Raw genomic sequence first — 234,619 nt, forward strand, 5'->3', positions numbered from 1 at the left:
AGGAATATATATATATATATTTTCAATTTAAAGGTAGTTTTTGTAATTAGGTGACTAGAACTGGATGCAGTTAATATTTTAGAACATTTTTCTCAAGAACATTATACTGTACAACTTTCCAAGAAAAAAGACTTTCTCTGACCATTTTTTTTTTGTTATTTTTAATAGCAAGACAAAAATAAAATTCTCATTAAAATAATAAAATTAAAGATATACTGCCCCTTGTGTGTTTTTTTTTTTATACATATTGTATTTGTGTTGAAAATAACAGCTTTATAGAAGTGTCCCATAAGTTGTAATCAGTATTTCAGTTATTTATCAAACACACCATATTGAAAAACACCTGTTTCCTTATTATTTGGATTCCTGAACTATAAGAGCATAAAGATGTTTTTATAACCTCCTGTTGCTGCAAGTGGTAGACTACCCTCAAAAAAATACTATCGAATTTTGTAAGTCGCCTTGGATAAAGGTGTCTGCTAAATAAACAAATAATAATAATATTAATATTGTAATGTCCAAAAAAGTCTACGTAGTTTTAGCATAGTATACGCAAGGCTCTTTTATTTCAAGATTTGGTTTTGTTTTGAATGTGACTGGGGGACACTGCAGCTCTAAACCTCTGTCTCAGCTTCTGTGCCACCAGGCTCCCCAGCAGCTTCACTGTCCTTTTCCTTTCTCAGAGCTAATTCGCATGGAGCCTGGGAAAGTGGAAGACTGTTTAGCTTGGCCCTCCCTCTCCCATCCCTTGCTTTTTCTCTGGCACTGTGAAATGCTAAATTAAAGGCTTCAGCATCTTGGAGCGATTTGAACCAATGTCATTCTCCTGAAATTGTTTGTTTATTGGCACTCGCTCAAAAGCAATATGATTTAGGGATTTGTGTGGCAACAGAGCCTATGCTTATTTGACGTCACACCAGTACAGAAACACGAACACATATATTTTTTAACCCTTTCAATACTAGAAGGCCTGTTTGCTCCTAACTTAGCTTATACATTTTCATATTCAAGTGATCACCAAGAGTTGACATGCACAGCCATGCACCTTCTTGTGGAACTGTTGGCAATTTTCAAAGCTTTTTTTCTTTAATGAGTAAGAAGCAAAAAACAAAGGGGTGGTGGATTTTCACATTCCCTGACTGATTTTCTCTACTAAATACTGTTTATTTATATGTTGCACTGTAGACTTGTATAGGGATGAATAGGAATTACCAGAAAACAGTGATTTTTTTTTTTCAGAAAGGAAAACCAGAAATAAACAATTATTTGCTTTAAAATTGTATTTGGTGTTTAATCCTTCCGGTAAGAAATTGATGTTCTTGATGTTTTAGAGTAAATAGTCCTAAGAATCCTGTATTTAAGTGATCTTAAAGGACAGGGTTTGATTTGACCGCAGTTTTATTAAGGACAGTATTGATTGTACCACTCTCAGGTGTGCCTGGCTCGTGTTTAATAAGATTGGTTTGACCCCTGGCTCATGTTTATTAAGATTGGTTCGACCCCTGGCTCATGTTTATTAAGCACTGGGATTGATTTGCTGGAGCAGCTGGGTGGTGCTGAGCGGTGGAGCCACAGAGGCAGAATACACTTCACCCAGCAGGAGGGGTCACAGCCTGCCCATGGCTCTCTCTCCTTCTGCCTGTGTGGAGTTTCTCTTGTTTAAAAATGTTTTCTTTTTTTAGTTTTCTTGTTTTGTGGTTAATGAAGGGGAACTGCATTATGATCAGCTTAATAGAGAGACTTTGAGAATACTACCAGTATATACTGTAAATTCTCTTAACATAAAATGTCTTTCCTGTTTAATATCCCATTATATGTGTTTGCTAGAATTCTCTCTTGTTGTTTCTGCTTTGATCATTATTTATCAGCCTTACTGACTAACATCCTTTTTCAACTAGGGAACCTGCTTCTGAAAACACTCCTAACAGCTTAATTACTGAAGTGCGGTGACCACTGGCAGTGTGCAGCTATAATTTCTGATACCTCTGAAACTGTAATTGTGCATAGATATTTCCCATTTACTAACTCATGTTTACAGTAAATTACAGTCATATGTCAATAATATTTTGGCTTACCAATGGTAACACAATTGTATGAACTAATACACTGGTAATCCATTGCACATTGCAGTAACATGGTACCATATCAGCGCCAGTGCTACTGTATCACACAGTCAATATCTGGTCCAAATACACTGAGCTCCCATTGTTCTGCAATGCTGTGACCTGGTAATGGTTCTTCTAGGGTTGCTGCAGGATAATACAATTTGATAAGTTTTCTAAAAAAAAATACAGAGTGTGCGTGTGTATGGAAAGGTCTGCTGGCCCACGTTTGGACTATTTTTTTTCCCATGGCCCCAGTTGTATTGATCTAGTTAATATAATCTCAGTAAAATCAGACAAGTAGGAATTGGTCTATTTAAAAGCAGCCCCCTTACACGTGCTCCATATGCCATTTGTCACCCCCCTCCCCAGCTCTGCTCAGCCACAGCTATAATGAGGGGATTAACCGTTTGTGTTCTGGAGAGGGGCTGATACCACAACCAGCTCACACAGGAATACCAGGGCCAGACGGAGAGCTTGGAATAATAACAATATGCATGTTTCGCATTGTTCATAATGCAATGGGGATTCCTCTCATAAACGCACATGAATGACATCTGTTTCCATCAACTGAGACTTAGGCAGATGTGATCACCGAACAGAATGGAATTGAATTAGCTGATCACCTCTGAAATGGTAGGTTTGCAGGGAATTTCCCCAATGGTTCATTCGGCTCGTTGATTTCTTTTTAAATAATGAAGATTTTATATAGCAACATTTCTATCATATCTTTCATGTCTACTATGTAAAGTCATGTGCGTGGATCAATCAATCAATCAATCATTATTTTTGTATAGTGCCTTTAACGAGGGTCACCACAAAATGCTTTACATGAAGAACAAAAACAAATAAAGAAATAACGGTAATTGTAATAATAACAAGAATACCCATAAAATAGTTAAAAGTATTTAAAATAAATAAAACGGTCAAATAATGCTAAAAAGTAAAAATAGTAAAACATGCTACATAGAGACGAGAGAATATCATTTTAGATAACTACCAGAGTATAAAAAATTTTAATCGAGATTTAAAAACATCAATCAAGGGAGCTTCCCTTAGAGTACTGGGCAGGTCATTCCATCATTTCGGTGCAATATAGCTGAAGCATCTACCACCTGAGTTTTTCTCTGAATAATGAGTATAGAAAGTAACCTGGCATCCTTGGATCTGAGTGACCGATTGGGGACGTATAGATCATAATCTACAGGGGTGGTTGGGCACAAAGCCTGAAACGCGCATTCACTGACAGATAATAACCTGACATGCTCTATCTTGATTGGCTGAGGCAGTATTCCAACATAAAAATGACAACAACAAAAAAAAAAAAAAATAACAATAAAGTGGGACATTTAACTCACGTGAAGGAGCAGCTTAATCAGGAGATGTAGAAAACCCAGGCCTCTTTGACATGTGTTACTTTAAAGATGTCTAATTGATTGTTTTACTTAAATAGTAACCCCAGAGCAGGCAGCTTACCCTGCTAAAGCCCCACATGCTCCCTTTGCCTGTGTCACGGTAGGTGTATATGAGAGCCAGGTAAAAGATCCGGTTTCAGCAGGTGTGTCTGTGGCTCGAGACCTGGAAGGCAGCTGCCCCCTGGCTCTTTGTGTGTGTTTTTATTCTAGCCTTGTCCATCTCTCCTAAAGTGAAGAATGAAAACACCTCTGGAGTGATGAGAGCCTGCTTGAGTTCCCCACTCTGCTTTTCAATTGCAGTATTGTGCCAAGGTTAAGAACAGCATGAGGTTCCTTTCCATGGTCCTCACTCCAGCCCAAAGTGCCATTTATCTGAAAGCAAAACAAAAATAATGTCTCTGCTGCAACAGTGTACGCTGAACCACTTAAAATAAAAAAGTACTAAATATCTTGGAATTAACCCTTTTCCAAACTGGAAATGAACAACTCAAGATTTAAGGAGGTGTTCTTTTCCAGAGAGGTAGTGCATGATGTTAAGCTTGAGTGCCCTCTGATGCCAGCCCTTTGTTTTAAAATTATTTAGTTTTCTGCTAAATATAAGTCGCTGTCCTAAAACGCCCGACCCCCATTCTTTTCCTTTTGCCCATCTGCCGTCTAGCACTTTGTGATTCTGTGTGCCCCCAGCCCCCTTCCCTGAACCCAGTCCCTCCCGTTAATACCCACAACTCCATTGCCATTAGTGCTATTACTGTTATTAATGAAATGTACATCAGATCTTCTTTCAGTTACACTGCAATATACTTCTACTCCTCTGCACCTTCACTACTGTTTCTGAATGGGATGCAGATAAAAAGGTGAATGCCAATAGAACTAGCCACCTTAATTGAACTTATTGAGTCCCTCTGTTTCATGATAGATTGATTTTTATTTTTCAATGACCCCTGAGGGTGTAATGTAGTTGTGGCAGTCTGGTGGACAGCTTATTCATGGAGCTATAGCAAAACGAGGACAAGGGATTAGGAGGGTCTTTGACGAGCTACATTGAGGGTCTCAGCTGGAGATAGGGGCTTCCCAGGGTCTGCTGATAAAACAGCCGTCTCTATTAAAAGGGTACGATGTCTGCCAGTAGTTATTGAAATGTTTAGTTCATATTTTCAGATCTAGGAGTTATTAACTTATAAAAACTCAAAAAGTACAACACAAAGAAGCCATCAATTGTCTGTGCAAATGGTACTGTACCTCTGGTTTCCTTTTGCTTTGTAAACCCTTTGGAATAACATTGTACTGATTTCGGATTGGAAAGAAAGCTGTGTACGTCAGGTATTGTACGTATCTTGTTGTTTCTTGTTGGATCTTGTGATGTCATAGGTAGTTCATCTATACCTATGGAACACTCCAGCAAGATTCAGTAAAGCAGGATGGCACATCATAAAGTATTAAGTGTTCTAATTGCCCAGCAAAGAAAGCAGGGAGGGGACTTTAACAGGTGGAAACAAGCAATAGAGAAGGACGCCAGTGTATAACATACTGTACTGATAAACAGTGCAAACGGGGTGCAAGGAAGAGAAGCGGGATGGGGAATGACCGGGAGGGGGAGAAGGAGGTTAAGAGAGTCTGTGCTGCTACACCTCTGATTTGTAAGACCGCAGCCTTCCTGGGTCTCTAGACCAGCAGAGAAACAATGCTAATCCCAGCTAATCCTGCAGGGAAGCAGGTAGGAGGGGGTAAGAGGGTTAGGAGCTGAGTAACAAGATAACAGGAGCACACAGTGAGGGAATGGGGAGCACAGCGGAGGATAAAGGGGTAAGAGAGAAAAGGAGAGGAGGTCATAGAAAAGGAGGAGTGAGAGGGAGAAAATAGACAGGGAGAGGAGGGAAAAGGGAAAGGAGAGAGAGGTACAGAGGGGGAGAGAGGGACGGGAAGAAGGAGGTTTTTTAAATTGGGGGTCAGGGGAAAGGTTTCAGGGGCAGACCATCTATTATTATTATTATTATTATTTATTTCTTAGCAGACGCCCTTATCCAGGGCGACTTACTATACGTCTGTTATTTAAAATAGGCATTGCATTTTTAAACCCTTGTCATAAAAAGAATACCACAGTATATCATTTAAAGGGGTCCCAAGTAGATACTATCTGAGAACCTCGAGGCAGAGGGATGGAGAGAGGGAGCAGGGAGAAAAGGAGAGGGAGGCAGAGCAGACCCTGAAGGCTGGCCTAGCCCTTGGGTTACTGGCTGCACTACTGAACATTTTCATAGGGCAGACAGACAAACAGCTGTTCCCTCTCTCACACAGCAGGGTATATTGTATGTGTTTATCGGCGTGTTCATTTCTTAGTGGGCTTTCATTTTCTGTAGGAACATTTGAATGTGTATAACTCATCTTCAGGAGTGAGCCATTCCCGGGTTTTGTATTTGGTCAACCTGGTTAGTGTACCATGATTAACTGTATGTTCATATTAACCACTGACTGAAACAATTCACTTGCTCTTCTCTGTTCTTCTGCCATATATCTATTTCAAACAATTCCATGTACTGTATATCTATAGCTGTGTAAATTAATATTCAACGTACCAGCTGTACCCTGAAAGTGAAAGATAATCTTTATTATCAGATTTTTAAAAAAAATTACTATTACACTTAACAGACTGTCGATGCAGTAAGGCACTTCTGTGTGTTTGTAATGTGATTTGATTTGATTTGATTTGTGTTATTTAATATATTCATGCCCCCATCGTCCACAGCCCCAGAAGTGTGTTCTGTGCCCCACCCCCTGTGGGGAGGCTCATTCTAGGGGCAGGATTAGGTTCAGACAGGCTCCTGGTCCCCACAGTAATTACAATCTGCAGTGGAATGTGTGTACTGAGCCAGCTGGGACCCCCCCCCCCTCACAAGCACACACGCACAGAGAGGACCCCCCACCCCACCCCTCCCTCACACGCACTCAGACACACACACAAACACACACACACACACACACACACACACACACACACACACACACACACACAGGGGACCCCCCTCACTCACTCTAGGCTCCCTCACACAAGGCGACTAAGCACCTGTGCCTTTGTTTCAGTCTGTGTCCATTGTAGTTCATGTTTGTACTGTGATTTTACAATCCTCTTATCATGGCTAACTAAGAATAGTAACAAATAAAATCTTTGTCATGTTTTACCGTAATAGGGTGCAGAAAAAGAAATGAAAAAAATGAAAGAAAGAAAGAAAGAAAGAAAGAAAGAAAGAGAAAGAAAGAAAGAAAAGCAGGTTCGTCTGAAAAAAATAGAATGATGGGAAGAAAGAAACAGATGATATTGATGAGAATTTGTAAGCATAACTCGATACTGTGAATGTGTAGAGATATAGATAGAGATGCAATTTACATAACACATAAATCAGTCTTGATGGATATATAGACAGATAGACTGATAGATAGATACACAGTAGCTAAAAAGAAGTAGAAACACACAGACAGACAGACAGACAGACAGACAGACAGACAGACCCACAGATGAACCCTGTCTTTATTAAAGACCTTGTGATATTTAATTGGTATTAAGCTGCATGCTTTGTTCCTGCTGCAATCCTTGTGATTATTTTTTAATTATTCAGAGATGGAAAAGCTTTATTACATTTTTATTTTGATTCCCAGCTGCATCTAAATTTATTTAAATAGTAATTACAAAGACACAGCTAAAGCTGCCCTCTTCCACTGCAGCCTATGTACAGGGCGCGCCAACGCTGCCATTTGTGAATATTTGTGAGCGTAACATCTGTCCCAGGAGTCCGACTGCTTTATGTATTAAATGGGTGCTTTATTAGGATTGCATTTGATTAGGTAGGCTGAACAATTCCAACCCAGCAGAGTGGGTGCTCTGCACAATGCAGTGTGTGCTCTGCGTCTTTTCCAAAGAATCGCTAGATCATTTAGTTTTAGTACCGTTTTTACTCCTCTTCCTATGATTATCATGTTGAAATTAAAATGCACTGTTGACTTGCAAGGTGATTTGAGCTGGTAGTATTACCACTCTGTGGATTACCAGAAGTGTGCATGGGGTCATGTTATTATAATAACATTGGTCTATGAAACATTGCCAATGTGGTACTCCAGTGACCTACATGTATACCATTGTAGATGGAGTTTTGAAGGTGATAAGGTGATAAAGACTTGTAGGGGTCTATTTTAATGGTCTTAACAGTGGCAGGTCTAAAAAGCACTGCCTTTTAATTCTATACAAAACCATGTAATGTCATGGTAATAACTGGGTGGCTACCAAAATGACCTGCTCTTACATGGTAACCTGTTGGAGTAGTGGTGAAATTACATACTTTATGGATGTGCTGTCATTAGCCCCAGTTGTAGAATTACATTGTCATTACAGAGCAACTGCACTGCCATTAAAGATCATTCATCATTCATCATTATGCTTTGTCTGTGGTCATAGTGGGATATTTAGGTTAAGCCTGTCAAGCCAGAAGCCTTGGGTACACTCGTTAGTAAAAGTGAAATAAGTAGACACCAGTCAGACGACGTCCCCCCGGTTTATAGTGCGTCCCTCGAGTGAACTATCACTGGGAAATATTTATGCAGCTTTTAATATTTTATTGAAGCCGCAGCATGCCTGATCAACATGGGACCTCGGTGGAGAGTTCAAAGAGCCTCCTGCCTCCTTCCTGTCAGATGTGTCTGAGCCACTGTGGAAGGAGCCCAGCTCATTATCATCTTCTCAGGGAGGATGAATGCAGTTCGTTAAAACTGCTGAATGGGTAAACCCTTCTCAGCTTTTGCTGCACCGTCTATATATTGTGAATATTTTAATATTTTGAACATTGAAGTAGATGGGTTTTTTTTAAACAGCTGCTGTAATTAATAGATGTGACCTCAGACTTCACATATGAACTGTGGGGAATTGCAAACACATAATTCAAGGGGTACAAGTGAGCCAAATGGAAGGAATTATTTTAGAATTAGAACTTTAGCACCTGCAACGTGCGATAAAAATTAAGTTGGAGAGGAGATGGCCTCATCTCCATAGCAACACAGATAAAGTTTGAGGCCCATGCTCAACCTAGAATTCCAGAGCTGGTAATTAAATCTAGTTTTTGTAAGTAATGTTTCTGAGTTTGAAAAAATGAGTCAAGGTTACGAGGAAAATTACTTTTCTTTGTTCTGAATTTGTCTAGTCAGTCAGAAAAATGGAGAGCAGTTTTTAATACCTTGAACTGCCAGCTGCAAATAACATCCAGGAGAACATCAAATGATTCAATAAACTTGTAAGAAAACTCAAATACTGTTAAAGGACTTAAAAGAACTCCATTAACTGGGATAGCCACTGAAGAAAAAGAAAAGTGAATAATTAAATAATTAATTAATGGACTGCATTGGCCTACCTGGAATCGTTCTATTTTACTGCAAGAATATCTGCTCTTATTAAACAAAGCCTGAAACGGACCGAGTCGTCACACACTGCATTAACACTGCAGCTTGAATGAAGTATTTTCTCCAATCGAACAAACAACAGAGAATTACAGAAACTATACTTAGGGAATGTAACACTTGTATATTTCCAGGAAGGTTGAAGTTGTGACATGTAAAAGGGGTGTGTCATACTTTGCTTTATAACAAAAAGGGCTAGTTTAAATATTTCATTAAAGTAAATTACCAGTTGAACAGCTAATTATTACAAAGCGATCTATGAAATTGAATAAGAGGTGCTGGAGTAAAGAATAAATGAATGGGTGCTGAAGCTGTGAATTCTAATTGAAGGACATATATAAAGATAAAGAATTTAGTACGATTTCGTAATATCCTATTCATTAGAATTCATCAGGATTGCATTTGAAATATTCACTGACTCATATTTACTCAAACAGTTATTCTGCTTGCATATTCATATTATTGTATTTGCTGAGTTAAGAGTATTATTAGTTCTTATAGAAAGACATATTATAGACAATGAGTGTGTGCTACCTCTTAAAGGTAATTGATATTTACACTGAAGCTGAGATATTATCTGAATATTATTGCTTACTGAGATGAATGTACTGGTTTATGCTGTTTTGATATTCAGTAAACACTGAGGCTTTGGCCACTTTATTTTGGGGATTTTTTTTTTTTAATTGATTTATTAAACAGCTGAGCATGAACTGTCACTTTATTAGAAACATGCCTGCATGTCAGCATATTACATATGTTACAAAAAAAAGGCAAACAGAGCATTTGAAATGCAGATGTGTTGTTTGTGTTGTTGTTTCTGACAGTACGCTGCCCTGCTCGCTGCAGAACCTGTCCAATTCATTGCTCGCCACAGGCAGGAAAGGCTGTGCTGTATGGAAGCTTTGAGCTGCTCTTTAATTATATGTAGTTCTCCAGTTTGGGAGAAAGCGGTCAGGCAGAAACTTCATTATAATGCTGTTCTTTGGGAGGCTCATTTTGTAGTCTGCTGCTGTAGTGCAGCTCAGAAGTGTAAGACAGTCGGCTTGGGAAAGGGGCTTATCGGTATTCATTTGTTTGTGCTCTTTGCTGGTTTTTGGGTGATAGATTGACAGCACCTTCACTCTCGTTGACAATACAGAAAACAATGATTCAATTCAGTTCAATTATTCCTTCATTAAACAAGGCTTTAAAGGAATTTTCCTACTGCTTTATTGCAAATGCATCATTATCACTGCTATCCCCTTTCTTGTGCTGAAGATGCAGGATAAGCCTCTACACACAAACTTTACATCTCTAAGGGTGCAAGCTCCTACATTGACTATAGCATATTTATATACATGCTAGTGCTTCATTGTTGCTGTAAGCCTTTGCTTGGCAAGGCTTGAGAGATTATATCTATTATTGGCTGTTGTATATGGTTAATGTTTAGGATATATTTAAAATAAATCTAAACTATACATCTATGGCTATTTATTTAAGAGAGATATGATATGGACAGTAAAACTGTGTCCAGCTCCATGTAAATAGCAGCTCATCAAGATCACAACTGACTGTTGACCTTCAGTCTGCTAATAGCTCTCATTACTGCTGGGCAACACATCACAGCTGTGCCTCTGGGGACTTAGAATCCACATGAAACAGAAATCCTTCTGGAATCAGCCATTAAACCCACTTTACTGGCCTGACTTTACTAGTAGGGTGGTCAACCCCTTAGCACACTGAAGCATTGTGGATAATGGAATCTCTGTGGCAATGCTGGTGCAATGAACTTCTGAGTTGTTTTTGTGTTTTGCATTGCTAATCAGGCCCCCTTCTCTGTATTCAGGGCACCACACAACCAATGAGACGTAATTACAGCCTGTCAGGTCGGCAGCAGCACTGTGCTGTAGCGGCCTGGGGTCCACGACACGTTTCTGTGAAAATGACTCATTAGAGAATCTCACTTGGGGTAGCGAGGAGAGGGGGCAGAAAAACTCTTTAAAAATGTGCATAAAACAAGGAATAGTCTATTTATATATCTATCTATCTATCTGCTTTTCTGTCTGTCTGTCTCTATCTGTCTATCCAGGCAATGAGGTCCAGTGGTTAGAGTCCAGGGCTTGTAACCTGAAGGTCACCGGTTCAAATCCCACCTCTGCCACTGCCTCACTCACTGTGTGACCCCGAGCAAGTCACTTAACTTGTGCTCCATCCTGTAGATGCAATGTTAAATCAGTGTCCTATTGTAAGTGACTCTGCATATAATGCACAGTTCACAGCCTACCTCTATAAAGCGCTTTGTGACGGTGGTCCACTATGAAAGGCGCTATTAAAAATAAAGATATTATATATATTATCTATCTAAATTATCTGTCAGTCCATTTATCTTACTCTATCAGTGAATTCCTTTGTGCTGCTTTTGAGTTTAAGTGCTGGTTGTGAAGGTGGTTTTGTTATATGAATCATTGCAATGGCCAGGTTGAGACCAGCTGACCTCATTTCCCTTGTTCCTCCTCTGGCTGGCTTCAAACCCAGGCAGGCAGCAAGTGTCTCAGGCAAGGCCCGGCCCAGTCCTGCGCATGCTCTGAGTGGAGTGGACTCTGGAGGAGCTGTCTGCCTGCCTGCCTGTCCGGGAGGAATATTCCCTCTTCTCCTCTCCGCAATTACGCTCATCTTTATGCATCGCGCTGGCTGTCAGCACTGATGATGAATCTGTTTATGTGCAGCATGCCACTGATTTCCCACGAGTGCCTGCTCCCTGACAATCCTGCTGGGAGGCAAAGAGAGGAACTCGATCTTCACCAATTAGGAAAGCAAACTTTTTAGAGGCTGTACAGTGCACGGCTTTAGTTTACTATAACTCATATATATATATATATATATATATATATATATATATATATATATATATATATATATAGAGAGAGAGAGAGAGAGAGAGAGAGAGAGAGAGAGATCCATGTCACTTGCCCATTTGCCTGACAATTATATAGACTATGCAATTATTAGGAACAGATACTATTAAATATTATTAAATGGTTAAAGGAACCTGGTAAGATATTATTCAGATTGTATCTGCTATGTGTATACGAATGAGTGAACTTGTCATAATATATTCACTGCAGGATCAAAAGAAAAAAAAAAAAAACAAACATCGGAATGCCATGATAATGTAAGTATTATACAGAACTATCGCAGTTCCATTGTAGTGTCACTAATGCATTGCCATTGAAGGGTGTTAGTTTAGTTTAGATTATTCACTTTGTGCCCACAGAACCATCACAGGTGCATCACAGGCAAAGCACAATAATGTATGTTTGTGTAAAGCATGGCAAATGCATAGTATAAACATGTAATAATTATGGTAAATAACTGGAGACTGTCTTTGCAGATGCACTTTAATATATTTCTTTTGTTCAAATTGGCACGTGGGCTTATACTTGAGTATACACTGTTTTCTGTGAAAATGAAGTTATTCCTTTAGTTTCAAAAAGCCCATGCAGCTGTGTCTGCCATGGCTAAAGATAAGTGCAAATGCAAGGGGCTGATATGTTTATTTAACAATATGCTTTAATATACAGTGGCATTGTACAGTAAGTTATGCTAGTAAAATTGATAAAGGGCCATATTAAAGCATTGCTGGTAGATTTCTTCTAGATTGTGATTGTGATATTTTCTCAAATAGTCTCATGCATATGTGCATGTCTATGGGTGCGATTATACAATAAGGATAGTATTGTAAAAAAAAAAAAAGAATGTAATTGTATGTAAAAATAATGTGTAAAAAAATAAATAAAATAATGTAATTGTATGTAAAAATAATGTGATATCTTGTAACAATTGTAAGTCGCCCTGGATAAGGGCGTCTCCTAAGAAATAAATAATAATAATAATTGATGTATTTTTTATTTATCAGCTGTTTTTTTTTTCTTCTTTAAAATAACGATGCTGTCTGTTTAAATTCCAGCAGCAGAAATAAGTGAATCTCGAGTTGGTGGAGTAGCCAGCTATTACTGTATCAATTAATCTTGGAGGTTTTTTTTCCCTATTGCAGAGACTTGCACCATATGGCTCTCTGTCAGCTCCTTCTTTTAATTTTCTCGTTTTGTCTGCTGTGAAAACAGACCAGCAATGTATCTGAATTGCTGATTTAATCACAAGAGCCAGGAGCTGCGGACTCACACACACACATTCTATCTCTGCAGGCGGGTTTTCATTTAGTTAACACATTAGTAGGGTTAGTAAAAAAAATTGGTTAGTTTTACAATGTTAGTAAACAATAGGGGTGTGCTGGGGGCTGAAAGCTGGGGGCTGGGATCAGCAGCTGTTTGGGGCGGTGCTCAGGTGACCGTAGCAGAATGAGAATGATAATGACAGCGGCGGCAAGCTTCACTCTAACCAAGGAGCCACCCTTCCTCATCTGGAAATGGCAGGGTTGTTACATAGCCTCATTATCAAGCCTACTGAGAGGCAGGGCAGTGAGGTCACACTGCGCTGATGGATGACACAGAGTGACCTCTGCGCACAGAAGGTCACATCCGCGAGGGACCTATTCCTACCTACAATGGGGCGTTCATCATAGCATAGACTTACACCAATTACATTTAAAAGAGTGTGTATAGGGTGGTTGACAAGAAATGCAGAATGCAAATTGAGCACAGCTAGCTTCCTCAAACGAGCAAAAAATTAAGGCTCTGCAATTCTCTTCAATAATAACAGGTTATAAACATTCATGTTTCTGCATTATTTTGTGCCGTCAGTAAAGTTTTCTGGTGTGTCTTATACTGTACATACACATTGCATGTGAACAAAATAACTCTTATAAAAACATAATTCAGTTGGATAAAATGTGATGTTATACTACTGAATTCAGAAAGACACAGTCAAGAAGATAAAGCTGAACTTTTCATTGTGTCAGATAAGTACAGTGAAGTGTTTTTTTGTCTCAGGTTATTCCCTCCATGGTCTGTACTATTGCTTGATCAAACCGTGTGCTTGAGATTCAAGATCGAAAAACAGATTCTGCAGCAGCAGCAGCTCTTGTCTGAAGCCTGGCTCCCAGCAGCAGAAAGTGGACTGCCTGTGCTAGTGAATTCAATTAAGAGGCAATGAGGGAGCCCCTTTATTAGATTCACATTGGAGTGTCGGTATCAAACTCTCAGCACCTGTGGTCGTACTGCCCCACAGAGAGGACAGGGGGAGGGAAGAGGGGAGGCTGGCCTGCTCACTAGATTAAACACCACACATACTGCACTGTACTGAGGACATCTTGAGGAAGAACACAACAACACTTGCACGTCCTCATAAGAGGCTATAGCTTTAAAAAAAATATAAGACTTGAACACAAACAGAGGTTGCTCCATCACTGGTAGTCCATATTCTGAAACACATTTAGCTGAATTTAGAAACTGAATTACTGCCACAAAAAAGAAACCTGCACATGCACAATACAGCGTAGTATTAAAAAAAAAAACATTATAGTAATATGACAAAAAAAAACCTTTGCAACTGCCCCTATATTTCTTTCCTCTAAAACACAAAAAAAAACAAAGAGGCTTTTTTTTAGTGTGAGCAGATTTTAATCACTGCTCTATTGTGCTGTGTTTTAGGTATTTCAAAACCCCATATTGAGGAGGCTAATAAAAAATGATCATATTCAAGCCATTCAATATGAGATACATTAAATCCTGGCTGCTTTTGTTCCCTTGCTTATGCACAAAAGGGGGTCGCTAATAACTGAATATAACAGTCCACATTCATGAAATTGCAGAAGGTTTGGTATTCATCAAACTTTACTTCATTGTTGGGAGACAAACAATATTACCCATTTAACCCCAATTAGCATCCCACAAGTGCAGAGGTACCCCAAATGTTACCCATTGATTACTAAGGCAGGACGCAGTGGGTGGGATCATTAAGCAATCTCTGTGTATGAATTTGCAAATTCACCGCCGCCGCACCAAAAACTGCTGATATCTCAAACCAGTTCAGCTAGCAACCCTAAAAATGAACCCTATCTCTGCCACATTGTTTCCATTTTACTTCATATTGTTCTTCATTTTACCCCCAGAAACATGGCTATTAAAACAATCATATAGAGCCACACTTTTTTTCCTGTTGCAGCTCCCTCTAGACTGAGCCAGATGTTGCTAATGCACAGAGCCCTACTCACCGGTTAATGCAATATTCATCAGCAGACTCCTGCTTATTTATTCATTCATTTATTTATATATATTTACTTTATCAGCCAGCCTGAATAATTCTCTTCTATCCACATATTTCACCATCAGGGTTGCTTTCAGTGATGGGTAGAATCAGTTCAGTGAGGACCTGGCTTAACAGGGTAGAGGCTGGGCATGAACCAGCGACTACACACAGCATGGGTAGACTTAACCACTGCACAAAAGAGCCAGGCTGTGTTGCAGGACCAGTTATAGAGCAGCAATGAGTTGAAGTTAGCGACAATGCATCACACTATATTGCCTGGTACAATACGTTTTGATTCTTATCTCTAGAATAGTCTTATTTTGTATTTTTGTAGGAAGCTTCATTTCTTGTATTTGCCAAGCAATCTGCTGCATGTGTGTGTTCTGTAATGTGAGCAAAGCATCATGTCTAGATTTATTACTAGAGAGCCGGGAGGCAAGGAAAGGCTGGATTCCTGGAGAATACCTAATTGGCTTTAGTTTAAGTCGACGACTTCTGATTTCTCGTAGCTTTGAGGTAATTAAAGGTGATTCAGAGCACTTTAATTAGTAGGTGTCAGGAGTCTGGATCCCGGGGCTGCTGCTCGGAGACTGTGCTTCATAGCTGTCACCACAAATAACAGAGAGGGGTGCAAAAAAGTCAGCAATCCTTCCACAGGTAGTGCGTTTTTAAAGAACGAGAGGACCAGGGGGCACCAGGCAGCAGTATTTAAGCTCTAAAAGCCTGGGTTCTAATCTGGTTTCTTACAATGCGACACAATAGACAGTCTCTGCTTTAGATCCAGGGATAGAGGTGGCTTTTCAAGGTATTGAGATTCTTTCCATCTTCTTTCATGGGCTCTCACTGCATTTGAAAAATAAAATAAATACATTTTCATTAGATTTTCCTTTCACAACTGAAATAATGAAAAACATAACTGTTAAGAATAAACAAGATCTACAACACAATAAAGGGGCAGTTAATGCTAATAAGACATGAGAAATTGATTTATAGTTATGTCTAACTATGATAGCTCTTTCTTGTGTTTAGTTATTACAACAGAAGTTGAGTTATTAACACTGTAATTACACAGTAACTACTTAGTAATTACAATTAAAAACCCATTATCCATTTCACACTGATTGATAAACCTAACATGAATTAGTCATGAACGTTATCAGCATTATCATAAACAAACACTGACAGGAATGCATTTTGAATGTTTAAGTGAGAGTTTAGTAGAATTTAGTGTTAGTTCATCACATTTTCATTTAAAAAGCATTGCTATAATTTCTTTAAGTACTGCAGTATTTTTACCATTCTTGCATACTTGCTTGTTTTTCATACAAGACAAAGTGTGTTGTAGCGCTGTGCTTTCTTTTTAAATGTATAAAATCTCAGTATCGTTCGATATCCCCCTCTGCTCTGCTCTGCCGTGCATTTCAAACAGAACAGATTTCATCTGATATTAAACATATGGCAGCAGCTGTGTGAAAAATGACTTGCAAAACAAAATGACTTGGGATTTAAGATTTATAGTAAACAGACAGATTTTCTTGATTATTAAAAAAGAAACCAAAAATGCAGCACTCTGACCTTAAGAAACCTCCCTGGTGTTTTCTCAGGGTTCAAAAGTGGCAATAATCCTGTGTTACTATTTTCAATGAAACAGCAAAATAAATGTAGGGGGGAAAATATGGTATACTGCATCATTAATGTGCCTTAGCGAACTTTATTTTAATTCCCTATTTAACCCCTGAAATTCTACCCAATTTGAAATGCCCAATTTGAATGCCACTGCTGTAACCCAATTAGCGATCAGGAATTCTGAGAACAACGCATAACCTCTGTTCCTGATATCTGCTGAACCTATAGGGATTTTACCAAGTTACTGAACCCTGGAGAAAAGTGCCCAGCCTGGGAACCCTCTGCCTGGCCTCATATAGCCCCAGACCAGTAGGGGTCGCTAAAGCAATGAAAGGAAATTTGACATTTGATTTATTAATAGATACAGACAAATACTCAAGGGGAGGCGTTAAAAATGGGGAACCTCTTATGTCATGCAGTCTGGTGTCAACCACCACGGAAAGGTAAGCACGTTATTTAAAAAGATATTCAAATGTCATATCTGCGCGGTGTGCTGTATGAAACGAGACACGGAGCTGTGCGCCTCGCTCCAGACTCCGAGGAGAGGAGTTTGAATGGAGTCCAAGCCAGCAGCTGATCGCAGTAACAGTGACATCATGTAATCAGTACGGTTCAGCAGCTTTGTCGGCATCATTCCAAACACAGGCATCTCCATCCGCCGCGGCGGGTTCGCTGCCAAGTCTAAACCCTTTCGATGCCGTGGCTGCCGGTTCAGACTCAGCGAGCGCCTTAACCAATTTGCATGGGCGGTTAATAGAATGTATATTGCAAAGCATTGTCTCACCTGCAGGGGTCAGCATTACCAGTATTGAAAAGTCTTGAAAAGGTGGACACCCTGCTAATAATTGGTATTACAGTCCATGATGGGCTTTTATTGTGTCAGGAGCTAGTGGTCTTTACTGATATATACATAAAGCTATATACTAAAGCTATATGCTACAAAGGATGCAGGGGAGGCAGGGGTGTGCATTAATATACAAAAGCTAATTTAAAACACAAATCTGTACCAAAGGAGATATAAATTAGATTTCAGATCGTACAACTGACTGAATTTTGCATCTTTAATTTTCAGCCGAGCCATTTAAAAAAAAAAAACTCTCTTTATGTTTTTTTTTTGTTTTTTGTTCAGGTTTAGACAAACATCAAGTAATAAGATATGCATGTAGTGTTGGGAAGAAGGCATGCTTTGCAGAACAAATGGTGTTAATTTGCAGTGTGGCTCTGAAGCTGCACATTAGAGAGATGCCTTAGGGAGAGACAGGAAACAGCAGCTGTGCTGGAATTAATGTCTGCATGCCAAATTAGAAACACCATGCATCTCCGTCAAAGCAAAAAAAAAAAAAAAAAACACAACAAAAAAGAACACGCAGCGAGAATACCAGAGCAGCTTCCACTGTGACAATCCACCAGCAAACAACACGCCCTACCCATCCTGCAGTGTGTTGCACACAAATTGAGAATCTAGAACTGGTCTGTTGAACCATTTGGGAATTACAGATTCTGAAAACAGGAGCTCCATTTAGGAACAGCCCAAAATTGAGCTTTGCATTTCTATTACTTTGTTTTAGGACCTCATTATTAATATAATATCAAGAGGCTGTGTGGTCCAGTGGTTAAAGAAAAGGGCTTGTTACCAGGAGGTCCCCGGTTCAAATCCCACCTCAACCACTGACTCATTGTGTGACCCTAAGCATGTCATTTAACCTCCTTGTGCTCTGTCTTTCAGGTGAGATGTAAGTGTAAGTGACTCTGCAGCTGATGCATAGTTCACACACCCTAGTCTCTGTAAGGTGCTTTGAATAAAGGCATCTGCTAAATAAACAAATAATAATGTTTCATGGGTATACACGTTGCCCTAGTAAATGACAACATGCATTTAGTAATTACTGACCAGTTAATCCCTACAAATGTTCTTCTTTTTCTTTCAGAACCAAATGAGTATGGTTCTGGAATGGGTCATCTTCTGAATCAGATAGGAATTTAAATTTTATGTGCATTGTATCCATACATTCACTTCAATGTAATAATATTATAAACTAGGATATGGCTTGTCTTAAACTCTAGTATGTTATTCATATCTCTATGTTTGTACTTAATCTATATTCACACAACCGTAAAACTGAAGCCAGTTTAATCATTTACAGCTTACTGCTCAGAGGACTCCTCAACAGTATATGAATATCTTCACTCCTCTAAACACCCCAGACAGGCATTGTTTATTAACCAGCTCAAATCATATTGCTTAAATCAATTATAAATGTGCTGCCTGCCTATAACACAAGCTGCAAGCCGAGCGAATGTGAATTTTGAAATGTATTTATTAAATATGGAGTGTTTATGAGGCTTCTAGTGTGTGAACAGTGGAATGATTCTCTCTCGTTATTTTTGATTAACTTATTGTTTATCACAGTGAGTGAGTGTCATTACCATAAAGAACACTTGTCTACCTTTGCAGAAGTTACAGGGCAGCATTGTTACCCACTATCTGAAATGTACATTCCCCTTTTCAATCCTTTACTACTGAGAAGCAATATGACCTTTCTTATCAAATACTCTTTAATGGCAATGCTGCAGGACTGTGCTAAGGGTAACAGGGGACAGCTACAATAGAATAGACCATTGGTAGAATGGTATCAGTATGATAACATTTTCATATTTTGACAAACCAACAGTATCCCAGTTGTATAACCGAATACTCTGTGGTAATCTTTGGCAGTATCATGTGACTACCAGTTTACTACAGTATCAGGTTCACAGCACATTGTGTTGTCATTGCTGGTAATAATGGTTCTGCTAGGGTTTTCTTTGGGGCAATACACTGAAATGATCATTGTGTTTGTGAGGCGTACCATAGACAGAGTATTGGGATTGAGCTCTCCTTTAAGAGGGGAATGACGTCTTAAAGGGGAAGTGCCAGAAGCCACAGTGTCTTGATATATGTGCTCCTGTAGGAATAGAGCATATGTACTGCTTTAACAGTTTGAGAATGGAGTTTCCTTTGTGGCGGCTGATGTGACAATCAATATTATACTGCTATAATGTCTAAAAGTTCATGGAGCAGACACTTATTACACCAAACATGATATATAGGTGAGGTAACACAATTCAAAGACAATATACGCAGTGGATAATAGTTACTCTAGCATCTAGGGGAGGCCTGCCATGAGTTAAAATTCTAATGAATTTATTTTTTGCTTCTTCATTGGCAGCAAAATTAGAGCACTATCTTTCCCTGATCATTATCTTATGTTTAATTCTTTTCCCTGGCTATTGTGTGATTTTTCCCTTTGTCTTCTCTGTCAAAATAGAATCCTCCCCCCCACCCCCTCCCCTTTATATCTGGAGGTATGCAGCCCCCCCCTCCCTCCTCCCCTTCCCAAGTGGTGACATCTGCCTGGACACGCTCGAGTGATTCCAGATGCACTGCCGACAACACCACAGCACTCATTTCAATTTTATCATCTTCTCCCAATCATTTTGAGTCTCCCTAGTGTAGCATTAACGAGGCTCTTTCATCTGAATACATAATTAGCCTCTCGAGCACTCTACCTCGCTAATTTCAAGACAAAAAGAAAAATCGGATAAAAAAAAATAATAATTACATTTGCATTTGAATTTAGCAGAGGGGACAGAATATTTTTGACAAGCATTAGGCTTGTGTGTATCCGAGCTGGGAGCTCAATCTGCTGAAGAGAAATCATGTATTGTATATTTTCGTGTTTCTTTCAAAAATTTCAATAGAAGCACAATGAAGTGAAACGTCTTGTTTCAAGCGCCTCAGACGCTGCAACATCAAACAAAATAAATATCTATCATGATTTCAAACGTAAATTCTAATGCACAGCAAAGCATCAAGTCAAGCAGACAAATTGCAACAAAAACTAATTGCAGATTAACCTTGCTTTAAGGTAACTCCAGTGAAAAATACTACTTTTTACAGTCTCCTATTGAGAGCCAGTAGTGTCCCCTTCAATATTAAGGCATCCCTTGTATTAGTGGCACAATCTGCAGTCCAAAATGTATTAAACACTGACCTCAACATGTTCTGAACTATCAACCATTTAAAAATCCCCTGAAAGCTTGATGAAACTCATTTGCACATAAAGAGAAAAGTGACTCACGCAGTAAAAGAAACAGTTTAAAATATATTTATTTGTATTTATCAGTAGTAGGGCCATCCCAGTGTTGAGGCCACATTTTGTTGGTGTCTTGGCTGGCCTTCCATTTGCATAGCCCCTATACTTAGAATAAGGCACTTTAAAAAATAATGTTACCTTTATTGTACAGTATTTATGGACCAAGCACTAATAAAACAACAGAAACTCAATGGGAAGCTTTAGAAAAAAAAAGTGTCAATCGATTTCAAACAAACAAATGTTCATTGTAAATGGTTTTGGATGAGCCTTCCAGAAGGTCAAGGAGTGAGTTCCTCTAGTGAAGATTCTCTAAATCCTTGGTAGACCGTGTTTAGAAATGGCAGCTTATTAAAGGGAATGCACACTGAACTCAACTTATTAAAGTAGCAATACTGATTTAATGGAAATTACCCTCAGCAATATTCCAGTGACTAAGACAGCTCAACTTGCTGATGTTTCACGAGCAACGGTGTCTAAGGTGATGTCGGCATGGAACTTCCAAGGGAAAGACATCATCAGCAAAGGGCAACAGTGGGCGGAAGCGCATACTCCAGGATCGTGATATCCGTGAATTAATTTGAAGTGCAAGGCAAAACAGACGAGCAACTGCAGATCAATTGACTGCAAATTTCAACCTGGGGTGTGAGCAGCCAGTTTCATCCAAAAGGGTCTGCCGAGAACTCCACAGAGTGAGACACCATAGTGGCTCAATGCCCTATTAAGTGACTTTACACTGGTGTTTCCATTTTTTTGTCCACTACCTGTACATCCATATATATGATGAATAAAGACAAATACGAGAAAGAAAGTTCAGTTCCACCTTATTGTAGGTGTGTATCTTTGTATTATATTATCTTTATTCGTAGGTACCCACCTGGACAACCCCCTGAACTTGTCTCAATCAAAATGTTCTCGTGTAAGCAAGACTTATGAGAACTGAATCTCTCACATGGTTTTGGGTGTGTGTGACCCTCTTGAAATTCTCTAAGATCTAAGTGACCTCAAGAAGAAAAATCCTATATATGATGAATTGAGAAGAAGAACACACTGTACATATGCCTCTGCATTATATATTTGTGATGCTCTTTTAAAGTTGAACATTTCTGCTGCCTTCTAGGACCCATTGAAAATGACATCCTGGTTAAATAAATCAGACCAAACATGTTATTTGACCTGGATTATAGTACTGTGCAGTACCACAGTTGCCTTCAATGGTTATGCAACGGGAATTCCAATGTACTTCAGTTGGATTGCATCAGAACTGCAGTTGTACTATTGTATCTCACTGCAGTGTATTCTTGTGAAGCCGCCTGGCTGTCTTATTTCCTTCTCGTTAGATCCAGGAAGGGGTTAAGCGCTCCTCCAGCTTTGTCTCTGCATCATTGTACATTATGTACTCCTGATTTGCATACTGCAGCGCAAGCTCAATTAAAATGAACTTTTAATTTCTTACAAGTAAATTAGTTTTGCATGTGATGCGTGCAAATGTCGGGATAATGGGTGTGTTTTAATGAGCTCGGAAGCTGAGCGCATCCGATAAAAGCACAGAAATCAAACAGCGGTTGTTTCGGTAATATTGTCAGGAGCCTTGCTGTAAAGGACAAGTCTCACTGATGCTGGCTTTCAAAGGCCAGGGGGTGGCTTTTGTTTCTTGGTGGAAATAATCCCAAGGATTTAAAACGAATGCGCATACAGAAAAGACTCTGACTGGGGACTCATACATAGTGGGCCATATTTCCAAGCATTTAGAAGTGAGTGGTTTCAAATGCCATTGTAATTGACTTTTAACATTGCCCTTTACTATTGTATGTTTTTTTGCAATCATTCTAAATGCATTTTTCTCTAAATCTGCCTAAATTGAGCTTGTGCCGTGTGCCAGGATGAAACACCCTTCCTCACTCCACTCAAAGCATGTGGCAATGCAACCGTTCACCTCTGCCAGCCCCACTGCACCCTACATTAATATAGACAGAGAGAATAGGCAAACTCAAAGGAGGCCCAAAGCCAGGTGAAGACAGATTTAGAAGAACATGATCAGAACTCAGTACTGGAGCAACAGAACTCAGAAACAGAATTTAAAAAATACATTTCAAATTACATTTGAAACAAATAACTTTGAGAGTGCTAAAGAGATGACATTACTTTGTTCTAGTTATCAAAAATTGACAATTTATTCTTTAAAATAATTAATGAAAGGCTGTAGTAGAAGCTTTAAAAATTGTGCCGTAGCTGCAATCGTTCATGACACCAAGTATTTTTTGGCAAGGGTGGGGTGGTGGCTGCCTGTTATTTTGGATACCATTATCTGTAGGTTCATTCATTTCAGTGAGCTGTTGTGCATTGCCCAGTAGGTGGCAGTGGTGCATATACCTGGTTATTTATGAGTTTACTCTTTTGTTTAGTCTTTTGGTTGAGGCGTGTTCACAGAGCCATTCGACTGGAATTGAATTATCTGCACAGTAACAAGCAAAAAGCGATGCTAAGACTGGCAGCTCAGAATCCAGGTGGGTCAGGCAGCATGGCATTGTGTTTGTGTGTGTTGAGTTTTACCTGTGATTACTGGTGGTCCCACTATCTGCTGGAGTGCAGATTATTACTGCTTACCTGAGAGGCTGAGACACAACGTACTGAATGAGTAAACCAAATCAGCTGATGTTTATCATGGAGGCGGAGAAGGGACATCTGTTCACACAACACAAACTCGTTTGGTTCACAGGACAAGATCATTTACATCGGCTGAGTTTGAAAATCAAATTTTGTTCATATGTCTTGATTTTTTGGTTTCCTTGTTTATTTTATTTCCAGAGGCCGAAAGCAGACCCGGAGACTGACAAGCTTTAAGAACATAAACAAGCTAAGAAAGAAACAAAGTGCCTGTTTTGATTCACTGAAGAGATCGGGCATTAGTGAGGCAGTGTGTTCTAGTGGCAATGTAAAGAGTAGCTAGCCAGGGGGACCTGGATTCAAATCTTAGCTCATCCTCTTATGTGATGGATGACTCCTGTTCACTGACAGGTAAAGAGATCTAAGCCATACCAGTCCTATGTAGTATCCTGTAGTATCCTGTAGTATCTTGTAATTGATGTACACTCTCCTATATCTGCACCTACACCTCCCTGTCTTTCCTCATCTTTTTCTCTCTCATTACCCTCTTTCAGTCCCCCTCTCTCTTCCCCCAGTCCCTCGCCCTCTTCCTCCTCCCAATTCATACCCTCTCTTCCCAATCCTGTTCCCTCACTCTCTCCCCACTTTCTCAGTCCCCCTTTCCCCCTTTCCCCCCTCTCACTCTCTTCTCCTTCCCCCCTCTGTTCCTCATCTCTCCCTCTCCCCTCAATCCCTCACCTCTCGCTGCCCTCTCTCTCCCTCTCCCCTCACTCCCTCCTCTCTGTATCTCTCTCCTCCTCTCCAGACCAGCACACTCAGTTCTGTCGCTCGGTGCTCCATTTTGCTTGAGCGACCTTTGCCGTCACGAATGTCTGTGAGAGAGCTGCCAGCCATGAAAAGGACTGACGGGAGCTAGCGGAGTGTCTCACACGCGAGATCACATGACTGGGCTGCTGTGCCCCTGCCTAGAGGAGGAACAGCAGCCAATTAAACCAGAGCCCAAACCCTCTCCGCCCAACAACACTGATACAATAATCTACCATGATACAATAATGATTAAATTGCACTACTAAAGTATACCATACTATCACTGTACTATAACATAAAACAGAACACTGTTATTATTCTGTTTTAGTATGGCATTAGTATGTATAGTAATCTGGTAAATGATATGGTATTTCAATGAGCCATTCCCCCGCTAAATGCACAAATATGTATGTATGTGTATGTACAAGTATGTATAATATGTATACAATATACTAACAATACAAAACAATGCCACAGTATTACTAGTTTATAAGTAGATACAGTGGTTCGTATAGTACGGTGTGTATGTACAATGCTTAAAAAACGAGGCTCCTTTAGTACACACGATTCTGTTCTCTTTAATAGGCTGTGTTTATGGGGAAGCGAGGCTGCTTGTATGTGTTTTGGTAGAGCACATCCAGCTCTGAACCTGTGTATTTTCACACGCCTTGCTGGATGAAACTGGCCTGTGATCACAGTTCAGGCAGAGTATGAATTATGTATCGCACTCGCGCTGTTTTATTTTAAAACTGCCTGCTCCCTCGGTACCCATCCTCTTCATAATTGCATCCTGAGCAGCTGGTGCGAGCTTGTGTGAGTGTGTGTCTATTTGTGTGTGTTTTCCTCTGGCAGTGAGCATATAGCAGGTGGATTCATATTTCCATGCACAGTGCTAGTATATGTCGGTGTGGTTTGAGCTCTGTAAGTCTGTTTGTTTTTGTTTGTTTCTGTATCTGTATCTATGGGTCTGTCAAACAATCAAAAACTACATTGCAGCTACAGTGTACTTTACACTTTTGTTTTGACACTGATACAGCTCTTTGTGATTATTGTCAAAAAACATACAGATAATGTACATCAATTGCTTTCAGTCATGCTGAGAGCTCAAGGATCTCACATTGATAGGAATAGCTGAAAAATAATGTGTGTTACACTCTCATTTTGTTAGGGGTGTGTGTGTGTAACTGTGGATAATAGTCTTGTTGTGTGCACGTTCGTGTGTTTTTAGCTTTGTGCATGTGTGTCTGTGTCTGTGAGCGGTGATTAAAAAGCACTGCCAATCACAGACATTTACATTAAACCTGAATTTAATTTCATTTTTTCCCTCTTTAATTATGCAAACATCTGCTGCAAAGCCAAGCTGTCACATGAATTTTAATAACTTTCTTTTTTTTCATTTGGTATGAACTTTAAAAAATATATATATATATAAAAAAAACTCTGCTTAGTTGGGATTTATTTCAATTTATTTTTTCATACGTAGAAGAAAGAAATTGGTAGGTGGAGAAGATGCTGCTTCATTTCTTGTTCTCTACATGCAGGTAATTTCTAACAAGATGTTTCTATTAAGCTTTAAGAAAATACCAAAAACATCTAATCAATTGAGGAGAAATAGAAAAAAAACATGGAGCCATCTCAGTCCCACCCCAAATCTGAATATGTCTTTGTCACAAAGACGGCTGGAGTGGGTGGTGTCAGACCAGAGCCAGGAAGTAACACACAGAGACTTGGCATTTAATAATTAACAGAACAGAACAGAAAATAAAAGGTTTTAAACACAAAAACAGGACACGGCACTTTAGGCCAAAATAAAACAGATAAACAAAACAGACTATACAGACAAACGGACACGGACAGACACACAAACACGGTGAGTGAAACCACTATCAATTTACTTTATTTTATTTTAGTTTACTCTTCTCCACACCCGCTCTCCACTCACCGAACACCCAACCCCGACTGAATGAAATGTGCATCTATATATGCAGTTGTACCGAGACTCGACTGCTAATCAATCATTCAATTGGAGTCGCGGTACAACTGCACGTGAATCAATAAAGTGCAATTCCCCGTGCTCACATATTACATTTTACTTGCATGTGAAGTGCTGTGCCATCCTCGTGCCTAAATACAAATATACATTTTAAACACTCGTGTTACACAGACCCGTTTATATCCTGTGTACCAAGGACTATACACCAACATTTACACACAACACGTAACATATAACATACACAGGGGGGCACTTTGCCACAGTCTTAAATAAAAGAAAGGGTTAGGGTTAGGGTTAGGGTTAGGGTTAGGGTTAGTGAGACGTTTTCCAAGCAGTACAGTAACCTCAATTGCATGCAGAGGAATGAAAATTAGTCCTACTCTATATCACATTGAATTGATTGCACATCCCTCCCGCAGTACTGCAGTTCCAGTAATTGGGGGAAGGCTTCTTGCTGAAGACATGCTCATCAGTGGGGTGTCTATAAGAAGCTCCAGTGAGCAGCACAGGGCGTGGGAGGGGTTGCAGCCCTCCTGCTAGGCAAGAACACAGCAGTGAGAATCCTTCCGAAGAAAGATAAAAGAATCAACTGTACTAGAATGGCCCCACAGGAAAGTTGGGAAAATCTTATTGGGAAGATTGTATTAGGGGAAGATATCATGGGTTCATGATAGAATCTCCGTACAGTAGGTGTTAGTGTGCCTTGTGTTTCAATGCGAAAGAGTAGAACAGATTTTTCACCCATTGTTCCAAACACAAATTGCATCACATGATTGGTAATGCTAATGGTTCTGCTGGGGTTTCTGTAGGGTGACGGGATTAAATTGTATCCAATTGGGATATTTGAACTTTTATGTAAGCGAACAGCAGTTTCCATTTATTACAATTTCTATTAACTTTGACCCTCTGCATACCAAACCATGTAATGACATTCTAAAAGTGAAATTTCTTATAAATAGCATTTATATTGTAGTAACACTTTCCAGTTTAATTTCAGGGTAATTACCACTATTAAAAAAAGATCTTTGAATGAATCTTGGCAGAGAAAGGAAGGGTTGCACCTAGTATTGGTTACAACACATTAAAAAAAACAAAAAAAAAACACATACAACAGTGTGACCTTCTGTTCCTGACAGGGATCTGACAGTGTCTGTACAGAGCGTGTGTGTGCGTGTGCGTGTGCATCATGAATAATTCATGGATGTTCATTAAGAAGATCATCTCCCCCCGCCCCCCCCCCCCCCCTTGCTGTGGTGTGCCGCCTGCCTTGTGGCTGCCATCTGGATCCACACTGCTGACTGCTAGTCTTCCGATATATACTGCTAGGCAACAAAGGGACATGGTCTGTCAGTTTAGCCATGTTTCAGTGTGATACAATTCAAATATGAGGCTTTTGGCCTTACATACAAAAAAAACTTGTTATTATTATTTCATCATTAAAGGAGGGATTCAATCAAAAAATATAGAGTCTGTGTTACGTAATCTCTGTGTAGTGGCTTTCAGACTTTTCAGGAATACATGTGTGTTTAAGAATTTCAAGTCTTTTGCTTATGTGATGGTATGTTTAGGTGCTGCCTTGCTATGACCGCAAGAGGAAAGGTATATTGCGGCACAGTATATTTTCATCTACCTCTAAAGAACTATAAAGAAACATTACTAAATAACTAAATAACTCTCTTCTCTCTGTCCATCCCCTTACTAAATCTCCCATGGCAATGTAGTGGTGCTATATAATACAATCAGCACCAGTGTGTTATCGATGGAGGTGGCATTTACAGTGGATATCAGGAAATGCCAGGGAGGGACATACAGTACAAGATACAGTACTGCAGATTTAGATTGGGAAAAAAGCAGATGAAGATAACATTTTGGCTACCCAGAGAGGAAGAGGTTAAGCCTGCAAACTCTCTCTCTCTCTCTCTCTCTCTCTCTCTCTCTCTCTCTCTCTCTCTCTCTCTCTCTCTCTCTCCCTCATCTTGACAGAATGTTTGGGTAGGGAGAGCCTATGTCAGTTCCTGCACCACTACTGCGAAATATAACTGTATTAATTACACAGGGCATTAGCATCAATAAAGCTGCCTGTCTCTTTAAGTTGTCCTATATATTCAGCCGGCTGGTAGGGGTGTTTTCTCCCCTGACATCTGCCATATTCCAGAGGTGCGGGCCATTAGCACACATCCATCTAACATGCATTCCTGCGCAAAGCTTTAACCCTTCCCTCTCCATGGCCTGTGGTAGATATTCTGATTACACCCTATAGGAGTCAGTTAGTGTAAAAAACAAACTAGTAAAAATTGAGCAAGTTGCTGAAAACCTCTTTTCCGATATAGGAGCAAAAAATGTTAAAGGCTGAGAGCCGTGAGTTTACACAAATACATATATATATAAAAAAAGAGTACTGTAATTCTTAATATATCCAGATAATAAGAAACTCACTTAGACATACAGGAACCATATAGTCAGTCTACTAGAGTCATATATGGTCTGTAAATGTCTCTCTGAGAGTTAGTGCTGTAAGGGTGCATCAGTGTTTTATTGTGTGTGTAGGGTTCTGTCTGTGTGTGAGTATTGTATGTATTAGTATTGTGGAGTTGTGTCTGTGTCAGTATGTGAGTGTTGGTGTTGTGTGTGTTAGTGGTGTGTTTGTGTCTGTGTGTAATGAGTCGGTAGTAGGTGGACACCAGCTGGAGCCAGCAGTCCATCTGGAGGGGTCAGCAGGGTCACTGTAATCTGGCGGAGATGATTTTTAACCCAAGGATCTCGGTTTAAAGCAAGACCATATATCTTTTCACTGCCTGTGCCTGACATGACAGCAGTTTTCTCTAGTGTAGCCCAGCACAGTATGAGAATTCACTAAATTACAAGAATGTTTTACTGGGGTAGTAAATCACTGTTTCCATTCACTGTACTACCATGATCACGTCCAGATTGGCTCCTCAGCACCTCACAATCACTTTGCCCTGTACTCAAACTGGACTACTTCTAAAAGTCCTGCTATTTAGACCCATTTTTATGGCTGGAGTACAATGAAAAACACCATTAGAAACCCACAGTATGTTAAATATTACCCAGAGTACCTTAGCAGAACCATTAGCCAACCACAACATTACCAGCAATGACAACACGATGGATTTGGAACAATTACGGTAGCACACTGCTTCACTGTATGTTGGTTCATACCATTATGATATCATTGATAATCAAAATATGAATATATTGTGGCACCTTTCTACCATACCGAGGTGCTGCTGCCTAATTTTGTGAAATTTGGAAAGGTGAAGTGTGAATGAGAAGCACTGTGTTAGCAGGTTTGGCGCGATGCCAGGCTATGTTGTGGGCATCCCCATGCCAGCTGGCACCACACTCAACCAGCCCATCAGTGGAGGTGCGGAGAGTGTGCAGTAATCTTAATGAGATGAAGCTTTGGCCCGGACAGATTTTTCGAGGCTATTGATATTGCATTAGGGCTACTGTCATTCTGAGGTGCCATTCCCAAAGCAGTCACCCTTGATAGCGACTTTAGTAGGAACTAAACAGGAAATACGGCAAGATTATACAAAGACATTAGCCATCTCACATGACTGACTGACTGTGGTGTTTATAAGTCCTGAAGCAGTTAGCTGCTAGTTAGTTGCAAGTGAAATGGTATGGCCACCTGTCCTGCCAGCCTGCTGGTATTTTTCTATGAGCTTTAAGAGGCAACAGCAATCAGCCAAATTGTAATGTATAACCAAACCTAGTACATTGAATGTTCATGACAGCAGATACGTGGTTTTCTCTCAGATTACTATTTGGGGTAATCTTCAAAGACACAACTACAGTTTATGCTGTAATGCCATAATTCAATAAGGTGCAACAGGGTCTATTTTAATCAACAAGCCAGCAGCGGATGTCAGTGAACAACCAACATCCTAAATCTTCCTTATGCTTTATTGAAAACCTCCACTGTATTTTGGATGTTAAGAATGAGGTCAATAGGTGCCAAAACATCTGTCTGATTAATATAGTTACAAAGCAGCAGTATTGAGATCTGCCACTGTTTAGATAATTTAAATAGACTCCCAAAGGGGTTGGTTCATACATAGTTTAGTTTAATTAGAGCAGCAAAGCAGGTTACTGGCTAATCTTTGGGTTAACAGAGCTGTTGTGGAGGGCTGCAGAAGGGGAGAGAGCTCTGTTTGACAGAGCTACAAGAGTCAAAGACAAGAGGAGTAGGTTGAAATTTTAATCCAGTGATGTGCGAGCTGAGAGGAGGGAGAGGGGGGGCTGATATTTAAATGACAGCAGACGGGAGATTAATAAACTGAAGGTAATAGCAGAAGGAGTCTATATTTATTTTTTATCTTAAACGGCGCTTGTTTGTCAAGCTGGATGAATATTGACCGTGAAATTGGGATCAGGGATGCCGCATGTCTGTGCGCGGCCTTATCTCCGGGAAGCAGACGGGCCGAGGGCCGTTATCAAACCCACGCAGGAGCCGACAGACACTCCACCGCTCTTAAAGCAACGGCATTCCCTTTTTATCAGCCAGGAGGAGTCTGTTTACCTCTCACTGCCTTGATATTCCCATTAGCAACGCTTTTATTTACTTGTTTCCTTTCAGCAAGCGCACTCTCTCATCACTCTGCTTCAATCTCTCTCCCTCTCTCTGGTATTTTGAAGGAATTGCAATCTGGACACAGCTTCCTAATCTGTACTATTCTAGAATCTTGCTTTTGCCAGGCTGCAGTGAAAGAACCCCTTACTGCTCCACTGTGACAGTTTAGCAGAAATCTATGCTCTACATCCTTTATGTGCCACTAAGGCGCCCACTAAGCCGTGCCATGCGTTTTCTCTGATTTTTTTTAGAATGAAAATACCTGTTTTGCCCTCAGTCTCAATTGATTGTGTACAAACCATTCAGAGTTTGACATCAGTCTGCTGGTGTTGTGGTGATTCTGGCAACTTATGCTCCTGCTTGCTGCTCCGTTAGCTATTGTTTTATCAGCTTCCTTCATGCGGAGACTCAGTGAGCACATCAGAGGGGTAAGACATATATATATATATATATATATAATACATAAAATATTATGGGGTAAGACATATATATATATATATATAATACATAAAATATCTACACTATGGAGCTACTTCAATAAGTAACATAGGTTTAAAGATATACCCTATATATGATCAGATTTTTCTTTATATTCATTTTCTTAATATTCTATGATAGACGGATTGTGTAAAATATCATTTTTAGGACAACATTTCCTGTGAAATGATCATTGTATATTTAACACAATATCTATTAACTAAAAGTTAACCGTATTGATGTGTTATGCCGACATCAGCTACATCATCATCAGTACTGGTATGAATAAGTGTTATTATACCATCATGTGGGTAAGTTTCTGTTTGTCAAAAGCAGCAGCCAATATGTAAAAATAACTTTTTTTACTTTATTTTTAGGGTGCATATTGTGAAAGGACAGCGACAATTATTGTTCATTTCAGAAAGGGATTGTGCTGCTGAATCCAGTCCATTCAGTCAAATGATTGTTTGGTTATCTCTGTAACCACTGAGCATCAGTACTTATGGACACAGCTGTATCAATGGTAAAGCATAGGGTAAAAAACAGCTAAATAGTACAGGCAAGGGAGAAGCATGGCAAACTGCAAGTGTACCGTGCAGGTATACCATGGTGAACTTTCATAAGGCAGAGTAGATCATCTACAGTATGTAACAGGGAATCTGTTTCCTACAGCCATCTGTTCAGAATCCCTGTGACGTGATTAAACAAAATAATCAAATCAGCCCTGAAAGAGTTACGCAGAAAGAGACAAGAACAGAAAAATAATAGGAATAATATTTTATTCAACGATTAAAAAAAAAATAAAACAGGTGTTTGCCTGTTTGGTTTTCCGACAATGACCTTTTTCAACGTCTCCTGCTCATACATAATTCATGGTTCCCTCTGCACAATGCAGCATGAAAGCAATCGGGCTAATTGGTTCTCGTTCACTTCTGGGGGTGCTGTTCTCTCATTGGGCGTCCCACTTGTCCTGGCACCCTTTTTAGAAAGCACATCGGAAGGTCAATTTAAGTTATTTGCCACTCGCTGAGTAAAACAAAAAAATACTAAAGTTTGGAATTGTGGATGAGGCTTTAATTGAGGTATCTGGTTGATAATTATTAGCAAATAATTCCCAGTGGCGGAGCATTTTCATTAGCTAATGAGAGAATTTCAATTTGCAATGGGAGTAGGCTTTTTGATGTGGGACGCGGTAATGGCTGCTGCATTAAAACTGTTTGTTTATCCTCTAGTCCAGAGCCATCGCCGACCGGCTGTTGTCTCATTAAGTGACTCATATCAGACTGGATGAGCCTCACTATTACCTACTCATCATGCCCTAGCTAAAATACTTCCTTTACTGATAGGAGCAGCAACTCTTGGGTCACATGGTTTGTAAAGATGCTGCTGTGAGGTATGTGAATCTCTGCTGAAGGGCAAGTGGTGAGTGCAGAGGCCTAATTCACTAGTCTTGAATTGGGCTTGAGTTTGGGTTTGAAACTGGCTCAGGTATTTATTTCATTTTGTTAACATTTATTTCACTAGGAAAATCACGTTGAAATTAAAATCTCTTTTTCATGGGAGACCTGGTCAAGAAGGTGGCATATAATAATAGAAAAAACACACACACATTCAAATTAGCACAGCCAATACAAACCAGAAGAAATGTTGAAGCACCGGCCAAAACAAAAACATATGTCTCGGCTACACAGACGTACATTTTTAATTTGAACTCTTTTAAAGGGATCAAGACAGAAAGTTTCAGCTCTTCCCGAAGTTTATTCCAAGACCAAGACGCTAGAAAATTAAATGTCTTTTTGCCAAATGATGTACAAACTCTAAGAACTGAAAAACTTAGAACAGTCTGAGATCTAAGATTACAAGTACTACTAGAGCTAGTTAACAATTTGTTAAGACCATTTGGGGTTTTGCCAATCTTCGTGTAGAAAAAAGAAGTCAAACCAGCCAATCTAGATAAATCACAATGATAAACAGAATAACCAAGGTTGGTTATAAACGTCAATGCAGTGGTAGTACACACTGTAAGTAATGGACATGAAGTAAGCAGGCTGTTGACCCCGGCTCAGTCTTTGTATCATATGCTCTGAAACACTTGCTGTTTGTTGTGCAGGACTGCTCTCTGACTCAGGGCACTGACAGCTGCACGGGAACTGCAGATCTGCCCAGCGGGGCACCTTCGTTTCCATCTGTCTCCCATTCAGGGTGGCACCTATTTACAGGAACAGTGCCTGCAGTTGACATGAGGTGAAGAAATGTGGGTCTGTGTGTATGCATGTGTTAGTGAGTGTGCATCTGCACCTGTATGCTTCAGTTTCTGTATGTTTATGGAGTCAAAATAAATGATGGGTTGTCATAAACTACATAAATTAACCTAATGTTTGAACATTAGCAGTATTTAGATAAAAATCCATCTTTTAAGAAAGACCTACAAACAAAGAGTTTCCTTCGCAAATTTGTAGCCCAGAGTTACTGAAATGCAGCGTCCATGGAAAGCTGACATTTCAGGCAATTTTTTTGAGAGTCTGTGTGAGTGAACATGTCTGTGTGAGAGAGCACATGTATGTGTGAGTGAGTGCATGTATGTGTATCTGCCTGAGATTGTGTGTGTGTCTAAGTTTGTGAGTGTCACTGTTGTGTGTGTGTGCTTAATTTAGCAGGTGTGATTCTGACAGTTTTTGAAACTCCGCCAAGCTTGTGCTGAAACTCCCAGCGCGCATCTGTGTGAGTCTTAGCGTGTGACAGATGGGGACAGTTAAACATTGAGAGTTCGGTTAGATCTGGAGGCTTATGGGAAATGATGAGAGTTAAGGACCCACCAGTGTGATGACACAGAACTCCACCTGTCTGGGGCATGGACAGACCTGTCCCGACTGTAAACTCAACTAAAGAAGTGCTGTACTATTACAATAAGAGCCTAGATCACATGCAAATGAGGAGTTGATTTCAGTCTAGCCCCCAGTGGATAGTTATATCAAGTTCACTCTATCTCTTATGGTATAAAACTTGTACTGCTCACCCTGTGTAATGGATCTGCTCCTAACAGCTGATCGGGTAATAATACAGACATTAGCATAATACATGTACTTACCTCTCAACAGATGAACTTGCTTTTAAGTTGAACGGGAAGTCCTTCGTCTTTGAACTGTAAGGTTAAATTCAATGGGCATTACACCTGTCTTCTGTTATATTCAGCTGACCCCGTCTTCTGTGGTTTAAGACTGTCTTCTCTTGATCACTTGGTTCTGTAAAGAAAAGTGTGAGCAAGCACCAGATCAATATAACCAAGCCTGCGATCCACTGTATTTAGTAATTTGGCTTAGAACGGGCACAACTCATTTTATCTCCTCCCCATCCCATCTAGAAAACCAATGAGAACAATCCTGCTAGCTACTCTGATAACACAACAAAAAAGCTACACAGCATAGCAAACATGTGGAAGAGGAGAACGCCTCCAAGAAAGAAAAAAAGATTAAAGAGAAAAATCCTTTCTGTTTTTTTTTATTTATTTGATACATTCTGGTTTTTTTTTTATCCTAGTGAAATTGATAATTAACCTTTTGTCCGTTTCGCTGTTGTGTTTATTTAGTGAGACGTATCTGTGTGGGACTGATAGAGAAATCTCCCCAAGGCATCCCCCCCCCCCCCTGTGCTAAGTCCCCGCTCCACACACAAGCCACTCTGGGAGATAAGTGTTGGCTGGCCGTCTGTTCAATACTCTGCCGTTGGAGTTCCGTCGTAGCCCACCTCCTCTACCTGTGCTACCTGCCCACTGACTTATCTCCTTGAAAAACTGCTGATGAGACGATAAGGGGAAAGAACCAGAGCTCTGGGATTATATAGGAATCATGATCTCTGGAAGTCATTAGTCATTTGCTGCACAACCCTTGTTTTGTTTTAATGGTGAGAATGTATGATGTGTGGTAGCATCTCACAGCCACATTGTTTATTTAGCCCTGACTTTATTTAAAGGTAATGAATGAGGTTCAAAGACCAACGGGCTCTATTGTTCGAGCAGTCACATCTTTATAATGTGATGAATAAGCTTTCTTTCTTTCTATATGCAAAAATAGTGTTGTGTCTATTATTTTATAAAAAGGGGATGCAATCTATTCTCTGGAACAAATATGTTGTTTGTGTTTCATTTTGTGACGCAGTGTGGATGTGAGACTCAGGGCTATCTCAGAAGGCCAGGTTCCTGTGTGAGCAATCTCTGACTCTCGCTCAGAAAGTCCTGACACTGTCTGGCAGCTGCTACTCTCACATCCACCTAGCTGACCAACATCTGTGTGGGAGGTTCACAATAAGGCAGTTGGGAGGGCAGAGCCTGGTCCATAGTAAGGAAATTGGCAGTAAGCTCCTGTATATCGCAGTGTATCAGTACACCCAGGATTAAGTCAGCCAGGTAGACCGTGGTCATGCACAGTAAGACAGTAAGTTTCTTTTCAGTACTGCTGTATATCTTTCGATTGGGTGTTTGATGTTATGCATTAACATTCATGCACACAAACCCACAGACACACACCCAGGCACACACACATTTACCATTTTTAAATCATTTTTATTCCACAAGGCACAGGAGATATATGTTTCAAATAAGGGGTTAATCAAGGGTACGTTGTTTTTTTATTATTATTTTACAAATGTTATTAATAGCAACACAGAATAGTGAAATAACATGATGGGTCATAATGCTTTTGACTGAGTGTAGGGTTTTTTTGGAAGGGAGAGAAGGCTGCCTAGGGAAGAGAAAGCCATCAGAATTGAGAGGAGGGTGTGTAGGGGAGGGGGTGAGAAATGGGGAGGGCGTAACTGAGTGCGGGAGGGCTGGAAGGAAGTCGTTGGGCAGTGAGAGCCATGTGTATCTGGAGAAGAGGAAGGCTGCAATGCACACGGTCACAGCTGGTTCCTGACAGAGGAAGCCCAGAGTGAGGCTGGATCGCACTCTCATTATCAACACGGCACAGCTCTGTTTACCTTCCCCTTGCACTGCTGCTGAACGGTACCCACCCTCCACACACACACACACACACACACACACACACACACACACAGGGGCAAGCTGCTGCATGACAAGGAGCACCGAAAGGGGAGCTTCACATTGGAGCATCAAACACGGGGCATTGCATTGTCTTCTTGATTATCATTGCATTAGTATTATTGAGTCTGACTCCTGTTTAAGGAAGAGAAAGAAAGAAAGAAAGAAAGAAAGAAAGAAAGAAAGAAAGAAAGAAAGAAAGCAAAACTTTAGAGAAATGAAAATGAGAAAAGTGAAAAAAAGTCATATAGAAAGAGAAAGGTAAAACAAGATTCTTGGCGTGGCTGCAACTACTTTTACAAAATATACACAGCAGCTAAACATCTCTACTGTTGTTTTCTAAGTTGTGTAATATTCAATCAAGTGAATACCTCCATAGGATGAGAACAGTGTCTGAAAAGCAGCCCTGGAGACTTGCTAGTGCTGTGCTTTTTACTGGACAAACTGGAAGAGAAAACACACAAGTAGCTCTGGATTGGATATGCCTGTTGGGAGTGTGATGAAACCACAGGAGTCACAGCACAGGTCTGACCTTCATTAACAGTGATTGTGAGCCGACATTTCAAGTAACAAACCAGTGGATTAAAACTCCCAAAGTCTCAGGTTCGGGGGAATGCCCAAGCTGGCTACAGAAGCTCACCTCAAGGAGATCAGGAGGAGACAAACTGGAAAGGCCTCACAGAGCACTGAGCCTGTTGTTACCGAGATCCCAACGAAACACAATTTGGAACGCTGTGCAACGATGCTGGAAAAACGGTCCCTTCGTCCAGTCTCAACTTGCCATCCCAGCTTCCGGAGTTCAAGGGAAATTTCTTCAGGTTAGTTTATGCCTTAACATAGTATACAGTGTTATCTTGGTTTTGTTAACTACTTGTACATTAAGCAAATGTGTACAGTGAGCCTCCATGATTCTTATAGTATAGCATGTCTTTTGACTGATATATATATATATATATATATATATATATATATATATATATATATATATATATATATATATACTATAGTAAATAGACACTTACAACCCAGTATCAGTTCAAAATATTGTTAGAAAAATATTTTATGGGAAACCTGATGAGACAAAACTGTAAATCCCTTGGCTTTGTATGTCTATGCCCCTCTCCCTCTCTCTCTCTCTCCCTCTGTTTCTCTCTTTTGCTCTCTATTGCCTCTTTTGCTGACTGATGATGGGGAAGTGGAGGGATTGCTCCCCTGAGAGAGAGGGAGAGTATCGACCGGTCTGTCTCTCCAGCACACTGCCCAATGAAGCAGTACTCAATAAGAAACTCACACTGGCCACACAGCACTGCTATCCGCACCATCTCACTGTCTCTATGAAGTAGCTGGCTGACTGGAGATCAGCCCTGACCCATCCCTTTATATAGTCAATGTACAGAATGGGTTCTCAAGGAGCAGACACTTGAAAGAAATAAAAAATCTGTAATGTGCAAGGTGTTTGAGATAAGGTTAGAAATGAGTTCCCGCAACAAGTTTTCAACCTTATCTCTATCTCTCCCCCAGCCCATTCTCAGTTTGGTTTGTCACACAACCCAGCTTTCCAATCTTGACAGAAGTGAGTGGTACAGTACACTGGCACTGATGGTCAGTTTCAAGTTTGATCATGAGAGAAGTACTGTAATTGGTTGGATCATTGACACGTCTTTGTAAAGCAGCACTCACAATGCTCTTTACATGAAAAACAGCATCTCACACCACAGGTTTGAGGTGTATTTGCATTCAGAGGAGACCTTCTCTAGATACATGTAATAAACTTGGAATCGAGACATATTGTTGTATGATAATATATTCTGACTCATACTTGATTCAATTTTTAACACTGTTACCTTTCTGTTTCACAGTAATAACTTGTAATAATGATAGGATTAAGGTTAGGACTGAGGCTAGGGTTTTGCTTTCTGATGTTGGTTTGTAAACGTTGCCATTCAAAGAACACCAGGAGAATGTAGAAACTGCGCTATGCCCTTTGTGAACTCATAGATCCTGCTGCTTCCCCATATTTATTGACAAATTACTCTGACACAGCTCTCCATTCTCTAATCTAAAAACGGTGGTAATAACTGGTAATGGTTACCTGGTTAATCTAAAGCACTGCAAGCTGGTTCACAAGTTTTAGCACAGAGGTCTTAAAATCCACTATTGTTTGTCCAATTAAAATGAAACGCTTGTTTGTAATATATATTGAAAGGATTTTTTGATGCCAAGACTAACATGGGAAGCCACACCCGAGAGCAGTGCTGTCCTGTGAAGGATGTCCTGCTGCTAGGCGCAGTGGAAATCAGGACCAGCAACACAAATACAACACAAACACCGGGGGTTAGCAAGTCATTGCACTGCTGCAGTGGATAAAACACTTATGGCACAGCAAGGAAACTACCATGTCTAAAAGGTGCCATATCCACTGTGGAAAAATATTCTATCAATGGCTCATACATTCTTAGCAGACCTTTCCCTTTACCGCAGTATACCTGCACAGTCATTTTTGCAGTTTTCCTATACTTTTCACTTGTGATGCTCTGCATTTACTACAGTTTACCATGGTCTGCCATTTTTTAAATGCTTTACCGTACCTCCCTGGGCTTTACAATGCTTTATCATGCGATTACTGTGCTTTTACTATCAGACTTTTATAAGAGCCTTTAACATTGTAGTGCCATTCCTGCATTTCAATTGGAGGTTGATTTATCCGAGTCATTGTCCCTTTATGCTCTAGCTCCAGTTTATGCTCACAAGATAATAGCCTGACTCTGCTCCCCAGGTCTGAAATAGGTCCTGAAGGTGAAAGGCCATTTTTGTATCATGAACCTGTTTGGAATCCCCCTTCTCAATCTGTCAGATTCTCTGAGTCTGTCTCAGTGTTTAAATGCTGCCTGAAGGAAGATTTCTTTAAAAGGGCAGTGTTCTTATTGCAGATTAGTTGTGTTTTGTGCTGTCCAGTGTTTTTTTATTATTATTATTGTTTGAGTGCTTCAATTAAGTGTTTTTGTTACATTGCCCACAAAATGTTGAGATGCTTGGTCCTGTAAGTGGCCTAAATTATTATTATCCCCTCAGTATTTTACCCTCCTAGTATTAATAATCTCCAGTTCCAATCTTCTTTTTTCTGTTTTAAAAGCATATTGAAACACAAATTCAAAGCTGTGCTCTGAAGTAAGTAGGAGGCACTGTTAACACTGCATCTTTCATTCTGTTATTTCTAAGCAGCAGTGAGCTTCATGTATGCATTTAATACACAGGTTTACACCCAGGGTGGGACACAATTCCCAAGGTCACACTTTAACTGCTTATTTGCCATCAAGCTTTATAGAAATTATACTAGAAAAAGGTGAAGTTAAGTATTTCCTCTGAAAGCACAGAAAGCATTGGGGGATTCTAATACTGTGGGCGCAGACCAAAATAGAGGACAGGGCTGGTCTATAGTGTTGTACCTTCAAGGAAGTTTAAAAGTTAAGAACACAATTGAAGTTGAACTTAACAGTTGGGGAGGGGGAGGGAACTGAAGAAAAGAATGTTGGAAAACTGATATGTTGTATAAAGTTTTAGCCATGTTACACCATGTTTAGATGTTGAACCATGTAAACACACACACGCACACACACACACACACACACACACACAACTTAGCAGGTAAGGTGCATAAAACCAGTTAGCTGAATTTCACTGCCGTGGTAGTTTAACGGCAGATGTTTTCAAGATGAGGCAGAGAGAGAGAGAGAGAGAGAGAGAGAGAGAGAGAGAGAGAGAGAGAGAGAGAGAGAGAGAGAGAGAGAGAGAGAGAGAGACTTCCTGTGCAATAGCAGATGCGAAGACCCCTGACACAGCTGGGCAGGTCGATAACTCTCGCGGCAGGGAGATGGTTATTTCACAGCGACATGCTGGCTCATTCCGCACTCCTTATCATCACCCCTCAAACAGCACACACGGTTACAGCTCTGAGCAGTGAACCGAGGGGCTCAAGTGGGACATCTGCACCTATTTTAACACATACTAACTAACAAGTTACAAGTAAGTTACACTATTGTTTAGATCAGCACATTACAGCAGTCTGGTTGTAGTTACCAAACTCAATAGCTTAAAATACATATTTACGGATACAAACTCAGATTTTAAAATGATAAATTATAAAGAATTATAATATTTTCACTGGGTTTTAGGTACTGCCTATCCCTCATAAAAGTACACTAAATGCAAAGCCAATATAGTCCAGATTAAAAACAGCAAAGCACAGGCAAGCACGGAATAATCTTTGGTAAAATCCATGGTAACTGCATAGTAAAAGCATGGTAAACAGTAAGCATGGTATACTTCTCTATGCACTGATACAGCTGTTTGGTCATCTAGTAACGTAACCACATACTAAAGAATTGAAGCAACTGCCTGTGTAACTGGACTGCACTGTGTTTCTTCACCCCTCCTTACAGTGAGTGTGTATCTCCCCCTCGGCAGCAGGCTTGTGGTTTCAATGAGGAACAGATGTTCAAGCTTCGATACATCCCTTTGCCAAGCTATCTTCAGCTGCAGTTCTGCTTAACTGACTGCTGCACCCACTTGCAATTTCTCTTCCCCCACACACAGGCAAACACTCACTCTCTCACACTCCCACAGTGGCAAACACACTCACTCTCTCATGCACAGGCAATCCCACTCTCTCACACACACAGGTAAGCATAATACTCTCTCACACTCACACACAGGCAAACACTAATTTTCTCAATCTTGGCACACACTGACAATACTTCCACTCTCACTTTTCTCAGACTCACACTCACACAAACACACACGCACGCACGCACGCACGCACGCACACACACACACACACACACACACACACACACACACACAAGCAAACCATAACTCTCTCCCAGACAGGTACAATTACTCTCAAACACACTGTAAGCTATTGAAATAGAAGAAAAGCATTCCCATATTCAGAAACATGAGCCAAGTGTTAATCTGTTTATCAGTCAGCATGTGGACTGTACTGTAAATCCTACAACAATAGACAAATTAAGACAAGAATGGGTTGCCGTCACTTTAAAACCAATACCAGACGGCAGGGAGCTGTCAATCTTGATCTGGTCCGAGTGACAGGAAGTCGTTACCGTCACTGTCTCACACTGCTGTCACTGTGAGCATGTGCTATCTTTACAGGACTCGTTTCAGACCAAATATAGGGAAATAGGAAAAAACTGCTTTGCAAATCTGTATGCATACAAATAAATACGGTTTAGTTTTTTTTAACCAACACAAAGTAGAAGGGATGCTCGCTGGTTGGACGTTTTCTTGGGGGTTTTTTTTGGTAGCATAGGGTTGCCATGGAAACTCAATTCTGACCTTAAACTCCCCTGCCTACCATTCAGTCCTGAGTCTCCCTTAGACAGAGGCTGCCTTAATGTGTGATGTTTGTGATGTCACATGAACATCAGGCCATTAGTTGGGACCACCAAACTATTTTCACTTGTACTCGGATTTGTAAAGTATTAAACATAACAAATAAGCCCCTGTATTACTGAGCTAGTTATTATGACTGTATTTTGTCATGCAATCTTTGAGCCTGTACGATCCCTGTAAGTAGATGGAAACAGATGCACAGAGTTTACCCTCAAGTCCATTACTGCACAGGTTACCCGTCAGGCAAAGGAGATTAAAATACTGAAGTACAAGGCTTGACATGGCTCAGGTCCTGCGTACATCAGCAAGCTGCTGACCCCACATCTACCAGCGCAGGCCTCCTGACCACCAAACAGCGACTGACAGCTGTCCTGTACTGTACAACCTGAAGTGAACTGGCATGAGCACTTGCCATGCTCTACAACTGTGGAACTTGATTCTGGGTGAGTAGACAGTAGACAGTTTTGAAGACAGGTTTCAGAGCAGAGAAGTCAGAGCAGCACCCTGTACAACATATACTGTATATACAGACCTTGTCCTACCATTGTAATTGATGTTATTGGTAACCTATTTTATTGTGCTCTTTGGATTCACAAAGCACATAATCTGCCCATGTACTTTTCAACTTTCCTCCAGCACTGCTGTTTAGTCCCAGAGTGACTGTATAACCAAGCCTGCACAATTCTTCAGCATTCCCTTTGCCATGCGACTACATTTTACAGGCACTGCAACCTATTAAAAATAGCACAATACACCTATATTGCAGCTAGACTGTTTTGTACCTCTCTATTGTAGGGCAGTCTGACTCCCAGCAGGGACCTCCAGTAGCAGGCATGCTGGGTTATCGGCTCCCCTTTGGGATCGCACATAAACGCTCCTTCAGACCACAGGCAGCTCGGTAATCCATCTCAGTAACAATCGAATCAGTGACTGCTGAGCGGCCCTCCTGATAAAACTGTGATTGGTGAGGGAGCAGAGGTCAAAGGGGCTTCATTAAACCAACATCCTCGGACTCCAATAAGCCCTACTCTCACCCCCTCTCCCAGGACCAAAGATTCAGGCAGGTTGAAGCCACACTGTTACCTGGCTGCATTGCTTTACCAAGCTTTTTTTTTTGATAGATATTTAGGTGATAGATATTTAAGCGGATTTGTACAGTAGACTTTTTTTTCATATAAGCTATGGTTTTGTTTAAAAGAAAAAAAAAAAAAAACACTCCAAGTCTTACCGGTCTCTGACTACTTTAATAAAGACAGCTGGATTTTATTTTAAAATAAATTATTAAAAGTTGACTGTGGTACACCGTGATAAAAGCATTGCAGTGTAGTGAAGCACATGGTAAATTGTATGGAGGGATGGTAAAGCATTGCAAAAAAAAAAAAAAAAATGAAAAGACAAAATGTATACTTAAAACAAAACAAATGACTGTAAAACTATGCAGAGAAAAAATAGTTCAAATTCAAATGAAGGGCTGATAGAATAAACTAAGGCTATGGGAGAATACTACAAGCTCCAATAATTCCTACTTGTATATCAAATTTAGATGATTGTGGGAAACCTTAGCTTTCAAAGCAGCTGCTCTGATTAAAATCATACATCTTGCATTCATACTTGTATAACAGATACTGTAAATATGCTTATATATTTATAGCTAGACAGTTTTGTTTGCCATGTCTGGTTGTATAATCTTGTGTCTCAGCAGACAGAGGCAGATGCGGGTTTCTCAGAATGGAACGTCATCTCTGAAACATTACACACAGTTACCTCATTCCTATTGTTACATCACCGCGGTGCCAACACACAATTATACTTCACTTCTTTTACAACTTTGACATCTGGTAAACTTTAAATGTATGAAATCACTTACAAATTACCCTTTTTATTCCACTTTAAGTGTCTCATAGTTTCCATATGGTGTCTCTTTTGTCATTTCTGTACTAGAATAAAGTTTGCTGGTGTGGCTGTGTCCGTGAGGACAGTTTAAAGGACTTAAATCTGAGATGCTGCAGTTTATAAATAAATCATATTAATAAATTTATACATACATACATACATACATACATACATACATACATACATTCATACATACATACATATATAAGTATAAATACACACAGTCAGAAGTCATATCACGTATATGTTAACATGCCAATTTACATGCATTATTGGTTGAAGCCTTTTGATTAAAATCTGGGTTGTTCTTTCGAAACGGGGTCTTGATCGTTAATTTCCAGTCTTCTGCTTCGCACTAGTCTATATACCAAAAGTAGCGGGTAATCACATGGTTAATGTATGTGCTGTAATGGCATGAATTCATCTCTGGCCAGCTGGGAGAGTAGGCCGGAATTACAGTTGTCTGTTGATGCGAGAAAACAGCGCCCCCCACGGGCGGTGAGTGGGAATACAGCTTCTGAAAAGGCATCGATGTAAAAAGAAAAGATTAGACTCCAAAAAGAAAGAAATACAGACATTACTAATGGTTGTTATATTTTGAGAAAATGTGTATGCGTGACGAGTGGTTGAATAATAATACCTGAAGAAAGTACATGATACAAATAGGCCTAATTATGCAAGTTCAAATAAAAGAGCAGTTTGTTTTGACTCGCAGCTCTCCTCCACACTCACCAAACCCTAACCCTAACCCTAACCTCAACCCTGACCTGCAACTCTCCCTCCACACTCACCAAACCCTAAACCTAACCTCAACCCTAACCCACAACTTTCTCTGCACACTGACCAAACGCGACAGCAGCAGATGCTTTGGGTTTTAGTTGTGAAGTATAGTGGTTTAAAAAAACAATGTTTAACCAACTTCTGCTGCCAGCAGCACTGAATATACGTCCTAAAGAATGCTGCTGTGGGGCGGATTATTCTTTTTAAATGTTTTCTTCAATCACAAAGAAGGGTACAAAGGGTAGATTTATGTCCCACCTGAGCAACAGTTGGCACAATTGGTTAGTAATAGGAATCTAGCAAAGATATTAGAGTGACATACTAAAAAAAGCTATGCTAGTATAGAGGATACTTTAGCATTTTTCTGATGTGCAGAATCTGAATGAGATCATTGTGTTTGTGTGTGAGTTAGTGTGTCTGACAGTGTGAAAGACTACCAGATGAAACCACTCACACACATATATACATACATACATACAAGGAGGAGATTGCTGCTGTAACTAGGGCAGTGAATCTTTAAGAGGTGGAGTTAGCTCTCTGGCGAGCCAGCAGCCAGTGCAATAGCAGAAGCGAGTAGCCAGCAAAGCTGTCAACTTGTGGGTCTGAGAGGACTGTCAAAGAGAGAGAGAGAGAGAGAGAGAGAGAGAGAGAGAGAGAGAGAGAGAGAGAGAGAGAGAGAGAGAGAGAGAGAGAGAGAGAGAGAGAGAGAGAGAGAGAGAGAGAGAGAGAGAGAGAGAGATTAGGAGCGCCGGAGAACTGATCTCTGCTCCAGATGGTGGTTTAAACACAGACAGAAGGCTGCAGAACGGAGAGAAGCGAGAGCTCAAGACTGTGTCTGTGTGTGTTTGTTCGCAGTGGAACCTCAAGACCGTAGCGTACTGAAACATCAAAACGAGGAATAATACAAAAACGAGAAATATTGTCATCTTTGTGAATCATAATCAAAATTTAAACAAAAAAAATTGTATATTATTATTATTATTATTATTATTATTATTATTATTATTATTATTATTATTATTATTATTATTATTAATTGGCTATTATTATTATTCACTTTGGTTGTTTACACTGTCTCTAAAGGAGCGCTTGTTTAATCGGTAATAAAGGAACTGGCTATACAGCGAGGTTGGTAGCAGAGTGCAGCGACCGGCGAAGGATCTCATGCCCAAATTATTCGCATCTTTATATCTAGGAAGAAGGAACACGCATCGACAGTGGGACCTAGACCTGCTGAATTCGTAAAAACAAAATTAAAAAACTGCCATTGTAAACTGGGTTTTTTGTAATGTATTTATTTAATCATAATGAGTGAGAAGTAGGTAATTTTCTATAGTGAAAAAAAATAATCATAAAATACACTCTCAGCTAACGTGGAATTGTTGGACTCTCGCTTCTGTGTTGGAAAAGAATAAACGGAAGATGAGGCATAAAGGGAAGAATAAACTATAGGAAAAAGGGGAGACTGCTGGGAAATAAAAAAAAACTGAAATTTAATAAATAAATTAAATTAAAATAAAATATTCCACGTTTTGAAAACTCCACAGGCATTAAAAAAAAAAAAACATCAAAAGGAAGACAAACCAAAGACAGATACAAAAAAAGGAACCTCTTAACTGAGTTATTCCACGCATTGCAAGACGACATTTCAAAAGAAGAAGCTGGGAATTGAATTACCTCAGAATTTATTTAATTGAAATGTCAACACCGCTCTAAATCCAAAGGAGTCGATTGTATTGTGTTTTTCTTTTTTTCATTTTTTTTTCATTTTTTAACTTTCGACCGATGGAATGATTTTTTTAAAGAAATCTTGAGATGAAAAGGTGCTGAAGTAACACTTTTAAAAACGAGTTATTTCGAACTGGTGGCTGTATCTTATCGTTTCTTTTTCTTTTTGTCCAAAAATTGAGGGTCTATTTTTTAATCTACTGTGGATTATTCTTGCTGCAATTACCTCAGTTTGATCGCAACCTCCAAAAAGTAAGCGAATAGTTTTCTCTTTTATTTCGTCATATTCATTCACCCTTTAAACACACAATATTTGCCAAAGGATAGATAAACGGTCTACCTATTAGCTATACATATGTACCCTGTTTCAATGCACCTTATACACATGTAGCATATTGTAAGTATACTTCAACATACGTAATATCGTGAATACATCGTTTTCTTTCTAACGCTCCCCCATTCTATGTTTGATTTTATCTTAAGGCGTCTTTGCCAGCTGTTTCTAAACACCTATATAATATTAATATAACTAATTATTTTAGTTCTTTGTGGAAATACTATATATTGTTTTATGGATTGTTTGATAACTGTAAGTATATATGCAAAAAATTTGTTCTATGTTTTTCAAATGTATTATTCTATTTAAGTTGAGCTCAGTGTGTTACATAAATAAGATATTGTCTTAATCAGATTACGGTATGATAGCATGTTATATACTGTATAATCTTATGCGAAATTAATTTGAGGAACAGTACTGTATTTAGACACCACCAGTCGATTTTCTCAAATCTAGACAACTATTCGAGTCTGAGGACTACAGTAGCATCCTGCTTTCGATGCGCTGTCAAGTTTGCAGTCTTGTCATCTTTTTTTTTTTTTAAAGGACCTGTAAAGTATTTATGTTTTGCATTTATATTGCGTTACTATTCAGACACAACGATTGAAGTATGGTCCGGTTTGATACAGTGTGCTGTACATAGTGCAATAAAAGGCATTGGGTATGTTGGTCTTTCTATTGTTAGGCCTATAAACGACCATTCTTACATAGGCTTACTGAACATATAACGGGATTTGTATAAAACCAAATAAAACCATTATCCACAATTCAGTGGTTTATATATTGGAAGCATAAAAATATGGAACCGCTATGGTTATATTGGATCAACTGGTTCATTGTGTTGTTCAGTACTGGTTGAACCTAGACACAATTCCAGACCAAGACAACTATATAGTTCAATTTAGAAAGGCAGCTACATTTTTTTTCTACCACTGTATATATTGAGTTTTTTTTTTCAGCTCCAAAGAATAATTAAAAATAAAATATTCACATTATGTGGTAGTTCTCATTTTAAATTACTTTCAAGTGACTGTAATGATATTTGTTTATATTAATTTATAATATTAATACTGTAGTGATATGTATGTCGTTGAAGTATAAGGAGTGGTGTGCTTTGCAACAGGAGAACTTTTTTCTGCAGGATTATTCAGTCTGTTTGCTGTGCTCCCTGGCAATCGTTACTATCGCTACAGTATTTCGAGTGATGGTTCTAGTATTTTGTATTGTGTTGTGCGCTCCGTATCATTTCTGAGATTGGGTAATGGATACGTCTTTGTATTTCAGCACAAGACAGAACTGTAATGTTATGCTCATTGTTTCACATAAGAAGGAAGAGAGTGTAACAGAGATAGCGGGGTTAGGTTAGAGGTGCGGCTGTGTCTGTTGCCACCTGTTCTGGATATTTATGTTGTTTTTTTTTTTTAATTTGGTGACAATGAGGTGGAGAACTGAAGACCTTTTTAATTAAATTTGCAGGGCAAGTACATTTAGTCATGGGAAAAACCGACTAAATATGATTAAAAGGGTTTTCTTTTATAATATTCTGTTTATAGTGTGTGTGTTGGGGCGGGGTTCAGACCCCAGAAGGAAAAGCACTCCTACACATTACTTTCATGTTGATCAATGGATACCTGGGATCTGAGAGACAGGCAGCCAGTTCAGTACAGACTCAGGATTTAAATCACGTAGGCAGAAGTTAAGAAGTTATAAAGTTTTTTTTTTTTTAAATGCACTTTAAATTAGAAATATAATACCTTTTTCAGAAAGTATGCACATTCACTTGCGTACTTACCGTTCACACAAATCGCTGATGAGGATTCACAGCACATTCTAATAGCACATACCGGTAGGAGGACTACCCTTTATAATATCAGTTGAGAGAGGAATGTACAGCTCCAAGCATGTAGATTATTCCATGTGGAAATCATAAAAGAATAGTGAATCTGTCACTGCAAGAACACACCAAGGCAATATAATTCAGAGAAGACATTACAAAGATTCCTTGTGGTTCACGTCATGTCTTTTTTCCTGTGTCTTGATTGGTGACAGCAGTGTGTCAGAACCATTCCATTCACAAAAAGTGATTACTTATGTTTGGCAACATGTTAGGATTTCAAAACCAGTCAGTACTGTATAATAAATGAATAAAGGGCGCTAATATGCAGTCTTTCTTTATATATTTGTTTTACCTGGTAGAACATATTGAAACTCTTGTAGAACAAGTTTAATTCGCTAGGGCTGACAGACCAGCAAAGGGTTTATAATTTGGACACCTATGGAGTGCTACTGTAAAAGTATATAAAAAAGAAGTTATTATTAGATTGCGATGTTATTATTAGATTGCAGTTACAATACAGAGTTGTTACAGTGTAGCTGTATTGCAACTACAGCACAGTTAACTCAAGGCCAGTGCTTATATAATTTATTTGCAGTTTGAGCTATTCCACAATTTATTATTGGGTCCATAATACAGTAATGTGAACTAATGTTATTATTATTATTATTATTATTATTATTATTATTATTATAGTAGTAGTAGTAGTCTGCTTAGACCCAGGTTTGACTAGGGGGTACCTGCAGGATGAAACCATTCTTGTGGCGATGTAATTCTTGTAATTCGAGCGCTGGCGGGCAGATGATTTGTTGTCCCCTAATTAATAAGAGGAGCAGATGGTGGTAGGCGGAAGATCACTGCGCTATGAAAACCCAAAGCCACTGCAAACCAGCAACCTGCAGGCGTATTAGCCAAAATATCATTTCAGGAAGAACACAGCTTGCAGAGTCTGCCTATGACAGGTGTGCTTTCATATTATTAATATTAGTAGTATTAGTGGTAGTATTAGTATTTTTCTGTATACTACTATATTATTTCATAGTTTAGCTGTTTGTGCATCGTCTACTTTATCTGTTGTTGACAGTTCAGTTTGTTTGCATTCCAGCTAAGTTCATTTTAGCTCCACCCACTTGAAACGTGCTTACCGCTAACGGCATGCAGCAGGAGGGGGTTATAAATGGCACCTTCATGCTCTGTTATAGTTTTAGAAGCAAAATAAAAAATTGTATATAAGCTATAATTTTCTAGATTTGTTTTGCTGAAATCCTGATCACTGATAATGTTGTAAAGGCAGCTTTAAACACTCAAATCACAAATGCTGGGGCAAAACCTGCAAGAAATATCAAGTATACATTTTGGCTAAAGAAACTGATAAAGGCGACATGCAAAAGCACATTTTAAACCCTATGGAGCGTTATGCAGATGTACTTAGGGTGTGTTTATTGTGGGGAACACAAAAAACAAGACTCCAGTGAATTGATATAAACAGCAGCAGACGAGTTCTGTTGCACGAGCCTGCAATCTCAGACTGAAAAGTTTTTTCACAGTTTTACAATCCAAACCCACAAGCACCCTTACCACATATCCAGGGGGATTAATGAGCAATCCCTAATCCCTAACACACTAATACCATTGTACAATTACATGAATGGGCTCCACTAACATTCATCAGCGGGACGAGAGCATTTTTACTGTGAGGGGCTGGAAATGGCTGGGTTTTTATAGGTCCTAAAGGCCCAAACGCTGAGGCCCTTGGCGAGGCTGTTGCCAAAATAAGCACTTTACTAGATTCCTGGAGTGAGGAAATGAATTTCTGACTACGAAAATGAATTTCTGAGCTGTGAGGTGGGAGTTAAAGGGCGTTTTTGTTTGGCTGGGAGCCTCGGAAAGTGATGTTGGAAAAACAGACTTCAGAACCAGGAAAAGCAATCCAGGGTAGAGACAGGGGAGAAGTGTGAGGGAGAAAGACACTGGAGAAGATGAATGGGCAGACAGTGTAGATGGTATTTATACTTAGCTAGATAGATGTACCACGTATTAATATAAACAGACAATATAAACTAGCTATTCTAAAATACCTGTTGTCTGATTAAGTAGAGGCTCTCAAAGGTTTTTTAAAAAACAATTAGGGGCCACGACTGAAAACTGAGGGAAAGGCAAATCACAGACAAGAAAGGTAAATTGTACTGTATTTCAGTGAATGTACATTTTTTATTTTGTCTGTAAGTATCATAAAACATGTCTCCCACCACTACAGTCAAAGACCGCTTTTGTGTACTGCAACTTTATTGCCACTTTAGCCCTGCTATAACTTTTATTAAATGTAATTAAGGCAACAGACAAAGTGTCTGCTGCGCACGTACAGTGACACAAACATACAGAGAAACGCAAATCTGGAGATTGTAAATCAAGGCTGTAACTACAGAGCTTTGAATCAGCAGTAACCTAAAATGGCAGTTCTGCTGCAGATTAGCGGCCCGTTTGCTATGGTTTCTTGCTGTTTATGCCTCGGAACACTGGGAACAGTCCCCGTTTAAAAAGCGCATGAGCTTGAGTTTCCTCCGCATGTGTTTGAAATTACAGCAACATGGTCAGCTCCGAGGGGAAAACCCGTCAATAGACCAAACGAGCCAGCTTCCAAACATCTGGGCAAATTAGAAACATATTGAACCAGCAGTGCAAGGAGTTGACGCAACGCAGCCAGCAAATTCTAGAGACCTTCTAGAAAAGTGTGTGTGTGTGTGTGTATGACTGTCTGTGTGTGCATGCCTGCACTTAATTGCAATGACACAAGCAAAGGCATGGTTTAGAAATGTACATACGACATGTCAGGTCTCACTTGGCTGATTTACTCTGACACCAATGTAAAGTTCTACATTGCAAAAATGAACTATTCATGTTGCCAAACTAGTACATAACAATGCAGGAGCTCCTCAACCCTGTTTCAACAAAACACAAAGAATGGAGAACCAATGTTAAGCAAATTTCTGCACCCCTGTAGAATTCTGTATCCCTGATGATTTATTTGGTTACAACTTCCCTGCACGTCTGATTAAAGTACATGTTTTAAACTCTTCTTTAAATGCACAAAAATATTTATTGCAAAGGGTGATTGCCAATAAGGCCTGGAAAAATAATGTTTTTCTGTAGCATTGGAATTCAAACATGCTGAGAACATCTTCAGAGTTCATGCTCTGTTTTGCTCTAGCCCTGTCTCCTGTGTCTCTCTCTATATATTAAGGTAGTATAGTAGTATACAGAATATAGTTCCAACAGTCATTCAGTATTTACACAATGCAGTTTAAACAGTGTTAGTCATTTCTACATTGTATACAATATCCATTGCAAGGTTGGCTTATATCCCATCTTTGGTATTATACATGTAAGTAGGCTCCCTACCGCTTTGCCCCCCCCACCCCCCCACCCCCCCACCCGGTATCAAAGCAAGGGCCAAGTGCTTTATATGATGAATTGAACATGATTAAACATTGCAGGCTGCACAGTACATTTAGAATCTAGAGGCATCTAAAAAACTATGGCCACACTCTGGCTTTGCAGAACAGAATTAGCAGACAGCGGCGTTGTGACATGCATGTTGAATTAAAAGCTGTTATCTCCCTGCAACAGAAGCTCCTGCTATCGGCTATTACCCTGTATAAATGGGTAACAGGGAAGCAGTGTTGTTCTTCAGTCAATTACTTACACCTTAATCTGGACCGTACCTGCTTCATCCTGTCAAAAGAAAGAGCATTGTTCCTAAAATTGGAACCTGGTGAAGGGAATGCTCCTTTGCATATATATATATATATATATATATATATATATATATATATATATATATATATATATATATGCCTAATTGCCTTTCCAAGCTCGTAAGGTTACTCTAGCACTTGTATGGTTTAAAGCCTTCTGTACTGCAGGGAAAGAGGTGCAGTAAATTAGTAGCTATGACAGAACAGCTTAGATAGGCTGCAGGTTAATAGCTGTGCTTTAACTGTGATTAAGATGTTAATAGTGATTCTAAATTGGAATTGTAATATATAGTTGCAGTAAATGTTTAGCCAGTTCTTTCTGGATTTGTGGTATCAGTTAGATTAATGGACATAATAAACTTTAGGTACCCCAAATGTAGGGAAGAAATAGGAAAACTATGATGCTCTATCAGTCTAGAGTTGCAGCGTAAGCCCTGGAAGACAGGGATACTGTAGATTACTGGACAGGGATAGATGGTTATCTGAGCTCTTGTTGTAATTGCTTTTCTGGATAGTGTGTATTTCAAAGCTGATTGATTTAGTGTACACTGTGACATGATCCAGTTTGTGATCCAGTACGTGATGGATGCTTGGTGATGGCAGCTCTCTAGGGACCAAATGCAAATACTAAATACATACTGCACAATTCATTGTGGGAATTACAACTGAATGAGATAAGTAGTAAAAATGTAATAAATACATTGTAAAGAGGGAGAGAGGGAGAGAGATTGTAATAAAAATAACTGTCCTCTCTGAAATGGATCTGTCATTTTTTAATCTTCAGCCAAATTGTTATATTTACAATATACTTAACACTCAAAAGGTAACCTGCGGTCCATTCAGACCCCATGGTATTATGTGGATCTAGTGATTTGATTTTTGTTTCCTTTCAGGTAGTTGTCAGGCACCCATTCTGTTACACTTTGCAAAGGATCATTCTAGTCTAGGCAGCCTAGTTGAATTTCCCAAATTGTTTTAGGTTTGGGGTCCGTATGGACTCCATGGAATAGTGTATCAGTGTGCCCAGCCTGTTCACGTGAATATCTCAGGCACTGTAATAGCTGGTTCAAGGCTTGTTTGAAAGTACAGATTTGGAGCTTTCCAGTGAAGTATCGTATGTCCTAAACACACATTCTGAAGCGAAACTACAGCACACTGAAGCTAAGGCTTGAGTCATGTGACATGAGTCAGCGCCTAAGTTTCGTTTGTTGATTATTACTTGGTCGCTTCAGCAGATAGCATTCCGGTTTTAATGTCATTTAAAAGCACAGGCTTTGCACTTTCCATTGATGTCAGGCATGTCCGTATGTGTACTTTCTTGCACCTCCTCATTCAGTGCTCCAGTGCTGTGACGGGCAGCAAATTGGTAGGTGTGTTCATGTGCCTGTAACTCGAAAATGGAAAGAGCTAGGAACACTGTCAATATACCAAATGAAAGAGGAGGCTTGGGACTTTCCAATGACATGACATGTTCCTAGAATAAACTACAGTGTCCAGAATACAGTGGTGCCTTCACTAGCTAGTAGACAGCTGTGCGCATTGGGCGTCTTATCCATTTTGCATAACATAAACACCACATTATACCAAACGATGGTTTGAAGTAAAGGAAAAGCAAAGTAAAGTGTTCATATACACCTCTTCATTCATTCATTTACTTCAGTTGTTAGATATTGTTTTATTGCTGGGTCCGGTTGGTCCCCAGGTTTCCAGGAAAGTCCTTTTCCCGACGTGTCCTTATGAGGCTTCAACATGTATGTACGTAAAAAACATATTCTGTAATATATCCACCTGAGCAAAATAATATTTTCCGACTGCAGCTGTCCTTTAACTATATCTTAACAGTGACAGATCGAAATACTGCTATGATTTAAATAATAAATTAGGACCAAATTAATCCAAACCTGGCCCTTTACTTACGTTTAAAGACAAAAATACTCAACTCACAGACAAAGTCCCCTTTTATAAATGGTATAAAGGACTGCAGTATTGAGGTCCATCATCATTTAGATTAATATGTTAAAGAAACACCTAGATAACTATGTAAATAAAGCATTATTGAATTGAATTGGGCAATGAAAACAATAACACAGGGCGGGAGGCAGAGTGGAAGAGAAGGGAAGAAGCAGTGAGGGAGAGACTAGGTCAGTGAATCAGTACGAACACGACTGCAGGGGCCAGCAGTGGATTCATTAACCTATATAAGACTGCAACATGGACTGAGGCACTCTCGCTTACTGTCTGGCTGAACAATGCCAGACTAGTATTATTGCTGGTATTATACAACTGTCGCTGGGTAGGATTCTTGGCATTCTTGAACTGCAGTAGAATTGCAATACACTCGTGCAAAAAGGTCAAAATGACGTGGTTGGTTAAATAGTTTAAAAAGTCCCTTCCTAATGTTTTACCTCTTTATAGAGACAGAAATGCACTAACAGGACTGTGCAGTTAGATTTCTATGACCTGGTACATTGATAAGTGTTTAGAGTTTAGCTCTGTTTATTTGCAGTCACTGCAGTTTGTATATTTTCCATGGGAATTTTTTAAATGGCAGCTAAATTGCAGTTTGTTTACTAATTCTTTACAGAAAACAATCCTGGTTTGTTCATATGGATAGTCTGTGAGTGTAATTTGTCACTCTCCTGCTATTACTTGCAGCAGTAGGAGGTAATAAATGTCAGCTCTGTCATAGAAAGCAAACGAGATACTAGACAGGCAAGGAAACAGCTATTTATTAAACTCTCTTAAACATGTCTTTAAAAAAAGAAGACCTTATCATAAATTGAAGCACCGGGCTCTAAGTGACGGATCTGTGCTCCAGTGCAATAAAGGGTTGGTTTCAATGCAGGGCTTGTGCAGGAGTGGTAACAATTACAAAATAAATAATGAAATAAATAAATAAAGGAATGAATGAATAAGTAACCTCTGAACAGCATCTGTCCCGTATTTGATCTCATCCATTTACACTGATCAGTTGTGTTTGTTTCCATCACAACACAAACAGCAGCTCAGGGGTTTATTCTCCAGTGTTTTTCTGTGTCTCTGGTGGCAGCTGGTGTGGGGGTGTGCTGTTGTGTTCCCTGTCTCTCTGAAAAACCAGGCACACCTGTCAGACAGGAAGTGCAAATCCAGCTTACATTCTGTTTCCTGGTTACCTCTCAACCAGATACTTCACTACCTCCTAGAAAGAGAAGGACAGAAGAGAGAAGGGAGGGAGAGGGAAGACAGAAAGAAAGAGAAAAGAGAAGGGAGGGTGACAAGAGAGGAAAGAGAGAGAGACAGAGAGAGAGAGAGAGAGAGAGAGAGGGAACAGATACAGAGGATTATAAATAAGGAGAGGTAGAGGAGAGTGAGGAGGGTAGAGAAGGGAACAAGAAGAGACAGGAAACCCAGAAAATAAAAATGTACTGCAGTCTAACTGAGTCCATTCAGGTATCCGTATCGAGAATGATTAGTAAACTATTCAGTGCAGAGGACTCAAAACAGGAAAAGATGTCAAGCATCTGGCCCATCAGTGTCACGTATTATTTCCCCTTTTTGAGCAGGGGTTTCAATTTAAATACAGTCTCATGCTTTACAACAAGTGTAAACCAGGGCTATGGGCTCAACAACGTTGCTCAACGAACCGGGACATGGCAATAACACTGAGCCTTGTATATACAGTATGTAACTGTGTTGTTACATAGAGAGTGGGGTGACGGGGAGCAAAAGGCAGACTGCTTGAGTTGTTTTCTCTTAGAGCCTGTTGGGTTGTCATCCGCACTTTGTTTTCTTTGTCAGAATCCTCAAGGCGGGTCCTCGTGGGGGGCCTCGCTCCCTATTCCCAGGCTGCCCCTCACACTGCCTGTGTGCAATTAACAGGGTAATTAAAAGCTTGATGAGCTAATTGATGTTCCGTGGAGCTGCAGATGTTTTGATAGAAAGACCTGTTTGTGTAAACACAGGGAGTAAACAAGCTGATCAGGTAGGCCTGTGTCGGGTTAATTACCAACTTGTTCTCCTCCCAGAGCCAGAGCACATCATTAGCCCTGGCCTGTGAACAGAACACATTTTAAAATATAAGTCAAGTATACAAACGGTTGCTCAATCTTGGTCTTCTAAATTTAGTTTCTATATTGTATCAATATAGAAATAAATAAAATTGGTTCTGTCTGCTGGAATTGCAAACTTCAGTAGGCCACTGACTGGATTTGGCAGTACTATATAGACCTGTAATTTCTTATGTTTGTTGAGGTGTACTTAAAACAGTCACAAATGGTCCCTCTCATCTTGTTCTTTTCTCTGTTTATACTGCTGTATCTCTAGAGTACACTCTCTTTCTCCTTGACACTCTTCTTTTCTCCCACAATGCTTCGTTTCTCAGTGGCAGGTGTGTGTTTGTTCCCTCAATCCCCTTCTCCTCAGAGCTGGCAGGTGCGTGTGTGCGTGTGTGTGAGAGAGAGAGAGAGAGAGAGAGAGAGAGAGAGAGAGAGAGTTAACGGTGGAGCTGTGCCCTCAGGGCAGCCTGTCCCCAGGTGGCAGAGGAGAGATGATGATTATTAAAGCCAACCTGCAGACGGCCCAGGAGTACAACTTTAAAAACGCCTCCAAATTGCCTGAACAAGAGAGACAGAGAGGGATGGAGTGTGAGAGAATCTGCCAGTCCAGTAAATTAATGGAAGACATGAGTGGTTTACCTTTCTACAAAACTGCAGCTGCCATTATTTTAAAGTGTTCAGTTCTCCTACCACTCGCTCTTCAATCCCTTTCTCTCCCACTTTCTCTCCCTCCCATACTACAGTAGGTCAATGGTTTTCATAAACAGGAGCTTGGTTTGTATTTGTTTCTGCAAGAATGCAAGTTTATATTCATTAAAACTGCTGTTAAAATATTACATTCTTTAAGTAACGTATCAGTATAGACCGCCATTGAAGGCTGCACTATTTCCCATTTTTTTAAAAGTATTATGGTTTAGGGTTAGGGAATAGTACTGCAAGGGCACACTAATGACAAAATCAGAGATATCATCCTGGTTTAGCAAAGCATGGTAAATATATAGTATATGCATTGAAATACTATTGATTTACTGTGCATATGTACCAACTCCATTCCAGCTCTATATGTATGTATATCCTTCATTCCCTCTTTGTCTCTTTTCCCAGCCCCCCTCCTTTGCTCTCTCCCTCACACACTCGCTCTCAGTGTTGTCTCTCTGTGCCAGCGCCGACTGATATCCTAACACAGTCCAGATGGGTCTGATTGGGGAGTTGTTCTTGGCACCAGCCGCCGCGGCAGAATGTCACAAATACTTTCCTTTATTTAGGAATGGCTTGGGGTTAGGGACTGGAGTGAGAGAAAGACTCTCCCCACCATCTGGGTTTCATTTACAGCCATTCGGAGAGTTTGAAGCTTTTTTTTCTTTTTATAACAACATACAAAGTGTAACCACTTCGTGTCCAATTCCCAAGCACAGAGGTTCCAGATGGGCAAGGCCAAGTCAAGTTTGAGCCTAAAGTTTTGCTAAATATATATATTTTTAAATTGATAGTATATTTTCTGTATTAAATAGCTTTGACCAATAATGCTTTGAAAAAAAAAACAATTAATGACAAGAAAAATTGTGCTCAGTTATTTTTAAATAAACTCCAAAAATGGACATGACTAATACATGACTACAAGAGATGAACAACTGCTGTTACACATGGAGTTTTATATTTACACAAGCAACAGCAGGGTAATATACATTAGTTGCATATACAGAGTTTAAAGTAAATGTACTGTATTATCTGTACCCTTATTAATGGAACTTAATAGGGGTAGATTTAAGCAAAAAATACAACAGTGCTACTACGCTGTAGTTTTTTGATAAAACATTGAAATTACGACTGAGTTTTGCTAAATTATAATGCAATTAAACTATGCTCCTGCATGTGCCTGTTTGGTGAAACATCTTCCATGAGGTTAACAGTCAATAACATAAAACAGGATGCAGGTCTGGTGCTGTATTTTGTCATTCGGAAATTTGGTGTGTCTTCTCTAACTACTTATTCAGAGAGGTCCAGTATTAAACCCAGGGCTGGATTCTCGCTAGCCTGGGCTCACCGGACACTCCAAACATTTCCATTCCTGGCAAAGGCCCTTATATGGACGGGACTCAAGAAAACTGAGTCACAAATGAGAAAAGAAGAATTTTCTTTCCCCCTGCAAAGTTAATAATAATAATAATAATAATAAAAGAAAACCGTCAGGAGAAACTCCCAAATCCTTAAAGTAGGTCAGCCTCGGACAGCTGGAAAACACTGTCTGCAGCGACTGATTGAAACAGCATCTGGAAATTCATCAAATTACCTTAAAACGTCTGCTTTAACTCAGGGGCTCTATGTTGTTGACTATTGGGCTTTGATAATATGAACCACCTTCACAATGAAAAACAACTTGAGTGCAGTTTGGCTGCAGTTTTGCTGTACTATCACTGCAGTTTACATTCTGAACACAGTTTAAAAGACAGGTGTGTTATTATCACTATCTGTTTATTTAACTGACTGATAACTGATGGGTGCATGTAAATTAAGCTTGTGTGGATAGAAACCATTGTGGAAAGCAGTTTTTTTTAATGGCAGATAGAAAAACATATTTAGGTAGCTTGATCTGCCGTTAATTCCAAGCTGTCATATTACTGTTAATTCTATTTTCACCATACTGCACATACTTGTCACTGTAACTGAAAATCAATATTGAAATAATGGTCATTAATAACAAGGGGAAGGAAAATATTAGGGTTTTTGTTTTTGTGCATCATAAGTTAGTGTCAGTATACTTTGGGCCAGTAATCTTGTGAAATGCTGAGTTGATAGACCAATGAAATAAAACGTTCTTTTCACATGCTCACAAAGGGTTAAGTGGCCCCTGGTGTCACAGATTTAGGGGTTTTGGGGTGTCTGGGAGAAAGGCTGCAATCCTAATCTGTCTGTTTTGATGGGAGTCCTGGATTTGTGTTCAGTCCTCCGTCGGCCTGATGGAAAGCAGATGTGGGCAGGCAGGCGGGCGCAAGGCCAGAGCAGCTGGGAGAAATTAAAAACAACAGCATTCCAGGAGAGCAGGAGACAGGACAGGAATTACACTGAGAGAGCGAGAGAGCGAGAGAGAGAGCACAGCCAGATGAATGTCTGGAGAAAGAGAATGTCTATATGCATATGTGTGTGTGCCAGTGTGTGTCCTTGTGTGTCTGTCTAAGTGTGTATAGGATACAAAGGATGGATCGTAATTTGATTGTGCAACCAAATGTTACATTATGTCTTTGATACAGCACATTGCAATAGATGTTTAATGTAACACAACACATTTTATAAAGGCATGAAAATGTCTTTCATTTATGCATTTTTAATGCATTAGCGTCTAACCAGTATGGGGTCTGAATGAGATCAAAGTTTATGGCGATACCACAGTTGCTTCTCAACACTATCCCCATTACTTAAAGGGTAGTGTATTGGCAACATATTTGCAGCCTTGTTTGTCCCCGTGTGTGTGTATGCTTGCCTGTATGTGCGTGTTCAGTGTGATTTTGTGTGTGTGTGTCTTATTAGCTAGAACAAGCAGACAGGGTGCATCAAATGTGGTTTAGTTTATTGAATCCCATTAAGAACTTGATACTCCAGCACAGTACATGGGATCCACTCTGTAAGATCCCCAAGCCTGGGAAAGCGCCTCAGCTGTGTTTAATGCATGTCAGATCTCGTCTTGCTGGGACTTGACTCTGTCCTTCAGCGGCGATGGGAGCACAGATGGCTGCAGATGGTGTGGACTCTGCATACTTTCCAATGTATTAAAGTGACATCCAGAGCTGTGTCCTGCCCTGTCCTTTAGCTGGTCAGATTAAGCAGCTGTTTGTAATCCCTGCCCCGGCAGAGCAGGCATACCGAGTTCAGTTCCTTTTCCAATGCTTCACTCTAGACCTGGGAACAGGCAGCAACCTTTTTTTGTGTAAAAAACATAGGGATTTTAGAGCAGTTGCTATGCAGACAGAGGCCTTGATGTTATTGGTCGAGACCAGCACATCAGGTTGTCATTGGCTGTGTCGTTCTTGATGTGTGTGTGTGTTTTTTTTAGTAGTATCGGGCTCCTCAGTGCTGCTAATCAAAACCAAAACAAAAACAAAAAAAAAACATTTCAACATTGGCAGCACCCCAAAATAGTTGACATATTTATATTTACAGACTTCAATAATGAAAGCGTTGATGAGAGCAGAAGGTGTGTAAATACAGAGAGCAGTGTTGTAGGGCGCTACACATAGTTGCCTAAAGCAATACCATTAGCTTTTCTTTATCTTTTATGCATACCTAAGAGACATATTGGGTCATTGAATGGAACAGATATTTCTCTCTAGTAATTGAAGAGGCTCACCTCTGCACTAAACCCTTAAGGGCACAGCCTGATCAACTACAGAATTTTACATAGTAGTAGTAGCAGGGCCAGCAGTAGGGCCTAGGGAGGCCTCAGAAGAGGAGAGCAGTTTCCCTCTATTCTAGCAGCACAGCGCAAAGGAAGGCCATGCAAGGGTGAACAGTGGGTGAGACATACTACATCATAGACTTTTTAGAGTACTGTGGCCCCTGGTGTAAATAATATTGACAGACTGTAACCCACAAATAGATGGGTTTTAGAGCAAGCCTCTATTTTTGTGCACATCGTAGCTGGTATATTTACTCCCAGAGGTATTTTTTATTAAAGCAGTGGTAAAAGTAGCATGTGTTTACTATGCAGACAGCATGGCAGCGCATGTATTTCAACTCCCTACCTCGCTGTGGCTGTCCTGTCCAGTGTCCAATGCTAATGAGGGCAGCAGACTATGTAATCCCCTATGCCTACTAGGCCTGTCAGCTGTCAGTTAGCTCTGAAACCTGTTAAAAATACACTTCAACATAGGCAAACACACACAAACCCACAGACTGGGTAAACAGAGGTGTGCTGTGTACTAGGGATCTGCAATGTATTTTTGCATTGTACACTGTGCCACTGTTGGTAAAATGTTGAAACTGTGGTTGTTTTGATTTGGTTTTTTGTAGTGGCCTGATCTTGTAATTGTGGCAAGGACTGAAGGAAAGTCAAATCTCCTGTGCTGTAGTAAAAGTATAGTTAGACCTCGATTTAACTTTACTGTAAGTTATTTCAGATTGGAGTTTTTACAAGTGAACTCTTAATGCACAATTAGTACACAATTAAAATACCACACTCTTAGCTGTAGCAATCAACAGCATTTTTCTATGGGACATTTCATTCTCAGTTTATGTCTGAAATGGGGGATTTAGCAAGATTGTATCGTAATTTTGCCATTGGGAGGTCCTTGGAAGAGGTCTCCTAAACAAGTATTGACCTGATCCATGTGTATCTCAGTTCATGAGGTGTGATCAAACGGGAGTCCAAGGTTATAACATGCTGGTTAGCTGTGATCTCACTAGACTGTGCTGTTGGCCAAAAGCCAATTAACCCTTGTCTCTCTGCAGCTGCTGTACTCTCATGCCAGGTGCTAATTGCTGGTCTATTTGTGGTTTGGCACAAGTGTCCAACGCTTAGTAATTTCTGCCTTTTGGTTAGTAAGTGTGTAATATTGTAGTTAGCATGTAGTTTTCCCATCTTGGTTCAGAGCGGAGTATCAGATGGGGGCTGATGTTGGCAGACTAGTGGCTCTGTCTAATTGATTTCGCAGCTTCCAGTGTCAGCACCAGGGGATTGACATCTCCAGCGAGGTCAGACACACTGTAAACCTATCTGCGCTGCCCTGTGAAACCCATCACAGTGCTTGTATTGATGTTTATATAAGTGCCTGGAGACGGGGAATCTCTTTCCACATTCACTTCCCCTGTCAGGCTCCTTGACAGCCAGCGACTCATTTCTTCTAACACTTTATCTGTTTGCACTCAAACCATAGCAGCAAGTATTTAAACCGATAAAAGTGTCTTTATGTGGTTCAACACACAGCCTGCTCTGTGTTTCTTGTCAGAGTGATCTCCTTGGGCTCACACTATGTGTAGTTTAACACACACACACACACCTCTGATCAGCAGCAGCAGGACACGCGGCCCTTCTGATCCTAGAAAGGCAATGCCACCTGACTGTGCCGCTTGCGCCGGCCAGGAAAGCTTGCCTTGTTTGGTCCCCGATCGAGGCCTGGGATAGTTCATGGAAGTGGCCGGCTGTTGACGGACAGCCGCAGGTCCTGCTGCACTTGCCACCGGCCATCAAGCGCCTGTCCGGAGGGTGAGAGGGAGAGACACGGGGCCGTCAGCAGCTGAGCGGGAGAGCAGGTGTTCCAGGACGTTTCCAAGCGCACACACATTTCTGTTTACCTCTAGCACTCTCTTCCTCTCTCCGAGCTGCTTTCTGCCTCTAGTTCTCCTCTGTCTCTATCAGTCTTGCTGTCTGTTTAAGAGCTCAGTGACCCTCCATTTGTTCTTCTTCCTCTTCTCCTTCTCTAGATTTTTTTCTTATTTGCTACGTGGACCTGTATCTATCCTGCTCTTCCCTTGGTCAGTCTGGCTTGGTTGTTTTTCTCTCTCCATTTCTCACAGGTGCTTATCCCTTGTGACCCTTTGCCTCTCATCCCTTATTTTTTCTTTATACACCTTTTTTTGTCTGGAAAAACAGCTTGCTTTTCTGGCATATTGGTTCATTTTTGATCTGTGAGCAACACCCCAGTTTTAATTTGTGAAATAAATGATGCAGTTACAGTACGGGTCACCTTGTTATGCTCCACAGTTCATTTTTACTAATTTCAGGTGCTGCAGTTGTTTTTCACTGCTGTTCTCTTAACCAGTTTATCCTGTGGAAACTGTCATCTCTGTGTTCCACTAACCTCTCTTCTTTTGTCTTTGTGACCCGCAGGTAGCAGAGAACTGAAGGTTGGAACAATGCCAGATTCACCTGCTGATGTCAAAGCCCAGCCCAGATCAACTCCACCCACCATGCCACCACCTCCCCCCTCCATTACCCAGACAGCCAATCGTAACGCTTCCTTCACGTCCACCACAAGTAAGTCATCACCGCTGCAACCGCTGCAGGGTTCTGGAGGAGACCTGGGCTGTGTTTAAAACCTGGTTCACATTACTGTCACAAAACTGAGAGATAAACAGCTTGACAGCACTTCAGAGACCTTTTGAATTATACATGACTAAGTAGTTTTAGTTTTGTAAAAATTAACAGGTGTTTTTTCATCTTTCAGTTAATTTAAGATGCTTTAAAAAAAAGTACCACATGGCTTCAGTGTTGATGTGTTTGCTCAAAGGACAACTGCTGGTCTCAAACCTAACTCAAGACAGTGATCCATTCAGGTTGAAAGTCTCTCAGCATTCACAGGTATCTTTTTGTCATCTGTTTGCAGTAGATTTTACAGCAACAGATTTCCTGTCATAGGTTTCAATACGGATTTCGGAGTCATAATGTTTCAGCATCTGAATCATGCAAAACCACACAGAGGGTCAAGGTAGACCAATGTGCACTGTGTAACCTTTTCTTATTTGCACCAATTGACATTGGTTTAACTGCTTACATGCACACAGTGAGTAGCTGTTTTAGATTACACTGCCGTTAATCTGCAGTCTGCTGTTTGTTGTCTGTACTGCCCTTGTCCTGCAGAACTGTAGAGGTGCTCTTTCTCTGTTGCTTGTTTACCTAAGCGATGCAGAGGGCAGCACTCTGATCCAGACTGGTTTCTTCCCTATATAGCAATGGCAGGCCATGTTGTTTCACCTGTTCTCTTGGTCTGCAGCACAGTCTGCTCTTAGCTCTGTAACCAGAACACAAGTGGCCTGTCACATGGTTCCCTCCACACAGGGAAAGAAGGGTGGTTTGATATTCCTGGGAGCAGATTAGCAAGTGGGAAAGGTGTCACCCGGGGAGTGTGCATTAACTTTGTTTTACATAGCTGTATCTGAACTGCAGACTGCTTATGCGTCATGGGAAAAGTAGAACATTCGAAAGTTTTAAACCAGTCAAACAGCAAAAATTTAAAACATTTTTACAGTCATAGTACCATATTAATTTGCCTATTGTGGCGTATTTAAGCAAAACTTTATATGTTACTGGAAAAAGTAAAAGGTAAGAAAGAGAGGTTGAACCTGAACATTGATTCTGCTTTCAGCAGGGGGACACGTGGGACACATGCAGGGTTTAATTTAGCAACACACCTGCTATCAGAATAAAAGTAACATCGTGCTGCACACATATTTTTAGCACCTCTTCAGCAAGTTCCCCTAATAGTTCTGTTCGACTGACTGAGAGAGAGAAATAGAGATTTCTTTGGTTGGGTGGTGAGGGGTAGGTTAGGTCAGTCAGATGCTTCCTATATGAAAAACAGTTGTTGTACAGTGAAAGTTTAGTAGATTGGAACAAGCAAAATCAGAAATTTATGAAATGTATGTGTAAATTCTATGGACACATTCCTATCAAGTACAGTGAAATCTCTCTATTCCAACCACCTAAGGAGCTGGCAACTGGAGAGCAGGTCATAATGGCGGGTCTTTAGATCTTCTTGGGAAGTGTTATTGGTTGATTGATGTTTCTGTCTTTTCTGTGTCAGTGTTGAACGGGAGCAGCCACTCCCCCACAGCCCTCAACGGCGGCCCCTCCACTCCGAACGGCTTCAGCAATGGGCCGGCCATGTCGTCGACGGCCTCCCTGTCCAATCAGCAGCTCCCGCCAGCCTGCGGCGCCCGGCAGCTCTGCAAGCTCAAGCGCTTCCTCACCACACTGCAGCAGTTCGGCAACGACATCTCCCCCGAGATCGGAGAGCGCGTCCGCAGCCTGGTGCTGGGCCTAGTGGTGAGCCTGCCCGTCCATTTCCATCACTGCCTCTGCATCTGTGTGTAACTGTCCTGCATTCTATGTTGTTCTGCGAAGCCAACAGCGCACGTATGGCTTCAATTTATTTCATAATTAGGCTAGCTAATTCTATTTTTATTTTTTTGCCAAATTGACGATAAATATCGACGTTTATTTTTGGAACAATTTACCATTTCTTTCGATTTTTATTTTGTGTGAAATCAACCTTTATGCTTAAAAAAAAATAAAAAATTAATGAAACACCTTTATCATATTCAACATGCAACAAAACCATGGTTGCCAACATTCTAGTTGAAATAACGTTTGGTCACAGCGGAGCTACCTTGTATAGATAAAGATCCTACACAAATTAAAAAATGGTCTCAAATAAGCCGTAGAAAACTCAATATAAAAGTGTATTACATAGACTTTTATAGCATAGATGTACAAGTAAAAATAATATGCACAGAACAAAACATTAGATAGCTGAACAGAACTAACTTGTACTTATTATTCTGAGCTCCGCCCCTCTCCTGCTTCAGCACTCAGTCACTGGAAGACTTCAGCTGTCGGTCAGGGTTTGTGCACAATATTCATTAAGTGTTTTCCTCTTGCACCCCATTTTCAAATCAAACTAGTAACTGTGACCGTATATACCTATAATAGCAAAAGCTGTACACCTTAACCCGCTAATTTCAAAGTAGGCTGTAGCTGGCAAATGAAAGTGTACAGTCGGTGCAGGTTTGATGATTGACAGTCATTTAAATGAATGAGAGCATTCTAGCGCTGCTTCAGTCAATGAGATCTGTCAGAACAGGATGAAATGACTGACTGTGAAACTACAGTAGCCACTGAGTTGACTGACAGCGACCCTTAGCCATTCAGAGCGGAACGGAGATGGGACAGACAGCAAGTATTAAAACTACACAGACTAGAGATGATTTCTAAATTATAATTTTGGTAAGAAAAAAAAAAACAGCAAGTGGTTTTACTGACGTTTATCATACATAAATTGGGAATTCGACATTTAAGGAGCTTTATCGGTTAAAATCATAAAGTAGCAAGCCTAGTCATAATCCTGTCTTTCTATCAATCTGTCTGTTTGGCACAGTCTGTCTGCCTGTCTGTGTGTCCTCAAAGTTCAGAATATAACCTGTTCTGTTTTCCCATAGAATTCTACGCTGACTATTGAAGAGTTTCACTCAAAGCTCCAGGAGGCCACCAATTTCCCTCTAAGGCCCTTCGTCATCCCCTTCCTCAAGGTAACAGCAGGACATTACTCCCACCTCCAATTCCCCCATAGCCTTTTTTCACTTCTTAGATCAACTTTTTTAACAAGAACCACTCAATCAGCACACAGCACACAGAGCCTCAGACAGCACTGTAACCAGCCTTCAAACCAGCAACTCACCCCAAGGTCATTGTGCAAAAAACTACAGGAAAACAGAAAGCTAGAGGTATACAGATAGGCAGATGGACAGATAGGTAGATGGACCCTACTATTTATACATTAAGGAATTGTATTTTTTGACTGGGAAAAGTTTATATCGAGTCCCATGGAAGTCCACTGAGTCCTTGTTACTTTGTGTTTGTGAGTGATGAAGTTCATTCTGGTATCTCACTACACTATATCTGAAGCCATACTGAAGATTTGAATACATACCCTTCTCTGGCAACTCTAAACTCTCCACTAAAGACCTTTCTTTAGACAAGCACAAAAACCTCTAGAAGAATTTGCAGATAAATACAATCCTGATCCCTGTGCACTGTCTGCAAGCTAAATGACGAGCTGGGGCCCATATGGTAATCATTTGCAGTCATTTGCATTAAAACGGGCACACTTGTGTTAACTCTAAATCTGTCTCTGTTCAGTCTTTGGGGCTGCTGAGCGGTGGTGTTCAGCAGGAAAAGAAGATTTCACAACAGATGTTCCTCGTCCGATCACACCAAGGGCTTTTCTTTCTGCAAACGCCTGCTGATCCCTGTGTCAACAGTTTGTTATCAGAAAATATCATCCATATAAGGGATCTTCTTAACCCTGTACCTTCTTACTGATCATATGAAAAGCAACTGTACTAGTGTGAAAATCCCCTATTCTACAATGTATAATTTAGGCGGTCACGTGATGTGTCAACAGCAGACAATTCTGACCTGTTTCCACTGGGAGCTACACACTGTGGGCTTCGGTAGCAGCTCTCTAATTGCTGGCGTAGAAAGTGAAAACAGAAAAGGCATACGCTAAAAAAGTACCAAGTACCATAATGCTAATTATCAGATGATTTTTGCAAGTTTTTCTTTAGCTTTAGCTGCTGTTTCACTAGCTTTCAGACTAAACCCACAGGCGACTGTAGAATAGACACATGCTATATGATAGTTATCTGAAAGCCTCATTAGCACAGTACCATTCTCTCTCAAGTCCTTTTCTCATTTTGCTATTTAGGTTTATAGACTCTGTTACCTTGCCAGCCATCACCCTTTCAATTCACTTCCTTTGCAACTGGTACAGTGCTAAAGTGTAGTAAATCGATACTAAAACATGGCTAGGTTGAGACCACAAAACTAATTTCAACTTGTAAAGTTGCAGAGCTAATGCAGGCCCCTGCTGTGTCACCGAGTATCTTGTGTGTTTTTTTGACATGTCAGTTTGAGCTATGGCAGTGTTGCCTGGTTGTGGTTGGACAACAGCAGCGTGTCTCTCACTCACCCCCACACACCCCCATGCTCACAGTATGGGGGTTGCGTTAAAGAAATGGAATACATTCAGATGAGGAGAGCTCCAGTGCTGGGAGCTGCATGATGAACACATGGGGAGCTGGCAAGGTGTCAATTTATAACAAATACAAGAAGGAGCATATTAAACAACAGATAGCAGCAGTCTGGACAGCATCTGAATATTCAACCCTACTGTACCAGAGCATGTTTCCTAAAGATACAGCTCTGAACAGTTATTGCAAGTGCTGTGTCTTCGTTGAACATTATCTAACCTGAAAAGAAAATGTGATGCTTGGTTCCTTTTTTATACCGGGTTTATGAAAATCAAACATCTAACAATGCATGTGAGCCGCCGGAGGGTGCTATTTTAAGGATTTACACAATGACTGCATTATGATCCTTTTTTTTTTGGTTTCTTGTTTCCCCCTCTCTCTCTATCTCACACACACACACCCTCTTTCACTCTTTCTGTCTGTCCAGGCTAACCTGCCCCTGCTCCAGCGCGAGCTGCTGCACTGTGCCCGGCTGGCAAAGCAGACACCCGCCCAGTACCTGGCTCAACACGAGCAGCTGCTGCTGGACGCCAACGCCAGCTCCCCGCTCGATTCCTCCGAGATCCTGCTGGAGATTAACGAGCATGGCAAGAGGAGGACGCCCGACAGGTAACAGCAACCGGCAGTCCTCTCTTCCACCCGGGCCTCTGCTTCTCTCCCCTCAGCTTCAATTCCATTAAGATGTAGCAGCCAACTTAAACAACAGCATTAGGAAGTGCAATCATGTAAGCGAGCTGTATGTGCTGAATATGGAGGGATTCGTTTGTACGTTGTATTGTTTAGATGTTGTTTCGTTACTGTGAAAGCTTGTGAGGCTGATAACTTCTGATACACCTTCATGGATTTATCTCAACATTTGTACACAGATTCATGATGGTGGAGAACCAAACAGGACCCTTCTAATTTAAATTTAAAAATAACAGCCGTTTGGCGCATCAGATTTTTGTCTGCCATCTTTAAATGATATAACGTCATTAACCTTAGTGGCCCTGTTTGTCTTTAAGCATACCAATGCCCAATGCATCTTCTTTCCATTCCTCTCATTTCACGTTGGTTACACAGCCCTTCTCTGTCTCTGAGAGTCCGTAGTTGCCCTTAGGTCAGAGATTTATCCAGATGGTTGTGTGCTGGACTCTGGCTTTGGAAGGGTGTGTATGTGAGGGAGGGTGTGGGCAATTCTTCTGAAATCCCCACACCTCCTCCCCACAACTGGCTTACTGTGGGACGACAGAATGATGCAGTTGTTGGGATTATTTGCTCTGTCATGCCCGGATAGCACATTGAGATCAGGGTTTCATTGTAACCTGAGACTGAACTGAAGTAGATTGCTGTGTAATTAGATTGCAGGTTTAAACTGTTTTGCATTGCACTGTTTAAACATGTTTGGCACATCTTTTACTGCAGTTACAGTGCAGTAGCTTTGCCTACACTTAGTGCACTTATTAATACAGGGTGTCCATTCCCTGCTGTCTCTGTAACCCTCAGGACCAAAGAGAACGGGGTGGAGCGGGACCCCCTGCACTCGGAGCACCTCCCGAAGAGGCCGTGCACAGTGAGCCCCAGCCTGCGCTACAGCCCTAGCAATGGGGCCCCCCCGCACCCCCCTCCGAACGGCCTGCCTCCTCATCCCCCAAATGGCCTGCCACACCCCACCCCTCCCCAACCACAGCACTACCGGCTGGAGGACATGGCCCTTGCGCATCAGTACCGCGATGCGTACCGTCACACCGAACACCGAGACGCCCGCGAGAGACACCCGAGAGGTGGTAAGTATCCAGCACACACACGCACTGATGACTGGTGAGTCCTAACCCCAAAACACGTGGCTGAAAGTAGAGGGGTAACAAAAGTCACTTCTATAGAAAAGCAAATACACAGAGTAGTATATGAAGTTTGCCATGAAGAGGCAGCAGTGCTCACTCTGTGCTCTGTTTGTGTTGCAGCAGTGCATGGTGCCCGGCAGGAGGAAGTCATTGATCACCGCTTGACGGATCGCGAGTGGGCAGAGGAGTGGAAGCACCTCGATAATGTACGTGTCGCTGGGGTACGGTTCCCCAGTTTGAATACCTAAATCTGCAGCCGAACCCGCGCTTGCGGACAACAAAGGGGGGGCAGGGGTTAGGGGCTAGAGTTCCAGTTCAGCTTCAGTCCCAATTGAAATGAGTTTGCATTGTCAACGCAGTCCTCGACAGAAATCTATTAGCATCCCAAAATCAGCTTTGTTACCTGGGAAAGTCCCTGGACTGAAGAGCAGGGCAGGTAGCACCACGGCTCTCCTATAGCGAGTGTTAGTCATCCCTCACCTTTCTTGAGCACCGCATTTACAAACAACTTAAAACGTCCACAGATGGAGCGAGGTCCCCAGGAGCGAGGCTACAGCTGGACTGGAGCAACTGACACAAGGACTGCAGTTACAGAGCAAGATTGCCCTGCTCTGGGCCCTGGATAGATTAATAACACTCAGCTGAACCAAGTATAGCTGAATCAGAGGTCAGAGCAGTTTAGAAGGCTGGAGGAGGGAAAGAAGGTTGAATCAGCTAGCCAGCGGTACAACCCCAGCGCCATTGCTGTTGTGTTTCTTAAATAATCCAGCCCGCTTTAACTGGTCCTGTTGGTGAGATGATTTAAAGACCCACTAATTTACAACTTCCTAATGAAAAAATACAGTGGAAAGCAGTCTTCCATGCAGGAGGCAAAGGAGTTTTAGTGTGGTGGCATGAAGATCCTGTCCTGGTTTAGATCATTAAAATGCACCAAGATACCTTGCTTGTTTTCCGCTGTCTCACTGTGCCTCTGCCTTTCCCCCACCCCAGCTGCTGAACTGCATCATGGACATGGTAGAGAAGACACGGCGGTCCTTGACGGTGCTACGCCGCTGCCAGGAGGCAGACCGCGAGGAGATGAACCACTGGATCCGCCGCTACAGCGACGCCGAAGATATGAAAAAAGTTGTGAGCTCCGGCCAGCGCCCTCATCCTCCTCCTGCTCCTCACAACTCCTCCTCTTCCTCAGTCTCCAACACCAACACTTCCTCTAACATCTCTGAGGCGCAGCCGCTAGGTATTACTGACAGGACACAGCCGCTAAACCTTTATAAAAATGTCAAAACATTCAATCAAAAAATCTTCAGAACACTAAAGAAGCTTCTTGGAGGGGCTGGCAGGATTGTTCTCTGGACTCCTGGGTTCCAGCTCAGGTCACAAGTTAAATAAATCCACATTCCCTGTTTGAGGGTGTTCAGGTCAGGACTGCGGTCCTAGAACTATGAGGGAAAGCTTTCATAGAGACAGTGCCAATGCAGCACTAGACCACCAGATGGCACTATATGTATGGTAAAATCACATTCAATGAATACTACACGGTTAAGGTATTTAGGAACTGGTAGCACTGTGTACTTAGCTAAATCTCCAATGAAATGTTAGGTACAATACTTGGCATGAGGCTGCACTGTCTAAATGAAAGAAACAACGCATACAGAATTGGGCCACTGGTGGTATTTTTATGCTACACAAAAACCCTATTAGTCATGAATATAAAAATAAAATATAAATTGTTAATACATACCGTTGCCATTTACAATGTGTTTGGTTGACTGTGTTTGGTGGAGATGTTTAAGCATCGTGGAATTAGCTTTGTCTCTCTTCACCCAGTACTTTGATACCCAGTACCTTGACCCTGAATAAACAAGCTCTTTATTTATTTCATGTTGTAGAAATTCACCGGGATTTTTTGCACAGACCTCCCTCAGGATACATGCCGGAGGAGATCTGGAGGAAGGCTGGTAAGATACCAGGCTTGTCATTGCACAGCAGATTGGTTTGCTAGTGGAGACGCTGAAGGAATAGCCTAGGGATACAGCCCCAAAGAGTTCCAGTTGTTATTAGGATATGAAAAATGACTGCAGTTAAACGGCAAGAAAACTGCAGTAAATGGGCACTGCAGTGTAGTTTAGTTAGACTGCAGCTTAACTGCACTATAACTGTGTGTAGGAGTATATTAGTTCCTGTAATGTTTAGCTGTGTAACCATGTAGTTATAGTACAGTGCAGCTAAACTCTTGTCACAGTGCAGTTGGGCTGCAGTCTAAGTAAATTCTGCTGTTGCTTGTTTTACCGATTTACAGCATGTTCACTTGCAGTAATGCAATTTTAATTGCAGTTGTTTTTCATACAGGTACTGCAAGTATCCCGCTTTCGCCAGCAATAAAAAAACTGCAGAGCAAGCAGGGTGAGTCAACACAGTATTTATTGATTTATTAACTTATTCGTTGGGGTGGGGGGGGGGGGGGGGCATTTCATTGCAGGGACAATTTACTTAGAAACCAGTTCTCTATATGAATGATAATACAATCTCTACTGGTTTATGGGACTCTGTTGATGCCACCTTTTTTTTTTTAAGTACAATTCTAAATCCTTTGTGAATCTAAACTTTTAAATTGCTCGCCCTCTGGTTTCCATTAAGAGCTAATTGCTCCAGTGCCTGCTCCAGCTTCCTTGATAACATTAATTAAATTTGCAAAGAAATCTTAGCAGAGCATGCATTCATTCTGACGATAATTGAGTGGCCGAGGTTCTTAGAGATAGACCAAACTAAAAAGCGAGCACGTTCTATATATATATATATATATATATATATATATATATATAGAAAGAAAGAAAGAACAAAGCGAAGGGAGAAAAAAAAGTAACAAGTGTGGGAGGCTTTCTTGGGATTTTGGAACCTGCCACAGATTGAAAAGTAACTACTTACCCATCTGCGACTTTGGGAGTGTTAGACCAAGAGCACAGAAAGTAAAGAGAAAGAGAGGAGCGAGGGAGAAAGGTTGAGCCAATCAGCTCCCATTCACTAAAGAACCCTGAGGGCACCCATGGAGGTACTGACAGGGCTGCAGCTTGTTGTAAAATATGATGGTAATTTATCCTAATGATCCTTTCCCCAGATTGAACCTGACTAAAACAGTACACAGCCTGCATAATCCACATAGCGTGCCTCTGTAAACAAGAAATGGGCAGGGGGAAGGAACCTGGCAAGTGTTCCTCCTATCTGATCCGGTTTATGAGTCAGAATTGATCTGAGTACTAGCAACTTGTTTGTTATTGACACCACGGATGTCGATGCACCTATGTAATGAATATAACAAGAATTCAACAACGGTGACTTTAACGTCAAAATGGGCAAACTCATAAGTAGAGGGATGTTTTTGCAACTAAAGCAAACAGCTACACTCCCTCTGAACCGTAACTAATCTGCTCCACCAATAGAACTGGATGAGCCGATAAAACCAAGCTGCTTATCAAGGTGATAGGATTGAATTGCTTGTGAAATCATATCTTCGGATACCTATAAATCTTCCAGTGTCGACATCAGGGATCCCATTGCTGCTGGGTCACCTGAGAGAATCGGTAAAAAGGGAGTGCTTAAATGTAATAGAAACGGTATATGATAGAAATACAGACAGTTAGACAAAAAGGGACTGAAAAGCTAGCAGGTAAACAGCTATGTTAGGACAGATGGGTTCTGTTGCAGTGCTGTGTGTAAAGCACCGTGGCTCTCTCCTTAGAAGAAGCCGTGAATGAGGTGAAGCGGCAGGCGATGTCGGAGCTGCAGAAGGCTGTGTCAGATGCCGAGCGCAAAGCCCACGAGATGATCTCAGCTGAGAGGTCCAAGATGGAGCGAGCGCTGGCCGAGGCCAAGAGGCAGGCCTCCGAGGACGCACTGACCGTCATCAACCAGCAGGAGGACTCCAGCGAGGTAGGCGCCCTCGGTAACCTTTGGTGTTCGGTGCTCAGGAGATGCATTGCAAACCTGCATACTAAAGCTTTAGGAATAGGTCCAGAAGTGTTTAATGCCTAAATAGTATCCTGCAATCTCATGACCACTAATTGCTTGCAGATGAAAAACACAATTGGGAAAGTGCAGTATGCTGGTACAGAACAAACAGTAAGATATGTGTAACTGCAGTCATAAAGCAATTTGCAAAGCAAGTTATTATTCCTATTAAAACTCTACCTTGTTTGGTGTTAGCAAGGTTAACAGTGATTTCTGGTTAGCTCTTAGTAAGGGTCATGGTGTGCTCTTCTCTTCCCAGAGCTGTTGGAACTGCGGGCGAAAGGCGAGCGAGACGTGCAGCGGCTGCAACACAGCGCGTTACTGCGGCTCATTCTGCCAGCACAAGGACTGGGAGAAGCACCACCACGTATGTGGGCAGGGCCTGCAGGGCCTGCCAGGGAGCAGCAATGTTCCTCTGGGCACCCACTCCACCTCTATGCCCCCCACTCATTCCGAGGGGGTCCCCTCTGCCCCTCCTTCAGTGACAGGGAGCGGCAAGACAGGTGGGGGAAGCTGCAGCAGCACGGCAGGCAGCCCCAAGGAAGCCAGCTCCAGCAACGTCTCCCGATCCACCACCCCTGCCACCCCAGCCCTGCTCGACAGCGCCTCCCGCTGACCCTAGAAAGCACCACCACCACCGGAATCGCACTGCTGCTGCCACAACTGCTTTCCAAAAAAGACTGATGAACATCTGCTGTTGCAACGATTCGAGCTCCGACGAATGCTACTACTTAGCTACCTGAAGATTTCATGTTGACCTTTCCATCGCCAACTGACCTCTCTGTGTCTCAGTCACACACACACACACACACACACACACACACACACTCTCATGACCACAAGCACACAAAACACACAAAACACACATGCATATATATATGTGTGTGTGTGTGTGTGTGTGTACAACCAGGACCTATTTTACTACAATTGCAGAGCTGCTTAGTTAATAATGTGTTCAAATCAATCTGGATGTAAATGGATGGCTGGGTAATAAAACCCTGAGATATTTGAACAAGTCACTATTAAATCCAAGTTCTATAAATATCCTTTATTTTGGATTTTTTTTTTTTTTACTTATTCCAAAGGATGACTGGTAAGCATAAAATAATTCCCAGTTATGAACGGTATACCTTTGAGCCACACTGCATAATTTGTGTAAAATAAGCCCTGCACTTACAGTATATATTTATGGTGGGCAGAAAATGGAAATGTTTAGCTCATTTCTGCTGGGATTTACATATACAGTATATGGTGCCACCTGGTGGTTGCCTAATTCTCTTTAAGGGGAATATGAATTCTGTTCTGCCCACCCCTATTATCTACACAAACACACTGTACATATACAACATACAAAGAACTGGACTGGAAAGGAAAGTCATTTCCATGATCTGTTAGACCTTGGTGGGATCCCTGGTCTCATGTATGGAGAATGACAGACACACTGTGAGACTCCCTGTCTTTCTCTGGTGTCTGGAGAACAGAAGGCACTCACAGTGAGATTTTGAGTCAAGCTGTTGCTTCAGGAGAGGAACACAAGCATGTCATCCCACACGGTGGACTTTGTTTCTTAAGAACTCTCGCTCACTTGAAAATGAAGGCTAACTCTGAAAAAAAAAACATGAAAGAATTGACTTATTGTTTCATTTTTTGGCTTTAAAAAAAAAAAAAAATAGTCCAAAAATTCTAAAGGAAGATCACCCGTTAACTACCTTGCTAGCTAGCCAAGAAAATCTATACCAGACTCACCTCTCTGCTCTGATGTGAACCCAAATGAAAAAAAAAAACACAATACAAACCTTTCTATTATTATTATTATTATTATTGTTGTTGTTGTTGTTATGATTGCACTGCCAAAGTTACTAAGAGACAAGGAGCAGCACTCATCTTGTTACCAAACACAGCTATTTCTATTTCTCAACAGCAAAGTCAGACCAGAGAGAAACGGGCTTCAAGAAGAACAAACAGTATTTGCTGAATTATGTTTTATACGCAACTTCTTCAGAAGAAAAAAGTCCACGATGAGGGAATGGAGATCTGAAGACATTATCAAAAATGGAGAGACTCCATACAAAAGACAGTGACTTTTATCAATGGGAATGGAATACTTGGCTCCAAAAAATGAATGGTGATATTTGCTTTTTCTTTGTTTTTTTTTATTAACAAAAAAAAAAACTGATAGACAAGAACCTCAACGGATTAAAAGAAAATCTGAGAAAGCTTTGTACAATACGACGACTGCTGTGTGATTATGATTTTGTTGCAGTTTTGAAGTAGAAACATTTCAACTGGACAATCTAAAGGTTTCTGTCTTCTTATTTCCCCTTCTTTCCAAAGCATGAAAGACTAAAGTGACTCGCACTCCTCCTCTGTACTTGGTTCTCTTCTCTCTCTTTCTCTACCTCCCCCTTTTCCCTGCGTGTCTCTCTTCGTCAAGCCCTTCCAAGGCGATGTCCGTCCTGCTCTGGGCAGAAATGTCGGAAGGGACTAAAGTTATTTGTTTGTAGATAACTTTTTTTTTTTTTTCCAGCGTGTTCTGTCTGTGATGTTCGTTCGCGTTGCCCTCGTACGTTTTCAAAAAACATAACAAAACAAAAAATGCTTTTTTTCCCCCCTTTTTTTAAGCTTGGGTTGAGCTTTGTAGAAGAATTTGAAAAAAAAATAACAACTTCTTGTATCTATAACTGGCAGGAAAAAAAAGAGATCATAATGTAGAATATTTTGTATTGCTCACATTGTAAGACAGTAAGAGGATGGAGGTGCAATATGGAGAAAAAAAATATTCAGCTACTGAATGGAACCTCAAGCTACAGCCCATAGGGCGATATATATGAATATATTTAAAATAAGAAGAAGAAGAAGAAGAAGAAGAAGAAGAAGAAGAAGAAGAAGAAGAAGACGAAGAAGAAGAAGAACTTAATGTGAATGTATATAGTATTTAAGAGGTCCAAAAATATGTTTGCCAAATAACAGAAACCTTTAAAGTATAAAGTGTAGAATAGAGATTTTCTTTTTTATTGAAGGGATTGTAGAGTACTCATTCAGAAGCTCAGTTTTTTCAGATTTGCTAAATCCGTCATGTGTGTATAACTAGAATAAAAGCAAAAAAAAAAAAAAAAAGCAAAACCGAAGACCAATGATTTTTAGCTGTGTAATAAATAAGAGATGGCCAGGCGGTCCTGCTAATGCGGAGAACATGTGTTGCTGTGTTGGAGAACTCTCTTTCCCTGTTTATGAAACTCTGTGTGAGCACTGCATGCTTTATTATATGTGCACATACTAGGAAGGTTTTTACATTTGATTTTTTTTTATATTTCCATGACTGAGGGGTTTGGCTTTATCAGCAAGAAACTACAAACAAAAAAAAATAATGAATGAATTGTAGGGATGGGGTTTATGCACTGATTGAAAAGCAGAATAGGGTTATTGACTGATTTGGAATTGAGCATTGGGGGAATAAAATGCGCTGCAGGGCCTTAAAACACTACAAAACTATTTTGTATTTGACAAAAAATAAATGTTCAGCCGAATTTATTTTACACATATTGGATAATGAGTGTTACAGGTGAACAAAAAATATAGTTATTAAAAAAAAAAAAAAAAATACTATTTGTAATTCATTATAGACTCCCCCCACACATAAATGTAAAAACCCACAGTACAGCATGATGATAATGCAATGAACTATTTTTTTGCAATGTCCAATTAATGGCCAATATGTTTACAAACATACTGGTATTTAAAAATGTGTATATTATCGCCACCGCCTGGACCAAAATGTAATTGCAGCACTTTAAAAAAAATTGCTAATGTGAGATAAGTCAGGTTGGTTGTATAGAATGCTTGCTAGTGTAGTGCTGTTTGTGTCAACCCCTAATAATACTGGACAATTTGGCATTAATACATTTAAAAAGGTTCATTACTTTTCTCCAGCTCCTATCACATGTTTACAATAACCAGAGCGTTAGCACACTGCAAGTGTTTCCATAGAAACAAGATCCAAAAGAATCCCTCTTATGTGTAATTGTACATTATGAGCTTATTGATGTGGAAGGGAGTTACAAGATACATATAAATTATCGAGAAAGCAAATGATGAAATGAAATGAACAATTCTGAAGTGACATCTGAGTCAGTGCATAAATCAAAACAACGCTTTGAGCCCTGCAAAGACATTTGTTATGATTCCATTTGCACCCCTCTTTTAATTGGGGCATTAGGTGGGACGGGTGCACTAATGCCTAAGGGACTGAGTTTGTAACACCGTCAAAACATGACAGACAGAAAAGACAGAAATGTCCTTGATTCAGATAAGTCCTGATTATTCAAGTAAGACCAATTCAATGCTGTCTGGTTGGGTTTAGGCATGTGCACAGTTCAATACAAGTAATATATGTGATAGAGCAGCAGCATTTGAGCAAGGTACCATGGCTCACAATGTGCAAGGCAGGATCTGTACAGTGTCTGGAAATTCAGGCTTGAATCATCAGGATGCTGACTGCAGATCTAGATTTGAGAGCCTCTCAGAGTGACACAGACACAGATGCTGGAATTCAATTTGAGTTATGGCATAGCTATCGCAGCTTATACCAAATCACGAAAAATGTGATATCGATAACTATCGTCATTCTAAAATTGCCCAAAACATACATTATATTTATCAAAGTTTCTTTTTACTGTGTACCTCTGATAAGCTGCTATATGTATAGCAGTGCCATAATTAAAGTTAATTCCAGTTTCAGTTACCTGAGTTTCTGTGATCTTGTGTATAAGTGTATCTTAGAAAAGAAAGCAGTAACACACTCCAGGGTGTTCAATTATGGTCTAGTATCTGCATGCCTAGGGGAGTTGTTCAGCATGAGGTAAAGACAGGTGCCATTAAACAGCCTAGATGTGCAGATATTGTGCCATATTGAACACTCTGCAGTGTTATTGAACTTATAGAATGGCACCCATACACGCTACACCACCCCTGCTGAAGTGAATCTGTTAGTCCTAATAATTCCAAGCCTTGCCAGTATGGTGACATGTTTGCACAGGTTGGAACGTTTGTTAGCCAATGAGATTGCTCCCCCTCTCCTTACCAGTTTATCAGCACATGGGTCTGACTAGTGTTTGGTGCATATGATGGCGTTCCCCAAGGGTGAAAATCAAATCTGGCCAAATACCTCTTGAATAGACCAAACTTGAATGTTTGCAGCTAATTTTCTTTGCAGGGTTTTTTTTTTTTTTGTCCCTCCCCGTGCAGCCACTGGTTAAACCTGTCTGCCAATCTGTTGAGAACAAACAGATACATGTCAAAAAAAAAAAAAAAATAGAACAGACTTGTTAGTACTGTTAGCGATTGCTCTACTTATTTATCATGTTAAATATGTATATTGTCTATTTTTCATATGTCATAAACAAAGGTAATATATAAAAGTATTTCAGATGTGATTAACTGCAGGGTACCCTGTTTTTTGATGTGTTTATTCTTTTTTTTAATATATATATAGAGAGCGAGATGCTTTCCTCTTTGTATTTGTCTCTGTGTTTGTCTCCACCTCTCCAGTGTTACGCTTTCCTGACCTCCCCACCCCATTCCCCTCCCCCTCAATGGCTGGATTATTGATCACTCTACCTCGGAGCGCTTGGTGAACCAAGTTGGAAGCAATTCCTGGAAAAGAGAAACAAACAAGCAAACCAAATCACTGGGTTTTAGGAGCAGTGTACTTCTAGCAGACGTACAGACGGGCAGAAACTTTCAGGCAAGGAGCTGATGCTTTCATTTATGGAAACTCTTTTGCTTAATTATGTCAGACTTCAAGTGGGTGAATAGAAAGAGTATTCGATGTCTAAAAGGCATTGATCACTTATTTTTAGTGAACTACACTTGATTAATAAGGATGATGACCCTCCAGGTAACTATGTTACACCCAAACTTCTCTTAAATTGCTCTTACATGAGAATTACTCAAGCACTTAAAACCCACATTTTAAATCTAACTGGGCCTGAATTAAGTAGGTGGCAGCCCAGAATAATGCTGCATTTAGTACAAAATACATGTTTTTTTGTTTTTAAAATGTATTTACACACTGTTTTAGAAGCTATACATATAAATTATGAACCATGCATTGAAACAATGTTATGCTGTTCAATATCTCATAGGCCCTGGATTACAAAACTACATAGAATATAAGAACATCATGCCATGGAAACCTTCTTTCTTATGCACTTAATTCATACAGTCGTTTTATTATTAGTATTGTTATTATTATTTATCATCCTTGCAAACTGCAAAGCAGGTAACCCGCACAGCATGTTCATTATTTGTCATGCTTTACAGCACAGATTAGTTGCATGATATACAATGAATGTATTTTGATGCAAAAACACTTTTGCTTTGGTACTTTAACCCTTGCCACGTCATTTATCATCCAAAATAATTTAAGCACAGACCAAAGCATTTCTGATCAGATCAGCAATCGGTTTTGACATGCTAAAGACAAACCAGAGAGGCTATGATCCTGTTTCTAAACAACTATATTTAAAAACCAAAGTCTCTGAAAAAGACACTCAAAGCACAAACAAGGTGGCCTTAAACCAAGGGTGGAGGTTTAAGAGAAGGTGATTAAAAGCTAAGCAGTCAAAGAACATTATTGTTTGTGTTTTTAACTGAATGCCTCGGCTGAGAATAACTCTTAATCTAGACTGTCAAAATGATTGCTGTTAATTAAAATATATATTAAAAAAGCTTTGGACTGGGAAGAGTTAAATACATCTGCCAGAATATTTTACTTTTATTTTTCCAAAAGTCTGTCTGCAAGGATTTAATCAAATAAGGGCCATCCGCATAACATCCACAGGCTTGAGTGATCACATGGGTTATAGAAGCAGGTACTATAGATTCAAATAAAAGTATCTTAATGTGGGATGAAAAAAAACATCCCTACGCCAATAATACTGCTGGGTTTCCATCATTAATACACTTTCTGAATGGCCATATTTAAGGTTTCCAGTTGAGTTTGTATGTCTGTTAGCTCAAACTGTGTTTAAAAAAGAAAAACTCAACGTAAATGCCACAGTTTCCTCTAAAGTTAACCAAAATCAAACCAAAATGCATGTAGATAAAATGTAATATTTAGATTGCTTGATTGACTAATGTTTTTTTGGATTTTTAATTTTTTTTTTTTTTTTTTTATTGTAAAAGGGTAAATATAGTCTTTTGCTCTTTGTGGATCTCAATGAAACTCTGGTGCAGTTGTCCTAATGCTCAAAGAGGTGGAGTACCTGAATCATGTAACCAAACTCATACATCGCCACCAAGACTACCTGCAGTACCAGGAGAGGGGAGAACTGGGCTGTGTTCAATTTTGTTTTGATAAAAGGGAGAGTCAAGAGGATCTAAAAAAAACAATACAGACAACAAAAGTTAAGACTGGTTCATGAGGAAGGGGACATTTTATTAACTTTTTCTTCAAAGAATCTTCAGATTAAACTGCTTCCCTTTTTCAGCAAAAAACGAACATTTTAATTAGGTTGGATTAAATTATGGGTGTATGAGGATAACTTTGACTTCTTTTAAAATGCTTTTACAAATCCTAGACAAGTGAAAATATGTTTCCTTCAAGAAAACTTATTTTCAAAAGCACTTCGGTTTACCGATGGTTTTGCACCCTAAACTGTTACCATGAATAAAAAAGGAGAGTTGATGCAACTTTCTAAACATGATATCCCTTCCTGGTGCTCTCCCTTAAGAGTTAACCTCTTCCATAGTTAATAATAAGGTTTTTGTGTAACAATCCAACTGTTACATTCGATGTTTTTTTTGTTTTGTTTTGTTTTTACTATGGGAAACATTTTTATTCTGAAGAAGCCTTGCAAAAAAAGTTGATGCAGAAGTTTGTATTATAAAAGCCATTTTTTATTAAAAGAGCAGGTTTGAGTTGATATAGGTAGGGATGCGTTATATACTGTACTGTGCAATACCTAAATACAGAAAAAAAAGAAAAAAAAAGAATTTAAGAGTTTGTATTGGAAGGTTGATGTGTTGAAGAAATCTATATTTTCAGTTATGTGGTCATGCTAGATGAAGTGAACTGTGCCAGGAGATTTTTATTTTCCTTTTTAGCATGCTTTATACCTTTTTAGCTATTTCTCTCTTTCTAATTGTGCGCTATGTTGGACATGTGAAGCTGTAAACATTCTAATTCAGGTTATTGTCTGTGTTGAGCTCTGTATCTGTGTAATAAAAAAAGAAAATTGAATATGAAACATGGAGTTGTCTGATCTTATTGTCTCACTGTACCATACTAATTTCTACAGCTCATACCAGGATGTAAGCAAGGGTGATTCTCCAGTGCTGTAAAATACTGTATTGAAAATCTGCAGTGGCTTATCTAGGGAAGTACAGATTGGTCAAATCAACTCAAAGTCAACGTTAGCCATTTTTTTCCCCCTATAAAACAAACACCCTCATATACACAACAGCATGATCCTACATGTTTTAAGTCATTTTAAATCAGTCCTTTGTATCATATTTCCTAAGTGGTTATCATTAAAACTGACGTGTTTTATTTCAATATGTCTTCCTGAACATATTCCGAGCTTTGAACGATTTCTTTTCACCCAAGCATCATGCATGATATGCACGCAAATACAGAAGAACAGTTTATCCAAATAAAAATACATTCCCCTATGAGGATACTCCTTAAATGTCGCTTTTCATGAATATTAATATTGAAGTATTACAAAAATCTAGCTAATGAATGCAATTGAAAGTAGCTGAGTGTGTCATGGAATTAAATCAGATTTGGGGACAATGTATTTGACAATACAACAAGAAATAATTAAGGGGTTTAATTAATCAGAATGGGGAAACTATGGGGACTTTCATTTTAATTCAGACCGGCTCAGGCCGTGTATACACATTTGCACATAAATAGGTATTTTAATTTCTGTTCTCGGAAAAGATAATAGCTTGGTTTTCAATAAGGGAAACGTCCAAGGAAAAGAAGTTGATGTCTGAAATAAAAGATTGACTGGAATGGTGGCAGGTTAGCTGTGAAGATGTGATAAGAGCTGACAAGTGTCACTCCCCACATCGACGAAAGAAAAAAAATAACAGCTTCCAGTTGTCTATCCTTGAAGTGCACACTAAATTCTAATATCCTGGTGTACTTTGTATAACAGTTATTGCATGGTTTTCCATTATGGTTGAAGACTATTATATTGGAAAATAACATTTAAACACAGCTATAAGGCATCTTCCACTGGTCAGGATCTGCTCTTCATTGGACAAAAAATGCAGTAAATCAGTTATTATTGCGACTATATTGGAAGAGGAATGCTTATGGGTATCATACAGCTGCCATGCTGAGTTATATGATTCTCTCATTAAAGTTGAGTTACAGGTGTTGCCGAGTAAATCTTAACTGGTTCACGGCCACATTGTCAAAACCTCCAGCCTTATTTAAAAAATACCACTAGGCCTACTCATTTTTTCACACATATCAGAGATGCCCCCAGGTATATTTTGTTGTTGTTCAAAAAAACAGCCCATTCTAGTTTTAAAATACTTTGTGGGGTCATTTTTATACTTTACCATGTTTTATTAAAAAAAAACACACACACACACACAATTGTTAATGATATAAAATACATTAGATTATTGATAAGATGATAAGATATCATAATATTCATTTTAAATATATATATATATATATAATACATAAACATATAATTAAAAGGGAGGGAGAGAGAGAGAGAGAGAGAGAGAGAGAGAGAGAGAGAGAGAGAGAGAGAGAGAGAGAATATGAATTACATTTATTTACATATTTTTTGGTTATGGGAAATATATGTTCATCCTTGTTGCTGTGGTGAGACTGACAGTGGAGTACTAATCTAAAAATGATCTGTCCCGTGCAGAGGGTACTATTTTTTTTTATGCCGAAGTCAAGTTAAACACATGTGTCAAGGCAGGTGAACGTGCAGCTGTCAACTTTAATTAAAAGACCCTGATGGCATTAAAAACTCGACCGGAGACTTGTGCTGCCCCTAATTTTACGGACAGGGCAACCTAGTGCCAATCGGGAGGTTGTCAGAAGCACCGGGTTGAGGTAGAACTACTTCGAAATACTGAATCCCAAATAACTGTCGTGTATCATTTGTGAATTATATATTAAAATGATATGTTTTATTAACACATTGTAATTATTATAGACACATTACAGCTCCAGATAACACTATTTTCTTTGAAAACGGGTTTTAATACCCGAGGGGCCTTGTTGAAGAAACGCAGCCGGGGGCTGGAGTAAGCGGGGTTTCAGGTCGGAGTCGTGGTATGGCGGACGAGAGGCATTATGCTGACGAAGGGCTCGGTCTTCTGGAAGGGGAGTTTACGGGGGGCCATAATGTTGAAGACCCTGTAAGTTTTGACGATACATAATTTATTTTGCTGTAATTGTTTGTTTGTTTATTCTTATTGTTAATGTTGTTAAAAACGGCGAATGCGTTACAATCCTTAAAAGATACATTGACCAATATACACGTGTTGTGTTCACTCTGTAGCGACTAGCGACTGGTATGCTCTGCCGCAGTGTTTACATCACTCTTTAAAATTAATAATAAAATGCTTTTAAAAAAGCATTGATGTTATTATTTGAATCTACATAAACTATGCATATGTTTGCACTGCTAAAGAAAACGAACCCGCAACCCATTCTCTTATCCCGCCACCGCGTTCCGCAGTAACTTATTTTTTTCACGGTTTTCCCGATTTGTGGACTTGCCCAAATTCGCAGGATTAAAGATAAAAAAAAAAAAAAAAATCAAAATCCGTCTGCAGGCAACAGAAGCAGGCTTCGGGTCGCATTCTTAAACAACAGGAAGGTTGAACACGAGAAATCAAATCAGGAACGTTTTTTTTTTCTTTCTTTCTCTGCCCCACAGGAGTTGGAGGCCATCAAAGCTAGGGTTCGTGAAATGGAGGAAGAAGCAGAGAAACTGAAAGAAGTACAATATGAAACTGAGAAACATCTGATAATGAGCCCACAGGCAAGTGGTAAGTCTGATACACAGTCACTACCAGTCTAGATCCAAAACTACCAGCGCCGATGTGGTAACATAATACTTGCAGAAGAATGCAAAACGCAGTTGTTGTTTTTGTTGATGATGATGATGATGATGATGATGATGATGATATTTAGCAGAGGGGAATACATGCCCTGATACCTCAAATATATATTGTGTGTGTTTTTTCCCCCCCCTGATCACTCTGTTGGTAGACGTTTTCCTCTTGCGAGATAATTTGTTTTAAAAGCTACAGACAAAAGCTAGCCAGCTTAAAACATTGCACATTAACCCAAAACGAGGACAGGCTAATTTTTATAATTTTTTTTTAAATCCATTTTTAACCTGTTATTAAAATGTTATCTAACTATTCTGTATTGGTATGATAACTTACTATAATTATTAACTGTAAAATTGAAGTCTAAATGTAACTTAATTCTGCAAATCCAGCCCTTCATATGCTTTTATGCTTCAATATAAAATAAGAAATAAAGCCTAAAAATGATACATTTCTTGATGTGTTCCTACCCACAGTGATGGTAAAACTCAATTTTCTATGCTGAGCTTCATAGTCTGCAAGACATTTCACTTGTCAGATTAGGGCCAACTTGACTGCCCTCAAAATAGGACACAGCAGTTTGTAGCCAAAACAAAGGATTTACATTTTTTTCTGTTAAGAAATATTGATTTAGAATTTATCATGTTACATAAATACAGCTTGTATTTAGGTTTTTTCCAAAGAAAATGTAATTTGGTACTTAAAGGGTTAAAGTGTATCTACAGGTATGTGGTCTGTAGGAGAAGTAATTTCTCTGGATGTAATATGTATGGGTCTTTAAACTATAGGTGTGTTCTACCCAATGACTACTGAAGAGAAGGTGGATGCTGATAACAGATCGGTCTATGTGGGCAATGTAAGTATAGTGGTAATCCAGCCTGGGTGAATGACAGAGTTGGTTTGGTGGTAATATTATTATTATTATTTTAATTACCAGAAAAAACTGTGTGTAGATCATCTGGGGCCCATTTCATAAAAGCCATTTGCGCTGAGTTGCGGGCACCTCGCAGATTAAAATTTGGGTTTCATAAATTTTCATTGTAAATCCTGTTTTAGGACATAACCCGCTGCTTGTATAACTAGCTGGCCATCTATGGCAAAGAAATCAGAAGGGAAAGAGTATTTAGGGGCAAATGTCAAAGTATCGATTTGCAAGGAGATAACTAATCTTGGGCTGGTCAAACGTATGTTTAAATTTAAACAGAAACCAATCTAAATGGATTTTCTTAATCAGTTTTAACCTAACAAAGATATTTGAAATAAAACAAAAGTTTAAACCATTAAAGCCTTTTAATGTATATATAAAAAAAAGAAGAATCCGGAAGTCCATCTTGGATTTACAGTGCACGCTGAACTAACCTTGAGTTTCAATAGTAAACAAACAAAACCAAAAAAAAAGTATTATATTAAAATAACATCAAGTAAAATAAAAAACAAAATGTACATGTACTGCATTTTGTAATCTGTGATTTTATTAGATCAAGAAATTTGCCATAGATGGATCTTAAATTTTGTCCCCTGCTGTGAATGAGCACCTGTACGTATGTGGGAAAGGTTTTAATTCTGTTAATGTTCAAGCCATCTCAGATGCCAAAATGTCTGTTAGTTGTCATTTCCATACCATGGGAGTACAAATGGCAGTTTAATTTGGGCAAATTGTGATATTGCTGATCGCTTTGCCAGTGGAGATATTGGGTGACGGTGGGTAAGGAGGATGATGTTGTTGTTGTTGTTATTATTGTTATTATTATTATTATTATTATTATTATTATTATTATTAATAAAAATGCATTTTATTAACAAGTTGTGTAACTTTTATACCCATATCTATTTTCATTATTGTTGATTTAGATGGATACCAAAAGACGTGTTTGCTTGCGGTGGGTAAAAGGCAGGAAGAGCTTTGCTGTATGCTTTTCTTTTTTTGCTTAAAAATAGTGGACACATTAGAACAGTTTTGATAGGATTATCTACACATCTAAAAAGCAAGTACTTTTATTTATTATTGGACCAGTGAATACAGCACAAATATTCTATAGATGTTTAATGTCCTTGCCTACACGCATGCATGTTTGTATGATATTTATTTTCAGAAATTTAAAGTGTCATTTAAAATGAATCATTTTTGTAAGGTGGATTATGGATCGACTGCAGATGAGCTGGAAATTCACTTCAACGGCTGTGGTCCAGTCAATCGTGTGACCATTCTATGTGACAAGTTCTCAGGACATCCTAAGGGGTGAGTGCACTAGACAGGAAATGACTTTGTTTATTGCACTGGATTATATGCTGTGCTACATGCAACATCCTGTTGATGTTTACAATCACTAACAAAGGTACACCTTGACACTTCGGCAGCAGCAGTGTGGAGTAGTGGTTAGGGCTGTGGACTCTTGACTGGAGGGTCGTGGGTTCAATCCCAGGTGGGGGGGACACTGCTGCTGTACCCTCGAGCAAGGTACTTTTCCTAGATTGCTCCAGTAAAAACCCAACTGTATAAATGGCTAATTGTATGTAAAAATAATGTGATATCTTGTAACAATTGTAAGTTGCCCTGGATAAGGGCGTCTGCTAAGAAATAAATAATACCACAAGCTATCATTAGGCAAACCTAGTCAACAGTGACCAACATTTAGGCCAAAACTATTTACCGGCACAGTGAATGAGGAGGGAGTGTTGCTAATGTGTTAACACTTTGGACCGCAGTGAGTCTTAAGTTTGGATCTTTTTTTTTTTTTTCTCATTTCAGGTTTGCATACATTGAGTTTTCAGACCGTGACTCTGTGAAGACAGCCATGGCTCTGGATGAGACATTGTTTAGGGGTAGAATCATAAAGGTACATTTCAGGAATACTTTATCTGAAACGTATTGTGCAAGAAATATATGAAAGGACCTTTAGTCATTTCCAGTAAAACTTTTTTTTTTTTTTTCTTTGGCATAGATCACTTAATGGATGTTTGTAGTGGAAGTTGGTGTATTCGTCCTTCAAAAAGCTGTTTTTCATTCTTTATTCCTAGCCATCTAAATTTATTTATTTTAAAAGCTCAAATGCCAACAGCCTGCCAACATTCCTAGTTCTCAACTTTAATTGTAAGGGTTCTTATCATTCTAATAAAACAAGCCCACTGGTGACCGTTTTTGAAGTCTGTTTTTATACTTGTGGAAACATAATTTACTCAGCCCATTGTTCTGTAGGAATACATTTTCAAATATCTCATATGTGGTCAGCAGCTCACTAATGGCTGGCTTTTCTTGCTTCCCCTTCCCACGACGAGATCCTGTTTTGCTTTTAAGCTTTAATCAGTCAGGGTTTGTCTTGCAGGTGCTCCCAAAAAGGACCAACATGCCTGGGATCAGCTCGACGGACCGGGGGAGTCAAAGGGGCGGGCGCCTGAGGGGGCGGGGCTTCCGCTCCTCCAGATACAACAGCAGCAGCTACCAGCCGAGACAGCGGGGCCGCTCCTTCAGGTCAGCATTGCCACAATCGGGGGCTCGGGTGTCCACATGAGGAAAAAGGACACAGGTAAATCCTGCAGGTCCTGACCAACTAAGTCTTTCAAAAGGTGATAACCCCAATTGCAAAGCAGTGTGTGTGGTTTTTTGTTTTTTTTTGCAATTTCTTGTGTTAGGTCATGATCTTTTAACTGATCTTTTGATACATCTCTTAGGCACTTGCAAGAAAATATAATTGCTGAAATTGCTATGCAATAGGAGTGTTCTTGTCCACCCTTTTACTAAATTTTACAACATTTGAGGCATATACAGTGAACTTGTGACCAGCTTGCCATTCGGACACATCGTCTGGTGACAATCTCCCTCAGTTACGACCAGCTCTCCAGGACAGTTTTATTGTCCCCTTTCTGGTCTTCAAAAAACATTTATGAACATAAGTGTAGTTTTAGAATACATTAATGATCTCATTACAGTTAACAGCCTAATGTTAATAACTGTTTTGACTAGTAAAAGAAATACAACAGATGTTTATGTATTTGCATCAAATTGGCAGGTTGAGCTAAAATCACCTTATTATACAAAGGCAGAATTAGAATTTGGGTCGCTGTATCAACCCCTTGACAATAAAATAGTGTGGAATGTAAGGGGGCAAGTTCCCAGTGGGATAACAACAAAACCTGCATTCCCTTTTACTGTGTGACCAAGGTGGAACACTCTTAACCTCCTTGTGTCTTGGTCCAACCTCAGCAGTTAGTGACAATAAATTACATATCCGTTTGTTCATATAGGGTTAACTGGAGGATCCATATTAGTGACTGATCCGCTACTATAAAATTCCGTTTAATTGCACAAGTTGTATTGATAAAGCAAATCAATAATTATTGGGCTATCTATACAAAGAGTGCTGTACTAGTAATGTGTATTTATAATTTTTTTTTTTTCATTTTAGGGGAGGTGGAAGAATCCCGACTTGGTATTCTCCTTACTAAATAAATTAAAATGGAAAATTAAAATGAAAATAAAGAGAAATGTAGATGTGAAGATCACATTGCTGTGAAGTTAATTTATTTTACTGTGTTGTACATTTTCAAAACTACTGTATGTGAGGTGTTAATCTTTTGACATGTTGTCTGCAGGAGCAAGTCTACCGCAATTGAACCTGTTTAGCAGAATGGGAATCGGGGCTGCTTTCTTTTGCAGCATAGCATGCTTTTTCTGTAGAAACTGTACAGTCTTATGCCAAGTCAAAGACCGCATACGATATATATTTCTTTTTTTGGAGGGGTTCAAACTGCTACCAGAGTAGCCAATGGTAGTTTAAATATGCTTCTGTACTGTAATGAATTGTGGTTGTACGAGCTATGTTTGTCGTTGTATATATTACATATTAAAGACTTTGTTTTATTACAAAAATTTTAACTTTCTGTAATAAAATATACATACTGATGACGGGCTACTACAGTACTATTGCATTTTACTGGGATGGTTCTTTGTTTGTGTCTAGTCAGAGGTAACCTATATACAGATTGAATTATTGAATTGACAGGCACATTTTTTCCAGCAAAGGGTTTTGATTTTATTTACAAATGTTTGTTTTTTTCAGGGGGGGGCCCGGATGACCGGATTGTTAAGTATTCTTCTTGGAAAAGATCAATTTAGAACACTCTCAGTCCATTTCACCATGGAGATATTGGCCTAATAGGACACATTTCCTTTTGGTGGTTGTAAATATAAAGATCTTAATGTAATTAACCTGTGCTTTGTTAAAGGTTAACTTCAACTGACAAACAAACAATCTGTACCTATTTAGCTCCTGATCCAATAAAACCACAGTATTTAAAAGACCTTGGTTAATGGAGATTTGCCAAAGTGCTCGCATATTCAAACAGATTATTAGGCCATGTGTGTATGCTTTATATTGAACTGCAGATTTTGTTCTTCATGAAAGCAAAGGCGGCAACAAATAAAACTATATGGCCAAAATTGTATCCGTGTCCTAGCAATCAATCTGCAAACTTGCACAGTAGGGGCGGGTATAAATTTGGTTCATTTTATTTGAGACTACACAGAAGACAAATAATATACTGTACAAAAAACATCAATGAAGCACAATTAAATTAGGTTATGTACAAAGCAAATGGTAGGAAGATTAGAGGAAATAATGGAAGTTGGAGATCATTTCATCAGCATACTTGCACCATCATGGCTGAAACCATGTTATCAAATGCCCTGGAAATGAGAAATCAATAACAATCAGAATTGCACTGGTATATAATTTGAAACATAAATACTCAACTTACTTGTCCCAAAGATTACATTTAAAAATAAGTTGATGTTGATGCATGACCAAACACATGGAATAAAATTGGAGGCTGTAAATGGCACATGGGAACAGCAAACTTTCTTCTCATAGATCTACTTACTTTGATTGAATGGGATCGCCAGGGTTATAGAAGGGGTTACACATCACATCCGTGTATGAGTTATGAAGCTTTCGGAACATCTTAAATTGAGAAACAAAGGGCACAACATTTAAAGTTGTCTTAAATTGTGTGACCCTTTGAACAAAATTTTTTTTTTTTTAAGTGTCTTAATATGTCGCTGCCTAAAATATTTGTAACCGTGCTGTTATTAAGGAGGGGGTTAGGGATAGTAGTATGTAGATCCAGCACTGTTTAGATAATTAAATAAACCTTTAGATTATATCTAGTCTTATATCTAGTCAAAGCAACTATGATATAATATTTGTGGAGAAATAATGTACATATCAAACTATAACACTTTATAGTATGCAGACAGAGAACTGGTATAGTTTGCTTAATCTTTAACTTAATGACTACCACTAAATACAAAATAACTAGGAAAATGTAATTGTGTCTCATACCACTACTGAAAGAAGGGCTTATTGGGTGGAAGGGTCCAAGACTACTTTCAAGATTTGCACTGCAGTGTTTTTACAGGACAATAAACAGTTTTGCAAGAAACCCACATGCTGGGATTTGTGTTTCAATTCATACCATTTTGAATGAGGGTCCTTGTGTATCAGGTTTTCACAAGCTGAGAAGAACGGGATATTAAAGCAGTATATACAGTTGGGTGTTGAAGAAAGGAACAGCTGGCAAAACTCTTATGTAACACTTACACTGCGTATCTCATTGTCCCGGAGCGCTGTGTTTGAGGAGTCCACTACAATCACAAACTTCACTTTGGAGTTAGTGACATAACCATATCTTAGCAAGTAGTAAAGGAAGAACAAAGCAGTAATTTTTTTGACTGTCTATTTATCTTAATAAAAGATATTCAAATGTTGTTTGTAATGTCTGGGTCTGTTCAGAAACAACAATAATGGAGGAGCTGGAATAGCTGTGGCAATACCAGTCTAGATTTGCTAAAAAGTTTGGTTCTGTATATACAACAGCTGTTTCTGACCAACCTTACTCTAATTTGGCTGGAGTCACTACCTTGGCTAACTGAAAATGTTATCAATGGCCAGTCAGGATGGCACAGACTGCTGGGATACTGTTCTTATTGAAAAAATAAAAATCAATACAAAAAAAATCTTCATCCACGTGTCACAGATTCTCATTAATTTCTAAATCTAAATCTATAACCTTTAGGATTAAACTAGTTTAAACCTTAACATATTGGGCATTTTTGTAACCAATCAGAAAGACATTGCAAGAATTAGAGTGCTGTTACTTTAACATTAAAGCGTGCAAGACCACATGGAAATAAATTACCATAAACCGTGCATACACTACTGCATAAACACTAAACCGAATATCTGTATTTGACATGCATAGTTAAAGCTTTAGGAAGCATTCTAAACTTCTGAAAATGTTTAAAAACTAAATTAACCTTCAAACTTTAATTCTGGTTTGAGTGTGCAGCGTTTGTTGTCCTTCCACGTTAATTAGCTGTAGGATACACTTTGTAATCCTCGGTGGGATAGAGCAGCCCCAGGTAGAGCTCCCTTTGGTCCACAAGCGCCTTCCCCACAGCCGAGATCTTCTCCTCCACCACATCCAGAGAGGTGTGCACAGTGTAGTGGAACTTCAACTCATTCTCCGTGGGGATGCTCCGGATGTACAGAGGATAATTCTATTGGGAAAAATCATTGGAACAAAAAATATAAAACCTGAATGCTGGTTTGTGGTCGGCAGCACATTGTGTTTACATATGCAATACATAACAGCATTGGTACAATGGTATGCTACAACACATATAGGGGATGGAAATATGACTCCCATTGCACATCTGTTTCATCCATTCCTCGTTTTACTATGAGTTTAAAACGTAGTAAAACCTAGAATGGTGATTTTATTAGTATAACTGTCAATTGACATTTCTGGATCAGTTTTAAATATTGTCTACGGGGCTGTGCACTGGGTCATGGAAGAAGCAGGCTTTCGCGGAGAACAGCAAATTCCCGTATTCAAAATTAGATTACTGCTACATAACAAACTGGAAAAATAATGTGAATCGACCCAATACACACCTCTTTAGACTCATAAAAAAATCAAATAAAAACGAGTTCGACGATAAACAAGACGTAACAATTAAACACAGCTCTGAGGTTACACCCAACTGTAAGCTGATGGCTCGTCACATCGCCTAAGTAATTCGAAGTCGGTCTTTCACCAACAAATACGACTGTTGTACTACAGCCATAACTTGTGTAGATATTCAAATACAGTCAGATTACACAAATTTATTGCCAAAGAACGCTCCGCTTACCTCTTTTGCGATGACAGCAATACACACCGCCATGTTGGTAACTGGAAAAAACTTCATCTGCGTCACGTGGTCTTATCACGAAACACGCTGATCATGTGATGTTATGTTTTTAGATCATTACAAATAAATATTTGGAATTGGCAGAAAGCAATTATGTACAGTATTTTTGTTTTTGTTTTTCTTACTAGCAAAATAAAGTTGTACTTATTGGTTTTGTTGCCATAATATTGGCTATTTTATTTCGGTTATACTTGCATTAAAGATTTCTATTTATAGTATTTTGTAAATTAAATTTAATACAGATATATTCGTAACAAAACATGTTTGTGTCGATGTTATTTCCTGCAAAACGGGTTGGTTTTAGTTGCAGTTAACAAACGCCACTCGAGATTAAACGTCCCTTTTCACGTGATCTCCCTTCAATGTGACTGTCACATGATTTCCTTTCCGTCTACTGAGCAAATTGCAATGGATTTAAAATTCATTCAGAGTAGTTTAATTATAATCTGCAGTTTTATATGTAGCTGTACGTCAAAGGTATTGAGCAATGGCTCGGCTCCAAACATTATCATTATGCTTATGGATGACGTAAGTAGATTTTATTATTATTATTATTATTATTATTTGTTTTTAAGTATGAAATTTAAGAAGTTACTTGGAATAGCATCAAATAAAGGACATCCGGTAATTTAGAAACGAGCTGCCCCGTAGTTCGGATTTACTCAGTAAAGTCCCTTATTAAAGATTTTTGTAAACTCATTTCAAATGTAACATTTGATCCTAGTCCCATCTCCCACAAAAGTTGAGTCTCAAATCACCCTGTTGGAAGCAATGTACAGAACTGGTAGTGTGTTTTTTCAACTGGGCAGGCTGGCTCAAGAGACTGTAATGGAACTGTTTATTTAAACCCTGTGGTGCTTATTCCAAAGTAAAGTGACTGTTGCTGGGTATCAGTGCAGTAAATGAGTGTCCCAGTCTCAACCTCTGGGAAGCTTACCAGGATTTCTGGAAAACTCCTCTTTCGGCATACATATGGATCACAAATGCTTCAGATTTGCTGGTTATAGTGACTGCTGCTCGAGTTCTATTACGACTATTACTACCAATCGCCCCCTTAGTTTGAAAGAAAAAATAGTAGATTTACTCTCTGTGCAACAGCACCTGGACCTTGCTGCACGGAAAGCTTTTGGACCGGTGGCATCAGGTTATGTTTGTTTTAACAGTAGGGTTGATGATTGCTTGGTTGCAGATGGGTTGGGGCGATCTGGGAGTGTTTGGTGAGCCTTCAAAGGAGACCCCGAATTTGGACCGGATGGCTGCAGAAGGAATGCTCTTTCCCAATTTCTACTCAGCAAATCCTCTTTGCTCTCCATGTGAGTAAATCATGTAGTTGACATTTCAGTGTAAAATACAAATGCACAATTTGAATATCTGATACCTGCCCCACTCAAAGAGATGACCACACAGCTTTGTTTGCCCTGTGCATTAGCACAATGTCTTCTTTCTGGTATCCTTATTCAAACAACACCACATATTCCATTACCCTAACCAGCTTCACTACAACCAGCCATATAAAGCGACTGAATAGCTAGAAAACAAACACCTTTCATATGCAAACAATTGTAAATCTAGGTACAAGTGTGCTATTTTATTGAGTTTCTTTTTCACAGTCAGTGAGGGTTTTTTTTACAGCAGTTTTGCAATATGGGTAATCGGGGGACCAGTAATAGTAATTATATGGGGACTGTTGTCTTCTGAAATCCCTTTTCTCATATTTCAATGAATAATTTTAAAACAGTAAGCCCTATCTGCAAGGGGGATAGTGTAAATACTCATTATGCTAATAAGGATAATGCCCTATTGGAATATGCTAATTAGACCTAATTTGGGAATTTGAATAAACTCACTATGTAAATGTAGATCTGCCATTGGGGTTCTTTCTTTTTTTCTAATTAATATTTAAGCAAATAAGAGTCAGTCCATGATATCTATTTGATGCATGCCTACTATAAACCCTCATGCATGTCAGCTAATGCATCTTAAATTTACAGTATTAAAATATTCTCATTCTCCCTGAATCCTGTACAAAACTGCAATTATTGAGGCAGATATCAATTTTCATTTAAAATTTCAACCTGTTTTTATTGACTTAAAATTTTTGCATAGCAAGTAGTGCCCCCTGGTGGGTAGAATGCTGCAGTTGAGGCTTTTTTTTTTTTTTTACAGCAAGAGCTGCACTGCTAACCGGTCGTCTGCCAATCAGGAATGGATTCTACAGCACCAATGGTCACGCGAGAAATGGTGAGAGTTGCTTGCAGTTTATGGAGTGTATTACTTTTTATACCAGATAAATTCAGATTATCATAGGGTCTATCACCCTGAATGCAACTCATTTACGTATTCTTATTCAACGTATTGTTAATAATCTTTCATTTTAAAAAAGAACACTATACACACAAAAAAAAACAGACTCTAATGCACTGCAACGTAAAAAAAAACAACTATTTTATTGTCACAGATTGAGATGGAGATTTAAAAGTCCTTAAGCAAAGGAATTAAACAATCAATTCTAGTTTTATAAATTAACTGATAGTTTTCATGTTCAAGAATATAGTAGAGCAAATGAATTGAGAATAGATGCCCCATTACTTGAAATGTTGAGCATTATTATTTATTGTTAGGTTTTATTCACACATCACATAATTCAACTCGGTTGGCCAGGAGAAAGAGAATATCTCTTATAAACGTTGTTGTCTGTCCAGATCATGCTCCCTCCTACAACGATGATGGTGCTTTGATTGAAATGGGTGGCGTATTGTGGGGATAGAAAAAGAGCATTGTTGCAGGAGGGAGCATAATCTGGATACACTACACAGTTTCTAAAATAAATTATCCCTGGAAGTTTAGAAACGTATTCCTCAGGTGACATATGATCTTGATGTATGAGTAAAAACATTAAGAGTCGTGATTATGTTGAAATGAAAAATATTGTTATAGTACGGACAACACAGGATACGGCAAAGGTATCTGTGCTATAAGAAGAATAAAAACTATCGATTAAAAGAGATATGAAGTGTTCCATCACAGTATTCTAACAGTGACATGTCTTTCCAGCGTACACCCCCCAGCAGATCGTGGGAGGGATCCCAAAGGAGGAGATTCTGATTCCAGAAATGCTAAAGAAAGCCGGCTACGTCAGTAAGATCATTGGTAAATGGTAAGCTTTTTTTGTGCTAATAAAAGGTTAGATCTAGGAGAGATCTAATGCTCATAGTCTGCACTCAGTACAGGAGGCAGAAGGAAATATAACAGGACACATCAATCTCCAATGTTCCATTATACTGTTCCATTTTACACTGGTATATAATTCCTTTGTGTCTGTTTATTGACAGTTGTTTTCAGTTTTGTGGTGGTTTTGTGATGTGGACTAGCTACTGTGTGCTTGGTGCTAAACTGAGACCACCAGGCTCATTTCCCTCGTAACTTGTTAGATTTAAAGACAGGTCTTCAGAGATGAAAGGCTGGCATATTATTTATTGGCATCACATGGCACTTGGCACCCAATTTGAAATGACTGTGAGCTCGAATATGTATTGCTAATTTTCATAATCTCTTCAGGCACCTGGGGCACAGGCCGCAGTTCCTCCCCCTGCAGCACGGCTTTGACGAGTGGTTCGGGGCTCCAAACTGTCACTTCGGCCCCTACAGCAGCAAAGAGGAAACCCCAAACATCCCAGTGTACAACAACTCCGAAATGGTGGGAAGGTATGTTAGCAAAGAATATCCCTTGAAAACGAAAACCTCATTGATGTGTCCTGCATATAGCATTGTATTATTACTATATTTGGTTTAAAAAACAATGTTTCTAACCCTAATTTAAAGCCGTAGTTATGGCTCCTTGAAGTTTTTAGCTGAGAAAATCTAATTGAGAAACAATACGTATGTGCAATAAAGGGATTCTTTGTATTCTATGGACATTTTGGCTAATTAGAATCCGCCATGCAAGATTGGCAATAACACCATGCAACTCTTAACATTTTCAGGTATTATGAAGACTTCATGATTAATAGGAAAACAGGGGAATCTAATCTCACACAGCTCTATCTAGAGGTGAATTCTTTGAGATCCACGTTTAAATGCAACCAGTAGACATTTTATTCGGATTTTGATTGGAGTTCCAGCATGTCCCACTAACTGCTTTTTGTATTGGCAGGAAGCTCTCGGCTATATTAGGAGACAGGCCGCCTCCCATCAACGATTCTTCATGTACTGGGCAATCGATTCAACCCATGCACCAGTCTACGCCTCGGAAAAATTCATTGGCAAAAGCCAGAGAGGGCGGTGAGTATCAAATAATGTATACAACATCTTGTACGACATCTTCTTCACCAGAAGAAAATTGTATCCATCATTAATATATTGCCAGTGCTAAGAATATATAAAAAAAGCATTTTCAAATCTTGGTTAGCACTTCTTTAAGAAGGGGTGTTGTTTGCTACTTAGTCAACACACAAGACACTTTTAAGAGATTGGCAGCCCTGTTCTTTTTTTACCCAGATACGGAGACGCAGTGATGGAAATCGACCACAGCGTGGGGCTCATTCTGAAGGAGCTGCAGACCCAGGGAATCTCAGAAAACACCTTTGTGTTTTTCACATCAGATAATGGTGCTGCTCTGATGTCAGGCCCTTTGCAAGGTATCCACAAATCCCTTTAGTGTGTGTGTGAGCCAGATGTTGATTCAAAGGTGAGGAGGAATGTGTGTGTCCCTAAAGTACTGTCATGTATTGTATGTAATGAACAGACATTGAGGAATTATATGCCAGTGTAAAATGGAACAGTATGGTGGGACATTGGAGATTGATGTGTCCTGTTATAGTTCCTTCAACCTCCTGTACTCAGTGCAGACTGTGAGCATTAGACCTCTCCTTGATCTTTCACCTCTTAATAAATGACCACCATGCAGCCATGAATCCTTGATTGTTATTGACCTCTGTTCTGCAGCTCGCTATTGAGTTTCTCATACCAATATGTTATTACTACTATATTGTTGCCTGTTCCCCAAGCTGGCAGCAATGGACCTTTCCTGTGTGGGAAAGAGACAACATTTGAAGGTGGAATGAGAGAGCCAGCGATTGCATGGTGGCCTGGGCACATAAAAGCTGGGCAGGTGAGCCCTTGTTTTCATTTTAGATAACTGTGCTGTAATGTAGTAATGTTACCAAAGAAAGAAGGAAGTCACATAATAAGACAGTGTTAATGTGGGTTGTCCAGCAAGTATTATTATTATTTATTATTATTATTTATTTCTTATCAGACGCCCTTATCCAGGGCGACTTACAATTGTTACAACATATCACATTATACATTATTTCACATTATACAGATATCACATTATTTTTATATACAATTACCCATTTATACAGTTGGGTTTTTACTGGAGCAATCTAGGTAAAGTACCTTGCTCAAGGGTACAACAGCAGTGTCCCCCACTGGGGATTGAACCCACAACCCTCCGGTCAAGAGTCCAGAGCCCTAACCACTACTCCACACTGATGGGTGGGGTGAAAAGTCTTATTATTATTATTATTATTATTATTATTATTATTATTATTATTATTATTATTATTATTATTATTATTATTATTATTATTATTATTATTATTATTATTATTATTATTATTATTATTATTTATTTCTTAGCAGACGCCCTTATCCAGGGCGACTTACAATTGTTACAAGATATCACATTATACATTATTTCACATATCACATTATTTTTACATACAATTACCCATTTATACAGTTGGGTTTTTACTGGAGCAATCTAGGTAAAGTACCTTGCTCAAGGGTACAGCAGCAGTGTCCTCCACCTGGGATTGAACCCACGACCCTCCGGTCAAGAGTCTTAAGCATTTAATCTGTTTGTGTGTTTGCCGAGACTGGATAGAGCTGTAATAAGGGGCTGCTGTAGCTAAATCTGCCATGCACAGAATGGAATAGGGTAAAACACAGTACATCAATGCAGAAGGTTGCAGGTGCAATAGCTAGGTCCCTGTAGTTAAGGAATAACATTTGCCATTCTATCATTTGCTCTGATATCATTGTGTTCTCATCTCACAGTTGCTTTTAAAATCGACACATTCATGGAAGGCAACCAAAATGTACCTTAAGTGTGCATTAAGGGATAATTGCCTCATCTGGACATTTAAATGTGCATTTCCTACTATTTAATAATTATCACTGCCCCCTTGTCCTTGAGTAGTTTTAATACTCCATTCTTAATATGTTTTCTTCACTTTGAAAATTCTCTGTATGTTGGTCTGTTCATATTGGAGTCTCCATGCTTTCGTTACTAGAGTTCTTTTCCAGTTCGAACCCCATTTAACCCATGTAGTCACAGTCTGGTTTACTGTGGGCTAGGTGAATGTCACAGTTTAATATCTTGTCTGGCACAGTGAGAACTGGGAACTGTAATAGTGTAGACCAACCTAAAAGAAAGAGCTGCTGTCTTGTGTATAGTACTTTCAGAATTTACTTAAAGTTAACAAAGCTCAATTGAAAGGGAACAACTCAAAACATTCATTTAACTTCAGATTTATGCAGAGCCAATTATTCAGTTTGTGCCCAATGACATGATTACTTCAATGCCAGTAGTTTTTATTTGCTTGAGTGGACACTAAGCCTAGAACTAGGTTCCTTCAGGTGAGGTAACAGGGTTTGACACTCTTTCTAGTCCTGCACCCAGCCCTGGGCTTCAAGTACATTATTGAAATGACCAGGTAGGTACTGAGAATAGGACCCTGCTAAATCTAGTCTGACTAATAAAGTCTTATGTGAGATTTTTTTCCATAGTCACGTAATTTGGAAAGGGGTAAAAGACACAGACTATACCCTCTTCCATACAAAAGGAGGTTACCAAGAGATTGGAATGTGTGGTTTGCATTCCCCTGGTAAGACTAGGAAGGCAGGGTTGCTATTGCCCCAAAGCCAGCATCACAATCCCTTTTGTTGGGTTTATCTCCTGGGAGACACAGTCAGAATAAATTAGACAGGGATAGCTGGTCTGCTTCTTGTGATAACTTCCAAAAAGGGTTATTAAAAATAAAAAAATAAACTTGAAAAAAGAAGCATCCTAAAATGTGTTTTCATGGTTTCAAATGTTTCATTTTTAGGAAGGGTGAGGTGGTTAGTAGTATCTTGTAGTCGGCTTTATTAAATTTCCTCTTTTGATTTTATTATTTTTTTTTACCCTTATTTAAAAAGCTGTAAAGCGCAGATAAAGGAATGCGTTGCAGGTCCCTTTCTTACTTGTGCAATGGCTGGAGGAGAAAAAGGATTAATTTGCATCTGGCTGGTGGTGTGCTGGCTGCCGATAGAGCCGTGTCTGTTGGGTGCAGATAGGGCTATCTGATTGTGCAAGCGCCGCTTCCCTCAAAGGATTGCTCAGGAGAGAATGGAATGAAAGTTCAAGGATGACAGTGAAAAAATGCCATTTTATCTGAAAATAGTTCAAAAGTTTATAAATAAAAAAAAGGTTTCTCCAGGGCTGGGGAACTCTGATAAAAACCAACTATAGTTCCATTTCTTTGCTTCTTTTTATTTTTATTTTTTTTAATTTACAGAGACATTTGTGTGGTTTATAATAAACCTGGGAGTGGAGATTATTGAGAAGACTGGTTAAAAACATAATCAAGACATTGGATTAAAAAAAAAAAAAAAAGACTGCTCTTGTGTTGGGTATTTTTTTAAAGCTGCAGTGTACTATAATCATTTCCAGTGCTAAAACGAGATACCTTGGTGTTTACTACATTCCTAGTTTGCCTTGCAAAGCAGAATTTTTTGACTTACCGGCTTGTTTACAACCTCCCATTGGGATTTGATCACGATTATTCAAGATCAAGTGAAGCCACTTGTTACTGTATATGATTGAAGGTTTATCCACTGGTGCAGAAGAGGAATGCTACTTTATGAATGCTGTACAGTATGCGACAGGGATATTAGTGAAGGCTCCGTGCCTACATACGTATGCGTCCCACTTGAGAGTTTAACTGCTTATGCAATTGTGATAAAACTTGATCAGGGTGTTCTTTAGCATTACTTATTGAGTGTAACAGAATCTGGGGATACAAAGAGGTGGATGTCAGTTACACACATTTTTGATTGATTTAAGTCATGTTCATCTACTTTTTAATGATAGCTTCAGTTGTGTAGCTCTGACCATTTGTTATATACTTGTTGTTATGTATTAGTAGTAGTCGTAGTAGTAGTAGTACAATTATGATTGTTATTATTCATTGTAGGTGAGCTACCAGTTGGGGAGTGTGATGGACCTGTTCACCACCAGCCTGTCTCTAGCTGGACTGCAGCCTCCAACTGACAGGGAACTTGATGGCCTGGACCTGACCCACGTCCTTCTGGAGAACCGCATCATCGAGCGGTGAGTCCCTGGACTGGAGCTGTCCATGCTGACCTGGGGCATTGTTCAATAGGGTGGATACACACCTAGGGGGTCTGTAATAATGATCTTAACTGCAGATCCTGATAGTCTATAATCTTTAATCACCCCCCCCCCCCCACCCTCCTTTTATTAACATCCCTAAATACCCCTGATAAAACAGGTCTAAGTATTAGGCCATGTTTAAGGATCCAGCACTGTGATCATTAGCAGCCTTCATTGACAGAGACAGAATATTGTTATAAAAGAAACTATGCATGTTGCCCTTTGTAATTGTCTTTCCCACCCGACGTGCCCTCAGACTGTGTTATTGGCTGTGCAACGTGTTTCACATCAAGGAAACTTGATGTGAAACAAGGCGACCACCCCCATAGAAAAAGGTTTTCCGCACAGTCCGAAATGACATAAAGAGAGAACGTCTGGTCAGGGTTATTTTAATAAACCTGTCAGGTTATCTGAGGAATCCAGTCACCAATCCCATTACACACCCAACAGACCCATCTTCTATTATCGTGGCAACGAGATGATGGCAGTGAGGATGGGGCTGTACAAGGCACACTATTGGACATGGAGCAACTCATGGGAGGAGTTTAAGAAGGTGAGATTGTCTTCTGTTTGTGTGTATGGTACCAAACTGATACTTGTGATTGTGAGGGGCTATTTCCTTTTCTTTTTTCTTTCTTTTTTTTTAGAAAGGGTATATCACAGTGATCTACTTTTCACAGAACTGATCAACCTGATTGGCTGAGATATTGAAGACTATATATATTGTGATCTGCTTGTCTTCTCATTGTGATGAAACCATGATGACGTGCATTTGTTAGGAGGTGCTATTCTACATGCTTTTGGATGTTGAATACTTGTTGTACTAACTGACCCCAATAATGTCTTTCTGTCCTTGCTGTGGGGATATAAATGTTACTAATCTACCGTGTTTCATAAATGCTGTCTCTGCCCTTTCCATTATCACTTGCATTGTGGGCTATGTGGTTAATGCAAGACTGTCTGTTGTCTAAATTTACTGTAAGTGCTAGACACACTTTTCACATGAAAAATCCCAAGGTAATTTGTAGCTGAGCTGTATTGCCAGGAAATAACACATGTCTGATTTTAATTTTTTTTATTTACAGTTCTTACAGCCTCGATAGTGCCTTTTAATTAAACCACAGATACATAGGGTTTGTAAATGGACTGTTTTAATGTTAGGTGTTCAGTATAACAGCAATATGTGGTCTGCTTATTGCTTTAGTTTTGTTTTTAAAATCAAACTGCGGTTGGATGGATGTTGATATTATTAATGGTTCTATAATACTTACCAGCTACTGGTTTAATAGGATTTTCTCAAAACCATTAGATTTCCAGGACAGGGTAGGATTTGCCTTCATTTTTAACATCATATTGACTTTTTTTTTGTTTCCGGATGATAAAGACCTAACGCTTTCAGATATTGGCTTCATACTCGGTACATAGCAGTATTCTGAGATTCCATAGATCAAGTCCCATTTCTGTTGGTTTTTTTTTTTTTGTATCTTCCTCCGTTGTGGAGGTAATTGGTATGGTTTTAGTTTCTGATTGGTTTTAGTTTTGAGAGGTTTAAAAGCTATGCAGATTTATGCTTCCTCAAGCAATTCCACAGGAGAAACGTAATTACCAAAGAATTTAGTACAAAAAACATTTGCAAGTGCATCTTTTTGCAGTAAATAGAAATACATTGTGTAGATGACTGATCTGCTAGAAAGAAGTCTATACAGTCTCCTTCTCAACATCACAGCTCAGAATGCAAAGGTAATGCTTCAGATGTGTATTTTCAGAAAATAAGGCTTTGTGTCTTTTTTCCCCTTTAAATGCAGGATTGTTTTTTTTACACCCAGTCGTCCGTGTAAATTGCCCTCTCTTAAAGGGCTCCTGAATCAATAAAGCCCATCTTTATCAGTTGATGTGAGCTGGAGTGGAACTTCACAAATAATGACGTTTGATTGCCTATGTGTTACTTGGATGGTGGAGAACTTGGAATTGGCTTTCCGAAAAAGAAAAAAGTCTCTGTCTCTAAATCATCCAAATTATTGTAAAAACTGTGGTAAAGCGTAGTAAAAGCATAAACTGCAACATTTTCTCCATGGTAATCAGGAATTATTTGAGAATGTCATCCGGTTGCATATAAGATTGTGGGTTTTTATATTGGCATGAGGCGAGTTTTCATGGAGCAGATGGACACATGGCCAATTTTCAGACGCTAGTAGAATTCAGTAGCAAGCCTGACTGATTTGTTCGGTCAACAGAGTTTTGGAAGTTTGAGCAACTTTCCTCGAGGTCTGTATTCCCGCTATTGATAATCGTGCGGGATTTTGGCAATACACTGCTGTGCACTAGGTGGTGCTGGTGCTTACCAATATAATGACACTGGCCGATCTAGTCTGGCCCCTCTGTCTATGGCAGGCAACTTGAGCTAGAGAACAGTTCCTTAACTCATGGTCAGAGAACATTAATGCAGACTTACAGTATCTGAGTAATTGAAATAAGGTAAGAGGACAATTAAAATCGAAACAATATTTAATATGAAGCGATTTAATCTTTTAAGAAACTTCAACGTTGCCCTTTTTTCAATTACCTTGATAATTAAAGTTTTTTTTAAGATAATATATTTAACATGACACAGCATATTGCTTGCTCAGTTTCTTGTTCTGTGTGCCCGGTCTCTCCCAGAGGCTGCATGTCTCCAGTCCTCCAGCTGAACACTCAGTTAATATTAGCAGTGTTTTCCACATTGGCACCCTGGTAATGATGGCTGAAGTATAATCAACCCTTCTGATTGAAGGCATCCTATTAGCCCTGAGAGTCGGCAGGATAGGAGTTTGTTCTTTACAGTAGGGCTGTGCAGCATACAGGACAAAGGATGGGCTCGGGTGTTTGACTTCTGTCAGATATGCGTGCAGCTGCCCAGTCCCGGGAAGTGAGCCCTGCAGGACAGGATGTAAGGACGAAGAGTCTTTAAAAAATTGCTCTTGTCAGCCTTATTTGGTACGCACATGCTTTTTGTCCTGATTCAAGGAGGTGGAGCAAAGGGAGGCTATTGAAGAAGAATCTCTTCCACCAGCACTCAACACAAGTTCTTAATTGTTTCCCCTGGGGGGTAGGTTCGTTGCATACCTCCAGCAACTAGTCGTATTGTACTCATGTGATTCATTTAGGTAATCTCAGAGTTTTGGTTCTTCACATACTTATAACATAATACTGTCTTCTTACAAGTTATTGCAGTGCCTGCAGCATTTCCTATTTCATTTTATTAAAATTTTATTCTGTAATATAATTCTTCACTTTGTACAGGGGATCGATTTCTGTCCCGGGCAGAGCATACCCGTAGTAACCAGCCACACGCAAGAAGAGCACACCCAGCAGCCAATCATCTTCCACTTAGGGCGGGACCTGGGGGAGAAATACCCAATCAGGTAAGAGAGGTCAAGCTAAGAAAACATAATACCCAATCAGACACAAGAATTCTGTTAAGATTAGTACACCATTGCAAAAGAATATCTAGGAATGTCTAACCAGGTAAGGAAAGGAATGCTACTGTAAATACACAAGACAGTATCAAGTCAGGTTTGAAAATATCAAGTTAGGTCAAATATTATCAATCAGGTGAGGGAATTTCATGGTATTCAGGTAATAAAAAAATACTGTTAATTAGCATTACACAGTAATACCAGTAAGTATATGTTGTAAGTCAGATATTACTCAATCAATTGATTGTTCAATCCCTTGGGGGGTAAGTTGAGCAGTTTAGTCTCCGTCTCAAGTTCTGGGTATCTCTTTTTGAGAATTGTATGGGAGCTTTGTGATGACTGTCCCCAGAGGGCCTTAAAAGACCTAAAAGAATTTAAACTCAGGCCTCCAGAGCTGACAGGCTTTTGCATTAACCCACAACGCCACCAAACACCTGATCAAAATTCTGCAAGGCTTTCTTTTTGACAGTTATTGATACATACAGTTCTCTCTGTAGTCTGTGGTTCTGATCTATTTTCCTGGAGGAGCTTGTCAGACGAGTTGAAATCAATTCTCTCAATCAGACCCTGGCTTATTAAGCACATCTCTGAGTGATTGATAATCACAGGCATTTACCAGTTGCTCCTGTCCAAGACGAACGACTTTGAGTCAAAGTATGTCTTAAGCAATTGAGAAACAAACAAAATAAAAAATACTGCAGCTCTGCTGGTGTTGGCCACTCAGTGTTTAATACTGTACTGCTGAATTTGAGTGCAAGAATTGGGTTTGTTTCACCATGTACTTTTAAACTATTCATACAGTCGATTTGCTGAATTTTTCATACTATACCAGCCTCAATATAATACATACACACAATCTTGCCGTCCTATACTGCTTCTTTGTTAATATATAAGTTACACAAATCCAACTATAAAGTGTTTCTATTAATAAAAAACTTTATTTTGTCCATTGGGAAAAGGTTGATGAAGAGAATACCATTCAATGGCTGAGATTATGGTGTTAATGTTTTCAATTTACTTTGCAGTTGAAGGGAATTCCAAAAGGTGCCTCAGGTATTTTTTTAAAATAACCATACCGATATTTAGAATAAAACACGGTTTGTGTCAAGTGTGTTACATGTTGTGGCATAATTGGCGAAACTGGCACTCTGATTGTCTGAAAGACCTTCAGAAGTCTAACTATGATGGCTATTTCTTAATCAACCCATGCCCTTCTTCTCCCTCCTCCTTTATTTTGTACAAACAGTCAATAGTTTTGATGGAATGGTGAATTACCTGCGTCCCTGGAGTAGGGGGGAGGGAGAGGGGGGAGGGTGAGGTGGAGGTATGCGCTCGTCTGCTCAGCTGCTTCTCTCAGCAGGGGTGACCGCAAGGTCATGTTACTTCAAACCCATTTTCCAAGTCCCACCTGAGCTAATTTACTGCAAGCCCCTGGTGGCTCATCCATTAGCCAGCCCACTGTCACACTGTTCACGCTCCGCTCACTGTCAAACCTGCTCCTAATAGGGACACACAGGCCTGCCGGCTACCCAGCAAGGCAGCAGCAATTTCTCATTGTCTACTCTGAAGGTGTCCAGTGCTGGTTCCTAGGGCTAGTAATGTGTACCCAAGAAAACCATGTCCCCAAACACTGAAATTATCTGCCCAAATCTATTCAATTTTAAAATCAGAACCATGCCTTGTGCTTGATTTTTGTCATTTTATATTAAAAGAAATCCATGTATTATTAAAAATATACATTTTAAACAACAAATGGCACAAAAATAAAATGATGTTTTTCATCCCTAACTAATTATACAGTACAACTTATCTTAATATCAAAAGATTATTACTGCAGAAAAGAGTAGTAAAAGGCAATATAATTAATTGTTCCTATATTGCTATCAATCAACAACCTGCCCCACTCCCCAAATGGCATACTACTGTAGGTAATAAGTTTACATTTTGCTTTAATTTAAATTGCTGAGTCTTTTTTTATTTTCTTGGTATAGTGTGTTCTCCAGTCACACGCACACTGCCGGTTGCTAATGCACACTGAAGCCTCATCTGCTGCAGACAAGCGTTTTACCCGCAATCAGGAACCTTCACCGAACCACTGAATCACTTAATTTCCAGGAGAGAAAGAGAGAGAGTTAAAGGCCAGAGCTATTTGATTGTCTCTTCAGCTCCATGCAGTGGTGTGTGTGTGTGTGTGTGTGTGTGTGTGTGTGTGTGTGTGTGTGTGTGTGTGTGTGTAATCAGTCAAGCTGCACACCTAAGCTGAAATGTACTCCCTGCACTCCCTTTGGGTGTTATGCATTAAAAATCACTAGATCGCATCTGTATTTTTTATTATTCCTACCTCAGGAAACCAAAAACTCAAAATATAATAAAACAAGCAACAGTCCCGACCTTGGACTAGAGAGTAAGTTGAAGTGGGTTATTATTATTAATTTATTATTATTAATTTCTTAGCAGATGCCCTTATCCAGGGCGACTTACAATTGTTACAATTATATCATATTATTTTTTACATACAATTTATACAGTTGGGTTTTTACTGGAGCAATCTAGGTAAAGTACCTTGCTCAAGGGTACAGCAGCAGTGTACCCCACCTGGGATTGAACCCACGACTCTCCTGCCAAGAGTCCGGAGCCCTAACCACTACTCCACGCTGCTGCCCCAATTTACCTTGTTGTTCTAGATTCCTTGGTGTCTGCTACTTTATTTATCGGGAAGCCAACCTTCACTGTCCACATTCCCCAAAAATGGTTTTAACTGATATGACACCCCGCCCCCTCGCCTCCTGCCAGCCCTGGAAAACCGTTTGCCCCTGAATCACATTGTTGGCCATTTCAATGTTATATTTTAGGAAGCAAAACAGAGATTAAAAAAGGGAATTGCCTTCAAAGTGTGTGTGTGTGTTTTTTTTTTTTTTTTTACACCGCTGAGGGCTCTAGCCGAAACATTTGTCTACTAGACCGTCTCTCTTATAATCTAGGACTATGATTGAGTGTTTTTGAAGTTATAGATAAACAACCTACTGTACAGTGTTAGAATTCAGGTTAACAGATTATTGATACCAGGTAACCCAATCAAATGATTACTACTCCAATGGTACTGTAGCTGGTTAACAACGAGTTAAAAAAAATAAATAATAAGGACAAGTAACCAAATAAAACCGGTGTTACAGCAGTGAGTGGATGTGTGAAGAGGGTAAGTAGGTGCTATTGTGAGGTGTAAATTCAGGTTCCCTGGAGAACTGGAGTTTATTCAGAGGTGTGAGGTGGACAGTGCCTCGGGTTATTACACTAATTGACACTTCACCTCACACATGCACACCCCTCTCCCAGGAGGCCAATCAGAGCTCGGGGAGGGGGGCGGACACAGGTGCTGCCAGCATTCACATTATTATTCAGAGTAATTGCTCTGCTGTGATTTCTCTTTTTGAACCCCTCCACCCCACTTAAACCTACAGGTCCTGCTGAGTGAGCGCAAGTGTAACGCATGTCAGCTCTGCATTTTGCCAAATAAATCTAATAAAGCTAATAAATCTCAGAGGTGCTCACTAGTGTCTTTAACACATAATTGAGAACACATAGTGAACCATCAGCTTCAATGATCATGTGGGATTCTTTTTCTGTTGCTTTAGTTGGTTTTATATAAAGATAATTTAAGACAGAGCAACCTTTTTGGATACATGAGCCTGAAAAATATTCAGTATTGTTTTTGCATTTTAACTAACAAAATGTATTGTCCAGCCCTCAACTCCTAATCAAGAGAGCCATACTGTGGAGCTCAGTGAACCTTAAATTGCTCGGGAGCCATGCATTAGACAGCCCTAGTGTAGGGTAACTGTTACAGACCCTGCTTTCAGGAACACAAATTATGACTAAACAATGAATCCTGATTGATTTGCATTGCTTTGTTGCCAGAGAGCTCTTGTGTGGCCACAGCACTTACAAGGCAACATATGGGCGACAAATGCCACTGCTGTTTGTGCATCAGCAATTGTTTGCCTTAACTCTCCTAGTTTGTTTCCTTGCTGTTCCAGTGTCAGCAGTGCTGAGTACCAGGCTGTGCTGAAGCAGATCTCCCCAGTGGTGGAGAAGCACAGGAAGGAGCTGGTTCCAGGAATGCCACAGCTCAACATGTGTGACCTGGCAGTAATGGTAAGAACATTAAGACTGAATCTTCCAGAAAGAGCGTAAAACCATGTACGTATCAAACCTCCCAAGTGAAAATATTTGATCGGGAACTGACTGGGCTGAACATAATGAATGTATTGTCTAATATCAGGCAGTTTGTGTTTATTTATATTTTGTTTGTACATTATATGGTAGCGTTCAATACATACTGTACTCTGTAGTTCTGTATAGTACAAATTTGATGTATAGAAACAATTGCCTTTTCCCAGATAAATGCATTTTGTTACAGTGTAACACTGCCCCCATGTGGCTCTTGATTTTAAAACTCTTCCAAAGTGATGGCTAAAGGACATTTCTCCTACCGAAAACAAGGTTCCTGAAATCCATTATTCCATGCGTAAAGACCATGTAAACTTAAACCTTCATCAATGACTGATTTCACAAAATATGGCATATTTATGTTCTGTAACTTTCTTTCTCTCGACAGAACTGGGCTCCTGCAGGCTGCGAGAAGCTGGGAAAGTGTCTCAAAGGTCCAGAGACCAATCCCTGGAAGTGTGAGTGGCCACACTGATTATCAGCTGTCAGCACACTGGACACTCAGAGTGGTCTCTGCACTGCCAATGCCTCTCTTCAACTTCATACGGGTCCTGGATGTGTCTGTGTCTGTATGTCTTGGGGACAGTTCTTTTGAATATGACGAAACCTTTCATTTGTTTAAAAAAAAAAAAAGTTATTCTGCTTTATGCATATAACTCTGTAAACCAGCTTATAAAATAATGGTAGAAACAAAGTTTATACACGGTGGCACAGTGAGAATTTTGTTTCTTTATCTTTATGAACCAAGGTGTATGATATTTTGCCTGTAAAAGCTATGAAATTATGTTCTTCAAGAATTTCTACCTGGTGTACTGTAAGCAGTTTTTTTTCTTATATACACTACTAGAATGACAACTGAATGAAGTTTTAATTTCAACAATGTTCTCCTTGTCCTGTGATCATTGCCATGTGGTAAATTAATGTTTCACATTTTAGCATAATAAATAATTCAGTGTGCCCCCTACATTGTCTACTAATTCCTAATATTTGTGTTTCATCAGAATATTCCAGAAGTTTCAAAAGCATACTTGTTACAGCTAATTTGATACTTTCTGTACATGTTTTGTGTGAAATGTATTTAATAAGGGTATAGGCTCACTAGGCAACTAAAATGTTTTTCACCATGTCACTGCTTCCTCCCCTGGACTTCATCACTCACTGGCTGGCACTGTCTTGGCATTGTGGAAAAGAGTGCTTGGGTTTGTTTCGTGGTTTTTGAACAAGTTATACAAGCCGTGAATAAAGACTATACATTCTGAAACATCTGCAATATATTATGTACTGTGTTTATTGTGTATTATTTCCCCAAATGTTATCCATTTACTAACTCGCAGTATTTTTTGAGTTATTCAGATGTTACAGTAATGTTTGTGATCCAACTGAACCATGCTATGTAATAGGAGCCTGCAGTAATATGCTATCGGTTTATATACCATGAAGGAGAAGCAAGGGAACAGAAATTAGAACGCATTGTCCAAAGAATCAGGACGTTTCCTGACTTTTCATCCAAAGGAATTTTATTCACGTAAGAAACATATTGTGGGGAAAAACTTGCAGTTTTTTTTTTTTTTTGTTTAGTCATATAGGCTTAATTTTATTTTTTTTTTTCAAAAAACACAAAACACAACCTAAAATAACTATTGTGAACATAATTATTTTGACAACACACAATCCACAAATAAGTAATCAAAACAATACCTGTTAACAATAAATATCACACACAAATAACACAATCAAATTACATATTCAACATCTACAATAAATATAAAACTAGCCTTCTAATCAATACGTTATTTCTATTTAAAGAATAACCCTGGATATTACTTTTAAGCAGTCTCTGGGTTCTACTGTATTTCTAAATTACTAAAATAATACATAGTTCTTGTTTTGCCAAAATTGGACAATATATATATATATATATATATATATATATATATATATATATATATATATATTAAGTTCATGGAAAGATGTATTCTAAGATACCATCTCTACTAATTACAAATATTTTCTATAAAGTGGACTATGATGGATCCGTACATTTCCATAAAAAAAACACTAGCTCTTTTTGCCAAAAGAATTACTGGGCATTGTAATCTGGGACCGTAATAATTGTAAGTGAGTTTCTAATTTGAGTATACAATCTGGATTCACCACCCTGTAAATTAAACTGTTGAAGGATCTAAATACCATCCTAGTATTTTCCCCCAAATAGATTATCTCTCGGATTCCTTTATCTTTCCAATGTTCATTGATAAAGGATGTCCCCAAATTAACAAAGAGCCATATAATTGTTATTGTAGCAGTTGTATGAAAGATTTGATGAGTCACAGTGTACAAGTAACAAGCTCAGGTAAGTCATTAAAACAGAGTAAAACCTGGAATGGATCAAACTGCAATGCAATGGGAGTCTTATTTCCATCCCTGTAGAATACTACTTGAAGCCCCCAGCTCACCTGCAGTCACGAGGGAGCGGTAGCTGGCAATGACTCGGCTGCAGGCAGTTTCCACGAGGAGAGACGGCTTCTTCTCAGCCACAAAGACAGTGCGGAGGATCCGCCCAAAATCCGGCAGCCGTGACATCATCAGCAGGCGGTGCTCCTGCTGCGGGTTTCGGGTGATCAGGGCCTTCAGCTTCTGGGCCTCCTTCGCTCGGATCTGCAGGAAGAGGAGCATCAGCACTGCAAGGGCTGCCAGAGCAGCGAGTTTACCTCCATATAAACTTCCCCATTCCCACTGTCCCTGAACCCACTCCCTTTGAACAGCGCACGCGTTTGAAAGCATTAGGGTATGTTTGGAGGTTTCTGACAGGAACTATTGGTCTCTATAAGCAAATGCCATGTATTTCCAGCACCCTTTTACCCCTCAAGTTTCCAGGACATGATGCAAGACCAGCACCAGCACCTCCTACAGAGGGCATAATATTTTCTCCTTCTATACGAGTAAAGAAGGAGAAAGCCTTCTCGAAAGTGTCGTTTTGCTTACCCTGTCGAGCAGGGACTAAGAGACCCCTTTGAGGGCACTGGAAGCAGCTGGTGTGGGTTCTGGAGTGGGAGGGGCAGCCTGGGGGGGCTTCGCAGGAGATTCCTTCCGCTCTTCCCTGCCCCTCTCAGACATCTTGAGAGCCATGTTAGCCAAGGCCTTCTCCATCTGTCAACAAGAGGTTGAAAACAGCTTGACAAATGAAGTCTTGACATTCAGCAGACTAAGAAATCTAGCAAAAGTTAAATACTTTAATAGCCTGGAGATCGCAGGTTTGCCGAACGAGTTTGCCCTATTCTGTGAATCTTGGTCCTTGGCCCCCAGCTCCCATGCTAGTTTCAGTCGAGCTGTCAGCTCTGCAGGAGCTGGGGTGGAGGCTGCGGGAAGGGGGTGGGCGGCTCGCTGTCTCTGCTCCTGGATCTTCTGGAGATGGGCCTTCAGCGATGCCAGATCCTCCCTGGAGACGGTCTGAGGGGACAAAAGCAATCATTCAGCCAACAATGCTGCACTATAGGGGTTTCCACAGCTAGTGCAACAACCTGAGACAGATTCTCTCACAACATTGTACAAAAATGTTGTTTTTCAGGAGTATATAAACCCATTGTATTGTAATGGATTAGTAAAGAACATATTTCCATGGTGGTGTACATTTTTAAAAGCATAGAAATTTAAAAACGCCCAAAAAAGTTTTTGCATAATTAAAAAATTTTGGTCACTTATAAATAAAGATGCTAAAATGCCGTTATCATTTATAATATCCCAATGTAACTCATTATAATAAGGGCATGTATACATATTTGTCTCACAGTTTCCTGCTGTGTAAGATGGTTTTTTTTTAAAGCATTTTACAGCACTGGAAAATCACCCTGTATTGCACAAATCACATATCTGTGGTTATCCCGCGATTACCCCGAAAACATAAGTGGCAGTAAAATGCTACAGAAATTATAGTTGTGGTTTATCTCAGCGTAGTGTAGGTTTATCATCAAGGCTTTAGTAATCAGGCTTCAAAAGGGTGGAGGGAAAGGTTGGGCATTTGTTGCTGAAACTACCTTTGAGGAATGTTAACGAACAGGATTGCTTTTTCAAAAAATACTGTGCAGAGAAGACTTTGGCGTCCGGTGTGTACCATACCTCATTTGTTGGTCTGGCATAAACTTTTATTTACAAAGTGTATACAGCACAAGACCCTGCTCTGGACTGAACACTAAACGATGCGAGGAAATGGATGCAAAGAAGGAAAAGGTCACTTAAACTGAGCAAAGTTGCACATGTGAGCCTACACGATTCAATCAACATGGAAGAATGTGGCAATAGACAAGTTGATACCAGCTAAATATACACTCTGGTAGTTCCATTACAGATGAAACAACTTTCATTTTCGGTCTTCAATAGTCAGAATTCCCATCTTATAGAGCTTTGTGCTGTTGGTCGAACCATTGGTTTTTATTTCTGCTACATGTAACTGTGTAAGAGATTCCGATAGGCTGGCCTGGTTGTCAGTTATCTCAAAATGCATACTTTGGACACCACATTGCATGCCAACGGGTACCTATTTGTAGTTCTCATGTATGACATACTTGTGAAAAACAGTATAGATGAAGCATAGTACAGTACACAGCGGTAATGTGTTACAAAAATTATATATATATATATATATATATATATATATATATATATATATATATATACACACACACACACACACACACATTATACACACTAAAGAAATTATATATCTTGTGGGGTAAACAACAAGTGATTCTCTCCGTGAATATAATTATGATACTTCACTGTATATATACTTTAATAACTATATCTGTATCACAGCTGCATTGCAAAAACATATTTTTGCATACGCATTTAGACAGTTGCCAATAAACAGTATACGTGTTGATAAAAATCAAAGCAATGTTTGTTTCTTTGTTATACCAGAAGATGTCGCTGTTGTCCCCATATTCCAAAGCGGCTATCGTGAATAGGACAGGTTGTGGGTTGACAGCATTGCAGTGCAAGCAAGGAAAGAAAAGAAAGGCAGGCTGTCGGGTGCAGACTGGCATATCAACAGCCTGCCAACTTTAAACATGATTTCAAGCGCCTTGAAGCGTGTAGGAAGGGTGTCTGTGAAAGTTTGAAGAAAGACACAGAGAAGTGAAATGGCGATTGGAGCTTTTAATATCCACAGATGGGTCCAGTCTTGTTCGGGCTATACGGGTGGTTTATTTAACGGATTGCAGGAATGGTGTTTAGTTTTGTGTATGGGACAGAACTGGATGGGTTAAATCAAAGCAACGAGAAACACTACGCTGTCGAAAACTGGAAATGCGTGCTAAACTAGGGTGTCATATTACCAGCAAGAAAAAACACGTTTTGGGGTTAACAGATGGTTGAGGTAAGAACACGCGCAACTTGGCAATTGCGAAATAAATACTGTTAAAAAAAAAAATGAAACGATATTTTAACTATATAACAAAATAAGTAAGTCAAATACGTCATGCACAAAAAATAAAATAAATAAATAAATGGTTATTTTACAGCGCAAATAGTATGTGTCCAGGTTCGACATTAGTCTGTTGTCTTTTTAATTATGTGTTTAAATTAGCTAAACATGACCTACTTATACAGTACAGCAGTATTTGAGCTACAGCCTAGGCTAGTACATTTTCTTTATTTGCACTGTCAGAGTCATTGCTGCCTAATGGCAATTTTTCATGATTTGTTTTCTTAAAGTTTCGTTTTGTACTTTGTCTGAATTCGTATCCGGACGCATGACTTAGTACATTACACTATCTATCACAGTGACATTTGATGATGCTATGTCAAATAGCTCATGAACTCTATCATAATAAATCTAATAAATCCATAAATCGGACAACTGCCCCTCCTACTAAACAATCTGGGATGGATTTGGTAGAATGAAACACAAAGAGGTGGGCGCTCCCATTCAATGTGGGTGTAGTTTGCGCGCATGAAAGTTGCAGTCAAAGTTTAGAGAAGAAAGAGGTAAGCGCTTCCAGTAATGAACGAGCGAACATTCTGCTGGGTTTAAAGTTGTTACAGACGAGGAACTTGGCAGAAAAACGTGGAATGTCCAGAAACCGAAGGTGCTCCTGTGAAACCAGAAAGACAGAAAATAAACTCTGCTTACTACACACTTGCATGTGATCCAGTTCTCCCATTAAAATAAAGCTGCTTTGGGGCTCCGACTACCTGGGCTTCTGCCGTATAAGGAAAGTTAATACACTCTGTTTTGGGGAATAGTTGGACGGAGGTGGTGCATTTTTTGGAAAGCGTTAAGAAGAATACAATTAACACGTAGAGGAAATGTCATTGGGATTTATAAAGGACGTACGGGACATGCCTATACATGAGAACTGAACACCACATTTAACACATTTTAACTGCACGTTTTGAAATGGTATAAGTGTAATCTGTTTAAAAAAATCTGTAATGAGCTTCATTGATTCTTTCATTGGGGTTCGCGTGAAGTTCTGGAGTAATCGGCTGATTGGAACGTGCTAATGGAACCCCAGGTGCTTTGTGGATTGTGCTACTGGCTCCTATTGCCGCTCTGTCTGCTAGCGGGTAAGTTAAGTCACCCGTGTGTTGAAACTCCGACTAGTGCGAAATAAAAGGCGTCCTGCAATGCTGACATTACAATACAACTGGGCACATCTAGGATGTGCAGTATAATAATGGTTCGAATTGGGTCTGGAGGGGTTCTCATTTTGTGTTCATTTTAATGCCGGATTGTGCAGTGCTTGCCATGCAGTGCTCAGTGTTATTAAAGCGTTTTAAGATCATGTTGGATTGAAAGGCGCTATATAGAGTGGTCAGTGCTTTCTATAAATAGTGAACACGTTTATCATTTAATTGCCAATATGACAAATGCCTGCAGGCACCATTCCCAATTGTATTTGCAATATAGATGTTAATTGATATCTTTCTGATCATTCGGGCAGTAAATACATGTATTCTTAATTGCTTTTAGTTTGAATCTTTTTTTTTACTTTATTTTTTAATTAACTTTTTTTTTTAATTCAATACCTTACTTATGGACTGGTTTATAACTCCTTACCACAATATTAGTGTCAACGATATGTCAGATGTCTGTAGGCCTACATAAGGCACTATTTTTCCTTGTGGTGTAATCGAAGAAGCTACTTGCATCGCTTCTGTGCAGAATAGCATTTCTCCATGTTAACACAACTATGAATCGGTCTAAACTTCTCATGGTTTTGTCAGTAATAACTGTTAAAGATTAGGTTAGGATTGGGAGTTGGGTTTCTTGGTTTCCTGTACTAGCTGTTCATAATGAAATGTGTTAAAATCAGTGGTGTAAATCAGTAAAATCATACAATATTTGCATCGCTCCGGTGTGTATATACAGTATGTGGTCCATTTTAAAAATAAACACATCTAATGGATTTTTTAAAGTGTTATAAACAGTTTCAACGAAATCTGAAGAAATCTGCAAGCAACGGTTTTGTTGAGTTGCGCATTTAAGTATAGTGTTTTTTTTGTCATAAAAAACAATGTTAGCAATTCTTATAATGTAATTATTACTTTGATAAAAGTCAAATTAACTTGATGCACTGGTAAACCTTTAAAAGTACAATAGCATACCGTATATATTTTTTCATCTTTATTTTTATTTTATCATATGTTTCTTCTTTAAATCAACAATGCAAGCAATGCAATATGTTTTTGTGTGTGTTAATTTTCCCATTCTATGTTCTTAATCACCATTTGTAACTGTTTCTGCGTTCGTGGCTTTTTGTTGTGTTATCTGTTCCTCCAGATTGGACTGAGGTTAATCACCCTGACGGTAGTCTGCCTTTGGAATGATAGCTCTGCGTTTGTGCTCTGCTGGCTTGTGAACGGCATAGCAAAATGTAAAAGGGAACAGAAAAAGGTCCAACTTGAAAAAAATATATAGTTGGGAAGGGGGGGGGGAATACATTTGGCTGTTTTATTGTTGCTGTGAACCCTCTTCCCCCTACCTTCCAATATTTTACACCAAAGCTTTTTACAAAGAGAAAGCAATGATGCAGAACTGGTGAAGTAAGCTTGACTTTTGTCCGCGTAGTTCACTGGTTGTTGTGAGCCGACAGAATTAGTAAGCAGTTCTTCCATAGTCACGTACAGCAGACTTCAGGCTGCGATTAAGGGTTGGGTGGCACTATGAGGAATTGATGCTGTGTGGTAATTAGATAGTGTTGCTAGCAAAGTCCTTGTCAGCACTACAGTGAATATTACAAATAGAGCTTGATTAGATCTAAACACTGCAACTGTTAAGATCATCAAAACTGGGCCTTGCCTTGCCTTACTTAACAATGTTAAGGTCTTTAACGTTGACATTTTCCAATACAAGTAGTGTAAGTTAATTATATAACCTAGAATCTATGACCATACTCCATAGTAATTCGTTTTCGTAGGTGCGCGGGACAAAGCGCTTTCTTGAGATTTTATGTCGTTGCAATGAATTGTGGGATTGGTAGATATAGTAATCAAGAGGAAAGGAGAGAGCAGAACATATTTTTAGGGCAGATAACAAGTGGTTTGCCTTTATAATTTAAAGCAGCAGTGTCACTCATGTTCAGTTTTAGAATTCGATTTCTCTATTTTATTCGTCATAATTGTTCTGTAGTTTTCAATGCTATAGAAATTTTAACATGGAGTTATAAGGAAAAAAAGTGGTTTAAATTTACTCCTAAAAAGTGACATGACCAATGTTTACTCAAGAATCTACCTTTCCTGTACCTTTTTGGTGCTGTCTCTGGAAACAGAGATTTTCTTTAGCAGTGATACAGTTTAGCTTCACAGACTAGATGGAAACAGGAAAACCTCAATGTCTAGTGAAGAAGGTGTGCATACCGTGGGCTGAGCTGCTATTCAGAGTGGAGTGTCTCACTCAAATTAAATGAGGTTGACCAGCATCATCAGATTCCATACTGAAACAAATGATTGCTTTCCCTGCGTTTTCACCGAACCGTTTACAATGGTTAATGGCATGGTAATTTCATGCAGGCTGTCAAGTTTTTTAGTGGGCTTTGTCTAGCTTCCTGTTTATGATTTACATTTAATGTGTTTTAAAAGCATTGTGTATTGCAATGATAAATATTGTAATTCTGCTTCTTCTCAAGACACTATTTCATTATAAAAGCCTTACCATTGTGTTTAGGTATTTGGAGGATGAATTATGGTTCTGCGTGTAATGTTGGACCAGTAGTCTATGGAACAGAACTGGCAGCCAGTTTAGTTTACTGTGCAGAGTGGAGCACAGGGGTTATTAAGCTTGAGTGACTGCTTTACAGATGTCTCTGCTTAATGGTATAAACATCAACTGTTTTCTGACAGGATGTGTGATAAATCACATACGCTTAGTCAAACTGGCACGTGAAATCGTGCTGTATACAGAAGCTGTAACAGTTGTCACATTCATTTCTCAAACGCTCAATTATAACGTCTCAAAGACTTGAACCCAAAGTTGTTGTTTTTTTCACTCGGTTAAACATATCAATTGCATATCAACATTAAAAAAATGCATATTACTATGGTAATGACGTGCTGCGTTATCCAGGGTGGGAATATGAGCCATTGCTTAGCAGTTAGAGCCATTCCAGGTGTTGCTATGTGTTTAGACACACTGTCACCCATTTTGAGACTGTTCCTCGTGAAACAGCACTAATAAGTCCTGTCTTGGGTACTGTAGTAGCAACCAGCAATCTAGTCTACCAGATCCACTGTATTGCCCATCCTGACTGAAACAGACCTGCCTCTGAGAAATGCTGTTTTTATATGTTACAAAAATTTTGTTTACTGATAATACAGAATACAAATCAGTGATGCCATTTTCTTAACAAACGAACACCTCATGTGAGAGACAGCTATATTCATCCAATAGGAAACATTGATAATATTACTACTATAGTATTGACAACCAATTAATATTGTGCGTCTATTGCAGTAATATTGTATCCTGATTTATCTAACTTGTGCTCAATTTATGATACATTTTACTGTGGTGGGAAGGCATATTGAATTCCCGGGACACCTTCCTCAAAACAGGGATGAACCACGGAAGACAGAGACAGGTGTCAACCCTAGAGACAGCCTATAAAGCTAAAGTTTGTGCTACATAAAGCAGCAACCCCCTTTTGTGCCAATTGCGTCTGTCTATAATCAGAACAGTTTTATATAAACATGTTTAACCTTTTCAGGTACTGTACTATTACACGATTATGAGGACCCTCCGTATGTGAAGGCTCTGGTTAATTTAAGTTTGTCCAGCCCCAGTAAGTGTAATCCTTTTTTAGTGTTGCACTAAAGTATTAATGCTTGGTTTGTATTACAAAATAAACAATTACTTCATGAGCCATAATGTGTGTAAGTACCTGAAGACAAGAGTGCTACTCTATGTGGTATACTGGTATACTTTAAGCTTACTGTAGTGTTGCTCCTGTTAATTGCAACTCCGGGGTGATTAGGGTCAGCAATTGGCAAGATAAGCAGAAATCTCTGTATTTACAGAAGCGGATGGAATTTTTGGTTATAAATTGTATTTTATGCCATTGATTGCAAATCTCCGGGCTGTATTTGTTTTAGCACTCAGGAACATTAGGTATGCCTGTGCTTCTCACAGCTCAGAGAAATTGCATCAATTTTCCATAAAAACAGGATGTGGTGGGTGAGCCTTCGCTCCTGATTTTCCATTAACAATAGAAAATAAATGATTTTCTTCTCTTTTTTTAACAGGATAATAGTTGTCCGTTCCAAACAGCCTCCTTGTATTGCTCTTTTAAAAGCCGGTTTTAGGGGTAATCAATTGCTATGGTGCTATTTGAGAACAAGAGGGAGACACATGAAAACAACACAAACCTATAAGCCTAACACTTCATGTACAACACGCTCTTGTAGACCACCTTCTTTGTGCTTGATTAGAAATCAATGATCAATATCCAATACAGTAAGGCTGTTATATGGATCCTGTGTACCTATTTTTAGAGCCAGTTAACTGTCAAATGAAATCGACATCTATAGACAAATGTATGTAAGCTGTCCTATCGCAAGGATGTATCCAATTCATTACTTGCATCTAAGTTGATAACATGAAATTAAATGAATGACTTTTCAATTGAAATGGCTTTATCTTTATTTCATAGAGGCTACACACACATGAATTTTCTTACTTTCTTTTTTTTTATTTGTGAAAAGATTACCTGTCTATTTATATCGGAAACCTATGAACAATAAAGAGCATGAAACTGACATGTTCTTATTTCCTTTGTCTAGGATTCTCAGAATGCAAACATGTAGAAAAAAAGAAAAAAAAAAAAAGTCTTGCCAACATGAAGGAACAGAACCACAAATTTGGTTTGGCGAGAGGGAACATACACTTGAACCAATAACCAGTCCTCTTGTGAACAGATGAAAGCATATATATATATATATATATATATATATATATATATATATATATATATATATATATATATATAATAATACTTACTAAACACTCTAAAGCTTAACGAGATTCACACTTGTCTGTCAGTATGCTGAGTTGCAATGTCAAAAACAGCCGTATAATTTGGCTAAAAAATGTTCACTTCATGCTCAAAATGAGTGCTGTTCACGACTCGACCATGTTTTTCCTGCATGACTGTCTCGGTGTAAAACGTCAACTTTTTGAAGAAAAAGAAAATTAGAGCACTGTGGCAGGGTAGGACAGAGCCCTGCACATAGTTAGTGAGGCAGGGCAAAGCCCTGCCTGTAAATAAATGTATTGTTTTTATGGTGTTATTATTTACAGGAAATGTATTGTTTATTTTCAAATGGGTGTATTATTATGATTTAAATGTATTATTTTCTGGATTGGATGTGGTCTGGCAGAGGCCATGGTAGCAGCTCGTCTCTGCCAGAAATCTCGTGAGAAGGCGTGGTCAGCACAGAATTCATTAACATAGTTGCTGTCGACCACACAGATATTAAAAACTTGTGCAGAATGTGACCATCTCCAGATTGATTAATTTATTACTAATCGAGATGGTCGCATGTATGGGAACCTGCAGCATTTGCTGATCGAGGTGGTGTTGTACAAAGAGGAGGTACGTGATAGCGCGGGGAAGAATTAAAACCAAAGTAAAAAAAAGTAAACAAATGGTACGCCTGCTGGAAAGCACCATCACGGTACTTGTTGGTATTTTGGTTTGTGTTGTGCAAATCTGTTTTTGTTTAAACTTTTATTTGGCTCTGTGAGCAGTGTTGTTTTTTTTTTGTTTTGTAAAAATACACGCGCTCCAGCACTTTTCACCCGCAAGTACCTGTCTGCCTCAAATTGTCATCCTGGCATACAACTGTTGTTTTCTTATATACTGAAATATGCCAGGAAAATGAAGATACAACCTCTCCATCACCTTCAGCAAAATGATTCCATATTGCTGCGTAGTTGTACAAATGGCAAATGCCAGTTTGTAATGTTTTGTAAACATCTCTTGTTGTGGTGAGATACAGTGGAAACTAAAATGAAATAATTAAAAATTATTAAAATCATTGCGCATCTAATGTTGCTTGAGCTTTGACTTTGACATCACGTCAGTCGCGTTCTACAAGAAAACACGTTTGTTAAAAAGCAGGATAATTTATTACAAAGCCTTGGTTCCAGACAGCAAAAGTGCTTTTGCCCAAATGAGTTTTCAATTTTTGGACGGCACAGCGACAGGTATAAAGATTCAGGATACTCTGGAGTACTCTGCGAGACGTTGCTCATGGAATTCTCGTCTCCGTTGTCACAATGAAGTAAAAGCCAGGGTGCTTTGACTCATATTTTGGAGTTTTATCAGCTTCCATTGAAGACCAAAGGAAAATTTTTAAAAAACAAAAAAAAACGATATTTTATTCTCCATAGCCATGGAGAAGAGTGTACACTTCAATTGACCCAGACTTCATGAATTTGATCCAGAGACATGTTGCGCAAACAAGTGTGTTACCTATACACTTGCTAATCAAGCTTGTATTAAAACATGGAATGGGTGAAACTACTATGCACTAGGAGTCTTCTTTCCATCCCTGCTGTTTGTACCCATTTACTGCTTGCAAATTTTCTTCCTGATAACACTAAGATACAAAAAGTCTCTCAATGTAAATTGATTTCTCTAGAGAATTATCAAGCAGCTTGGGTGGCCTGTGTGCTATGTACACTGTAGTGTTTACAGATATGTCTTCCGTCAAGACTGCAGTATTCCATAACTCAATATGTATCAATGTAAGTTGACATTATCTGGGCTATTTTCAACTGTGCTGTAATAAGTAGGGGTGTAACGATTCATTGTGTATCGATGTATTGATGCATCGTGATACTTTCTTTACTTGATATCGTATTGTGACGCTAGACCAAAAGAAGAATACATGTGTTTTGTAGTTGGTATGGATACATTCTCTCCCAAACATTGCATTTTTGTCAGGTATGTGGTTTTGCAGAGGAGAGCTTCAGGCTCCAACATTGTCAGTCACTCCCTGACATGAATTCATCACCAGACATCAGGAAAGTAATAATAATTACTCCTGTCTCCTCAAGCTCATTTCCTGTCCATCAGTACTTGGCAGGTGTTGCCACGGAAACCCAGCGATCCACAGGGGAAGGCTGTGCCATGTGTGTATTTCCCTGTTGGCCCGGATGAGTTATTCCCTCCATGGAAATGTTTTGTGGATTTCTGTGTGCTCTGACCTTGCTTATCACAAAAACCTGAAATGTGAAACCCAGCTATCAAAATAAAGCTGTCCTGTTATCTCTGCTTTCTCTGTCTCGCACACACATCGTTATAATGCATGTCCTGAATCAGAATATGTAACTACTTTCCAGGCCTTGGTTCAAACCTACTTTGGTATAACGGGGAGTGTTGTGTGATACGCTGCTGTTACAGATTCTGTCCTGTCCCCTGTCGGTGAGATGTGATGAGGTTAAAAGCTCTAAAACCATGAATGCAGACGAGCCCGGCTCTTCATGCATTGTAGATAAGATGCTCGCTTGCGGTTTGCACCTAGCCTGTGCCCTGCTACAGTCATAGCCTAAGCCTTTAATACCTTTAGACATTGCCTTAGTTGAGGCTTTACAGTACGTTTTAACTTGACATTTCTAAGCTGGTCCTTTTCATAATAATGCTTCAGATGTGTGTTTATTTTTTAAAATAAATTTATACACTTTCTATACACAGTGTGAAGCAGTAAATCTATGTGTGTTATGACAGTCCAGCGTTTTGAAAGACTTCCTTTTGATGAGGGGCATCTGACTGGAGAAGTGGACAGTTCTGAGGAGTGCACAATGGGTTTATAGCTGGAGATGCAGGAGTTGCTGAGAAGTGCGTGCTTGTCAGGACCTCCCACATTGCGTAATTAGTGATGTTGTTACTTGCAAACTCTGCCTTTCTCTGAAAATGCTCTGACTAAGAATCAAATCCCATTTTTACAGTACTGTAATGTCTGTAAGTCCTAGTAGTTTGTGTTTGTTTCACTGCTAAAAGCAATACCTGAGCTACACAACAAAGGGACACCATTTTTAGTTTTATCCCTATTTAAATAACTTAAAATAAAATCCACGTTTTATAATTTCATTGGTATACAGTTGTAATAAAACCCTTCATATCAAACCCATGACTTTCCAAACAAGTCTGTAATCGCTGGCCAGTCTCTCTGTCTGCTGGTTAATGTTGCTCAAATTCAAGAAGAAATGGTTAAACTATTACACTCCTCTTTATTTAAATCAGTACATCTAAATCGTTTCTAAGGCTTTTTTTAGTCAAGTATATTGAGAAGTTTTTACAGTCTGAAAGGGAGACTGCTTTTGTGTAGTAAAGAAAGTTAAGATAGGGCTGCATACTTCCAGGATATATAGGAAACACCTACAGTACGATACATATGTCCACACAATGGGTAGTGCTTACATTTTGACATCTAGAGAACTACTTGAATTCTAGTGAAACTTGGTCAGGACATTCTTTAACAGTGTAAATGAATCGGAGGACATACAGTATGGAAGGACCTTTCCTTTTGTATATCATACCTGCATCCAAACGTACATATATTGGGTGTAGGAGTGTGATATATGCTCCCATATATATAATAATCTAATATATAATCTAATAGGAGTTTATAGCAAGGGCATACTAGTATCTAGCCAAAGCCAAGAACTTCTACTGCGCAGCAGGCTGAGGTTTTGGTTGGCACTTGAAGTTGTAAAATGAGGCAAAATAATCTGTCCCTCTTTGCCAATTTATCACGCTGCTCTGCGGCTGTTTATCTGTGAATGTAAAAGATCCTCCCATGTGATGTGTGTGTCCATAAGCGTACTGATGATGTTGAGTGCACAGATCTTACACAATTACACATGAAAAGAGGGGATGTGCCAGTGAATGAAGTTATAGGGTTATTTTTTAACAGTAAACACTTTGTGGCAACCACAGGCATTGTTAAAACATATTGCACAAATCTGCTGGAAACTAGTGACATGAAAACTTGAACACTGGCACCTTTAATATGTTAAATAGTTGAGGCTTATAGTGGAAAATTATTGCTCAGAGGCAGTGGCACTGTATTAGCCATAGGGTGGCAAGTTGCAATCTAAGGGTTTGATAACAGCTTCTGGCATATATGCATATTTTGTTGTGGACTAGCTGTCTGACTGACAAGATGCATTCTAGAAAACTACATTTCAGTTTTTATTTAACTAAAGACTTCTCTATGGCATACCTGGTTAACATATTTCGGCCATTGGAAAGATGATGACTTGAATGTCTCCCACGTCGGTGAGGCCGGAGTGTTTGCACTCATATTCCCCATATCCCTGTCTCTAGTCCCAGTATGCAGATGGGGTATTTCTTTTCTTGCACAGCTGAAGTTGGGATCTGACTTCTGTTGCCTTGGAAGCAAGCCCTGTAAAGAAGCCAAGTCACATCTGTTAGGCCGTTTGGCACGATCCAGTGCATGGGAATTATTGCTGTCTCGCATTTATTGATGACACCTTTCAATGGGATCCACTTTTTTGTGTCTTGACACTAGACCAAAGGTGGAGCTGCAGAGCTCCAGAGTCTGGAGTGCAAGATAATTCCACTGGCTCACGATATGTATTTCAACTGTCTGGCACAGGGTGAGAAGATATTCATACAAAGTGAGGAAAACTGTGTACAAATACACGTGGCAAATTCTACCATGACAATACCAGATGTTGAAATTTGTTTTGGCTTCTGTATAAACTGACAATAAAAGAAAAAAAAAATAATCTGTTTTAATGTTCAGGTTAGATTTGCAGGGCATGAAACTCATACTAGCCCTGCACCCAGTCCTGGGTTTCAGAACTTCCTTCAATGAAGCATTTTATTTAAATGATCAGGAGCTCGGAGTTTGTTGTGCAGTAAACTGTACCTCCCTTATTGCTGCAGGAATAACTCTTCCGAGTAAACTTACACACTTGTGTGTGATTTATTCATGCTGTGATAAGTGTGATCTGTTCAGAGCAGATTTACCAGGGTCTGTGTGTTACATGATTCAAGTAACGCACAGAGATGCTTGACTGGAACACTGTGTGTGTCTGGTTTGCATAGAAAACATGCACGTGCTGGCCCTACAACACTGTAATAAACACTTTATTACACAGACAATTGTGCTCATAAATGACTACAGTTGACTTGCCAAGCCATCCAGTTTTATTGCTTGTTTATTTAATTGCTCTTGCTTAATTCGTTATGTCTGATCTCGATATATTATATTACATCTCAAGGGATTTTTTCCCCTTGTTAAATATTTTAATAAATACATACATATATATATATATATATATATATATATATATATATATATATATATATATATATATATTTTTATATATGTATTAAGCTTGTGAAAGAAGTTTCTTATTTTTGCACAAACAGCAGTTATGTAGCTCCTCAGCTCCACTTCATCTTTGGCTGCTGGCTCTATAAAATGAATATTTGCTGAATTAGGTCACTGCCGAGCCAGTTGTGTAGCTAACGATTCTTGCCGTTTTGGTTACGGGGTGCATGTTACTGCAAAAAGGATTCTTTATCGCTACACAAACACACACGTGCTAGTGCTGTCTTTAGTTTCAAAACTCTTGTCACGAGAGCTTTAATTAAATCATTGATTTATAACATCTTTATTTACATGCTGTGAACCTATTGGGGCATTTTATAGAATAGAAATTGTGCCCACTTAAATATACAGCATGTGTGTGAGTGGAATGTGCTGTATACACTGTGCTGAGTATATACCCACAGCAAGACTACGTCTCTGCTTTTCACAGTACATATATTTCACGCATTATTTTATGTTAAGTTGGTGTCATTTTTACTCAAAGTTCTGCATGCGTTATCTTTATAGTTTGTCTGTTATCATATATCTTTGACTGATTTAATTGCTACAGTTGCACCATTACCAAGCATTTGCGTGTTCTGTTGGGATCAGTGGACAGCTGTGCGGTCAACAAGTTAAAGCAAATTGCTACCAGTTTGGCTTCTTTCCAATGCTATTCAAACAGACTAATTGACCTAATTATCTAGATATGTTGTCCGCCTGCACCCCTGTCAGACACTGGTCTGTGAGCACCCACCTGCAGTTCAGCTTGAGCCCCAGGTCAAAATTCTTTAGATTCAAACTCAATTTGAAATGGATGGCATTCAGAATGCCAGCAAAGCAAAAAGAAGTTTGACAGATTACATTTTACAGTACAAACAGGTCTAATCGCCTTGAAAACTGTAGGTGTTAACATGGATTTGTGTGGTTTCCACTCCAGCTCTCCTGTATTTCAGAGATCTCTTGTAGCTCTCTGGATTAAGCACTTCCTGTACAGTGTGTGTTTGTGTGTGTGTGTGTGTCTCACTGTGAGTCACAAGGTGGTGATTTTACTCTTGGATTGTAGGATATTAGTCATATTTCTGCCTGCCTGCTGGTAGCTGCACCCTTGGGATAACAGGCCAGGCTTTATGTAGCGCAGGGGGTTAGAATACTTTCTTAAAGCTTTGTACTGTACCTCATAAAATGGAGCAGAGTTGTGACTTGGTTGTAATGTTTAGGAGCAGTTTGTTTTCACCTGTGAGATGCAACTTCTTGTTTTCTGGGATGCCCTGAGAAACGGAGGGGGAGGGAGGGACTTAGCCAGGTCAGCATTATGAACCTGGTTTGGAATTGTCCCCAGGGCTAACACTCCCCAGCTCTTTTGAGTATCATAGCATAGTAACCGTTTACAAAGTGGACAGGAGATCTGTTTCAAGAAATATTAAGCAGCGCATCATTTAAACTTTGTCATCCATCCAAGTTTTGATGTGTCATTTTAACAATTTGCAATAGTTTTGCGGAAACTATTCCGGGTTGATTTATGAAGGGTAGTTATAGACGTCAATTATTTATACCCCTGTGAAAATATTACTGTTTTTACATTAACTTGACGATGGAGCACTTTCTCAAGTGGTGGCCATGTTAGGCAGTGACTCCAGTAACATGTACAGGAGCTGTTCATGGCTCGACAGTGAATAACATTGGTGAGCAACTCCAGGGTGATAATGGGCTGGGTATGGCCACAACTAAGAAGTGATGACTGGCGTTTTGTATCCGTTCTCAGGAAAATTACATACCTCGCCTTCCTTTATGGGGTGCCATATTTAGTTATAGAAATTGGATACTAAATTAAAAAAATAAACTGCTCTTCCTGTCCATTTCAGGATATGTATTTTGGCTTTTTATTGTTTTGTTTTTTTTATAACCACAAAATCACACCCGTTAAAAGCAATGGGTTTTGGGTTGTTTCTGCAGCTTGCATCTATGTGAAGTTGGCTAGAAGTGAACAATCCCAGCACAGAGCTGTTGTAACAGCCAACAACATATAATTAACCATAACGGGAGTTTGGCCTAGGTTTGAAACCTCCACTGTAGCAGAATGAATCTTTAACACCGTTCTCAGGGCCACAGGAACCAGCTTGGGACTATTCATTTAAATTTTTCTTTACCATGATAAAACCACAATGATAAAAACAAAATCTAACCATCTCAGGGCATCTTTAAACTGTGTGGGCTCAGTACTCCACCTATGGGCTTCAGTGCCCAGTGCAATGCTAATATTTGATGGCATCATTAGAAAGCCTGGAAATAATGACCAAATCAGAAACACTAGAGAATCATACAAAACACACATAATAAGAAATTAAACAAAAGCAATATTGACTATAAGTTAAATGTAAATTATATCCATTGATCTTCTAAAAACATGTTAGCGAGTGAAGTGTTGCTGTACTTACATTTATTTACAGCATTTTAAACAGGTTTTAACTAGGATAGTTGCTGAATAAAAAAAATATTTTCTGTCCACGGACAGGTTGCAGCAAGTTTTAATTCTAGAGTTATCATTCATGCTTACTGATTTTACAAACGGAACTAAAAAAGCATTCCAAAAGCCACACCTTGAATCTGTAAATGAGATTCCGTCTGTAAATGAAAGACAAACTTAAGGTGAGGTGTAACACAGAGGGCAGAAGAGGCATACATTGCTTTCTGTTCTTTAGTGGCAAGACAACAGTTATTTATACACTTGTTGTGAAGATGATAAAATGAGAGTTGGATAATATACAGAGTGGTTATAATGTCATTCAGTAAGCATGCCCTTCAGTGCAGAGTAATGAAACAAAGCCAGCAGAGGTCACAGGTCACAGAAGATGCAGTGTGCCAACGGGAAGGCTCTCCACCTTCCATGTGTGAAATGCATGCTGGGGTTTTTGACCCCCAGTCTAAACTTTTGCCAAAGCAGACAGTGATACAAAAAGTGATCTTTTTTTTTTTTTCAACAAAGACTGTGTTTTCTTTTCCCAATGTCAAGCAATTTACCCAAGCTAAACTGTGATTTGCTCTTACAGTATAATAAATATTTATTTGAAGGAGACACCATGTCAAATGAGTTGAATATAACGAGTAGAACTGATGATGAGTTACAGGGAGGTAAAAACAAAAAAAAAAGATTTAATCGCTTCTCCAAATTTCCCAATTACAGGATCTTGCAGGTGAGGCTTTAATTGCTTAAAACAATGTCCTGTAGCATATCAAAATAATAAGTTTAATTTGTTTGGTCATGGAGGATAGCAGCGTTTGTGCATTCAAAATGCACAACAAAAAATGTAATAACGCATACATGAGTAAAAACAAGAATTAATTCAAACCCTTGTTAAAGTCTACAGTAGTTCCGGACTGTTCCCTGTTGTTGAAGCTGAAGCGCTAGGGGCCTGTATGCCCCAAACCCCAAGCTCTCTTACGCCTCTGTTATGGGGGTCACGGCTCAGTGAGGAAGCAGACTAACCCTGCTGGGGTCCCAGGGGCTCGGGCGGCTGCTCCAGTTCCTTTCCACCCGCCTGCCTTCTCCCCGCTTCCTCAGAGGAAAGCAGCCAGGAGGCTGTTTTTATGTCCTATCGGTGCTTCCTTCCAGGCACAGCAGCCAATAAATGCATGTTGATTTGGGCACAGAGACTAAAAAATGAAGAGTCAGTAAAATCTGAACAGGCACATGTCCTCCACTTCTTTTTTTGTTGAAAGTGAAACTTTTCCCCTCACTCAGTTTTGGTTCTATGTGACTGTGCCAGAACACAGTTCATTTGTTGTACCCTGACTGTAGTTGACCCTGGTCACAGAGATAAAGATATCGTTCTAGGCAGGCAAGGCCATTTCAGTCACCCAACCTTCATGAGTCATTATTTGCAACATTGAAAACAACACTCCAAACTGAACCGGACTTGAACTTGTTTTTGTGGACCAATAAATCTCACTTCATTGCAGTGCAATTTAAACAAAAAAAAGGTTTATAAAATAAACAGTAGAAAATACCAAGACTCAATTACAGTGAAGAATTAAAAACCTGTGTATTGTGGGGAATTTTTTTTTAATGCATATGGAAACAGCTGGTTTATATAAACCAGAGTTGGATAACTGTTATTAATCACGCAAATGGAAAGAAGATACTAGACATTTTTTTTTTGCTTGATTTTTTTTTTTTTTTTTTTTGGTCAATTCCTAGTGGGAATTCAGACCCCTCTATCTAGGTTAAACGTCTGTCCCAAGTTGCTCTTGTAAATATAAAAATGTAAATACATACGGGAGCACAAGAAACCATCTTTTTCATTGTCAGTGAAACGGAAATCAGTTGCAGCCTCAGCTAGGTGGATTGCTGTAGGTTTTTCCATTTGAAATGACCATTTCCTGAATTCCTCATTGTAACTGTCGGCACCCCAGGGTCTGCTTTCTCAATTCCCTGTTTAAAATTTGGTCAGTGCCTGTATTATTAGTTTCATTTGGAATATTGGCGTAGGTTTCTCCATTTCCTGCAGTTGGAGTTACTGGAGGCAGATTTCTGAATAATGTCAGTTTTTGGGTTTTTTTGATGTTTCTCCTCATTCCTTTTCCCCCTTGGGCTAATTTGATGAATCCCTCGGATCTTCTAATTACAGTAATTGCCTGGTTGATTGGACCTTGCTTGGCTTTCTGGATGGCTTTCTTGTCAGTCATCCTGTTAAACACACTGGGGAGGAATATAGATTGTGTTGCTTTCTTGCTTGCAAATGTAAGTACTTGCTTCTGATCCTCCCCAGCTGTGCAACTACACCCTAAAAAAGAGAAACTAGCTTCAGAAATGTTGAAAAAAAGATTTTAAAATATGTTTTACGCCGTTTGATGTCATTGATTAATATACAACCCAGCATAAGACTGTGGGTTTGTTTAAAAGTTGTGGGCTCATAACAGAAACCACAGTCAACAAATTCACAGCGGGCAAGTCTATTATCGTTGATTTAAGAGTCAAATATAGAGGTGCAGTTTATATGAATTATTTAAATATTTCTAATTTTAAGCAGAAAAACAACTGCCTCAATGCTAACCCTGGATTAATTAACAGGTTCTGAACTTTTGAGCAGATCTGAGAAGCTTCAACAATATCAAAAACTCGAAAAGAGTACTTCCAAAAGAGAAACTCGGAAAACCCCTGAAAAGTTGTAAAAAATTTAATAAATTAAACACTGGCAAATAGAAGCCCTAATTATGCCCTCAAACATCAGTAATCTGAGCAGAACACTGCAGGGCATGCAGCAGTAAACGAGACAGCTCCTCCTAAGCCTGTTTAGATCTTCCTATCCCTAGGCTGCATTGTTGGAGATCAGTGGAAACATTATTTTAATGACTGTCGTTATTGAATACTGGGCTACATTCTCAAAGCTATTTACTCCAAATCGTCATTCGCCTATTTTTATTTATTTAATTTTTTCAGAAAGGAAAATCACACCCAATAAATTACCAAACCAGAAATCAACAACTTTTTTATTTATTTATTTTTATTTAGAGGCTTGTAAGCAGTCCTACATTGTTTTAGGTCATTTTAGAATTGTAATTTGGTGGGGGGTTTTTTCCCCCATTTCAGATTTTTTTTTTTTTTATAGCTTATGACAATGTAGCCCAGTGTTAGCAACAAAAAAGGGTTGGAGATTAATGTTATATATGTAGGGTGTCTCATTATATAAGAGATGTCATCTTGTACAGTCTGGGCGAGAGGACCAAGAAGTTACTACAACCTCTTGTACAAAGGAGTGCACGGCTCACAGAGGTTCTGAGTGGGTCAAAAAAAGTTACAATTTATGAGAATACCGTTCTTGTGTTAGAAGGGATTTAATTCTTACATTCGGTGCCAAACAACAGCGTGCTGTGAGGTTCAAAGCCGGGCCCCGCTGGGTTCTCTGGCAGGCTGTGATTGCACTCCTCGGCCTGCACCCCAGGTGAGACTGAGCCCCAGTAAATCTCTCCAGCCCTGGCACCACTGATATAGCATCATCAAAGTCATACACTGCTGAACAGACCTGCAGTAATTGCTGCCTCCTTTCTGCTCCATTCTAATGAATACTTGTGGGTAATGTGGTAAGGAAATGTGACTTGTCTTTTGATGCAGGAAGAAAGAATAAACATGTAACATATCTTTTAATTTGGAAATGTTTATATTTGAATTATATATTTTTTTAACCAAAATGTGTATTAGCTGTCTATTGTACAGTATTCTGATGCATGGCTGGTATTGCTGTACTGACACTGTTTAATGTCTCTGTCCTCAGCCTGCTTGTTCCGGTATAATGCCCTGTCATTAGTTTATCTTCTTTACCTGCTGCTGTTGCCATGGTTCCCAGGACCCAGTGAACGCACCATACGAGGTAAGAGAACTTCTCTAATTCTGGTTTCTATATCTGGAAGCTGTTGTATTTTGCTGAATTGTAACAGACTAGGACGGTTCACAAACAACTTTTATATAATAGAGTCTTCTAAAAAAGGGATCACTTTGGCACTTCTTACAATTCAATTGAAAGAGGTTTTTTCTGATGGCTGTGTGGTGCTGAATGTTTAAACTTACACTGGACCATCATTCAGCTTGTGTTTTACTGGGAATGCAAGCCAAAAAATGAGTGCGTAGTTCTTGGATTAGAGATCCGACTTGAATGGGAACAACATATGAACACGCTGGCTTTAAGTATCGCACATCGTATGATCAGGGATAGGATCGTCTGCCCAGTTTCACGGCAGTGGGGATAGCAGCTTGTTCTGGGCACTCCAGTGTGTTGGCAGGCGGGCACATTGCCAGTTGGATTAATATAATAAACGGATGACAGCAGGCTTTGCTGTGCCTTCTCAGGAGTTGGTGATGATAATACAAATAATAATCAGATAACTGTGAATCTTGTTGGTTTAGTCATAGATGACATACTTGAACCTCTGCTCAGTCGCTAAGCTGCAGATAGTGTGACCCTGACAGAGTCATTTGACCAACTTGTGCTTCTGTTCCACATAACTTTCAAAGAAGTTAACAATCAGGTCACACTGGACTACCGTTTTTTTAATTGGGCTTGCCTGCAGGTAAATGTAATCTTTAAGCGCAGACAGGTCTCGGGAGAGGATACAACCGCTCCAAACAGGCTGAAAGGGCAGTGACAGATTAAATACAGATATTCACAAACCCGACAGATTGCGTTCAGATATCCGCGGGGAGTGGGGATTCAGAAGTCTGGGCTTTTTATGCTCGGCACATTGAAAGAGGCAGCTTCACTAAGACCTTCAGAGTGGATGATTAAACCAATAGATGGAACAGATACCAAAGAAAAAGCAGCAACATTCAGTCTGTTTTTAGACGCATATACATACAACACATATTTAGACAGTATCGGGACTCTGGGTAGTATACAGTATATTGTGTCCTGCATATCAGTTAAGGTACAAATGTAAGGACACTTTCTATAGATAATGTAGGCACCCTTATAATTATTGCTCCTATATACATCTATTAAAAGGGGACTACTTTAATATATGCACATATTTAGCATATATGTTTTTCATGTTTGAAATTTAATTTACTCTGGGTTTTTCCTTGTGGTTTGCAAGCATGTGACCCTTCCCACAGCACAAAGAAAGCAGTGACGCTGCAGTTAGGCGCCGACCCAGCGTCCTGCCCAATTTGGAGGTCTGTTTATCCAAGTTATCAACCTGTTAACACTCCAAACCTCTTGGCTCATATCAGTTCCTGTTTGAGATAAGAAAAGAAAATGAATTGCACCCTTCTGTGTTTTGCTGGCTTCTGAAACATAAACACCCGCTGGGGGCTGTAATAATAGAGCTGGGTTTGTCTGAGTTTTTTAAAGAAAATTACCGAAGGGCCCACCGTTTTAATATGGCTTTACTGATACACTCGCAAAGGTTGTTTTACGGTGGCAGGTTCAATGATTGCCTTTGCCTCGAGATTTATGAGCTGGCTGCATATCCAACTGGTCTGTGAATAGGCCTGGTGTGAACTAGATTGTTCCAGTCAGGTGAATTACCTGCAACATAGTGTGTGGTGCAGTAGAGATGTCCTTGCATAGGAGACAGGCCCGAATCTGGAATGTGGTTGTCAAATCATTTATTTAAAGATCTTGCAAGATTATTCAATGAAGCTTGCTTACTCACTTGCAAATCCATTGTTCTCTAGTGAAATCAAAGCACTTTGAAATAGATGAGATGTCATAGGAGCCATTAATGGCAGCCAGCATTTCCCCATCGGAAAATCCAGAGAGCTGCCAAGCCTGTAAAGCTGAACCTGACAGCAAATAAAATTAGCAGTTTAATAAAAACCATGTAGTTTGTGCTGCATATAATTTGATGCCATTCTTCCCCAGTATAGAAGCTCCCAGATGTGTGCCATTAAGAGTGCCTTAAAGAGTACCAGCAAGAGGGGAGGGGAGGTGCTGAAGTTGAGAAGCTGCGGAATTGGGAATGATCATTTTTGTTTCTTTTGATGCACAGTTGCATGGCCTCTACACATGGGAAAGTAGTGGGCGCCACACAAAGACAGACAGGAACCTGGGGAATTCTCAAGTCTGCATTGTTTGTTAGTTTGATTGTGTTTATTTTTATATGTCTTTATGAGCTGTTCCATGTGTGTCTACGATGTCACAAACTGACATGCCATTTTAATTATGATACCTATATCCTTTTATCCTGATCTAAAAAAAAAAAACCTTAATAGCTCAACAAAATTGCTATTGACTTTAATTACAGTTTTTAAAAATATTTTATATAAAACAGCTGTAAAGGCAACAGCCCAGCAACAATCTGAATGTGTGTGGCGGTGTTAGTATGCACTGTACTGGTGGGTGTAAGTGTGTACCTCTGTGTACAGTATGCTGGTGGGTGTAAGTGTGTACCTCTGTATACAGTATGCTGGTGGGTGCAAGTGTGTACCTCTGTATACAGTATGCTGGTGGGTGTAAGTGTGTACCTCTGTATACAGTATGCTGGTGGGTGCAAGTGTGTACCTCTGTATACAGTAGTCTGGTGGGTGCAAGTGTGTACCTCTGTGTACAGTATGCTGGTGGGTGTAAGTGTGTACCTCTGTATACAGTATGCTGATGGGTGTAAGTTTGTACTTCTGTGCACAGTATGCTGGTGGGTAAATGTTTCTGTTCTGTATGATTGGTAACAAGGTAAACTTAAACAAAAACATACAAATGAAAGTATGAGCAGGAAAGTCGGTCTGCTTGAGTAATCAGAGTAGATCTGCATGTCTAAACATTTATTGCATTATAAAACTTTACATTTTTTATTTTTGTGAATAATTGTACCAAGTAAATATACTACAGTAAAGTATCTCCATAAACCTGTACTGTACTGTACAGTGTGTGTGTGTGTGTGTTGCTGATGAATAGAAGCCAAGTGCTCCTGTGTTTAGACCTGGCAAAGTGTTCAGTACACATAATTACCAATCATTCTTGATGATGCAACATTTTTCCAAATTGTACCGTAAAAAAAAAAAAAAAAGCCTTTTTTTGTTTTACAGTTGCGAACAACCCTTTGGCTCTAAAATTAAGAGTGTATCTGATGAAAGTATTTGGCCACACAAGTTAACAATAAGAAGTTTCAGACCTACTGTACCACTTTCAACTGTATTCTCTTTATTGCCAAGAGGGACACTTTTTTTTTTTTTTTTTTTAGGATAAGCAGGGGTTGTTGTCGGCAATGCTACAAACCACAATTGACTTGGATCCAACGTGATTTTGTGTTTGGTGGCTTAGTAACCTCTGAGGGAAAGAAATGAATTCAGTGATACTCTGGGGTGAAATGTCTACACTATATAGGAACATCTTCTGTATTGTAAATACCTGGTTAGGGTAACATGCCGATTTATTTATTAAACATTCGGCTCAGGCTCAAAATGATCCCTACATTCTCCACAACATGAGGCACATTTTAATCTGACAGGCATCAATGGAGGAAATGCAACATGTCATATTCCATGGCAGTGCTGTATTATTATTTCTAGTAAGTTGGATGCAGTTGCCAAAATAATTATGTTCTAAGTGACTCTACAGATGTATGAAGTAGCGTTTGCCCCAAAGTTACTGTAGGGTTAAATTGCCACAGCACCCTCATTGTGGTGGAAATATTTGAAAAGCATGTTTTGCATAATAGTCTTTTCCTGTTCCTAAATCCTTTAGGAGCAAAGGGGAACAGAAAAAGCCAAGTATTCAGAACAACTGAACAGCCAGGTCTGTTCCATAACAACATACGAATCAAAGCGCATCAGGGCTTGTCACTCCTAATTAGAAGGAATTTATTCCCTGAGGAAATAATTCATTTTAATTTTGTTTGTATATGTTCCCAATGTTTTAAATGTTACTACTTCAGCATTTATAACTGCGTAAAAAACAGATTATATATTGTAAGGGTTGGTTGTGCTGGGGGTTTGTTTGTTTGTTTTTGTGTTGGTACGTTAATGGTTTTAATACATTTTCTCTCATACTTTCATCTTCTGCCAGTCTGGAAATGTTAAACTGAACTCTTTTAATACATTCAGCGGGTTCTTTTTTTTTTTTAGGTCTAACTGTTTCTGCAATTAAGTCATACAATCCGTTGTTTATCAAGTTTCACAGAAAAAAAAGAGCAGAACTCCACAAACAAGATACAACACGAGGAAACTCCTCACCCTGAACAAAGAAAAGACTGGATTCAATTGTTAAGGATGGCCCTTCTGTTCACCTGGTGTTCTTATTTCCAGGGGCTCTGGCTTGGACACCTGGGTCGATTCCCCTTTTTCATGGAAGAATTCACAGATGTTCCAGTCGGCTCAAGTCATTGTGAAAGCAGAAAGCTGGAATCTGTCAATTCATTTCAAGTGTAGAACGGAGGGCATCGAACAGGTGTGCCCCTGACTGTCATCCACCAGGCCTTCTCTTGATGTTGTTTTATTCTTTTTGTTAAATAAAAATATGTTAACAAACAGTAACTTTGGGGCAGAAATGCTTGTGAGAAAAGCAGTCCAACAACATTGCATTACCCTGGTGTAGATCTAGAACTCAGTGTGTTTAGTGTGACAAGACAACTTTGAAATGTTGTTTTAGTCATTGTGCAAATCTTTACTGCTTTCCCGGGTGAATTGGAAGTCGTGCACCGCAGAAAGTCCTTATGATGTTCTTAAAGTGAATGGCATTCTGCGGTTGGCACTTGCCAATCTGCTTACACCTTTGATCAATGACATTTTGTAGGCTGTCTGGGGTAGTTTTAGCTAGAAGGTAATATGGTCCTTTTTCGTAGCCAATCAAAGTTTTCAAAAGAACACAATGTTGTTAACTGTACGAATGTTAATTGTTTGAAGTCTTGCAATTTGATTGAACAAAAACTTCCAACGAGACTTAAAATACTACTATAAATAAAACCCCACCCATACCATATCTTCTAGCAGTAATACTCAAAATTGGATATTGGCAAAATAGGTTTGTAAACTCTGCTTGTAATTTTGGTTGTGTTGGGTGTTACTGCTGTTTTTGGCAGACTGTGTTCCAATATTTTCCCAATCTGCAGCTTGCGATCTCTGAGCTCCCATTATACTAGTGAATGAAGGCTCTACTTCGCCCCTGCACCTCCCCACAGTGACCCCTCTATTCCCACACCAGCTGGACCGCCTTTTAAAAACACACTTTAAAAAAAGAAATATAAACACTATTTGTTTTTTTAACAGGCAATTCATGTACAGTCACTCTAAAAATAAACACATTGGATGGTTTGGAAAGCTGTTTTTGAAAATAAAAGAAAACAAACTATTCAAAAAACCCTCTCTGCTGCACAGTAAGAGTGCGTCAACCACATTCATTTATTTAATGAGCTGTTTCGTTTTTCCCAGAAATCAATTTTCTGGGGGATTTCTCTTCCTAAACTGTGAGTGTTCAAACCGCTGTAATTAATTTTTGTAATTAAGTCTTGCAGTGCAAGTGTTTGGTTGATCACAAACTGCTGTGCTATTAATAAGCTGGGGATCACCCGACTCTGTCTGCTCTAGACCAGTAATGGAAAAACACATGATTTCTTTACCTTGCTCCTGGAAATACCACAGAGCTCTTTTCATTACCTTAATCAATAAACAAATAACCAGGAAAGCCCTCTTGTTCCACATGATCTTCAAATAAATCTTTGGAGGCGGGAACTCTGCAAGCTGTAATACAGTTATGCTTTTAAAATTATGAAATAAAATATGAATGGCCAAAAATTAAGAACATTTTGAAAACAAATGTCAACAAATTATTTATCAAGGTGAATCGGGAGTATTTTGAGTATTTATGCTAATTTTTAAAAAGGCAGTTTTTAAATTTTTTTTTTAATTCCATTCACCAGACAATGCTAGGGTGGATTTAATAATTAATTTCTTCCGATTGTAACGCTGTCGTTATGGATTCTGTCCCCTGCGATGGGATGAGATCAGAAGAAGTTAAATCCTCTAAAACCACAAATGCAGGGGAGCCCGGTTCTTTTGCACTGTAGTTAAGACGCTCTCTTGTGATGTGTGGGCTCTTCGGTTCACGCCCAGCCTCTGCCTATTATCTTCGTAAATATTTGTGTCCGTAACAGCCATAATGCCAGGTTTTTTGGGGGTTTCAAGGAGTAGATGTGAATGATTGGCTGAGTTGAAAAATAAAATTATTATTCTACCCTCTGCTGCTGCTCATAATTTCTGGAGAATCTGACCATCATGTTGCTGCTTGCTTTGTCTTGCTTGACAACAATCAAATACAATATGTGTTGAAATCGAAAAACTAAGGGTGGGGGGAGGTTACTTGTAGCACAAATAACAATGAATTGTGGTTTGGACTGGAATGTGGATTTTAATTGTTTGTATGTTTTACAGGCCATAACCATTTCCTTTTAACGTCAGAAAGAATATTAAAAAACTGGTTTTGATGGGTCAACATGAGCTCAATGAAGTTGAAGAAAAACAAAAGCTGCCGGAAGATAAAACAAATAGTTGTGCGATTTGTGGAAGGGCAATCAAAAGGTTCAAAGGTATATTTAAGCGGCAGGCCGGGGTTTGAATGGAAAACAAACTGCACAATAAATGCAGCCGTGCTTTACAGCCTCCAAATGTAACTGAGCTTTTGTCTACAATTCCCAGAGACAGATGTTGTGAATAAACAAAGTAAAAACTGGAGCAGTTCAGTTAGTTCAAATGTTCTATGTTCCATCTGAAGTCAGTAAGGTTTGACCTTAGTTTTGGTATGCTATGGTACGCTATGGTGATGATGATGATGATGATGATGTCGGTGACTTCAATACCCATTGAAACTTGCAAACAGATTGGGCTGGACTAATGAGTCAGGAATATGGGCAGAGGTACAGTTCCCCAGACTGTAGGTATGTACTGGTGTCATGACACACAACACAAGAGCTGGTTGCAAATATGGAACCCAGTTCACCTCAAATTTCCGTATCTTTACTGTAGAATTTTCAGTGCTGCATCGCCAATACAAATGTACTGCCCCCTGATGGGCGTCAAGCAAAACTTTATTGGTCTGTTAACCTCTGTCTATAAACTTCATTTGACATTTATTTCACCACTTATGGCCACAAAACATTCAGTGGTTTCTTTTTAACAACCCAGGACTGGATAAATCATCTTAGAAAGTATAGTTTATTTTCAAATAAATAAAAAATAAACTTAAACAATAATCTAGGGGTGCAAATCGTTTTGAAGATTGATGCTGAACTGTTCTGAAAGTGCTAAATTATCAAATCCGCCCTAATCAAGCCCAAGCATAGTGATCAAGCCATGTGCTTTTTATTATCGCTTATTCAAATATTTGTTTGCAATGCTCAGCGATATTTAATCTTCTGGGAGATTTAAATTTCAAGTTGTTTTAAAAACAATAATTTGGGGTTCACAAGGAACAGACAGGAACATCAAGTGAAGAAATATTATATTGTTCATTGATTACATAGTGTTAAATAAAAGTTCTAAATTATGATCATATACAACAACAAAAAACCTTGTTCTGGGATACTTCAAGAAACATCTGTATAAAAGACATTAAAAAGCAAAGCAAATTGTTGCATGCTAATTTGGGGTTGCCCAGCCTAAAGCCCCAAAAAGCCTCCCATGCTGTGCACTAGCATGAATGGGTGTGTGCTCATTGCTGCTTGCACACCTTTCTACAATGAGCTCCTTTGTTGCTGTGGCTTTAACTCTTAACAAAGGGAGTTGATATTTTTATGGAGCGCCGTGGGGTGAGCGGAGTCTGCACATCGCTCTAGGTTTCAATGTGTTTAGTGGCAAAGTTTATAACATTTATTATTTAATGAGGACCAAATGTAACTTCTATTCCTTTTTCATAAATGGAAAAGATTTAATTAAAAACTGTTTCTGATCACACTAGTATTTGTTTTCATTAGGAAAACCCATATTTTGCACACCTACATAGCTAACTGGGAGAGCGCTTCAACGGCTGTTTATTTAAGGATATTAAGTAGTGCTGGGGGCAAATTTATTCAAATATCCATTGTACAACTATAGCTTGAAATGTAATCAAAACATTACCCTGTAACAGAATTTGTAAGTGACAGCATCAAATAGATCATGCTGTGGAACCAAACAGCAGAGACTTCTAGAATAAATGAAAGACTTTGGAGTCTATTTTAATAAACACTGCCAGTCTTTAACTCAATACTAATCTGTCTTGGGTTTCCTCCTTTGGGTTACTTACTTATTAACATCACCACACAAATGAAAATACAGTCAAATGAAGTTTTGCTAATACAATTTAGGGGGGCGATATTAAGACAGGTCACTGTTTGAGATCATTAAAACTGCATAAGAACTGCATTATTTCATTGAATTTATGAGGTAATATGATGGGCTATTTAGTTCACTTTTCTACTGGAATATGCTAATTATACATTTTTGCTATGTGTTTTTTTTATTTAATTTTTTTATTTCAGGTCACACAGGCCGGTTCATCAAGGCCCTGTTTGGCACCAGCATCATCTTCCTGTTAGGTCATGTGGTTTTTCAGATCTGCCTACACACTGTCCCGGGACTGGACGATATCCTGGGATACAACTGTGAGTACAATCTCCCAGCCCTGCCTCTGAGCTGCTCCGCTCTTTGCGCTAAAGACTGAGAAAATAAACTTGTTAAGTTACAGGCAGCTAGTTGTGATAACTATACATGAAATCTTAATCTATTACAGGGTTCACAAATCCCTTTCTCTTAGACTCGAGCAAAGTCATTAGCAGACTCCAGCAACACAATGGATTTGAAACAAAAGATATGGATGGCCAGTGTATTTGGTTATTTGGATTGTAAACTGTTTCTACTCTCCAAAAAAATCACCACCTTCATTTTTTTAAAGCTCCCATAACAACTTTGTACCTGTTCAATTGATCTTATTATTTGGGTCACCTATGGTTCAGATTCACTGTGCCAGCTGGTCTGCTCAAGAGAACCAGTTAAGTTTTATCAACATGTTACACTGGGGCTTCTTTGAATGATATGAACAACTGCAGTCCTAAAATGTGTTTATTTGCTCTAGTGCTGACCTTTCTCTTGTTCGTCATGTGGGTAAATAAACCAGCCCTGGGGGGTGGGTCATGATCAGGATTAATACAGAGTATATGGTGCCTGTATTTAGATTAAAATAGACCAGCCAGTGTGGTGGACACATGATGATTCTGCACAAGTAACTGTAAATAATATGTAGCTTATCTGTATACTGATATACTCCATCTGTGTCAGCATTTGGAATGCATGGGAGATGTTGGGGATTTCAGGAAAGATCATGGGGTTCTTCTTGTTTTGCAGGCAGCACGTGGGGGACCCTTTCGAGGCACGTTGGGGTTACCAGGTATGCAAAGCATGCAGAATCTAACACAGAACCATATCTAACACAGAAATCCTCCATGGAAATACTGGAGATTCCGAATGGAGTTTTGCATTGCTTTGCAGGTCTGTCTTTTTTTATGGAACTAACGGTAGATAATCCTCCATTACCGATTTGTTTACATTCCATTCCGAATACATCACATGGACTTTAACCTAATGGAGACAAACCTTTCGCATCCTGTTTTTAGAAACTATAAAGTTTGCGTTTCTAAAATGAATGCAATTACAGTCTTATTTCCATCCCTGTGTAATAAATGAGGGCATGTGTCTTTGTGGCAGAATCTCACTAGGTGACCTCTCGAACGCGTCTCGTCTGCTGGCCCCGGACTTGGGGATCTCCGTGGTGTCTCTGGTCACTCTGTGTTTATGTGTGCGGCTGCTGAAAAAAAGGGGGGTCACACCTGGAGAGACAGTGGAGACAGGGCCCCTGAAACAGGTGAGCCATACCAGACAAACAGTCCTTTCCCCATTGCGCACCCCTGTAACAATGCCAATTCAATTATTATTATTATTATTATTATTATTATTATTATTATTATTATTATTATTATTATTATTTATTTCTTAGCAGACACCCTTATCCAGGGCGACTTACAATTGTTACAAGATATCACATTATACATTATTTCATATTATACAGATATCACATTATTTTTGCATACAATTACCCATTTATACAGTTGGGTTTTTACTGGAGCAATCTAGGTAAAGTACCTTGCTCAAGGGTACAGCAGCAGTGTCCCCCACCTGGGATTGAACCCACGACCCTCCGGTCAAGAGTCCAGAGCCCTAACCACTACTCCACACTGCTGCCCTAATTCCATTATATTCAAGTGTCATTAATTACACAAGAATTTCATGTGTAGTTACAACACAAAAAGTATTCCAAATGCCAGTGAGGGCCTAATTTTATATTAAACTGGGACACAATTTAGATGAATTGAAAAGACCCTCACATCCACCAAACAATCAGACATGCATTCCCAATTTGAGTGTGATTCTCACTGGTCAATGATGCTGTGTGTGTTGTACAATGTCCCTTTTCAAGCAATCCCGCAGGCTAGATAAGCTAATATTAAAGGAATTTCCCGATCCTGCCAACCTTACAATAAATAGCATTGTTTACTTATTAATTTATTTCATAATTTTAACTTCACTGTGTTTGAAATTAGTTATTCTAAAAAAAATGTATCGCCTGGGTGAATTTTCTGTAGATTTTAGTATCCTTAACTCTGGGGGAAGTCAAGTGGGCAAATATATTTTTGTATTTGTTGTAATACCTGCGTTGTATGTGCGTATGACTTGTAAAGACTTGAGACTTGTGTGTCTGCGTCTGTAAGTGAAAGAATCCAAGCTTTTGCATGTCTGTTTATGGGAGCATGCAAGTGCAAGTTTGTGACATGTCTGGAACACGTTGTGTCACAGATTCAAGCACTAGAGGCTTGTTGTAGTGCAGGCCCACAACTTGTTTACTGTTAGCAGCTGCCGACTTGTAAATGATTTTTTTGTTAATAGGAGAAAGCTAACAGAACAGAAAAGGTCCCCCAGGGCTGATTAACTCTACTAATGCCCTACTGTTTATCATCAAGTGCTAACTGCAGATTGACTTCTCGCAGTGCTGCAGGAGAGCCGTGCAGGCCAGGGTTTGTATTCTGAGAAAGTGATTCATGCTGCAGATAGCTGCCCACAGCCAGTATCTGCCTCTGTCTGCACTGGGGTCAAAACTGACAGAGGCTGCCAAGAGACTTGGGAGATATCAACAGCTCAGAATTTTTTCGAAAAAAAAAAACCATAAAAAAAAAAAACAACCACCTTTCCTGAAACTACCCAGTGTATTTAAGTCAAACTGAAACCCATTCCATCCCAGAGAAGGTTTATTAAGGAATTAAGAAGTTGGCCTTGATCTTGCCCAGTACCTGATAAAAGAATGCTTTAGCGACCTGCATTTACTGCACTATGATAAAGGTAAAAATCTCATAGACTCAATACTATAGTGTTACATAAAATGACCAAAAGGGAAACATCATGACATTCTATATGTATACCTACAAAATACAATGGAAAGAACAGTTATTTGTGCTTCTTACTCTCAAATAAAACAGTTCTGCAAATAGAATTATTTTATTGATTTTCTTTACAACCAAAAAGCACTTGAGCACTTGCTTTAGGGCCATGAAAACCCATGAAAGCGGCTCCCAGCAAACCGAAACATTTCCAGTGGATGGGAATCCATGTGATAAATCAAATTAGCTTTGATGGATCACCCACCAGAGAGCCTCATAAAATGTGCGTATTACAGTATTTACTTCATTTTAAAGGATTTTCTATCAACAGGAGACCCCGTAAGCTGAAAACCTCTATCTGTTACAAACAGGCAGCATGTAGAGCTTGACCTTGCATAAAACAAACCCCCATTGTATCAAACAGTCCGTTATATTATAGTGAGCAAATATTAACAAGAAAGATTCATCATTTTTAAGATTTTTAATTTAGTCATTATTCTCTGGTATTACTCTCATTATTCTCTTTTCTTTCTCATGCCTAAGGTAACTTTTTGTAATTTGTTTTAGAACATTCTTGGACTTGTAGAACTCAATTTGAAAATGTAAAAATACACTGTAGTCCCCTATTTCACAACTCAATAATTCACCAATGTGGTTAATTCACAGTCATGCCACGTTGGCAGTAAATATTTTCCTGTTTTAAAGGCCCTTCACTAGCTCACTGTTGTCAATATGTCACTCTTTTTTTTATATGTGTTAGTCAGAAATAAAGAGGAAGCACTGCATTGTGCATAATAAGGAATCTGGGTAGAACATTGTTTTAAGTTTAGTATTTATTCATTTAGTAGGTGCTTTTATCCAAAGGGACATAGAGACTTGGGGGTGAGCTATGCATCACAACTGCTGCTGCAGAGGCACTTGCAATAGGACCTCGGTTTTACGTCTCATCCGAAAGACGGAGCACAAGGAGTTTAAGTGACTTGCCCAGGGTCACACACAGTGAGTCAGTGGCTGAGCTGGGATTGAACCTGGAACCTCCTGGTAACAAGCTCCTTTCTTTAACCACTGTATCACCACACCTCCTATGGACTTGTCCCATATGCCAATTCAGTTTGATTTAATTTTATTCGTATCTTTTTTTAAATATTTAAGATAAGATTATACTATAGTTTGTTCATACCATTTGAGCAGAGCATTTTCACTGAGCAGCAAGGGGCAGGCTTGTTTAAATCTGGAAAGTGGAAGGAAGTAACCAATCAGCTTTGGCAATTTGTACAATACAATAGAAATTAGAGTCATTATATAGGCAGTTGTGAAGAACCAGAGCTCTGCTCAGCACTGGGACAGCTGCAGGAATCTGGAACTCCTGTTCTAAGCAGCTCTGGAATGTAAAATCTGTGTGCAAATCCAGGAAAGCAGCACAACACTGAGTCATCACCTCACCAGCAGCTATTTCAGGAATCCTGTGTGCCAGTTCAGTTGGTGGTTAGGCTGTCAACAAGCTGCGTTCAATTAATAACTTGTACTGCTCTACTGTACTGTACTGTACTGAAGCGACAGTCAACGTTTCTCGCTGGAGGGAAACACTAGGCTACTCTCAGGCAACCTTTAAAGAAAAGCTCTGACTTTTTTTTAGAAGCTATGTTAAGAGTACAAGTGGATCTGCACTGATTTTGATTTAGTCTGGCCAGAGTGTGATCCTGCTTTTTATTTTATTTATTGATTAGTATTACACTTTTGTGATTAATTGTGTCTCATTTAAGGTGATGCGTTGGCATCACTAGAGGTCTGTTAGTCATTATAAAGCCATTTTTAAAAACCTTGTTCAATTAGTTTTTGCCTTCGCCCATTTTCTAAATATTGCCCGAAATGTTCTACACACAATTATGCTAATCCAGGCACTACAAAAACTTGAACTCCATCCACTCTGAACTCCATCCAAACCCACATCCTCCTCTTTCTCTGCAGGATAGAGATGACTAGCTTATAAAGAAATAAACCTGTTTGTTGTGGGTGTCACTTGGACACCAGAGAGTGACAGAATTGGGTGGTTTTGCACTATATCACTGCGGCCTCTGACTGTGGCTGAGATGTGGAACTGTGGTTAAAATCTGCTGTGCAGGGTGTGAGGTTGTAACATTATTACAGTACCTGTATATAAACACCAGAAACCTCATGCCAGACTTCTGATTTGAATCATTGAAATACCAGGCCCAAATGCGATCCTTCATGATATGTGAATGATATGCGAGTTTGAAGTACACCAGGTGATCAGTGATGTAGTTATCCCGACCTAGGACATACTACAGTCAAAATCTGTTATCAGGGGTTGTTCCCTCCTTTCTCTCTCTATCCCATTACTCTCCATTATCCACTGCTGACTCTGTCTCTTCTCACACAGCTGCTAACATTGCACCAGCTTCCTATTACGTCACCACGGCAACGATAGCAACAAATACTAACTGCTGTAATAGTCCTAATTACTGTCTACACAGAACAGCAAACTTTTATTGAACCAATAGAAAAAGTGAACTGAGCTGTGTGTGTTCTCACTGAATCAGGCAGGACAGCTGCCTACAGGCACTTCTAGATTTGACTTGAAATATTAGCATGGAAATTAGGACTAAAGGGGGCACAACACTGAAGTTAAAGCAAGTCCAGAACAGAAAGTATCATGGAAAGCACTTTTTTTAATGAATATTCAAGAAAGAAAGATTGATATATACGGCCTTGGGGCTAACGATGCACTTGCAAGGGGCCTCTATGGGCTTAACGGCCTCTTCTCTTTCTCTACGTTCATATGTGATATTCATGTCTGAATATCATGTTCATATGTGATATTTCATATTTGAATATCACGTTCATATGTGATATTTCATATTTGAATATCACGTTCATATGTGATATTTCATATTTGATCCTCTTGCCTGTGTGTAGTCTTGCTTCTGGATGTTCACAGCTGCACTGTGAATTTGTATTTTCACATTGTGGGATTTTATGTCAGCATTGAGGGGGAAACTCTGGATCCTGTTCAGCACTTGTATTTGAAATGCAGTGCTCTGATCAGCTGGTGGTGACAACATGATTCATGAATATGCTTATAAATGCATGTGCTTATAAATAGAAACGTGTTTTGCTACAGGAAAGTGTTTCGTATTCTGGAGGAAGATAAGCAATCACTCATCAATGACACTATTTTCAATTTGAGAGTCTGTTTTACACAAAAGCATGTACTGCACATCGCAGGAGTGTTTGATACAGTTAGAAATGCTGAGCGTCACAGCATAGCAGCTATACTGGAAATCTGGAATCTAAACTAGTTACTCAGAGCCGGCATGGTTTCAGTGTCATCAGGGTATTCTTAGAACCCAAGCGTTAAATTTGGGGTTCCACTTCATGAGAACCCAGCAGAGGTCAATTAGCACTTTATATATTCAATTGACTAGAAATGCATACATATAGTAAGAAAGGCAATGGGTCAGAGTTGTATCACCACAGGGATCTGTATCAGTCTGTGCATGCGCTGGTTAGGGCCTCTCTGGGGGTTGTAGATGGTATCAAAATATAGTTTGTGAACTGCACTCTAGATTAAAAAAATTTAAAGCTTGAGTAATGATATTTCACAGTCCTGTATTGCACAATACAATACAATCGAAATATTGGGAAAGAAGTTTAATGAAGACCAATAAAAAGAGTAATGTAGAGGAGTGTGGCAAGGATCTGCCTATTCACAGGGCCCATGCCAATCAGCAGTTAATGCAAACAAGCGCACTGCTATAGCAGTCAATGCCAGTAGAAATTAGATTTCATGTTACAAAGACCGATTTGCACTGGAGGAATTATCCCCAAGTACTGGGGGTGTGGCCACTTTATCAGGAAGCCTCTTACCTTGTGGATATTAAGACACTCCCTCGAATTCGAGAGAAATGAACGCACGCAAGCGGAGCAGGTCTCGGCCAACATCATGATTTGAGTTTTTCGGGACTTCTCTGCTCTAGACATCAACTTTTAACAGCCATGACTCAGAGGCACATACAATAAGATTATAAACTTTCCCTCCAAAGCCTGTTATTCATTTCACTGTTTCATTAAGCCTGACTCTCTTGTAGCACAAGATCAGGTTTGAAATGTAGCATACTTTGTTATTAAAACTTACTGTATTGTCTAAATGAAACAAAATACAGTGAACCCTGAATTGACCACTGCTACCTTATGGTACTTTTCCAGTTCACTTTTTGAAAAAAGTTCAAAATGGCAGCTGCATTTTGTCATTGTTTCAACTGTAAACACTTGAATGGCGCAGGGGGTAACGTTGTAGGCTCCCTTTGTGCAGTCTTTGCTAAAAACATGTTTTTCAAAAGACATTTGAGGTTTTCATAGCGTATTCGGATTATCGGATTATGGATTTATTGTGTTAGCTGCAACAATCTGTTTTAACGCAATCAGGTTTTAAAATTATTTCTAAGGTTTTAAAATATTTCTAAGGTTTTGCGGCTCCCTTGTGAGTGAATATTTTGTTTTTTTTGTTTTGTTTGTTTGAAATGAGAACGGTTACAAAAGGCCACTTAGGCCACTTACGTTGGTTAACTCGATATCTTTCCACTGCCCATGGTTACCATTCTCAGGTGCATTCTCTGGTGTGTTTTTTTTAGTACAGTGCTCGTGAGCCTATACTGAATAGTAGTCTTAACCACCGGCAGTAAGGCACAGAGTTGGTGTCCAGAGCTGGGTTTGTGAATGTGGAATCGTTGCTTTAGTCTCTTCCATGACACTGTTTGGGGCTGTGTGCTGTCTGCACTCGCCAAGGTCTTATGAGTTCGCTTTCAGATTGCCACTCTGCATCGCAATAACCAAGCAGGGTTGTATGTTGAAACTGCTTCCAATTAGTTTAAAAACTCTAAAAAAGCAAAGGCACATAATGGTTACAATGCTGTGCTAAGGCATGTGGGGGATGTGTTTGGGAATGGAAAATCTGATCTGGAGGATATTTTCTTTCTCTCACTTCACCTAACGCTCTCTTTTCCAAGCAGTGTTGGAGTGAACTGGAGTTTAGGTCAGCGCTGAGTAAGTGGTGTGTGTGTGTGTGTGTGTGTGTGTGTGTGTGTGTGTGTTTTGGAGGGAGGGAGGGACAGGGGGCGGGCGGGTGTGTAGTTCAGCCTGAGTTACCATCAAGGAACAGACTTGCAAGTGTTATTCCACACGGCAGACACTGGAATAATAATCTAGGCCTGCCGGCCAGGCCTAAGCCAAGGCAAACAAACAGGAAAGCCTTTCTGTCGCTGGGAGGTGAGGAAATAGCCCTGGGGAGCAGAGAAGTGACCGGGAGCCTATTGGGACCAGAGCAGACCATGTGATCGACACGTGATTACAGTGTAGTCAGACTTTTAACCTTTTCCAGTCTGTAGAAACTGCTGCAGCATTAGCATCAATGTTTTAAGCTTAAATTAATAAACACTATCTGCCAAAGTATGTTTTGAAGAATAAAATGAAATATTGTGGCAATATCCCCAACAATAGTGACTGAATATTGTAACGGCAAATCAAGTCACGTCTAATCTGAATGTTCTGTACCTCACTAGTTTAAATGAACATCTTTCTCCAAGACAGAGAGAATGGAAAAGCTTGTATAAAAATATATATTTTTAAAGAAATCTCATGGCTACCCATCCTTGCACATTAGAAGTAATTTGTCATGTGCCTTGAAAAGCAGGGCTCAGGAGTTTTTCATTATGCGTCTGGATCCAGATAGACAGGGGCGAGTAAGATGTACAAGAGCTGTTCACAGTGCAGAGATCATGTCGTATTTTGGGTAAGTGTAAGGAGGGCGACAGATGTGCATAGTGCTGACAGGTCCCTGGATCTGCAGTATTTGAACCCCATGCAGCCCCTGTCACTGCGCTGTCATCTTGATGGGATCCCTGGCCTGTCCTTGCCTCTGATACCATGGCAATGGCACTGTGCCAGGCTGGACTTTTGCCAGGCACTGGGATGGCACTTCTAGTTGGCTTCTGCAATCTACTGTTGTCTGTGTATACATGGGATATGTGAATATGCTGGTAATGAACCAGCAACATATTTGAGCTCTGAATTAACACCGGTGCTATGCAACTAAGTATAACATTCAGAGCTCAGTCATTCTGATTTGCTGGCCCCTGCCCAGCTAAAAAGGAGCAATGCAGCTACAGTGGTAAGGAGTACCAAACCCAAGGCTCTTAGAAGAAAGTAGCTGATGCTAGCTTTATATATAAGGTCTATTTTTAAAATATTTTATTATTGAATATGTTTTGTTTATCTTTTAAAAGATGTGTAATTTGTTTATTTATAAATGTTTAATACTGTTCTGTTAAAAATAAATAAATGACATGCACAAGACTAGATGTCACTTGCTTTCTTACCACTGTGTGCCTGAACTTTGATCTAGCGTGCCCTCTGGGAGGCTGGAGGGGATAGTGTAGCCTCGTACCAAACACTTATGATACAGTAGTACAGATCCCAAAAGATTAACAAGAAGTCGTAGTCAGTGTATTTCGAGTTTATTTTTGGAGGTCAGCTTTTATCGTTTCATTTGTTTTCATCGACATTGTCTTTCCTTGGGTTGGGGTGTTTGTTTGTCTTCTTTAAACGTGTCTTTTTTTTATATGTCAGAATTTGTTATGATTTATATGTTTTATTGATGAAGCATTGACTAAACTAAAATGAATAACTAAAAGATGTAATGAAATGCTGAACCTCTTCCTGGCTGGCGGATTGATTGTGTGCTTGTGTGGTGTTTGTCAGGGGGAGCCGCCAGAAGTAGTCGGAGAGGAGTCGGAGGAGGAGTCGGAGGATGGTGAGGCAGCTATTGACGAGGAGGAGGGGAGGAGGACCCTGGAGGAAGACCTGCTGGAGGGGGAGCAGCCCCTGCCAAACCGTGCCACCCTGCTGGCTGCCCAGCTCCGTGTCACTGCGCTCAGATTCCTCAAGGACATGGGCAAGATCCTGGCTATTGCACTGCTGGGCTTGGCAGGTAGGACGTGCTCCCCGATCCCCTTTGCAGCGAGTCCTGCTTCATTGTTTAGTTAAAAGCTGCTATCGTTATGCCACCAGATCCCGTACTTTACCATATTACAAAATCTGTCTGGCAGCCGTTTGCATAGGATAATGTTGGCTTTTGGGACTGGATTGTAAACACAATATGCTACAGAGAAGCTTATGTAGTGTAGCTTATGTGATAAACCAATGGGCATTACAGTATTATAGGGTTAAAGGTTAAATCTGGATAATAGAGTGTTTCCTGTATATTAAAATGAATAACATTTTGCTGAGGTTTTACTATGAGCTACTTACTTTTTAAGTAACAGTCTGTAAGTATGTCCGTAACAATTTATTTGAATTATACACTTTGTATCATCTATAATGCATTCATAAAGGGTACATGACACGATATTACTGTGCTTGTAATCATTAATAATCCTTTTGAAAATCAGCATAACACATGTACAGTATTCATAGCATTGTTGTCATAACATTTGTTACAAACACAAACTACAATAAATGAAAATGAAGTGGTTCAATGTGAAAAGATCTTACAACTATAGCTGTATAATAATAAGGGAAGCAGAAGAAAAGCTATCAAAGGCATACAGTAGCTCCAGATTGCTGAGCCCCCCCTCCCTGTGTTGTTGTGCTCCAGGGATCACCCTCCCATCTGCCTTCTCCGGTGTCTACTTCCTGCTGTTCATCGGGGTGTGTACATGGTGGGCCTGTCACTTCCCTATCAGCCCCCTGGGTTTCAACGCACTGTGTGTGATGGTGGGCTTCTTCACAGCAGGACACCTGGTCTGTCTGTACCTCTACCAGGCTGCCTTCATCCAGGACCTCTTCCCACCAGCGAGTATATGGGCCAGGTAAAGGGGGAGAGGAACTGGGTCAGACAGAGGAGATAAGGGGGGTTTCTCCCTCATAGGAACCCATTTAGCTGTAACAGTTTTACACAAGCGTTCAGTTTCTATCCACGTGAACTTTTGAATTTAAAATGTAGAAATAAGAAATGTTCTCTATTAATTTGTGGATTTTTTTTCAGTAGCAGTAGAAAATTGGTTGTCTGGTTTCCTGCAGGTAGGGCTTTCCCTGTTAAATTAAGAAGTAACACAGATGTTTCCATAAAGTGGGATCCATAATGGTCAGTAAAAGACATCATGCTAATGGCGGTATCATAGTGTTTGTAGCAGGTGTCTCAATAGCAGCGGTATTGCTGTTCAGTGATAAGGCGCTATCTGTAGCTCATGATGTGGAGTGGGTCAGGTGCGGGTTTGTTGAAGCCACAGTCTTCCACAATAACAGTTTTATACAAACATGTCGATTTTCATTGATGTTCACTTACTGCATTCTTCTATATTGTTATAGTAAGTTGTCATCAACAACAAGTTACAACTCACAAATAACAAATTTCTAAAGTATGAAAAATCAGGGTCTGTGAAACCGGCCATAGGAGTCATTTTAGAAGTGCTGTGAAGACGCTTGGGAAGGGGGAGTGTCAGAGTGGACAGGAGATAAATAGGACACCAGTAGTGGGCTAAGTACTTTAATATGCACCTTTGAAAGTGAAAGACTGGTGTGCTACAGGGAGAGCTATGTGGGGAATGTAGTGAATCATATCCTGGAATGTCAGTGAAACCTGGAGCTGCCTGGCATTCATCACATTCTCTCTGGGGCGGGGGAGTATAGGAGTGCAGCTGGGGATGTTGGCATGCTGGAACTCTCCTGGCACAAGGCAATGGTGGACTTGGCAGCTATAGCTGCTATGGCACCCCTTTACTGTGGTGTACTGTATCAGACAGTAAAGATGGTAGACATGGCATGATAATGGTAAACCATATTAAATTGCGATATAAGCATGGCACATATGGTGACAAAATTATGGTGTACTCAACTGCAGGTCCCTCCCCCCAGTGCATGCAGTCAGATTCTGAGGTGTCTTTCTGTCTCTCAGGGTTCTCGGTTTCAAGGAAATCATAACGCTGTCAAACTGCACAGCGCCTGATGATCTCATCTTGAACGTGGATCATGATTGGCCGGTTTATGTTAATCCAGGGATTCTGCTCCTCCTCTACTTCACGATGGCTTCTGTTCTGAAGATTGAAAGCCTGGCTTCCAGCGAGGTTAATTCAGTAAATCTTACATTGAATGCTGTTCTCCGTTATGAGAAAATTGCACTTCTTTTTTTTTTTTTTTTTTTTTTTAATAGTATCAGGAAAGGATTTGTATCTCCTGATGTAAGCGTTTGAACAATAATAATAACAGGACAACTGCATTTTATTCTGTTACAATTACTATAGTATAACAAGTAAGGTTGTAATTGCAGCTCTCGGTTCTGTCTTTGTTCTTGTGGTTTACTGCATCACCTGAACCCCTCTATGAATATTCAGCTTTATTATATACATTATTATCAGTGGTGGGGGTCTTGTTTTCAGAAGGAAGCAGAGGATGCTCTTTCCTCCAGTCAGGCGCAGCGCAGCACAGTGGAGGTGGAGCTGGCACCCTGGGTATCACAGAGACAGAGCGCCCAGGACGATACAAAGGTCAGTTGTGGTTCATCACACAGTCTCGACTGGACCCTCTCTATTGCCCTCAGCACAAGGTTTCTCAGGATTTACAGCAGTTTTGCAAAGCAAACTTATTACCAGTAATATAGGTCACAAAGCCAAAGCAGTCGTGCTGCTGAATTCACTTTTTTTTGCTCAGAGCATCCTCAGACATAATTTACTGTATTTAAGCATTCTGGAATAACAGTACTTTCTGATCAAATGAAATATCACAGCATCAGTACATTTTAAAACAATCATACGTCCTAGGAAATATGCATATAAACAAAAGAAGAGTAATCTATTTGTTTCTGAACATTTGAGAAGATTTTTAACACAATTTGATGAATTTTGCAGAGAATTGAATTGCATTCAATGAATGTAAGTCACTGAGGCCTGTTTATGTCTGTTTGATCATATTGATGAACCTGTTGCTTTGTTATGAGGTGCTATTCTTTCGGATGAGACGTAAAACCGAGGTTCTGTTGTAAGTGACTGCAGCAGTTGTTCATGCAGAGTTCATCTCCTAGTCTCTAAGTCACTTTGGATAAAAGCATCTGCTAAATGACTAATTAATTAATTAACGTGGATGTGGGTCATGATGGCCTGTTTTGTTATGTATGTATATCTTGTAGCTCCATATATACATATATGTTTTCTTTATTTTAGCAGATGTTGCTGCCTGCTAATGCAATGCCTAGATCTGATGCTGAGAATTTCACAGTGCATGTGATGAGTGGCTCAAGTCAAACTGAACTAGGTGAGAGGACAATAGTGGAATAATATCAGGACTTATTTTTAATGCTTTTAACGTGAGTCGTCTAATAATTATTGCTTTCTGCTCATTACTATTGCAAATCAAATATTGATTCAGGATTGTCTGAACTATTTCTATTCAGGACCAGTTTCATGGTAGACATTAATAGAATACTTTATTCAAGGTCCCAGACAATAGCTATTGTGTCTGAAAAACATCCTAGGCATCTGTGTGAGAGAGAGACAGCTGGGTCTGTCTGTCGGCTTTACATGTTTTTAATTATAATGGGTATTTATATTATTACTTCTATAATATATACTGAACCCGCTGCTTTCCCATTTCAACTACCCCATATAATTTCCTTTTTACTGAGCCAGAAGTATGTGCAATGTTATTGTTTGGTAATACCTCTGTTACATTGCACTCTACAAACACAATCATGTTGTTATCAGTTTAAAAACAGCACAGTATCTTATTCTGAATGAATGTCCCTGGTTACTGTAGAAGGACTGAAATGTGCTGTCTTGTGTTTTCAGGCGCCCCTGGTGGAGAGAATGGGGACAATCCTCTGCACATGATTGGCCGCATGATCCTGCAGCAGAGCTACATCTGTGCTCTCATTGCCATGATGGTAAAGTTTATTGATTGATTAGTTAGTTTTCCTCAATTTTTTTATTTTTAATATCCTTCCCTTAGAAAACAAAGGGACTGTCTTCATAGGGTGAGGGTGCAGCCATGTACCCTTATGCCCATCCAATTTTTGGCTTCCCTATATGGAAGCCATGGTGTCAAAATGTGTTTTCTTTCTGGTGTGGACATTAGAACTGTCCATTGTCTGAGAGCTAATTGAGTTCACCAGACTCATTTGTTCACATAAGAAGCTGCATTCAAGAGTGCCCCAGACTCGATACAGTAAACCACTGTCCCACTTCACACGTCGTCCTGTTCTCTGTGTCTCTTGAGGTGTGGAGTATCACTTATCACAGCTGGCTGACATTCGTCCTCCTGCTATGGGCCTGTCTGATCTGGATTGTGCGCTCCCGGCATCACTTCGCAATGATCTGCTCCCCTTTCATCCTGCTCTACGGCATGGCCCTCTGCAGTGTCCAGTACATCTGGTCCATGGATCTGGAGTCCGAGCTGCCTGACCGAGTCGGATTCATGAGCCTCAAACAGCTGGGCCTCGAGCGCAGCCCCCAGCCCTGCCTCAAACTGGGAGCCATGGTGAGTGAGCACACTGGAGCAGGAACAACTGAGTAAATGTTTTCAGATAATAAATGACTTTTAGAATGGATGGATGGCAACAGGTTTATAGGGCTCTACTGACTATACTTGCCTAATTTGTACATCCAAAACGGTATTGTCTAGGGAGTAAAAGTTTTATTGCAATTCCCTATTGCAGCCCAATAAAGTCCCATCTTTCCACAGCTCCTGTATACCCTGACCTTCTGGTTGCTCTTGCGTCAGTCAGTGAAAGAGAAATTCACCAGGAAGAAGGCAGCCACAGCTCCACTCCTGGAGGTCACCACAAGAGATACCGGTGAGTCTCTGATCTACTTGGCTTTGTCAGGGATCAGAGCTAATGACATTTCCTGATTTTTAAAAGGGCATTTTATTGACTGCCACTGTACAGGCTGGCATCAGCTCCAAAATGCAAAAAAACCTACAAAAGTGCCCTGTTCTGTGCTCCTCTTTCTCTGGCTGCAGAGGCTGGCTGGAACGAGACCCTGCTGAAGGTGCTGGGCGCGCGGGTCATGGATTTCTACGCCAAGTACTGGATCTACGTGTGCGGGGGCATGTTCATCGTGGTCAGCTTTGCTGGCAAGCTGGTCGGATACAAGATCGTCTACATGCTGCTCTTCCTGCTCTGCCTCTGCCTCTACCAGGTAACTGCAGGAGTTCGCTGTTGCTGCTCCAGCAGATAGTGGAGGCTGCATCCATATTGATCCTCACTAAAACTTTGAGGAAGGTGTCATCCTTGTTTGTAGTTAAAACATACAAAAACTTTGAGGAAGGTGTCATCCTTGTTTGTAGTTAAAACATACTAAAACTTTGAGGAAGGTGTCATCCTTGTTTGTAGTTAAAACATACTAAAACTTTGAGGAAGGTTTCATCCTTGTTTGTAGTTAAAACATACACATAACAGCAAGTGTACAAGTTACCTAGTAAAAGGCCTAAGGGCCATATTATAGGGATATTGTTAGAGATAATACATTCTAGACATTCTTATACCATTATCCACACTCCATATCTACCAATATGTATTCTGATTTTGACCTCTCTACCTATCAAACTTTCAGGCAGGACTGTGGATGGTCAAGTCCTTCCTGACAGGATGTTGGATGGTCAAGTGCTTCCTGACAGGATGTTGTTGTTATTGTTTGCAGGTGTGCTACGCGCTGTGGCGACGGCTTCTCAAGGTCTTCTGGTGGCTGGTAGTGGCCTACACCATGCTGGTGCTCATTGCTGTCTACACCTTCCAGTTTGAGGACTTCCCCACTTATTGGAAAAACTTCACAGGATTCACCGAACACCAGTACGGGACCCTGAGTTTTCAGGCATATGCTGTATATCTACTGAATATATATTTATTGCACTTACTGATGTGTTTCTGAAGTCCATTTCCATGGTTATGAAGTTGAGGTGCCCCCCCCCCCCCCCCCACCACATTCTTGTGTCCTCTCTCCTCACTACAGGCTGGCGGATATCGGTCTGGAGACCTTCGAGCTGTCTGATCTCTTCACCAGCATCCTCATCCCGGGGTTCTTCCTGCTGGCTTGTATCCTGCAGCTGCACTACTTCCACCAGCCCTTCATGAGGATCACAGACCTCGAGGCCCCCCCTCGGAAAGACCACAGACTGAGAAACCGGTACTGCCTCTGCTTCCATCAACCCTACAGTGTTATGCCACTCGCTTCTGTTAAGATTAAACTAATTTCCAGATATTAGCCCCTATTTTGTAATTTGCTTTGTTGTTACGTGAATAGTTTTGTTTATTTTAGTACACTGTATTGCTTACTGAATGGGGAGCACTTTTTAGCAATGCAGAGGTTCATTATACAATTTTTTCATTCCGTGAGTCTCATAGTTTGCTCTTCTTTGTGATTTCTGGCTGTGAAAGCATAAACTGTAGCTATAAACTATCACCTTGATTTTCAATGTGTGGACTGATTATTTCTGCTGGATTATTAATGATGGTGGTTGGTTGGTTGGTTGGTTTAACTTGCAGGAAGGAGCCAGGCAGCAAATCAGAGCTCCTGCATGAGGTGGAGGGGGAGGGGCTAGAGGACAAGGAGGAGGCACTAGAGACTGAGCATGGGGATGACCAATTAGAAGATGAAGGTGAACGCCATATTGAAATGGAACATTGGTTTGGCATGCCAGACTGTTTTGAAAAATAACAACATGTTTGTCTTCTAAAGCTTTATCTTCTATAGTATTGGCTGTGTATGTGATTCTTTTTATTGACTGGGTTTGATTTCCGCCCCTGACAGCTGTGCCCAGTAAGTGGGGTCTGGTGGTGGACCGGCTGATGGTCCTGTTCAAGAAGTTCTCTGAGATCCTAACCCGGGTGCAGGTCTTCATCTGGAGGATCCTGGAGCTCCATATTCTCAAGATGGTGGCTTTCTTCATCATCTGGGTGGCTCTGCAAGAGGTGAGGCCGCAAGTACCACATTTCCATTGTATCCAGGTGTTTTCTACACTCCCATGCAACTTCCAATAATAACTTCTAATGACTTCAATGTGTCCTGTCCCGTGGTTCACTGGCTCTCTTCTCGTGCTCTCAGCCTTCGGTGATGAACCTGGTGCTCGTGGTGCTGTGGTCCTTCGCCGTGCCCTATACCCGCTTCCGACACATGGCTTCCTGCCTCTCCACCATCTGGGCTTGCATCATCATTGTCTGCAAGATGCTTTACCAGCTGAGTATCGTCAACCCCATTGAGTACTCCAGCAACTGCACAAAGGTGAGATTTCAATTTAAAAACAGATTTTCAAACTTTTTTTTTTTTTTTTAAACGGGTGGAGACCAATATTATAATGAATGCTGTCTGATTTTTTTTTAAAAGTAATGACATTAAAAAAAAAAAAAAAAAAAAAGTCTGATGCTATCCTGATTCGAACTTGACATTCTGACTTTTTAACCAGTTTTAGTTAAATCTAATCATGGAAAACCCTTGTTAACCCTGCAGCCCTATCCTAACGAGACCAATCTAGAGGAAGACAAAATCCCATACTCTATCCTGTACAAGGAGCCAGTGGACCCGGCCAACTGGTTCGGCTTCCGGAAAGACACCCCTATCCTGGGCTACATCAAGGTGAGGCCTGCCTGTACTCTTCTGGGATCACTGAAATTTGCTCCGGTTGCTGTCTTCCTGGGATAATGGATTCATTGGATACTTTTGAGCCTTACTGATCCACAAAACAATGGCATATTTGCATTGATTCCAGTTTGATCACTTTCTCTATTTACTAACTCACTGTCCCCGCTGTATTTGTCTATCCAAAGAAATAAATAATGTCGCCCCCTTGTGACCCCCTGCAGAACCACCTATTGGTGCTGATGTTACTGGTGTTTGAGGCCACGGTGTACCGGCATCAGGCACACTACTACCGGCAACAGCAGACTTCCCCCACGGCCACACACACCATCTTCAGTGAGGTGTCGCGAGAGCACCTGGACCGGAGCGTTCTGGACTGTGTCAAGTACTTCATCAACTACTGGTTCTACAAGTTTGGGCTCGAGGTACACTTGCAAGGGGGGAGGTGGGGAGTGCTTTATACTGAACGGCCATGTTGAAATCCTTAGGGTTAGGGTTCTTTCTCTTGTTGGATATTTTGGTTGTCGCCATGTTAGACGATTGGTTGGGAAAAGTTGTTTGACCTACAGCATTAAAAAGTTTTAAACGGCATCCTTTAGAAAAATCTTAGCTTTTTGATGGGGTGGGGTGGTTTGTCCAATACTTGTACATCCCACAATCCCACCAAGGGACCACTAATTCAGAAAATTCACAGTAGTTCCAGATTTTATGGTGTTTAATGAGTTCTCCCTTCCTCTAACACTCTCTCTCTTTCTTTCTTTCTCTCTCTCTGTCTCTCTCCTGTCAGATCTGTTTCCTGTTGACAGTGAATGTGATTGGCCAGCGCATGAATTTCCTGGTAATTTTCCATGGCTGCTGGTTGGTAGCGATCCTGACAAGACGTCGCCGGGCTGCCATCGCTAAAATCTGGCCCAAATACTGCCTGTTTCTGGTGCTGTTCCTGCTCTACCAGTACCTTCTGTGCCTGGGCATCCCCCCAGCACTCTGCATTGGTGAGGGTTTTCAACACTCGTTTTGTGATATGAGGTTGTTACCTCCTGAGACAAAATAATCTGGATCAGTCATTTACAAGTACTTAACAATGCTCACTTATCAGAATATTACCATTGAGTGACTTTACTATTCTATAATATAAATTATTTTCTCTGTATAGACTTCTCTTTTATTTAGTGATCTGCTACATAATTCTCATTGATGCTTGTATATATTATGAAAAATAGCAAATGACAGGTAGTGTTTTAGTATTTAACGCTATAATTCAATCTCAGGCATCTGATGGGGATTCATAATAAAGCTTTTTGTATTTCCACATCAGCTCCCCCCTCAATGAAAACATGCAGCACACTTCCTGCCATCTATTATGCTTTGTTTTGTGATATGCTTTTGAAATTCAAAAAGCCAGTCTGACCACTGTGTTTAACCCGATTCTCCCAGATTACCCATGGCGTTGGAACACTGCGGTCACCATCAACTCGGCCCTGATCAAGTGGATGTACCTGCCAGACTTCTCCACATTGCCCAATTCCAAAAACCTTATCTGTGAGTCAAAACACTGAGCTGTCTGTACGGTATATACACCCTGATTACAGTCTAGTTTTTGTGTGCTATATACCTTTGTCTAAATGTGTTTCAGTAATACAGTGCTCCCTCATTATGAGGTGACCATTTGTCCTACAGAACCAACAATAAGGTGGTTTGTTACTATCCTTATTTGCCCCATAATGCCAAAAAAAAAGAATCAAAACAAAATAGGAGAAATGTTCAGTGTTTATTTATTATTGATACATACGTACGCAGATCAACATACAGCTATTCCTGTCCAATGGTAACTATCTCACTCTCTGTCTCCAGTTGATTTCCTCCTCCTCTTGTGCGCCTCGCAGCAGTGGAAGGTCTTTGAGGACGAGAAGACGGAAGAATGGATCCGATTGGCTGGACACAACACAGATGAGGCCAATCCCATGCAGGGCAAGGTCAACCCCGTTCCCAACTTCATCAACTGCAGGTACATCCCACACAACCCTGTTGCCAGCTCGATCAGCTACAAATGACAAGCACCGTGCCTTTTATGTTGTTTGCATACTGGAACATCTTGAGCTATCTGTAAGGGGTGTGAACAAGACCCAATGTGTGAGGTTCTGTCTCAGCAGAGCAGGGAAGTTTTTATGGAGGATGTCGAGGATAATGGAGTGATGCTGCAGTTCTTCTACAAGAAGCAATAGAATCCACCCAATGCCTGTGTCTCTCTTGCAGGTGTTACCTGGACATGCTCAAGGTAGTGGTGTTCCGGTACCAATTCTGGTTCGTGCTGGCTGTGTTGTTTGTGACTGGCTCCATTCGGATTAGCATGTTCGGGCTGGGCTACCTCCTGGCCTGCTTCTACTTCCTGCTGTTCGGTACCCAGCTGATCCAGAAGCCAGCCAAGTCTAGAATGGCTCTGTGGGATTGTCTCATCATCTATAACGTGGCCGTCATCATCTCCAAGAACATGCTCTCTGTGAGTACACATGGGATTAGTGGCTGAAATGTATGGTTACAGTTAAACTTTGTACCATTTGAATGATAACTCTGGATCATGCTGCCTGTAAAGTCATTCAGAGGAAGCGTTACGTTCTTAACCAGATCTGTGCTTGTCGACCCCCTCAGCTCCTGGCCTGTGTGTTTGTGGAGCAGATGCAGAATCGCTTCTGCTGGATCATCCAGCTCTTCAGCCTGGTGTGCACTGTAAAGGGCTATTATAACCGTGAGTAGACACTCCCATAAGTTTGCTTCAGTTCTACTTTTCAACTCTATATTACCACTAAACTAAATACAGCAGGTATCGCAAGCATGATGTAAAACTACAGTAATCTAAAACGTTACAGCTGTCCACTGTAATTTAAATGAAGGTCAACCAAAGACGGGTGCAACCTTAGGTTTGCAGGTACTGGATTAGCAAATTCATGAACCACACAGAATTTGTGATTACAGATTGCACCTGAAAAGAGGCATCGGTGCCAGTGCTGTACCTGGATGAAAAAATGTATATAAAAGTCTGTTGGTTCACCTTAAGCACTGACAGATTTAAATTGAGAATCAAAATACCACAACACTATATTGTGTGGCAAGATGGCAAGGTCTTGACAACACAAGTGGCCACGCCAGTTTATTCTGTTTCCTGCGTTTCCTTTGTTGCGTTCAGCGACGGAGTTGCGGGATGACAATAAGGACTGCGTTCTGCCGGTGGAGGAAGCTGGGATCATCTGGGACAGCATCTGCTGCTTCTTCCTCCTGCTGCAGAGGAGAGTCTTCCTCAGTCACTACTTCCTGCACGTTGTGGCGGACCAGAGGGCCTCCGCACAGCAGGCTTCCAGGTGGGAGTGCGGCAGTCATATAGGATTGACACCCTGCTGGAAAGGATGTTTGCTAATCACAGACGAGTGCATTCCACTCTTAAATTACAACCAGTTCCCCTACCGTGTTTGGTAGTTATGCTGGTGCTTTGTTTTGAAGGCAGTTGTTTTACAGGTAATTTGCAGTGCAATAGGAGTCTTATTTTTATCCCTGCTATGTAGGGGGCATTTCGACTGATGTTTAACCGAAATGCCATTACCAACTGCATTTCATTGTCCACATTAATATTAATGATTTATTGGCTGGTAATGCTTGATTTAAAGATTTGGCTCTGTTGCCATCACAGCAGTAATGCCATTGTTTTGTACAAGAGTAAGAGTAATGTGTCTGCCCTGTGCACTGACGTGTGTGTGATTCCAGTATAAGAGCAACGTGTCTGCCCTGTGCACTGACGTGCGTGTGATTCCAGTATAAGAGCAATGTGTCTGCCCTGTGCACTGACGTGTGTGTGATTCCAGTATAAGAGCAACGTGTCTGCCCTGTGCACTGACGTGCGTGTGATTCCAGTATAAGAGCAATGTGTCTGCCCTGTGCACTGACGTGTGTGTGATTCCAGTATAAGAGCAATGTGTCTGCCCTGTGCACTGACGTGCGTGTGATTCCAGTATAAGAGCAATGTGTCTGCCCTGTGCACTGACGTGTGTGTGATTCCAGTATAAGAGCAACGTGTCTGCCCTGTGCACTGACGTGCGTGTGATTCCAGTATAAGAGCAATGTGTCTGCCCTGTGCACTGACGTGTGTGTGATTCCAGTATAAGAGCAACGTGTCTGCCCTGTGCACTGACGTGCGTGTGATTCCAGTATAAGAGCAATGTGTCTGCCCTGTGCACTGACGTGTGTGTGATTCCAGTATAAGAGCAATGTGTCTGCCCTGTGCACTGACGTGCGTGTGATTCCAGTATAAGAGCAACGTGTCTGCCCTGTGCACTGACGTGCGTGTGATTCCAGTATAAGAGCAACGTGTCTGCCCTGTGCACTGACGTGCGTGTGATTCCAGTATAAGAGCAATGTGTCTGCCCTGTGCACTGACGTGTGTGTGATTCCAGTATAAGAGCAATGTGTCTGCCCTGTGCACTGACGTGTGTGTGATTCCAGTATAAGAGCAATGTGTCTGCCCTGTGCACTGACGTGTGTGTGATTCCAGTATAAGAGCAATGTGTCTGCCCTGTGCACTGACGTGTGTGTGATTCCAGTATAAGAGCAATGTGTCTGCCCTGTGCACTGACGTGTGTGTGATTCCCGGCAGGGGGTTTAAGCTGTTCAAGGCCAGCATTGTGAAGAGCATGAACTTCCACCAGGAGGCAGAGCAGAAGTCTCTCGCGCAGCTCAAGAGACAGTAAGTGCTGGGGGGAGACAACACCTGAGTGATATGCAGAAGATTAGTTTTCCAGACACTGGCCTGATCTGCTTGTATCTCTTCAGAATGGAGCGCATTCGATCCAAACAGAAAAAATACAAGGAGGGGCGGCGCTCTTCGGAGACCAAGGAAGAGGCTGAGCCAATCGGTATGAACCAAATTCTCTGATTTTAATATTTAATATTTATTTATTGCAAAACAGGAACAGCGTGGCATCATAGCCATGCATCAGAATCATTATTAAAATTGTGTACCTGCTTTTAGTGTCTTTTTAAAAGGAAAAGGTTGGGTTGGCACCATTGGCCAGTTGCAATCCAGTTAGCCAGTGTCTGTTTAAACACGTTACTTCCAGACAGCAGGCTTTCAGGAGCAATGCTTACTTGCCTAATGGAATTTTAACTTGGCGTACCATTCCTCCCAGTGGACAAAGATGTTAATTGCAGTTTGTTATAATGGGATTTACTGCATAATAAATATACTAGTACTGTAGATATGCCACCATGGGCATGGTATATGGATTCAACAAGTAAAAACATTAAACATTAAAGTTCATTTGTATTAAAATTAAAAGTCTTGATTTGTCATTTGAAAACTATTTACAACAAACAATTACATAGTTTAGTGTTGTGTCTTTTTTGCCATGCAACTAATTTGTTTCTTGCTTCCTTTCAAAATAACCCTAACACAGTCTTCTCTGCTTTTACAGAAGCAATTCACCTGGTATTTTTTGTAAAAAGAATGTTTTTAACCTTTAACACTTTATCTAAATCTTGCTTTGAAAGACCTTCTGTGTGGCTGGCCAATATTATTTCTGTGTTAACTATTCTTGGACCTGAATCATCAAACCCTGCATTTGATTTATGCATACTTGAGTGCACTTTGCCTCTCAGTATGAATTCTGACATACTCATGCAGATTGCAGTGCTTTTCACAAACAAAATAAGAGGCTGTGTTCTGCATCCAATGTTGAGACCACTAAAAAGCATCCCAGCTGACTTGCTGTTGAAGTTTAGAGCAGAGGAATCCTCTGTCAATGTGTGTGCATTTGTTGGCTGCATTGTGGCTTCTCCTATAATCCCAAAGCCCCACAACATTCACTCCAATTAATTCTAGAGCTGCTGTAAGTTATTAGAAATGCAGAATTCCATGACAAACAGAAGTGATAAGCACAATAGGGAGTGCGCTTCCCCGCCGAGCTTAACCAGCAGGCCTGTCTCCTGTTTGACAGAACGAGGTGCCGACAGAAAGACATCCGAGCAGAAAAAGAAGTGGTGGCGGCCCTGGCAAGATCATGCCACAGGTACACCGTGCTGGGTCGGGCAAGCTCCTGGAGCTCGGACACTCGCTTTAACAGCTCTGTGTGTGTGTGTGTGTGTGTGTGTGTGTGTGTGTGTGTGTGTGTCTGTGTTTACATACCTGTATTTTTTTCTGCAGCTGCAAATTACCGTCCCGAGCATCGCTTGAATGCTGTGATTGTATTGTTCTGATACTGTGCAGTAGGTGAGGGTTTTATGTGTGCTGTGCACTCACAGGTATCCATTGCTTAGAGGGACTGACATCTGTAAGTAATCTTTAAAGTGTGTTGGCTTGAGTTCTTCTCTGCGTTCTGAAATTCATTAATCTCCATTTCTATTTTCTTCTTAAGTATGTCCAGCTCCCTGCTTCACTGCTAAAAAAAACATAGCAGCAGCATTCAAATCAACTGCATCATTTCTAATGTGTGTTTTATCCCTCCCTTCCTCTCCTGTCCCTGGTTTTAACCTTTGTCGGTCAGTCTTGCACTCGGGGGAATATTACCTCTTTGAGTCAGACAGCGAGGAAGAGGAGGAGCTGCAGGGGGAAGAGCAGAAACCTCCACGGCAAAGTGCTTTCCAGGTGAGATTCCGTCTGAGTTGAAAAGCATTGCAAACCCTGGGTTTCCAACAATTGACACAAACCTGTGTTAAACACAGGGTGACAAATATTATTACAGAGATGAACTGCATTGTCTGAAGCTGATGTTGTTCTGCTTGCACGCACACAGCTAGCATATCAGGCGTGGGTGATGAATGCCAAGTCAGCACTGAAGGACAGACAGCAGCAAAAGAGGGAACTGCACAGACTGGAGAAGGAGAAAGCCAGGCAGGACAGCCCTCAGCTCCCAGGTGAGTTTGGAACAGGGGCAACTGTACTCTCTTACATTGTTATTTTGAATACTCTGTGTTCCAGTGGCATCAATAGAAATGTTGCATGTGTGATGTTTGCTTGTCGATAATGTGAAGTTGACATTTTCGTTGTGTGTTCCAGGCACGGGAGATGAGTGCGAGGCTGATAACAGGGACCTGTCTGTGCAAGAGGAGGATCTAGAAGAGAGAGACTCGGGTGAGAACCAGTAGTAGAACACAAGGGCTGGGGACTGGGTTTTGCGAACATTAGTGTCTTTAAAAATAGGACAAAGCAATTCTGTAATGGAAAACAAATATAACATAAACCTAAATAGTGTTGCTGAAATGACCGACTGTAGGAGATAATTGTCATTGAACACGGCCGCACCGCCCCACATACACTTGGAATACTGTACACACCGTGTGCATGTGTTCACTAAATACGGAAGTAGAAAAAAGGCACTTATTAGTTTCATGCATGTGTTTTTCATGCATCATTTCTGCCCACACCCTCTAAAATGTAGCCTAATGAGAATTTTTTGTATCAAACCAGTTTCTCTTGAATTTACATGTGCAATAAATAAATGTTTCCCAATGAGGTCCTCCTCTTCTTGTGACCCAGGTAAGAGTGACATCATGCAGCGCCTCCTGGAAATACTCAAGTTCCTCTGGGTGCTGTTCCTGGCCATGGTGGACGGCGCCACCCAGTGGCTCAATGCCCTGACAAAGCAGTACGTCGACACCTCAACTGTACTCTGGATCGAGCGCTACCTGCTGACGCACAAAATCAGCCAGGTCATTACAACTAACAGCCTGTATACCTGTACACGTTTTCTGTTTTCCTTCTCTCTTTTTATTGTATTTTTTGTCTTCCATTTTCTTGTTGTTCTCACGCTTCCATTTTGTCTACTACTTTGCCACCAGCTTCTATAATGTATTTCTGATGGCTCGTATGTAAGGTAATGCTGGTGAGACATTAGGAAGTAGTGGGATATTATAAAAACAGTGCCTGAACTATCGCTTTGGGCACTTTATGATAATCCCTGTGACAATTGTAACAGTCAGCCTGTCAAAGTGTGTTTTTTAACCAAAAGGCTATAAATTATTATTACACAAAAAAGTGCTATTTGTTTTAAGGCACAGTTCAATTTGCAGCTAACCTCTGCTGTTTACATGGGTTCCATGACTAGGCTAATGGATTAGCTGTGAGCTGATCCCAGCTCTAGGAGAGAAAGAGTGTAACAGACAGTACTGTGCAGTATGACACCTCTATTTCAGATAAAGATGTTTATTCCCTGCATGTAGACAAGGCAAAGGGAGTATACACTCTATAGAACTAAATTTGCGAACAGGTTTGATCCTTTTGTAAAGTGGTTAAGACTCCAGCCCAACTACAGCGACTTCTTCATTCCTTTACAACATAACGAAGAGCCTTAGACCCTGCACTGACTTTGCCATACTGCATGTGTTCAGGAGCAGAAGCCTGACAAAGACATCTCAGAGGACCAGAGATTCCTGGACAGTGAGAGTCCAACCGAGGAGACTGCCTCCCAGGGGTTGGGTCTGGAGGAACTGGACCTGGAGAGAGACACTGAAAACATCCAAACCAACAGTACGAGGCGAGTGCCCCTGCACTGTACATGCATGTGCTGTTAAACATGATCTAAAAAACTTAATTTAAAACAAGCACATGCCAGATGATATATTCACTTCCATTTCTATTTAACTTTAATAACTACCATTTGATAAAGTGCATTAGTAGAGTTCTCCCTCGACTCCACTTGCTGTTTTCTAATAGTAACTGATGGTGTGCTCATTCGCTAGAGTGATAGCTTGGCTCATAAGACCTAGCACTGTTAGACAGCAGCAAGAGGAGCACACCGCAGGGGGTAACTATACTGTTCTACAAATCCAGGTTTGAAGATCTAATTCCCGAATGCAGCAATAGCATGCTGATGCTAAAATTATGTGGGAGTTGCATATAATGGGAGTAATCCCTCTCTGCAGTGGCTGTGAGCTGGAGGAGCTTTTGACTACAGACCGTACCACCCCCTTCACCACGGGATACAGCACAAGAACCAGCAGCTGGGAGCGTTTTCTGGACCTAGAGCCTGAACAGGACCCTGACACAACCCATTCCCGGCTCAGGACCGCCAGCGAGATCCTCACAGATAGGTACTAACAGGGGTTGCTCCTAAACCCCCACCCACAAATGGGTGTCCTGTGTAATACTGGAGCACTATATTTTGCCAGTTTTTTATTTACCCCCCACCCCACCATAGCTCATACTTCCTACTGTAAACGTGACCTTAAGGGAATGCACATGTTTGCTCACTCCTGGTGGCTAAAGATTAGAGTAAGCCAAACCCTGATTCTACTTTCTGAGCATTCGGCTTAAGTAACTAATACAGTATGTGCCCCGTTTTTCAGGATTCCTGCTATTTCAACAATAAGGTGGAATGTAGTTTCCAGACACTTGGTGGTTTTAACTATGGTTTTTCCACAACAAGGTCTTGCAGTTGGTATGTTAATAGCATTTTATAAAAGTGTAGCCCTTTTTGACGGTCTCCTCATTCCGGGCTTGCAGGCACTTCCTATTTGAGGAGCTGGAGGAGTCTCAGCAGTTCTACTCTTCTCAGAACCGAGCCCTCAAGCTGCTCCTCGCGCTCTACAACCTGCTGGCAGGCAACTCCGAGCTGGTGTGCTACTTCATCATTGTGCTGAACAACATGGTGACTGCCTCCGTCATCTCGCTGGTCCTGCCCATCCTCATCTTCCTGTGGGCCATGCTGTCCATCCCGCGGCCCAGCAAGAAGTTTTGGATGACTGCCATCGTCTACACCGAGGTCAGACACATTCTACTGTGCTTAGGCGTTGCTACTGGAATACTGGCAGTCTGTCTCTGCCTGTTTGAGAATGGAATGTATAGACTAGAAGGGAGGGAGGTGGTCTTCTGGGTCAAGATTATTAAGGTGCATTTGCAGAACTTTTTAGGAACGCTAACATAGTTTAGTGTTGTACCCATCATGCACAGTGCCAGACAGTGATGTTAGTCCCTCGCTTTTTTTATGCAAACTATGTCTCTCCCATCTATTTGAATACAAAAGTGAAAGTAAATCTTGAATGAATGCTTTTTTGAATCTAAGGAACTTTGATTGCGGTTCCTGCTGTCATTGTTTTTCACTGTGTGACTGTTCTCCTCTGGTGCAGGTGATGGTGATTGTGAAGTACTTGTTCCAGTTCGGTTTCTTCCCCTGGAACAGCTACTACGACACCAAGCTGAATGAGGGCAAGCCTTTCTTCCCCCCTCGCATCCTGGGCCTGGAGAAGATGGATAACTATGTCAAATATGACCTGATACAGCTGCTGGTTCTCTTCTTTCATCGGTCCCTGCTCCGGGTAAGCACTAGCTAGCACAGCCAATTCCAAATCAATATTAACCGTCAAAACCATTAGTATTTAGGGTTATCATTTTGTAGTATTTAGTGTCTATTATTACCAATATTATTGTGTTTTGTTTGTAGTGTTATTCAATGCACTTAGTGTTTATAATGTTAAAGGGTTAAGCTTCCAATGGAATCGCTCAGCTGTTGTGTGTCTTGGTTATTTCCAAAGCACAAGAAATCAGGTAGTTATAAAATTGATATAGTATGTAAAGTTTTTCAAGAAAAAGAATCGGCATCACGTATTTAGATATCGTAGTGGGAATTATTATGTAAATCATTGCTTCTGTCAACCTTTTTTCATTTTTTTGTGTACCATGTCTATATCTGAACACTCTCTTTTTCTCTCTCTCTCTCTCTCCATCTGTGTGTGTTCAGAGGTATGGTCTGTGGGATCATGATGAACAACTGGGGGAGAAGAAAAAGAAGACAACGACTGTAGAGGCGAGTGAGGAAATGGAAGGAGCCCCCTTGAATCCAGACCCCATTCAGACTGATTCAGAAGGGGCCAAACGAGGCCAGGATCTGGTTCCTCCTGAGTCAGAGGAAGCCAAACCGGGCCAGGATGAAGAAAGGAAACCTGATCAGAACCAGGAGTCACCTCCCAGCCAGGACACCCCTGTCCCTCCAGAGAAGGGAGACAAGAAAGGGAGCAGCCTACGCTTCCGCAAGAAACTGAAACAGGCCAAAGGTCAGTGAATATAGCACCAGGGGGAACCTTTGTAAAATCTCCTGTTATATCTGTCTATTGGCTTGAGATGAAGAGTGTGTTCAAAACTGACTTGTTCTCTTTTAAGGCAATTTACTTATTGCTTTTAGATATCAAAGAGAGTTCCCAGGAGAAGAAGAAAGCCAGAGAAAAACACAGAGAGCGGGCAAGCAAGAAGCTTCGAGCACTGAGCGAGAAAGTGAAGCTCCTCCTCCTCACTCTGTGAGTGATTTATACAATTACGTCATCCTGTTTCTCTCTCAGCGTTACCTTCCACAAAATCAACATGTGCTTGTGTGGCATGTGCTTGTATATAATAGTCTCAGAAGCTCCTTCCCCCAATACAAGATTGACAAATTAGAGATGATACTGATATTGGTACATACTTGTCTCCAAAGGGTGTCCCTGTATGATATTGTGTGGTGAATGAACAATCCTAATAACCATTCATATATTTCTACCCACTCTCATTTTCCAGAATCCGGAGTGTTTACACGCCAGTCCACGAGTTCTTCCACAATATTCTTCACACAGAGTATCGCGCCGCCACAGATGTCTACGCACTCATGTTCCTGACTGACGTGATCGATTTTGTCATCGTAATCTTTGGGTTCTGGGCTTTTGGAGTGAGTACCAGAACACAATACAATTAAAATATAGTGCAATTTAAAACCCTCAGAACGGGATTTACATAAACAGAAACCAGCATTAAGAAGTATGAATGATTTCAGACTTTCTGCTACACTTAGACCCAACTTGGGATGGACAGAATAGACCTTTTAGGACTTGAAGCAACATCTGACTCTGTTTTTTCTTTTTTCTTTTTTTGTGTGTTCCCTGCAGAAGCACTCAGCAGCCGCAGACATCGCCTCCACTCTGTCGGAAGACCAGGTACCTGAGGCCTTCCTGGTCATGCTACTTATCCAGTTCAGCACCATGGTCATTGACCGTGCCCTCTACCTGCGCAAGACTGTGCTTGGAAAACTCATATTCCAGGTCCTCCTGCTCTTCGGAATACACTTCTGGATGTTCTTCATACTGCCTGCAGTGACCGAGAGGTAAGAGGATGACGAGAGACAAAGGTGCTCCAGAGCCATGCTGCGCTTTGGGCTCCAAATGTCTGTTCTACATGCTGCTTATACAGAGACAAGGAGAATGAGTCTTCAACTAGCCTTGGCATATGCTTTTGTATGTTCTTCATCCTACCTGCTGTCACAGCTAATATAAAGGTTCAGCTGCGAGAAAATAAATAAATAAACAAGGAGGGGTTTTTAGGGATCTTGTATTGTATCACGTTGCTGGCTGAAGCTAATCAAGTTGATCTGCTTTGTCCTCAGGATGTTCAGTCAGAATACAGTGGCTCAGCTTTGGTACTTTGTGAAATGTATCTACTTCGCTCTGTCAGCCTATCAGATCCGCTGTGGCTACCCCACCCGCATCCTGGGGAACTTCCTCACCAAGGCGTACAACCACCTCAACCTGTTCCTTTTCCAAGGGTGAGACGTTTTTATTACATAGTATCATTACCATCTTCATCTTTATCCACTTGACAGTTAAAAGCATGAATAAAAGGGATGCATTATACTGCTCTATGGGTAATAAAGACCCCACTAACAGCTTTTTTGGAGTGAAAGGTTACATTTAGTTCCTACTACTACAGGGCTCCAAAAACATCCTGTTGAGGTGCTATGGGTACATTTCAGTTTTCCTGGCAAATACTGACCAGGCACAATCCTGCTCACCTTCTGAAATGTGGTTTCAGGTTTCGTCTAGTGCCGTTCCTGGTGGAGCTGCGGGCAGTCATGGACTGGGTCTGGACTGACACCACCCTCTCACTCTCCGACTGGATGTGTGTGGAAGACATCTACGCCAACATCTTCATCATTAAGTGCAGCCGTGAGACAGAGAAGGTACATTGCTCTTACCCTGCCTCTGAACAGCAAACCATCCACTGCCTTTCCAGAAAGTTAATCTTTATCTGCATTGCTGTACATCATCAAGACTAGCCAGCGCAACGAATCAAGAAGTCTATGCTCCTCTGTCTTTCTGACTGTGTATTATTCATACATGCGTGGTGTTTGTTTTCTTCCCATTCAGAAATACCCCCAGCCAAGGGGTCAGAAGAAGAAGAAGATTGTCAAGTACGGGATGGGTGGGCTTATCATATTCTTCCTCATCTGCATCATCTGGTTCCCGCTGCTCTTCATTTCATTGGTCAGATCTGTCGTGGGTGTGGTTAACCACCCAATTGACGTCACTGTGACTATCAAGCTGGGGGGATATGAGGTAACATCAGAAATGATTGTCCACATTTGCTTGATTTAATTGCATGGATGTATAATTTCCATCTAGCTAAAAAGGTAAAGCCTTCAGTTGGTCTTCTAGACCAAATGTTTGTGACCAGAAGTTTATTTTCATATTACAAGATATTTTACCATTGTGTGTTTTATAGTTATGGATCATAGCTAAAACGTTACTTGAGATAGCATTTTAGTGTTCTAGCTTATCTCCAATTAGGAGCAGATAACACATGTTTTGGTTCTTTAGGAATTATTACACTTTAGGATAATAATACTGAAGGACATGTACAGTTGTACCCCCCACAGTAATTCAGGTACTGGTGTATGACATCATTCACAGGAAAGCGAACTGTCAAGGGTGTCCATTGACCATTATTCTTCTCTATCCCCAGCCTCTCTTCACCATGAGTGCACAGACACAGTCAATCCAACCCTACACTCAGCAAGACTATGACAAGCTAACCCAGGAGTTTGAAACCAACCCTGTGAGTTCAGATAAACTGCATCAACTTTCTGTGAAGGGTCCGACATCGTTCTAGTACCAAAGCAGATACTGTGCAGCTCATACATGTTGAATAAATACCCCCGTGTGTCTTGCTTACGATGTCCCTAACCCCCATTCCTCCTTCCCTATCTAGGTGGCGATGCAGTTTATCACGCTATACAGCTACGAGGACATTGTGACGGCCAACATAGAGGGCAGCTCCGGGTCTGTGTGGCGCATCAGTCCTCCCAGCCGGCAGAAGATGATGGAGGAGCTTCTGAACAGCTCGGCGGACATGACGCTGCGCTTCACGTGGAATTACCAGAGGTGTGTAAAAACGCCAACTTTAAAAAAACAAACATGATTGGGTGGGAAGTTGGTCAAGTTATATAACCTTGTCCCAGGGGCTGAAATAAGGAGGGGGTTCAACAGGTGCAGTGAACCTGGGCCCAGAACACTAGTGGCCTAAAAAACCCAAAGCCAATCTGGTTTTCACAGAAGTGTTTCTGTTTAAATGGCTGTGTATATCCTAGAGATAGGATGCAGCACTTACGAATTTAAAAAAGTGATAGCTTAGTTTAGAATGTCTTTGTATGGGTTCATTATCTGTACCATCCATCCAAAACTGCATCACTATGCGGTAAGGCAGGTGCGCGTGTGCGTATGTAGAGCAGTCTGTGTGATGTTGTAGTAATAATAGCAACTGTAGTTTTGCAATTAGGATCATAGTATGTAATCATATTGCTCCATTTCAACATGGGGCCAAAGAACCTCTTTCCATGAGTTCAAAAGAGGAAAAAAACGAAAGCCGGAGAAGATCAAAGAAATAAGCTTACAAAAGATATGATGAACTGGCAGAGTAAAGTGTTCTATGTTATTTCATTTTATTATTATTTGATCATTCACAGTTAGAGCATTTTGACTTGGGTGGGTGTTATGTTGTCTGAACTGAAGTTCTTGGAATGTATCCTGAATATTTTGTACAGTAAAGAGTTCAGTTGTAGTTAAGATGAAAGCTGTGTTGGAATGTGTATTGATAATTGTAACCTTCTAGGTGTTACTGTGTTGGTATTATCTCTACAGGGACTTGGGGAGAGGAGGCACGGTTGAGCACACCTTCGACAAGCACTCTATTGACCTGAATCCCAACGACCCTGTCCGGAAAGAGCTGGCTTCTCTGCTGATGGGAAACGACACCAACGCTGTGTAAGTCATCCACAATACACCCCCTTTACCTACTGAAAATGTGAGGACTGTAGAACATTGAATTTCGAATAGTCCTCACTTCTGCAGAACAGTGTTGAGCTAGAGGTGCATTCTGAAGCATATTCCCAGCCACCTAGAACAGTGATCACAGCTTAAAATAATGACAATAATGAACATTTAATTAAGGTTTCAGTTAAACCTGAATAATTTTTTGTTTTTGTTTTTTTTATTGCTGCATGCACTGCCCTTCTGCTTCTAAGATGTTTTTTGCAAATAACCTCCATCTGCCAGTTTACAGCCTGATGACATCTTGTGTTTCTTTCCAGGCGTGTTCGTCATATGTTCCCAAATTACATCAGGGCACCAAATGGAGCTGAAGCCAAACCTGTCAAACAGCTGTATCCAGGTTAGTGATGGCATAACCGTACCTCAATCGATTTAATCTAAGCATTCCTCTTCCCTCCTTTAATTCCTTTCTAAATCAAATTTTTTTTAGGCCAAATTGGAGTAGACATTTTGGAGTAAAACAGTAAGAAACTAAATACAATGAGACAAAAAATGTTGACTAATGCATGCATCTGTTATGGGTCATGAGCAAACATATTAAGGTGAAACTAATACATTGTCAAAAAACATGTAACCTACATGGTTGGTAGTTATCATAGACATCGTGCTCACCTTTCACATCTTTCCGACTGCCCTAGATGATGAAGACAGTTACCAGGACGTGACATTAACATTAATCAAAGATCACAGTTCAGAGACCAATGGGCTGCAGGAGTGGTGGGATATCCACATTGCGGACTGTGACCGTGCCAAGGACGACTGTGACGTCCTGCCCATGGTGATCTTCAGTGACAAGGTCAGCCCTCCCAGCCTGGGCTTCCTTGCTGGATACGGGTAAGAGACACACCTTCTCTTCATCAATACATGGTCTCTCATGGGAAGGGGTGCAAGTTGATAACAATGCAAGGAGTTTAGAATTGATTGGTTAAACTCTTTGGCCTCAATAACAACACATTGGAAGGGATACCTGAAGTTCAAAATTAAATATTGCAGGATGATTCAAAAGGTGGTGTTCTAGTAAACTCGAACAGAATCTTAGATGAGTTAGCGAGAAGTGCCAAAGGGAGGTCTATATAATATAATAGTAGACCTCACTCTGTAACTTTACCAGAACTGGAAACAGTACTACAAAAACATTAGTCAAATCCATGTGTGTCACAGGGCTGGGGATCGCATACGTTTTTGTTATTGTATTCCAGGATCATGGGGCTGTACTTGTCGGTGGTGCTCGTGATTGGGAAGTTTGTGCGTGGGTTCTTCAGCGAGATCTCACACTCCATCATGTTTGAGGAGCTGCCCTGCGTGGACCGCATCCTCAAGCTGTGCACAGACATCTTCCTAGTGCGTGAGACTGGGGAGCTAGAACTGGAGGAGGAGATGTACTCCAAACTCATCTTCCTATACCGCTCGCCCGAGACAATGATCAAGTGGACCCGCGACAAGGACTAACCTCGCTGGTGCTGCCCTGGACAGTCTCTTCTCAAAGAGGCCAAGCCATCCCAGTCCTCTTCTCTTAAAGTGCTCGACAGGAGAGCTCTGAAGAGATCCTGACCTCGAGACTTATAGCCGCTTACCATAACGAGTCAAAATGAAAAGATATAATGAAAGCAAATGGTTTATTTTTCTATACTGCTCTTTTTTCATGCTGTGGTGGTGGGGTGGGGGAGGGAGTTTATAGAAAAGCATGCTTTTAGTCCACTGCTATTTTTAATTTTTTTTTTTTAATTGTTCAAAGCAGTCGAGATCGTTGGCACTAGTGTCATATGTCTGTCCTATTCTAGGCGGTCTTACTCATATCTTTTTTTTTTTATATACTGGTAGAGATCCTGCCTGTAAATCAAGGACAACATTGCCGCTTTCCTCCTCGGCTGAGCCGAGGTTTGTTTTCTTACGTCTGAAATTCCCTTGGGTACCTCAAGAATGTTGAAATGTCACATGCACCTTTTCTTGCCTTTTTTTTTTGAGGAAAGCCACATGAGAGGTATACAATGTGAAAAGGGAATGTGAAAGAATGAGAAGGACTTTGAGCAGCAACAATGTGCTTGGTCTCTGTTCTTGTCTATTCCCACCACTGTTTTAACAACAATGAAAGAGTATTGGAGAGGAAAGGAACTGAAACTTTTCCCTGTGAAGGCAAGAGAAAGAATAATGTAGTTCAGAGCTACATGCAGAATCAAATCTCATTGATTTGGACACAAAAAACTGTTTTTAAAATAGTTCATAGATTGACTTTGTATGCAAACACTAGCACTATCATGTCATTTTTTCTGTCTGTGGAAATTTGCAATACTAGAGCAGATTATTTTAAAGACTTTTAAAGTTTTTCTGCAGGGTTATACCTAAACTACTTAAACATTTTTTGATGATGTCACATAAGGTCTGATGGTGTTTGTTTATATAAATACAACACATTTTGGGACTGTGCAATTCTGTGTTATAAAAAAAAAAAAAATAGTTAATAAAATATTGTAGGCTTATAGAAAATGATGGTAATTTTGGATGGCCCCTAATAAACAAGGCGAATACAGTCTAGACTCAAAATTAAAGGAAAATAAAAACATCTAAAACCACAATTCACATTCTTGTCTTTTATTTAAAAAACACATGTAACCTGATCTGAACAATTAAAAAAACTTAAATAGGATGTTACTATGATAGTGAAGAACATATATTACTGATTAGAAGTTTTGGTGGCTAATAGCAGCTGTAGCAGCAGTGTGGAGCTGCTCCAGAGCTGAGGCTGGGGCTGCTGGAGCCAGTCTGGAGCTGTGGCAGGGGTCTCCATCACCTTTGGAGCTGGAACAGGGGGTCTCCATCAGCTCTGGAGCTGTGGCGGGGGTCTCCATCAGCTCTGGAGCCAGTGTGGAGCTGTGGCGGGGGTTTCCATCAACTTTGGAGCCAGTCTGGAGCTAGAGCGGGGGTCTCCATCAGCTCTGGAGCTGTGGGGGGGTCCATCAGCTCTGGAGCCAGTGTGGAGCTGTGACGGGGGTTTCCATCAACTCTGGAGCTGGAGTGGGGGTCTCCATCAGCTCTGGAGCTGTGGCGGGGCCCATCAGCTCTGGAGCCAGTGTGGAGCTGTGACGGGGGTTTCCATCAACTCTAGAGCCTGTCTGCAGCTGGAGCAGGGGTCTCCATCAGCTCTGGAGCTGGAGCCGAGCTACCGGAGCCAGAGCACGGCCAGCTCGAGTTGGAGTCAATAAAATCCTGTAGCCAGGATGGACATAATGGAATATTTGTAATCATACCGACTTGTTGGTGGAGGTTTGAGATGAACATGCTGGAATAGTTGTAACACTAAAAAGCAATACTTTCACCGAGTAAATAAAAAAAGAATAGTGATACAGTATTTTGATAAATGTCATTGTTGTAACTGTCTCAAAATGCTTAGCTTTTACCTGATCAAATTAAAATAATTTGTTTTGTTTTTTTCTGGTAAAACCTCAGTATGTTGTGTTTAAAAGGTGCATACTCTGTGTTCCTTTGTCAAGATAGGTGGTCTTTATCACTACTGCATGTGGCTTTACACAGGATCAGTACTCTTAGATATATCTACTCAAGATGATTAATTACCCCAATAATAAAACTGCTTATACCGCACCTTCCTTTACCACACCCACACAACAATTCTGCTGGATTATTGATCTGTTTCAGTATCCAAAAATCACTCTGCTATTTAATTTCCACATTAAAAATGACAAAAAAAGAAAACATGTATGTACTATGCACTTACACACCTGAAGATAAATCACACATTAGACAAAAGGGCCCCGACAATACTTGCTGTGAAGACAGTATATAAAAAATAAGATTTTAAAAAGAGGTATTTTAATACAGGTGACTTGGTACAAAAAAATTGAGACTTTTAAAACAAGCTAACAAAAACAGATAAAAAGAGGCGCCAGCTGTCACCTGATTAGATAGAAGACAGACTTACCGCTTCGAAAAGGATTTATTGGTATTGCGGTAAGCTCTTCACTAATTTGTCTTTTGACATTAGCAGGCATGTGCACCAAAGGTATCTAGGCACTGCAGAAATGCTTAAAATAGAAGGTAAAATACTAAATGCAAGAGCCACACCTTAAAACTCCCAACAACAGTCTTGTGTTTTATAAGGCACACCTGCTGTGAGGACTACAAGGTGTAGAGTTCATCCAGGTATCTAAATAAATAAAGTGTCTAACATCACATCCCAGTCGAGTGTCAACTAACTGTCACCTCCCCTGCATCATTCTCCGGATTCAGTAGGAAGTCTTGGATCTCCTCTTTCATCTGAGCCCTGCCAGACAGAAATACAGCAATTTAAAATCCTGGATTAACATCCATGGATAATTAAAAGCTGACATTTATAGTAAGGTGATACTTCAAGAGTAACTGCCTAAATAAATAAATAAATAAATAAATAAACAAACAACAACAACTCACCTCCGTTTCCTGCGTTCTGCTTCGGATAGGATGTACTCGGGTATAGAGTTTACAGAGGTCTGTTTTAAAAAAAAAAAAAAACACAATATATATTTTAGATTACTATGACCCCAATGCCCTCCCATGAAAAACAACAATGTTGAACACAATAATTTTGTGATAATTACATGAATCCAAGCATCCCCCACCCCCCCAAAACACACACACACACACACACAGAAGACAACCATGACATGCAACACAAATACAAATGCTATATTCCATATCTCCATTGTCTCAGTTATTTTTGCTTAATTCTACAGTCTTGCTTACCATGTCTTTAATGATCAGCCTGCAGCTGTAACACAACAGGGTTTGAAGCTCAGGGGTGAAGCTGGTCCTAAGCAAAACATAACACATTATTTTTACAGATATCAGATAGATGCTATAAATTTAAAACACTCAGTTCATAAAACTAAAGAACAGTTATGTATTTTAAACCATGTTTGTTCAGGAACAATGCTGGAGCTTTTTGAATCAAATATGAATGAAGATTGTATAAAAAAAAAGGGTGTTTTTAAGCTTTTTTAAAAAAGAAAAGGAACACAACCCTCAGACTTTACCTGTCCACTGAATGACAGCCATCCACCCTGTCCCCACAGCTCTCTTTCTGCTCCCCACCAGAAGCACAGCACTGTTGCTTAGCAACCCCCAGGGCAGGGATGGTGTCAGGCGTCCTATTACGAGAGAGGTTCTCAGAGATAAGCGTGGCGTGGAATGCGGTGGCCTCCTCTGTAGAATAAAGGAAGAAGCAAACATGAATATCATGAGACAGCTGCAGTGACATGCATCCCAGAAAGGTAGGCAGACAGCCTCCACACTGATACTATCAATAACAGTGAATGAATGTCTTTGGCAAGCTTCATCACAATACAATAAGCAGTTCTAGCAATGTATGTAGAAGCGAGACCAAGCTTGTACAGCCACCTCCTCTATATCCTCGACAACGGAATAATTAAAGACTGGGCTACCATACAGACTGAAAACCACAACATCACAGGGCCTTTCCTAAAATGAGTTGAAAATTGTGCAAATTCAAAGTTGCTACAAAATCTTAGTAAAGATTTTTTTTCTAGTGGCCACACTCAGGAATGAGATCAGTGGTGTCGCTCACCTGCTCCAGTGTCCAAGGCGCAGAGGCACAGCAGGCATTTCTCTGTCAACTCTCCATCAGCGATAGGACGAGGGCAGGCAGTGTTGAGCTTCTCACTTGTCCTGTGCAACCAGACAGCAAATAGATTAGCGAAAGGTGACAGCTTCATTCCTGTCTGAATCTTCAGGAGGTCCAGGTTTGGTTTGTTACAGCTTCACACTCTCATGCACTGCCTTTGTTTTACATTATTATTATAGTTTTACTTTTATTTATGAATAGCTTTTGACTAAATGCCACAAAAAGTTAATTTGCAAGTAATTTAAACAAAAAAGTAGGAGTGCGTACTAGGCAGTACTATTCTTGGCCGTTTTGTGAGACCTGATTCTTTGATCTTACCTGTAAATGGTACTGACAGTGGAGGGGAAGTCAGCCTGAAGTTTACTGATGAAGCTCTCTGTCAGGCGATGAATGCTTGCTTTTTCTGGTTCCTGAGAAAAGAGATAAACTGAAAAGTGTCAAACAAGATCTCCGCTGACACCAGAGTGTTACTTCAGCCTGAACGGAAATGTCAACCACAAGAAACTACACAGAGACAAGAGAGGGAGAGAAACAGAGAGAGAGAGAGAGAGAAAGGCTTGTGATAATAGTGCAAGCTGGGAAAATCCTGGAACAGGCATTCTTTTAAATTGCCTTCACAAAAAAGAGTCCAGGATTGGTCAGGTCTAGTACAGCAGTGTAGCCTAAATGTTCTCACCTCTCATCAGCATAACACTCACAAATCCCTACTACATTTTTATTTAGTACAGGGGAAGTAAACTTACCTTGCTACAACACTTTACCATGGATTTGTTTGTCCCATTAACATACTTTGCGACAGACAATTAGACTCTACATATTCCAGATATAGGTACAAAATGTAAAAACACTATTATGCATACTACTACTACTACTACTACTACTACTACTACTACAAGATGAGAATCAAACTTCCCAGAGTGGGCTGTTTTATTCTATAGTGGGGATGATTATTCATGTGGCAACTACACCTAAATAAAAGCAAGTCAACCTGTAGCATTTAACATGGTACACATCCAACATACTGTAAAATGGCTCTACAAGCAGCCTTCGATATTCCACATTTCAGCATTCAGTTTGCTTTTGTAGAATGCTACATGTAGCACTTTTGTCATGACTCAGAACAGCTTCTTACCTTAGTGTCAAGAGCAGAGGTGAAAACAGAGGGGACCTTAAACATCCTGTTATAGAAGGCAATTTCTTTAGAGGAGTACTCTCTCATGGGTCTGACTATGGCAATATCTCCATAGCGGGTGTCAGAGAAACCCTATAAAACAGAAGAAAAAACAAATAGAGCACTGAATAAAGTTTATCAACTGCTCTCTTAACTTTCAACACTGTACACAAATCTAGAAAAAACAACTCCACTCAGACCTCCCTACACCAGTATAGAACTCTGCTCAATAAAGTAGACAGACTGATCAATATATTCATATTTATCTACTGGATGTCCATTTTTTAATATATATTTTTTTGTGTTTTACCCTTATAGTAGCTGCTAACAAACCGAGTTTGTAAAGCCACCAACCCGACTCACTCTGTATTAGCAGCAACTCACCGTGTCCATGGCGAGGAATGCCCCTCTCCCCAGGGAGATGTTGGTGAGCAGCTTAACGGCCAGACGAGAGCAGCTGTCTCCCATCATCACCTTTGAGTAACCTCTGACCCTGGCTGTGTGCAGAATCAGGTGTTGCCTGCTCATCAACAGAAGGAGGAAAAAGGTTACCTTGGAGATCAAAACAAGGAACAGTCAGACCAAACCCATCCATCTGTTTTTTTTTTGGTTTTGTTTGAGCATTGGTGAAAACTTAGTCTTTTTTTAATTAATAAACAGTATTAGAGCATATCTCATTTGGCAGTGAGATATGTTCTAATACTACTTATTATAAAAAGTGCTGTACCCTATTAGTGTAGGAGTTTCTCACCTTAGGGTCTTCAGCAGCTCCTCCCTGGCGGTCAAAGTCTTCACTGAAGCCAGCAGTGTCCTTACAGCCTCGGTCTGCTCTGGAGTGAAGGGTGGGCTCCTGTTGGTCACTGTGCCCCCCTCTCCAGACCACTCCTGGGTACTGAGCTCAGACAGAAGGGTTTGGACCTCCTTGTATGAACTGGACCCCTGACGAGTCTCACTCTGGGTTCCGGAGCTGGCACGCTGAATAAATCCATCCACTGCCTCTTTGTAGCTCTCATTCCGCCTGTCTGAGGCCGAGGACGCAGACAGCAGGACTGAACTGGGGAGATTGAAAACCTGGCAGATAAAACAATGAGAAAAAATAAAATAATGTTATATGAGGTTAAAGAAGAAACTTTTTTTTTCCTATATGTAACCACTGGGTGTCACTGCAATTAATGATTTCTTTAAAATAAATGCACACTTTGATTACTTTCCTTTGAATTGGGCAAGATAGATTCTAGATTTCCTGCACACCCCTGTTCGATTAAGGCTTACCTCCTCTAAGTGGACTATATAGAATGGGAATCCAGATGCTCGGAATATCGATTCCAGCTGGCTTTTTACTTCACCTCGCTCTTCTAGGCTCTGCCCACAAGCAGCTCCCTCTGAGAAAGAAAACATATCCAGATTAAAATGAGCCCTTTTGTAACAGACCTGTTTTCTTGTTAAAAAGCTTTTGTCAGTAAAACACATACCCCATAGTTCCCAAGATATACATTCACAAACAAACAAGAATCATTGGTACTTTGCATTACCGTCAACATAGATTACCCCAGGAACAAAACGCAGCTTTTTTGATGTTTCACGACGCAAACCCTAAATCAAAACAGAAAAAACTTTCTGAATAAAAGCACATATTTTCTGAAGTTTTCATTTCACAACTGCATTATTAGTCCCTATATGAAGGGAAAAGTTACAGAAAAATCTAACATACAAACTAACAAAAAAAGAACAGTACCTCTTGGACCTGAGAGAGCAGAGCACTGGATGCAGGACCTCCAGACACCGAAAGTAAAACCTGGACAGAAAAGGACAGGTCAAGTCTTGTAGGTCAGAAATGCATTGAAATGTGTTTTCCTTGGTTTAAAAAAAAAATAAAAGTGTACTAGTAGCTTCATTGTAATTAAGACAAATTGTTAATAACTTTCAGAAAAAAAAAACATTTAGTCATAAACACAATCAGACAAATATGATAAAAAAAGGAAATCGTGACATTATGGTTTTGTTTACAGTCCAAGCTGTAAGAAGCTTTCGAAATCCCCACACAAAATGATATTTATACACCATTCAGATAATGCACGATCACTGGGTGTTGAAAACTAGAGATTGATAACAAAGTGATTGGTAATCATGTGCTTTGATCTCACTTTATTTAGACAGAGTGAATAGGGTATTAGATTCGACATCAACAAACTATATAAAAAGGGTGTTTGCTGACCTGTCATAATGCCAACTATTCATTCGGAATGACAATTACACAATTCAAAACCCTCAACTGGTGGAAATTAGAAAAGGAAATGTACCTTCTCCCCGGGAAAAATAAGACGGTTTTTCCCCAACATGGCTCGGAACTTGTGTACAAAATACTCCCTAAAGCAGTTCCTAAAAAAAGAGACAATGTTAATGCTTCATTGAAAATAGCGAAAAAGTTTGGCAACAAGACATTTCAGGTTTTAATATGCACTGTTAGTCTAATTAGGTGGAAGAAAGTAACAAGTGGGATGGTCCAAACTGCGGATGGTGAGAATCTATGCAGCAGGCACATCATTTAACAAATAAATAAAAAAAGAAAAGTTGAAAGCACTGACTTCCAGCATGCCTTATACAGTAATAGTCAGAAATGTCAATTTTCAGAATATGGATCACTTTCAGATTTTACACTATGCCGGCACTTAAGCCGACTTTAAGTGGTAAATTGTATTTAAATGAAAACATAAAAGTTACCCGCAAAAGGCATCTCCAACTCGAATAATCAGCACAGCTGAGCCTTCTTTACATTTCATACATTTCTGAGAAACACTGAGAAAACAGATGGGGATTTACTTGTTAATACAAAATAATGGATTTACAGAAAAATATGTTAGTTTCTGATAAATAGGTGACATAATATTGTAGCGTGCACGGGGGAAGACAGCAGCAGGGCTGGTAGGTGATGTAATCACACACAAAGACATAAGTCGATACACGCTCCTTCCAAAGGACCGGTCTCGTTTGTACAGCGGTATCCGCTTTAGTGCGAGAGGTCCGGGGTTTGCGCCCGCCCTCCGCCTGTGTGTGGATGAGCCTGCCTACCTGCACCGAGATCGCTACAATATATTACATTCACAAACTGTTTAAAACTGCATGGGTTAAAAGTTTCACACATTTATTTATAACACATACCGTTTATAACTAGGTGTTATTGTTAACTGCAAGGTTTTTCTTTTACAGGACATGACAACAGATCATGCAGTTCACACTGTCAAAATGCGAAGCTAATAATATAACACTCCAAAACATATGGACCATGTGGATTATTATGCATTCATCATTAACTGTGTTTATTTATTTTATTTATTTATTTATTTACCTCAGAACAGCTTTAGTCTCCAGCTGAGCGTCTTTATGAGCGTCTTCATCAACTTGACACATGGCAAGGTTCAGTCGGGTATATCCAGAAACTATTTAATATTTTTAGTTACTGAGTTTTTTGAGACAATTGAATATACAGACAGCCTGCGTAGAGGTACTTAAATACAAAGCCAGAATACCTGCTGTTCTAAATGACTTAATTGGTGGTTTATAGTTCCGTCTAATCAAATTTAAAATCCCTTTTCCTTACGGTATGCTGCAATCCTGCCTTCTCTGCTGAGCGCTCTCAACAACGACGCGCTTTTTGATGACGTACCAAGATGTCGCAGCACTGTAGACGGTAAACGTTTTTCTCTAAAAATAAAAATAAATAATAAATCGTTCCAACACCAACGAAGTTCTAAACTCATTGCCTTCGAACGCTTATCTTATTGTTTGAATACATCAATCTCGCAGTAATTAATGTAATTCAGCACTTCATAAGCGCCCATTTGACAATGCAAAGCCATTGGTGCGCGATGGCTGCTGGGCGAAGTGTTTCAGGCTGATTTATCCTAAGAAATAGCGAAAGACAGAACTTCAATACACTGCTGTACTGACAATGTCTACCACTTACTTACACGGCGTGTCCTATTTAACGCCGCCATTCATGTCGCAGGGTTGATGTCGTATGCAATGTTTATCCCTGCTTCTTCCTCACATCACAGTACACACACAGAAATCGAGGAGAGTAGTCTGGTTTCGGTGATTCGCTTTAATGATGGCGATGTTTCGCAGTTTTGTGTCGGGGACCCAGCAGAAGCACCAACAGCAGCAGCACAGCGTAGGTGCCACAGCCGCCCCCGGTGACAGCATCGAAAGCCAATATTCGTGTCCAATCTGCCTGGAGGTCTATCACAAACCCGTAAGCATCGGCAGCTGCGGACATACGTGAGTAGCGACTCCGGACCGAGAACATAATAATAATAATAATAATAATAATAATAATAATAATAATAATAACAACACAGTTGGTCTGCGGAACAACAACGCAGCGCTGTTGTTGTTATCAGAATCCACAATAAAATAAAGACCCCTGCTGTGAAATCGAATTATTGCTGAACACGTTAGCCCGTGGAACTATATTTAAAAATCGGCACAAAATATGAATGAAGATATTATATTGAGGATACAAACTAATAATATTACATGCAGTGCATGTATTGCTCTTAACAGTACTGCAATATAATAAACATTGAAATATGTTTGCATCTCTGCCTTACTGCAGTAAAGCCTATTTAGAAAGAACAGAAGCAATGCGTATCTATATTGGTGGTTTATGAAATGACATATACAGTACAGAGTGTGTGTGTGTGTTTTGTAGACGTAAAGGTCAGTCTTACTACAATATATAACAATGAATAACATGATGCTGATCCCGCTGTACAGTCCCTGAGCCGTAAAGTCAACGCTAGCAAATTAAAAATAAGACAGTTGTTTCACTTTGTTGGCGCTAATGTTGTAAAAGTCATTTGTAATGAATGACACGAAGAAAAAAAAAAAAAAGTAATGTTTGATGACCTTGGGAAATGGGGGATATTAAAATTCAAAACCCAGGAGGACATACAGAAGGAGAAAAGTGTAACCTGGAAAATGCACTACAGAACGTTCACTGTGCTATAGAATGGGTCTTGAACAGTTTACATTGATACCAGAGGGGAAATGGTTAAACCTTGTGCTATACTGGAGGATAGCCCACCTTCCAAATACTGCATTGTGTTAAAAATCCAAGGAGTTTGTTCTTGTAGGTTGTACCATGCCTGGGGGCTGACTGTGACATTAAAGATACCGCAGATACTGTATAGAACAAACACTATGGTTGGTGGCTGGGCAGATACACATTTCATCCTATAGTATATTGTTTTGTATGCAGTACTGTCTACTGTAGCTGCCTCTCTGTTTGCCTGATAGATTATGGAATGGGTTTCCAGATTTTTGTGTCATGGCAGCAGAAAGGACTTTCACCCTTGCCAGTATGTACATGTACCAAACAACTTGATGGGTATGCAGCACTTCCATATATTCCAAGATACGGATACTCTCAATAACTAATAAATAAGTATATATATATATATATATATATATATATATATATATATATATAATACATGGATGAAGGCTATATTTGCATTGTGAGCCATTGTAAAAAAAGAGGCGTAATACCACAGTATTATGAGCTTTGATCCATTCGACTCCTCGAGACCATCACTTTCAATTCAAACACAAAATGTCTTGTTTTCAATCACTCGACAACACCCACAGTACAGAAATGTTCATTAATGATCAATAAAATGAGAATACTTAAAAAAAAAAAAAAAAAAAAAAAAAAAAAAAGATGTTAAGCTGATACATTCGTATCTCAGAGAAACTGAACGGATAACAACATCGAACGTCTGTACAGCACTGAAACATTATGATTAAAAAAAACGAACTGTACTGCTGAACCTCATCTTCTTTAATACTAGCATCACAAGGGTATCCGTGTATTATACAAAATAATAGATGGGCCTCTTCAGTGAGTTACAGGAAAACAATTGACTTGACCTTCGGTCTCGTAGTTTATGATGTCACAGAAACCCTAGATGAAGTTAATTCCCTGTAACTCACTGAAGCCCATATATATATATATATATATATATATATATATATATATATATATATATATATATATAGATATTATTCATCAAAACTGACAATAAAACAAACATTTGTTAAATAACTTCAGTTAAGTCTCTGTGAACACTCAGCTTGTACTCAAGTCCTCTAACCTCTTTATTAGATATATTAAGGGATGGTTTTCCATTTGTGCACTTTAACTTATTTGTTATGTATTCCCTTGAGTAGTTTGAGTTAGTTCCAGCTGACACGAACGCTTTTAAGAAGCAAGCCCTTGCTTTTATGTCATACAAGTACTGAATCTCAATAGGCAGTGCCTGGAAAAGCTATCCGTCAGGGGTGAATAGATGCCTGTAATGTGCCAGTGCATTTAACCAGAACAGGTAATTCATAGTACATAGTTTGCTGCTTTACTAATCAGTTTCATTGACGTGTGTGGGACACAGTGCCACTATTGAAAGTTACCCTCATCACACTGCTTTATAATATGATTATATTCACAGATGACCAAAATGGGGCTGAAGAGATTCATGCATTTGTGGATTACGGTTCGTGACAATGCAAAGCATGGGTGACTGCTGATCTTTAAAAAAAAAATAATAAAACACACTTTTTCTCCTCATTCCCATCACCAAATTGTGCTAGGCAGACTCATTTATTTGGATTCAAAACAAATTTATTTAGATAAAATTCCATACAGATGGCAATTTGACATTCAAAATACATGTCTGGGAGGTGAACCATGTAAAATAGAAAGCTTGAATGAATTGATGTTTATGGGATGCTTAGTAAAACGAGACATTTCTACATGCTGAGAATGATTGCTAATATATATATATATATATATATATATATATATATATTCATTCTAAAATTAATCAAGATATAACTCCATTCAAAATGACATGCTGCATGCCACATTAAACCGCAGCTATCAATGCTACGGCAAGGAGGCAGAAAAGGTTCATTCGGTTGTTGAACAGTGCTGGAGTTTCAGCCCTTGTCTCCTCATAGTACTTAATTTGTCTTTGCCCTATTACTGTTTGTGGCCTCTGGCAAACTCCAATGCCGCAGCCTAGCTGACTCCCTGCACAGCTTTCAATCTTTTTTAGAATTGCCATTATTTTTTTTTAAATAGCTAACAATAAATTAAAGAATATTGGAATATTCTTTTTAATTTTGAAAGAATGTTCAGACGTGTTTTTGCATGATAAAACCACTGTGATGAAAGTCAAACTGGTGTTCTTACTAAAAAAAATACTAAATAAAAAATAAAGCCAGTTATAGCTGGCTCTGCAGTTGCTGCTTGTACTGTAGAATAATAAGGAAAACTAAATTGCTGTTGCCTGGCCTTTTCAATGACGTTTCTTTTAAAATCTAAAAATGTTAGTCCACATTATGTGTACTGATACCCCCCCTTCTGGTGTCTCTGCATGAATATTGCCTCTTATTCACAATGTGCAAACATCAATAAAGCTGCAAAGGACTGTGGTCAACATAATGCTTGTTTGTCGAGCAAGGTATTCCCATTTTTTAATTTTTTTAATTTTAAAACAGGAAGGTTTTAGTTATCTGGTTTGATGTCTTTAATAAGAAAAGCACCCCTTTAAACAGTATTCAGTATAATGGTTCACTGGCTTCTGGCAGGCTGTGTCACTTCCTCCTGAATTTTCACTTTGATAGTTGCCAGTATTGCATTGTTAACATGCATGGAACACAATCTAGTTTGTTGAAGCGAGACTTGCATAAAATGAAGCATTCATTTCAAACCAAGCTTTCATTTTCGAAAATCTTGGGCTTGCAGCTTGGGTATTGTTATGCAAAAGTAAAACAAAAAAGTGAGATTACTGCAGCTGGAATTCTAGTTCCCATTGCAATAAAAAAGTTCTGTTATTTCTAGACAGGACTAGGAGATGCATATTTCTTTAAACTACTTTTCTTTAATAAAAATAAATATATAAAAATGGATTCGCAGGAGCTTCTAATTCTCACCAGGAGAGTTTATTTATCAATTTTTTATAAAGCAGAGCAGCGTTATTTTGGAAAGTAGAGCAGTCTACAGCAGTTTTTCACATGTTTAAATTATTTAGTAGTTAAAAATTACATTGCAAATGTTTTATTGGGCACAAAAAAAATCCCCAAGCCACACAGGAAAACCTGCAGCAGCTCATTTTGCAGCCTGATGAAATTGGCTTTTTGTAAAAGGGAACAGGATATCATTCAAAATAAAAAGCACACGCTCGGTTACTTCATCCTGTGTATTTGAAGTAACAGTGCTAGAGGGGAGGAAATGTGTGTCCCTATGAAAATTGCTTTGGGGAATGTAATTTTAGTGTAATGTTAAAGATGATGCTAGTGTTTGTAGTGGGACACAGCTTTAACAAAAGGTTTCACAGCTTTAAGCTTAGTTCAGATAGTGTTAAGAATCCAATGGCTGGTTTCACAGACCCTGATTAGCACTAATCTTGGAGTATCGAATGTTAAAAGTCTATAACCTTGCATGTGCTAATAATCTAATTATTTATTTATTTGCTTAAACACAGTTAGGTGTAATCCATGTAAAGCCACAGACTGATTCCCAATGGATCACTGGCAAAGATAGAATAAATACCTATACATAATTAGCAATTAATTAAAAAAAACAAAACATATTTGAGTTAATCACAGGATCCCTCAACAACAATACAGTAAAGAAGAAAAACAACAAAACTAAAAATGTTATTGCAAAGTAAAATCACAGAATACACAATTTATAGTATATTAACCTTGCATGCCACATAGTACACCCAGATTCCTGTTACTTAACAATACAAATACTCATCATTATTAACACCTCAGACTGTTCTAAGGACTAATTTCACTCCTATCACCTGCTCTTTTTCTTATGGAATAGAGTACAATATGTGGTCTAAGAAAAGCTGACAGTTGAAATGAAATCCCATTTGTGAGCAGCTCTGCAGATTGAGACTGGCACACTTGTACACTATAAAGACAAAAAGCAGTCTCCCTCCCAAAAGGATTATGGATTGTCACAGAACCAATCCACTGAGACAGTATGCAGATCAGATTTCTAGAGGAGGATCTCTCGTCCCTTTTCTGATGGATTAGCCTGTATTAGCAGCAGCGCAGCCAGGATTTGTATTGGATTTCCTGTTGAGAGAGCACTGCTGTTGAATTCATAATGAATTCAATTTGTTCTGTTTTAAGTCTGAATGGAAATATTTTTGTGAGTAACAGCACAAGGAAATTGTGATCTTCTAGTTGTCTTTCAAGGAGGTGGATGTCCTTAAGACATAATCTACATTCAACGACACACCTCGGTTCCACACAGATGGCAATTTAGTGGCCTGTCATGATTAAGCGATTACCCTTAATAGTAAGTATCCCCGTACCACTTGTGTTAGCTCCTGGTTTTTGCTTGCTATTGTGCCACTGAAACACTTTTGATACAGCATATTGTAACACATTTGTGTCTCAGCCCATTGAATTAAATGGAAGGACACGGACCACAAACATCTTACCATTCAACTAAAGAGAAAGTGCTGTAGTTGAGAGGGAAGTACGGGACTTATGCTGATGACAGTATTATTAACTCAGCAGCCACTATTCAAGTACCCTACCCCCCACACCTTATGGGAAACGTAATATATTTTTTTGTTACCAGTAACAGTATTATAGTACAGGGAATTCCTGGTAACGCTAACAAAGTATGGGAATCTGTATTCATTTTAAAAATCTCCACTATTTCTCTGTAATATTGGTCTTTTTATCTAATTTTCTCATTACTGCTGCCGTGTGTTGATTGTCAGCTAAAATTAGTTCCAGTCACAGACTGAACAGGAACACCTTAAACTAACCATCGGCAGGATGCAGTCTCGAGAAACTGCTGAAAGCGAACAGATTTCTTACCAGCATGACTCTTACAGTACTTTATGCCACTCGAGGAGCAATGTTTTAACTGTGGGATTTGAACACTGCTATAATCTAGCACTAATACAGTATCACCTCCACCCCAGTCCCTCGCGTGCTGTTTCAGCGCAGTCCCACTCCACCTCCAGCAGGCAGCGCTGCGGTGTCCTCGGGAGTCCTGAGGTGCACCAGCTCCCTCGGCTCTCTTTGCAGTCAGCAGCAGCAGCAGCCGCGTCATGTGATTTCTGTTGGCGTGCAGCACCTTGAGGGTGTAATTATTCTCTGTACAAAGGAGCAAATTCTGTACACAACTGTGATTTGCTGTGGCTCTGTTATATAACCCTACCCCCAGCCTTGTACCCTTTTAGACATTCTATCAGAGAGGGAATAAACAGACGTACAAGTTCAACATTGTTTGTAAAATGATTTCCTCACATAGGGATTTTAACACTGTCTCAATGAAAACATAGAATTAGAAGCAAGTGCATTAAAGTCCATGTTAACTAGTGCTCCCCGTGAGTCTCCTAATATAACTTAAAAGTAAAACATTGTTGATACCTGATTACAACATTCTTGTGTTATTCTTACCTAAGTACAACTGTACATAGGTACTTTAAGCATTAGAACATTTTTCAAAGTATAACATTCTGTATCGGCTGATATAACTGACCGATTCTTATGCTTGTACATGCAACCACTGTCTTGTCAGGGAATTTGAGATGAGTTTCAAAATTTGTAAAAATAACCAATGAACAAACTGAAATGATAAGAAACTGAAAGTCAAGTAGACAGATGCTTTGGGCTACGACACCGATGAAGGCATTAGCCAAAAGTGCTTGTCTGCTGTTTAATGTCTAATGGCAGGCGAGTGAGTTCTCTCTCTGGTCATACCATAGTTTCTGCGGGGAGTGTCTACAGCCCTGCCTCCAGGTCCCGTCCCCCCTCTGCCCGCTGTGCCGCATGCCTTTCGACTCGAAGAAGGTGGACAAATCCTCCAACATGGAGAAGCAGCTGTCTTCCTACAAGGCTCCCTGCCGGGGCTGCAGTAAAAAGGTGACCCATTTTACAAAGGATGCCTATTAAAGACGCAGTAACACTGACTTTTTGTAAGATACTGATGTAAAGAAGTTTTAGATTTTCATTTTGATATAAGGTTTTCATTTTACTGAATATTTTAAGGTGGACTGTTAATACAATTCTGTATCACACAGGACTTAATCACGTACTGTAACTGGTATTAGTTGTTCAGATATTGTTCCTTTTAAAAGTTTACTGGTGCACAGCCAAAAATATCATACTCCGTGTTTTCTTTGGGGTCGTTTTTTTTTTTCTCATCTATATTTTAAATAACCAACATAATTATCTTTATTGTTTTGGGATTTTAACTAATTGTTTTCAGTATATTGAAAAAAAGATTAAAAAAGAAAACTAGACATAAACCTAAAATCTTGAAATACTATTTGGTACGCACAACAAATCTTCTTTTAAAGTCTTTTTCTTTTATTAGTAAAAGGGGAAAGTAAAAGGAACCATCAGCAGCAACACGGCACCACCACTGTGCACTGTTTTTGTTTGGTAACTGAAATAAAGAACTGCAACAGACTGTTCTGTTTTTTACCCCAAGGTTACCCTGGTGAAGATGAGGTCTCACATTTCCTCTTGTACAAAAGTTCAGGAACAAATGGCAAACTGCCCAAAATTCGTCCCCGTAGTGCCCACCTCCCAGCCCATCCCCAGGTAAGCTGGTCACTAACGACACATTTGCTACCTGCCCCCCGGGTGTGTTTTTGAGCACAGGAAGTGTCTTGTCCTTAATTTTGATGAGAAGTTGTTTCCATGGTGACTAAGGTTTTCCCTGCACGAATCAACCCAGGATGTACAGTAGTTAAGTATGTGTTTGCTTTGTTTTGGACAGCAGTAAAGTGTCCTGAAAATAGATGATCAAAATCAAAAGCAACATGTTTTCCTGGATCTCAGAACAAAGCAGGTCAGGCAACAACAAAAGGTTGACAAAGTACTTCCTGGGTCGAGCCAGGGACACTGAGTTGTCATAAGAACAGGAGTCTAATTGTAGGGTGTTCAGTTCAAATTCAGTACAACATCTCTAATTTCTCAATCTGTTTAAAATAAAATGAAAGCATCTTGAGAAGTGGTTTAAATGTTTTAGGAATATGTCACATCTTTTTATAAGTTAAGAAATTAAGAAAATTAAGAAGAAAAAACCGAAGCTCAGAGGTAAATCAAAATTACTGTAAATCCACATCTGTTTAAAAAAAAACACTAATTAAAAGAATAAACAAAAATAAATACAAATCAGCACAGGCAATACCATATATTATTATTATTATTATTATTATTATTATTATTATTATTATTATTATTATTATTATTATTATATTTTCAATACTGTTTTTACATTTGTTTTAAATATAAATAATCCCACCAAAAATCTTATAACATGAATAGTTTCTGAGAAATACACGACCATTTCATCCTACCCCTTTACAGCAATTCTTTTCAATTGCTGCCCTAACCCATGGATTCTAAAGAGTCTAGTCAGGACAAGGCTTACTTTTAACCTTTTTTATTTTGTGCCTTCTTTTTTCTTAAATGAAGTATCGCACATCTTTTTAATAATATCAGCAGCCCCCAGTCACCAAGCCCCAGTAATAGAAGCAGCTGTCTTGTTACAATGGTCTCTCTCTGACGCCTTATAGTCTGCCTTGGTCTGTCTCCAGCAATATTCCAAACCGCTCAACTTTTGTGTGTCCGTACTGCGGGGCCAGACACCTGGATCAGCTGGAGCTGCTCAAGCACTGCATGGAGAACCACCGCAACGACCCCAATAAAGTGGTGAGTCCCAGGATCACATTCCCAGGGGCGCCTGGCACACTCGGCTTTAGCACTAGAAAGCACTATTTGTGAAGCAAATGCAAAGTTTATACGCATTTGGTCTGAAAAGAAGAAAGCAATCTTAATGTTCTAAAACTGTAACAAAATAATTCAAAGCTATTTTTTAACTATTCCTCCTTCCAGCATATGAGTCAGGCAGGTCCCTAAACTTGAAGGGGGCCAGTATTAATACTTGATACAGTGACGGGTCTAAATACTGACTTCAGGACCTTGCATGGCTTTTACAGACTCGCTAGCACTTTGAATGATGTTGATTTTCATAACCATGACACCAGAAATGACCCAATTATATGAGCTAGTCAGTGATTCTCAGTAGCCTGGCTTTGTCTCTCTTTCAAAATAATGTGCTTACCCTGTTCTGTCCTCCCATTGCCCAGTGTGCAGTGGTGAATGACCTTGAGAAGGCGGGACATGCCTCCGTGAAGTGTAGTGAATGTGTGTCCCCCTCCTCAGGTATGTCCTGTGTGTTCAGCCATGCCCTGGGGTGACCCCAGCTACAAGAGCGCAAGCTTCCTGCAGCACCTCCTACACCGGCACAAGTTCTCCTACGACACGTTTGTGGTGAGTAAGCAGAGGGTGGGGAGACACTGTTGTGGGAAGTCTGGCTCACGGGGTAATAAAAACTTATTTAGTAAATATTTGTAACAAAGAGCAAACCGCTCCCGCAGATAAGAGATGTGTGTGCCCTTCCCTTATATTTATACTGTTCATACCAGGGCATGGCTGAGTCGTGACGCTTCTACAATTCATGAGGAAATACTGACCAAGACTTTTCATTCCTGTGCATGTTCTTCCTAACATATTTCAAAGTTTAAACTGTATTTTGAAGTGCAAAAAATACTCAATGGCACCTAAAGCTCTGTTTTGAAATTTGCTAGAACACAACTGTACAGGATTAGATTGGACCCTTGGCATTACTGTTATATACAGGGAAGGCTGATATGTGCTGTGTATGCAGTATATGACCCGCTTGGCACTAGCCTGCGCACTGTTCTGTTGCAGGATTACAGTATTGACGAAGAGGCAGCTTTGCAGACAGCCCTCGCACTCTCACTCTCTGAGAATTAGAGGTGCCAGTCCGGCCTCTCTCCATCCAGGACCATCATCCTTTGCACTGGGAACCTCCCTCTCTCACTTCCTGCTGAATTCCACACTGGGTAACACCAGGCAAAACAAACATGCTGTCCCTTTCATTGTGTTGTATTATCATGTTGAGCAACATTTCACTGATTTATTTATGTTGTTTATTTATTTTACCAAGGGTGGAAGCTTTATTGACAGCCTCTGTAAAAGGAGGGGGTGCATTGGGGCTGTTAAAGTGCAACAAAGAGCAAACAAGTGGACCTCCAAGTCAAAGCAGGCTCTGTGGTTTATGAAGTGGTGTTGGCAGGGGCTATGCTGTATGAGTTTATGTCCTCCCAATGAGACGGTAAACCAGGGCCCTGTCTACACTGAAAAAGAGCAAAGTGCCAACCCTTGGGCCATGGCTGAATCCACCCACTCCCTGACCAATTCACAGATACTCCAGTTACTACAGCAAAGTCACTGCTGTAAAGGACTGAGAATGTCAAGGAACTGTTAAGACCTAACTCACCCCTGCATAAGGCTTCCACTACCCCCTTTTTACAGTCGTGAATTCCAGCACTTTTCTACAGTATTGTACTGCTCACATTTTATAGTTGACTACAAAAATAATAATACATATATTCTTCATACTGCTATAACTTGTTTGACTAGCTACAACAGTGATTTTTATGCAGCATAAGAAATATATTTTTGAAAACATTTCCTTAAAAATGGTGCGATTTTTAATAATTTGAAAAAATAAATAAATAAAAAGGGGGACATTTATTATTTCACTTTTTTTCCATGTTGAAGGTTTTTTTCAACTGGAGGTTTTGTGCAGTAATGAGAGTTTCATGAGCAGTGAAGCACTGAATGTTCAGTTATGATAATAAAGTGTGTAATAATATCGCTAGGACACTAGAGGGCATCAGAAGGCAACCCAAACTCGCTCCTGTTGATTTTTGTGATATACAGTATAAATAAATTGAATAATTTTTTGACACCTTAAAAGGGAGGGTGGGGGTGACATCTTGCCCGTTATTTGCATTTAATATCTACAAACTACAACAGAAAATATATGTATGGTGCATACAGGTACCAGCAACAAAAATAAGTATTAGAATTATTTTTTAAAAATTCAATTATAAAAGTCTGCACCCCAATAGCTTGAGCTGTACTACCCAAGTGGTGTTACATGATGTACGATTCCTCGCACCACCTGTGATATACGGGAAAAACGTTTTTACTGGTGGTATTCACAAAACTCTTGAAAGGTTTGCTGATGTTCGGTGTCGGCTGTTTTCAAGGTCTTCCTATTAGAAATGCGGTAAGCAAAGTATTTTTTTTTTACTATTTACAATAAACGTGGTTGGGGCGATAGAGGGTCCAAAGCAAGACACAGTAGACCTTCCATTTGCCAAATGTAATCAACACATAAATAAAGCAAACTAGGGCCTGCATCCAATCAATCAAATCAAAGTTATAGCTTCATTATGGCTTATGTAGCTACTCCAGTGCTGTCAGTTCCTGACTTGGGCATCATTTCAATCCAGAGATACATACAAAATGAATATGTAAAAAACTAAATAATTAGTTCTTTGTTTTCATATAATAATTTTGTATGTTGCATAATTTAGTAAACTTGCACAATCCTGGACGGACTGATAGAAGGAGGCCCGCGATGGAGCAGGGTTGTGAGTTTTAGGGTTGCACTGTTCAGATCATTATTTTTACGTAGCAGTCATACTGTAATATTTCAATGAATTCATGTAAAGTGGCAGCCTACTGTAAATCGGAAATTGCCCACGTCACATTTAAATGTTCAATAACTATAGCTTTAAATAGTTTTAACATTTGTATGTTAAGGTATTGCTGAACAAATGGTAAGACAAAATGTATTTGGAATAGTAATTAGCTGCAGCAGCTTAACACAGTGTTAGGCACTACTAACTCCAGTAGGCTGAAATCCTGATTTTGTCCAGTTTTGCTGGAGGCTGTTGAAGTGGTAGCACTTCAATGTTTCATACTTTCACCCAGTAAGCGTTTCTAGAATAATCAGAAAGCATTGGGATTTTAATAAAATGCGTTCACTCTACATTAGGGATATTAAACAATAATACAGAACTGCTGAAATGGTCAGAATTTTCTAAGTGTTGAATTAGTACTACAGTCTCAGTTTTACATACATTTTTTATTTTAAATCTAGCTTTCAAGAGTGAAGGTAATATGCACAAAATATCTTTTTTATTATTATTTTTACATACAGTTGTATAAAGTGTCTTTTCTGCACATTTTTAAGGTGTTTTTTTTTTTGGAGGCCTGGTTTACCTGTGTTGTATGCACTGTAGTTCTCATTGCGTGTTACTGTCCATAGAGATATCTGTCCACTAGGGGGTGCAACATTTATATAATTGAGATGTACCTGCATGTATGGTCTGTGGCATAACCAAGTCTTTGAATGAAATATTTATATAAAAAACATTGTTGTTGAACTTTTTGTTTTCCTGACTTTGATCAGAATCCAGTGGCTTCAGTTTGAGGGATGTACTTCCTCGCCCCATTCTTCTGTTTATTTTAAAGACTTTACCTGGATACAGCCTTTGGATGATGTCACCTCCTTTACAAAGGTGTCCATTCCCACTTCCTGTGTGTGCAACAGAAGCCCATGTAACCCACATAGTTTCCTATGTGCATCATAGAATTGTGTAAGGCTCAGATGAGTCCTGTAACTAAAAGTGATTATGGACAAATATAATCATTGTGAGTAAAGCATAAATACAACCAGAAGAATAAAAACAGGGAGAGAAGTATTTTAACTCTTCCATGGATTGCAACCAAAACTCACACATTGCAAATATTATGTTCAGAGTTCTAAAAACTTGTTTGTATCCATTTCACTTTTTTATTCTTCTTCTTCTTATAATAATAATAATAATAATAATAATAATAATAATAATAATATTTGAAATAACATTTTGAAGTTGTTACATTATTTGTTAAGTTTAATAAAATACATTTATTATGTATTTGTAGCAAAAAAAAAAAAAAAAAAAAGATTTTCCAATAAACACAGATTCATCCACGTCTGATTTCTGGTTGTTTTTTTCCAATTTTTTGTCCAAAAAGAGGTAAATCCTTCATCCGAAGTCACCAAATGCCTGACAGTGCTTTTTATTAAAGCAGTTCACAGTCCCAGATCTTTAACTGCAGATGCAGTTCTCCAAAGTTTTGTGCAACGATTTCTTTCAATCACGGCATTTTTAAAAGTATGTGAAATGTATTCAGTTACAAGAATCGAGCTCAGTTTAACTGCTCTGCTTTAGTTCAACTTTTCGTAATAAATCAGAATCCAGGTACTTTGTCTGCCGCTGACAAAAGTTTCAACTCAGGTAAGTAGATAAAAAATGAATCCCTTTTTGGTCCACGGCTGACTGTGTGTTTTATTTTATGTTCAGCTGTCTTTGTCAAACTCCTGCTTTCATTCACTGATTGCAGCTCCAGGTGTGTTAACTCGACCTACATTACTTTCTCTCTCTAATCTGCAGTATGTACTACAATACCACAGATTAGACTTTTCCAGTTAAGTCTCATTTGAACCCTATTATGGAAGATGTTTCCTTGACGATTACACATATAAATATATTTACAACATATATCTAAATTGGGGCTAATTCTGTTGATTTTTATATGCAAGCTATGCCTAGTTGTTGAGTACCCCCCAAGGCCAAGGTATTGTGTTGTGGGAAGTCATTAGGAAAGGGAGGGGACTGGGCAGATGAAGAAAGTTAAAGGAGAGGAATGGGGGAACACAGTTTAATTACCAGGCCTGAATAGACTCCCAGTAGTGTCTTCTGGAAGGGGACTCTTTTCTCTACAGAAAAAAAAGGGGCACCAAGGGACCCACTGTGGGCCCGTAAACAAACACCTGTTGCCGGGGCGACGTCTCCCTTTCAAGGTCCTCCTTTTGGAAGGCAACTCCGAGTTCGCCGTGACAACACTGGAGTACCATAGAGACGCCAAGCAGCAAGAAAGCATTCCGAGTCCCTGGGACCTGGCTCCAGAGTCCAGGCCAGTGAGTCCCTGCAAAGCACACAAAATTAGGAGGCAATTGACATGTACAGCACTGGATAGGGGAGCACTGATATTACATCACTGGGCCAGCTTTATCTCCAGGGAATTTACTCAGGTTAACTCTTCCAATAAATAATGCACTGCCAGCATGCAGATAACTTTTTCTTTTGCAATTCCTTACTTTTAACATCACCACTTTTGAATTAGCACTTTGTAGCACACTCTCTGCCATGCCCACTCTTTGTAGGTTGTTCATGGCCTATGGTGAATAAACCTAATCTTAAACCTGATTACAGTGGCGATGGGAGGTAGGCGTCACCCCTTTTGGATTAATTACTTAATAAATATTTCACCAAATACAGAACCACAAATACACTGTAGGTAGGACTTCATGAGCTACTTGCTTAATCACCTCCAATTTGCCTAGGTTGTCAGGGGTGCAAATCCCAGGTGGGTCAGACAGTCTGGGTAGGTACATCTTTTTTTAATTAGTTGGTATTGGGCCAGATAGTAGGAGTTTCTTATGGAAAAGGGTCAGCATTCTCATTTTGATCAATGCTGGCCACTTGTGAAGGGAGACAGTCTTTGCTTAACACAGTGTTGTAATTAGCAGCTCTCCCTAGCATTGTCCTGTCTCTCTCGCTGAGTGGCTCGGGGTGAAGAGAAGGTGTTTCCACTTCAGTGTGACCCCCCCACCAGCTTTGAGGTCAGCCTTTCCATCTTACTCTTGGGAAACAAGGCTGAGGGACGATTGATGAGCTGTGGACAAGGCGCTGCTATGCTTACACAGAGAAAGTGGTGAGGACAAGAGAGAGGGTGAAGAATGAGAGTTATAATGAAGGGTACAGAAGAGAGGCGTCTAAATAGTTAAGACAATTGCTACTAGTTTTACAGAAGACTTCTCTGCTTCTTCCCTGATGGTCCATGTAAATAAAAGGTTATTTGCTAAAAAAAAAAGAAAGTAATATACATTGTGAAATTTTTGTGAAATGTTTGTAATGCTCTAGCTAGTCCTGCCATTGACCAAGGTAAGGAGGGTAGGGGTTTACTTTGAAACAAAAAAAAGAGAAAAATAATAAATCTGATTCTAAATTATGAATTTTGAATGGCTGCATATTTACGGTGTACATAGACTTATGTGACTTTTGAACATTCTCTTAATGAAACGTTCACCTGTAAGTATAAAGTTCACTACTGAACGGCTGTGACCAAAGTTGCAAAATGAGAGCTGTGTAAGAGAATTACGTGGATCTGTGAACATTGTTTTCCATTCTGTATATGAAGCGTTGAACACAATTTTGCCCTTTGCATCATGTAGCGAGGTATTTGTTCAACTGTGTTCCCTTTTTGTATTGCTTTTTAAAATGAAAAGATCTACAATATTTCTTGTCAAATCCACAATTAAATGGGACCGATGTAGAATTGAAATCTACATTTTCAATGCCTATGTTGGTCTAACAAAAGGTATCAACTTTGATATCGTTTCTTCTGTTTCCATACTGTATAATACAGTTTTCAATGAGGGCTTCTTTCATTCCCTATTGCTTCACTAGGGTACTGGGAGCTGCTTGTACTGCTTTAGCATGCACCGTGCCGGACAGTCATTTCTATCAGGATTTACCCTTCCGATTTTAGCACTAATGAAAACAGCGTGCAACCACACTGGCCTTTTACTGAGGAAATGCTGTTCTGCCTTTCTGTATGTCACAATATCAAGTTTACGAAGAATTTAAGAGCTGGAATTGCAGTAGCCTTGACCAATGATGCATGTCATTTTCAAAGGGGCACAGGGAAGAGGAATAGCATTTTTCATGCAGTTCATAGTCGTCTTACCTTTTTTTCTGGCAATTTGTATTGTGTCTGTACTTTTTTGCTTTCTTTTTTTTTTTTTTTAATAAACTTTAATCTTCGGTTAATGGGACTGTAGAGCAGTCCCATACTACGTGACAGTATAAAAATAAAAAAAATAAAAAAAATTCTCAATATTGTTGACCGATGTCAGCAGCTCATCGTCAGTGTTATTTAATAGCCATCTTGATTATAATGTAAAGGTTTCTTTTGAGATGAAGACAGTTCTAGTTGAAACATATTCAGCATAGAAGGGGGTTTATGGTTTGTCCCTGTGGCTGAGGGGAGGGGAGCTGAACCTCTGCTAATTGGGAGCTTCTAAATATTCTCACTACTTACTTTCGCTACCTCTTGTGTCGGTCTTATTGTTGCACATTCCAGCCTATTGCAGAGTGCTTTTCCATAAATCAAAGTCTCACTCCACCACCACCACCATTGCTAAGGGATCACAATAATAACAAGTGTTCTTGCAAAGCCGTGTGTTGCACTGTCATCAGGGGAGGAATGGTATTTAAGTGCTGCTAGTGCTTTGAGCCTAGTTTGTAACCGACTGCATCGCATAGCCTCTTGAAAAGTAACTGCACCACCTAGCCCTTACTTGTGTGTGCTCTATATGCTCCTGTGAAGACCCTGAAAGTAAATAAACTCAGGACGAGAGAGACAGGCAAGCCAAGTGATCCACATTAGTAAAAAATAAGCTGGGTACAAGGAGAAGTGCGGTGTACCGAGGGAACTCAACGCTATGAAATGCCTTTAAATGTTAAGAGCCCACACCTGTCAAAAGGCTGCACCTCTTTTTTTCCACAAGTGGACGGATAGGCCTATATCCAGACTACTTCACACTTGCATAGTGATGGGGTTTGGGTAACAAGTGCACACATAGCACTCATACACCGTGTGTCAGCCAGCACCAGCCGAGTATTTTTATACACCAAACACACACTGGAAAATATTCAGCAAATCCGAGTCAGTGCAAGGCTGTGCAGAGGTCGTTCATAAAAATATCCTGTCAAGCAAGATAACCTACACCGGCAGGGTAAAAATACATACACACCGTCTTCACAGGGGCTAAAAACAGCAGCTTGCATTGCGTTGCTGTGCCGATACGTAATGGAGGAGCAGCACACTTTAAAAATATTTTTTTCTGCCGACTGTGAATGGTGCCACTGTGTACGTATGTATATTTGTATGTTTTCATGATCCTTACACATAGTTTGGGATGAACAACTTGGTTCAAACTTTGTTTCAGTCAACTGACTTAATTCATCTCAAGCAGTTTAGAAAGACAGAGAGCTTGTTCATAGCATCAAACTTGTTGGAAAAACTGATGGAGCCAACCATCCTTTTCCTATTCTTAAAGACTTCACAGCCGAACCATCCACTCCTTACATATCTTTATTTTTCCATTGCGAGTATCTACCTCAATACAATTTCACAAGAAGAAGTGCGGCTAGCAAAGCGTAAATTATATTTGGAACAGCTGTACATGTAGTTTGCTAATACTGATCTCAAGCTCCCCCATATAAACACACACAGATGGTCTCTGTGGAATCAGATCCATTTCTAAACTGCACTCCCAGAGTGTCGGAAACTTCTGCGGTTCCACTGAGCTCTGCCAGCACTTTATTCATAGCCATGACCGAGCTGGTTACTTGTGTGGCGGGAAAAAATAGTAACACAGGCGCTATTTCTGACATTGCTGTTGCTCTAAACGGATCGGTTGCATGCCTCCCTGCCCCTGGCTACAGGGTATTTATAGTGAAGCTGTGTTTTTGTGGAGTCACAACAGCTATTGTTACAGTTGATGCGTCAGGTGCTGCAACGTCATGGAGAGAGAGCCGAGAGAGAATCGGAGACACTGATTTTAAAAAGTTTGCCTTTGACATTCACTTTGACAAGTTGCACATACCGAGCAAAGGTGAGTGGGGTAATGCGATGGACTCTTTGTACGCTCATCAGTAAATCTCTGCCAGTACACCTAGGCAACCCTTACGTGATTAGGTAGTCCTGGGCCTCTCACCTGAAAACGGTGTGCATTTGAGACAACGCATTTCACTTGTGACTTGAGACAGATTTGAACCAAAGCCTCCAGAGGTAATGTACTAGTTTATTAACCTGTTGAAGAATGATTTACATGGTCTAGATATCTCAGTGAGGTACACTGTTGTTCTAGGCATCCTCTGGACTGTCTTAGCACCCCTGTAGTGTTAGAAAGTGGTATGTGTACCAGAACTTGACCCGTGTAATGTCAGAAAGTGGTACGCTGTCAGATTTTGGTATATGTGAAATCAATTGCGATCTGATGGGTGTTTTCCTATTGTCAAACAGGTACATTTACCATTAATCATACATCATTTTTTTGCAAATGCGATCTGATAGGTGTTTTCCTATTGTCAAACAGAGGTACATTTACCATTAATTATACATCGTTTTTTGCAAACAAGCTGAAAACAGACAATCAATTTCTCTAAAAAGAAAAAACAGTTCAAGACAAAATGAGAAGTCCACCGCAAAGCTGCAGAAGTAAAAAAATGTACAAGATACAATGTCTTGCATATGAGAAATATTTGCATACTATTTTCTTAATGGTGGAAAAATAGGATAAATTCAGTTTAAAAAGATGTAAAAGACCGAAAACAGCATGAGGTACCAGATTTTAATAGGCGTTTCCCTGCTTTCTTAGCAGAAGTTGTTTAGGCAAGCGCAGTGCACTGCGTACCACTTTTTACCACATAATTGAAAATAACACTACAACGGTAATAACAGCTTTTACACCAACGGGATAGATCACAGCTGGATTGTATCAAAGCACTCCACAGCACTGGGGAATCAATCGCCTATCTGTGGTTATCCTGGGATTACCCTTAAACTAGGCAGGTAATGCAACCCAATGAGATTCCCCGGTTCTGTGAAATACTTATAAAAATTTCAGCTCTGGTTTATCCCGTCAGGGTAGTAGCTGATCAAATTAACCCCTTAGTCTGTTATGTTGAAATGACTATCCTTCGATCCAGAACCAAACTCCATTTTTAAGTTAGTATTTGTCAGTTGGACATATTTTAGTCCATGCATTTAGTCCATCCAGTCTTTAATTAACTCCTGTTTTTATGAAAGGAGAAAACCCCATGTTAATATTACAAATGAGACCCAATCAACTTCTTAACAGACTGTGAATTATTTTATTTAAGGGCTTGACTTTTCTAAGAGATGCAAACCTAATGGATCGTATTATATACACTACTCCTTAAAAAAGTGAGCCCTTAGTTGTTTTTCTTCTTTAAAAAAAAAAAAAAAACATTTGAAAACATGCCCCAAAGTCAAGTAGGGATACATGTTGGCTGATGTCTCCAGTGTTACCTCATCAGTTGATACAAACACTCAGTTGCTGCTATGCACTTGTGCCGAGTGACTAGAAACTACCCCCACCCCCCCAACCTAACACCACCTCCTTGTCAGTCAGATGCCTGGCACCTGGCTCCTTACTCCATGCAGCTGGCCAACCTCCACCTGCCAATAAGCAGATATATTTAATAAGAATTTTCCATGCACCATTACAAATGGGAAACATTGGAGCTTTATTTAGACTCGTAAAATTCTCCTCCCCACTTACTGCAGCTGTTCTTCGCAGACATATTAATTAGCTCAATATCCATATTACACTGTCTGTTACAGTACTGCATATATAGTTGTAAATTTAGGTGCCGTTACATGGTAAACATTTCATTTTCAAGTATTTTTTTATAAGTTGTACAATACATGGAACTGGTGTGTGTTATTACAGATGTTTAGAAATACTAAAACATAATAATGTAATAATGATGTCCTTAATTATTATATTAATTATGCTGCTATTTTTCAACAGGGTTATGTACCCACTTATTAACATAATACAGTAAAATATGGGAGAAGGAGGTTGGTGATAGAGCACATTTAGGGTGGTAGTACTGTATTAAGATCAGTCACGGTTTATATTATTAAAATAGGAAAATGGGAAAAGTATCCTGGAAAGCCAACCATATACCAATGGGAAAGTATCAAAATAATCACCATTTATTTCTTACATACTGCAGTATATTACAAAATAAGTACAAGGGGAGCTCACAAAAGCTCCATAAATATGATAATGACTTTAGCTGTACAGGAGATGATGGTATCAACTTTGCAGGATCTATGGCATCCCCCTCACAACAACACAGGCATTTAAAGTAAAACTACAACTTTGTCGTAGCACACACAGGCTATATCAACAGCAAACCAAAATGTATGTTAGTTCAACAAAAACTGGCAACAAATGGCACTTTTTTCTACGTTGTTTTCTTGTCATATGCTTAAGGGTCTGGAGACTACAGGCTTTAGGGACAGCTGGGCTTCACGGTGCGATGACCTTCGACATGACCAACAACTTGCATTTGTTCTTAGAATGCGCTGTGCCCAGCATTCAGAAAACTTCAAAAAGGAGTATCCATAACCTGGCCATTGGAATTGTGTATTTCTAGTTTTAAAGGATTATAAACCAGTACTTGCCAGTGGAGCAAAACTGGGACAGTGATCTTGATGCATGCCACACAATGAAGGAGAAGTCTGATAAATTATAGATGAAACCGTTTCATAAACAGAATGCCAAGAGCCCTATTCTAAATAACCACCAAATCCTCTGATTGGTTTTCAATACAGCTTTAAGCAACTGATTGCACCAGTTTGAAGGGTGCTTGTACACCTCATTGAAGTGCTGTGGCTGGATGTTCAGCTCAGCCAATGGGATCTGGCCACATGGTTAGAAATCAAAGTCTGTTCAAACAAACTGGTCAAAATGACTTTTTTTTTTTTTAATAGAAATGCAATGCATAAATTCTCCCAGTAGTAAAAAAAAAAAAGTAGATCAGTCTCAAAAATATTCATATTGCACAGAAAACACAAGTACGTTTAAATGTCATTGGAATTGCTTTTTTTTTTGTATTGGTGTTTTCAATCATTCGGAGTGGTTCTGGGTAATTCTGCCTTGGCTTTGTGCTGCTTGGAGCTTGTCTGGAGAATCCTGAGTGCTGGGACGGAACAACTTTCGCTCCATTCCAATCATGTGACTATGTGATCTTTCAACTCTATCAGGCCCCCCTACTCTCTCTGTTTAAATATATGCAGAGTAGGTAGGGCTGGCAGAACTGAAAAGTCACATTGTTGTAAACAAACATTGCTTTGGTAAATATTTTTTTATTTTATTTTCAAAAATTTACAAACAGTGTCAACTCAAGAAACATTAAAGTTTCTGTTTGCACATTCATTTGTCAGCCGTGCAAAACTGTCGAACAAAATGACATTCGGCTACAGCACAACATAAAAGGAAGAGTGCAAAAGATCTGAGTCACTTGTAAACGTATTCATTGTACTCTTTAACTTGTGGATGGACTGTAATACTACATCTTTATACTTCCCTGCTATAACAAAAATATCAAAACAAGTAACACTGAAGAGTAATACAAAAACATTTCTTCTAGCACCAGTGCTATTATTTTTTTAAGTAATACTGCCAGTCAGAAAACAGGCCAAAGGCCCCACAGCTGTCCTCATGCTGTGAAATCGGTTTGTACCATTCCTTTAAAAGGAAATTGCTGCCAGGGTTTCTGTTTAGCGTATGTCTTGAATACGGTTTGTCAGTTTCAGAAATTCAAAAACAGGTAATGTAGTTGAAGATTATTTCCTATTGAATTCCAAAGTAATCATATTTTGTGATACTCCACACTAGCATACTCAGCCAATTATACCATGACTTATTGTAACGTTTTATCAAATGTTAAAAAAAAAAAACACAAAATAAAAACGATTGAATCCCCAGTATATAAAACGGAACCTGGTTTGCTCACACCCTGGCTATATGTTTGCACCAGTGCTTTTTTTCAGGCGCTTCCTGGGAATCCTGGCAGGGTATCAGGAGAGAGGGGAGGACAGCCGGCCTCCTCATGTTTGGACAGCAGTGACATCCTGGAGAAGGTCTTGGCACAGCTCTTACAGTGGTACTTCTTCACGTCGGAGTGTGTCTGGAGGTGTGCCCGCAGGTTCGAGCGGTCCGCAAATGCCCGGCTGCAGTGTGGACAGGAGAAGGGCTTCTCTCCTGCAAACACAGAAAAAAATATATAGTTAATAATCATCATTAAATATTAAAAATATTAAATATTTATTTATTAATTTGTTCATTTATTTTTATGTGCATATTTCTTCATGATGGTTTGGAAGGGGTTTTTTTGGATTGTTTTTTAACTATGCGTATTATTTTCAAACAGATACATTTATTTAACATTCGTACTGCTCAGGTTCACCTTCGTTTGTATTGCCTGTTGAGACTTCTGTTAAACAACATATTGAATCTGTTCATACAACAAAACACATTCCCCATATAACTTGTTTTCTAATACATCAGCACCCATTGTGTTCATTCAGGTGGTTTTCTGTTGTAGCCTAACATATGGTACTGAAGCTTCGCCAAACTGTATATACCTGCTGAAAGAGTTAAGGAGCTGTCTGAGCTATACTTTGTACTTTGAAATAGCTCCGGAAGCTGAGAGGTGGGGCTCAGACAGGGGATAGGGGTTTCAAAGTAAAGCAGACCAGAGCCTGGCTTCCTACCTGTGTGTGTGCGGATGTGCCCCTGCAGCAGCCAGGGCCGAGAGAAGGCCTTGCCGCAGAGCTTGCAGACGCAGGGCAGCGTGTGGGTGCGGATGTGCATCTTCAGTGCCCCCAGGCTCACATATTCCTTGTCGCAGTACTTGCAGTTGAAATACTTGCGGCACTGCCACTCGCACTGCAGCTGCCTGTGCTTGGCCAGCCCCGAGAAGGTATAGTAGGCCTTGTGGCAGTTGAAGCACTCAAATTTCTCCTGAACGCATGGCAGCAGCCCCCAGCTCTCCGGCCCCAGGAGGAAAGGGGCTGGGAGGCAGCCTGTCTCCTCGAAGGCTATGCCATCGATCCTGCTTCTGGAGACGTCTAAGGAGGTCAGGCTGTTCAGGGAGTCTCCGAGAGGAGAGGTGGTTGTTTGAAAGGTGAGCAGTGGATCATCTGCCAGGTTGGCCATGGAAGAGTCTGTGTGCTGTGGCCGTGTGTTGACTGGCATGCTTTTGATGACACTGCCTGCCCCGGACCCTGTGGTTGGGGTAGCTGAAGTGACAAGGGGTCTACTGGCCCACCCTGCCAGGGCATCAGCACAGGTGGCCGGTGTTGGGAACTCGGGTTGGGAAATGTGAGCTATCATCGAGCCTTCAAAAGGATATGGAGATGATACCGCTTCTTCTGAAACAGCAAGCATACACTTTTAGTTTAGAGAGAAAAGTAGTGAAAAAGTAAAAAAAAAAAAAACAAGACTTACACTTCACACAGTTTTATATACTTGGTGCTACTATCCTACAATACCACCATTTATTTCGAGGGTCCAAAAATACACATAAAAAGGATTAAATACATTACTTGTAAAGAGCATTGAACTATTACACTGCCATTTTCAAGAAGCTCACTGTAAAGAAAGAGAACACAAGTTCATGCTTGTGGTCCCATAAATACAGTTTAAATAATAAATAACTGTACGAACAACAGTTCTGTAATGGTGACACTTTTAAGACATTCCCGACTCAAAAATCTTGGATTGAAGAGACCCTGGAAAAATCTTGATAACCCACATTTATGGTCTAACGATTATTTTTCACCAACTCTTTTTTTTTTTTTTTTTTTTAGAAAATCGTTTTTTATGGTAATATTAAGCAAAATTAATAATTATTTGACACAACCATAGGTATTTTTGTACCGAGGATAGTCAAGTAACGTATTAAAATAACCGGATGAATGAATGTTTTAGTCTCTCGGGAACTACAGCAGGGCTAATAGATTGTATTGCGTTGTATAGCAGGTTGAATAACCTGTTTTCTAAATAGCATGCTGTTATTCATAAAAGACCCCGTTTTAAAAATAGCCGGTGGTCCACTATAACACAACCAAACACACACACACACACACACACACACACAAGTTATACCGAGTCCCTTGAACTGCACTTGAACTGCTATGGTAATTAGCGATAATTAAAAATGCTCGTCCCTCGCAGTCGCTTAAAATATGCCGCAAACACTAAAAACGATTTTTTTTTTTCTTATTTTTCCCCATGCGCCTACCGCGTCTCTTTGACAGTTTCAGAACAAAATCGCATTTCACCCAGAATTATATGAGCAAAAAGATGCTCAAAAAGCACTAGATTGGCCTCTTCAACCCCTTAATAGGACCCTTCAAAACTAAAAAAAGACAGAGTAACAATAAGCCTCTCTTTTGTCAGAGACTCTGCACCTGCTAAACTCCCGCAGTTTATGCGATATCCGTGGTACTTAAACCTTAATCCAAAAAAAAAAAAAAAAAACCTCTTCAAGGAAGGTATTCACGCCTGTTCGCAAGAACACAAATTATGCAAACCACTGAACTGAAACAGTATTATGTTCAAATAATAGTTTGAATGAGTGAAATAACAATAACTTGTTGTTTGAAAACGCAACTAGTTCAACAATAAATAACAACGCTCACATAATGATACAATTATTAAATCATTTAAAAGTATATATATATATATATATATATATATATATATATATATATATATATATATATATATATATATATATATATATATGTGCAATTACCTTTTTTCTGTGACTCCAGTCGCCCATAGTTTGGCTTCCTATAACTCATGTGTTTCTTCACCAGGAAAGATTTCGGCATTTTAATAGTTTTATTCCTCCTGAGGCAACGCAAGAATGTAAATGGACAGAGGATGGGAAGATGAATAAGTAGCTGATACTCAGAGCCTGTCTGCATTCTTCAGTAGAGGGAGTCAGGTGCAGAGAGGGTCACAGTATATTAGCATAAGAACCCCCAGCCGGACCAATTGTAATCGAAGGACAAGTGCAAGAGGAGGAGTCGTAGCACTACCATCGGCATACCCCAACAAAACAGGTGCATCCCGAGTTATTGAAGTAGTTACACAGTGGGGAATGTTTGTTCCAACTGGTAGACATGCGCAATAGCATCTGCCACAGACATTGTACAGTACCAACTGACGAAATGTATCGGAAAGTAATTTCTATTAAATAGTCAAAATAACATTTTTTTAAAAAAAAATTCAGTAAAATGTTAAAGCTGCAGTGTCCCACAATCATATTTAATCCTACACTACAAAATTATTTCTTGGCGTATGTTTATTTCTTAATTTTCCATGTATAGAAAGTTGTTGACTGTCCAGTTTGTTTACATGTCTGAAAGCCTTCGTCTTTGAAACCTGCTTGCTTGCCTCCAGTTATTGCTTGCAGCAGTAAGAGGTTATTTATGACTCAGGGTGAAAAACTTATTTTCTTTCAAACAGTTTTTGTTTTACTGTTAGTATTGCCCAGGAATGGTTGGCTTCTAGAATCACAAAGCAACAAGGCTGTTTTTAAAAGGAAAAAAGAAAGAAATACTGGTTCACAAAAGTAATATGTGTATGTTAGTAGGAAACCGTTAGACAACCAATGGCTGACTTGAGTACTTTTTTTAAAATCTCGGTTTCTTTCCATATGTCTCCCATTTAAAGCATTGAAAGCAAACAGCTTTCCCGGTCACCCCCACATGGGAGAAGAGCGTATCCTTTGAGAATCCTTCCCAGCCGTGAAGCGGGGGTTGGGGTTACCAAAACAAGGAGCCCTGACTGTCTGCATTACAGTCTGAATACAAAACCTGAAAGCAGTATGCTGGGCAACATACCTTTTCTGCATGAGCAAAACTGAGTTTAAATACACCCTCATAGAATTGTTGCATATGAAGTTCTGGAACTTTGCACAGATTGCACTTGGTAGCAATCATTGGAGGAGAGATGAAGAGCAAATATCCTACCCTTGCTCTGCACTGCTAAAAAAAAAAAAAAAAAAAAAGTATTTAGGGTACTGTTTGTGGGGCATCTTGCTTATTAATTTGCCTAGTTTTGAAGAGAGGGTGATCAAGAATGCCAAGATATTTAGTGAGCAAGAGGCATGATTGGGGTTACATGACCAATAAATGTCACACCCCTTGTCTTTTAACATTCTTAGAAAATGGATACATTTTGGAGTACCACTGCACTTGTGAAATCGCTTTTTCACAGAAATGTCTGCATTTCAGATATACCAAGGTATTTAGTAAACAAGCTCTCAGAGTGGTGTTTTAGAATTGTGTACAAATAATTCTTACCTTTTCCTTGTGGGTATCACTCCAAAAATTGAAACATTCGATTCCATCAGCTCTTTCATGAGTTTTGCCTAAACACAAAGTTTGATGGAGAAGGACTAAAAAGGAAACAACAAAATTACCCCTGGTAGTCTGGAAATAATCAACACTATCAATGTGATGTTAAGTTGATACTGTATAATATCTATCTATCTATCTATATCTATATCTATAGATAGATAGATACACTGCTATGCAAGTCTTGGACATGTTGCATTTTCCTACTCTGATGTGTTATGAGCATCAACAATTTACTCAACGCCTCCACTAGTGTTTTCTACAACCTTGACTTGCATAAAGAAGGATAACAAACACAGGACTGGAAGACCTAAAAAAAGTTGTCTAACAAGGATGAGCAATATTTGAAGATAATATCCTTAAGGAATAGAAAGAAGACAAGAATTGATTTGACAACAGAACTGGCAGAAGGCACAGGTGTCGTTGTCCATCAAATCACCAATACGAAGGTCACTCTTGAAATCAGGACTTAAAGGATGTGTTGCAGTAAGAATACCTCTGTTAAGTAAGGGGAACAAGACTAAAAGGCTAAAACATGCACAAGAACATAGGAATTGGACTATGGAACAATGGTCAAAGGTGCTTTGGACTGTTGATGGATGGACAACGACACCTGTGCCTTCTGCCAGTTCTGTTGTCAAGAGATATAGCTATTAATACCATGCACTACATTTGGTACCAGTACTTAAAATATACATGTCAAATACTCAAAATGGAAACCACTGCCTTTCATCTGGTTTTACAATAAAGCATCAGCTTAAGTTATTGAAACAGGATGGAGTGAATTTTTCATTTGTTCTTGGAGAGTAATGTTTCATGTCTCCACTAGAGGGCACATGAAACCCTACTAATGGTCCAAGACTAAAAAGAAAATCAGTAGAAAGATATCTGGTGTGTTAAATCCACTCATTTTAGATTTACCAAAATAAAAACAGAACACAAACACACAGAACATTAAAGGAAACACTTTTTTAGGTTTATTTAATAAACGTAGTTGGATGATTATCAAACATTTTATTCCTGACTGTCCTCTCAACCAGACAACTTAACATTTGATAAAAAGATGTAAATGTGGCACATTTAAAAAAAACACACACACATAAAATGCTTGAAGACTAAACAATTGACTAGTTTGAATTTGACCCCCAGCCAATAGGCTGCACAAATCCTTTGACTTAAAATGTACTTTCCGTGGCACAGTGGTTTACAAGTCTGATAAATGAGCCGTAAGAATTTATAATAAATACAACTAAATCACTTAATAACCTTAACAATATTTCTAATTTCACCAAGCCCAGTCTTTGTAGTAGTTTAGCCATCAGGTTTATGGTGTGATAAGGAACAAACAAAAAAAGGATATATATATATATATATATATATATATATATATATATATATATATATATATATATATATATATATATATATATATATATATATATATATTATTTCAGTGATTAAAACAAGAGACTTTCTAACACCTTTAAAAATATTGGCATGTTAGACAGAACTTTCAAATGTAACATCCTGCAAGTTTACTGTTCCAAGTAGTAATTATTGACAATTGTGCAGTTTAATAATGTACATTTCAGTATTTGGATAGAGCCTAGTTTTTCATATAAAAAGTCAAATCAATATAAAGACCATCTACAGTGTCACAAAGACACTTAATCATGGGACTCAAATCAACAAATACTGCTGGAGGAGAACTTCAAAACACAAGCACACAAAGTATTTTCAAGCTGTTCTTTGACTCACTTATTCTACACCAATATGTCATTATTAGTGTGGGCATTGTGTGCATAACTGAAGGCTTCAGACAAAGTTATATACATATTCAGTTTTAAAACTGCTGTAACAGTTGGTATCAAGGTCTCAATCTTCTCCACCACCGTACATATCAGCAAGTTTCTTGAAGCGAGGGCCCCACTCATTAAAGCAGTCATAGTCCTGGTCATCCCCAGAGCTAGAGGAGTTCAGTGAACTGACAGAACCAGCCTCTGAGCCGCCACCTTCATAATCAAACACCAGCAGAGAGTCATAGGGAGGAGCAGTGGGGTCATTGTCAGCAGCCTTCAGGTTCTGTGTGGGTTAAATAGAAATAAATATAACACAAGGTCAGAATAGAGGTTCAAAACATAGACTGAAGTCACAAGATTGGATTTCTTGAAATGATTTTTAAATAAAAGACGATCATTTGGATTATATAAAATTGTTTTTATGCTAAATTTGGGAGAGGAGGGATTCAAGTTTTAGCAATTAAAGACAACCCCTCCTTCCCATGTTTGCACACACACAAAAGGCCTTACATCATCGATGAAGTTGCCAATATCCTCTGGGTTAGCTGGCCGGGGACGGTACTGGTACTGTGGCACAGCCATAGTAGTTGGCACCACATCATTTCGGAAGACATCAGGTCGAGCATCCAGACCTCTGTGCAGCTGGCTCAAGTCATATTCCTGATTAGATAAGATAACTGGATTTAATACAGCTATAATAATGTGTTCATTCCTTCATGTGAAAAAGAGATGGAGCTAATCTTCAAAACTCTTCAGGACTGACAATCCTTGGCCTCCACTTGACAGCTTGCCAAGGTTCAAACTCATGCAGTGGTGGCATGATGTGGACTAGCATTAACTGAAGCCAATTAAAAAGCTGAATATTATTTGTGACCCATAACAGATTCTAACTCATGCATCTAGGGTTATGGCCTAGAGTTGCAGCACTAACCTGATCGTCCTCTCCACCCCCCTCTTCATCGTAATAGAAGACATTGTCACGGATATCATCCTCTGGAAGCAGTGGCTCCTTTTTAATGGTCTTTCTTCTTCTGAGCAGGAGCAACAGTACCAGCAAGAGGACTGTGGATAAAGAAAGGAAACACTTGATGAATCTGGGTGACAAGGACAGCTGCACCAATACAAAACTAAGCATAGGCTAGTGCTGTTGTAAAAACATGCACCCCATGCACTTATCTAGTAATGAGCTGCTTGTAATACACACACGTGGATTTCAATGGTCAGGATGATGACTGCTTGTATGGTATGGTGATTATGGACTATTTGGCAGCTGGTCCAGCCTGCTAAGGGGAGAAAAAGCCACTGCCCTCTGAAAGGGGAACTGATCTGATGATGCCAGGTCAGCAGTGCGGACTGTGATGAAGCCACACCCTTTTCCCCCCTTGTCAAGGGGACTGCCTGCATTAAGGTGGAAGTTGGGGAGGTGGAAGGTACGATTACAACTGGGATTGCGACGGCAACGCCCAGGTGAGTTTACCTGAGATTTAAATCGCATACGAGGAAGTGATCTAATGGGCGATAATTATCCCGCCCCCGAATTTCAGCCTAAGCTTCTAAAACATGTAATATTTTTGCCATCCTAGTGTCGGTTCTTCATACTACCTACCTATGTTTTTTTTGGTTTTGGGTTTTCTATATAAAAAAATATGCATCACATCAAATAGTGTATAACTACTGATGCAGCACCTAACATTTGTGAACTAGCATTATGGGGTTGTATTGGGAAATTAAAACAAGAACGCAACGTCCCACCTTATATGACATGATATCTTGTTATAGCCTATACTAAAAGGCCAAGGTATATGAAAGACTGGAGAAGTATCCGGTCCTAGTTCAGAATTATTGAAGTGTTGATAACAGGAATCTACACAGCAAACTTGTACTACCGTGATAAAAATAAAATTACCATTAATCTTCCATTAGCCCCCAAAAGATTACATTCAAGATAGGTCAGTAATATTCACTACATAAAATGTAACCACTACAATGCCAGTATATAAAAATCAAGTTTAAAAGAAAAAAAACTATATGAAGTGTGTCATATGTAATTGTTACACTCTGCTATTAAATTTACATGTTTAATGCACAATTTAATTATCTTTATATATAAAAAAAAATTGTATATAAAACTACACACAACTGATGCATTCCACACACTGATCATCCTCATATATACCGAGGGATATAGGGCACTGTGTACAGTAACATTTACACTATACCAAAGACTACAAAGATACAACAAGCAGTATTAAATAAAAATAAAAGTACTTACTCAGCAGTGTAAGAATGGCTCCCAAAATCCCCAGAATTGCAGGCAAGCCAGCGTCTTTTAATATACCTTTGCAGGAGAAATCCCCCCCTTGGCAATCACACACCACTGCCTTAATGCTACTATCTTGGTATTTTTTGTCAGTATCAAACACTCTCAGTATAACAAGATAATCATTTTGCTTTAGCTCCTTGGCCATTGTGAGAATAATGTGTTCTCCTACCGTAAAGAAAGAAAAAAAAAGTTAGTTCACTATAAATGACACTTTTCAAAACTTGAGTCAATTATTCATGTAAATGTGTGTGAATAAAACCAATTTATGAACCTACAAATACATTTCTTAATTGAGTGAAGTAAGCCAATTAAAATAAATACACACAAACAAAACAATACTTGCCTTTATCATTCATGGTGGCAGTCCAGTTTTTCTCCTCGTCCCCCAGGACTTGTACATTAAAAGGACCAGCATAGACCGAAGTGTCTTTGTCTACAACATTCAGTATTTGGGGTACTGTTTCCTTGTTACAAACTTTTATTTCTCTTTCAACTACTTCAGGACCATTGTCGTTGACATCTGTCAATTCCACCACAAGAGTTCCTGTACCTGTGGCTGGTGGACCAGCTATGGTAAGGAGAAAAAAAACAAAACAAAAAAAAAAGTTTCACAACTTCCAATCGTGGACACATACAGAAAATATAATTATTGATATAGTTATATATTATGCCTTACCATTGTCCAATGCCAGAAACATTGCAGTATATGTATTGTTTTTAACAAATGGAGACTCTCTATCCATGAGTTTCTTAACTTTGATCACTCCAGTCTTATTATTTATTTCCAGCCATCCTGCTTGATCAATCCCCATACGATATCTGAATTTAAAATAGGCAACATTTTCAATTTAGAACTCAAGTTGAAATGGGAGTTTGTTGTGTTTGTTTATTTATTTCTTTCTTTATTTATTTATTTATTTTTTTAACAGGGGATCGAATTCTCTATAGGGCATGTCACATCAGATCAAATGGTTTGTAAACTAGAAGTAATATGGGTATGTGAAAGTGAGTGGTCTGTATTAACAATATGGACTGATGCTAAAAGAATGTGGCACTGAAACAGTTAATGTTCATTGGACACTCCTGTAATGGAAGTTGGATAGAAACAAATAATACCAACTACAAGCAATTTGGTCTATGTAGCTGATATGAACATTAACATTATGAACGTTTCATCCAGAAACCAAAAAGGTCACATGAACCCAAATATGGCCAAAGTGTACCATTAGATGTTACCCAGAGTTTCCATATTACTGAATATAAATGTTGACAGCTTGTATGGTTCATGAGATGTTAACAGTAGTAGATGGGTTAAGGGGATGCTTAAAGTTAGTCATGTGTAAAAGTACAGTACAAAATACCCTTTTGGTAAATTGCAACAAACACACTTACGTCACAGTCTGTTTCATCTCTTTGTCTGGATCTGTTGCGGTGTATACTGCTACAGTACTTCCAATAGGCATGTTCTCTTCAACTAGAACTCTCTTTACCAGTGGATTAAAAATGGGAGCCTCATTGACATCTTCTACATTAACTGTAATGGTGGCTGTGGCTGTTGGTAGAGGACTGGTAAATGGCTCTTCATTTTTTACTGTCACAAACAGCGTGTATTGCCTTGTTGTCTCATAATCAAGGCCCTTAAAGAGAGAAAAAACAAGACATTTTAAAATACAATCATAAAAACTTACAAAGTGACTGCAATCAAAACTGGAACTTTTCCAAGTTTATTACATGTAAAATCGAAAGGTAGGCTTTTTATACAGATTGGATTGCTAGAAACTAAGAGCAGAACAGAGTTAATGTGAATAAATAGGATTAAAAGCGTTCAATGCAGTTCTCCCTCCTCGTGGCATTTTTGTCCCCTACCTTGGCGGTTTTGAGAATTCCTTCATTGCTGTTGGGGTCTGTGGTGATATTGAAAGCATTTCCATCATTCCCTTTGACAATTGTATATTTGACATTCCAGGCTGGTGTATGGGGCACATCCCGATCTGTCACAGCTAATCTCGTCACCAATGCACCCACTTCATTTTCTGGTACTGAAACAGTTTCCTAAAAAGGAATCTTGAACTATTATTTACTGTAACAATAAAAGAAAAAAACACATGTATATATGCCTCTCTCTCTCTCTACAAGACATACTACAGACTGGAGTTACACATTTTAGTTTGAATTGGTTCACAACAGATACAGTACTGTTTTGTAACTTGATAACCCATCATCAAACTTAAATTAAGTTTAACAAGCGACTTGTCATTGTGAGGCACACCGATTGGCTTATTAAATCCTTCCAGAACCGCCATCATATAATTGACTCGTTTTGTATTCCGATTTCCACAAGTGCACCTCATTGCTACAAAATGGCATGTAAACAAAACTGCAAAATGTGCCGCTGTTTCTCTTGCTACAAAGTTGGAAATTGTTCAAGCCACGATTCAGGTTTTTTTCAAGACACAAGTCGCAGAGCACTTTGGCATTTCCCGTTCTGGGGAGTTGCTTCACCATTCTGTTAAATAATGTGCATGTCTTGTATGTTGCTGCTGCTGCATTTAAAGTGTGATGGGTGTTGTGTTACTTTAGTTTGACAGTTAGTTTATTAACGTTAGTTTGTCTGTTACTTTATTATTATAGTTTATTAACACACGTGCCTATTGCTTTTCTTTTACTTATTCAGTTCATTTCATATGTTGATGCATGTGCATCATGACAAGTGATACACATATTTATTGATTGTTTGATCGATTCATTCATAGTGAGTCTGGCAGCTAACTCCACCTTAGAGAACACTTTGCTTGCTTCCCGAGGGGGGTTCTTAGCCAGAGACTACTGCATTACATTATCATTTAGTTTCCTCAATTAAGTTCTTCAGGCATAACAACATTTAGGACAATTTCAGATTTTATAAAAGCACAAGGTTACACCAAGTAATTGGATCAAAAGTATGGTGAAGCAAAATATGAATTTACCTGTGCAGTTTTAAACTGTGGAGCATGGTCATTCTGATCGGTTACAGTAATGATAGCTGTGGCAGTGGTTGAGAGACCGTTACCATCCATATCTGCAGCCTGGATGATCAATTTATATTCAGCTACTGTCTGAAAAGACCAAATGAAAGGGGATGTATTGATTGCTACTTCTTTCATAAGAAGTTTTACTACATTTATATAAAGAAAAGATGAATACCGTTTCACACATCTCTAATGTGCAAATTGTAATTCCATCCTCGCTTAGTCATTGCTAAAATTACCAGAAACCAAGCAACATGGCCCACAAGCATGTGCAATGTTGACACTGCTTCGCCTTGCTTTCCTCCATACTAACATTTCAGGATTATTAATTTTATTTACTTTTGATCCTGTATTAATATTAATTAACAAAAAAAGAAACCCAGTATTATATATGCATTTATTTTGTATAGTTAGAACTCACCTCTCTATCCAGCCCAGCTGCAAACACACTAATGGTTCCTGCCTTGTTAATGGAAAACATGGGGGAGTGGGGTTCTTTGGGTTCCTGGTTTAGAATGGAATACCCAATTATACCATTGTCCATCGTGGGGTCATCTTTATCTGTAGCTGTCACCTTCATAACTACAGTTCCTAAAAATTAAAAGAAATCATGCCATTGTGTTTGTCCAAACATTATTCACTTGTTACAGTAACATCCACAGGTTTAATATGAACATAGAAAGATCAATGCACTATTAAGTAATCCCCAATCACTGCCAGAAGTTTGACAGTACTGAAATAATTCAGTTATAAGATTAAAAAAAAACAAAAAAAAACTTAATCTTGATAGGTTTAATTAAGCAATAATTTAACATTCCAAACCAATAAAGTTTTTGAATTTGGAATGTTTACCTAGTTTGATAGCTGTTAGAGCACTACTTTATTAAACAAAACAAAAAGTCAAGTCCTTAGCTACGTAGCTTAAAACTAGTTCCATTTCATGCACTACAGAAATCAAAAACTGTAGTATATGGTGACATATTCTGCAGCAAAGGAGCGATCGGATTGGTTGTAAAGGTTAACCGTAGAATTCCTGGTAACTGCACATTGAAAAGTATCAAAACAAGGGAAACTGCAAAATCCTTTACTGTGTACTGGGCATCTCAATTTATAACCTTGCTACCCAAATGTGGGATTCAAAAGTTTGTATTGTGGTATTGCGACCAACACTATTTTCTATACACAAACTTACCTTGTGGTGATCCCTCGCTTACATTGCCAAGAAAGGTGTTCATTGTGAACGCTGGTCTGTTATCATTTTGATCAGTAACTCTAATTATGATCTCCATGGGATCCTCAACTGGTCGACCATTAATGTCAACAGAATGTGCCATGAGCTGTTAAAAAAAAAGAAATAAATAAAATAATAATTACCAGAAATCAATGGATTGCGTGACTTGTCAGATGACGAGTATTAATGAAAACTCACAATATATTGAGCTTGAGACTCCCGATCCAAGGGCTGGGTCACATACAGTTCACCACCAGTCCTTTCAATTGTGAAAAGCCCTTCTGGGGGTTCATTTGCTCCAGGTCCTGTTATGCTGTAGTAAACTGTAATTTCCTTGTCTCTGTTGGACCTTATCTGAAACAGAGAAAAATGAACAAGAAAGCTCTCAGAAGTTTGAGCTCCCAGGGTATCTACAACACACCACCTAGTAAGAAAATAAATATTTTGGAGAAGCCATGTATGCAGCATAAAATGTAGTTAAACAAAACATGAAGATAGGTTGTGTGTATTTAAATTATATATGTATATCTGTCACGTGCAGGTTTATTCTTAATGTAATGCATGGTTTGTGAAGGATTAATTAAAATCCAAGTACATACCTTAACGACAAATTTGGGGAATGGGCCCCGTTCATTTTCAGAAACACTGATAGGTGGAATCACCCAGTCTCTCTTTTGTCTCCTCAAGCCAATCGAAGATTGTGGAAATGTCAGGACCTGGAGCTGGCTACTGCTCTGAACATTGGTAGACGAGTTATGCTTTAAAAAGAGAGTAAAAAAATAAATAAATGAGAAGCATGCAATAGATCTTCACTGTATCTAGAACACAGCATGTATTTGCTAATGAATTAAAAGGCATCGTTTATACTCGAGGACATTTATTAAAAAAAAAAAAAAAAAAGGACTTTGCAAACTAGGTCAAATAGAACATTAAAAAAAAAAAATCTGCTCATCACACGATTGTGTCACCAGGCCCACTCAGTAAGCAAGTTCTCTTACCTTTCCATGATGGTCTCTGTGGTGGGAGTGGCGTCTTCTCTCTTCATTTTCCACTGTGACTCTGGTGCTGGTTCTCTTGCCTTTAGTATCCCAGGCATGGACAGCAAAGCTTGTGTGCCCATCATGCAGTTTCAACCTTCTCTTCAGTTTGATGGTTCCATCAGCATTCACATCAAACTGGGAATCATCAGAGTTGTAAAGGACTACCTTGCGTCCAGTACAGTCATCAAAATTCACTAGAAAAAGGGAAATATTTTCAAAAAAGAACAGCAACAACAGTTTCTTACAATTACTTTTATAAATTAACAAACATTGTTAATAAAGCCCTGAGAATATTTGTAGTTACTGCGCTTTAACCTTTACATTTTAAAATGCCTTGGGGTAGCTTAACTCATTTCATAAAAGGCATCAATTAATTTTTGGTGTGGGACAGCAAAGTGGTAAAGTGTAAAAGATCTTACACAACTAGAAAAAAGCTCCCAGGTTTGCTTTACCCAACCCTTGCATAAAATGGTTTCTAGGAAGTCAGTGCTGTATTAGCAAAAGTGGGCAGGGCTACATTTCATGGAACTGCCACAAATTAATTAAAATACAAGTGAACCATTCTAAAAGCAATAGAATACCTGTGGCTTTCTAGTTAGTTTAAAGTTGAGCAACAGGCACAAGATTTTATCACAAATCAGAACTTAGTTATTTCATGTTCCAAGACATGTTTTTTCTGAATAAGACACACACAAGACCTGGGACACGAGCTTAATACATTTTGTGCAGATAATGTGTATGTTCCCTGCTAAAAGCTTTGTCTCCATTAGTCATTTGTAAAATGAGGGACTGGTTATGAGTGCCATTAGTAAAGAAGATTTCAAATGTATAAATAATGGCCTTTGTGCAAGTCACTCACAGCCTTAATTTATGTAACAAATTTGAAATGGCATCAGTGCTGAAGGCAAATTACAACTTTGGTTTTAGACAAAGACACAAATACAACACAAGTCTTTAAACGTTTATTCAATATAAAAATAAACCTTTTATTCAAGATAAGAATACATCTTTTATAAAAGCCATTATGGAATAAGAATGAAGATTACTTTTGTTCTGCCTTCCCATTACAATAAAATACCATTCCAAGCAAGAAACCTGCAATGTACTTTTCATTTACCAAGCTCCTTACTACTGCAGTCTTACCAAGCAAGAATGCAAACAGCAGTTTGAATGTAAAGTCAAGTTTAGAAAAGAAACTATATAGAGATTGAAATGTATAACAAATAACAACCCAGTTAAAAGGCTTCAAGAAAAATTACCACCGCAAAAAAGCCTGAAAAATGTCAAATGTGCATGATCATTAACAAGTTTGCAAGGTCATGTCCTACTACAAACATTAAAATCAACCCCAGGAGATTTAATCTAGCAGTTTTTAAAATGCCCTGCATATCAACTTGGTGTAAACAAGAAAATTTCCAAAAAAAAACCTGCAATCAGATGTCACATTCTGCCAAACGTCACATTATAAACAAAGGTGACATCAATGCCCAAGCAGCATTTAAAAAAATAAAAAAATACCCACACAACACTGCTTTTCACTGGGTAAATCTGCCTAATGTTTTTAATCTGCTCCTGCTGTGAGTACCTTTACTCCTACACTGAAGGTGTGGCAAGTGTAAAACACCATTTACACCTAATCAAAACACTAGTTGAACATTCAAGACAACTATTACTGCATGCTGAGAACTGGGAGGGTTGCCTGTCAGCAAACAGGTTGAAAGGTTCAGAGTCAAAATTGAAGTCTGCATCCTAGTTAGATTGGCCACTGCTGTTACTTTCAAAATGAATGTCACCCTTTTAATCTTGACCAATAAAAAGCAGGAAGCATGTCATGACAACCCACGTCAGCTGTAATGTAAAAACATTAAAACCATCCAAAATGAAAAAGTTGGTCATGACCTATATCCACTGTATACATATAAAAAATGAAAGGCTGACAGACATTACTGAACTTTCTTTAACATGGTGTGTTACTATGTGTCATTTTTCTCAACACACTCAAAACAACTTTAAAGTTAAACATTTACTACGTACTCCAAGTGGCTTTGCACAACCAGTTTTGCTTTTGAAAACTCGGCCTGTTCAGGACATCTGTTCTTTTATCTAGCCACCACAAACTTAGATGAAAGTTAAGCATCCAAATAGCTGGTGTGCATTTCAGGCAAAAACACCTTGATTTTAAAAGAGATTACAAGAGATGACTTGCAAGTAGCCCCAGACAGCCTAGAGCAACAATTACAAAAGGCAAAACAAAATGCACCCCCCCCCCCCCCCCCAAACAAACATTCCTCCCGTCTATACAGTAGTAGTCCAAGTCAAAATTAACACAATAGCAATCACAATCTTGGCTTTCTGGTTTTAATGGAAAGTTTGTTCATTTCAAATCCAATGGATCTCAAAACCCTGAATCATCTTACCTTTACCAAGCACTCTGCCTCTCTCTAGCTCTCCTCTGTTGACTTTGAAGACAAAATGGTCTGAACTGAATCCAGGCTGACATTGTGCAGTTTCTTCACAAAATCCTCCAATCCAAATCTAACATTTTAAAAGAAAGAATGACATTTATCAGTAAAACAAAGAACTTGGCTGTAGTAGGGATATTCAGATATGTTTTGAGACTAAAGTAGTAGCCAAAAGTTTTGCATCACCAAGAACTTTAGGATTGAGAAAAACAACAACAAACAACCCATGAACATAACTTAGAAATTTCATTTAACAATGTAAATCAAATAAACTACACAATGACATCGCACGAGTCTACCGGAAGCCATAACAGTAGTACAGCATCTCGTGTTAGATTTCGAAAGGTCACATTTAGTCCGTTTTTCGTTAAGTACATGCAAAACTACAACGCGGCACTTAATTCAATATGTTAACGTAACCTTATTCAGCAGGTTTCATTACATTTTAATTAAGCAAAATTAGTATATGCTATAGGTCAATGCAAAACATTTTGGCCATAGCTGTACGTTTAGAAAATTAACCTCCCGTCAATGCTTATGCATTTTATCGCATTTATTTTAAATTGTATGTGTGAATATTTTAGGAGTTGCATAAAGCGTTTCAATCATATAGGTGTTAAACGCTCAACTGCTTTGTTTGCACATACATACAGTATAGACTGTATTTGCCTAGGTGTTGTTCAGTAATTAGACCCATCCCTGACCTAGGGCTCCTGATTTTCCATTCTGTGAATGGCAAATTCGGTTTTTTTTCACCGTTTTTACCCGTTTATTAAGAGTTAACAACGTAATTTGAACATAAAACATTTTTACATTAAAAATCTATTGAATTATTTTATTTATTTTTAAATTTAAGTCATTGAGACACTGTAGTTTTCAGGAAAAATATTTCTTAAAAGCAGCCCACTAGTAACTGTAGGTCAGTCAACAAATAAAGGCGTTTTGAAAAAACAGCTTATTGCTGGCATTACAATATACAGACTACTCAAAAACGAGGGGCGTTATTACAAAAATATCCAATTTTCATAAAATTACAAATTAAATACTATGTTCAGGACACTTCTCTCCCATCTGTAGTTTCATTTGCAACAACGCAGACTGGTTTATGCTGTACTCGCTGTAACTGCTTGCATGTGTTTCCTGTATACCCTGGACAGATAGAGTTGCCTTAGTTAGAGCAGGGCTCTTTAAATAGTTCATTTTTTTAAAAAAATTTAGGGGGCCAGATTGGAAAAAAGTTAGGAGTAGGCGGGACAGAGTGTTTTACTCTGCGCATTTTTAAGCAATAATAAATATTACATAACTTAATGTTCATATACTGAACAAGACTTACACATTTTACCATATGAATAGTACTTTAATAATAGAACAGTGTGAGTATCATTACAAACATTTAAAAAATGTATGTGACATATTAATAGTATAACTTAAGAGATCGGCGCTTCTACTTTTGAGCTTCTATGTGCCCTCTGGATACGTATTTCCAAAAGCGCCTTGTTTGGTTTCAAAATGCCTTTTCATATTGTATTCCTTAACTACTGACACATTCATTGCACAACAAACATTGGCTTTGCGTTCGGTACTGTGTTGGTAAAATAAGTATTGGTCCACTCATCTACAATTTTCCGTTCAATCTTACTAGCGAGTAGAGAGAGCCATGTAGCAACACAGTTTTTTTTTTTTTAACTCTAAAAAATCACTCCGTGTATTACTAAAGAGTTAATGATAAATTAGAATTAAGTTATAAAACCACCTGTTTTCTCGTTATCCAAGGATCCAAATAAACATACAAAAACGTTTTATACAAGCGTCATCGCTGGGCTTCTGGTGGTGTAGTTTTCAAAGCAATCCGTTATTTTTATAGGAGAATAACAGCGGTAAAAGACTGTTTGCGCAGGTTTTTTTTTTTTTTTTAAAGGTGCAGTTGCTAAGCGGAATACCATTCCCAAAATGACAATTCCGTTCACAATGTCTAATTCCGCGATAGTGGAAAATCAGCAGCCCTACTGACCTAACCCAGTTTAAATTTTAAAATACGACGTAATGCTCAAATAGACCACTTTCCTGCAGTTTTCTTTTATTCATTAGTGTTGGTATACAAATATTAACTTTACCATAGAAACGCGTCGTCAAGTCGTGTTTTTTTTGACACCGAATGGATTAACCTGAGTGTTAGACCTTTCTTAAACCGGGAGTCCCAAATACAAATGTATTCACAAACAATTAATTCCCCCTTTAGCAAAAGGAACAGAATACATAAGAAACTCTCAATGGAACAACAAATGTGTAGAGGGGAAAAATCTAATAATACCATACTAGTTTATACATATACAATATACAATAGAAAAAGCAGGGTCGTGTGTATCAAATGTTAAGTGTTTAAATCCGTAGTTTCATTGTGTGTTTCAATAACACATTTATTTTAAACAAAAATCCAGGTATTAAACAAAGACAAACGTCGATCAAATAAAAATATTTGTACTATATTTTTTTTTTTCACGGAAACAGACAAACATTACAATTAATTAAAAAAAAAAAAAAAAAAAAAACACTAACCTGGACTAGGATAAGTATTACGCCAAAACTCCTATTACTCCCCATCGATTTACAAATTGTAGTAAAAAAAAAACAAAAAAACTTTTCGGTTTTAAAATAAATCCTTTCGTTGTTTGTTTTCTTTAGATAAAAAAAAGTCCTTGTTTAAAATGCGTCTGCCGAACTGAAGACTTAAAATCCTAATGAAGCGTTCTGTTTCGTTAGCTCCGACAGGTAGTTTTGGGAAGTTAATGACGTGTCCAGGTGACCATGCCCATTGGTTCTTTTAACAGCTCTGCTTTTCAATTATGGTCATGTCCTTTTCCCCCTGTCGAACTGATAGATTGAGTTACCTCCTGGGTCCAAATGCTATACAATTTCAAAATTAGGAATTCCCCTAATGACGACAACAGAAAACACACAGAAATATGTTATCTTCATTCCCTACCTTTCCTGGAAAAGGAATGCTGTAGTAATTTGTTTGAACCCACTCTTTAGCTTCACTATCCAAGTTGTTTAGTTTCCTTATCCATTATTTTTATATTACACATTTACCTTAATTCACCTTTCCTGCCTTAACTTTATGTCAGGGTGGACAATCCCTTTCTGATAAATGATTATCAACACAAGCAGTGTGGAGTAGTGGGGCAGCAGTGTGGAGTAGTGGTTAGGGCTCTGGACTCTTGACCGGAGGGTTGTGGGTTCAATCCCCAGTGGGGGACACTGCTGTTGTACCCTTGAGCAAGGTACTTTACCTAGATTGCTCCAGTAAAAACCCAACTGTATAAATGGGTAATTGTATGTAAAATAATGTGATATCTGTATAATGTGAAATAATGTATAATGTGATATCTTGTAACAATTGTAAGTCGCCCTGGATAAGGGCGTCTGCTAAGAAATAAATAATAATAATAATAACAAAAAAAGACATCATGATGATAATCAACCATATATTTGAAAACCTGGTATGAGTCCTTTCACCTGTGTGATCACACTGACAACTTGCCAAGCTGACGATAAATACAAAAAAAGTAATTTATATAAATTAATCTCAAAACTGCCACCATTTTTTGCTGGCTCCTTTGTTGGCCTTTCCAAAGGTAGTCCCTCGAGGGCAAAGCAGGGGTACACCTATCTACAGGGCAATCTTTGTTGAAAAGCTTAAATTACGTCTGCCAGTGCCGCAAACTGTTTTGAGGAAAAATACAAGGCTCTGTTTGAGTGGCTAGTGTAAATTATAGATGATAAAAGGTGCAAGGAAAAAAACATTTCATTCAATGGGTCCCATTTACAAACTCGTGAGGTGTTTATATTTCTAGTGGAAAACAGTGATTTAGTTATTTCACTTAGGAATACCAGCAATGAAGTCTAAATAATGAAACACTGGTGAATATCTATGTATTTTTTATTCTTGGTATTATGACATAGGGTTTGTGGGTCTCTTGAGATAGTATTATACAGTAGATGTACAGGAAGCTCCAGAAACCTAAAGCCAATGTTGCACCCATGTTTTAATGTAATATTCAAGAAGAGACCAGATGCAAAGCATTTCTGTAAATATCTGTATGTTTTAGGAACAGCCAAATGTCATATTAAAGACTGGCATACAGCAGACCACCAACCAATGAAATTAGTTTGGAACATGTAGTCTATCAGGTGCCATATATACTGTAGGAGTTTTTAAACAGGTGGACTTGAAGCAAGTGTTAGGCCACCCCATGCTTAGAAGACACAACATTATTCTTGCACTAAGAGTGCAACAAGTCCTTGGAACCTGGTTTTCACAACAAGTTTTGTCTGGATTTCCTACAGACCAGGTGCCAAAAAGCAATAGTAGTTTTCTGATTCAAAGAAATATTTTATACAGGCACTCAAGTGTTTTAATGCCCCAGACTTCAAATGCCAAATTCAATATGAAGACCCAAATACTGTCATTTTAATTAGTCCTTCTTGCTGTTAGTTTTTTTCTCTACTTACACACCTAGCCAACTTTCGTACCACTCCCTGCTGTTTCAAACTGCTTACTCCCCCCCAAAACATCCCCCAATCACCCTACACAAAGACGAGATGAGGTGTAAATAGATATACTCCTCCCTAAGCATAGCTCCAAACCACCCAAGCCACCGGAATGCAACATACGCTAGGCATCAGTCTCAGGTTCTAAAGGATAGTAGAATACAATCATGTGTCTCCACAGTCAGACAACAATAACCTTTTATACTACTGCTACCCCGTAAGCAACATTATCATAATACAATGTCATTAATGTTTTATACTTATTACAAAACAAGTATAATGTCAATAATAATAGAAGACAAAAGGAACATCCTACTGCTAAGTTCTGGTGTATATTATATGTTATATAGTATTACACGAAAACAGAAGAAAACATGTTGACATAAATTATTTCTGAATGCAAACCAGCAAATATATATATATATATATATATATATATATATATATATATACATATATGTTTTACCTGAAACTCTGATATAAATGCCTCTGAAGAAAGTAAGATCTGGAGTGAATCCACTCAACTTAGTAAGGACACTGTGCATATACATACACAGTAACTGTGTGCTTTCTAAACTGCCTCAACACGGCTTCACGTAATAATACTATTCAGTTGCCTTTTCTTATGCCCTCAAGATCCTAGTGTCCACACGATTCAGGCATGAAACAAGTATTAAAGGCTAACTCTTCCCAAGGAAGCGGTACATGCAAAGTGTTAACATTTTGTAAGTTAAAGACTATTTTTAAATATCTTTACTCTAGTGTGTACTATACACAATTATTATAGGGGCAGCAGTGTAGAGTAGTGGTTAGGGCTTTGGACTCTTGACCGGAGGGTTGTGGGTTCAATCCCCAGTGGGAGACACTGCTGTTGTACCCTTGAGCAAGGCACTTTACCTAGATTGCTCCAGTAAAAACCCAACTGTATAAATGGGTAATTGTATGTAAAATAATGCAATAGCTGTATAATGTGAAATAATGTATAATGTGATATCTTGTAACAATTGTAAGTCACCCTGGATAAGGGCATCTGCTAAGAAATAAATAATAATAATAATAATTATGAAACAAAATAAACAAATCACAACTGGATTGAAAATTGCCCCTGCCACCCTGTATTTATGCAGGTTTCATGGTGAAGCTATAACACAGTAACAACTTTACATTCTTCTCTTTGTCAAACTGATAACGGAATGTGGAATTTAAGAAGTATTACAAATACAGTACATGAAAAGCAAGGTTTGTTTTTAAAGTGCTTTGTGAATTTGGAAAAAGGCATCTAAAACTGCATGCTATTATTCTCTAAGTTCCCATTAACACTTTCTAGCTAAAGATGAATTGTTTTAGCTGACACCTGGAAAGTCATTAAGTGGTATCAGTTAAAGCCAGGTGCAACAGCCATGCATGTTCCAAGCACTTTAAAAAAGCCTTGTCATTGACAGTCACTGATTTCTAAAGTCTTAAATACTCTACTTCAATTAAATGAACTAAAGGCTGCCCTCAAAGACAGCATATAACATATGCATGTAATGGCAGCACTAGATCAGCTTCAACCTATTGCACATACACCACTGCTTTTATTATTATTATTTATTTCTTAGCAGGCACCCTTATCCAGGGTGACTTACAATTGTTACAAGATATCACATTATTTTTACTTACAATTACATTATTTTTACATACAATTACCCATTTATACAGTTGGGTTTTGACTGGAGCAATCTAGGTAAAGTACCTTGCTCAAGGGTACAGCAGCAGTGTCCCCCACCTGGGATTGAACCCACGACCCTCCGGCCAAGAGTTCAGAGCCCTAACCACTACTCCACACTGCTGGGATTTCTGCCTGGAATTTGGTTAAGGAGAATAATGAGGCTGTGTGTTTACAAGAGCATGTTACATTGGTGTAGCTTACAATGTAATAAAGGGTATAAGGACAAAGAATGCATTTTACCTTCTCTTTTGTTTGGATCCTGTGACTCGTGTCCTGTGAGCCAACTGTAAAGCAATACCTACACCACAGAAGATTGCATCAGTGTGCAGGACAAGAAAAACAAAAGGCAACATTTAGAGAGTAAGAATTTTTTTTATTATTATTTAAGGGAGAACTGGTTTTACATTATATAAAGTCCTTTTTATATGGGCTGGCAGATGACACCTGTGTACACCAGGGTATATAACAGAGTTTGAGGCCAGATAGAATTAGCTATTCTTTAAACAAGCAAGGCCCAACCCTGGTTCCTTGATAACAGTAGCTTAGAGGTGTTTTCCAAGTGCCTATCCAGTGTAAAGGTGAATCAGTAAGTATTTATCTTGCAGCTACCTGAAAGGTATCATCACAGGAAATGGGTTGGCCTTCATGAAAGCTCCACTTACAAAAACCTAATAAATTATAAAAGCCAGTTACTTTGCAATGCATTTTGTTTGTGTAGGATTGCATTCCCTTTTACATCATAACTACTGGCAAGCAAATTCAATAAGTAGCAATGCTAACTTTAGAGTTTTCACATTTACCAACTGTTATTGTTTTTTGCATAAACATTTAACCATTAATACGGACATGTTCTTTTCCAATTTTGTAGTGTATCATAAAAAGAAGAGCAATCTAAATCTTGCAATGGCTTTCTGATTGGTTACAACGAGTTCCAATATGTTAAAGGTTAAACAAGTTTAGTAATATAGTACATATATTTTGGGGAATGTATTTAATAACATTAGTCTGCACTTAAGCCTAGTGTTCTCATAAATATAATTGATATTATTGAAGCGCTATTCAGCCATGCATGACATGTTGGGGTACAGTAATTGATCTAATCCATGCAAACATATTTTTATAATCAGAATACTTAAATTGCTATAGCTTTAGTTTTGTTGGTCAATATAGTATTCTTTATGAGAATTTACAGTATAATACAGCGCTTAGTCATGGATTGTAATACTAGGGCCTGTGGGAATAAATTTTACTCCTCATGCCCATTGATTTCATGCAGTCCTAATAAGTTATTATAATATAAATAATTCAGTGAACAGTTTGCATAAGATAAAGCCTAAAATGTCTCCAGTACCGGTCTTGGTCAGCTTTGCTCTGATCATAACAACCACACCTTGAACCTTGCTATAAAAGGTTAAAAGGACACGGATTAGGGACGCAGAGTAATTGCCATTTCCACCAAAATATTGACACTCCTTTAATACACCACAATATTTAATTAGAATAGTTAAAAGATAAGATAAGAGCTATATGGATGTCTGAGATAAAAACTAGTTTGATAAAACTTCATAATAAACCTATAAAATCTGCTCCCACTCATGTTTTGGCTACACCTACTGTACATTTTTGTATTTTGCCAGAATGCATGTTTAATAGCAAATATCCATACAATCAGTTAACCAAGCTGGCTACATGCCCCATTAGTCTGGTTTACTTGTACATTGTACAGTCCTTTTAAAGCTCAAAAATGGGCTGTCTCCGAGGGTCAGGTTTTGCATGAGAATAGACAGCTCCAAGTTTCCCTATGATACTAATTTAATGTCATTTATTTCTCTTGGAGTGCATTTTAAATTCTGGTACAGAAAGTGGCATAAACTGTGTAATTTAGAGGTGCAAAATAATAAATAGACCTCAAAAAGAATTTTTTAAATCTGACTCAGCTCTCCAACAAAGCTCGGTATATTTCAAAAACCTTAATGACGGTAACAAAACTTTATTTAATTGGCCATTATATTTATTTACATGCTGTGAGTGTACAAATCTTTCTTTGTAGGTGAAGACGCATATTTTTTAAATGATAGATATAAACTGTAAAATATGGTTTGTCAACTCTCACGTAATTATTCTTGCTGTTCCAGTTGGTCTACTCAAATTGTTAAGTGTTCTGTTAACAGTATCTTTGGTTGTACCTGACAGAGACTGATATATGTCAAAACAGTTAGTCTCCTTGTTTACCAAAGTTATAAAATGCAAATCATCCTGTTGACAGCACGATGTTTTAGGTGTGTACAATAAACATCCTGTGTGGGAGTTATTGCAAAACATGTTAGCACTTATGGGCACCTGACACAGTTTACGGTATGTACATGTTATGAAACTACTACGAGAAACAATGACATCACCTTTAGTGTTAGTTTCACTTCCTCACAGTGGTGCCAACATTATGGATGCACCGTGTAGAGTATTTTCATACTGTCTACATTTATATGAGTCTGTTCAGTGGAGAGACAACAGTTAATTGATTTGCTGCCAAGAATATGTTCTACTCATCAAGAACAGCCAGACACATCATTATTTCTTAAGTGTCACTTCCACTCAAATTCACCTGCTGTGGCTAAAAGCTACTTTAAGCAGATGCATTCAGTACCAGAGGTGTTTATACAGACACTATACCCACTATATCGACTTCGAAAGAGGCTTCTATGAAGCAAAAACCAAACGTTTACATTTTCAAATGCAACGGAATAGACACGTAATGGGTGCCATACAGCATTTAAAAAACAATGATTATCTATTTAGTTATTGTTAAGCTACAATTATTTAACTTTCATTTAAATCACATAGTATAAAGTAATAGTTGTACTGGGTCTATTGCACCAAAATATATTGATCACAATCTAGATCAGTGATTTTCAGCATAAACAGTAAGGTAAAAAAAACCCCCCAAAAAACCAATTACCAATAATTCCCCTCTATTTCTGTATAATACATTTACTTTAAATGCATATTTGTTCAAGTGTTTTTGTTTTTTTGCACTTAGGACTTAGGAGAACACACTGACTGAGGACATTCATTACAGGGTTATGGTGCATGCGAGTTAAATTTTTCTTTCGGCACACATCAGCCTTTGTTTTTAATAGTCACAGATAAAGAAGTTAATTGTGGAACCAAATAGTTCCTTTCCCTCATGCAAGAAAAAACTAGGAGTGGCAAACACTTCCCTTTAATTATACCGGCCTTTCCAAACAACACAGTAAGTTTAGGGTGGAATACTAATTTTCTAGCATCCTACTAAAAACAAACAGGCCTATACAGCAGGTGGTCTAGCTAGAGTGTGACCAAACTTTTACTTACTATTTTTATCATTATCATATACTGTACAATACTACAGGCCACATTTTAATGAAATACTCATAGCCTTTAGAAACATTAATAATTAAAACTGAGCTGTTGTGTGGGGAGGTTCTTTGTGAAATGGGCTGGTGATTTGTGTTTAGTATCATTATTATCACTTGTTTTAAGTGCATGGTTGCAATTTGAAGTTCACTGGAATCAGCTAAGTGGGCTGGGGTTAGATTCACCACTGAACTAGCAGAAAAACTTAATAATATGAATATACTGTGTCCTTCATATTGCCAAAAGCTATGTCATATTATTCTTTGAGGATGCTATTATATAGTATTGTATGGGTTACATCTGATAGACCATATTGTATGATATCGTTTGAAGAATTAGTTGTGAAAGGGGTTAATACATTATTGGGACAAATAACATGGTTTGGTTGATTGGAAAGAGCACAGGAAAGTTTCGTTTAGAAATTGCAGGACACTTACTGGAAAACAGTGCTTGTGGAAATACAGTATATTGATCATTGCAGAAGCAAAAAATTATACCTTATACACTGCAGTTTTCAGTCTACAGCAGTATTGTTAGGTTTTCAGTCGTTGGACGATATTTCAAATGTTAAACTAAACGTTCTGTCGTTGTCGAGGAACCCCACTGCTTTAGTCAGAGCGACGTACCCGTTGTCCACGTGTTGCCTACTGTTTACCATTCTAAATAAACAGACTTTTAAACCTACATACATTTAACCATACATATATAGCCCTATTGATATTATCGATTAAATATCAATATACAGATAAAACTAAACTGAATGTTGGAACACATTTCACTGACCAAAAACTACCTAACCTCCGGCGAACAAGCTTCTCTCTCAAAATTGCAGTCAGCGCTCTTTTTTTAACGAGCACAGTGCACGTGACATCAATCCGTGAAAGTATTATTTCGCTGCAAACAGATACGTGAAGTGTTTAAAAAGCGGTTCCATCACACATAGGGGTTGATTCGTGTGACTATTTAGATTCTAAACAGGAAAACATTTCAAGATTAGAGATTCAAGAAGGGAAATGTGGACATTTACTGTAAATGCCCTTCTTTCTCTGCATGCCTGGCCTCTTCATTTTACAGTCTGTGCTTCTGTTGTCTGAACCTTCGCCAACCTTGGAGTGATAACAGCAATTGAAAAACCGAGCGACCTTGCAAAATTCCAATTCCATTGTTCAATCAACCAGAACTTAAATATTGAAATGTATGTGTGCCAGACATTTTGATAACAAGTCTCGTAATCAGTTTGTAAATGTGTTGACATTGATTGAGTCTGTATTGAGGTATGTATGGCCAGTTGAGTCAATAATGTACCAGGGAGGGATTGTTATAAGAAGTTTTAGGCAAATCTAGTATCTGGGTGTCCTGGGTTAATGTGGACAATAGGTCCTAATGGTAACTATGACTTTAAGTAGTGAGTAATTGTCACAGAATGTTTCCCCGCCCCAAAAATAAAGCTTCACAGATCATGCCTAGGTATGTTAGTTTTAAGTTCACGGAAATGACTCACTGGTTAAGTTGAAGATGGTATCACTAGACTAGAGTTTCATAATGAGCCGTAGGTACTCCATTTAACTGGTAGCTTTTTCTTTTAATGGGAACAGCCGTAGTGCTTTTGTGAAGCTTTCAGAAAATCTTTAACTTCTCCTTTAGAATGCTTGCAACGGCAGTACTAGAATTGAATAGAACCCTCCTTTGGCAAAAAAAGGGAGTCTGTTCTTCAAGACTGTGCTTGTTTGATGTTTATACACAAAAGTGATTGAATTCACAGCCATTTGCGGGGGGGGGGGGGCAAGGGGGAATGACTGCTTATAAATAAGCTGTTGCACAGTCCCATTTTAATCTTGTTCTGGATAAAAGCACTGTATGTTTCACGCTTTTTGATTTGTAATCAAAGGTCGTCATGAGAATGAATTCTTTGTTACGTATGTAGATTTTTAAAAACCTCTGGTTATTAGCTAAAATACAGTATGACTCAATATGTTTAATATAGTTGTTAAAATATAGTACAGTTTAACTTGGCCTGTAATATAGTGACAGAAAATAGGGATTAGGAAGAGGTCTTGGCCAGCTGGCCTTTATCATGTGGCCTTTATTTCTAGGAAATGTATTTCCAAAACAAAAATGTTAAGGACTGTTGAGATGTACTATAACTGCTTACACAGATTGTTCTGTCTCTTTAAAAAAAAAGATTCCAGCACATTCCAGTGGAAAGACCAAAGTATTTGCCTCCCTTTCTCATGATATTGAAAAGCACAATCAAAAAACAACAACACAGAAACTCCCTTATAGTATGTGTTATGGCAAAGGGTGGGTGATTTTTCCATTCAATGTTGTGGCAATGTCAACTTCTTTATTTAACATAAGCAGCAAACAAACAAGTTAGCCAATGCTTTGGTAAATTGTATGCACAGTAATACTCCAGCACCTTCTTCTGAATAGTCTTAGCTAAGCAGTATCTACATTCTCAGGCAGAATTCAAGCACTATCACACACACAAGGGGTGTGTTTACAGCTACCATTCTTTCCTCTTAATGAAGGTTAATAATGCATTAAGTTCATTGAAGACATATTTCTAACATTGTATTGTGCCCAAATTTAGCAAGTATATACCACCAGGGGTTTCCCTATATATGGAAATTGCTTAATTTGAAGATTATCAGACCCCAAACAGTTTTTTTTATTGATTCTAGTCTTCTTCAAACCTAAAAGCGAAACACACATGGCCTCCTCAGTG

The 234,619-nt window shown here is 39.4% G+C and overlaps 9 protein-coding genes and 1 long non-coding RNA gene across 28 annotated transcripts; 5 read left to right on the forward strand and 5 right to left on the reverse strand.

The window, feature by feature from the left end:
* Positions 1 to 36,260: 36,260 nt before the first annotated feature.
* On the forward strand, positions 36,261 to 81,781 carry LOC117425029 (protein CBFA2T3-like). Of its 6 annotated transcripts, none has more exons than XM_058993739.1 (12): positions 36,261 to 37,232; positions 63,005 to 63,151; positions 64,698 to 64,939; positions 66,112 to 66,201; positions 68,132 to 68,313; positions 69,190 to 69,470; positions 69,648 to 69,748; positions 70,518 to 70,764; positions 71,417 to 71,485; positions 71,877 to 71,930; positions 73,264 to 73,454; positions 73,792 to 81,781. In XM_058993739.1, the coding sequence occupies exons 1-12, from the start codon at positions 37,028 to 37,030 to the stop codon at positions 74,146 to 74,148; spliced, it is 2,166 nt and encodes a 721-aa protein (XP_058849722.1). In that variant the 5' UTR covers positions 36,261 to 37,027; the 3' UTR covers positions 74,149 to 81,781. The 6 variants fall into 6 exon arrangements, with proteins under 6 accessions (XP_058849722.1, XP_058849723.1, XP_058849724.1 ...); XM_058993740.1 differs by having other exon boundaries at positions 73,267 to 73,454; XM_058993741.1 differs by having other exon boundaries at positions 69,648 to 69,733.
* Positions 81,782 to 83,392: 1,611 nt separating this feature from the next.
* On the forward strand, positions 83,393 to 89,545 carry LOC117425036 (polyadenylate-binding protein 2-B-like). Of its 4 annotated transcripts, XR_009307920.1 has the most exons (8): positions 83,395 to 83,625; positions 83,729 to 83,933; positions 84,458 to 84,569; positions 85,424 to 85,491; positions 86,768 to 86,874; positions 87,385 to 87,472; positions 87,959 to 88,199; positions 89,039 to 89,545. XR_009307920.1 is itself a non-coding variant. In XM_034041682.3 (7 exons), exons 1-7 carry the CDS (start codon positions 83,850 to 83,852, stop codon positions 89,076 to 89,078), a joined length of 645 nt encoding a protein of 214 aa, XP_033897573.1. In that variant the 5' UTR covers positions 83,393 to 83,849; the 3' UTR covers positions 89,079 to 89,545. The 4 variants fall into 4 exon arrangements, 2 of the variants coding, with proteins under 2 accessions (XP_033897573.1, XP_033897572.1); XM_034041682.3 differs by having other exon boundaries at positions 83,393 to 83,933; positions 87,959 to 88,104; XR_009307919.1 differs by having other exon boundaries at positions 83,395 to 83,933.
* A 573-nt stretch (positions 89,546 to 90,118) lies between these two features.
* trappc2l (trafficking protein particle complex subunit 2L) lies at positions 90,119 to 93,140 on the reverse strand. The gene is made up of 5 exons (XM_034041684.3): positions 92,827 to 93,140; positions 92,018 to 92,190; positions 91,232 to 91,319; positions 90,513 to 90,592; positions 90,119 to 90,318 (listed from the first exon to the last, which is right to left on the reverse strand). Exons 1-5 carry the CDS (start codon positions 92,881 to 92,883, stop codon positions 90,273 to 90,275), a joined length of 444 nt encoding a protein of 147 aa, XP_033897575.1. The 5' UTR covers positions 92,884 to 93,140; the 3' UTR covers positions 90,119 to 90,272.
* Positions 93,141 to 93,224: 84 nt separating this feature from the next.
* galns (galactosamine (N-acetyl)-6-sulfatase) lies at positions 93,225 to 110,281 on the forward strand. Its single transcript, XM_034041675.2, has 14 exons — positions 93,225 to 93,414; positions 94,076 to 94,199; positions 95,053 to 95,127; positions 95,941 to 96,043; positions 96,445 to 96,591; positions 96,870 to 96,936; positions 97,040 to 97,167; positions 97,384 to 97,523; positions 97,893 to 97,996; positions 101,130 to 101,266; positions 101,780 to 101,882; positions 104,609 to 104,730; positions 108,819 to 108,936; positions 109,400 to 110,281. The coding sequence occupies exons 1-14, from the start codon at positions 93,262 to 93,264 to the stop codon at positions 109,484 to 109,486; spliced, it is 1,608 nt and encodes a 535-aa protein (XP_033897566.2). The 5' UTR covers positions 93,225 to 93,261; the 3' UTR covers positions 109,487 to 110,281.
* A 771-nt stretch (positions 110,282 to 111,052) lies between these two features.
* Positions 111,053 to 112,458, reverse strand: LOC131698914 (uncharacterized). Its single transcript, XR_009307921.1, has 3 exons — positions 112,244 to 112,458; positions 111,997 to 112,161; positions 111,053 to 111,669 (listed from the first exon to the last, which is right to left on the reverse strand). It is a non-coding gene; the product is annotated as an uncharacterized LOC131698914 (long non-coding RNA).
* A 1,908-nt stretch (positions 112,459 to 114,366) lies between these two features.
* On the forward strand, positions 114,367 to 176,056 carry LOC117425025 (piezo-type mechanosensitive ion channel component 1-like). Of its 5 annotated transcripts, none has more exons than XM_058993735.1 (52): positions 114,367 to 114,385; positions 115,483 to 115,578; positions 132,129 to 132,224; positions 140,797 to 140,919; positions 141,659 to 141,701; positions 142,019 to 142,175; positions 150,520 to 150,748; positions 151,415 to 151,628; positions 152,714 to 152,882; positions 153,195 to 153,302; positions 153,975 to 154,065; positions 154,599 to 154,693; positions 155,026 to 155,286; positions 155,491 to 155,602; positions 155,770 to 155,948; positions 156,450 to 156,598; positions 156,759 to 156,932; positions 157,292 to 157,404; positions 157,557 to 157,717; positions 157,851 to 158,027; positions 158,253 to 158,378; positions 158,606 to 158,806; positions 159,169 to 159,373; positions 159,816 to 159,920; positions 160,233 to 160,386; positions 160,635 to 160,878; positions 161,028 to 161,124; positions 161,563 to 161,734; positions 163,021 to 163,110; positions 163,197 to 163,279; positions 164,360 to 164,431; positions 164,906 to 165,006; positions 165,155 to 165,275; positions 165,418 to 165,492; positions 165,898 to 166,070; positions 166,749 to 166,894; positions 167,283 to 167,450; positions 167,863 to 168,121; positions 168,486 to 168,674; positions 169,097 to 169,409; positions 169,538 to 169,649; positions 169,906 to 170,053; positions 170,271 to 170,485; positions 170,765 to 170,923; positions 171,190 to 171,337; positions 171,525 to 171,713; positions 172,120 to 172,212; positions 172,366 to 172,538; positions 173,295 to 173,417; positions 173,744 to 173,823; positions 174,122 to 174,317; positions 174,683 to 176,056. In XM_058993735.1, the coding sequence occupies exons 2-52, from the start codon at positions 115,515 to 115,517 to the stop codon at positions 174,930 to 174,932; spliced, it is 7,695 nt and encodes a 2,564-aa protein (XP_058849718.1). In that variant the 5' UTR covers positions 114,367 to 114,385; positions 115,483 to 115,514; the 3' UTR covers positions 174,933 to 176,056. The 5 variants fall into 5 exon arrangements, with proteins under 5 accessions (XP_058849718.1, XP_058849720.1, XP_058849717.1 ...); XM_058993734.1 differs by lacking the exon at positions 114,367 to 114,385 and adding an exon at positions 114,823 to 114,996; XM_058993737.1 differs by lacking the exon at positions 114,367 to 114,385 and having other exon boundaries at positions 114,822 to 115,578; positions 153,198 to 153,302.
* LOC117425032 (cytoplasmic tRNA 2-thiolation protein 2-like) lies at positions 176,057 to 184,025 on the reverse strand. 2 transcript variants are annotated; one of them, XR_004547956.3, is made up of 16 exons: positions 183,633 to 184,025; positions 183,008 to 183,082; positions 182,587 to 182,665; positions 182,022 to 182,081; positions 181,819 to 181,879; positions 181,559 to 181,668; positions 181,038 to 181,357; positions 180,671 to 180,806; positions 180,248 to 180,379; positions 179,434 to 179,525; positions 179,059 to 179,159; positions 178,508 to 178,676; positions 178,218 to 178,284; positions 177,906 to 177,964; positions 177,218 to 177,759; positions 176,057 to 176,687 (listed from the first exon to the last, which is right to left on the reverse strand). XR_004547956.3 is itself a non-coding variant. In XM_034041672.3 (15 exons), the coding sequence occupies exons 1-15, from the start codon at positions 183,692 to 183,694 to the stop codon at positions 177,684 to 177,686; spliced, it is 1,599 nt and encodes a 532-aa protein (XP_033897563.3). In that variant the 5' UTR covers positions 183,695 to 184,025; the 3' UTR covers positions 176,057 to 177,683. The 2 variants fall into 2 exon arrangements, 1 of the variants encoding a protein (XP_033897563.3); XM_034041672.3 differs by having other exon boundaries at positions 176,057 to 177,759.
* LOC117425035 (E3 ubiquitin-protein ligase RNF166) lies at positions 183,908 to 197,227 on the forward strand. 5 transcript variants are annotated; one of them, XM_058993748.1, is made up of 6 exons: positions 183,908 to 183,974; positions 191,095 to 191,251; positions 191,823 to 191,935; positions 192,916 to 193,051; positions 193,565 to 193,672; positions 194,114 to 197,226. In XM_058993748.1, exons 1-6 carry the CDS (start codon positions 183,955 to 183,957, stop codon positions 194,177 to 194,179), a joined length of 600 nt encoding a protein of 199 aa, XP_058849731.1. In that variant the 5' UTR covers positions 183,908 to 183,954; the 3' UTR covers positions 194,180 to 197,226. The 5 variants fall into 5 exon arrangements, with proteins under 5 accessions (XP_058849731.1, XP_033897571.1, XP_033897569.1 ...); XM_034041678.3 differs by lacking the exon at positions 183,908 to 183,974 and adding an exon at positions 184,049 to 184,564; XM_034041679.3 differs by lacking the exon at positions 183,908 to 183,974 and adding an exon at positions 184,128 to 184,564 and having other exon boundaries at positions 192,937 to 193,051; positions 194,114 to 197,225.
* A 6,525-nt stretch (positions 197,228 to 203,752) lies between these two features.
* On the reverse strand, positions 203,753 to 208,935 carry LOC117425034 (zinc finger protein SNAI2-like). Of its 2 annotated transcripts, none has more exons than XM_034041677.3 (3): positions 208,762 to 208,935; positions 206,714 to 207,370; positions 203,753 to 206,201 (listed from the first exon to the last, which is right to left on the reverse strand). In XM_034041677.3, exons 1-3 carry the CDS (start codon positions 208,838 to 208,840, stop codon positions 205,987 to 205,989), a joined length of 951 nt encoding a protein of 316 aa, XP_033897568.3. In that variant the 5' UTR covers positions 208,841 to 208,935; the 3' UTR covers positions 203,753 to 205,986. The 2 variants fall into 2 exon arrangements, with proteins under 2 accessions (XP_033897568.3, XP_033897567.3); XM_034041676.3 differs by having other exon boundaries at positions 203,754 to 206,201; positions 206,714 to 207,373.
* Positions 208,936 to 211,824: 2,889 nt separating this feature from the next.
* Positions 211,825 to 225,052, reverse strand: LOC117425027 (B-cadherin-like). The gene is made up of 16 exons (XM_034041658.3): positions 224,793 to 225,052; positions 222,192 to 222,309; positions 219,733 to 219,968; positions 219,334 to 219,492; positions 218,933 to 219,088; positions 218,696 to 218,840; positions 217,925 to 218,094; positions 217,462 to 217,590; positions 216,362 to 216,547; positions 215,888 to 216,132; positions 215,172 to 215,314; positions 214,839 to 215,063; positions 214,445 to 214,660; positions 213,104 to 213,234; positions 212,683 to 212,832; positions 211,825 to 212,455 (listed from the first exon to the last, which is right to left on the reverse strand). Exons 1-16 carry the CDS (start codon positions 224,835 to 224,837, stop codon positions 212,249 to 212,251), a joined length of 2,661 nt encoding a protein of 886 aa, XP_033897549.1. The 5' UTR covers positions 224,838 to 225,052; the 3' UTR covers positions 211,825 to 212,248.
* Positions 225,053 to 234,619: the final 9,567 nt, after the last annotated feature.

The sequence above is a fragment of the Acipenser ruthenus genome, chromosome 20 (genome assembly GCF_902713425.1).
Source record: "Acipenser ruthenus chromosome 20, fAciRut3.2 maternal haplotype, whole genome shotgun sequence".
NCBI lineage: Eukaryota > Metazoa > Chordata > Actinopteri > Acipenseriformes > Acipenseridae > Acipenser > Acipenser ruthenus.

Excerpts from the sequence above, each read along its gene's own strand:
- LOC117425029 (XM_058993739.1), top strand. The coding sequence starts at position 37,028 with ATGCCCAAGCTGGCTACAGAAGCTCACCTCAAGGAGATCAGGAGGAGA. Across the intron at positions 66,202-68,131 it reads TCGTCATCCCCTTCCTCAAG|GCTAACCTGCCCCTGCTCCA; the intron begins GTAACAGCAGGA and ends CTGTCTGTCCAG. Across the intron at positions 69,749-70,517 it reads ATAATGTACGTGTCGCTGGG|CTGCTGAACTGCATCATGGA; the intron begins GTACGGTTCCCC and ends CCCCCACCCCAG.
- LOC117425036 (XM_034041682.3), top strand. The coding sequence starts at position 83,850 with ATGGCGGACGAGAGGCATTATGCTGACGAAGGGCTCGGTCTTCTGGAA. Across the intron at positions 84,570-85,423 it reads AATGAGCCCACAGGCAAGTG|GTGTGTTCTACCCAATGACT; the intron begins GTAAGTCTGATA and ends TTTAAACTATAG. Across the intron at positions 86,875-87,384 it reads TTCTCAGGACATCCTAAGGG|GTTTGCATACATTGAGTTTT; the intron begins GTGAGTGCACTA and ends TTCTCATTTCAG.
- trappc2l (XM_034041684.3), bottom strand. The coding sequence starts at position 92,883 with ATGAAGTTTTTTCCAGTTACCAACATGGCGGTGTGTATTGCTGTCATC. Across the intron at positions 92,191-92,826 it reads TTGCTGTCATCGCAAAAGAG|AATTATCCTCTGTACATCCG; the intron begins GTAAGCGGAGCG and ends TTTTCCCAATAG. Across the intron at positions 91,320-92,017 it reads CCCACCGAGGATTACAAAGT|ATATGGTTATGTCACTAACT; the intron begins GTATCCTACAGC and ends CTACTTGCTAAG.
- galns (XM_034041675.2), top strand. The coding sequence starts at position 93,262 with ATGATTTCCTTTCCGTCTACTGAGCAAATTGCAATGGATTTAAAATTC. Across the intron at positions 97,524-97,892 it reads GATGTCAGGCCCTTTGCAAG|CTGGCAGCAATGGACCTTTC; the intron begins GTATCCACAAAT and ends CTGTTCCCCAAG. Across the intron at positions 101,267-101,779 it reads GAGAACCGCATCATCGAGCG|ACCCATCTTCTATTATCGTG; the intron begins GTGAGTCCCTGG and ends CACACCCAACAG.
- LOC117425025 (XM_058993735.1), top strand. The coding sequence starts at position 115,515 with ATGGAACCCCAGGTGCTTTGTGGATTGTGCTACTGGCTCCTATTGCCG. Across the intron at positions 165,007-165,154 it reads CACGGCAAAGTGCTTTCCAG|CTAGCATATCAGGCGTGGGT; the intron begins GTGAGATTCCGT and ends GCACGCACACAG. Across the intron at positions 172,213-172,365 it reads AGGAGTTTGAAACCAACCCT|GTGGCGATGCAGTTTATCAC; the intron begins GTGAGTTCAGAT and ends TTCCCTATCTAG.
- LOC117425032 (XM_034041672.3), bottom strand. The coding sequence starts at position 183,694 with ATGTGTCAAGTTGATGAAGACGCTCATAAAGACGCTCAGCTGGAGACT. Across the intron at positions 182,666-183,007 it reads GTTGGAGATGCCTTTTGCGG|GAACTGCTTTAGGGAGTATT; the intron begins GTAACTTTTATG and ends CTCTTTTTTTAG. Across the intron at positions 180,380-180,670 it reads CATTCCTCGCCATGGACACG|GGTTTCTCTGACACCCGCTA; the intron begins GTGAGTTGCTGC and ends TCTGTTTTATAG.
- LOC117425035 (XM_034041678.3), top strand. The coding sequence starts at position 184,392 with ATGATGGCGATGTTTCGCAGTTTTGTGTCGGGGACCCAGCAGAAGCAC. Across the intron at positions 184,565-191,094 it reads ATCGGCAGCTGCGGACATAC|TTTCTGCGGGGAGTGTCTAC; the intron begins GTGAGTAGCGAC and ends GTCATACCATAG. Across the intron at positions 193,052-193,564 it reads GCAACGACCCCAATAAAGTG|GTATGTCCTGTGTGTTCAGC; the intron begins GTGAGTCCCAGG and ends CCCCCTCCTCAG.
- LOC117425034 (XM_034041676.3), bottom strand. The coding sequence starts at position 208,840 with ATGCCGAAATCTTTCCTGGTGAAGAAACACATGAGTTATAGGAAGCCA. Across the intron at positions 207,374-208,761 it reads ACTGGAGTCACAGAAAAAAG|AAGAAGCGGTATCATCTCCA; the intron begins GTAATTGCACAT and ends TTGCTGTTTCAG. Across the intron at positions 206,202-206,713 it reads GCACATCCGCACACACACAG|GAGAGAAGCCCTTCTCCTGT; the intron begins GTAGGAAGCCAG and ends CTGTGTTTGCAG.
- LOC117425027 (XM_034041658.3), bottom strand. The coding sequence starts at position 224,837 with ATGGGGAGTAATAGGAGTTTTGGCGTAATACTTATCCTAGTCCAG. Across the intron at positions 219,969-222,191 it reads AGGCAGAGTGCTTGGTAAAG|TGAATTTTGATGACTGTACT; the intron begins GTAAGATGATTC and ends CCCTTTTTCTAG. Across the intron at positions 218,095-218,695 it reads AAGCGAGGGATCACCACAAG|GAACTGTAGTTATGAAGGTG; the intron begins GTAAGTTTGTGT and ends TTTAATTTTTAG.